The sequence below is a fragment of the Scophthalmus maximus genome, chromosome 6 (assembly GCF_022379125.1).
Source record: "Scophthalmus maximus strain ysfricsl-2021 chromosome 6, ASM2237912v1, whole genome shotgun sequence".
Classification (NCBI taxonomy): domain Eukaryota; kingdom Metazoa; phylum Chordata; class Actinopteri; order Pleuronectiformes; family Scophthalmidae; genus Scophthalmus; species Scophthalmus maximus.
Genome location: NC_061520.1, coordinates 11,995,570 through 12,240,000, shown reverse-complemented (window position 1 = coordinate 12,240,000; position 244,431 = coordinate 11,995,570). Strand labels below are relative to the sequence as shown.

General features: G+C 41.0%; 7 protein-coding genes and 2 long non-coding RNA genes across 30 annotated transcripts; 5 read left to right on the top strand and 4 right to left on the bottom strand.

Annotated features, from left to right (window-relative positions):
- The first annotated feature begins 5,869 nt into the window (after positions 1-5,869).
- Positions 5,870-10,353, top strand: LOC118309873 (green-sensitive opsin). The gene is made up of 5 exons (XM_035632463.1): positions 5,870-6,315; positions 6,449-6,617; positions 8,205-8,370; positions 8,548-8,787; positions 9,728-10,353. The coding sequence occupies exons 1-5, from the start codon at positions 5,952-5,954 to the stop codon at positions 9,824-9,826; spliced, it is 1,038 nt and encodes a 345-aa protein (XP_035488356.1). The 5' UTR covers positions 5,870-5,951; the 3' UTR covers positions 9,827-10,353.
- A 1,372-nt stretch (positions 10,354-11,725) lies between these two features.
- On the top strand, positions 11,726-16,480 carry LOC118309874 (green-sensitive opsin). The gene is made up of 5 exons (XM_035632464.1): positions 11,726-12,130; positions 12,240-12,408; positions 13,816-13,981; positions 14,522-14,761; positions 15,966-16,480. Exons 1-5 carry the CDS (start codon positions 11,767-11,769, stop codon positions 16,062-16,064), a joined length of 1,038 nt encoding a protein of 345 aa, XP_035488357.1. The 5' UTR covers positions 11,726-11,766; the 3' UTR covers positions 16,065-16,480.
- Positions 16,481-20,056: 3,576 nt separating this feature from the next.
- LOC118309870 (green-sensitive opsin) lies at positions 20,057-22,171 on the bottom strand. The gene is made up of 5 exons (XM_035632461.2): positions 21,716-22,171; positions 21,457-21,625; positions 21,135-21,300; positions 20,779-21,018; positions 20,057-20,669 (listed from the first exon to the last, which is right to left on the bottom strand). The coding sequence occupies exons 1-5, from the start codon at positions 22,098-22,100 to the stop codon at positions 20,571-20,573; spliced, it is 1,059 nt and encodes a 352-aa protein (XP_035488354.1). The 5' UTR covers positions 22,101-22,171; the 3' UTR covers positions 20,057-20,570.
- Positions 22,172-29,490: 7,319 nt separating this feature from the next.
- Positions 29,491-31,672, top strand: LOC118309871 (green-sensitive opsin). The gene is made up of 5 exons (XM_035632462.2): positions 29,491-29,986; positions 30,103-30,271; positions 30,445-30,610; positions 30,736-30,975; positions 31,069-31,672. Exons 1-5 carry the CDS (start codon positions 29,602-29,604, stop codon positions 31,165-31,167), a joined length of 1,059 nt encoding a protein of 352 aa, XP_035488355.1. The 5' UTR covers positions 29,491-29,601; the 3' UTR covers positions 31,168-31,672.
- A 4,140-nt stretch (positions 31,673-35,812) lies between these two features.
- Positions 35,813-41,112, bottom strand: synprb (synaptoporin b). Its single transcript, XM_035632465.2, has 5 exons — positions 41,001-41,112; positions 40,243-40,367; positions 38,718-38,916; positions 38,350-38,541; positions 35,813-38,263 (listed from the first exon to the last, which is right to left on the bottom strand). The coding sequence occupies exons 1-5, from the start codon at positions 41,022-41,024 to the stop codon at positions 37,886-37,888; spliced, it is 918 nt and encodes a 305-aa protein (XP_035488358.1). The 5' UTR covers positions 41,025-41,112; the 3' UTR covers positions 35,813-37,885.
- Positions 41,113-49,581: 8,469 nt separating this feature from the next.
- On the top strand, positions 49,582-109,494 carry cadpsb (Ca2+-dependent activator protein for secretion b). 22 transcript variants are annotated; one of them, XM_035632440.2, is made up of 33 exons: positions 49,583-50,208; positions 63,633-63,746; positions 65,619-65,951; positions 75,244-75,324; positions 75,618-75,851; positions 76,974-77,095; positions 80,100-80,211; positions 81,219-81,358; positions 81,740-81,806; positions 82,550-82,658; positions 82,753-82,965; positions 86,053-86,064; positions 88,970-89,106; positions 89,198-89,385; positions 89,872-90,030; positions 90,244-90,345; positions 90,447-90,510; positions 90,607-90,730; positions 92,076-92,144; positions 95,789-95,895; positions 97,124-97,153; positions 97,693-97,701; positions 99,407-99,563; positions 99,670-99,811; positions 100,571-100,732; positions 102,030-102,185; positions 102,342-102,489; positions 102,609-102,683; positions 102,824-102,907; positions 103,211-103,243; positions 103,404-103,511; positions 107,952-108,056; positions 108,170-109,494. In XM_035632440.2, exons 1-33 carry the CDS (start codon positions 49,873-49,875, stop codon positions 108,344-108,346), a joined length of 4,209 nt encoding a protein of 1,402 aa, XP_035488333.1. In that variant the 5' UTR covers positions 49,583-49,872; the 3' UTR covers positions 108,347-109,494. The 22 variants fall into 22 exon arrangements, with proteins under 22 accessions (XP_035488343.1, XP_035488346.1, XP_035488333.1 ...); XM_035632439.2 differs by having other exon boundaries at positions 97,690-97,701; XM_047332774.1 differs by lacking the exon at positions 92,076-92,144 and adding an exon at positions 93,016-93,048 and having other exon boundaries at positions 49,584-50,208.
- On the bottom strand, positions 57,550-69,154 carry LOC124850067. The gene is made up of 2 exons (XR_007030865.1): positions 69,001-69,154; positions 57,550-63,081 (listed from the first exon to the last, which is right to left on the bottom strand). It is a non-coding gene; the product is annotated as an uncharacterized LOC124850067 (long non-coding RNA).
- Positions 109,495-110,162: 668 nt separating the features above from the next.
- On the bottom strand, positions 110,163-204,785 carry ca16b (carbonic anhydrase XVI b). Its single transcript, XM_035631555.2, has 29 exons — positions 204,578-204,785; positions 184,601-184,705; positions 155,359-155,538; positions 148,135-148,283; positions 142,192-142,287; positions 140,018-140,084; positions 137,294-137,451; positions 135,890-136,082; positions 131,816-132,000; positions 128,990-129,098; positions 128,844-128,893; positions 127,999-128,743; positions 126,559-126,697; positions 123,724-123,815; positions 121,501-121,592; positions 120,161-120,257; positions 119,956-120,038; positions 119,391-119,525; positions 119,148-119,282; positions 118,276-118,448; positions 117,984-118,119; positions 116,918-117,064; positions 116,382-116,475; positions 115,824-115,900; positions 115,356-115,484; positions 115,022-115,168; positions 114,758-114,900; positions 113,667-113,802; positions 110,163-113,034 (listed from the first exon to the last, which is right to left on the bottom strand). The coding sequence occupies exons 1-29, from the start codon at positions 204,660-204,662 to the stop codon at positions 112,888-112,890; spliced, it is 4,224 nt and encodes a 1,407-aa protein (XP_035487448.1). The 5' UTR covers positions 204,663-204,785; the 3' UTR covers positions 110,163-112,887.
- A 28,929-nt stretch (positions 204,786-233,714) lies between these two features.
- Positions 233,715-236,859, top strand: LOC118309836. The gene is made up of 3 exons (XR_004793627.2): positions 233,715-233,773; positions 234,356-234,443; positions 236,659-236,859. It is a non-coding gene; the product is annotated as an uncharacterized LOC118309836 (long non-coding RNA).
- Positions 236,860-244,431: the final 7,572 nt, after the last annotated feature.

The following is a 244,431-nucleotide window of genomic DNA, read 5'->3' as shown; positions in this document are numbered from 1 at the left end:
ACACAATTTGAATTACAAAGATTAATCAGCTAAAGCTGAACTCCCTAACATTGTGCTTCATTAGGAGATGGTAACTCTGCAGTGTCCTGAAACAAACAAAATCATAAATAAATAAAATGCAAAATATATTGTGTTATTCCAGAGAGAGTCGGAGGTCTTTGACCTCTTGAGTCGGAGCGTGCTCTAATCACTTTTGAAGACTACGTGAATTGAAGGAGACAGGTGTCACCTCCTCTTACATGCAGCCTGACTTCCAGACAACCTACTCAACACCTCTGAAGTGCGTACAAGGTGTGAATCCAATTTGCGAGGATTGAAGATCAGAAAGGGCCAAACCCCTCCAGTTTAACAGCTTGCTAGTGACAATTTTTGGATGCTAAGCCGATAAACACAAGCTCCTTGGTCTGGAAATCCCACTTGTAGGAATTGGCATACTTATGAAAGCTGTGTGACAGATGGTTTCCTGTATTTACATCCAGGACATTGCCATGTAAGGGTATTATCATTAGAATTTATACAGATCACTTTCTCATCTCGAGTCAACAGTTTGAATGTTGTATTGAAGAAACACAATTTGTTTGCTCCACTTCTGGCAAAGTGGATTTTCTTTATTCACAAGTAATATGTTGATTATTACTGTAATGGTTGTTAAAAAAACGTAAAATTGCTTCTCTAAAATGGCCAGTTTATACCACAGAGCCAGAAAAACTGCAGAAAACAGTAACTTGGAGGATTTATGACTGCAAACTCGTTATTCTCATTTTTAATATAATTCAACTTTTATGACATCATAGTTACACTTTCCAACAATAATTGTAATTATATTTTGTCTTTTTTTCCAATAATGAAAATTTTTGTCATAACAATATACTTTCACAATATTCATATTTTTCGTTATTATACATTTCTATCTTCATAGTTCGACTTGTTGGAAAACAAAGCCCTATTGTCAAACTTTTTTTAATAAAAGTTTGATAATAGGGCTTTTTATAATTTCAGTTCGTGTGACTGATGTAATACACATTGACATTATTAAAAGCAACCAGAGCAAACAATCTGCACTTCACCTGTTAGGCCAAGCAGTTCTGTTTCTCCAGCACTTTTTAGAACTATAAACATAGACCTCTACTGAATCACCTTCATATATTTAAACACCATTCACTCATACAACCTAAAAATGGCTTGTTCAATTTAGAACAAGTTAGCACTCGGGATTGTATCTCCAGATGATTATCTTTTGGAAGCTGATCAGTCAAGGGTCAAGGTCAAGGTCATCTCGGCAAATAACAGGGCTAGAGAGACAATCAAAAGCTCATATTGATCTGTAAAAGATTGGTTTGACATCTTGTGATGAGTGACATCACAAAGAGGTGAGTTTGAGGTATTTCTGCATGATATTGGAATAGACACAAACTAAAGCTTATGTAGTTACACAATTGTTCCTAGTCTCTTTTCTCTTCTGATCTCCCCCTCTCTATCATCTAGTAAATGGTAAACGGTCTGCATTTATTTAGCGCCTTTCTAATTTTATTAACCACTCAAATCGCTTTTACAGTACAATGAGATAAGAGACATGATATAAGTCTTATTTAGATTAACCAATCATTCATCATCATATGGTTTAAATGACATCATGATGTTGTCATTATCAAATGGCATTTCTACAATATAAACTTGTTAGAAATGCCTGATTGGGGTATATAAAAAGCTTGCTCAGGGCAGGCATCATATTTTTCATTCGATCATATAATTATAAAATAGGTGTATATTAATTTAAAACAAAAAGAAACAAAGAAAAAAAAGCTCCTCAAATTTAACTTATTAATATGTCAAAATTGAAGCTCCATTTGTACCCCGAAAACACAACTGTTCTTTAAAAATCTGTCAACGCAAATATAAACTTAGAGGTGGTGTGAATATTTCAAGTGGAACGGCAGTTTTAAGTTCAACAGGAAACTTTGATAAATCAAAAATGTTTAAATTAGCCTGTTGCTGACAGCATCAGAAGGTAAATTAAGAGCTAAACTATTTGATTCAATTATCTAAAGTGTTTTATCTTTCTGTCGATAAAATGTCTGTATGTAAATATCTGATTTTGCTTTTCATTCACAAACAAGCCACTAGTTGGTAGGCTAGTTGTCATCGTATGCCAAGGGCCCAAACTAAGGTAATAGATTTAAGGGAAGCAGAGTGGTTCAATCAACATTAGCTTAACAGAGTAATTTATTTTTGAATCTCCAATGGCATAAGCTCACTTTCCTCATCAAAGACTGAACCTTACTGTAATGTGATAAGCTCCTTACCACAAATTGTGGGATTGGGGACAAATTTACACTCCAGCCAGTAATCTAGTTATTTAAATTGGTGTTAGGACAGCCATAATTTTTTTTTTGCAGCTAAACACATATCTTTAGTTTCAGTAAGTCAAAGACAAGAGTGTTAACGTCCATTTAACTCAGAGTCAGAGTTTGAAATTGCTTGAATCTAAAATTACTTGGCAGGTGTTTAAACACTCACATGCTTGATATATGCTTTCATCTCATAAGGCTTAGATTATTGTATTTCACAGGTATATCACAGGTCTTCAGCTAAAACAGAGCACAACTGCTCAGCTTTTGGGAAATCATCAAACACTCATGTTTTCACCTCCCTTTACTGGTTACTTGCCAGTATGAGAATTACTGTCATTTTAAGATTTTCCTGAGATTTAGCAGAATCATTGGCATCTTTTTTAATCACTTCTCAAAATGTATCTTCTAAGAAAGACTTTTTAAAATGGAAGAACACTGTAATATTAATGATTTCCCCTGCCGGGACATTGGTCATTTATCTAAAACATATCCTTTTTTTTGAGATTTGCCATATATATTAAGTATAATATAATTATCATTATTATTGTCATTATAATTATTTTTGTTGTTATTGTTATTGACATTATTATGTCCAGCCCCATTTTCTGTTTGAAAACTATAGGAGAAAAGATCATTGTGATTGATGCATTCATCCAATGGCTGTTGACTCTCAGAGGGGCAGGCATGATTAAGGATAATATGACAGTTGCAGGTGGAGAGGAGGGTTGTGCACTTTCACACTCTAAAGTGCCTTTCTTGTTGAGCATGGGATGTCTTTTGAGTGAATAAAATATATTGAGGTGTTCTGTTAAATTACATTTACAGTATAATCTAATTCAATTAATGGTACACTTAAGTATTGTTTCTCTCACCTTGATAAAGGCCACAAGCAGAAATTGTATCTTTATATCTCCAGTAGTTTTTTCTTTTTCTTTATAGTCAATTCATGTTATGGTATGGTATGGTCATGTCATGAATCGGTGACTCTTGTAAAGGGCTGTCAATTAAAGAGCTGAGTCTGTTTAACTGCAGCAATTGGTTTACCATCAGTTGATGTCATTTGCAAGCCAATAATAATGAGGTAACATTAGTGTTGGCCTGTCTAATTAAATTATAACACAATCCCATTATCTGCTTGAGAAGACAAAACATCTCACCTGCCACTAAATGGATTAACCAAGTCCCAATTAAACGATATACCACCGTGAATACATGGCAGCAAAAAGGCCTATATTAACAATGTCTGTTACAAGTGCAAAATAACATAGATAGATGGAAGGATAGATAGATAGATAGATAGATAGATAGATAGATAGATATAACAAAATTTAAAGAATTAAATTCAAATGTGAAAATATGAGAACTGCAAAACTATACAAGTATAATTTTAATGCAAGTTTGCAATCAGTTACCAGTAATGTACATAAGAAGGTAACAGGAAGGTGCCTTGTGAGAGTGAACCTGCACTAGCCTGTTGGAGAAGGTGTTCCACTGTCTGTCCAGTGTGTGAAGGAGAGGATGGTCAGGGTTATCCATGAAAGATAATAGTTTGTTGACCTCCTCTCCACCACAGTTTTCAAATTTCTCCAGCTTGCAGCCTATTACAGAGACAGCTTTCTTAATCAGTTTGTTAAGTCTGTTAGTGTCATTGGTTCTGATGCTTCTCCCCCAGCAGACCACAGTGAAGAAAAGTGCCTGTGCACTCCTTCTCCCGTCCATCCCTTATACACACAACCACTGCAGTCGTCAGAAGACTTCTACAAGTGGCACAACCCAGAGTTGTACTGAAAGTCTGTGAAGGTGAACAGGAAAGGTCCCCTGTGGAGCTCCGGTACCTCCAGCACCATGTAAGACACCCATCACCTGCGGCTTGTCACCCTGTAGCAGTGGCTGGATGGTGTTGAGGGCACAGGAGAAATCAAAAATCAAAGCCCTGCCAACCTCATCCAGATGCAAATGTGTTCACTGCACCAGGCAGATGACAGCTTCAGAATACATTATTGATCCACTGCTACGTTGTGAACCATCGAGACCCCTCAGGTCATCTGGGACAGGTCTGCTTTCTGTCTGTAGAGTCACAACTAAACATATGAGAGGAGGTGTTCAGTTTTTATGATCCACATTTATGGGTCATACTCTCGGAGAACTACAGGTCAAAATAAGAAAGACGAAGAAAAATCTTAAAGTAAAAAGAAAGATGGAAAGAGATCGTGCATCTTAATAATTGGACATTAAACAAATTTTTGAATTGAAATATATGACAGGAATTATTGCACCATAAGGATGATTGAAAATTGTATTACATAGCTGAGAAAACCCCAAAAAATATCTTATTTTTTTTAGATTCAAGCCAACATGAGAGAGACTCAAGGCATTGCCCAAGCAGCAATCTTTGAGGGGCTGTATGTTTACCTTGGCCAAACAGTAATCTCCTTAAAAGATTAAGTCTAAAGTCTTCTGAGTTTACCTTTTTAGCCTGTTACTACTCAAACAACTTACATACAGCCACAAATATGCATGTGAAACTAGTATACTGCAATACACTTTATTATTTGCATGTACACTATTTATTTTGTCTCACCAGGGTTACAAAATAAACACTAAGAGTTGGCAGTGTAAGTCAATCGTGGATTATTTATTTTTCATGGTGAATCACAGACAGCAGTCTTACTCCTATACTTTTTGAAATTATTATTCATGAAAACACCAGTAACCTGCGGCTGATCATTTGATTGTTACTTCATGAGCAGTATGTCAGGCTTCCTCCTTGTAGCAGACTTGCACTGGAGTTTATTTTGATCAAGAGTAGGTAACAAAGTCAATAAAAAAACAGCTGTGGTTGTTCCATGTTAAACACTCAATAAACAAGCCAGAATCATACCTTTTGCCTACTTATGATTGCCAGAGCTTGTAATCTATCTTTCTATCTTCTGCTACAGTAATGTTGCGGCAGCATATCTACACTTACCTGCACAAATCCTATTACGTGATTGTTAGCTGCACCCAAACTAAATGGATAGTCACCTAATCAAATTACAGGGAACAACCAGAGTCTTCATTTAATGGTGTTTAGGAAATAAGTACATTTTGTCGAATTAAAAGTGCCTTTTGGGTTAGAAATGCATTTCACTCAGCTCCTTCAAAGGAAAGTCATTCCAGAGCAGAAACAGAGATGGATAGATTGACTGGACCTTATGTCGGAGTTTTTCATAACAAGAACATATCTGCTCTCATGGCAACATGGATAAATATGTGTGCCGAAAATGTACCTTACAGGTACCTTATGAAAGACAAGAATCTCTCTCTCGAATGTAAAGTGACCTTCCTGACTCTGTGACATTCACTGTTTGAATGATGAAACATATCCTTTGAAAAAAAAAGGTTCAACTCTGTTCTGTTGAGCAAGTGTTTATACTCTGACAGATTATGGGCTGAAATCTCATGCAGATCCTCTTTGCTTATCTTCTCCATCCACTGTGAATCTGCCCCTGGGGCTATATAACCATAGCTGTAGTATCAAGTTAGACAGCAGTTGCTTGGCTGCATTGACAGTGCTCCAAGGTTACCCTACTCTGCCCATCCAAATCCCAATTTGCAGAGATGGAGAACGGCACTCAGGGCAACAACTTCTACATCCCCATGAACAACAGGACGGGGCTTGTGAGGAATCCTTACCATTATACACAGTATTATTTGGCGGATCCATGGTTTTTCAAACTACTTGCTGTCTACATGTTCTTCCTGATCTGCACTGGCTTCCCCATCAATGCTCTCACTCTGATGGTCACAGCTCAGAACAAGAAGCTGCGGCAACCACTCAACTTCATCCTGGTCAACCTGTCTGTGGCTGGACTGATCATGGTCTGCTTTGGATTCACAGTCGCCTTTTATTCTTCTCTAATGGGCTATTTCTCCTTGGGACCAACGGGTTGTGCAATTGAAGGATTCATGGCTACTCTGGGAGGTAAACGATAGGAAAGTGGTAATTTGCCTTGCAGATTGTCTAGATTGTCCAGGTCTAAGTTGTAAGATAGTGTAACAGATGGCAGGATTTGGAGATTCTCATAACAATCTCTGTTCTCTTTTTTTTTTCACAGGCCAAGTGTCCCTGTGGTCTCTTGTGGTTCTAGCTATTGAGAGATACATTGTGGTCTGTAAACCCATGGGTAGCTTCAAATTTACAGCCACCCACGCTGCAACAGGTTGCGCCTTCACATGGATCATGGCTGCCTCCTGTGCTGTTCCTCCTCTTGTTGGCTGGTCAAGGTAATTAACTAATTCCCCAAAATGGATCACATGACCACCCCACATCAGGGATGGCAGAGTGGAGAGTGGAGATCTTTAATGAAACTCCTACCATGTCAGAATTATCACTATTGTCTAATTTTATGTATTCATCTATGGAACATGGCTCTTATTTTTGTAGTCTTGTCCTTTCTTCTTGATTCAACTGCAGATGCTTTACACACCAACTTAATTACTTTTTTGTTGTGGTGCGGTGTTGTTACTGGAATCCAGTGGGGACTTAATCTTTAACTACCTAATGTGGGTTTGTTTACCTTTAAATGTTCTTCAAAAAAGTGCCAGAGAGAATTGTCAACAGCCTCAGCCTTACCCTTACCCTGATGGCTTCGCTTTTAATGATGCAGTTGCTTCTTCAGAATTGAGCAATCAAGTTGATAAACTAAAATAACAGTTAAAAAAAAACAGAAATTTTAGAAATAAGAGCCAATGTGTAAAAAAGAAAAAAAGAAAACTAAACTGAAATCTTACATCCAGCTTTACTTTTTTGCATCTGTCCCCTGGAAGTGCTTCTTTGAACTTTGCATAATATGAAAAATCAGGCTTTACTCGACTCTGTTTGCCACCCAGCTCTTGGTGCAGGCTGTGGTTATCTCCTGCCTCCACTATTTGAATGCTCCTCTGGCACGCTTCCCTTCATGCACATTGAAACCCTTACAGATGGTCCAGAATGCAGCAGAACATCCGGTCTTCAACCAACCTAAAATAACACATGTCACTTCACTGTTCATTGACCTCCACTGGCTACCCATGGCCGCCGGAATCCAAGTCAAGTCATTAATATCAGCCTAAAGTCTGGAGCATCAACAGCCACTGCCCACACTCCACAGAGTTCAATTTAAGAAGTCTCTTGGATGAGAGATGAAACATCTTCAAGAAACTACAACCAAGTCCAGTTGTTCCTGTCTCAATACAGATAATTTGAAAAAAAACAAACAAGTGTAAACAAATCGACAAAGCATGACTTATGATGTATAAACTTAATGATCCCAAATTTTGGAGCCGTTTTGGAGCTTTCCAGCAGTAATATGGTGGCAGTCATGTTAAAAGCTTGAATTGTATAGATTTGGACTCCCTGTTAAAGAATGAATCTAAAAAGCCACATTGATCCAATGATGGGCTGCACGGTGGTTTAGTGATTAGTGCTATCACCTCACAGCAAGAAGGTTCCCGGTGCGAACCAACCAAGGCCTTAGTGCGTGGAGTTTGCATGTTCTCCCTGTGTATGTGTTGGTTCGAACCGGGTACTCCAGCTTCCTCCCACAGTCAAAAGATTAGGGTTAGTTGAAATAAGGACTCTAAATTGACCATAGTTGTGAATGTGACAGTGTGAATGGATAAAGCGTTATTAATAATGGATGGATATCATATCACGCATGTTTTTGTTTCATATTTACCAAAATAAATCACATGTTTTTTTACTGCCTTTTCCAGAATCCATCTGTTGACAAATGTATACATTGGACCACCAAAGTACAGATTGTGCCAAGCCATATGATATTGGCTAATTTGTTTATTTAGTTTCTAATGTTATATGTCTTGCATTCACAGGTACATTCCTGAGGGTGTCCAGGTCTCCTGTGGACCTGACTACTACACTCTGGCTCCAGGCTACAATAATGAATCATTCGTCTTGTACCTGTTCACCTGCCACTTCTGTGTTCCTGTCTTCATCATCTTCTTCACTTACGGAAACTTAGTGTGCACAGTGAAGGCGGTAAGAGACATACATTTTAATATAGTGTGATATTTATAAATGCAATTTTGAAATTCTTGCATATGTAGAACACTTGTTTAAAAGGAAAACCTAGTCATTATGCAAGGTTTTTCTGACTTAACTAAAAATCAACAAGACGTGCAAAATCCATACAACTGTTGATGTCAAAATTTTCAGGCTGCAGCTCAGCAGCAGGACTCAGCATCCACCCAGAAAGCTGAGAAGGAAGTGACGCGTATGTGCGTGCTGATGGTGCTGGGCTTCCTCGTGGCCTGGACACCATATGCCAGCTCTGCTGCATGGATCTTCTTCAACAGGGGAGCTGCGTTCTCAGGCACAGCCATGGCCATCCCTGCCTTTTTCTCAAAGAGCTCGGCGTTGTTCAATCCTATTATCTACGTGCTGATGAACAAACAGGTATGGTGCTTCCTAAGAAGAGTCAATACAATTTATAAACTGTTCATAACACCCCATAATAGAGAGGTGAGCAGACAAAAGGACAGGATTAAGTGTTGATTACTGTATTTGCCCCCCCCCCCCCCCCCCCCCCCCCAAAAAAAAAAAAAACAACTTTTAATGATATGACTGAACACATGAACATGTCCTTATAGGGCTTTCAAAATATCATAAAGTCTCAGTGTAAATGTCAAACTGTTTTACAGACAGGTTTAAAAGTGTTTATAAATGTGTTCAAAACTCATGAGGACATGGCTGAAGGTCAACGTACTGGATTTCATCCAGGGCTTTTTAGTTTTATTATGGAACCAACTTAACAGTTTTCTCAGTTGACATGAAGACTGAAGATGTATTTATAAATATATAAATGTCATTCAAAATCCAACCATAATAATAACTAATACATTTTATATTCATACATAATATACAGACATACAGGATTTTAGATTATAACAGTTGTGTTATGTTGTCAATAAATTAATATCTGTTTATTCTATTTGTTGACAAATATGTTAGTAAACACTGTATGCTGCACATGCTAACACCACATTATAGTGCACTTTAAACATGGATTAATAGATGGATTATTAAAATCTTCACAGTCCAGTTGAATGTATTTTCACTTTATTTACCTTTCTTACACAAAATGCAGCTTTTAAAAAGCAAACATTGTAATTAAGTAAAACGGTCGTTTTTTTTTTACAGCTGTTAAGACAACCAGTTTAAAATGATATTATTTTATAAATATCTAAAACAGCAAAAAGACCAGCACCATCCACTGTAATGTTGTTTTGTTTTTACTTGCTAAACTTGCTAAACCAGTCTTTCCATTATGAATTTTGTTTTGTTCCATGTTTATTGATTCTTAATTTTGTCATCATACAATATACCCTACTTTCAGTTCCGTAACTGCATGCTGACTTCTGTTGGACTGGGCGGTATGGTGGAAGATGAGAGCGCATTATCAACCAGCAAGACAGAAGTGTCCTCGGTTTCCTGAACACAGACGAAGCTCAACAACTCTAACAAATATTTCACATGGACTGAAAACATTGCACTTTGGACAGTTATATCACTTGGTTACATTTTCCAAGAAATACTGCATGTAACGAGAAGTCATCTAAAAGCCCTCACACATCGTAGAGTAAGTTCTGATGTCTGGTACAATGTGTGAAGTTTGCAGTTTTCTCTTATAAGGTGGAACCTTTAGTCAAAGTATAGTTCTGCTGTTAACCCAAAGGAAAAATCAATATAACTTCTCACAACAGTGACGCAAAATGTGCTGTTATCTGGCAGTCAAACGATTCCCATGAGTGTCAGGAGTGTTTTTTATTCTTATTGTTATTATTTCAGCCATCATCATCTTCATAAAAATGTTCCAGCACTTATCTTGTTCAGCTCTATATAAATTTTTGGTGGTTGTTAGAGGAACAGAATTGATTTTCTTGGGCAATTGTATATATTTTATAAATACTATAAATACTAATATTTTAAATGTAGGTAAATAAATGCATGCATCCAAACCTGTCTGTTGCTTTTGTGTTATGAATAATTTCTAATTTCACTCAGAAGTTAAAAGTTTAAGTCTTCTGTTATATTCTATTGGTGAAACAACTGTTAAACAGAGACTCCCTCATGTTCTCCACTTTTTGTCTCACGGACATGTAAGTCAGAGGAATTAGTTGAACTAGATTGTCCATAGCGTGTGTGTGTGACTATGAGTGTGTGTTGGCTGTGTAATGGATTGACACACTGTCCAGGTTCTATCCAACCTCTCGCCCAGTGTGATCCTGGATAGGTTCCAAAATCATATTCAAGGTCGTGGATGAACAGATGGAATATTACATACAACACTGTCCAGTTAAATGGTTCAAACATCATGGCAAACATCATAGGAAAGAAAAACTACAAACAGTCAACTATTTCAAGGCCAAGTAAGAAAAAAAGATTAAAACTAAGAAGAAGATAACTGTTAAAAGCTAGAACTGTTAAAAAGACGAAAGACAAACGTTATTCCCTGTAATTTAGTTTTGTTCAACTTTGGTATTCATGGATTGTGTGATCTTGCCACAGTTATGTCAGTTAACAAAGTTGGTTGTTTCATTAAAATAAAAAAAACATCAGATTTCTCGGTTAAAATTAAGTAAAGACTGTGGTCATGGAAAAAGGTTTCCTCTTACAGACAAACCAAACACTCCACTGAAAAACTATTCAGGTGGGTTGGAGAGTTTAAACTAAAATCAAATTTGAACGTACGCCTGTCTGCATAATAGTCTGAATCAGAATAATCAGTTTGACTATTTATGATATATAAATGGCACAATAACAGTGGACAAAAAATGTATGAAGCATCATGGTATTATACATATGACATTGCTGAATACATGTAAAGGACATATTTTACTCTAACCGTTATCACGCAGTGTTTTAAAATACTAACTGTATAATACTGTAACTGTCGTTTGCAGACTTTAGCTCTGGTGGTGATTAACTTGGGTATGGGGCTCAGGGTGGATGAAGGAAGTGTGAGGTGTTTGCAGACCTCTTACCAAGTATTATCTAAACTTATTAAACTTCAGTTGGTTAGAAATTGCAAAAGATATTTATTTATTCTATGAGTCCCAGATTTTCAACCTCAAGCCAAACAGCAGTGATGAACATTATAGAAGAAGAAAAGGAAAGAAAACAACAAAGGGAAATAAATAAGGGGGGTGGAGGGCTGTTTGTTTAGTTAAAATGTTCGAATAGTCTGGTGTCAATAAGCTGATGATTATCTGGTGTTAAGATAAATCACAGAGGCTTACAGGAAAGACTTTTTCTCAATCCCCCTGTAATCCACTTTTTGACGTGTATAAAGGTAACAGAGATCTGTTGCATGCAGAGGTGTTCAACACTGCATTTTGCAAACTCCACACTGTCGGTCCTTTGACTAAGAGAAAGATGGAGAACGGCACGGAGGGCAAGAACTTCTACATCCCCATGAACAACAAGACGGGGCTTGTGAGGAGTCCCTACTTTTATCCACAGTACTACCTGGGGGATCCCATGCTATTCAAACTTCTTGCTGTCTACATGTTCTTCCTGATCTGCACTGGCTTCCCCATCAACGCTCTCACTCTGATGGTCACAGCTCAGAACAAGAAGCTGCGGCAACCACTCAACTTCATCCTGGTCAACCTGTCTGTGGCTGGACTGATCATGGTCTGCTTTGGGTTCACCATCACTTTCATAACTGCTATTAATGGCTATTTTATTTTTGGACCTATGGGATGTGCCATTGAAGGATTCATGGCTACTGTGGGAGGTATGATACACAGTAGGAACTTTTGCACACTTTTCTGCATATCTTCTGAAAGTGTCCCATGCAGCTACAATCATTAACAGATGTTTTCTATTCTTTCCTTGTTTCACAGGTCAAGTTGCTCTCTGGTCTCTGGTCGTCCTGGCTGTTGAGAGATACATTGTGGTCTGCAAACCCATGGGAAGCTTCAAGTTCACTGGAACTCACGCAGGAGTTGGAGTTTTTTTCACCTGGATCATGGCTCTATCTTGTGCCGCCCCACCACTGGCTGGCTGGTCCAGGTAATTAAAATATTGAACATCAGTGCCTAGACACTAAAACTGAAGAGAGTAAATGTAAGTCTCTTTTAAAACCACTGTATCAGGCACTGAAATGGCAAAACTGTGTCCAAAATCTGCTGCGATGTATGAAAAGGTATCTAAGTGCTGTTTAAAGCATCACTATGTAACTTTTGCCAATGCCAATACAAACTGGCATTCACTCTGTCCACCAAACTGATCGACCAGAAACATCAGTACCCACAGCAGTTGAATGAACTGTAGATGCGATAGGAGCAGGTCACTTGGCCTTTGTCATTATGTCCGACCTGAGAATACCGAGCTAGCTTCTTCTTATACTTAGATGAAGACCCAAAGATGGCGATGTGTGATGTAGTGCCTTGCACGCTTTTTGTGGAAAATAATGAAGCTTTGAACAAAGACTTGAACTGATCTGAACCATATGTAGACCCCTTTCAATCCAGAGATTTTGAATTTCAAAGCAGGAGAAGTACAGATGGAAATTGTTTAACATTAACCAATGCACACGTAAAGCACAGACGTCCGCCAAGGCTCCGCAATCCCTCCACCTACATGCTGTTTCACCTTCAAAAAAATTCCTGGATCCAGATTTGGGCCTGGATCCCTGCCAGCATTGAATCGACCACAAATCCGTTCATAACCTTCTGAGTAATCCTGCTAACAAACAAATAGACAAACAAACAAGGAAACTGACCTGAATAGACTTAGACTTAGATATCAGACAATATCATGTATGAAATCAGCCCTGGAAGCAGGAGCCAAGACTCAAATCAGTTCTGTCACTAATTATGGGAAATAGGACTTATGCACCTTAGAGCAAAACTGCACTTTGATCTTTTTAAATACTGTATACTTGAGATAATTTATAATACATTAAATTATCAAAAGTTAAATGGTTGGGGTTATACCGTAATATATCATAATTAAATTACTGATATATATATATATCAGTAATGGTGTACTTATATATATATATATATTATTACACCATTTTTTATGAATGTATAAAGTAGCATTAAATTGAACTATTCAAGTAAAAAAACAAACAAGCACCTCTAAATCAGACTGTGTACAGTACTTGTAGAGTAAATGTACCTGTGAAAGTATCACTTGGATATATGCACTGTAAGTGAGAAAGAAGCCGTTGTGAAACACTTGATGCACAAGACGATAATGAAGTGGCTAGCAATGCATAGGTCAGAATGAAGCATTCAGAATTTGTAACAAATAGAAATAATAACATAATAGTGAGAAAAGTATAAGCTGAGGAAGTTTTTTTTGTTTCAAGAATGTACTTGAGTAACAGTGAAAAGTGTGTTTATTAGCTTCACTTGTGTGTGTTTCAGTATTGGATGGTTTTCTCTGATGTGCCTCTCTGTTCTCACACAGGTACATTCCTGAGGGTCTGCAGTGCTCGTGTGGACCTGACTACTACACTATGGCCCCAGGCTTCAACAATGAATCATACGTCATGTACATGTTCATCTGCCACTTCTGTTTCCCAGTTGGCACCATCTTTTTCACCTATGGAAGCCTTGTGCTGACAGTCAAAGCTGTAAGTCTTATACTTTATCTATACTATTAACAGTTACTACACTGTAACAGTCTGTGTGGGGTGACAACTGCAATCACACAAAGAACCTTAGTTGTACCTTGACTTTAATGCATGTACCCACTATTATTATCATCACATTTATTATATTCGCTGCCTTCTTCTCCTCTGCGGTAATGTGACTTTGAGTACACAGAAAAGTTATAAATCAGACTAATTAATTTAATTGATTCATAATATCATTTCCATATGTGTTAATGGTACACCAGTTAAACAGCATATTTTGGGGGGTTTCGTGGTTTGGTTTATTTTTTCTTTTACTCTCGGCCCTGCATGATATAAAGAAAGAAATACCTAACAATTTTAAGCCTACAAATTACATTTCTGTCCATTCAAGAGTCCCAAACCCTACAATATTAAATTTGATATTATAGAGAACCAGTAAATCCTGACATGAGAGGAACTGGAAATAATAAAAAATGTTATGCTCCATATTGTCAAGAGCTAACCTCCTTCCTGCTCCTCTGTTGGACACATTTTCAGGCTGCAGCTCAGCAGCAGGACTCAGCATCCACCCAGCAAGCTGAGAAGGAAGTGACGCGCATGTGCGTGCTGATGGTGCTGGGCTTCCTCGTGGCCTGGACCCCGTACGCCAGCTTTGCTGCATGGATCTTCTTCAACAAGGGAGCTGCCTTCTCAGCCACAGCCATGGCCATTCCTGCCTTCTTCTCAAAGAGCTCGGCGTTGTTCAATCCTATTATCTACGTGCTGATGAACAAACAGGTCAGTTTATCGCTGCACTGTAGCTACTGTTCCTGCAGAACCCAGTTCTCCTTTGGGATCATGGACCACTTGTATCACTTTATGATAAGTCACCCATTATAGAGAGTATAAATGGTAGATAAGTTGTTTGCTATTTCTATGTACAGCTTTAGCCATTAATGAGAACCACTGTTGTTGTTGTAAGTTGTATTTTTTTGATAATATTGCAGAAGTGGCATGTCCAGAACTTTAAGTGCTATTTTACCAGATTACGAAGTGGTGGCATTATTGTTGTACAGGCCGTTGAGCAGTAGGTGGCTGAATATTTCAGATCTGACAATGTGCATGCACATTATAGTTGCTTCTGTGTTTAGGTAATTGAGACTGTGAAAAGTCCTTGTGATTTTGATCCATTTAAAATTTAGTCATTCATAGTCATTAGTAAAGGGCAGTAAACCCCAAGGCCCGCAGTTATGTATGGATAACGAATGTCTGATAAAAGAAAATCATCAATCAAGCCTGCAGTTATTATAGGGTCTTGCGTTTATCGCTTTCTAATAATAAACCAATAATCATCAGTAATTATGAATATTGATAGTAATGAACTAAGTGTTTCCCGTCTGCTGGTATAAATGATAAGGTCCACGTAGAACCTTCGTTCCTGGTGCACTAAAGAACTAAATAGAAGAGAGTAAGAGAAGCATAAACAAAGCCACAAACTGAATAATAAAACGTGGTTGTTTTTTAATAGTTCATTACTGTGTCTTATGAGGATGTGGTACAAAACAGGGCAACACTTTATTTGAAGCCCCTCATTTGCTATTTATGAACATTATATAAGCTAATAAATGATTTAGAATGGATTATAATGATTATAACTCCCCCTGTAGGCAACAAGTGGAGGTTGTTGTATAAACAGATAACCTTAACTCAAATAACAAATATCCATATAGCTTCTAATAATTACCCTACTATATCATGTTGATGTTTTGTACACAGTCTAAAACAACCTGTAGAAGCAAACTTTTTGGATTAATGCTCATATATTTATCAGTGGATTTGGAAGCAACTTCAAAAATTCCAAAGTTCCCCTTAATTTGTCAGTCCTACAGTGATACTTGGTTAGTTGATTTTATCACAGTGGGTTCTCCAAATGAGGGTTTCTTCTAGTGTTGATGTATAAAATTGTTTGGTATCTTACTTTCATGTGTTTTCTCCCTTCCAGTTCCGTAACTGCATGCTGAGCACTATTGGAATGGGTGGTATGGTTGAAGATGAGACCTCACTATCCACCAGCAAGACAGAAGTGTCCTCTGTGTCATAAGAATTATTACTTCACTCCTCCGAACATCCACCTTCTTGATGTCTTCCTGATTCTGAATGGCTAACTTGAAATGGAATTAAGCAACTGGATACAAACATGATCTTTTCTGCAACAAATGGACATTGACCTCCATGGCAGGGTTTCAACCGTGGATATTCTTTTTTTGGGGCGGGGTCTGTGTTTGTGGGATTCAAACAGGACTCCAACATCATCTGAACAACACCTGAGAAAGGATCAAGCATAAAAAACAAATGTATATGTGACAGATGCGCGTGACATGTCTGGATGGGTGAGTGGTACAAATCACCTTTGTATATTTATGACCTGTAGGGGTGAGCATATTTGTTGGCCCCTGTCATAAAATCATGTATATATTTTGTAAACAAAAAAGTTTAGAAAATTTATTAAATGCATGCATGAAAATACCTTGTTGCCATTGTTGTAGTTTTTGATACTTCAAGCTTTGCATTGACCACTGCTTTTTTTTGTAGGTGATAAGGGAATAAGTAACATGTCTTTTTGTCTGTCTTTAGCTGTAAGAATTTGTCGGAACATCACTCTGAAGGGGCACACGCACGATTGCATGAGATTTTCTAATAATTCGAAAACCTAACATTACATAAAAACAATAGGTAGTGGTTCAATGACCAGACTTGACAGTTCAGCAAAAACATAATTAGCTATACAGACAAGTTGCAGTAGTAGATGGTAGATTTTCTTGAAAATAAATGTACTTAATGCAAGTGTAAGTGGAATGTAGAGGACTCACTGACCTACTTCACACTCACTCATCTTATCTTTGGATCCTCCTTAATACAGCAGCTATGTAGTTAATTCCCTGACACACTGCCCTGTAGATGCCTTGTCGGAACTTCAGGGCAGTTGTATTTTTGTTCTGACTTAAGCCTGGCTGATATTTTACTGCAAGCTGCGGTAAATAGGATGATGTTTTATTCTGCCAACCCAACTGAAGGATGGGGAGTGACTTATAGGTTTCATAAACTGATTTATTATCTGGGGTCTTATTGTAGCCCAGGTCACATACTGATGTTAGCCTTTTAGTGATTTGTCCATGGAGCAGTGATGTCCCTAGTATGAATTTGGGGCCATCTGGTCAGATAGTATCATAGACTGTATATAAAAATGGACGTAGACACCGAGTCTGGAAAATGAGGCCAATGTGGTAGAGCCTGAAGCCTGTATTCTCTGGAATCAACAGGACGGGGCGACTCCCTGGTTGCAAAAAAGAAGTCAATTTCTATAGAAGTCAATGAGACAATGGCTGTACTTCTCACTTGATTTATAACGTCATTAAACAATGGCTAGTTTCAAGTCTTCGTCATTACCAATCGGTGGATGATTACAGGTGTAAATGGGCAAGCTCTCAGTTAGACCCCCCCCCTGCTCCTATGTCTAGTCGCACAAACATGGTGCTGGTCAAAATGCTAACCTCGAGGCTTCAAAACGGCAGTTCACAAACCAACGGATTGTCACAGTGGGGTACCACTTGGATAGTATCCAGCTTGTACAGTGTGTTTCAGAGGCAGGGGTGTTTTAAGGGAGTTCGAGGGACAAAAGGGACCAGGTGCCTCGTAAGTGGGTTCCGACCTTAGTGTCCTGTACATATCCTTATACAATTTAAGGGGGTTCTCACAAAAATTGTCGTTGCAGTGGACAGACGTGATCAGCTGATCTTGGGGGCAATTGCCCGCTTTGACAAACCCTATTGGCAGTGGGCCCAACAATTTTTTATATATTATAGCATACGTCTCAGTCCGTCTTGTTGCTATCCGTATATGTGCTTTTTTTCTCTTATATCACTGCTTCAACAACATGTCAATAGCACCCACTGAGGGATGCAGAGCACGGAATTATACCAAGGAGGTTGATCAACTGATCAGATCCCATTCCATCACCTGTGTCAGTTCGCACGGCTGGGAGGAACAGCAGGAGCATGGCAAAACTTCAATTGAGCTACTGGATGGTTCTAGTCCAACGAGGTCAGAGTATTCAGTTGCATGGAAAACATAAAAACATACAAACATGAACAAAGGCCGCCTGTATCTGCAAAGATAAATACATGTAGTCTTGATTAGCTCTTCTTTAAGAATAAAGTATAAGAAAGTAGAGTATTATTGTGAATTAAACTTTCAGGACCCCAATAACAGCCTACAATATAGAAAAGGTAAATGAAATAGCAGAAGAAGCAAATATAATTTTAGTCTTTTTCAGGGTTTGAAAAGCCCGACCTGCAGGTGCGTCACAAAATACAACATGAAAAGGTCAACTCAGCCAAACCTTTAGTCTACTTTCTTACAATTTATCGAATGACTTTGGAAAATAAACAGCCTACAGTTACATACAGTGACTGCAGGTTACATACATAAAAAAGATGGAGCAGAAGATGCACTTTCTATGTCAGCGGAGGAATGTGCCACTTAGAGCCATTGACCCAGTTCTACACAGCAGTCACGGAGTCCACTTGGAGTGCTAACCCGCCACTCCCCCGGAGGCAGAAAAGACAAATGAAGGGACATTTCAACTTTTCCCCTCTGGTGGGTGCTGGTGTTTACTGCTTCCTCCACACAACACTAAGCTCACTGAATGAACAGTCATATCAGCCATGTGACTTTACTATGTCGTAACACACTTATACTCTGCAATAGATTATTCATGTATCTGTATGTACATACTCAGACAACTATCTCCATAGAAGATGCTATTATAAGTAAATTAGTAAGCACCTTTCACAGACACCACAGTCACAGAGTGCTTCACAACATGATTCAATTCAATTCAATTTTATAGCGCCAGAACTTTACCTTGTAAGGTCGCGACCTCACAATATTACAGAGAAACCCAACAGTTCCAACAACGAGCAAGCACTTGGTGACTGTGGAGAGAAAAAAAAATCCCTTTTAACAGGAAGAAATCTCTAGCAGAACCGAACTCAGTTGCCATCTGTCTACTGGTTGGGGTGAGTGGAGAGAAATGGGGGAGAGGTGGGAGGTGGGAAAGAAGAGAGAGTGGGATGCAAACCCTGGTTCGGGTAGGGGTTAGGGGAAGGTTCACCCTGGTTAGGATGGGGTGAGTGGGCATGGTGGGGTTAGGGGGAAATTATTATATACAATATTAATTGCACCCTGCTACATTTGTTCTGCTTTTGTGTATTGTTTTCTTTATTATTTTTCTGTGATGGAACCAATTTTTTTTGTGGTTTGTTGAGTGTGTGTAGAACAGAGGCAAGTGTTCGCCTCTGTTCTAGAATGCAGGATTAGATAGTTGCATATATCAGCAAAGCTCAAATCACTCCACCTGTCGGTGTGTTTTCTTTCTAACTGTCAAGACCACAGAAAAAGTCTGTGCATATTGGTGGAAACAAGTTGTTTTTAAATTTTGGAGGTTTATCACAATGTGTAAATTGAGTTCCTATTAGTTCGATTAATTTATTTGTAGTCACACCGCGACAGATGTATGATATATAAAAGGCCTACATAATGATTGGTTATGGATTGAGTTTAGCAGTCAGTTGAATAAATAAAAACCTAAACTCTAACAAACTTATAGCTAACATGTCAATGTAGGCCTTTCATATAATGATTAAAATAGGATATGTATAATAACCATCTGAAGGAGGTTACTTCGCCACCATGTAATATCTTCCATCTGTTTTAGAATAACCACATTTCTACCTCAGTTCTTTTCTCTGTTAATCAGATTAACCTAATCTGGCTTTATCACACGGTCTCAGCACCGTCATGATCAGTTTACCCTGATGACATGATCATCAGGGTGCCTCCTGTGGCCGCTGATGCCCCCTACTGACCAAGACAAAGATGGGGGAACAATTAGTCAACCAATTAGTGTAAAACTCCTCATAAATAGAAAGGTTAAATCTATGTAAAGCTGCTATTTCACATTAATGTAAACCTTTTGGCGTCAGACAGGTTTTTATGGCCTAATGTTTGAAAAAAAATCAATAGATCAACACATTTTCATGCATGCATTTATTTATCTATACTATTTTTATATATACAATGTTTACAATTCATGATGACCAACTCAGCGACAAAAATAGAATTTTACATGGTATATAGTTGCTTGTTTTGAAAATACAGTACAAAATGTGTTCCCACTGATGTATGAAAACAAGAAATATAATGAAACATGATGTTGGGTGTTTTATGTAAATTCAAATGTGCCAAATAGATCAACAGCTGAGAGATTCCTGTTCCCCGGACGGAAGGGAGGGTCAAAATGAGCATCCATATACGCGTGTTCACAGATGTTACCATTATTTGCATTGATTTTGAATTCACATTGATTTCCAACATCCTTCAAATAAAAGGTGAAAATTGCAGTTCATGAGTTTGTTCCTGGAGCCATTCGTCACTGGTCAAGTAGTTCCGACGTCCCTGAATCTCACTCAGTCCACAATTAGTATTATTCCATTTTGAAGAGACATTAGAAAGGAAAATGTCCATGTTACTGAAAATGTCTCTGTGTTTAAGAGACAGAGGACACTTCTGTTTTGCTGGCAGAAACTGAGCTCTCATCCTCCACCATGCCGCCCATTCCAATAGCGCTCAGCATGCAGTTACGGAACTGAAAATAAAAAACAGAAAAAAACATTAACATAACAAGCATTTAATGTTTTCCGTGTTGGGTTTTAACACTGAAAAATAAAGGTAAATGCATTTTCATGTCAACCAACCTGTTTGTTAAACAGCACGTAGATAACAGGATTATAGAGAGCTGAGCTCTTTGCAAAGAAGGCAGGGATGGATGCAGTCAGGGCGGTGAAGGCAGCTCCCTTGTTCAAGAAGATCCATCCAGCGAAAGTGGCATATGGTGTCCAAGCTACCAGGAAGCCAAAGACCATCAGGACGCACATGCGTGTCACTTCCCTCTCGGCCTTCTGGGTTGACTCGGACTCCTGCTGCTGGGCTGCAGCCTGAAGTGTTTGAGACCACAAAGACATCGTCAGGATTCACAGAACAAACAGTTTCCCTTTAAAGCTTCAGATGCAGAGCACCTGTAACTGAATGAATGAATTTGAAATTAACTTACAGCTTTGACTGTCAGCACGAGGCTTCCATAAGTGAAGAAAATGACAAAGACAGGAATGAAGAAGTGGACAACAAACATGTAGATGACATAGGATTCGTTGTTGAAGCCTGGGGCCAGGGTGTAGTAGTCCGGTCCGCAGGAGCACTGAATGCCTTCAGGAAGGTACCTGAGCAAAACACAAGAAAAGAAAATCATGTAGACATTCAGTTAGAATTGCCCCATACAATTTAAACATATATAAACCTTGACTAAGAGGCTTTAAAAAGTACAAAGTCCAATTGGGATAGAATGAAAAGGATAAAATTAAAAATGTGAGTATCACCTGGACCAGCCAAAGAGTGGGGGACCAGCACATGCAAAAGCCATGACCCAGGTGAAAGCGACTCCAACTGCTGCGTGAGTTCCAGAGAACTTGAAGCTGCCCATGGGTTTGCAGACGACAATGTATCTCTCAACAGCCAGGACGACCAGGGACCAGAGAGCAACTTCGCCTGCAGAGGGACAAAAGGGTTTAATTCAGGTTAACTTGCAATATTTTCAATCGACCATGGTATCGGAGACACATAGAGTACAATTTTTACCTCCAAGTGTGGCCATGAATCCTTCAATAGCGCAGAAAGTGGCTCCGAGGACGAAGTAGCCATTGAAAGCAGAAGTGATGGTGATGGTGAATCCGAAGGCGCACATGATGAGTCCGGCCACGGCCAGGTTGACCAGGATGTAGTTGAGAGGTTGCCGGAGTTTCTTGTTCTGAGCCGTGACGAACAACGTCAGGCCGTTGATGGGAGTTCCGGTGCAGATCAGGAAAAACATGTAGAAAGCTAGAAGCTTGTACATCATCGGGTCCACCATGTAATACTGGGGATATTCAAAAGGACTTCTGACAATCCCAGTCCTGTTGGACATGGGGATGTAGAAGTTCTTGCCCTCTGTGCCATTGGGCTCGAATCCTCCGTCCCACGCCATGTTCAGTTGTCTGTTGTTCTATTGAGCTTCTTCTCCTGAACAACCCAGTAGTGTTGGATGACACGAGAGTCTGAGTGGAAGGGTGTGATTTTTATACCTGACCACTAAACCTGTCTTCAAATTGTCAAAGTGGGATTACAGGATTGTGAGCTAGTACGGGAGGATTGTGTGGAAGTGCGGGAGGTAAAAGAGTCCAGTAATTAATCTTAACATCCCGGATAGAAAGGCCAGGGCCCAAAGTAATTTGCTCCACTTTCCAGGTTCAGAGGAGTTATCTTAATCCTGATTAAAGAATGGGAAATCATTTCAGTCAATAGCTTTTTTGCACGTTATTCACTGTTAACATATTCTAAACAACTAAACCTGGAATTGTGAGGAAAATTGTGTATCTATATTCATTTATTTTCAGTAAATGAATTGAATGTGCTGTTCTGTTTGTTTTGAGTATACAAACGTAATAGATGCAGTAGATAAAGCTTTTCAGAGTGCTCTACTTCAAATAGAGGCAAGGACGCATGCTCATGTGTGTTACTCTCGTGTGACCTATTCATGCGAAGAGACAAGGAGAACATCCTCTCACAATGTTTTAGTAAACCAGTAAAGTTTTCCTTCCACCCTTATTTCAATAATACAGGCAGTGAGTGTTGAATGCTCTTAGTTTTCATACTTTAAGGTCAGAGCAATAGTCTAACATTTGAACTGTGAGCTTCCAACTCCGTATGAAGCATTTGTTGGTGTGCTTATCCTGATGGGATTAACCCCGGTGTCTCACCTGCAGTGGCCTGGCTGTGATGTAGCAAATGCTTACTGTCGCAGGCGAGAAAGACAACGTCTGTGAGACACTTATCTAATTTGTTATCCTACCCTAAGCCATAGCACACCATCAGTAGCCACGAACATCCAGTGTCAAATATTGCCCTGAGTTTATCCGAAGAGGGAAAATTATTAAAAATCAATGGAAGTCAATGGAAGGGGATGAAGACAGACTGAACCAACTGGCAGATACAGTAAAGCCACAGTGGTGGTAGAGGACAGTAGATGCAATAAAATTCTCAATCCACTCTGAACTTTCTAACAGACACTGTTCAATGTCACTGTTGTTTCTGTTAACACATACATCGATATGTGTACCATAAAGAGTGCCAGGGTTGTGGATGATGAACAATTTTTAATTCGCTGCACATAAAAGCCACCTGTTATACCCTGTTTATTTCCAGTAAATTTAAGTAGGCTTTGCTTTTTCAATAAAGATTGTAACTTGTTTTATTGTGTTTGATTGATAAATCTAGTCTTTGACTGTTAAATGTAATGGTCTGCTATTGGTTTTCACTTGTTAGATGTAGGTTCTTGCTTGTAAAATGCAGTTTGTCGCGTGCCAAATGTGGCCTTTTATTTGTTCAATAAATATGTTTGCTTGTTTTATCTAGTTTATTGGTAATTAATGTTAGTTGGTTGTTAAATTTTGGATTTGCTTGATGATGCAGTATTTTGTTAAATGTAAGGGTCTACGTGTTTAGTGTAGGTTTTGTACTTGTTTAATGTAGGTTCTTGATGTTCATTGTGTTTTGTGTGTTTTTTGCTTTTAAGTGTTGCGTTTTGCTTGGTTTCTGTATTTTAAGTATCTATAAATTACACACAGTCTGTGTCATCATCTATCCACTTGTTTTGTTGTTGTTGTTTTTTTTCCAAATTTCCATCTATATTTCTTTGATTGTATCTGGACATTATGATGCATGAATGTGTGATTCAAATGTAGTTACACTGGATTGCTAAATGAGTAAACCAGTGGCTTTGATGATCTGACCTTAGTGGAAGGCAGATTAAATAAATGAACTTCAAACTTATCACACTGAAGGTGCCTAAAGAGGGAACCTTATCACCTTAGCATCTTATCAGAGTTAACACCTAACTAATTAGGCAGAGGACTTTGGGACCATCTGGTGTTAATGTCATTAACAAATTATTTTCATTTACCTCATGCAACCTGAAACCTAATTTTGCTAATTTGGTGCTGTCACGAAACAAACGCAGTAGTTCCAGGAATCCACACAAAAGCTGATAGTGTCTATCCACTTACTCAAGATGTTAACAGTGTCGAGTAACATTCTGGTGTCCCACAGGACAGGGAGAGCGTCTTTCTTAATTGCTACAGTTTTATTTCATAGATCTTTTTTCAGATCTGACCCGTAACTCCATCAGGGACCTGCTATTGGTCCTGGAAGAAGAAGCACTTTCAACCTCTCGCCTGTGTCCTGGTGAAGTCAGCTGGGGCTGGACTGATGAGGTGCGCCTTTGGATTCACTGTTACCATCATCTGAACTGTCTGTGTTGTAAGGGGGATTCATGGCCTTACTTGGAGGTAAAGTGCAAATGAAGATATCAGAAATGTATACTGATAGTTTCTCATTACGTTGAAAAAAAAGGTTCCAAATAATGAATACGTTTGATAACATGTGAGAGATGTTGCTTACCTCTGATCATGGCATTTTGGCCATTGTATTTGCAGTGCAGAGACTGAGCAGATGATTTTAGCTTAAAAAAGTAAAAAGAGAATTAGAATATGGGCACATACTGTAAATATTTTAGGAGATGATGGATTTGGCACATTAGTTACTTCATTTTGACATTAAATGTCATTATATGAACAAATCAAAAAGGTAAAGCTAATGCTATGCAAATATGCATTAATCAATCAGTTAAAAATACTGATTGATTAATGCTGAAAATGAATGAAATATATATGAACTACTTCTACTACACCTGCTATCACTAATAGTTGTAAAACTTGTAATATTACACTTCATTTGTGCTTAATCTTTCAAAACACTGCAACAAAGTGTTTCATCAAACTATTGACCCAAATTTCATGAAATACTCAATCAGATAAAACCAAGTTAGAAATGAATTAAGTTGTTTATCAAAAGTGGAAAAAAAGGCTAAGGGTTCTAACAGCAAAGATGCTTATCACCTTTGTGTCTAGATTTGGAAACAATTTAAAACACCCAATGATCTTAGGGAGAAATCTGTTTTTAAGCACATTTTAAATATGTGTTGATATCTCCCTCTATCCAAGATCAACATCATTGTTAGTGCTGGCTGTTGAGAGATACAGTCCAATGTTGTCTGCAAAAACAAGTCACTGCGGTTCACTGCGGTTTCATGCAAGAACTGACATTGTCTTCACCTGGATCAGGACTTATACACTTATGTGGATTCACCACTTCTTTCATATATATATATATATATACATATTTTAATTTCATATGTATACATAATATAGTGTGCTGCACGATGGTGTAGTGGTTAGCGCTGTCACCTCACAGCAAGAACGTTCTGGGTTCCAGACCCGGTTCAAACCATCCAAGCCTTTCTGTGTGGAGTTTGCATGTTCTCTCCGTGTATGCGTGGGTTCTCTCTAGGTTCTCCGGCTTCCTCCCACAGTCCAAAGACATGCAGAATGGGGTTAGGTAAATTGAAGACTCTAAATTGACCGTAGATGTGAATGTGAGAGTGAATGGTCTCTGTATGTGGCCCTGCGATAGGCTGGCAACCTGTCCAGGGTGAACCCCGCCTCTTGCCCAATGTCAGCTGGGATTGGCTCCAGCCCCCTGCGACCTTAAGTGGATTAAGCGGTAGATGATGGATGGATGGATGGACATAATAAAGTACAAATTGCCAGGTAAAAGTCAATGTGAAGGATCATTTATTTATTTGTGTGTGGATATGCAGGACGCCCGTTTCAAATGTCCTTAAAAAAGATACCTCCATAGGTCAGCTTCAGTAATCATGTCATACACCTTTGTATCTGCGGAACATCACACCGTTGTGAGCATGCAGTGAGGATCAAAGTGCCTTTAGGGGCAGGAGACTGAAGACATCTTGAAGGACTGTCTTGTTAAATAGTTAAAATGTATGACTAAAAAAAGGCTGCGAACGACTCTAAGAGAACATTTGTCAATGAAAATAGCTATTTTATGATACATGCAGTCAAGAAATGTCAAATCAACACCACTTGCAGACGGTATGCTGCAGTATCTGTTAGGCACCAAGTGAAGTGAGTGAGTGCATATATGGTAAGTTATTGGTTGCAGCGAGGACAGAGAGAGAGAGAGAGAGAGAGAGAGAGAGAGAGAGAGAGAGAGAGCTCCGTGTCCATAGGAATTTGTTCTTTCATATTGTCACATCGGTTGGTTCAGGGCTACCATCATCTTCATTCTCTCCAGTTATGGGGATATTGTGCTGCAGCGAATTGTATATTCTCTACAACTAGATTGGTTAGAATTTTTTTTTTTTTAAAATCTCAGTTTGAGCCACTTATCAATGGATCAAGTGCGTAGAGATATTTCTCTACGGTAGTCAGCTCGCCACCCAAGTGCCCTGAACATCGTCAACGTGTTATGTTTTCTAAATCAGTCCTCAGCAATGCAGCAGGAGCGACGGTACTCAGAGGACTCGGAGTGCACTGACACACACTGTACCTGTGTTGTGACGGCCATGTTCATGCTGGTTGGCTGGACTCCACATAGTCCACTTTTACAGATTGGATTGTTCGTTGTCTTGATTCAAGGCTTCTATGCAAAGAGCTTAGCACAGTATGATCCTGTTATCCATGTGCTGGTGAACAAACAAGTCACCTCTTTGACACAATTCAGTCCTGGAACCTGCCGATATACTGTTCAACTGCCTGAAAGATCTTTAAAGACAAAAAAAAAATTAATCCATCAACATACTTACTGGCAATCAACATTTGATAATGCTGTCAATGTTTGTAACCATTGGGGGGAAAAATATCCTCATTTTTTTTGATGACGAATAAATAAAATGCTAATGTTACATTACAAGCGATAATTTTATGTGAATATTCATACATTCATTTTTTCATTCATCGTCTACCGCTTTATCCATTTAAGGGTCGCGGGGGGGGGGGCGCTGGAGCCAATCCCAGCTAACATTGGGCGAGAGGCGGGGTACACCCTGGACAGGTCGCCAGCCTATCATTATGTGAATATGTAACATGTAATTTATTTTTATGAAAAATCACTTTTTGTTCACATGTACAGCAATATAATGCTTTACATTTCATTTCCGTATGTATGTTCAGTAGCACTGGGATGTGTGAATTGAAACCTCAGTGTTTGTTGTCTGTAAGACAGAAAAATCTACCATGTCCTATATCAATAAAGGCATTTAACCATATCTGGACATTCTTCTTTCTATTTGATCCGCTATTATTGTGCGTGTACTGTACATTTACCACAATACGTTTTGACCAGCCAGTTTATCAACATGGAAATTTGGAATGTAAATACTGAATGTCTTTGTGCATTTCCCTTTTTCAAAAGTTTGTACTAGAATAACTATAACTCATTTATTTTTCCTAAGTTTTTAATTTCAAACCAAATACATGAGTGTGGGTTTTCAATAAGCTGCTCTCACTTTTGGCCCTGAGTGCGGTCTTCGTGTCAGAACTAAGCTGCAGACTTAACCCTCGCATTAACCGACACAGGATAAGCCCAGAGTCTGTAACTCAACAGGAATTTATATTATTATTATATTAGTATTATTTAATGTAGAATGTTTTAAAATCAATTTTAAATCAATGTAATGGCATAATTACTTCACTGTTTAGCCTTGAAAACATGAACAGGCAGCAGATTGAACAGACAAAATCCTCAACAACCAGAGGAAGAATGTAACTCTCTACATTTTCAAGTATAAATTACAAACATCTGTCCTTTACTACAGTTTTTCTGTTTTCAGTTACTTTCACTCCTTCACTTTGTACGTTAAATTACATTCAGGCCTACAAGAAATGGTCAAATTATCAAATATAATGCACTATTGAATCCAACAAAAGATATAACATGAGTGATGCAATAATACCACACATTTAATCTGCGGTGAAAGAAGTAAATAGTTTTTTTTATTACTAAGTGAAAGTAGTAAAACCTCAGTGAAGAAATACTCAGTTACAAGTGAAAGTAAATTTTAAATATTGTATTATTGTTCTCTTTTACCCATTCAAAATGTTCCTCTTGGTACAAGGCAAGCCCTAATGGGTGACATCAATATGACTTCACAGCAACTTCCTCGGGTCCCCAGCAACACACCAGATTTGAAATGTTGAACAGACAAATATACATTTCTGGGTACGGTCTAACTAATCTGAATAATTTTATAACATGGTTTTCTTTTTTTGTGACCTATTATCATAAATCATAATTTATGAAGTTATGATTCTGTGTCTGCGAGAAACTAGTTTAAAACGTTATTAAATAACTGTAGTGGAGTAATAATAATAATAATAATAATAATAATAATAATATATCGAGACCTAAAAACTGCACAACAATTGACTTCAGAATTCCACAAGTACATTGTTCCACCAATGTATCAAACATTGTGTTTGCCTTAGTTTGATATTTTGTCAGGCTGCTCAGAGGAGACTGTTGAGGCGAGCATCGTCGACTTTAACCACCGTCTATAAAGCTGCTTTAACATGTCGGGTACGTACCAGCAGAAAACGGTAGTGTTGATCAATCACCAAGTGCAGTCGCCCTCGATTTAACCCATCTTGAGTAACTATGATGTGCATGACTGGGAATCTTCACAAACACAGTGCTTGCATTTCAAAATCCTGTGCTGGAAATCCCTTGCCTGCAAGTCTCTCCAATATCCAAGATTTGATGCTCAGATGTCTGAGAAGCGATTCCTAAGTCTCTGTCAAGGCATCACAGCAGATTGTCCTGTTCTCCGGTGTTAGTCTTGACATGCATTATTGCATTGTCGGGGAATAAAGAGATCACTGTCAAAACAAGTTTGTCGCCAGACAGAAGGCAGCGTGTGGTCGGTGTCAGGATGCAGTGGGAGACTTCTCAGCAGGGTGGGAGTACAGTATGTAGCACCTGAGCAAAGCCTCTACAGAACCCACTGGAAGTTAATCAACACATTTTAGATGATTCAATTCAGACAATACATTACTTTACAAAAATTGAAATGTTTCTCCATCCACTCCCTGGAATACTGTAAATACTTATTGATATAATAATTTTTTCATTTTAAAGTTTAAAATCTTTAAAAAAAAAAACTGAATTAACTTTGATAATCTAATCATAGGCTATAAACAGAGTGAAATATAAATCATCCTTACATTAGAATTTGGTATACAATGTAATGCGGCATTTTCTGCCTGACATACATAGCATAAAGATTAAGAAATACGTCAGATGATCTTGTGTGAAATGTAGGTTTAAAACTGACCTGTCCCTCAGCGCTTTCTTAAAGTCAATTATAAATCAGCCTTGAGCTGCCCACTTCCTCACAATCCCCCTGTAATCTAATTTTACCAATTTGAGGATAACCGGGAAGGTATAAAATAACCCCCGGGAATGCATAAGCTGTCTGTGTTGGGTTGTCTTACACCACTAGTGACTACTGGGTGATCTCACACACTGTTGGCCCTCTCCGTCGACTGAAACTCCAACAGACGCAGCAACTGAAGATGACTTGGGACGGAGGATTCGAGCCCAATGGCACAGAGGGCAAGAACTTCTACATCCCCATGTCCAACAGGACTGGGATTGTCAGAAGTCCTTTTGAATATCAACAGTATTATTTGGCAGATCCCATCATGTTCAAGCTTCTAGCTTTCTACATGTTTTTCCTGATCTGCACCGGAACTCCCATCAACGGCCTGACGCTGCTGGTAACAGCCCAGAACAAGAAACTCCGGCAACCTCTCAACTACATCCTGGTCAACCTGGCCGTGGCCGGACTCATCATGTGCGCCTTCGGATTCACCATCACCATCACCTCAGCTCTTAACGGCTACTTCATCCTCGGAGCCACTTTCTGCGCTATTGAAGGATTCATGGCCACACTTGGAGGTAAGAAAGAAGAAGCACAACGCTTTTTTGCAGGGATTACAGAAATCATGTTGCTGTATTTCAATGCCAAGGGTACAAAACAAATGATTCACTTCTCTTACCCTTTCTTTCAACAGGCGAAGTTGCTCTCTGGTCCCTGGTCGTCCTGGCTGTTGAGAGATACATTGTCGTCTGCAAACCCATGGGCAGCTTCAAGTTCTCTGGAACTCACGCAGCAGTTGGAGTCGCTTTCACCTGGATCATGGCTTTTGCATGTGCTGGTCCCCCACTCTTTGGCTGGTCCAGGTGACTCACTTTTTAGAGAATTTTTATTCCTCCAAAATGTTTCTATTTTATTGCAATATATACCTTTTAAAGCCAGCTAGATACTTAGATAGCTTAGATACTGTAGACACAGAGAGCAACTGGCTGTTTTAACTGAATGTCTACATGATTTTCTTTTCTTGTGTTTTGCTCAGGTACCTTCCCGAAGGCATGCAGTGCTCCTGCGGACCGGACTACTACACCCTGGCCCCAGGCTTCAACAACGAATCATACGTCATCTACATGTTTGTTGTCCACTTCTTCCTTCCCGTCTTCATCATCTTCTTCACTTATGGAAGCCTCGTGCTGACAGTCAAGGCCGTAAGTAAAGTTTAAATTCTTCTGACATTATTTAGATACATTTTGCACCTTGTGAATTAGCGTAAGATGTAGGAGTAGAATTTTTTTCTAATGACCTTACCACTTTGTTTGACCCAACTGTTTAGGCTGCAGCCCAGCAGCAGGAGTCCGAGTCAACCCAGAAGGCTGAAAGGGAAGTGACGCGCATGTGCGTCCTGATGGTCTTTGGCTTCCTGGTAGCTTGGACACCATATGCCACTTTCGCTGGCTGGATCTTCTTGAACAAGGGAGCTGCCTTCACCGCCCTGACTGCAGCCATACCTGCCTTCTTTGCAAAGAGCTCCGCCTTGTACAACCCCGTGATCTACGTGCTGCTGAACAAACAGGTTGGTTCAGTATACCTCCATTTTTGTCTTTATTCGATCCTAAATTATGCATATGCCCGGTTTCTGAATTTTCCCTCTAACTCTCCCTTCCAGTTCCGTAACTGCATGCTGACCACTATTGGAATGGGCGGCATGGTGGAGGATGAGACCTCAGTTTCCGCCAGCAAGACAGAGGTGTCCTCTGTGTCTTAATCATGATGACATCCTCACGCCTGTGGACATTTTCCTTACCGATTGCTTCCAGATTTCAAAAGATCACATTAAGGAAAAAATGTCTTGAACATTTGCCAAACGGATTTATGGATTTGGTGAACGGACTCTGGGCAAAACACACAAAGGAATGCCGCCTCATCTGTTCATATGTATAAAAAAAAGAAGTGTAAAGAAACTCATTTTCTGTGAAGGGTTATCTTGTGCAGAATCTGTGTGAGTGTGTGTGTGTGTGTGTGTGTGTGTGTGACTGAGTGTGAATGAACTGTGTTTCACTTAAAAGCAAGTGATGACACCTCAACTCGCAAGTGGAACTGTAAACCTTCTGAAGTGTGACAGCACTTTCTGCTGTGATGAAAGTGTAATCACACATTCTGCGGGGAGCATATGTTTTACTGGTCTACCAGAAACTCTATTTTTATGTATTTTATGAAATAGGAAAATAATATAGGATCGGGTAGATAATAAATGCATACATAAAAAGAAATGCAGTGCTGTGTTCATTTGTCTGAACGATATATGTCTTTTTGCAATCACATGTGTAAAGAAATTCATATATTTGAGAAAGAGAAGCTTTTTTTAAAGCCTTCATCAATTTTGACAGTATTCTTACTTGATTCCAAAATATTGATGTTCACTTTAGTTTATCCTGTAGGTTAGGTAAATTAAAGTCATTAATGCATTCAAGATTTGCCTCAAAGGTTTTCATAATCTGCAAAACATACGACTGCCTCTTCCCTCACCAGCTGCAGTTTAGATTAAGGAAAACACCCAAAAAATAGACTTTAACAGGGACAAAAATGGCAATGACATTTTACTACCACCTAAAAACTATCGCTTACTACAGTCTAAAAACATGAAACCTTAACAGTCACCTTCAGTATTCATGACAATCTCATCATGTTCCTCTTAAGCGGCCGAGAACGGCCCTTGATCAAAATACTCAAAGCTGTCAAGTAACAGCAAGTCTGTCAATGATCCACTACTGAGTGGATATGTCATCACGTATTTAATCCCTCATTTTAAGCCTGTGTGAATCCTCTTGGAGCAGAAGGCATTCCAGGAACTGCTGCTCAACAAATTAGTCCTGTTAAATTTAAAGCAATAGTGTTGAACGGATTTTTAGTAAAATGAACACAAGTTTAAAACGACAGACAATATCTAAGATATGAAAATAGGCCATAGGGTTTAATTGTATAAATGTTGTGTATCTGAACATTTTATTGGATACAGATTTTGACACATTGAATAAATAAAAAAATAAAGTCACATGGGCAACACAACAACAGGACTATACCTGGAACCAATTCATCAGGTAAGATCTTAAATTTCTGCCTCAACATCTTTTGACTAAGGACCTATATTGAAAATGTGTGCATGGAAATTTTTTCAAATCCTGTATTGTGGATGAATGACAATCTTCACAGTCGGTATAATATACAGGATGGTTTTAAAATAGCAGTCTTAATGCAATTCTAGTCAAATTTAACAACAACCGTTTACCCGCAGATGAAAATAAAAGCCTATTTTTAATTCACAAAAATATAAATATTAACTTGACACAACAGTCTCCAGATTAACTGAGTATTTAAATCGTTAGCTTTTAAATTTTTCATAGATGTGTGCATTACTTAAGTGTGAAATTTAAAAAAATACACATTGGCAGGTGAAATTTTAGTTCTAAAAAAGATTTTGTGGTTTTCAGTTGATGTGTTCTTTCTCATCTCACAATTAAAGAGAACAAGTGAAGAACTGAGGCTCTTAATTTAATGGAAGACTTCCTGTGTAGCCTGTATGGAAAGACACTATTACCACAGTGAAGTATGTCACACTTACACTGCATTTTATTTGTTATTGTACATTTCTATTTTATCTTATTTACCTTAGATTCTGTTTTCCATTCTATTTTGTTCCTTATTTCTTATTCCCCTTGTGTTGCCACTTTTTTGTGCTGCTGTATCAAATCAACAGGGGATCAATAAAGGTACATCTCCTCTCATCTCATCTTATCTGCTGTGAGAATCCTGAAGCGCATAGACAACTACTGTATGCCATGTTTGCTGTGGTGCTCTCCCTCCCCCTTGAGGCCAAAATCCATATCGATAAGCCTTTCATTTTCTTGTCTGGGGTGCAGCATGGTTTCAGATAATTTAATGTACGCAAAAAACATTGAAAATGGAAAGTGACACCTAATTCCTGCCCAAGTGGTATAAGATGTTGCATATTATGTGAAAAGTAAAAACCCTAAAAAACAAATGGAATTTAAAAGAATGCAAAGCAGCCAGATCCTCTGTTGGAGAGCTTTCAGTTAATAAGACATGGACGATGCCCCCTGCAGTTGTTAACAGAGAAGTGAAAAATGTGCGCAGTGAGTTTCACATTGTGATTCCTTTTCATAAGTAGAGTTCACAGCATTTTCATGTTGTCATGCAGAGAATCCAGACAAAACCAACGATAGATGTTACACGCCAGTCTGTAACGTGTTGCAGCTCAGAGGGGATTAATTACACATAAATACACCCGTCTTCCTTACCCAACAGGCTGTCGATCTCATGATGTAACCCTTTATTTCCTGCTGATAACCTGACCCTAATTGTCATGCTCTGGGCTCACACACTGTAATTTCCCTCGAAGGGCCTGCTCTGACACCTGCGTGTGCTTAGTGTCTCTGTCAGGGGGCCGGCAGAGGCGAGAGCCGCCTTTTTATTCCCCCTCTAATTGCTCGGCTCAGATTGGAGGAGCTGCATTCGGAGCTCTGAATAACAAACTCGGTGTGCACTGAATATATTTACAGTTCACTGTGAGGAAGCAATCTGCTGTGAATAAGCTTCCATGATGAGCTTTACAAGTGAGAAACTGTATTGATATTTTTAGTATATTTGTCAATATTGTTGTTGTTGTTTTGGGTTGTTTTTTGTAAAGGAGGTCAAATTACGACGATTATGTCAGTAGGTGTCATACTATGTAGTAATTTGTTGCCATATTGCTTTTGCTACACGGTTACAAGAGTAAATAGTTAAGTTTGCCATTCACAGAATGAAAACTATGTGGCCGCAACTGTGTTGAAAACAAATGAATCTAAACAAACTAATCATGACAAGTAAACTAAATATTACGTGTGATGTGGAGTATCCTTTTAAATGAATGAAAGGCCATTACCACTATGAACACAGTTCCTATGAGGCGACAGCCAACTTTTTGTGCCCCTAGTGGTTCCAAGTGATATTATTGTTTTGTCACTGTCGTAATGATGCAGCAGTAGCAAGACGCTTGATAAGGACGCAGGTACAGAGCTCTGAGCTCATGAGGAAGTTGTCATCCACCACTTTGGAGATAACGGTGAGGAGAAAGGAGTATGTACATGGGAGCTCCTACCTCTTTTTCTGACTTCCGCGTTAACTAGTGGCAGCGTTGGCATCACGGCTGACTCAATGCCAACTACTATCCAAAACAGAAAATAACTGCAAAAATTTGAACCAATAACCTTGAGTCAAACATCTGGTAGCATTAATAAGTAGGCTGGTGGTGTTATTTACTCATCTAGTAGAAAAAAAGACCATCTGCAAGTTGTTTTTGAAGGAATGGATGCCGTCCGAGGTTCACTCTTGTTTTATCTCTTTTTCTATCACCTTCTTCACCTGCTTTTGTTCCTCTGACATCATTGCAAGGTTGTTTTTGTCAATTCAGCTGTCGCACTGTCTGCCATTTCCATCACTGGGGATGGAAACCGAGAAAAACACCACAAAATGGGTGAAGTAGTTCCTTTGCGCCATACATCTAGCACGTTTCGGTGGCCAAGAGAATAACATACTGAAAGCAAGGGGACCAGTATAGGCCATTGCACCACCATTAAACTGTGCAGTTTTAACATCATAATGACAAGTTTAGGCCAAAAAGTTGTCTTTTTCTACTTTAAATGAAATGTTTACCCGTGGACTTTGGAACTGGCTAGCTTTATTTAAAAATAAGATGTTACCTGAATTAAGATATATTTTGTTTAAGCGCGCTACTGTTCATTCAACCTCTAAATCATCAGCGCCTCTAATCGATCTTTTACAAATTAATGAATTTGATGCAAATACTTCAGACCTTTATGTGTTAGATCACACAACTTGCAGCTTGATTAATGTTGTCATGAGCAGATCTCAAACTCTTTAGGTTGATGAGAGCACTAAGAGGTTTTAGGTATTAGTGTTATGTTAACTGTGTTAGACAGGATGAAACACACCCCGAGGGATTATCCCTTTGGCCTTTGCAGTTGAGCTAATGACACACAGTGTGAGACATGCTTTAATGTCTATACTGGTATTTGCATATCAGTCAATATTCATTAGTGATTCCCTGTAATGATTTCCCCTGTACTCTCTCACTTTTAGACTCCACTGTTCCTTTTCTTTTGCCATGTGTGATGAGACTCTCACAGCTCTCACCATAGTGACAACAGCTCCACAGTGGATATGCTCACTTTGATATACTGAAAAAAAAAAAACTAAACTAAGCTAGCAGCTTAAATTAATTTACAGTCAGTATCCACATCAGCCAGTGACACACATCCTCAAGTTACTGCGCTCATTTTCAACAGCATTTCATGAATTATGTAGAAACTACGTAGTCCTTACAGGTATTATAGCTTTAATGATCAATATATTGCAGAGGACTGTGCTAGTGAGGGTATAAGAATGAGATGGATTATATGCAACAAGAGCGCTACAACATTTTCCACATCCAAACTATGCATCTTACAGTAGTTTGATTACTATAGAATATGTGCTTTCAGGAGACAATTTTTTTTAGCTTTAACACAAGTATGATAAAGTGTACACATGTATTCACATGCAAAATAACAAAAAGTCAACATGAACTGCATCTATTATCATTTTAAAAAGAAAGGACATACAAAGCTACCGTAGTTCCACATTGGTTATTATCAAAGTAAATCCATCAATAATGAAAAAATGAATATACTGTAAGATACAATCAACAGTTAAATATGAATAGAGAGAGCACCAGCACATTTGTTAGATTTAGTCCTGTACTTTTACCACACACATTTTCCCATCAAACATATAGTATAGATCAAAATATGTTAAACTTATTCATAAAACTATTTTGACAAGAGAAAATACAAGGAAAAGGAAAAAATATTACCATTATATATTTTATATCTAATTTAATTTAATTGAATGTTATTTTATTTTATCACATTTAAAGCTAAAATAAATTAAAACATAAATTATAAAATTAAAAAACATCCCTCATATTTGCAGAATACAACACTTACACTGTGTGTTCTTTCATCATATTCCAGTATCATGTTCAGTTATAGTTATTTTTTCACAGTGTATTATTGTTAATTACATTCGGCATTTTGGCGGTGTAACTATTAAATCTGTTGTATACAGTAAATGCTACTTCATACTGGTAAATATTGATCTATAATGATTTTTATCCTGTGAATTCATGTACTTAATGGTTGTAGCCATGGTGGACTTGCACCTAGGACTAACTAACAACAATGGATCATTAGAAAGAAAAATTGAATGTATGTACCCATCAGTAATTGCATTCATCTTAATTTATATGTAAGCTGCAATCTTTACTTTTAATCTGTTTTAAAACTTTGAGCTGCAAATACATTTTTACATCAATCTATGAGTAAATCGAACAAACCATGTATCACAACAGAGAATGTTGGTCTGTGGAAGCAACTGTTTGTTCCTTCACAGATATTAGCTGTATAATTTGAAATCATATGATTGCATTTAAAGGTTACAGCATTTCTTAACCCCCAAAGGTAACTTGCTTTCACTTTGCTTATTTTTTTCTTACAATTGAGCATGTAACAACTGATCCATTCATCAGACCTAACTTTTCTTCTCTTTCTTTCTACTCTTTTTTATATTGGTTTCACTGCAGTGACCACACACACAGCATTGTCTGCAAAGATCAATTTGCAAATTTAAAAAATGGAAATCAAATAGTCTCAGACCCTCAAGTAATGATTTGTATGACTTTAAATTTCTTCATTAAAGAAGCAGGGTATCGTTTTCGCATGCACACATAATCGTGTGTGCTTGTGTGTGCGTGTTTGTGTGTGAGACGGCGCAGACTTACAGAGCAGGGCCGATGTTAATATGACGTCTTTCTGCCTGCTGAGAAATGTATGCAAGTCACGTGAACGCGCACCCTGAAAGCGGTGTCAACCGAGTTTATGCTGACTCCTGCCTGCACGCTGAGAATTGTAAAATTTTTATCGATTTATTTAACGGGACACCAATGCGAGCGGGATTTCTCCTAGCGCTGCTGATGATCGAGAGAGCGAGAGAGAGAACGATAGAGACCGAGCGCGAGGCAAGAGCACTGCACACAGCTCTACAATGAAGCAACAGTGCAAAACACTACTTCAGATATCTTATATGGTATGTATAAAAGATGTTTGTATCATTATGAAACTGTGGCTGGACAAACATACTATATCGTATATATACAGTTTAAAGAACACGCATATATACGTGTTCTTTAAACATCTGCATCTCCCCTGCAGTGCTTTCAATTTCATACTGTAGCACAACTTGCATCATCATCAATTTATCCAGAGGGAGTAGACAAAAATCAAAAGAAAAAAATATATTACATAGTAAATGCTATGTATGTCAACATTCTGTTAATTGTAGATAGTACTGTCAAACACCAGGTAAAATCACATCTCATTGACAATTATCATCGGCCCTTGAGAGGCCACTTTATTCTCCCTGTCATAAGTTACCGGTTTACCAAGATACGTCTGTGGTAAACTGAAGCTTACATGAGACTGGTTGAGGCTAGCTTGCCTGTGGATCTGCGGACCAAACTCCCCCTTTGACCGATTCACACTGTCTTGTCTGGAGAACTGTGGACCTAAACTCTCCTGTGGCCGGTCGAAGCTGCTCTCGCTGTAGAGCCGCTGTCGCATTTCACCAGAACGTTTCCCGGAGGCACTCCTGGTCGGGTATCTCTGACCTGTTTTGTACCAGCCTGTCTCTTTGAAGACAAACCAAATATCTCCAACCCAGAGGACTACGTTAATAAATCCAAAAACCTGGACACAGAGGAAAGGACAGGGGTAAATGATTTGTTTAATCCAGTTTTGTGTTTCAGTGATTTGTGTGTTGACTGAATACCAACCGCAGAGGCATTGAGTCGTGACCAGGGAGGCTCTTGGGTAGCTGAACATGTGTTTTCCTGAGCTCTGCAGGCGGAGATGAGCAGAAGCACCTGCGTTGGGTCTGTGGCCGTCTTGAGATCAGCAAGAGATTTGGCCCAACAACAGCTGCTGACCAGCCACATGATGGAGAAGATGACAGTAACAACAAAATCCTGCTCAGGACAAGACAATAAAAAAGACACATGACGGGAGAAGGTCACACTCAGGAAAGTTAAAGTTAAAAACATTCAATATCATTTGTTTAATGTCGTACAAACACGAAATGATTACCACTTATTGTGTCTAATTAAAAGTAGAATATCAAAGGAGGAGTTACAAACTCACTGACCACAAACGGGCCTCTGTTGTTCTGTAGGTACTTGTTCTGGTAGAATACATAGACGACGGTTGCCAGCAGAGAGTACAGGAAAGCAAAGACGCCCACAGTGACGAAAAACTGAGCAGCTGAGGAGAAGTCGCCGTCCAGGAACAGAACCTCGTCTCTTTTCGCCTCGCACAGGGTCGCTTTGAAATGCATTTGTTGTAGCCTGCAAGACAGAAGGAGGAGATTTACAGTTAAAAAAAAAAACAGGCTGGTGCACTTTGGCCATCCAGTCACTTCAGAATTAATTTTCATGTCTATTTATATCATTGTCTACAGTAATTAGCTTTTTTTTTTATCAGACATTTGGTCACTTTTTATCTCTGGACCTACAGGCCGATACATTCTTCACTACTTCAAGAGGAACTCTGAATTGTGCGGAAAACTATTTTGGACTATATCTGTCTCCACTAAACTAACAAACACACACAAGTGTCAGCTGAAGGGTGAATTAGACACTTGGCCATCCCTCTGAGGGCTGGAGCATGATGTTGGTCGATCACACCGCTGCACCACAGTGCCAGCGAGGTCACAACCATCTGTCACAATCCAGTCATCACACCACAGAGGTGGTATCAAATGTGAGGTATTTAAAGAGTTTGGAACAATAAGAGTAAAATAACTCTAAAGTAAGTATATTTTACTGTTGAGGAACTCACCTCCTCCGTCAACGTCTTTCTTTTTTCTCAAGCTTTCTTTGTGTATTTGAACCGTGCATTCTGGAAATAAATGTTCTATTATTGTTCCCCATGAAGAAGCACAAGCTCCACTCAAAATAGCAACGTATCTGACGAATAGAGTCACCGATGTTTTATCATCCTCCCAAAATACAGTGTTCGTCAATCTCAGATGGTCGTGAGTACGTGCACGTCTTCAGGGGTAAAAATGGAACAAGATACAATTTTATGTTGCTCATTAGCTCATGAATGGATCACCACCAGTTACATGTTGTAGATACAAGCAGCAAATAAAAGATGTAGTGGTCAAATGCTGTAATATTACAAGAGTCTGCCTGGAGGGACTCCAGATACAGTTCAGTCTAATGATGTAGTGAAAGGTTTTAAACTGAAATTGGCCTGGTTTCCTACCCAGCTGTCCAGATTCCAGATCTTAAACTGGACGACTGTCAAGTGAGAACAGATCCTCTACGCTGAGCCTGACAACATGATGAACAGTTTTAACGTCTTCTTTTTCTGCCTGATAACTTTCCTGAGATCTGCACAATTAACGGGGACATCAAAACATGTATAGAGGTAATTTGCCAAAGACAAAATAACTATGCAAAAATAAATGATTGTTAATATTTGTTCTTTGTTTATTCAAGCCATGTTAATTATCTAACGAAATCAAAGGTCGGAAGAAAATGAACACAAAAGGACAAATTAACTAAACAGTATCACTGTGCTTTTACTGAATCTGATGTTTCGCATGTTGGCCCTTTCAAGCGAGAGGTGAACATAATGTAAAAGAAAGAAAGTAACGACTACTTTACCGGAAAGGATAACCAAAGTCAATGTTGATGCTGTGGTTACTCTGCCTCCTGTCTGCACAGTCCACTTTGACCTGGAGACGACCATGGTATCCTCCACATGTTGCAAAAGCACAGATGGCAAAAATCTAGGGAGGGGTGGGGGGGAATCACCATCAACTCATAATTTGTTCATTTGCGTAATCAAATACCATCTCTGTGAGTGGCCTCCTGCATAATTTATCCGCATGCGGGCAAATTACTGGATATATTATTAAGATTTATAATTGGTGTGCAAACAAAACCTGAATAATTTAAAGGCCGGAAGACAACTAACAGAGCTGCTTACTGTGCGTTGGTGGGAGATCACAGCAGTGCAGTGAGATTCAATACACAGCTCTGAATTCACATAATCTTTTTGTCTTTGTAGTTCTTACTATAAGGTTTGAGGATTTCAGGATATTGCTCACTTGCAGAATATTAATTCAAAGAATGATGGATTTATTCTACGTCAACAACTGTTGGTCTTTACTTTGGTGCCACCTGTTGCATGGACAAACTACGACGGAGGGTAAACCAGACATTTCATGGTGTCATTTAAAAATAAAATAAAATCAAACAATCATAAAATGATCAAATACATTTTACACACAATCAAGATCACCCTTGGTATTGTTGTCCATACAAGGGAATATGCATTACAAGGGAAAACAAGCAAGCATTAACGTCAAAACAATAATATTAATGAAAAAAGAAGGAAAAAGTAGAGGCATAAGACTTACCGGAGCAAATATAACCATACACATTTATAAAGCACAGAGCTCAAGTCCAACTCCACAGTGTCGACAGCTTCTGTCACCAGCCTGAGATGCCACTGATGAAAACAGAAAAAAGAAGAAAGAGGCTCTTTCGGCAGAGGGCAGGGCCGACAGGAGATGTCCTCCCCCAGGAGGAGTTTGAGATCTTCTCTCGAGCTCTACATCCATTTGTTCTAACCACAATAAATATTTTAATACTTGAATCAAGTAAAATGTCCTCCATTACATAGTTTAGATTTGTATTAAACCAAATAGAAGATTCCTTCTCTCTGTGTCCAAACAGTTGTTATCATGAGTATGACATCATTGCTCAAATGTTGAGGAATAATCTAAATATTTGGGACTGAATTTTCAAGACGGTGATTATTTCCCGAAGATCAAACAGCGTTGACCTTAATACCACAAACAATTGAACTTGAGTTGCATGTGTCATACTTAGAGACTTACTTGTCATCATCATAATCACTGAAGAACAGGGAACTAATGATGGTTGTTTTTGACATTGCCTTTGATTTGGTTTGCTGAAAATAAATGATTCAAATGATCACGTCTCTCTCTCTCTCTCTTTCTTGGACAGTAACATTGATTGATACTTTCTAGTTAATATCTTTCTAAAAACATTGGTTTGAATAACATAATGATGAATTCCTATCTCATGATAATGATCAATTAGCTGTGTGTTTCATTAATCACTGGTTGCTGAAAGACCTGCTGTAATTTGACTGTGGCTCATCATACTGCTGCTTCATCAAGATAAACAGACAAACGTACAACAGAAATGTATTGTAATATCACACTGGGGTCTGATGAATGGATCAGGTGTTACATGCTCATTTGTAAGAAAAAAATAAGCAAAGTGAAAGCAAGTTACCTTTGGGGGTTAAGAAAAGCTGTAACCTGTAAATGCAATCATATGATTTCAAATTATACAGCTTATATCTGTGAAGGAACAAACAGTTGCTTCCACAGACCAACATTCTCTGTTGTGATACATGGTTTGATCGATTTACTCATAGATTGATGTAAAAATGTATTTGCAGCTCAAAGTTTTAAAACAGATTAAAAGTAAAGATTGCAGGTTACATATAAATTATGATGAATGCAATTACTGATGGGTACATACATTCAATTTTTCTTTCTAATGAGCCATTGTTGATTAGGCCATTTATGTAAAAGGAGTCTGCTGACCTCTTTTGGTAACAAATCTGTATTACAGACTGATTCTTAAATGGATGGATTTATAGTTGTACACATTACTGGGTGATAATGTAGTGCACTGGAACTTAAGCTACATGTATGAGATAGAGCCAGCAACATTGAAGACTGATCTGTGCAAACAGATAACTTTTTTTTTTATATATATTCACAGTGTTCAGAGAGGGAGATTGGCCTTTTTTAGATTAATGGGCTCTTAAATCAAATCGCCATGTAGACAATTATCTCAGGAACATCTATTTTTTCCTAACATTTTTTACTTGACGGGTGAATTGATTTCCTCTTTACAAACCAGCAGCATTACCACATTTATCACTGACAAGACTACAAGTAAAAAATATCTTAATATAACTTGAATCAATTGAATTACTGGAATATACTGTTGACTGAATGGGCCACCATAAAAGTAACAGAAGGTGACGGCCAATTTAGGATTAAAAACATGAAAAATTATTATTCAAAAAAAGAAGTCTATCATGAAACGTTTTTTTTTTTTTTTTTAAAAGGTGACTTGCCCCAGGCATGTTCTTGATGCTTAAGCCAAAATGAATGATCACATTTTGTTTACCAGTCGGCACTGAGACATCTGCGCCAAAGGATTAATGACTGCTTTCTGGTTCATGTGAGGTGAACATTTTGGAAAGGTATCAAAAATAACAAAGCATTTGGCCATCTTTTGAATTACTGTAAGTTCTCAAAGTGATAACGCAGGAAAGGGAAAAAGAATTATGAAAATGATGAGGTTTAATACAACAAAGGCTGACAGGAACATTAGACAGATGTAAAGAGGTCGATGCAGCTGCAGGTCTAGATAAGAAGAGATGAAGATGTAACAATCCCTCTCCCGTTTGGTCAAAGACGAGAGGATTGCAATTCTCAATGGAATGAAACGTACAAATAATAAAATCCAAAGTCATTTTTGAAATGAGGCTGATAGATGAAATGTAACTGATCCAACTCTATGTTTCTGCAAGTCTCCCTGGTGTGTGTCAGAAATGTTTGATATGCTGTTTACTGCAGTATTGAGGAGCAGGTATAACTGGATAGCAACAGTGAACTCAGGTGTTATATTAATATTGAGAAAGTCAGACTAGAGTAATTAAGGTTTTACGCCACAGGTAAAATAGGGAAGGTTGTTGGGGAATCATCTGAGCAAACAGAGGATATTCTGTTGATTTACATCAGTGTTGCATAGAACTAGTCAAAATTTGTGTTCCCATATGAAAAAATGACTCCTCATCAAAGATGTAAGAAATAATATCAAGATTTCACGTACAAATGTTTTGCATGTAAAGAAATTACGAACTATAGTTGTAGAGCAATATTTCCCTCTGTAACTTAGTGGAGTGGATGTATGAAATTGCTATCAGCCAATACTCAAACACAATACAATTAGCACACCTCAAAACTAAAATACAATACTTGAGTGAATGTACTTAATTACCAGTGGTCCAATACTGCTCCTCAAACACACTCATATAAAGTGGCAGGAAGTAAATATTGTGCAATACATAATAAACCGGAAACTGATTTGCCAACAATCACACAATACAACGCTGCATAGGTGAGCGACCTTGCCATGCAGTTTTTCTCCTCTGCCTCCAGTTGATGAAACTTAATCTTGTTAAGAGTGAATCCAAACATTCACTTTGTTGGAACCCTTGGTTGTTTAAACACAACAGAAGAATTAACCTACTTTAAAATGCATTTTAAGATTTCCAGCCAACAGAGGGCAGTCCTTGGCCACGCTGATTGAGACGAAAATCTGTGACGCTGCAGTGATGAACTCTTCTCACTGTCTCGCTGCTTTTGATCGCTCATCCCTTTTGCAAAATCCCGTTGATGATTATGTCGGCTGGCTGCGCGTACAATGAGCTGAACACACAGCAACTTATGGACTGTGCCCACTGCCCATGAATTGATACGCAGTGTGCTCCAGCTGAAGAAAGGACTGCGCTGGTCTAACAGCTGTAGGGTTTTTCATCATGTTAAAGTGGTGAGGCTCCAGCCTCTCGCTGCATTATTAATGAATCTTTTTCTGGCATCATCTCCCCTCTTCCATGAAAACTGTGGGAGGAAGAGACAAGCATAAATCTGGCAGGTTTTCATGAGGCTCCCACCTGTCAATAAGAAAAACCCCCACATACAGTACAGAAGAAACTCACTGTCCAGTGATAAGAACCTTAATTTGTGTAAATAATCTATAAAGGTGGACAGGTATTATGATGTGTGTATAGAAAATAATGCACAAGAATACTGTAAAGGGATGTCAAGAGAAAATCTCAAATGGATGAACCAAAAGACTGAATGTGTTTGTGGACCTGCCGGGATGTCACCTCAAATTTACTGCTAGATTATTGTCAAAGATGGAGCATGGAAATAATATAATAATATTTTCTATTAATTTTTTTATGTTGGTTATTTCTTGAAACAAGATTTTTCCTTACAGCTAGTTTACTAAAAGACTATCCATCTTAATTTGTTCATATTCAGTCAATTTAATAATATATATATATATATATATATATATATAATTGTTACAACACGTGACTTAAAATGTCAGTCACCCAGGATGTAAACACAATCCTGGTGAAAGTGTCGAGCGTCGTCATACAGTATTTACCAGCTGCAAAGCCCTCCCTGAAAGGACTATGGTAGCGGCAACGCCGACACTGACCCTATTCCATCAATCCCACACTAAAAACGCTCCAAGCATTTAAATATTTCAAAGAGCTCCTCAGTTAACTCCAGAGAAGCTCTGAGACTCTCTGTGTGTGTGTGTGTGTGTGTGTGTGTGTGTGTGTGTGTGTGTGTGTGTATGTGTGTGTGTGTGTGTGTGTGTGTGTGTGTTCGTGTGTGTGTGTGTCTTTCCATCTGACAAACACTTTTTTTTCCAAATGTGTTTGAATTCAGAGCTTATGGCTGGTGACTAAACACCAATCTAATGTTTAAAATGAGGAATCAAGATCTGAAGGAACTGAAGTGCATAAGTTGAATTTGTCTCCTTCATCTTAATTACACTCTGTCACTCTAGTCTATGAGAACATATAGTGAATGAAATAAACATGCTCTGTATATACATAGAGAGGCAGAGAGGATTTATAAGATGAAGAAAAGTGAGGGAGGGTATCATCATGAATATATTATCGTGCAGTTTTTCTGTGATGTTTCACTGTGTCACCGTGGGCTTTACATATGCTATTTGTGTCGACTCTCCAAAGGCACCTGCATGACCGTTAGTTTTGAAATTGCTCTGTGATGGGTTTGCTTTAAAAATTTCAATCTAAAGACCATTTGGACTGAATGAATGAAAAAAGAGATGGAGAAGAAGAAGAAGATGGAGAAGAAGAAGAAGAAGAAGAAGAAGAAGAAGAAGAAGAAGAGGGCCATAAGGTGTGATGATGAAGTCGGCCTGGTCCCCATAGAGTATGACTGCTATTAATAATAAATACAGGGTATGGGTCGAGGGAAGTTCAAATGATTCATCTCGTCTCTGATGATGGTATTCGAATATGAAAAACCACCACCGGTCCCTTTATTTTCTCTAAGCTGAACTTTCCTTGGCATTTTTTTTCCCACATTTATTTCACAGATATGTTGAGGTTGCTTCCAATGCTGCTTAATTGATCATGTGACCAAAAATCACGTGGCCTTATAATAAAGCGACATCACCTTAAAACACACGAGGGAGGAGGCTCAGTTTCATGCTTGATTTGCAAACAGCAATTGATGATATAATTTCACCACGAAGCACTGCCGCTCTGACGATTTCAATTATATCTCATGATCGTCATCAGAAGATGTAGTATGTTCAGATGTCATGAAACTGTAAATGTTGCACTGTATCTAATCAGTGTTTTTATGTTAACAATATTCGTTCATAGTGATGAACCTGATCATTCAACCCTTCCGTTCCTCCAAACTCCACAAAGCTTCATAGTTTCTTTCAGCTTATTGTTCTGGTTTCCCACACTCGTGGGATTTGGGTGAAACAGCATGTAGGAGCGCTCTAAAAATTATTTTAATTCAAACCACAATTTTCCTTCACCCAAATATGATGCTTATGCCAACCCCAGACAAGATATTTTCCATGAATAGACGATGCATTTTGTTGTTTAATTAAGAGGAAGTAAAATTAGTGAGGAGCCGGTGAACATGGTCGAGCATTCAGTGGTCAAAGAGCCAGATATTTCCCTCAGGAGTTGGTGGAAAGCAGAACAGAAGCAAACTGTGGGTATCTGACTTATATTTGTCTAGGGAGCACAAACAAGTCTCAAAATTGAAGCTAATGCTGCTCTATATTTATATGTCTATATGTACAAATTGCACATTGTTAGCCTACAAGTTTGCCATATCAAATTTAAAGGTGATAACATGTCGGTGCTTTGTTTACAGCTCGTTTCCGCTGCACCGCTGAGTGACCAAACCTCTGTTAATTAAAATATTCTTGACCTTGAAAACACACCCTAATGTCCATTTAACGTTCAGCAGTTCTGGACCTTTTAACATGTCGCATGGTCCTCATCTTCGTAAGCAGGGAGTTTTTTTCCTGTGTCAAAGTTCAAGAATGGAACGGACGGGGGAACTCTTACCGTCTGTTGAAGAATGAAGATTAGAAAGACCACAAAATTAAGGAATACGTGCTCTACTTGAACCACAAGCAAAACAAAATTCCAGTATGACGCTGGCCTTTGTGTTGTAGTACCCTGACGAACATCAACATTTTATGTGTGCACACTCTAGCTGAAGTAGAGGAGCGCTGCAGAGAACATCAGTCAATTATTAATGTTCAAAAGGTTCTGTTGCTGAGGTTAGTGCGAGACTTTTCCAAGGGATCTCAGGAGTGTGCAGTCACAGAGGATCGAGGGGTGTCAGTCGAGTGCTATAGACTATATGGACTGTAACCAGCTGAGGACACAGGGAAAACCTCACGCTGAGAATCCACAAGGACTCGTCTAAAACGGAAGGACTATCAGACACCAAGTCGGCAACAGGAGAGCCTCCAGAGCAAAACTGCAGCTGAGAAATCCTCGAAAGCATTGGCAACCTGCAGGAAATGTACTGGTCAGACACATAAGCAACATCTGGAGTAGCAGCCAGTCTGTCCAGCTGTCGGATTCAATTTGATCTCAGAGGTGAACTATGCAGGCACTGAGCTCACAGTAAAAGACCGTCATGGGTATGTTGGTGCTGTACGGAAGACTGAGGGTGGGGGAGGTGAGCACCGTGCAGGACCAGTCAGAATGAGTGTCGAGAAAAAGGACTTAGTTCAAGTGTTGACATGGTGTCCTTCACACATTTTAACCATTTTCGCTATAGGCCTCCTGAGATGTCTTAAACAATTAGAGTCACTGTATTATTTTATCCTTTGATATATCAAAATGTCCTCCCGGAAAAAGGTCTATATTGCAGAGCAAACATAGGGTGTGGATTATGTAAAAATTGAGATTCGAGATGGACCATTGATTAATTGATCTCCCCCCACATCCACGATTACAGACAGGTCAGTAGGTTAAGTGGCTTCAGAGGAAAAGTTCCAAATGTGGGCACGCACGCACACGCACACGCACACGTACACACACACACACACACACACACACACACACACACACACACACACAGGAGTTGCAAGATACACATGAAGGATTGGGGAGTATATACATATACATATATACATACATACATATACATATATATATATATATATATATATATATATACATACACACATATATATATATTTATATAAAGAGATAGATAGATAGATAGATCGAGAGAGAGATTGATTGATTGCAGATGTGTGGCCTGTTTGATAGTGTTTTGAGAGAGATGTAAGTAAAAATACTTATTTTTTAGTTTAATAATGTCCCATGGCTTCATGGTTTTCCTGAGTCTGCTGATGTCGCTGATTGGGTTACACCGCTGACTTTGGTACAGAAGGGTGGGGGTCGATTCCAGGTCAGCAAAATGAACGTAATGTAATGAGTCAAAAATAACACTGATCCACCGTGATATTAAAAACCAGTTACCTTGTTTAAATGTGGCTGATCAGTGTACATGTGTCCTCACAGTAAGAGATTAGTGTATGTGTCTGAATCAGTGAAAGTCTGTGGTATAATGTATCTCTGTCTCTCTAATTCATCCAGGTCAATAGTGATTTGCCTGTCAGTTAAATTAAGTCAATAGAGGTAAACCATTCAGGTCACCCTGGAAAGGGGTCAGAGGGTGAGATACAGTAGCTGTGACAGGTCTACGACACTACTCTTATTTCCAAGCTGCAGTATCTACACATCAAAACCAAAATAGTCTTTTTTTATTTCCTCTCTGCCACGCTGGCTCGTGTGATCTTTATCTGCCTTCGGATTAGCAAAGTCATGAAGAACACATTTGTTGCACATATCATCAAGGACTCAGCTTTATTTTGGATCATGTTAAAGCTAAAGAAAACTATACATGTTTAGGGATTGTATTGTGTGGCAGAATAAAAAGTCCTGCCCACTGATGTTCTCACAAACTGATACACCAAAAGACTAAATGAGATATATAAAAAAAATGTTTCATTAAAGCAACCCATGAGTAAACACTGGTCTGTTTGTACGTGTTGCACTGATGTGTTAGATTATGATGAACCCATGCAAATCATAGCATGCTCTCATACAAACACACATTTACACTGTGTGTTGGATGTTTTGCACTTGGTACACGGACTGCGATTTATAGCTGAACTCCTTCAGGATGTCTATGTCAATCTTAAATAATAATTCTCCGTTTAGTTTGTGTGACTGCTGCGTGATTCAATATCCTGCAAAGAGAGACACAACAGTGTTCAGTGTGTGAGCAAGCAGCTGAGTGTTGACTGTCATGACTGTACCCCACCCACCAACGCTCAGCATGGGGCGGCTCACATCACCATTATTTGATTTATGCGCCTATGTGCATCCCCCGTGCACTGCCCATGAACTGAGGAACGCTTCCCCATTTCGGTGACAAATATCAGAGGAGTCCTGTGGCAGCCATCTTAGGTGTACCACGGCGGCGGGACGGTGTAGAGAAGCTGTAGTGTGAAGGGGACGCGCATCCCCCCGTCCCTCTCTGCGCCGACTGTGTTCAGGACCACGGACAGCTCCGCGCGCCTGCGTCCCGGCCAGGCGGGCGGGCAGACGGGCAGGGAGGGAGGCAGAGGCCATCGGCCGCTTTAACCAAGGAAATACATGAAAAAAACAAAAAAACAAACCCCCCCAAACCTGCTCTCCTTCTTCTCATCTGTTCACCACTCTAACCCCGCCCCCTCCGCTCCCCGCTCACCTCCCCCTCTCGCATCCGCGGCGGTGACTGGCCAATAAGGCGCAGAGGACGCGCAAGCATCGACGAGGGCTCGGCGCAGGCGGAGGGAGCGCGGTGTGGAGCAGAGTGAACCTCCTCCAGCGCCACTCGTACTGCTGACATCCCCCCGGCGAGCGAGCACGACCAGGGCCCGTCCCCCGTCTTGACTTCGGGCACATTCCACACGAGTCCTGGCCAAGACAGCGGCACACGCGACCAGCAGGGCACGCGACAAAGAGACCGGCTTCGGTAGGTTAGAGTTGTACCCCGTGCAGGGACGCGCCACCCCTAGAGCGAGATGTTAGACCCGTCTTCCAGCGAGGAGGAATCCGATGGGATAGTGGAGGAGGAAAGCAAGGAGGCGATGGCCCCCCAGGCCGGAACCCGCATCTCCCCGAGCCGGACCAGCGAGAGCTCGGGGGGACTGGCGCCCAGCAGCAGCAGCCGCAGCGGCGCGCGTCCGACCAGCCCGAGCCCGTCGGCCGCCAGCGAGGAGAAGGAGGACCTGGAGAAGATGCAGCGGGAGGAGGACGATCGTAAAAAGAAGCTGCAGCTGTACGTCTTCGTGATGCGCTGCGTTGCCTACCCGTTCAACGCGAAGCAGCCCACGGACATGGCACGGCGACAGCAGAAGGTAAGGGCCCCTTGGTGCAGAGGCGTAATTAACGACCACATGCTGACGAAATGCCTCCTTTCATATCTCAGATGCTGTCACTGATGACCTACATAAGCTCGAGCACAGTAGGGGCTTTTTTTTTTTTTTTTTTGTGCCACTAGGCCTGTAAAAAGAGCGCATGGACTCGGCACCGACCCAGTCGAACCTCCGTCTGTTTTCGCTTTTTGATGCGAAATGTTTGAAATCCTCGGCGCGTGACAGGCGCCCCGAGCCCCGGGGGCAGTGCTACTGACACATGGTCGCCTGCGGCAGAGCTGCAGACTTGCGTGCAGTCCACGTCCCTCCACTACGCGAGCTCACGACTGAGATCCATCCCGGAGCCCAGCGAGCGCATGAACTGAGAGGGCGTTCAGGAGATGGTGGATGGCGATTTGGAAACGGGATGGTGTCATTGTCCTTCGTTGGCCCACATCTCACCAAGACCTGCCTCTCATTTGTTATGCAGCCGTATGTGGCTCCGTGTCCTGCCTCCCTGGCGGATGCCCAATTTCCGAGCCGTTTGCGCCAACACTTATCTCGTCAGTTTGGCCTCCCAAGGTGACTCCTGGGTACAGAGCTCTTGCTTAATAGCCCCTCTTCTCTGCAGATGGGCCAGGCTCCTCTCAGTGGGTTACAGTTAATTGATTAGGTTAACGCCTTTGGACATTAACAATTCTTATCGGAAGAATTTACAGAAGCGTCCGGCGCTCGACACAAATACAAGTTACTATAAGAGACAAGGCCCGCATCTCGGTTTCACGTTGCGGCTGCGTTGCTCCATTGATGTTGGAGCCAGTTCTGGGTCATGCTGTCCTTACTGTCAGAGTCCCAACGGCCCTACTGTACTAAAGGAACCTTGAATTGACCTATAATCGGGTCAAGGGCCCAGGTTTATTGTCTTCGGTTCGGGCGTTTGATAGAACATCTAGCGTTTATACTCCCAGACTGCCACAGCAGTTCATTTATAAAGGAATTCAATTATGCAATTAGTATGTTTTTGTGAAGGGCTACGTTCGTGTTGTGAAAACACTGATCGTCACATGTCTCAGTGAGACAGCAGTAGAGGTTTCTTGTAGCTCTCCTCACAGCGTACGAGTTGGGGTCAGTGTGGACCTGCAGAAGATTCATTCAACTCTGTTAATCTGAGGCTGATCATGACACTCACTGCGAGGATACACTGTTGAAAATATGGAAATTGCTATTGTGGCTGTATGGTTTTTGTTTAACCTGCAGACAGTTTGTCTTCCTCTGGACACAGTTTTAGCCATATGGTCGGAATTTTTCTGCTGACTCATGTATGAGCGCATGTGGGAGGCATAGGTAATGTTTCCATCTATTGTTTTTTTTTTGTTTTTGTTTTTGTTTTTGTTTGTAGTCCCGCTCAGCGTAGGTTACCGATAAGTCTAATGCATGCTCAGTAACGCACTTTCATATCTGGTTGTGCAGACAGCCTTTGCTGTGGGTGAGTGAATATCTGGATAAACAATTCAACGCTTGATGTCAGACCACACAATCAAAGTGCGTATGTCTTCCTAAGTCTGACTTTGATCTGGTCTCTTATCTTTTCTGGAAAAAAGATACTCATGCACAGCATTAAGCAACAACAATGAATTTTTTTTTCAACATTGGTTTGATTTTAACATTTGATTTGACACTGAAACTGGATGATTAATCACACAGAAACAGAGCAGAGAGCTTAAATGTAAGTGTATTACTTTCTGGTTATTAGTCTTTCAACTAAATTCCAGCCCTGTGTGGTCATGAAGAAATAATTTATCACATTATTCACTTGATAAATGAATGAATGAAATAAATAAACAATATTTACAATCATTTCTCTGTAGATTCCTCCCAGCTATGAACCTCCTGTGAATGTGGGCTCCTGAGATGTCCATAAATAATAATGTAATAAGGAAATTCGTCATAACGTTTGACTACACAATCTAATATTTAGCCCATTACATTTTTTGCTATTATAGATTAGTCACAGAAATATGATGAAGCAATTTCTGTGATTAAAAGACTTAAAGTCTTCAGAAAAAGAAAAAAACACCACGTGGAGCAGCTCCATGATAATCCGTTATTAGAAGCCCCTGGCTCACAAACAGCAGTGATGGACTATCACGGAGAAACAGACCAGGCTGCAGAGTAGGCGAGCTCCACTGATGCTTCTTGAAATGTATTGCTATAACCTTGTGAGAGGGTAATGCAATAGGACAGCAGCACCCCTCGTTTTGAGGGGTAGAGGGAAACATTTTCACATTCAGTCTGAAAGATGCGTCTTCACTTGCAGCAATATGAAGGCCACTGCCGTTCAAAATGTTGGTTGAGTGTATGTGCATTAATAACTGGTGACACGTGTTTGCATGCAAGGCTAATTGTCCTGGGACACATTTACACTTACCCCCCTCCATTCCCTAAGAATATGTTAATAGTAAATTATTGACATTATTGACAGATACAGTTCTGGTGGTGAAAAAAAATCTTCATTTAATGGCAGTGAGCTAGTGTGTACAGAGTTATTAAACAACCAAACGGACGGGCATGATGGAAATAAACTTCTGTCCTTCTGATTTCTGTCCAAACTGATCTCAACAACTACAATATGAAATTTTGCGCAGACAACCATGATCCCAGTTTTTAGATCCCCTGATTTTTCCTCTAGCGTCACGTTCAGCCTTAAATTTTTGGTTTTGTGTGAAATATCTCAGCACCCACTGCATTGATTGATGGTCTACACATTCATGTTCCTGCACCATCAATTGTTGTAAATCTAGTGATATCTAGCCCCATCATCGTGTCCAAATTTCACCTTGTCAAACGCTCTGGGTTAAGTTTGTGTGTTGTACCTGCTGAACATTAGTATGTTAATACTATCACTGAACCACCACTGAGCCTATAGCCTTGTGAGGTAATTAGCATAACATCGCAAAAAATAAAAAAGAGATTGGTATGAATCATCAAAGTGAAGCCCTAATGAAGTCAAATATAATAAAATATCAGCAATCAAACAGCAAAAAACAACATCTGATGAACCAAATTTCATATGCCTCATTATAGATCAGTGTTTGTATTTTTCAGAAGTGATCAATCTCTCAGTTTGAGGATTTTCTTCAATTAGGAAGTGTGATGATGCCCCAAAGATAATCGGCCCAAATCGACTCATCTGCAAGCAGGTTTGTTTAATAGAGAGCTTATTGGCTCAGCATTTTAACACCATATATTATGCCACTGACACTCTGAGGGAGAGATCCTGTGAATTGTGTGGCAGGATATGAATAGGAAGTGACTGGAATTCGGATCAGTGATACTTGGATGACGTTTACCTCTTTGGAGTGCAGTGCTGAGTCTGGGTTTACATGGATTGATTTAATTTTCTTTTGTTGTAAAACAGAATAACAGCCTTGTAATGAATGCAAAAAACGGCTGGCGACACAATTCCAAACAAGGATAGATTTCTCTATTTTCTTTTTACATGGCTGTTGGCAAAAGAGAGAAAATGTTGGATTGACAATTTAAAATAAAATGCGGATATAAGTCAATGGTTAAGTGATTATTTGATTGTGGAGGCTTATTGTGTTACACACCAGAAAAAACAGACAAGAAACGTTAACGCTCTTAGGAGGCCGGGCAAGCTGCCATACGTGCAAGGTCATACATAGACATAATAATCTAATCTCTGCTGATGAGTGTAGATGCATTTGTTCAGTGGAGGAATATGATAATATGATGGGTGACAGTTATTCAGGTAACTGTGGCATTTGAGCTGATGGATATTGGACAGATGATGATGAGATGTGAGGAGGGAATCTAGATGATGGAACAGAAGGGAGATGAAGCTGACATCATTGCAAGAGGCATGAATAGAATTAGCAACATTCACTTCAACCGTTGAATGTGCTGTTAGGATTTTCAGAAACATGTTTGTGGACTGCATGGTTTGAAAAAATCTTGTGTCACTGGAGGGTGTACGGTCTCCTCTTTCCCTTCTATTTCCTGTATGAAATCAGAAGCCATGTTACAAAACTGCCGAAAATCTGAGTGATGAACATGTAGATACAGATAACTGAGACTGAACTGCCCAGGCTCATTATGTTTTCATGAAACAGGCGTCATGTAGAGAGCGGCAGCAAATGGAGGGCTCAAGTATGACACTGAAATCATTTGCATTATTATGTAAAACCTTTAAATGGCGTTCTGCCTCAAAATAAAAGGCATCGTTGAACAATGAAAGATACATCTCCATTTGTGTCAAAGTCAAGCTTTGTGTTGGCAATAAAACGTCAATCAGCACGTGAAAGTTTCTTGTCTCTCATTAATTTGCAGACATGTAAGCATGTTTAAGCAACACTTTGCATTGAAGAGGTGTTCGTCAACGGTGTGCATATGAATGGTGATTCAGAAAGGGATGACAGCTGAGAAGCAGCAGGCGAAATACCCCCCCTCACCCACAGTCTGTGCAGCGGGGTGTAACATATCACACACTCACAAATTAAACATCTCCTCTGTCTGCATATAGCCTAGAGGGAGAGCTAAGATCTTATTTGTCAGAATATTAACATCTTTTCCCAAAGGTTTGACTATACTCTGAAAGCAGCACTCAAAGTCATGATAGAATTGACTAATATTAATAAATAATTCAGTAGTGTGGCCTGATATTTGGTATGTCGGGCAGTTGTGGTTTGCAAAAATGGCAACAGAAAAATGCAAATCTCACAGCGCACAGGGTTTCAGTGGGTTAATGTACACGATTTTATGTGTGCAAGCATAATGTAACAGATTATTTCTCAAAAGAGGCAAAGTTGTATTTTGCAATCTGTCTTGAAAGAAACATCCCACAAAGGGCTGTTGTTCTCCAGCACAGTATGTACTTGTTAATTATAGTAGAACCTACATAGTCTATGTAATCTTGTCTGTCGTGCAAAGCACCATCTTGATTTTGGTCGACAAATGCAAAATCATCTGCAGTTAACATCAACTGAACCTTAATCCTGGTGGCACAACATTGAACAATCCCTGTTTTCAGAGCGACACAGTCCTTGGACATGAAACAGAATTGTCCTGTTGGGGACAGTAAATGTGTCATTGTATGCATGGATTGAGTCTTAATCTGTGCTCCTGTCATTTTTTTTTATTGCTTACAAAATATAATCCCTGCTCTCAATGCTGCAATCTAGCCAAACTTAAAAAGAAAGGGGAAAAGAAAGAGTGTTGGTTTGCTAAAAATGGACATAAAACGCCGGTTGGCGAAGCAAGTGGAAAATGCCAATACATTGGCTCTAAGGCTGCAACTAAGGATCATTTTTTCACAATCAATTGAGTAATTAAGATCCAAATCTTGTGAAAAAATCTTCTTGTTTTGACTGACAAATGCAAAAAAAATAAAATATGTAAAATAAAATTTACCTTCATATAAGGTTAAGACAATGAGAAACATTAATGATGTAGCAGTCAGAAATTGTGATATTTTTTTTGCAGGGAATTTTTGCTTGAATAAAAGCCAACTTTCTAAATTGATTGAGACTGGATTACTACTAGAAAGGCATTAAATTGATTTTCCATGAAGAAAACAGCTGGAGTTACTTCCAGCCTGATGCAGACATTAATCCTGTGATTATGAAAATATCTTTTTTGTTTTGTGAAACTCTGGAATATTCCAGTATTACTGGTCAAACTGATCAGATTGTGCTGTGTGTGTTAGTGCTTGAACAATACCAGTGACTAGTCACGCTGGTGTTGTGCTGACAGAAGAATCTAAGTACCAGAAAACTTCCGCAAGTTTCTTTTAATGGGTACAATCTGTGACTGCATCAACTATTTTGAGTCTTGCAAGTGCAGGCAGGCAGTTGTTGGTGGGAGTTAAGGACACCTGCATGTGTTTGTGCCGTTATGTTGAGCCGTATGAAAGATTGCGTCAAAGGGAAAATTACTCAGGTTTGAATGGGAAAAGAGATTAGCAGTGCTGACTTTCCATATTACAGACTGAGACAGAGGTAAGAGCGATAGCCGGATCAGTACTGCCCGCCTCTGTTGAATCTACTCTGTCCATCTTTGTCTGATGATTCCCTCCGAGTCATAAAAAAACACAAACAGCTGCCATGTGGAGGTACTGTACACATCGTACAGTAGACACCCTGTGCCACTCCCTTTAAACAAGGTCACGGCACCACTCAGCTCCTGTCAAACACAGAATCTAAATCTGTTTCCGAGGCCCCTCTGTCTTTTGCTCAATCGTTGCCTCAATCAAGAATATGGAGCATTATCATCCATCTGCCAGTGGAGTATAAGGCAGCATGAATAATTATAGATCCACATGAATAGCAAGACATGCAAATTATGTAATATAATAAAGAAATAAGTAAATTAACTTTTATTCATATATTTCACTATTTATCTTTCAGATGGGGAGCTTACATCTCTCCTATTATTAATTACACTAAAATTTGTTTTTTAAAACCCAAATACATATTCCAGTCTACTTTTGTTACCCACAACACCCCATTTCCTCTCACTGAACACTCAAGCAAAGAGCAAGTCTGATTGATGTGATCCACGTGATCTACGTAGTTCACTATATCTTTAACCAAGATACAATCCTTAGTGGACATACACCAAGACAAACAGACTGGCACAAAGAAATAAATATTTGAGAAGAGATTCTTTAAAAGCACAGAGACTGAGTGAGGGAGAAATATCGACCGGACAGAGAAAGAAGCAATTTGTGATGGAAGGTTAGCAGGAAGGGATTTATGTCCTAGAGTCTGGATGAGAGTAATGCACCCGCAACGGACAGAGATACCAACCCTCCGTCAGTTTCATACCCTGAAGTAACATTGTAGCACTGCAGTGGTTTTTAACTAACACTGAGTAACACACCACCGCAGTCGCACGACACAGACGATGAATGCAAAATAATAATAATAGGGAATAGATAAATTAAATCAAGAGAAAGAAGCTAATAATGGAGATACTTTGAGGAAAGGAACCTTCATACAGTACAATTTCACCAAGAACATTCAGTGATGAGTTGGGCTTTCATATCAATTACCTGTGCAATAATGATTCTGCCACACCCAGCTCCGAGGAAATACCGGCCATATTTTTTCTCCTTTTAAATTCAAGAGAAATGTTAGGCCACAGAATTTCGTGCGTAAGTCCTCTACCTAACAATTTTTTTAATGTTCAAACAGTATGTGGATCTTTTTGATAAAAAAGATATTCAAATGAAGACTGTATAAAATGCAGAAAAGAATAAAAATCTCACATTTAAGGAGCTGAAACCAGATCGTTAAGTTTGGTAAAGAAGAAAAGAAAAAATGATTGAATCCTCAATTATTGATTTAATCTTCTATACAGTATTTTTCTTTTATACGGACAAGTATTCAGCACGAACCTCAGCTACAGTTTTAAATGCTTGTCTCTGGACAGGACGAAGACAAATATACAATGGTCAACAAACAATCAACACAAACAATGAAACAATAAAATGACCATAAAACTCCCAGAAAAGCACCAGATCATTCATGACTGCAAACAAGTCTGAATGTCCATTAAATTTTTTTGAAAATCAATCAAAAATAGACAAAAGACAGACACACTTAAGGAATCTTAATTTGTTAGTGTGAATTGTGCAATGGAATGGAATTGACAGGATTGATTTTATTATTTTTGGACCAAATTAATGCAAATTGTCTCATTGATTTTATTGTTCCAGTGTCCAAACCTTTTACCGTACAAAGGCTTAGGGCTTGTTTTCTCCCCAGTAACTGAATGAGCTTAACGAGGAACCAGTTGAGCTGTGTAGCAGCTGCCAGTGAGTTGGTGGTGTGATAATGGATGACTGTAACAAGAAGGGGCTTAGCTGGTTGTGAACACAGCGTTCTCCAGTATATATCAAAAGCGCCACAGCTCCTGAATATGACAACAGTGTGGAGACTGGTCATAGAGTGAGAGTTCCTGGTTTTAGCCTTGTTTGCCGAGTGAAAGGCTCTGTCTGCCGTGTATACGCCTGGCTGTTTAGGAACCCGGTCGAGTGGTATTTACAGACACAGCTCTGTGTGGCTGCATCTTCAGGACGTGTGAGCATGTCTGGTATAGGGATCATGCTGGTGCACCTGTCTTTGTATAATTGTACTTTTATGACCACAGTCACTGAATGATGCTGGCGTTGTGTTTGATTACGCCTGTTGCTGGTAGATTTTGTGCAGCTGTCACGCAGCGCTCGCTCCCGTACTCGTTGTTTGTTCAGATGTGGGCCGGCGGTGTCATCTGCAGCATGAGTAAAGTGTGCTTTGTCCAGAGTGGGGATTCAAACCACACCATGTTTGCCGAAAAACAACATCAGCATTGGAAACAGCTCTTTCCTGAGCAAACAGATTTAAACACAATAAGAGCATTAAGTTTGCACGCTCTCTTTGTCACTCTACACGTCATACATTCATAAGGTAAACTCACAGTGCATTAAACAAGTTCCATATGTTGTCTCTATTTGGAAGCATTTTTAGATTTAGACGTTGCCTCGGCCCCTTCGACTATTTTTTTATGAAGCGCATTTACTGCCCACCACTGAAAACTTGCAGCCATTTAATTTCGGAAAACACCTTAATTTAGCTTGCCTTTTAACATTATGTAACTTCTAGAGGAAGCTCAAATACTGAGTCAGCACAGCAGAGGTTTTGCTGCGCTGAACTGTACAGTCGCCCCAGTATATACTGCATTCAATTAACTAATTACTGCACTCATCATAGCCCTGCAAGGACAGCTTATACAGTTATGCTGATTAAAAATTTCCAAAAGATAAGAATGAGTTTAATATGAATAGAATCATCTGTGTATTTTATGTAACCTGCTGTTTTTTAAAATCTGGACTTGCTTTAGTCCCTAATGTCACCATTCCCCATCACATTGTAAGCAGTGATTGACAACTGTGAACATTTCAACAACCAGTTTTGACATGATTTCCCCATATTTTATAGGATTTTTTCTTCTTTTATTTTTCAATTAAAAAGCTATCAAGTATGTGACAGACAGTTGGATATGACAGAAGTTATTACCAAAATATCTTTTACTATCGGAATTATTTCGTACCAAATACAAAGACTTCTTTCTGCATTCCAAAATGGACAAAACACGCACTGACATGGCAATATGTAGAAATCTTTTCCGGTTCACCGAAGAATCACTGAAGGCAGCTTACTTTTTTACAAGATATGTGCCCGAGGGAGGCTCAATGCAATGAACCTGGGTTAGAGGCTCAATGGGCTTTAACACACAGGACAGATAGTTTAAAATGATGTGCAGTTGAAGCTGACAGAATTATACTGCATGCCATGAAGTCCATTTATGCACTGTTTTTAAACGTTTATTACATTATATATTATTATATTTAAAATAAGGGACCTATACTACAATAATGGATATAATTTATTGCCAGTTTTTAGCTTAAAAATTCCTCATCATAAAATATTTCTCAGTGACTCTGATTTTGAATCAGCCACATGGTCGAACTATAAACTCTAATCTATAGTCATTTTGAACTATAATGAAGTTACTGTACATCAAGCCAATGCAGTGAGCACATCTCTTCTATTGATATGTGAAGGGTGATTAATGTCACTGCCTACTCCATTGCGAGCCAATGAATCACCGTGTAACACTGCAATCTTGATAAGAGCCACAGAGAGATAATCAATACCAGCAAAGCAGGAAAGTACGTCCAGGGAGTCTGGCAATACTGATGAAAATGGAGGCATTTCCTGTCATCCATCAAATGGGTTACTAATCAGCACAGTTCTCTAATCAGCAATGAAATTAAATTAATGCAGTGCTGAAGGTCATTAATACTTTATGTGGTTGAACTGTGATTTTGTTAAGATGTGGACACGTTATACTGCTTTTTGCTTCAGTGTCAGCTCACACACTAAAAAATGTAATCAATGTTGTCAGTGTCAGACAGAAATAGAGTAAAATTTCTATCACTTCCCAGATCACACGTTGTGTTCAACAAAACCTGAAACTACAGTTTATAGGTTAACATCATAAATGCTACTGTTTGAAAGTTTATTTATGATAATAAAACCAAACTGTCACAAAGGTTTCATTTAAGTTGGTACAGCCTGCGATGGCTAAGTGAAGCTTTTCGTACCAAGGTTCAGTCCTCCAGGCTTTCAAAATCAGAGCTTGATAGGGACCTCTGCTGGTCAGAATAAGGGGAAGTGCTGTGTTCCTACATTTTTGACAACCAACCAACATGTGAATCTCCTTGAAGCAAAAATGAATACAAACATTACAAACAATACAAAATATTTTTTTAGATATTTTTTTTTACACATCTCAGCTTAGCTGTATATGGTTGTATTCAGGAAACTCACGTATTTTCTGATGGCACGTCGTCATTTTGTCGTAAAACTTTGTTCAACTTGTTTTGAAGTCTGTTTTCTAAAGCCTAGTAGTCTTTCAACAGGCTTTATACATTCACATGAGTTTCTGATGGTGGGTTTTTCATTCTCTCTTTTTGAATCGATTGTTGTTCATCATATCTATGCAAACTATCTCTATTTCAATGTTTTCTCTGCATAAGACTGTGACCTAGGTATTTAGCTTTTTCAGAATTTAAAAATCTGTATTCTCCTTTTGAATCATTGCATCAAGTACATAAAGACAAAAAAACAATCCTAGGCAAGTTTTTTAGGTACACCTAGCTACAATTAATGCAGTCTAATACATCAGTCGTGAAGGTTGTAATGTTAAAACATTTTAGGAAGATGATTCAACTGTATTGTCATTTTAAAAACTGCAGTTTACGGTGCTGTTGAATTATCTTCCATTGCATGGATAGCCGTTTTCCATTATTTTGTCTACCCTATTTATATCAATGTACATATATAGGCTAAATAACACACCTCTCTGGAATAAGCCTACACAATTATCATACATTTGAATAACCACCTCTCTGATAGTTTCAATAAAAATGGAACATTATAACCTTCATGACTTATTGGAGATGTAGCATTAGTTTTTGCTAAACTAAAAATCTGCCAGTTAAAAGTATTTACTACATTAATCCTATCACTTTCAGAGATGGACGAGCAAATGCGCAGGTTAAGTATGTTGACTTCAGCCTCCGAGGTGTCCCCTTGGACCAGACAGATTTGCCTGGTGTTGCTAAATTTAACATTTCTTGCCTCAGGATGTTCCTTGAACACCACGGTCAATTAAAACAGAGCAGGAACGTTTCACACTGTGTATTTAATCTTACATGTTGCTATTGCCAAGGTTAATGAATTCAAAACCTTGAACGAGAACCACGAGTATTGATTTTTGATGTTGATGTGCAGTTGTGTTGTATTCAGATCTTTTATGCTTTGGCAGTAAGTTGTATATCATGTGGTTTTTCACTGTGCAACAAGAATAATAATTGTGTGAAAAGCCAGTAAAGGTTTGGTGAAATGATTTGTGATACTTTGAGTTTGGTCTTCTCATTGTCAACTTAATGTCAGTCTATACTTAATGTGTGTATTTATGTCCACCTTTATAAAGCTTTCATGTCAGACCAAACCTGAGCACTTTTGCATTGGCCCTGACAGAGACATTTTTGATTACATGACCATCATTTTCTGAACACTACTGGGACAGGGTTGGGGTAATATGATGGACACGCAGATGGTGTTGAGATTGCCTCACAGGCACATGATATGTGGTACTTTTCCATCTCACTCCTACACTAAAGTCTGTCACTTGCAAACCAAGGCTGAATGCTTGCATGTTACCAGCAGGTCCTTGTGCTTGTTTGGTATATACAACAGCCTGAACTGCAAGATTGAAGGCAGTTGTCAAAGGGAGATTGTCAGTCTATTAAGTGTTGGGTCACTGACACAATAACCATGAATCCAAGGACTTCTAGACCCGAGTGAGGATCGAACCAAAGGGAGAGAAAAGACAAGACAACATATATCATGCTGACATGCACACCGTGACCGTTCTAGCATGACTAGCTGGTGACACTAGAGGAAAAGTCTGGGGATGAACAGTCATTAGTTCTTCTTCTGCACATTAGGCCATTTCCATCTATTCTACAGTTGTTGAGATACTCGGTGGAATGTAATGATTAAATTATGGCTGCAACTGCATTACCAAAGCATTATGTTTGGGAAGTTGATTTGCAGCACTCTGGGGAAAAAAAATTGTGCTCTTTCACCTCTCCTTTCATATTCGTGAACAGGATATCAAAGCACAGCTGAGGCCTGGAAAGTGTCCAGTTGGATGCTATTAGGGTGGCATTGCTTCTGTTTGTGGATGATGTTGTCCTTTTGGCTCCATTGGATCATGACCAGCAAAGTCTACTGGAGCGGTTTGCAGTTGAGTGTGATGTGGTCGGGTTGGTGGATTGCTGAGTTGAGGTTAGGGAGGGGTAGCATCCAAGTGGAAGAATTCAGGTACCTTTACTCATGAGTGATGGTAAAAAGGATTGTAAGATTGACCTGCGTTTAGGGGGCAGTGGTTGCTGCAATGCAGGCTTTATATCAGACTGGAAATAATAAAGACAGAGCTAAGCTACAAAGAAAAACTCTGTTTGACAGTCAATCTGAGTACCTGCTCTCACCTGCAGTCAGAATCTCTTGGTATTGACTCAGAGGTACTGTCAGCTGAGATGATGCACCTGTTATTACTCCACGTGACAGCATGGGGAGGTGAGAGATTTTGGAGGACCTTGTTATTGAGATGCTTCTCCTTTACTCTGAGAACAGTCAGCTGATGTGATTTGGGCTCTTGGTAAGAATTCCTCTGGGGAGCTGTGGCACCACCAAACTGAACAAGCTGGTGAGGAAGGCCAGCTCTGTGGTGGGGATGGACCTGGAGAGTGTAGAGACAGTGACAGAGAAAAAGATGAGAGGAAAGCTGAGGACGATCATGGACAACCCCTCTCATCCCATCTGTGCTGAACTGAGGCAGCTCAGGAGCACATTCAGCCACAGAATCATCCAGCCACTAGCCTCAAAGCGTTTGGGAGGCTCCTCTTTGCCACGAGCCATCAGACTGCACAGCGCCACAGCATCAACAGTCTAAGACTCAAACCACTCCAAATCCTAACTGCACAGTTATCTAACTTTTATTTAATTTCTTTTTTATATATTGCACATTATTGTATAAAGTATTCTTATTGTAAATAGTGTGTTATTGTTATGGCATAGTATTTCTATTTTATGTTACTTACCTCAGATTCTGTTTCTATTCTACTTTATTTTATTATCACACTTTCCCCTGTCCTGCTGTGTTGATTCCGAATTTCCCCTGCAGGGGATCAATAAAGGTTCATCTTATCATAAGAGCTGGAGGAAGTATCTGGGGGAAAAGAGTGTTTGGGCTTTAATTCTGAGGTGTCCTATTTGCCCTTGCTTCCACAGATAACCAAGCAGCAGCTTCAGCAGACCAAGGACCGTTTCCAGGCCTTCCTCAATGGAGACACACAAATTGTGGCTGATGAGGCATTCATTAATGCTGTGCAGAGCTACTATGAGGTACCAACTCACCTGCTAACAATAGCAGCACAATCACAGTCAACCATTCTGTTATCCAGGGGACTTGAATGCGTTCAGATTAGTCACTGAAAGCGCTGTGAATGAACGTCATTCATACGTGTGCATTCCTGTCTTATCCGCTATAATAATGCAGCAGGACGATCATCAACAATTAACATCTAAAGCATTTTTTGAAATATGTTATACACAGGAGTCATTGTTGTATATGCATCATGTCCTCTGGATTTGAACCTTTTTTTAGCAGATTTAAAACAGGAAATGGCCAGCTTTCATTCTAAAAAGCACTGGAGTCCTCTTGCTATTCCAATGTAAAAAATGCTTGTAGTCAGACAGCTTAGTGGAAAAATGGTGGCTGAAGCTTTTCGCTGCACAAATTATGAGTCAGACCTTGTGGCTGACACAGCCTCACTATTCAATCTGTAGGTGAAAAAGTAATTATTATAAAGTCACATTACAATGCATACAGTACCAAAAGGCAGATAGTGGGGTAAGTTAAAGGCCAAATCCATGATGGGAAAACAAGTATACCCATTACTAGAAACTGAAGTATGAGATTGGAACCATCATGAAACACACAGACTACAGTGGAAGTTAATTACAGAATGACCTCTGTGTAGTTTATAATATTTAATGTTAATTTGAAATATTCAAGAATATAAAGTTGGAAGGGTAATAAAAGGGTTTTCAAAATTAAAAGGTAAAATTTTTAGCATACTATATTTATCCAAATTCAATCTTGTATGATGCTCACTCAAATACTGCAAAATGTGTCATGTCAGTTTTTAGAGGAATGCAGGATAAAATATTGGCTTTAATAGCACGCCATCTATGTGAAATCAACGCAATTCTTATGCCTGACAATAAAACAATGGTTCTGTTTAACAAGACCTGTGATTGTGGCTATTGAAACAATTATATTTTGAAGTACGTTCATATTAGATGCAGTTATGATAATATTTATAATTGTTGCACTTGTACATAATTGTAAATGCTAAAAATCAATATGGCTCACTTATTGTTTTAAGAAGTGTGTAGAGACTTTAGAAAGACGCATATTATTTTCGATGACAAAAATGACCCCTTCCGGCAGTATTTTAAAGTTGATTTTAATTATTCTCTTGGATTAATTAGCATCTTGTCCAGAGTGTAGATCTTTAACACTTTATTTCAAAATATATTGAATAAATTCAATCAAGAAATGTTATGGAATTAAAAAAAAATTCCGACAGTCACGGTCATTATTAGTGAAAATATGTATGAACAAAAATGTTTCTAAATGCTGTAGTCTGAAGGAAACTAAACTCTGACTTAAGATCATAATAATTTCATCTGCATGCTTTTGTTATCGACTGAAACTTACACCGAATGACAAGGATAATGTACCATTGTACAGTAAAGTTTCAGTACAGTAGCTGTTGCTTTTTTAGCCATAATGGATGCTGAGAACAAAATGTGACTGTCAGAGTGACAAAACCGTCAGCTCTGATGGTTACTTCACTTGATGCTGTGACAATATGGCCTTGTCTGTCTCGGTCCCTGTCAGTCTTTCTTTAGTAGGGGACAGAAGCAGCCTCAAATACATATCTCTGATTTCTTTTATTATTATTTATAATAAACTTTAACAAAAATAGTTTAATGGTTTCCCTTTGCTGATGAAGACAGAGATTTTTGGGGAAAAAATAGTGCAGAAAAGCTTTTCATGACACCCATGCATGGCAATGAACTGCAAATATGAGTCTATTCATAAGTCTAGAGCTCATCATTACTCATCATTTAAATTGAGTGATTCTTTTCCATTCGCTTAGCTCTTACACAATTGCAATTTAGTGACATTGGTCTCTCACAATGTAGGTGTTCCTGAAGAGTGACCGTGTGGCTAAAATGGTCCAGAGTGGCGGCTTCTCTGCCAATGATATCAGGGAAGTGTTCAAGAGGCACATTGAGAAGCGTGTGCGCAGCCTTCCGGAGATCGATGGTCTGAGCAAGGAGACGGTGCTCAGCTCCTGGATGGCCAAGTTTGACACCATCTACCGTGGGGACGAGGATCCACGCAAGGCTCAGCAACGCATGACTGCAAGCGCGGCCTCTGAGCTGATCCTCAGCAAAGACCAGCTGTACGAGATGTTCCAAAATATCCTCGGCATCAAAAAGTTTGAGCACCAGCTGCTTTACCAAGCCTGTCAGGTGAGTTGTGTTCCACAAATACTTCATCTTACTAATCCTACTGATAATTCGAGAAGTCTCAGCTCATCTTCAAGAGCATGGTCAACTGTGAAGTTTTTTGGATGAGCAGTTGTTGAGACAAATCAACACAGATTCCTACATTCATTTTACACTGTGCTTACTGTTTTCCCGATTCAAGACAGAACCCTGTGTTTGGTGTTGGGTGAGGTTACATTTTCTCACATATGATACTTTAGAAGCAGGTTTTGGTTGACCAAAAGTATACACAATGAATGACATTTCTGTTATGAATGCCATTTCTTATATTCTAAATACATTAAATATATACACCACAACTTCCCATTCCCAACCTCAACTGTTTTGCTGCTGGTCATAACCAGTAGATCCTGTGGTTTCCTTGTTGACTTCAGACTAGCTTTTTAGGTCGACGTTTCAGTAGATGCGCCGATCTACAGTAATGTTTTGGATCACTATCAGCAGGCAGACTGGCCTTATCGAGTGGATGAGGCGTCGCCTCGACATAATCAATTGAACAGTCTTTGACAATGTCATTAGAAAAAAATCACTGTGTATGCTGGTTACAATTACAATTAGTTCCATGCAGTAACATATGCAAGGGATATAATGAAGAAAAAAGGAGCATCATATATCTACAGATGAGGTATTAGAATCAGTATCATTTGGGTCAGAGCATATCCCTACCTTTTTTTCTGACCACTTCCTTTTAACAGCAAAGTGTGCAGTTGACCAAAACTAACAAACTCTTGGGGTAAAACTCTCTAGTTGAGTCAAATGCAAAAACCTACTTTAATATGTGAAAATAATCTTTTGAATGTGCATTTATAATTTCATTTTACTGTATACATTTGATTTATTAGTGTCAAGCAGGCACTTGTCATCCATGGCATCCATCTATGTTTAAAGATATATCTCCTGATATCAAGCCAGCAATACTTCATTGTGTACATAATAGTGGACACTGGGGTGCTCCTGTCTAACATAACTCTCCTTCCCTTTCTTTTATCACTGCCTTACTGCTCTCTACGGGAATGCTGAAAGCAGCACTAATATATTCTTCCTTCACTGGGTTGATTAAAAGTCTTATCATGGCAGGATTTGGAGGAAGCCTTCACATGTACATTTGATAATCATTTAATGCATAAAAAACCCAGTACCTTGTCATTTAATTTAAATCTAGTTGACACACCTCTTAGAAATCAATGACTTTAAAACGTTAAGTTTCTTTGGAACCGATGTGATTCCTCTTTCAACATTTGCTCATTTGTAAATCTCACATTAAATTGTTCAGAATTGTTCAAATGTCTCAGTTGGCAAAGATCAATAAAGGCTCTGTTCTTTGCAGTGTTCATTTTTCCAGATGTTTCTAATGCTGAGGTGCAATACATTGCCATAGCCTCCAAATCCAGTGTTATTCTTTGGAGATGCTTAACCTAGATTTTTTGTGTGCAGGCAGCAGAGCTGTTAGTATAGGGTCAGGAATCTGCATGCAGAACATAATACCATGTCCCTGAACAGAACTCGCTCTGTGCAAAACAGAACTACTGAAGAACGTTGAACAATATACCCTCACAAAGGCATATGCTGCAGAGATGTGTGTGTATACAGCTAAATACTCTGATTTAATATTAATTTTTGACAAATGCAGGTAGGCACATGGCACATGGATCCGAGTCACAGATGTTAAAGGGAAAGGGGTTTAAAATTTCAAATTTTCTCCCAGCTGCTATTTCAGCTGTTCTTGGAGTCATCTCTCTTCTCAGCTGCTGTTGCTAAAAGAGTATACTAATGATGAATTTGAGTATTTCTCTAGTAAGCATCAAACCACAATATATTGCCCTTTACTAAATAATAAAATCCTCACTAAGAGGAGAGACTCGGTTTTCACTGACTTTTATTCAGAGGCCACAAGTTTTTCCCTTAACTCTATTGCGATTTACATTTTTTGCAGTTACATCCAAAGAGTAGAAAGACAGTGCTGGTCTATTTCTGTCTCATGCTGAAGTAAGAGCAGCCTCTGGAAATGACTAAGACTGATTAAGACTGGTAGGGCCAGCAGCTGTGCCAGGCAGACTCTGAACACACCCCGCTCCCTTATGGCGGCACCTAGCTTTTTTGGCTGTGGAGACTCCAAGCATGACCAAACAACTGTAAGAAAATGGTTGGTGTCCACACTGCGAAACCATGAGCGTTTGAGAATCTGGCTGAGGTATGGGTCTCAGTTTGTTTGTTGCGTTTATGTAAAACAGCTGTAGCATAATTCATACAAGTCATAACTGCAGAGTGTCAAGAGGAAAAGTAGATGAGCGGCTCTCCCAAATCCTTTTACCAAAATGTCATAAACATGCACACCTTTCTTTTGAAGTACAGCACATTCTGCACAGCAGACACAGGATGATATTTACCAGGTTCTCATCAAATTTTGTAAAGGCATTAAGTCAATTATGATTGCAGTTTCTAAACTGATGCCTTTTTTCAAATTCCAAACAGGAACTCTAAATATTTCAGTTTTCCCAAATTTATCTTGTTGATGCTTTGTAGGGGAATTTGTATTAGCGTGTTTCATACTGTTTGTTTGTAAGTTGTTTTTTTTGCATGTGGGTAAGGAGACATAGGCATTCGTACCCCTCACAATTATTTTTCCAAAAACTTTAGCTTTAACAGACCAGTTTACAGACATACTTTTTTTGTATGGATTTGTTTTAGATAGAATTGTTTTTAAAGTTTCCTGTTTGGCCACCAGGGGGCATATGAAGTCAAAATCAAGCTAACAGATTAACAGGCACCACCGCAGCTTGTTGGGTCTGTGATTAGCAAACAGTTAGCTACTCTCACATCATGCCGACAACAAGGAACATCGTTAGCGGGAAGTTACAGTCGTGAGGGCAACAGGACGAATGTAAGTAACACTTACACTTGTTTTGGCTCTGACGAGGCCTCTAGCTCTTGGTACGTCACTACGCGACTCAGCCAGACAGCGTTAGTCTACAGGATCGCGACGGGAATGCGAATGGTGTTTATGTGTTTGTACCTGTCATCCGTCTGGGGGCAAAGCCACGTTCAAAACCCGACACCTCCATAGACCGCGCCACTCTTTTGCTCGCCGTGGTTGTCGGACTCGCTCAAACATTTGCGGGGTTTCCAAAGCTTTGCGTGTGCGTAAACGTTCACGTGACGTCATCAGAATCGGACGCTTTATCTTCGCAGGAAACCGCACATACGGGTATCGAGGGAGGGGCGGTGACCAAGTTCGCCCATTGTGTCGAAAGTGCAATATCTTCTTAGCACACTCAATATTGGTGACATTTTACAGCAAGATTCACAGAATGTATGTTATAGTCGTTTAATACAGTACCTCAGGAAATAAAGGTGTTAGGGAGAATATAATAATAACGTACGGTTTTGTTTTGTTTTCATTTATTTGTTTTGTTTTGGTTTTGTTTTTTGGTGATTCTGATCCACACTCCATACCAGTTGGTGGCGGTAATGAACCATATCGTTGTTTGCCAACCGCCATAAAACAATATAAGAAGAAGAAGGGACTATCACAACTATCTCACTCTATCCGTTTGTTTGCTCCTCATAGCATTACAATTTCCCTCTGCGTAAGAATATGTTTGTATATATTTAAAATTTTAAAATTTTAAATTTATTGCAGTCAAAAATTTTATTATTTTCCATTCATTATCAGACATGTAGAGACATTTAATCAATTATCCAAAAAATCAAAATGATACTTTTTCTGGCTATCAACGGATCAGTTAATTGACAAATCTCCAGTGATGTTACCATTGCTCACAGTTTCTCATGCTGAGGTTTTAAATCCCCGATGTTTATAGTTTTATTTAAATTATTCCCTAATCTCAGTTGGTTACATTACCTGAATCATCACAGTTTTCACCCACAGACCTGAAATTGGGCCTGTGGGCCTCCCAGACTGACAGACCATACTCAAATCAAGCTTTCCCTCTCTCAGGCTTTGAAGGAGGTTTTTCTTTTTCCTCTTAAATGGGTCTTGTCAGCCACTGTTGGTTTGGAAATGTTGCCTGAGCTCTTCCTGGTTTAGCCTGTATCTGATATAATTTAGTAATGGAGTCTCGTCATTGCACAAATGATTGAGAGAGGATGAAAGCTTTTGTTATTCCCAGCGTCCTCTAAGCTGAAAAAGCTGTGGTACTGGAATGCAGCTTGATGATAACTGCGTGTTTATTTTTATAAATCTAGACAATGTTTATTATAAGGAAATCACACTTCAAGTGCCCACGATTCACCACGACTTAGTTAGAACTGAAGAAGCCTCTTGGCTGAGAGGTGAAACGTCTTCAAGAAACTATAACCGAGTCCAGATGCTCCTGATTCAAGCAACTGGACTCATGGATTCAAGTGAAAAATCACCAATGCCCGGAGATTTGAATATATCTCTGAAAGTGTGCAAAATTTAAAATTCCATGTAGTCTCCTCTCAAGTGCATTGTGATCATTAGGCTGTTTTAGTAACCCTCCAGGACAGGCACTACATTAGCCATTGCGGTTCTTCACCGGCCCAATTGGTCTCTCCCCATACTTGCACTCTCCCTGCTGAACAAATCCATTCAGCTGTTACTGTGTTCCAAAGTTGAAGGGATCTATAGCTTCTAATTTTAAAAGTCAAGATGGGGAAAGACCGGAGGAGGCTGGTGAAATGGGAGAACAATGAGAGGTCCAAACCCACACACAACTGATGATGAGTGTGCAAGTAAAGGCAGGTAGAGACCAACTGAGCCAGTGAAGAAGAAAAAGTACTACATTCAACCATAGTGGCTTACCCTGCCCTCCATTATACTTCGGAACTCAGAACTCAGAACTCGGAGGTCGGAAAAAAATCACCACCCCGACTGGTAAAATGGAAAGCAGCATAATGCGGTACTCGTGGTTGTGGTACGAGAGGGATTCTATGGTGTCATTGTGTGTGTGTGTGTATCTTTGTGTATTGTAGGCAACTCTAAACTCAGAACTGGGTCAGAACAGTTAAAACAAGTTGCATAATGACAGTAGAAACACAAAACATGAAGAGATTTAGAATAATTGGTCAGTTGGGGAGAATTAAATGGTCATTAATTTCAACACTGTGAACTCCTGTCCACTGAAAAAGGTGGAGATTTCTCTAGTGTACAATACACTCATGCACACATTTTGTAATTGGCCTTGCATGTCACTACGGTCAAATAAGGAAGCTTTTTCTCATATTATGCACGCACACACTCACACACACACACACACACACACACACAGAGTCACAAATAGCAAGTCTAAATATAGACCAGCTGCTTTGACTCCTCCAGGTCCCATCCAGCTCCAATCCAGTCCTGCCCGGCCAGTCTTTGTTCTTTACAAGAATCTGCCCCTGGCCATGCGTGCTCTCCTTTGCTAATGTCCCAGCATCCACCTGGGAATCTGTCATCAGCTGGGCCGTTAACTACCCGCCTGCTTGTCCTCTGTCACCTTTAACCTGCTGTCAGGTTGGCTATCACTGAGGCAGTGTCACCTTTATTTAGCTGCAGTTCTGCTGTCTGCTTTAGTAACGTAGAAAGAAACACATTTTTTTAGCCCGTCTTGTTTTATATGAGATTGCCTGTCCACCTATATCGGCCTGTGGGCCCCTGACAACAGTGACCTTTCACTAGTGGTGGGCCTGTTAAGATTGGGGTGCTGTGGGGCTCAATAGGGCTGGCTATTAGTTCACACGTACACTGACCTCCAGCTCGACTTCCTTTTCCTTTCTCTCCTGTCAAGGCAGAGTCGGGAGTCATAACAGATACAAGCCCCATCCCCCCTTCAGATCACATGCACCAGAGTCACTCCTCTCATGTTAGCCATTTTGTAGATGAGGTGCTTAGTATTAAATTGGAGTTCTGAGGTATCGCAGCCAATTTTGCAGTCTTGACAATTTACCTGGACATATGGATTTAGGTCTGTTGTGTTTGGTGAGACGGGGGAGGCACATAGATGAGACAGTAAAAGTGCAGCGTCAGACACCGACAGCAAAGCTGCTGGATTTCCAGGCATGCCACTGACAGTTCTTTGGGGATTGCTGGCACTGCAGTCCAATAGTGCCCACAGAGCTCAGAGTGTTTTGACAGGCAGCACAGATCGCCAGCAGCAGGGGGAAAGGAGCTGTTCACGCACTGCTCAGTCAGGAACGCAATCAGGATCTGTCACAGTTATGGTTGTGGTTAAATCTTTTTTTCCGCTACTGGAAAAGACAATGAAAAAAAAGAAGAAAAAAAAAAGCTCCGCTTTTGAGACTTTCCTACCACAGGACACTCGGCACTGTTTAAGTGTCACTGCAAGGCAGCACAGTACTGAGTACTACTGTGCTGCAATTCTGCTGCAGCTGGTGGCAAAGTCTGATTATGTGCTCTACTAAACAGGAACTCTGGGTTATGTGGCAGGGTGGCTGGACTAGTGGCCAGCACCAGTAACACACGAGACTTGAATGCTCACCCCAACAGTTTTTTATTTAAGAGGCTATCTGTTTGACGTAATGATGAATCATTGACAAAAATTGGTAATGCAGTAAGAATTAATCCCAGAAAAATATCTGGATCTAGTACAACAATGATATCCACTAATGCTTGTATGACTTAGATGCTCATCATTCCTATAAGACTACTGTTTCTAAGTCAATCAATACATGGATCACCCTACATATGTAGTTGTTTCTCCTCCTCCACGTCCTGTATGGTACTTGATCTCCGTCTGAGCTGTGCACCGCCTCTTACTTGTGCTCTTAGCGGCCGCACCGTGACTTCAGCTCATTCTCTCTCAGTAAAAGGGTTGTTGGAGGGGCAGAGAATCAATGTGGCAGAACCTGAAAGACAAGGCCTGTTAATGTCACAGGATAGTGGAATACCATCAGGCTCAGAGAGGTCAGCCCTGGCACGCGTCCCAACAACAGGAGACCAGAAGAGTTTAAAGCAATGTAACATAAATTGAGTCAGGTGCTCCAGGAAAAGTTGGAGGGTGCCACTCGCACAAAAGCCATCCTGGAACAGCTGCAGAAGGAGATGGCTACGGCGGGCTACAAATTTCATGCGAGCAGTTGTGTTTGGCTGTCTACATAGGCTTTCAAAGTGAGGACCAACACTTGGAGAACGGCGACATAGTTCGCAATTGCTGTTGTTATGATTGAAGCTGCCGCGAGGTTGCTCGCAAGGCGGAGACGTTTGCAGACGCTTGACGTGACATTGACATCATGACGTGGCTCTCTTGCCAGTGGAAACACAAACCGGTTTGCAACTGGTTCCAGGGTGGAACCAGCTGCGAACCGGCCCCGGCCCCAGCCCCCGCCCGGAACTGGAACTTGGTTCCCGTTGGTGGAAAAGGGGTAACAGTCAACCACTTCACTGCTGCTTGTTATTGAAAAATGTATTCAGTATTTTTTTTTACCCACTAATGGGAAAGAATGAAAGACTTAATTTGCTTGCATTGAACCATTCACTGTTTGCTGTGTGCACTCTCAAAGTTGGAAGGTAAAAAAAGTTTAGAGAGAAGAACATCACAACTTGAAAACTGGATGGGTTTTGCTGCTGATATATTACTATTTTCTGTTCAAATTTGCTGACATATTTTCAGTAACATAAAGGAAAAAACATGCATTCTTATATCCACCCTGGTATCGCTACGATATGCATCGTAGCGATACCAGGGTGAGATGAGGTTGATAATATTTGCCACTTAAATCTCATACAACACTGTTTTGTGTAAAAAGGTCTCCGACTCCCCAGGAACAACTATGCTGCGGATATGTCTCAATTAGTCTGTCGACGTCACAGAGGATGTGGTGTTGACTAGTGAGTCACAGCGTCAAATCTGACAAGAACTGGGCATTTCAGCTGAGCGAATAACTGAAAGAGTGAAGCAAGCAGACACAGAGAGCCAGAAAGAGACATCAGCCCTCTCTTCTATTTCCTTGTGTCAGCTAATATAAAACTCACATTCATTATTGATGTGAGAGAACCCAGAATTTCTCTGACTTTCATTACTCCAGGGCAAAAAACTTGGCTAACAGATGTACGGCATCTTTGCCCGGAGCTGATAGTGTCGACTGCAGGCAGTTTTAAAACATTTAAAGACATTGCATTATCACCCTTTTTTTTCTCAATTCTGCTAAAACTTTGAATGCACTCCACTGTCTTAATTTACAGATACAATCGTTATTTGTTTTAATTGTTTTTTACCATGCCCCTCTTTGCTCGACCATTTCAGAAAGCCACGCTTTCATTCTGCTGATTGAAATCTACCAGAAAACGGGAAAAATTGCCAACACTCAACACTCCACTCCACAAACAGTAGACCATTCATGGTCTCTATGGTGATGGCAGCATGGTTCCTGTGAGTGAGGCATGAAGTTCCCTTTGATTTAGATCTTTAATGTGCCACACCATGCTGCTATGATTGCAGCCCGTTAGAACAAACTGGAGCTCTAATTGGCCTTTTGATGCCCCCCTGTACCAGTTGCATACCATCACTACCAGTCTGCACAAGAAACTTTTGGAATTACATGGTCACGTTTGCTTCTACCTGCAGCCGTTTTTTTTTCCTATTTTGGTTTAATTTGGTTTCATTTAGGTATCTGTCATTTATTTTGTCATCAGTGAGAACATTACAAAGCTTTTTTGCATGTTACAACAAAAAGTTGAATAGTGCGAAACCTTTGTCAGAGTGTATATGACTTCACTTATATTTGTCATGTTTGTTGTTGTTCAAAAGACAAAAAACAGGGACCCAATCATAAAAACATTGCTCCATAGTAGCCACTAAGTTCACTGGATGCCTATAAATAATTTTTCAACAATGTATGAAATGGTTGACCATCCATTACTCCAACACTGCTTGAACGTTTTGCCTTTGTAGCAGAGATCTGGGATTCTCTGCTGTCCCATCAATGCAACTTCGTAATACAACAGTGACTACAATAATTTAAGAGTAATTAAAGAGGTAAAGATCTAACTGCCACCCATCCTTTATATGAGGTTGTTTCTGTGCTGGTCACAAGAGACTGGACTCTATATTAGCATGCACATGTATCAAACTAATATATAAATATATATTGTAACAAAACCTCAAAATGTGTCATTATCAACAGTAAATTCATGCTGATTAACATTTACGTATTGTAAGGATGAAATGGTGAGATAAATGAAGCTGGAGATGAAGGTGACCTTTGACACTGGCCTCTGGCTGTATTCAAGCATTGCGACCTCTTTGACCTCCTCCTCTCTGTATATCAATAGCTGGACAACCTGGATGAGCAGGCTGCACAGATCCGAAGAGAGCTGGATGGTCGTCTTCAGATGGCGGACCAGATTGCCAGGGTGAGTCAGAGTCTGCGGGGGACTCGGATTGTTTTTAATATGCTTTGTTATATACTTAATATGTCACTGATATGGTGTAACATCGTAGTGTGAGCTGACACCCAAAAATAACATACTGTTTTTCATAGAATGCATATACTTGCCAATATTTATTGTAATTCTTTCACAATAAATTAGGCATCAATACCCTGATAATAGTTTGAGATTTAGAAGTCGTAACATTTACATTTAAATTGTTCCTTGTCGTCAAGGCTTTGGTCCTTTTGTTGAATATTTTCTGGTTTCATCAACAGGGCGGCAAGTTCCCCAAATTTGTGTCTAAAGAGATGGAGGCCATGTATATCGAGGAGCTCAAGTCCTCAGTGAATCAGCTAATGGCAAATCTGGAGAGCATGCCTGTGTCCAAGGGGGGAGAGTTCAAACTGCAGAAGCTGAAGCGGGGACACAACACCTCCATCATCGACATGGGCCAGGAGGACGAGAACACACTGTCCAAGTCTGATGTGGTTCTGTCCTTCACTTTGGAGGTACCCTGCATTAGGAACGAGTTTATACAGTAATCATGTGTATGTGAAAGCCACATTGCATCACAAAGTTGTGAACGGTCTCACAAATTCCTCATGATCCTGTTAGAACATCTGAACTTGGTGCAGAACAACATTTACCTTAAGAAGAAATCAAATCCGAGCTTTCGTCAACTACTCGTCTGCTCCAGAGTAAGTATAGAAACAGATTGCATACCTGTTCAGGGGCTTGAACAGATGTTGTGTGAAGAAAAGACTGACAGACTCTCACACAATGCAGACACACAAAAACCCGTTCACCTGCTCTTTAACGAGGAATGTGAGTCATCTTGTTATCAGCGCGTCTGAGATGTGCTATCACCACAGAACATGGAGCCATTGCACCTCATTTTTTATGATGCAGTGCTATTTCAGAATCAGGAAATACGTAGAGTGCAAGTAATGTGACATTTTTTTCCTGTTTCCACGGACGTGGGCACACATCTATGCATTTTGATTGCTGAAATTATTTGCACAATAGTGGCAATTCGTTGTTTGTGTGAGGTGGCAATTCCATAGTGTGAAGTGTAATTTTCAAGTCTGTTTATTTTCCAAATGATTGGCTGCAGCAGGTGCCAGAAGTCCCTCAGCGACTGCAGGGGAACCTTCAGAGAATCTAGTTGGAATCAGCTGCAAGTTAGAGCAGAAGTCCTTAGGCATTTTGGATCCCAGTAGAACACAGTCTTAATGTTTTTGTTTTTTTTACAGGTGCTAATCTTCATCTGTAGGATTGACTGGTAAATGGTACGCAAACAGAGACAGTCGAACAAAATCTATTGGCACCATGGAGACATCAGTGGATCTAGTGGATGTTTACATTCCAAGTAGATTCATTGTCCTGACACCACATATTTCTGTATTTGATAGTTCTACCAGGAATTAACATTTGCAGCATCAACAACCCCTGGCAGTGTTAGTACTGAGTTCACTGAGCGGTTGAAGACTATGTAAGGATTTGATGTGGTAGATTAAACCCTCCAAGCAGCTTCGATAGAAAGGGTGGCTGTATTTCTCTTTCCCTCTATGAGCTCTTGTTTTCAAGAGATGAATCACTCTCATCTCCAACCATCACTCTGTGCTTCCCAGGTGGTGATCATGGAAGTGGTGGGGCTGAAGTCTCTGGCTCCGAACAGGATCGTCTACTGCACCATGGAGGTGGAGGGAGGCGAGAAACTCCAAACTGACCAAGCAGAGGCATCTAAGCCAACGTAAGGCCCTAAGCCTTTATTTTTTATGAGCTATTTACCACACTGCACACCTTGTTAGTAGAATTGACAATCTACTCTGCTGTAAAGTTAACCTATATCTTTCAAAACAGACTGAAAGAAAAAGAAAATCTCCTAAACGCATAATGATAATGTTTTTTCGTATAATTTGTTTAGCAGCAATATCGAAACACATTAGCTCGTTATGAATCAAATAAAAAATTTAAGAATGAATGAAATTTTGACTTAATGTAACTGATCAGACTTTTAACACATGCAGAGGACATTATTGTTTTACCCATTTTCAGCTCATTATCAAATGTAAGGTATGAAGTATTCAGAGTCAGCCAAAGTGTGAAAAGATTCACTGTGTAATTCACTGTAAATCAGCTATGACATGATGACAGGTCTCAGCAGTTTGCACGTATCCAAAAATACCTCACCTCTTATTATCCCAGAATGATGAAGTCCCAGTGAAGGACAATACATCTCCCACTGAATACGTCTCGCTTTTTGTCAGTATTGGACGGAACAAGATACAAGAGAAAATGTCCATGAAACATTCATGCAAATACGAGCTATTTTAAGGTCCAGATGCCTTCCTCTGATCTCCCTAATTCGAGAGCCATTTTATGAAGAGAGTATGAGAGCGATGGAGGAACATGAATGAGGGAAGGGATTAGAGGAGAACAAGGCGAGGGTTGTGCATGTGTGTGTGTGTGTGTGTACACACACAGGAAAAACACAAACACATATAAGATAAATTCATTCATGTACATACCACTGCAGGTTATTTGCATATAGTAATTGCTTGTATTTGGTAGATGTGCTCAGTCTGACTTTCAACTTGCTATTATAAATCCAAGCTCTCCTCAGATGAACTATTGATTAATGGGTTGATATAGTCAATGTTTTTTTTTTGCTGTTGTCTCCTGACTTTTTTTGTTTGAGCCTCACAGCCTTTTACATATTTTGGAGAGAGCTGTCGGAGCCCAGTACCGTCACATCCATTAATAGACCTTAGATTGATCCACAAGGTCACCTTCATGCTTGCACAATGCTTCCATCTGAAATCAACACAGCTCACCACTACAGTAGCTCCTCACCATCAGTCAGCAGGTCATCTGCTCTCCACATGTTCTCTATGTACATTATATTTACAATTAGTTATAAATGTCAGGAGTGCTTACAAGAAAAAAACAGCTTTCCATGGTTTGAAATTGATACCATGGTGCAGAGAGAGAGAGAGAGAGAGAGAGAGAGAAGGAGAGAGAGAGAGAGGATTCAGTCTTTTATATTATATCTAAGGCTACACATGGCAGCATGACATGTTGGCAGCTGCAGATAGCAGCAAGAGGTAACAAAAGCCCATAGTGAAATACATTCTCCCTGTTTTTGTTTTTTTTGTAGTTTCTTTTCATCCTTTGGGCTTGTGAAGGTGTAGCTGGTTTATGAGGTTCAGTCATTAATAGTGATTGACTCACAGGTTTTCCAAGTCTATATCAAAAAACAATATTCACATGCCCACATGTACATTGAAAACACTGTTTATCATTCCTCCTGTCCATACTGTCCACAACAAGATCCCTTTTGTAAAGGATTCATTTGACATTTTGTGAAATACGCCCATTTGCTCTCTTGCCAGGAGTTTGATGATAGATGGTATCGCTCTCAGCTCTTTGCTTAGCACAAGAGTAAACTCAGTCCAAAGGTTAAAAAAAATATCTACCTACGAGGATGTTTACGGCTCTCTTGTTTATCTCACGGTTTCTAATTTGTTTACTACAAAAACTGAAGTTCGCAAGTGACAATATGTAGTTTTTTCTAGGAAATTACCATTTAGTTAAAGCTAATATAAGGTTTTAGTACTCTTGTGTCAAAAACATTAAGTGTTTTTTTTTTCCTTGTTGCATTCTTTTTAATACCAAGCAAGGAAACACAGTGTTAACACGAAGAGGGACTTTAGTTCTAAATTCAGCCGACTCAGACTGGTGAAGACTCTTTAGTTTCTGCTGTACTCTTGAAATCATTTGTACATTGATTGTGGATTGTGGACTGTGGATTTTGTCCATATTGCCTAGATTGAAGTCATTTTATTTGCAGGACGGACAATTCCAGTGACCAAGAACCCTTAAAATTGACATATGCGCATGTTTGTTGTGTTTGATGTATAAAAGATATCCATCAAGTTTGGATTTATAGTTATTGTCTCAGGGTGAAATATTCAAATTCAGGTGAGCTCTCATTTGTATTTATTTGTCTTTTATTTTTTCCATTTTTGTATGCTAGTACTTTAAGTTATAAATAAGTAGATCCCCCCTTTCCTTCTTATTATTCTTTTTAATGCAGTTTTAATATATTTTTATCATTAGGCTATTTGCATTTGCGAAAGCTTCGATGAAATTAATTGTCTTTCTTTTGCAGCATGCCTTAGATAAGGGTTGAATTAATACAATGCTCTTCACAGCAGAAGTTAATTTTAGCCAGTTTGTGGCATTGCTCTGCCACTCTCTCTCTGACCCACAAAATAATTTTCGCTGATTAGACGGGTGTTTTTGTTAAATAAAAAAATAGCCATGTTCAGGCTTAAAGGTGTTGAGTGTATACATAACAGGAATGCATTTAGAACAAGTGACAGTGAGGCAGAGGAATAAAGTGTCTGTGGTTTTGTCCTACTTCGACATACTTTAGATCTGTGACTCTGAAGTATTTCCTATTTTTTAAAAGACAGTCAGTCCTCCATCATCTTTCTTCCGTGATTCAACAATCCCTGTTGCCCAAAAAGCTGTCAGTTGCCATCAAGGCTATGTGAAAGTGAAATATCTCAAAACAGAGATTTTATCTCTTGAATTGCTCCCTTTTTTTTCAATCTTAAGCTTTTACTGACAAGTGTAAATGTATAATAACCATTGCAGTGATTGCTGGAGATGAGGTCATCGTTCGGGAACACTGTGTCATTGTGCTGTCATGGAAGCTAACCTCTGGAGGGTTGTGTTGTGTCTTTCAGCTGGGGGACCCAGGGGGACTTCACCACCACACACCCTCTGCCTGCTGTCAAGGTGAAGCTGTTTACAGAGAGCACAGGGGTGCTGGCACTGGAGGACAAAGAGCTGGGCAGGGTAACACCTCTTGTCCTAATATTTACTACTATTGCCAAACCAAAATACTCTGATCTGAGCACGCGTCTATGAAAACCAGGATTCTCATTGCACATACTGACAAATCAAACATGTATTTAAATTCAGCTTCTTTGGATGATAAGTAAACGCATACATACATACATGGTGATTCCGCTGATTCATAAGCACTGTGTTGTGGGTCTGTATCTAACACATTCAGTTTAGGTTCAGTTGAATATGTTGTGTAAGTCAAGTGTGTTGTTACTGGAATGTGATGCAGAAATAACCTTGTTTGGCAAGATAAAGGTCGAGGTTGTCAAAATGAGAAAATGAGAAAAACTGCTCTAGTGCCACTGAATTAAGACTTCCGTCACCTCTGACTCACACGACCACAGATCAGTAATGCTGTACCTTTCTAATAAGATAGACGTAGAAATTATTTTCCTAATTCCGACAACAAATTTCCACTTTTTTAAAGGTTATTTAAATCTCGAGTGTCACTGCCTCAAATGCAGAGAGCAGAAACTTCTCTCGCTTCTCGAACTCCCACTGTCCTGAGGTGTAAAATGTGTGAGGTTGCTGTGATAGATGGTGAAGGAAGGTGGTGCTGCTGGTTTGCGCTCGGGCGCGGCACCTCAGACGTCCCTGTAGTGGCAGTGACCTTGGCTGTGACAAGGCTCTTTGATCTCCCACTGCAGCAGCGTTGGCATGAAGGCAGGCTTCCGTAAAGCTCTTTAACTCCGCAAAGAGAGATTAGGCCTCCTCTTCGGGGAGGCAGAGCAAAGCGCTGTTCTGTTTCTCGACACTGACTCACGTTGCTCTTTCACTTTCCAAAAAAAGAGAAGAGAAATGGGAAACACAAACACGCATAATCACTGTTACTGGCAAACACACTGATTGGTGCTGCTGAATGTTGCACAGGAAGAGATTAAAGATCTACCTCCTGTTCATCAGCACTAATAATTATGGATTCTGACTTTTTGAGGTCTTCTTTCATTTGAGTGCAGGTTGTCCTCCACCCGACTCCTAACAGCCCCAAGCAGTCAGAGCTTCACAAGATGACTGTGACTAAGGCCTGCCCCGACCAAGATCTCAAGATCAAACTGGCCATACGTATGGACAAACCACAGAACATGAAGCACTGCGGGTAAGAGAGAGGCTGCCATGTAAACTGCGTAATGACGTTCCCATGTGCCTTTCATTTTCCATGTCTTTCTTATAGAACTCCAGCCCTCTCGGCTCCATGGCCTCATTTCTAGTCACGTATCGTGGAAAAATACTGTCAAGTGCACTACTCCCCCTGGTGGACTCTTGGATGTAGTTTAGATTTGTTTGTAATTAGAAAAATACTGAAGGCAACATTAATCAAATTGCATTCACCTAACCCTTATGCTGTTTTGTCTACAAATGTAAATCAACTTTTTCTAATTTCTGCAGACATGCTTTATATCAAATTTAATTAACTGTGAGCCCAAATACACTTACTGATTTGTGTTTGATGTGCCCTCTGTGAACACTGATTTGACAGGTACCTGTGGGCTTTTGGGAAGAATGTGTGGAAGCGCTGGAAGAAACGTTTCTTTGTTCTAGTGCAGGTGGGTTATCTTTAAAATAAAACGGTGTTTAACCAAACTGAAGAAGCAGTGACCATCAAGGTGGAGATCATTGCTGTTTTTAGCCCATTTGACAGCATCGAAGATGCAACTCAACCACAGTATTGTGTGCTGCTTTAGGGTAAAAAAAAAATATATTTGCCTATATTGCATGCATAAGTATTGTTAGTCTGGAATTTTGATACTGTAAATCATATTGTTGGTTTGTATTTCACTGATATTTAGGGAGACATGTTTTCTGCCCCTTTTGTGTTTAAAAATGGTTGACTGTTACTTTAAATTACATTTCTCAAAAACAACTCAGTAGAGCGCATACGTCCGCCAAGTCCCAGCAGTTTCTTTAAATACAATCAAGCCACACCAAATTGCTCACACACATAGATACCAGTCCCCTAAATATGCTCGATCCGTGCATTGTTCGCTTGGAAATATCTTGCAGAAAGTGAAATGTTACAGAAAGTGAAAAATAAATTAAAATCCTGGATCCACCCCTTTGTCCAGTTCCAAAATTGAATAGGTTCTTTCTTGGCCCGCGTCCCATCTTTCCCCGTAGGTTCATGGAAATTCATGTTATGGTTTTTTGCGTAATCCTGTTGACAAACTGACAAACCAGCTGACAACAAACAAACAAATAAACAGACAGGGGCAAAAAAATTAACCTCCTTGGCGGATGTAATAACTTAAGTGGCTGGTTGAGGAGTGATGGTTAATATTTTGTTTTGTAGGTGAGTCAGTATACCTTCGCCATGTGCAGCTACAGAGAGAAAAAGTCAGAACCTCAGGAGCTTCTCCAGCTGGACGGGTATACCGTGGACTACAGTGACCCCCAGCCAGGTGGGACATCACACATACACATCGTACAACTACAGGTGCACGTACATTGTACACAAAAATAAACTACTTGTACTTGATCATCCCTCTGTCTCAGGCTTGGATGGTGGCCGGACTTTCTTCAATGCAGTAAAGGAGGGTGACACTGTTATCTTTGCCAGTGATGATGAGCAGGACCGTATCCTGTGGGTCCAGGCCATGTATCGCGCCACTGGCCAGTCCCACAAGCCCGTCCCACCCACTCAGGTCCAGAAACTTAACTCCAAAGGGGGTGCCTCAGCCCAAATGGATGCTCCCATTTCTCAGTTCTGTAAGTAGCCCAAAACACAACGTGGTCACTTAAGCAGAAAAAGCAGTTTCCATCCACTAAGCTGTGAAAGCTCTAACCCATAAATGTCTCACGCCATGCGCTCCACACTGCAGTCACAGAATGTGCTGGTAGAACTAACACACAAGCACGCAGACACATGCCTTGATCTCTCACAGATCCCTCCAGCATCTGATGGACTTCCACTCATTGTCACCACTCCCACAGTGTTTTTAAGGTGCAAATCCATGCTCTTCCATCAGTGTGATCACAAGGAGCAACCAACCCGAAAAATACATTATCCTACAACAGCAGGATACGGCGTGCAAGCTTTGTCTAATAACTAGATGGCTCACTAAACATTCAAGCCTGCTGGGGTTGAATTCGGACCGACAGGGTGTGCGGCTCTTGTCCTAACCATAGGCATGTTTTAATTAAGTTGTGGCGGTAGAGGGCACCTGTGAAGGCAGCCGTGGTTCTGGAGCAGTTTTCTCAGATTGTTCCGTGTTAACAGCGAAGCCAGACATGTCTAAAGTTTTAACAATGTCACTGTACTTCTAAGCAGCCCACAGGTCAGTTAGCAAAGTGAAGGTAAGACTGTCTACAGTAGTGTGGCATCTGTACCAACTTCTCTTGTAACTGTCTCCCGTGTCCCCCCCTCATTAATGAAGGGAATACAGTTTTTTGTAAGTATCACCACAAATGCAGGCAGAAAGGCTTTTCTTTACATAATCTTTATGTATCCTAGTTGTTTTTGACCTAGTCTGTCAGTCGTTTCCTTCTTATTCTAGCGCGGAAGTTCAAGACTAGTGTATTTTTGTTCATAACAACACTAACATAGACATTTCTGACCCACTGAAGTAAATGTCACATAAACAGTCCACAAAAATAGATCCTGCTATTCAGAACAAAACATATTTTTTTGTGTGCATTTTTTGACTCTTTTTTTAAAAAAAATCTTAGGATGGTAGAAAAAAATATTTGGCATTCAGTACAAGTACTAAAAAAAAACAACATCCTAGGGTTACAATAACAATAATAGTATTCATGATAATAATGATAATTGTTAAAAGCCCCAAGTTTATGTCACTCTTTGTTAATCATGTCATTGAACTAAATGAACTACATGAATTGGACCAGTTATTCAGAATCCTACTACATAAATTCTATGTTGTTTCTCCATCGGTTTCTTTGTCCAGTATGTGATCGTTCTTGTGGTTAGTTGACGCCTCTGATGCCAGCTGTTGCCATTCAAAGCCTCCTCACAGTGGCACAGACCTCCTACCCCCTCCCTGAAACATTGTGGCACACAACGCGTACATGTTTCACCCCCTGGTGGTCTTGAATGGCACTGGGACCATAACATACACAGCCCTCCTGACTCTGCTGCAGTGGACTGAATGGAAACAAGAGTTCTATGAAGGTTCTGAGTGATCTGAACACATTTGCGATTGTTTTACCAACCAATCCACCAGTTTCATACTAGAAAGTAGTTTTAGGGTTAGGGTCAGAAGATACATTTTCAGACAAGCCTATTGTGTTGGACTTTCTGTATAAGAGATTTATACAGGAAATACAACAAATTGATATGATGTAAGAGACAATCTCATAGATGACTTTAAGGGGTACTCCAGTCATTAGGGGGACGTCGGGGGACTGATGAAAGACAAATAAAGAGGGGTCATTGTTATAGAGACTGAGGTTTCCTACTTTGGGGCAAATACAAACATCCAACACCTTTAAAATACCAGACATCTAGTAAATTATGCAAACTCTGTCATGAGTGTGTGGTTTTCTTAATTCTAACCTTAGTAAGCTGTGATGATATCACTCTGACATCACAGGCGTTATTTTTAAAAGGCTCGACAAAGCTCCTGCAGAGCCACAGAAGACATTATTCAAGAGCTCTCACAAGGTGCGTGTCATGCAAATTTTCAATTTCAAAAACCCTGTAAAAAACATACATGCCTTCACTTGCTAATGCCTGCCTGAAGTGGAAAACAGACTTAGCTAATAAATATTAATGTACTTCAAGAATGACACATCCGCTGAAGCTCCCGCTCCATTGGAGAAACAAAAAATTGTGTTTGACGAAAAAAAATAGAGCTTTGTGGAGTGAAGAGGAGACTTCCCTCAAGTCGAGACATGGAACAAACTTAACGACCATATTCATGTTACGTTGTTTTCCACTGTTTGAAATTTGACTGCCACTTATTTCATTCCATCGTTTTGTTACGCCCTCTTGCAATCCTTCAATAGTTTAAGGAGCAGTAACTAAACAGTCAACTTCAAATAAGAGTAGTGGATTAAAATGCACAATAATTCACATTTTCTTTTGTATTTTTTTCTAGAAATGGGTTGAATGTTGTGCTCCATTTGGATGGAAACCACACTCTAGCATTATTAACAATGACAAATGTTATGATCTTTGTATAAAATCAGTGGAGTGCTCCTTTAAAGCATGGTAAGATGTATTGCTAAAAAAGCAATCAATGTCACAACTTGATTTAGTTCAACCCTATACCAGGACCTTCATATTCTCTTTCCTTTTAAAAAAGACAGGCATCTTCTGCACATAATAGTGACTGTTGGGGTTTACTTCATCATGTAGTTGTATGTGTTTGCCAATGTCCCTTTTAAAAGTAAGACTTGTGTTTGATCTGCCGTCAGACAGAGGGACAGTACTTAACGTGTAGCTCTCGACTCCTTAAGTACTTGTCCAGAATCCAGAATGATTACAAACTGCAGTGGAGTGATGAGGATCGCAAAATTTTCTATTCCTCCCTCTGTCTCTCTCTCTCTCTCTCTTTCTCTTTCTCTGTCTCCCTCTCTCTCTCTAGATCTAATATGCCTCAACATTTGTTGTCAAGTTCACATATCCTCACATGTGCTCACACACCACCGCCCACAAACTCTCATGTTGGTATAGGTTGTTGTCTTTGAGTTGTGTTTTCTTCTTCATGCTTTGCCTGTACCCTTCTTGAGTAATGCAGCTGCTAGGTCAGGGTCTTTCGTGATTGCTCTCCTCCAGCCTTGTTGCTAGTCTTTATGTTATTCTGGTTTGTCCCTTCTTACCCTGCTGTCTTCTAGCTGGACTTAAGGGTAAGTGCTTCCCTGTAGCCGGCACTGCTCAGATAATCCCCGCTGATTATCTGACAAATGCAACGTTCTTTCTCTCTTCTCTCCCTCTTATCCTTTTTCACGTCTCGCTTCATGTCTTAGATATTAGTTGATAACTTTTTTTGTTTTTGACGACCTCTACTTGATGATCAGAGTATAAGCATCCATTCGTGCCAGTATAGGATGCATGTATTTTATTCTAAGAACTTATTATTTGACTCAATAGTGGTTAAAGTAAAAACTTTATAGTGTTACTGCATAATTGCCTTCTCTCTTTATTCATATTGGTGATGGGACCCCTCAGAGTAAAGCAAGGTGATGATAAAATGTGACAAATCAGGTTAACATCTCTTTATTAATTTATTAATAATGTAAATTTCACTACCTGAAAACAAACTCTTTTGTGACTCTTTTGTAGCAGTTAGATGAGATCTAGAAAAAAAATTAGATGTTTGTATTCATTAGATCATAGAAAAGAGGATAAAGTGGGAATGATGATGGCAGCCTGTGATGTTATGTTTCAGAATATATACATATACATATATTCGACACATGAGTGAGATTAAGTGTTGATAAAGCTTTACTTCAGAGGGCTCAATTGCTTTTAGTTATTTTTCTTTGAACTTTTTCGATGAGAGTTGGCAAATATGTATGCGGAGTATTCTGAATGCCAAAGACAAGGAGTAGCTAATGCCGCCCCTTCTTACAATAAAATACTCCGGACCCCCTCCCCCTCCCCTCCCTCTTACAGTAGATGGGCTTGTAGGTAGAGGCTAGACCGGTGGTACACCTCCAGAAAGGAGAGATCTCATTTTGATTTCTTTTGATTGCCTTTTGTTTGCTTGAATAGGAGAACACCTGTGTCATGTGTCCATTACTTTTGTACAAATACAGGAGTTTTCATTCATTTCCCCCCCATCTCCCAGAGAATGATACAGTTTTGCCTCTGTCAGCTTCATGCTATTTACCCATGTACTTGCACCAAATTGTATTGCTACCCTATTAGAGTTCTCCAGTAGTGGTATGCCTGTTAGTGTGCTCTGTAGAGATCATGAATACACTGCAACATATTCAAGTATTGTCAACTTGCAAATGCGTAGAGAAAAAAAAAGGAATGCCAAAAAAAGAAAAAAGAAAATGCAAATTTGAAAATGGGTCTGCAGATGTGCATGACATTTAAAAGCTCAATGAAAAGTCACGATGTTCTCCAGCATGTGATAATTTCTAAATGTATGCAAAAGTACTTGCCTATTCACTTTGGTGATTTGGTTATTTTATACATGGCTGAAGTAATTATCAAGTGATTGTAAGTTATGATAATGTTACTGTAGCTCTGAGTGTATTCTGGACTTGAACTCCATTTCCTCATTTATTCCAACCAAAGGAGATAAAGCCCACTCACTGTGTGTCATAGCCCAAACACCAGGCACCTTCTGTTCACTCTTTGGATGTTTTCTCGCCATCTTCACAACATCACGTCCTTTGTCTCTTGTCACAGAGTGTGTCCTCTTGTGTTCACTCTCCACCACTTGGTGGACCACTGTCTTTGTCCCATGAAAATATTGTCTTTATCCACCAAATCCTCTTCCATCCTTTCACTGTCTCACATCTGACACTGGCCTCACTTGTACTGCCATTGACTATCTGTGCTCAGTGTTTCAAGACAAACATTTTGTGTTAACAGTCCTAGTCTTTTACATTATGACTTTTAATGTACCTGTCTTGTCCTTCCCCTTTGAACATCTCCACCTCCATCGTCCACATTTGACTTGTTGTCGCACAGGTTTTCCTTCTCAGATTGGAGCAAAAAATACGCTAATTTCCTCAAGTGTAACCCTCTATAGGTTCCCTTTAAAAAAAAGAACTAACCAGGAGGTTGACAGATGTCAGTTGTGCTCTACTTAGTACTCCGATCCTGCCCAGCCAAGATCAGGCCTCTCATCCCCAAATCATCATCACTCATGTCAGTTTCTCATGGACATGACACCTGTCACTCACACAGAGGACATGCATCTCTTATCTATTTTGAGTCATCCTTGTCGCCATCATTTTGTCTCTATGACAGCTTTACCATTAAGGTCAGTTTAGTTTCAATAGTATTTTTGTTTAGAGGAATAAAAAAAGAAATAAAGAATATTCTGCCAATGTTTTCATCAGCTATGTTTACCATTTATTTATAGTTCCATTTCAATTCATACACAATTTGATGCTACTTATGCTGTTTCTTTATCAAATTTTACAGAGCAGGTTGAGTGTTTAAGTATTTGAACATCCTCATGATAGAGAAAACAGACAAAGCCTTGATTCCCAGCATCTATAACTGGAGAGGAGTCTGCAAGTCTCCAGTCGACAATAACTTTTTGAGCATTTTTTATACTGTAGCTGGACTGTGTTCAAATGAATTAGTCTTTTGTCATGTTTGTGTCTTTTTTATTAGCACACGTCTCAAAATTCGCCAGGACCTGAGTGACATTCAATAATAGCGAATGGCAGAATCTATTGAATACATTAAGAAGATTGCATTTAACTACATCCAGCAGCACTTCTTCAGACGCGTTTCGGACATGGACAAATTTATTTGCCCCGCAAAACATCAGTGAATGGGACATACCAAGATTTATTGCATGAACACACAGTGGAAGCATCCGTCTCGTTGAACTTAGCTTCAGACCGATAGAACCTCATCCAGCGATACGCCAAATCCCTTTAAGGCTGTCTGACACAATGCAAGTTGACAATGTAAGCTGTAAGTGTTTATAATTTGCCCTTAGAAGTAGCCGAAAACAACCCTGGTGTTTTCTGTGTTGTGATAAAAAATGTTGCCCGTTCCTCACTGATGTCTTCTCCTCTGAATCATGTGCTTTTCCCTGTGCTGTTGGCTGGATAGACGCTGACAGAGCTCAGAAACATGGCATGGATGAGTTTATCTCCGCTAACCCCTGTAGCTTTGACCACGCCTCGCTTTTTGAGATGGTGCAGCGACTCACGTTGGACCACAGGCTCAATGACACCTTCTGCTGCTTGGTGAGTGTCTCTCAGAACATTTATGGCAGTGGACTGCTTGTGCTTGGTGATGTCCAATAATGAAATCCTTGCCTGTGTTCGCGTGGTGCAGGGATGGTTCAGTCCGGGCCAGGTGTTTGTCTTGGATGAGTACTGTGCCAGGAACGGAGTTCGAGGTTGTCACAGACATCTGTGTTACCTGCGTGATCTGCTGGAAAGAGCAGAAAGTGGGGCCATCATCGACCCCACTCTTCTTCACTACAGCTTCGCTTTTTGTGCCTCCCATGTCCATGGGAACAGGTGTGCCCCTAATCCCTTCTTTTAAAATGTTTGTGTTTTGTAAGTGATGTTTCTTAATGGAAACGGAGAGCACATAAAGATCAGATGACATTACAAAAGACTTACTTGGAAACCAATACACGTTTTATTCTATCCAACAAACTGATACCTCCTAATACTGTAGTATGCACATTAAATCTCCTTAAACAATAAGCAAGAACAGAATCGAGTCAGCCTCATCAGAAGCATCTTTTTTGTCTTTCATCTTTGTAATTTTGCCATATTTATGTTCTTATTTATGTTCTGATTTATGTTCTGCTTTTATCTTATTGTTTCTGTTTTTTGCAGCATTTTGTGTTATATGTTATGTTGTTAATCAATTGTATATGTCTACATATTTCCTTGTTTTCTACCATTTTTCTTTTTTTTTTCTTTATCTCTGTCTCTTGTTGCCATAGTCTCTCACTGTCCATATTATTCATCCTCCCATGCGTCCGTTAAAGTCAGAGAGGGCAGCAATTACTGGGGGCCGCTGGGCTATGAGGCCCTCATATCCCCAAAGAGCTACCAAAGCCCAGATCCTCGCTCTGCCTCTAAACGAGTTCGCATATTCAAGTTTAGAAAGACAAAGGATGCCAAAATACCACTCTTTCAAGGGCAAAAGAGGTGAGACATTGTCATTTATTTGTACATGTAACACAAATGGAACACAAGAGACAAATCTCATACAATTTGCAGGTAGATCCTTGGGAGCTGATGGCAGTCAGCTAGTGCGCTTTCTTTTTTCTTGCTGTGTTGCTCCTGTTGTACTCCGATGAGAGATTGAACCTCTGCAGGGTTTCAGCTGGGTAAAAAAGTATGTGGTTGTGATTCTCTTAGGCCGGACGGGCTGAGCACAGTGAAGGTGGATGAGAAGGAGCGCTTCGAGGACATCAAGGAGCGGTTGCGTGTGATATTGGAAAACCAGATTGTAAATTTCAGGTGACTGCCAACTCACAAACTGAACATTAAGTCACAAAACTATATGCCCCTTGTTGTTTTCCCACTGTTATTACATTTTGTCTCTACATCTTCTCTTGCAGATATTTTTTCCCCTTCGGTCGTCCAGAGGGTGCACTGAAGGCCACGTTATCTTTGCTGGAGAGGGTTTGTAAAACAAAAAAATGTCATTTTACATCTTGTAAGAACGACTGTGATGTAATAAACACAGCTTACATAGTTCCTCTTTGATTTGGCCTGCAGGTCCTGATGAAGGACATCGTGACCCCAGTTCCTCCAGAAGAAGTTAAAGGAGTTATCCGCAAATGTTTGGAGCAGGCCGCCCAGCTCAACTACCAGCGGATCAAAGAATATGCTAAAATTGAAGGTAACCAAAAACACACAACCCAGCATCACATCACATGATGGCTGCTGGTGGGGATGTCTCACATGATGATAAAATAATAGTGTATGGTATTCATTCATTTTGGTTGGTTTCAGATTGAAATGCCAGTGTCAGTGGACGAAAAGACGCTTTCTACTTTCTCGTTTTTTTTTAAACAAAGGACTACAAATGTCCTTTTCCTAACTCAAGTACTTTCTTGAGATTGTTCTTGATATTTATTTATGTACAGTATTTGTTTACACGTGGTGAATTCACTTGGTTTATGGTGTATTTGTGTCCATATCCCGGATGATATGTGGAATCCCAAATTATTTGTGACAGTTTGTCGGACACTTTTTGTCTCAGTCCAATAACTCTCTCCTTTGTTTCAGGCCTGCTTTAGCTCTGTGCTGTTCTGTAGGTCAAGTTGGCTTTTGTGTAGAGGTGTGTGAGTAAAAATGCATTCAAATCCAAAGCCCTGAAGTCTGTTGATGTGCTGATCTCTCATTGTGCATTGACTATCCAAACTGTGTGGTATCCTGGCCTCTGATATTCAACGGTTTCGACTGTGAGTTCAGCTTAACTGAATGTCCTGTCTCCCAGATCCCAGTTGATGCACTCTGCAATTATCTTACTTACGTAGCTTTTAATTGTCCGACTCCTCCAGCTGACGTTGCCCGCGCCGCCTTAACACCCCCCCACCGTGAAAATTCCAGCAGCTCTCCTGTCCCCTCTGTCTTATGTTCTTGGTGAAGACCACTATCTTCCCCTCCCTGTCTGCTCTGCTTTTTCTCCTCACTCACAGTGGTTGGCTTCACCACAGTTTATCACTGTATTTGATTGTTTGACTACGTGATTAGTGGCTTCTAACCAAAGGTATGCTGGGATTGAACGCCTACAAACCGGCATCAGATACCTGCATGTGCTTTGAGACATAACAACATGGCCTTTCTTTATTGGCATGGATTACATTCTAAAAAATTACGTCAGTGACAAGACATTTTAATAATGTCTTGTTCTCCCTTGCTGTGTCCTTTCTTCCAGGATATTCATTAAATGCATTGCCATGCACTACATAGAAAACTCTGATGTTGTTTATGCCTTGAAAGTAATCCCCCAGGGTGCTAAAGATACTAAGGATTGAAACCTTACTATCTTGCAAATGCCATGCGAATTTACTTCCCGCTGTCCTTGTGAGGTACCTGGTTGTAAACAAACCAAACGTGTGACTTTACTACCGGGCCCCCTGTCCAGCTTGCCCTGGACAGCCCTATTCCCACCAACCTCTGACCTCTATCCTTCCCACCTCTGACCCCTGCCTCTTGCATGCCACAATCCTTTTTTATAGGGAAAAAGAGGGAAATGTATGAGCACCCTGTCTTCTGCTTGGCGTCTCAAGTGATGGATTTAACCATCCGTGAGTACCTTCATCATCCTCTCCCCGGACCCCCTTCTCCTCTTTCTTTTAAGTGCTCTTTCACCCCCCCCCCCTGCCTATCCTCTTTCTTCAGCGATGTTGCTCCTGCCATGCTTGTTTTTATCTGTGCCTTTTGTCTGTGAGAGTGAGTGGCGAGAGCACCAGTTGAGAGATCTGAGCAGTACCACACTGAATCAATCGGGGTCCTTTTTTTTTGGTACCATCTGTTAGTGATGGACATGAATGAGCAGTCTGGTCTGTAAGCTTCTTTCTTTTGGTTGGATGCCCATTCCTTTGACTTGAATGCATTTTTACATTGCTTACATTGTTATCTCCTCCAGTCATTTGGTCTGATCATGTCTCAGTGGTGTGCTGTACCCAACAGGTAGGCTTTTTTTTTCACTGTGACAGCAGAGATAGTGTCAGCAGATACTGTATGGGGAGGATGGGGTAGCGCATCTGAATTTAACACCTCTTGTTTCTGTTTTTTCCTTGATTCAATTCAACTCAAGTCACTCAGTGTGTCCTGTCTCTGATCCTGGCAGCTGTTTGTGCGTCCTACCTGTTTACAACAGTCTAAGCTTCTGTCTGTTTGTTAACAAACATCTTATCACAATTTTGATTTCCAGTTTTCCACAGGGTAATGTTTCAGTGTATCAGTTTTTTTATTGTATGTCTGTGACGTGTGTCTGTTGCTGAGAAAACCTCACACCCTGGAGCTGAAAACGAACCCGCAGATTCTTTGAAAAGGGTCACTTGGTGATGAATAACAACTCTGAGCTTTCCCCCTGTAACATGAAAAAAATCCTAGAACCGTGCTAATTCTGAAACTCTCCTCTTTATCTCTTCTCTCCTCTCGTTCTCGCTGAAGTTGAGAAAGGTCAAAAGGATCAAAAGGATCCAGGTGAACTCATGTTTAGCTCGTGGTTTAGCCACAGTGCACACCTGTACATACACACACAGGCCTTAACCCCTCACCCCCTCACACACTCACACACACACACACACACACACACACACACACACACACACACACACACACAATATATATATATATATATATATATATATATATATATATATATATATATATATATTCAGAACATATGCATGTATGCACAGACTTTACTTTTAGCACATTCTTCCATACAGTATATTACTACACACTGGTTATATACACACTCAATCAAGTTCTCAAATGTCTTGCTCTGTTTTAGCTATCTCCTTTTTATATAGTTAATACAGTGGAGATTGTATTACTTTAGACCATTACAGATCTGTTTGAAGACTGTTGAGTTTAATCTCCATCTGCAGTTGTTTAGATTTAATCCAATATTCAGTTCACAGAATAATTATGTACTTAGTTTTTGTTGAGAAATATATTAAATAGCATTTTTGCATGGACAAATTATGGAGTGATTCAATCGCTTGCCTAAATGTTAAAGGAAATATGAAAAAAGACATAAGCAACATTTTAATGAAAACCTCTTCATCAAAAGCAACATCAATGAGCAAACATTTTAATGTACGTGCATTTACTAAAGCTAAGTAATTTTAGACACTTTAAGGGTCTGTTCCACCATGTTCAAAAACAAACAAATAAACAAACCAAAAAAATGATGCTTTTGTGGTAAACAGTCATGTGGCTAGTTATAGTTGTACTGCAACTTTCACTACATCTACAATAAATTAACTTAATTCTTCCTGAGGCGCAATTTGTCCAACAGTCGGGTCAAACAACACACTCACAGACATAAACTTAAAATAAATGAAACATAATGAAATGCAAAAAACAATACATACAAATATAAGCTAAAAGCCTTCACATAAGCTTGAATGAAATAGTTTAGATTAGGGGGAAGCAAAACGAAACCTCAAGAACATCAAGATCAATGCAGGTAAACTGAAACTATTCACATGGCTCACTTTTCCACCAGGGAAAAGTGAGAAAAGTTTGTTTAGCTTGTTTGTTCTGTGTTTCTTTATTTTGGTGAACTGGCCCTTAAACGTTTCCCAGTAGTCAGACACATTGGATATTGATGTTTTATGTTTGAACCACAGTCTTTATCGTTTTAAATGCCAAAATGGATATATTACATACAGTTTCTGACTGTAATGCCATAACGGCGCTCCTGACGCCGCGCTGCCTCTTCGAGACCGAACCCTGATACTTGTTTTTTCAGATCTGCTCACAGAGCTGTCCCTTGCAGGACGTCATGACCACAGGATATATAGTTACCGTAATACAAATCCATGTGATCCATCCATTAGTGTTGATTTAATGTCCCTGAAGACACTGGCTTACCCCGGATATATCTCTGATTTTAAACCCCTGATGATAGACCATACATGCGAACTGAAGGCGTAACCTAAAGTGGCAGAGTAGAGTTTGTTTGTTTTTCAAATCTGTAACACAGCCAAGATCCAAAAATAGATATATGAGTTGTATTGGCCTGAATATAAACTTTGAGAAAATGCTACTACTTAGTAAAAATAATAGTGAGAATAATAAAAGATCCCCAGTCAGAGCTGCAGTCTAAAGTAAGACCACTAATGTTTTATGTAAAGTTATGTATTTATGTGCTTTTAATTTCAGATTTGTGTAGCCATTCAGTTCCATGTTCAGATTATATACGTATCATTTCACATAATCGTGCAAATATTCTCATTTCATGACATGTAACTGTCTTATCAGATCATTCTGTCAGCAAGGATACAACAGCTAATGATAAGTGAAGGAAACCGAACAAAACAGCTATTTCTGCACAATACTTTAGCCAATGGCAGATACAACACCATCCTACTGTAAAAATATACTGCCTGCTAACTATTTTATAAATATAAGATGGGAATAACATTTTAAAGCATCTTGTGAACCAAACACCTGAAGCATTTTGCTAGAATGAGTCATCTTGTTTTGGTGACTCAAGAAAGTAAAAAAATGTTGTCGCTTTTGCTAGAGGTTCCATAACAAGCTGAACTTCATCATGATTTGGGGAAGGAAGTACCTACAAAAGACCTTATAAAGTATTTTAACATACAAAAAAATGGCTACAAATATAATTTTAGTAGATTTGTACAAATGTGTTTACCATAAGAAAAATTTGGAAAATAATTTTATACATTTTTGTATTTATTTTAACCGTGTCACTCCGTATCAGTTTGATTATAGTCAGTAATACAGTACGTGATGTATTATAATATAATTAATTATTTTTTTAGTATGTGTTCAGTGTTTGTTTTTTTTTTACCATGGCATGCGACAGCTCCTCATACAGAAGGCTTATTCAGTACTGCTTCACTATATGCATGTTTTTGATGCCACATTGCCCTTCCATCTCAACGTCACTATTCTTGTGCCTGATTGTCCTCCAACATGAATCAGATCATTCTACAAACACATTAGTTCTGTTGCTTTATGTCATGCAGCCTAAACTGCATGTAAATGACAACACGCTCGACCTATTTAGGGGGTTTGGTGTCCGTGAGCATCACAGTGTAAGTGCTGTGTTTGTACTTCTATTAAACAGCCAGATATATAGACAGGAAAGATTCTTCTGAATAGTGATAAAAAAAAATCCCCCTGGAATCCTTCTCTGTGCTTGACTAACCACTCATCCCTCACCCTCATCCTTTTGTCTCAGAGAACGTAGGCGGCTTAGTCACGCCTGCCAAAAAGCTGGAGGAAACAATTCGCCTGGCGGAGTTAGTCATAGAGGTCCTCCAGCAGAACCAGGAACACCATGCGGAGGTGAGTGAGAATCCTCTCCTCCTCTCCTCCTCAAAACACCTTCCCCTCTATACTCTCACTCTTATCTCACTCCGCCCCACAGCAGGGAGTTAGTCTTATCATCAGTCGTCTATAAATAAAGCTGCTTTCATCTATGGGTAACGAAAAGAAGAAAATAAACCCTTTCAAAGATTAATTTAATTTAGTAAAGCTCTAATTGGTGTTCGACAGACCATGGCTACATGGAATCAGAGCACTATGTTTGAGCAGAGGTTTTAAATTAGACAGAAAATAATATAATGTGTGCAGTAATTTCCTTTGATCACAGTTCATAGTTCAGTGTTGCAATGTGCAACAAGGCGCTGACAGTGGTAATATTATATTTAAGGTAGTCCAGTACAAACAGAAGGCATGAAGGTAAACAGAATTCAAAACAGAAGAACAGGCCAGTACGTGTTAGCTTGTGTTTGCATATAATGTTATATTTAGTTTTGCCACAATTTGAAGACCACATATAAAGATGGCGGAGAGCTTCTCGGACCCTTTACTTATGTCAAATTACCCTGACAATAATGATAAAATAAACAACTGTGTTGCATGTATAATGCATTCACAATCCCACTTAAGTAGAAGTACTGAACTATTATCAGCAAATTAATTTATAAATATAAAAAATAAACTTCATCCTCCTTCCACAGAAAATTAATTACTCTTTAATTAATTAGTGTTAATTACTCTGCCTCGGTGCTAAAGTTGTTATTATTTATTTAAATTAAACCACCAGAGGAGTCTCGATTTGAAATAAAACATGCTTTTCTGTAAGATGAGAAAACATTTGTTTAATCTGTAATAACCCATTGTGCATTAAAAATCTTATCATACGTCCATTTGTAAATCTTTAATCTGAAACGAAACTAGTAACTAAATAAATAATATACAATAAAATATTCCCCTTTGGAATGTAGTCGAGTAGCAGCATAAAGAAGCATTAAATGTAAATACCAAGAAAAAAGTATGGATACCTCAAAACTCCAAAAATTAAGTACTGTACTTAAGTAAGAAAATGTAGTTAGTTACTTTCCACCACTGAAAACAGCTTCCCTTTTTGCATCCTATGTGCTGCTACAGACATTGAGCTGATGGACAGCATGATGAACATGTAGTTGTGTAGATCTGAAGGTGATCCAGTGTGATCGTAGAATATGCAGATAAAGCAGATTTATTGTATCTCTCTGAATATGCTTGACAGGCGGCAGTCACAAGTTCTGGAGATCAATCGGTACAGTATTTTTATTTCTTTTCCCTCTTCAGTCCCCATCACGACCCCCCTGTTTGGCATGTGCGCCACTATGGCAAGAGGCACCTTTCTAGGCAGAGAATGAATACATGGATAGTGTTGCAGTGGGTGGGCTTTTTAGGCATAGAGGTGAGACAAATTTAAAAAGGAAAAAAAAAGGATAAGGCACTATAGCTTGCACAACATAATTGTGATCATAAAGCATGTTCATCGGGCCATAAAGAGGTTTCCTTTCTCTCCAAGCATGCTGAACCAGTAAATATCCCAAAGTATGCTCCATGTGAACCTTTGAAGTTTGATCCACCATAAACATTTGTCTCCCCCCCCTCCTCCATCCAACAGTTAATTTCACAGTCCGCACTTGTTCAAGCATTACTCCCCTGGCTTCTCCTCTTCCATCTCTCTCTGCTGTCTATTGTTAGTTTACAAACCCAATGAAGAAATGCTTCAAAAATTACATTATTTGTTCTGTACATCTTCCTGTGTTCTCACTGTCATATGATTGGTGACTGTCCAAGCAGGGAAAAGAGGTATGTAGTCAAGTTGAATGAGGAACTTCCCACAAAGCTCTGTGCATGTCCAGTAGATAATTCCACGTCTACCCCCCCCCCTTCAGCATCAGTACACTCCCTCAGGACTGGTCCCTTGACACAGTTGCCTTGTTACTGCATTATAGTCTGTGTGGCTGAATAGTGGGTCTGCCGTAGAGCTCTCACGGTCCTGTATGTCTCCCCTAACCCCTATCAAAGGTTGGAGGCCACTCCGCCTAGCGACCTTTGAGCGTCCCCCCCCCCCCCCCCCCCCCCCCCCCCCCACCTGTCAGAAATGTTTACGATCCTCCTCTTTAATCACCCCCTGTCCGTAATAAGAGTGCCTCTCCTCTCCTTGAATGTGATGGAGAAGATCTTTGTTTGCTGCCCGTTTGTCTAAAACTAAAACTATCAAGCTTTTTAAAATGTTGGGAGTGGGCAGGTAAGTAGACAGGTAAGTACGGCTTTGACTGCCATTGTCCTGGTTAAGTCAGATGGGAAAAATAACTGAAACAAATCTGTAAAAGAAAGCATGCAGCATAATTTGGAAGGATCAGGCTTCATTTATTGAGCTTGGCAACCTGTTAATCTGAATGATAAGCAAACAAGCCAAGCCAAGACTGCCAGCGAAGCAACTACTGTACTTCTGCTGTCAAAAGGGCGAGGAAGTCCTGACGGTGCTGGAAAACGGCCCGCCAAACCTCAGAGACTCACTTAACTAATTGGAACAGACGCACTCCCACAAAAGAGATGCTGCGTGCTGCAGTCTTGCGTAGTCGAAGACGTGCATGAGTCACATTCACATCTAGTGGGCTACCAGTTCGTCAGCGATGTGAATGGTGGACGCCCTCATCTCTTACCTTGAGACGCAGGCATGCTGGGAGCTCCACATGTGCATGAGAAAAGCAGCTTTCCCCTTAAACTGATTGACACTGTCATGAATATAACAAGGCACGAACATGCAACCCGACTGTGTGATTCGTTTTCTTATTATAGTTGGATTTATGATTAACACCGACTTTAAGTTCCTATAATCAATAAAGGCTGGGAATTCCATGTCAGAGTATGTGATGGGAAACACACAAACGCGCACACACACACACACACACACACACACACACACACGATGTGATGCACACAGCTGTGATGGTTTGTCCTTTTTCTTCCTGTGAAACTATGTTTGAAAGGAAATACCGCACAAACGAGTCCACAGCCAGCATAAAACAATTGCTCATTATTTATTGAAACAAATTATTATTTCCTAAAACAGATCATCTAACGCATATTGAAAGGAATAGTTTGACATTTGGGAAAATATAAATGATATTTATATAACATAACGTATCAGTCAGTGAGCTTTAGAGGTGCAGGCCTTCGTTTTACCGTTGAACAGAGCCACCTAACTGCTTTTATACTAAGCTAAACTGTTTAACTAGTTTTATATTCAACAGACTGAATGGAATCAATCCTCCAATCTAACTTGAGTCTAATTTGATTGGAGCTCTAACTGTTGGTGAGGAAGCGAATAAGAAGCCCCTATCCCAATATATTGTACTATTCCTCAAACATTCACAAAGCATTCACAAATCCAATGGTATTTCCTTTTAAGACCAATAAGCTCCTGTTGTGTGTGTCCTCCCTTCCTCCTTGTGTCTCCTTGGAGACCCTGTTCAACCGCCTCCTTTCCCTCCCGCTGTGTCTCTAGGCGTTTGCTTGGTGGACAGACCTCATGGTGGAGCATGCAGAAACCTTCCTGGCCCTCTACGCCATCGACATGGACGCCGCGCTGGAGATCCAATCACCCGAGAGCTGGGACAGCTTCCCTCTCTTCCAGCTGCTCAACGACTTCCTCCGGACAGACTGTAAGCCTCTGCACTCGCCCCCGCGTTTATTTTATAGCCATTTCTCAAACCATAGGCACTAATATCTTTCTTTTTTTTTCATCCCTTCTTCTTTTTTTTTGCACAGATCATCTGTGCAATGGAAAGTTCCACAAACACCTTCAGGATCTGTATGCTCCTCTGGTGGTTAGATATGTGGATCTGATGGAGTCCTCCATTGCACAGTCAATTCACAAGGGCTTTGAGCGAGAGTCCTGGGAGCCTGTAAAGTAAGGAGCCTCCGCCTTCATAGCTGGGCTGTAGAATGGTTGGAGAAGCAAGTCTTTTATATTTAGACTGACAACATGGAGGCTGGGAAATCTGTGAGAGCAGCTGTAATGTTCACCCAGGCTTCCTGTGGGTTCACTCTTAAAGAATGAGCCAAGAGTGGGCTGCATAACCTATTTGTTTCTGTGGAGGAAATAGGTTATTTATTCTCTAAATAGTCTTTGACTAATGTACGTGTCTTCCCAATCTCTCTTCGGCACATTGGGGTCAGGGCAACTTCCAATATTTCTGTTGATTTGTTTCGTGAACTAACATTCATAATGTGTGCTTTGACATGTTGCCAGAAACAAAAGGCCTCCAGTCTGTTTTGTTGCTCATATGTTATTTATTTGTTTTGGCTTTCACCCATTTGCGTTTGCATTTTTTAATGCAAAGATTCAATATAAAATGTGTGAATGTAAAATATGAGAAGATTAGTCTTTACTTGTGTTTATTGTTTTCTGTATTACATTGCTTCTCCCTTTCACTGCATTTGATTTAATGTGTACGTCCTGAGTCCAGCCCTCTTTACTCTGCAGGTCTTTTCTTATGATGTGTGTCTTTGATAAGTACTGTTAGTCTCGTTTCATGTGCACTATTTACTGTCGTCGCCTAATTTAAGATTTTACGTTACTTTTATTGATGAGTGTTACATGGCTTTCTGCAGCTCCCACTCCACTGTTATGGATACTTTTTTTCTTTTTGTCTGTCTTTTTCTGCAGGAGTTTAACAAGTAATCTGCCCAATGTGAATCTACCAAATGTCAACCTCCAAATTCCCAAAGTACCAAATCTGCCAGTGCCAGTAGCAGGACTATCAGTTAACCTTCCACAAATGCCTAGCTTTTCAACCCCGTCATGGATGGCTGCTATATATGACTCTGAGTGTGTATTCAACTAGTTCACTCTAGAAATGATTAAGCAAGCAGAGACTGCCTTGGTATGAAGATGCCCCTAAATAAAAGATCCTGAAGAATAAAACAATGTTTGACAGATAAAAAAAAAATACTGCACATTTGTCCCATGTGGCTCTATCTAAAAAATGCAAAATGTTATAAATAAATAACAAAGTAACATGACAAAGCATATTCAGCATATTCTGTCTCACCAGTGAATATACTGTTCATGTTCATGCCAAGGGCACTCTGGTGTTAGAGTAGGTGGGGTTCTACTTTCATAAATGAGAGGCTGAAACACTCTCATTTGTCTTAGCTTGCATGCAGTTAAGCTGAGGTACGGAGATACAGGGCAAAAACTGAATATATTAATCCAAAGCTATTTGAGGATTTACTGTTGAGAAAAATACGAACAGTATGTCCCCACATTCCAAAACGTTTGCTAGTCAAGATCTCTGTTCTTTAAAAAATATGTATCTCCTTTGAGTGGTTGTCCACAAACATTTGCTTTAGTGATTCGACTGTAGATCGTACATGGCTGTACAGTAGGTTCATTTCTGACCTTGACCACCTGCTAGTAGCCTGATTGGGAGAGAAGCGGGTGAGCCGAGTTGAAGATGATGATACGGAGAGGCTTGGCCATGAGCACTCAGACCCGTGCCTCTCCGTTTTATCACCTTCCCTCCCAGTTCCACGTTTGTCCTGCAACACTTTTCCAATCACATCTGCTCAGGATGCCCATAGAGGTCTGCATGGTTTGTTTGGTAATTTCTTCCAGGGGCCCCACCAGCCTGGGAGACATGGATGTTGAGAGAGGGCCTGTGATAAATGAAACTAATTTGGAGATCGTTATTTTTGTGGAAAGATGATAAATGCATTTTTTCCTTTTTTTTTACACGCCCTCTCTCACGTGCCATTCCCTCCTCCTTTGTCTTGACACAGTGTGACTTAGCTGCTGGATCTGCAGTGACTTTACCTGCATGTGGCCACTTCACATCCCAGTCAATAATCATACAACGCAGCATGGTTATTGATTTGTGACAGTAAACCCTGTCTGCTCCTTTTCAACCATACACTGACTGTCCAACATTCGAACGGACCGGTCAGTTTATGGTCGGAGTAAAACCGAGCTGTGTTTAGGTGAAGAGGAGTAACAGCACCCTCCTTTGCACCTGCCACAATAGTACCCCACCTCCGCCCTCCTTCCCACCTTTTGACTCTCTATCCAGCAGTGTGACCTTTGACCCCTGACCCGTACGTGTCTGTGTGTTTGGTGTCGATGGCAGTAACGGCTCCGGGACGTCGGAGGATCTCTTCTGGAAGCTGGACGCCCTCCAGACCTTCATCAGGGACCTGCACTGGCCCGAGGAGGAGTTTGCCAAACACCTCGAGAGTCGCATCCAGCTCATGTCAAGCAACATGATCGAGAACTGCGTCAAGCGGTGTGTGTGTGTGTGTGTTTGTGTGTGTGTATTTGTGTGTGGCCGTGCGTCCGTCTTGTTTCTGTGCGTGAGTGGAAGAATGACTGACAGAAGCAGAAACACTTTGAGGCACCAAATGTTGAGATTGGACACTTAACTGCATTTTTTACATTGCAGCACCAGGATGGCATTTGAGTCCAAGCTGACAAAGAGCAGCAAGTCCACCGACTTCCGCATTTCTCCGACATTATGCACCATGTTCAATGTGATGGTGGATGCCAAGGACCAATCAGCTAAATTGTGCGCTATGGAGATGGGCCAAGAGGTAAAACCTTCACCTGGGACAGTGGATGCATATTAGAAACGACAATGTGCTAGGGTTCTGTTATCCACTAACATGAAGGCTTTTGTTGAAGGGCTGCCTTTTTTGTTTCCTTTTTGCAGAAACAGTTCCACTCCCAAATAGATGAGCTCATTGAGGAGAGTGTGAAGGACATGATCCAGCTCCTGGTTGCAAAGGTACATTAGCTGTGGAGGCACTTTATTATGTAGGCAATGTAGGCGATCAGAAGGAAAGGGAGAAAAAAACTGAATTGTAACTTATTAAAGTTAAGATTTCATAACTGTGGATGACGCCTGTTCTTTCCTTTGTTTCTCAGTTTGTCGCCATTCTGGAGAGTGTGTTGGCCAAGATTTCCAGATATGACGAAGGCACTCTCTTCTCCTCATTCCTCTCTTTCACGGTGAGATGACGCTTTTTTTTTGTTTTACTTTTTGGATAGTGACTAAATTGTGTCAGTAGATGACTGATAATATTGGTAATGTTTAAGAAGTTTGTCTTAATTGAATGGAAAAAAAAAACATTTTATAAGAAAAACATGTTCATATCCTTCATAGTAACCTTTTGATATGGACATAGTACTTTGGCATCAAACCTCACATATCATATCAGCACTCGTACCAAAAGCTTTTAAAAGACAATCAACCCTATCGTTTGACTAATAATAACTCTCTGCTTTTGTTTGACAATTTTCTTGTGATTTCAGGTGAAAGCTGCCTCAAAATATGTGGATGTACCTGTAAGTCTCTTAACATCCTACTCCTCCGTTTGCTTGTGAGCATGTGTGTGTGTGTGTGTGTGTGTGTGTTTGTTTGTTTGTATACTAGTTAGTTTTATAGTTGAACAAATTACTATGAAGTTGAATCAACCTTTCTGCGTGTCTTCTCTTTGTTGTACAGAAACCAGGCATGGACGTGGCTGATGGCTACGTGACCTTTGTGCGCCACTCTCAGGATATTCTCCGTGATAAGGTCAATGAGGAGGTGTATATAGAAAGGTTATTTGATGTAAGTAAGATGCCGTCTCCTCCACACAAGAAGGGAGGGGCCTTACAAAATGTGGCAAAACAACCTGGGCAGGGAGGGATAAGTTCCATTTTGAGACCAGGAAATGTGTTTCAGCCCGACAGAAGAGGCTTTTCTGATCCTCTATCCCTCTTCACTCTCCTCTCTCCTCCTGTCTCTCTTCTCTCTGAACCTTAGCTGCTGCCCTCTGCATTCTGGTGTGCATTGCCACAGTGCTTTTGGGCCTTTGTGTATTAAAAAAAAGGAAACTTTTCTTTCCAAAGAGTCCATAAAAGCATCCTCAAAAAAATGAATAAGAGGATTATCTGAAGCAGTGCTCTCTGGAAGTAACAGCAAACAGACTTATATTTGTAGCCAACCACTGTGCTGTGTGATGTCCGATACGTTCCACATGAAGCATGTCAGCCGCCTGAAGAATTGGCACTCAGCCCTCTTGGTCCAGTCCACGGGGGAGGCACCCACGCAGTTTTTCTACGTGAAGTGAAAATGCTGGTTGAGAGATGCACCGCTGGATGGTCTCGAGGGTCATACTGATGTCAAACTCAGGGGCTGACATGGAACATACCCTTGTTCTGTTAGAGCGGTGGTTCCCAACCTGGAGGTCTAGATCCCCACTCAGGGGTCACACGATCAATCAGAGAGGTTGTGAGATGACTTGCGTATTAGCGAAAGAACATTTCTGCAACATGAATCATTGTAAATTTCATCTGACATTACTTACTGTAGGTTTGCGGTTTGTCGTCCGCCTGTTGCACCCGTTTGAGGATGAGCTTGGCACAAATCCTATACATAACTTTGTGTAGCTGCACCTCGAAACTTACTCCACAACTTGACCAAGTAGTGAACAGAGTTGGACGTTACTCCCTGCGCATCGTTCAGGATTCAGGAACAGACTGTGAAGAGAGGCGAGTCGTGTAGGTGATTTGTAAACAGGCTCACGTACACTGCATCACTTTTTGTCTGCACGTCATTAATCGATTAGGCATGCAACCAACAAATAGTTTCAGTTTTGATTCACAAGGCAGGTACATTCTTCAATCATCAATCATTCGGTCTTTAAAAAAAAAAAAAAGTCATTACAACATTTACTTTAGTCCAAAACCCAAACATATGTAATTTACTCCAATGTAAGACAATGAAAAGCATCTGAAAAACTGCAACGATCAAATCTTTAGCATTTTCTTTCCCTCTAAAATCACTGTCACTTGTTACTAAGGATTTTTTTTGGTAAAAGTCAATATTTCTGTACACATGAATATGGCCACGAATAAAACTACCTCAACAAAAGTCTCTTCCGTCTTCAACGTCAGCACCAAAACGTTTGCAGCTTTGTCTGACAAAAAAAACCCCCAAAACTTAACCAAGCAGCGTTTAAACCTTAATACAACTGCGACAGTGAAGCCGCTTGAGTCGTTTACGGTTCACGGACGATCATGAGCAGGACGACTCATGACTGAGAAGGTCACGAGCCGGAAAGGTTGGGAACCAGCGTGATCGAGGGTGAAGAGAGCACTGACTTACGGAAACATAATCCTCACGGGATACATTGACAGCGATGTGTCCTCCATGTGTGATTTGAACGACACATAATTGCCGTGATGTGTGTGTGCTCCATGTCATTCAGAAACTGTTTGTGCAGACCTGTGCCTCGACGGGCGTGTGACGGCTTTGTGTGTTTGACCGACTCTCAGTTCTGTGAGGCAGTGACGTCCAGGAGACTCACGAGTCTCCCTTTGGTTTACTATGTACGTGTTGCCGCAGAAGCCGGAGTCTTCTGCCAGATCCATTTCTGTTGTTGTTGTTGTTGTTGTTGTTGTCTGGGAGCGAGGAGTGATGCTGTTGTGAAGTGGGTCTGCTTTCGTCTTTGAGATCCACGCTGTGTCGTCAGTCCCCCCCCCCCCCTCGTGTCCTCTGTGTGGCCCCGGACTGCACCGAAATCCTACTCAGCACTGTCACGTTAGATTAATAAATGTCCCTCCAGCTGTGAATGTTTGAGTTTTAGCATTTTAACTTACTCTTCAGTTCAAGGATATCAATGTTTTTTCTCTTTTCCTTTGCATGCACTTCCATCCATTCAGCCATTTGCACGCATGCGCAACAAAAAACAAGCCGTTCCTCGATGTTGCACAGGGTCTACTTTATCTCTCTTTCTTTCCCTAATTTATTTCAATCCTTTTTAATCTCCCCTCTTTTTCTGATTAACACCATTCCTGCTGCCTCCTCTCTTCAAACAAAAAAAAAGAAGGAAAAAAAAAAAGTGGCACTTATCTCTAGTGTTGCGTTGCGTTGTTTTATCACATTATGTTGGTTGGCATGATTTTGAGAGTCAAATAATCTTCCTGTGTACATCTTCTAGCATGACCCTCCTCCTCAGAGTTCTGCCTCATTTGCACATAGAGCAGTCTTCCGTAGCACGTACTGTACTCTGCCACCCAGCCACCCGCGAGGTCTGCATGCACTGCACGCTCAACTCGACTGTGAAGTGGACAGGCATCTGCATATCCAGGCCTCAAACCTTTTAACCATCCACCTGATAAAGCAAAAAGCTGAACCACGACAACCAAACAAACAAATTCCTCACACTCCCGATCTGGGGCCCACTAACCTTCTTGCATTCCTGCCTACTCACATGTTTAAAGTTGAATTAGTTTCTTGGTACTGGACGTATGGCGACTGATTCTATTAGACTGTGGGTGCTCTTCTCTTGTGACTTCGATAAATCGCATAGTTCTGGGAAAACCGCCAAAAGCAAAGGAGAGGAGAGGTACAAGAAAATAGCACCGCTGCTCCCCGCCTGCTAACCATCGACTCACTTTCATTCTATTTTTCTTTTTCTACTGAATTTGTGTCAGAGCTATGATTTCAATTCCCATAATAGTTTATTTTGTTATTTTTTATCTCTAGTGCAGGGAATTTTAAATGCAAACCGGAATGTGTTTAAAAATGATAAATAAAACCTAATTGCCTTCAGTAACCGATGGGCCCTGCAGCTTTTACAAAATATTGAAAACATTTTATAGTCTTTCAACGGGAAATTACAGTTCAACACAGATCTATACTTTGTGGATTTTTTTCTCTTTCAATAATGTTTCTCTAAAGATAATTTTTTTTATCTCTTAGAGTAAGTTTCTCTAAAATGCCCATTTTCCACTCTTCAGAGCCCTGTTTGCGGATGCAGGCGTGGGTGCGCGCGTGTGTGTGTTTGCTGGGAACATTCATTGACACAAACCACAAGGTCCATATTGAACAGTTGACGTGACTTAGTTTTTATATGTATTAATTGAATCTGATTAAATCTCGCCAGTCCTAAGTAAAGTTCAATAATGAATTCAGAAATATCTCAGAGTAGTTTATTCAATCTCATTGGTAGATGTTTGATAAATTCAAGTATCAGCAGCACGATGGACGTAAAGTATCAAAAGTAAGAGTATTTATTGAGTTGTTTTTTTTTTTTAAATAACTGGATGGTTATGATTAATGTGCAAACATGCAATGACCGTGTCAAACTGTTGGATTGTTCAATCAAGGCATCACATAATCATATAATCATATATTCATATGTGTTGTTTGTGAAAAGGTGGTAAAGTGTGAGTGGAGCAACATGTCCAGCAATTCTGTCCAAAAGCAAAAAGTAACAGTAGTAAATTAAAATACTAGCAAGGTACAAGTACCTGAAAATTCTTCTCGCTCAAGTACTTTACTTGAGTAGATGTGCATATACTTTCCACCACAACTTGTTCGTTTCATTTGTGGAAGAAAAAAAGTGTAAAAACAACAATTTGATGTGGTAGATTGTGTTTCCTGTGGACAGTGTCAGACTAACCAGGCTCAGCTCAGCAGCTGTTTACCACAGATACATATTTACAGTGAAGATGTGTTTCCCAAAAGATACATTACCTCATATGTTATTTTTAAACTCTTAATAATTAAATAGATAATAACTCAGGAAAGCTTTTCTAAACGTTAGCTTTGATCGTGACTCGATGCACTTGATGCAAGTTTAAATCGGTGTTTAAGATTTGAAACCAAGGATTCAGGGACGTCATTGTTTCATTGATCCATGATAAAATAACGAGTTATTTTGAACATGGCTCCATTCTCACATTACCACAGGCGGTAAAGTTGCACTGAAGGCGATTCTGACCGATGAAATGCACGAACGAGCGTCTCGTGAAGTGGGTCCGAGACTCGACATTAATCCTCATGAATTGTGCTCATGGGTGAGATGAAATGTAAAAACCCATCACAGAGGTTTTTAATCGAAGTGATGCCGGAAAGCACACGCGGCGGTGCTCGACTGTTAATGTCAATTCCATGCGGCTGCACGTGTTTAGTCTCGGGGCGTCAGTTTGACGTGATGAGGTCTTGAGTATGTGTGCGAGTGTGTGTTTTGCTGGAGAGCGTTGTGTTTATGTGTTTCAGCAATGGTACACTGCCACCATGAACCTGCTGGGGACCTGGCTCACTGAACGGATGGATCAGCAGCTCCACGTCTACCAGCTCAAGATCCTCATCAGGATCACGAAGGTCAATAAAAATGAGCAAATCTGGCAGGTTGATAGGAAACACCCACAAGTCATTGCGTCCACGCTCACCCGACGTCTCTCTCTCTCTCTCCCTCTCTCTGTCCCGGCTTGTAGAAGAAGTACAGGGACTTCCGCCTGCAGGGCGTCCTCGACTCCACGCTGAACAGCAAGATGTACGACACGGTGCGCAACAGGCTGACGCTGGAGGAGGCCACCGCCTCCGTGAGGGAAGGAGGCATGCAGGGCATCTCCATGAAGGACAGCGACGAGGAGGACGAGGAGGACGACTAGAGCCTGGGCATTGACACCGCAGCCCCCGAGCCTCCTCACCCCCGACCCCATCCCCCTTTAACACTTTTGACTTTAGCCTGGTTACCGATGCATGTACCAACTCAGATAGCCACCCTAGGACCTCTTTGTCAGCTCGAAATGCCTATGAAGGAACTATTAACTATTAAAAAAAAAAAAAAAATAGTACTTATACTGAGGAAAATCGAAAATAAAAAATGTTTAAAAAATAACCATGATTGACAGTTTAGCTGTGCCCTGATAAAGATAGCACCTATCTTTGTTTCATTCATTTCTAAATTCATTTCTATGTGTTACTAAGCAATATGGAGAACCATTTGTTTGAAACTGTTGAGTGAGATTAATAGGTGTGTCCCCGTCCAATGCAAAAACTATATGGCGCTTCTTTGTCGTATTCTACATTCATTAATGGTACATTGTCGTGATGATGAGTGTGTGGACCCTTTTCTTTGTCTTGTCCGTTTTTAAGTGAATGCCAACTGCTTCAAACTGCAAAATAAACCTCTGTATTTGTTTGCGGCTGCTACAGATGAACTGTCGTCTACTCACTGTTCCCAACATCGACAGTTAGTCCAGACCTGCGTTTTTAACCATGTGTCGACGCTACAGTGTGATCTCATCTCAGTAACTAGACACGGTTCAACGGGCATCTTGGACTCCAACGCGTGGGTACTCTGGAGATGCAATATTCTCATAGCTCCATTTTGATAACTTGGGAGATTCTATTTTTATTTCAACATTAAAAAAGGCCTTGGAACAGGTTCTATTTTAATTGAGTTGCACTTTTACAGAGAAAAGAGCAAAAATATTTTTTTTTATTGAGAAAAAAGAAAAAAAAAAGGTTGGTCCGTCTTTGTTCTGTAACTGTGTAGAATGAGATGTCTGGCATTTGTTTGGGTCTCAATGTTGTTTTGTATATATTATATAAATATATATATAAATATAAAAAATGCTGTACATTGCATTCTGAGCCATCGCTGCATGCCTGTGGGTTCCCACCCTCCCCAAACGCTTTCTGTTTTCTGTGTGAATTAGCTGGTGGATTCATTCTTGCTTTTGCCTTATGAAAAGCCAACAGTTGTAATATGCAAGAGCTGTTGCCTCTAAATAAAAATTATTGTACATGTGCATCATCTTGTCATGTTAATACGGAAATGTGCATTTTGTAGGAATATATGAAATGTACTTCAGCTACTTCCTCGCTGTTGAAGTTGAACACACAGGTATGACACACTTTTAGGCTCAGTGTCATCTGAAGATGTTCCACATAAACATCCAAATATCCGCAAAATCATAGAAAAGGCTGCCCCCATATCTAAAGTTTTCATATTAAAATGATCCAGTGACATTCGTCGCTACATCTATGGACGAGGTGCAAACAGGAATGGATAAGCGATAAATCTGCATCCGTTTTAATGGAGTAAAGTATCCAAACTTTTAAAGAAACAGAGGCTCAAGTCGCAGCCAGACGGTTACACAGACGTCTGGATTTGCAAGAGTTCAAATGAAACCTTGAAAAAGCAACAACATTAACACTCCCATGTTAATGCAATGGTAGTAATAATCCAATATGAGCTATTCTGCATTAAAAAGTACTTATACACTGGTACTTCCAGTACATTGTGTTGCTGATACTTCTATGCAGGACTTTTAGTTGAGTATTTTCAGATGTGGTGTTGTTGCCACTTTGACTTACTTATGGATCTGAACCGCTGTGAAGTGACAGACCGACACCAGGGGGCCACGAGGATGAAAAACCACCCATCAGTGGTTGGATGTGACATGATGATGCTGTGCATCCGAAAAAAACCCAGACTTTATTTTAATTGTAGAGCAATACAGTTTACCTATTCAATAACAATATGACACTATAATATGATATATAACAGAATCATAGGGATATATGGCTATGATACCATTATATAAACATGAGCAGTTTATCATTTATTAAGTTACAAGTCAGACGCACCCTGACTGGATCCACTGAGGGTGACATCCTGCACTTTCCGTCACAACATTGTGGTCCGGACACCGGCAAGGGGCAGGTGTGATTGTGGACGTTGGCGAATTTTGCAGTGGAGATTTTGAGTGAAGTACAATCTGTCACAGGGGCCACTGCTCAAACCAAATCTTTGTAGGAAAATACATAAGTCTGTCTATAATCACAAAAGTGAGATTGAAGTCAGTCGTTTGTTCTCGAAGCAAACCAAGCACTCACGTTTTAAACGCGTGGAAATATCAAACCCAGACGACGCTGGCGTTCATACAAAAGAAAGAAAGAAAGGAAAAATAGTTGCAGCAAAGAAAAGCTTGTGTTGCTGAACTTAGTGATCGGTAATCTGGACTTTCCTCCAAATGTTGGAGAATCTTCACTGGACTTAGTAAACTCCCCTTTAATAGAGAAGCAGATGTTATCAGCAGAAAGAAAAAATGAAAAAAAAAAAAAGTAAATCAGGGTTAAAAAGGGGAATTATTAGCCACAAAATAGTGCGGAGACAGAATATCAGCCCAAATAAAAAATACAAATTCTTGTATCTTCTAGTCTAATGTGCGGAGTGAGGAAAGCATCGTGTCCTCTGGTTATCTACTGTGAGGCGGGAACAGAAACATGTTTGACTCTGGTTACATTCTCACCTTGGACACTGGAAATCTGCACTGCACCATTTAGATTTTATATTCTAGTTATTAAATAGATTTCAGGACAAAACCAACTTGCATGTTACAAACTGGAACCACATCTTTGGTTACAAATAAAGCATCAAGCCACCATATTAAAAAAAAATAAAATAAAAAACATCTACACTACCAGTAAAAAGTAGTCCCAACCATTTGGACTTTTTCATGTTTTATTCATTTGCAATTTTGAGTCGCAGTGGATGTAATTAGGATTTTTTTTGGGGCACTGATCAAAAGAAAAAAGCTGCTGTCAAAGTGAAATTTGTACAGCAGGAAACTAAGTGGGGAAAAAAAATGTTAGAAGTCCAAACGCTATTTAGTCAAGTCTCCTGGCAAAAACCGTCAACATGAAAACTGATCAAATATTCCAACGCATCAGGGACAAGTTTCTAATCAGTACAAATTGAGAGAGGAAATTATTTCCGAATCGCATCAACAAAAAAAATAGAGTAAGGCACAGCTGCAAATGTTCCAAGGGAGGACATCCTCACAAATCTGATGTGAAAAGTAACACAGCGCCACGACCGTGCAGCCTGGTGAGGATGTCGCTCTGCAGCAGCCTCTGCAAGTCTTACTTTCCTTCAAGATTGATGTGAACCCAAATACAAAGTCAAAACTATGTGGGAGTGTTTTTAAAACATTGATTTTAATGTCCTGAAGGGGAAAATAATCAAGTCCAGACCTCAATCCGGTCCAGAGTTAGTGGCAGGACACAGCCGCTCACTCACAGTTCGACAGGACAGTCAGAAAGAGAAGCAGTCAATCTTTGATCTACAAAGATTCGAGAGTGAATTAAAGTGAAAACTTCCTGTATCAATTGATGTCACTCCATAATCCATTTTAAACTAGTAGTTCATTTTGACCAATTTGCGGACATTTGTTTTCACGTTGATAGATTTGCCAAAAGCCCTCATCACATCCTCTGTGACTCAACGTTGCAAAACAAAAGCATGAAGATTTTTTTTAAGTGTGGGGGCAAATGCTTTTTTGCAGGCGTTGCATTGTGTCAACACAAACCCATCGCATGTCGTAACCGTTGAGCTTGTGACAGTTGAGGGTGCAAAAGCGTGAAAATGCTGATAAATAAAACCCGTGGAGTCGTGTAGGCCGTTGATGAAAAGCTACAGCATCTCCAAAAAATATGAATCTACACAAAAAAACAGTGGACGAAAGTACTAAAAGAAAAAAACATAAACATTGGCTGGCTATTAAGGATATATTCCAAAACAATATAACAATATAAATCCCTCTAAAAAAGCAATAAATGTTCACATTACATGTTGTAACACACTTAAACAAAATAAGCCATAGGTACATTACACACGACAGCAGTGAGATATTTGGACAGTATGTGAATATTAGGCAGGTCAGAGTCTCTTCACGCGTGTGGGAGCGGAGCCTCAGAACAGTTTTGTTTCGTCGAGGTGACAAAGTGACAATGCATGCTGGGCTCCGTTGTGGTGCCGCGTTTCGTCTTGAACGCCTCCCGGTTCGTCTCACTGCGGCTCCAGACATCCCAGTCTTGTCGTCGTGTAGCCAGAATTGAACTCTTGCTGGATGTAGGCAGTAACACTGATAGTTTAGTGCAAACCGGACAGAGCTGCTTTTTTCTTTTCTTCTTTCTTCCTCACGTCAACTTAAAACAGGTGCAAACGCTCAGCAGGATAACATTTAAGACAAGAAATAAAGGACAACCGCCCCCCCCCCCCCCCCCAAAACATAAATATCAAAAAACCTTTATCAGTATAAAAAAGTAATAAGGTTATTCATTTAATCAATAGTCTGGCAAAAAAAGGCCTCAGAAAAGTTCTCAGGTTTTTACAAAGTAAGTGCCCGTCAGAATGTCCTCAGACGAGCGACTCCATGCTCTCCGCGGGGTCCGACTCGTCTGCGATCACCGCCACGCCGTTAGTGTCCATGTGCATGGGGCTCAGGCCGCACTCCCTGGTACCGACCAGGCTGAGCATGGCTTTGTAAAGGTACTGGTACTGCTCCTGGACACACACACACACACACACACACACACACACACACACACACACACACACACACACACACACACACACACACACACACACACACACACACACACACACACACACACACACACACACACACACACACACACACACACACACACACACACACACAGAGGTTAACACCACGGGTCACCTCCTCCACAGTGGCCATAGAGCTATTTTAAGGCAAGTGTTTGATATGTTCAGCAGTATTAATTGATTTTTACATATTCTCTGGCCACATGGGGGCAGCAGAACAAGCTGCAAACACGGTATTGACATATCACTTTATAAACTTGATCTTTTCTGGTTGAAAGCAGCTGCCCACTGTGGCCATCAACACTCAGTTTGGTCCGTGCTCTCTCAGTGCTCTTATTACATTACATTCATTTAGTGATTCAACCAGGAAGCTATTACCCAACAAGTGCAAGAATCATTAGAAAACATAAACCATTTTCCAACTGGCAAAAACCGTTTCAAGTGCTCCCTTTTAGATTTTTTAAATTTTCTAATCAAGGACGTGGTGCAGTCTGAACACGAACAGGTGGGTTTTCAGCCTGGGACAGAAACATGGAGGGGGTTTTCTGTTTTTTTTGCCTTTTACTCACTATATCAGTGAAGACTCCCGGCCTCATGAGATTGATCATCTTCGCCACCTGATAGATGTCGACGACGCCCTCGTTCTCCAGCTGCTGGGAGAGAGTGGTGAGGGCGCAGAGCATCCCCGCCGACACTGCTCCACACCTGAGGGGAAGAATCGAAAAAAGCTCAGTAGGACACGCGTCTGTCTCATACCACATCTACTACGATGTGTCATCAAACATCGCATCAAATGACAACTTGCGTCGTTTAACTTGTAAATTAAACTATAAAAAGTGTGATTTCCATACAGAAAGTTGACGTTAGCAACTGTGACAGCTTGAGTAAGACGATTGACTGTGAGGACCTTCAGTGAAGACGCTCTCACTGCTGTTTTCACTAACAGAAGCTGAGCTCACTGAAGTCGGTGGAAGTTGTTATGGGACTATATGTTGTTTTTGTTCATCTCTGCCGCTGTCGGCTGATTCTCAGAGCTGGTAAATGTGCCAGGAGTCAAAACTCTTCATGGAACACTCAGCGTTTAGTTCCTTATTCATCATCCTACTACTTCAAATAATACAGTGGAGCTGCAACAATAAATTGATTCATAGTCAACTACTAAATCAATCGCCAACTATTTTGATAATCAATTAATTACTTTAAGTCTTTTTTTATTTAAAGTCTTAATGATCTGATTTCAGCTTCTTAAATGGGACAATTTCCTGGTTTCTTTGCTCCTTTATGACAGCAAACTGAATATCTTTGGTTTGTGGACAAAACCATACATCATGTCGGGGTTTGGGAAACACCCTCAACGTTGTTTTTGTTTTCCTTTTACCATTTCATGACATTTCATGGAACAAACAACAAATCGATGAATGAAGAAAATAATCGAAAGTTAGTCGCAGCCCAATATTAGCGTTTAGCAAATAAAAAGCAAAAATGTAATTTTTTTTACCACTTTTGAACCCTCGAAATTTAGATCAGGATGGAGCCTTAGTACAGCACCTCACACAACACGCAACAGAGTGTGAACCTGGACTCATTATGAAACACTGTTCTTGCATTGGGCCTTACAAACAGACTTTTCCTGTGTTGACAGAGGTAAACACAGACATACTCATCGTGGACGATGGTGGGGCCGTCCCGAGTCATCGCCTCCTCCTTGAGGACACCGATGAGCTCGAAGGTGCTGCTGAGGGGAGCGTCAGGGTTCGGCCACTTAGGGCACTGGAAATGTCTCACCTCCAAGACGTAGTCGTCCTGTCACACAAACGGGAGAAGTGTCAACAACACACCTGCCACAGTATGACATTATCATCACATTTCGAGGTTGAAACACTGTGTGGGGAACATGTGAGGAGGCGGAGGAGGAGGCGGGTACCTGCGTGGCCTCTAAGATGAAGTCGTGAATGATGATCTGCTCCTCGTTGGAGAGGCACAGTCTGTCCTTACTGATGAGCGTGACGGTGAAGGCGATGCAGTTCATGGCCTCTTCCCGACTCGGCCAGTAAACAAATTCATCCTCAGCCTGCGGAGGAAGAGCAACACGAGCACTATATTCATTAGAATTTTTCACTAATGTTTATTTTTCACTGTATAATAATATACTTTTTTTTTTTCCCTGAATCTGAATTAACCAGGAGACTAATTAAACAAAGACACTTTGATTCAAGAAAAAGAAGAAGACCATCTTATTATATTTCATCGTTTCATACCAGGCCTTGGTTGTCAGGCAACATGACGATAATTTGAGCGTTATGGTCCCAAATCATCCTCCAGAAGTCGGTGGTGGTGTGGGGCAAAGGATGCTGGGTCACGATGAACTCATTACTCCTGTAGTAACCCTGAGGTGACAGAGGCGAGCGGTTAGTCTTTCTGAAGCTCACACGTTTTTTCCACACACTGATGATGGATGGTTGTGAAAGAAATTTTGGGCAGAAATTTTATGATTTGCCTCTGGCGGCTCTTCTGGTAGTGTATGAATGTGACTTGTGCTGTAGAGTGCTTTGAGAAGTCTTTAAGACTAGAAAAGCTAAGGACTAAATACAATCCATGTACCATCAATTTGAAAGCCGACCGACAAAAGACTACTTTTCATTTTTCCAGAAATGATCATAAAGAACTGTCGACCTGTCAATTAGAATCTATAAAAAAAAAAGGAAGGATAAAGAGGCCGACTGTACCATTATGTAAGACGCATTAATGTAATCTGTTCCTTTCATCCCGGGCAGAGTGGTGAGTCCGACCCTCGCTCGCTCCGCTGTGAAGAGGCAGAGAGATGGGAAGAAAAAAACAAACACACGCCTTAAATCACAAAGCCGGGCTCGACAATATTGCACTGCCTGATAATGCACACATTCATTACCAGTCCTCTACTGTTGCTATAGCAACAAGCACCCCTGTTTCCTGTCAGGGAGCCAAGAAGGCGTAGAAAGATTAACTTATAGGATTATGGAAATAGATTCTAATTTTAGAATATGAACTGTCTTTAATAATTTACTGACTGAAAAATAGGAAAAACCACATTTGAAGATGTCCCCGACTCTGATTCTGATTGTTTTTCAGGGAAAGATTATCAGCAGAGGACAGATGGAATTGGTCAGAAATGCTTTTGATAAAAACTTCATCCTCTCTTGTTTTGCGAACCGACTTCGGCAGGATCACATGTTCGACCTTGACCTTCTCTGAAACCGCAGCTCGGTCGTGAGCATCGCTGTGGTTAGAACAGATAAGATACTCACAGGGAACCACCGAGGAATTGCGGTTCTTCTCCTTGTTGCAGTCTTTGTGGGCACTGAAGCACTCCACGAAGCGCGTGTTGCACTGAGTTAGCAGCTGGTGAGAGAGAAAGCAGAGACCGGCAGATCAGAAAATCGTCGACTGGAAATTAAAAGCAGACACGAGAAAAAAAAGATATATAATATTGTGTAACGGCCGAGAACAATAGCTCAGTCTCTTACGTAAATAAAGAGCATGTGACACTCAGGAGGAAATGACATTTAGCGGGAAATAAAATGAGTTTGTCTCTCCTGGTGCTGAAAGAGCAGGAGCTTGATGAGACATTCACCAGGCTTTGCGCGAGGCGGCAGGGTTGACAGACATGACTTTAATACAGCCGTCATCAGAGTCGCCCTCAGTCTATTCCCGTCTGGAAACGGGGGAAGCCACAGCGAAAAAAGCTGCTAACAAGCTTCTGATCCGAAGATCGCCTGAATTTCACCCGGCGCTGTCAGCGCGGACGGTGACAGCTCGTCTAACGGGGGCGAGTCAGCCTCACCCTGAACTGCTTCTCCAGCCGCGTGTGGCCTGTTGAGTTGGGCGTCAGGATGCTGTTGACATAACCGTGGATCTGCCAGGCGGGCACCTCCGTCTCTTTGCTCAGGATGGCCTCCATCAGAGCGTCGTGGATGAAAACATACTGCTCCTGTGGGGACACGGTATCGGTGTTCAAAACTATATGTGACAACAGGGATTGATTCAAATAAAAAATAAAAAATAAAAATCGGATAAATTACATGATTTGCGATACATCCATCTAAATTAATCACATATGTGAATATTTGCTGTGTGGATGTATGTAAACATAGCACTGCACTTAAATCAGTAGATCTGTCCTGCTGCATCGCTTCATGCTGTTGTTGTGTTGAGTTACTTCATCTATAATCGCACATCATAACTTATTATTGATCATAGTTTGCATGGCTAATTTGAATCTGCAATGTAACAAGTAACTAAATGTTTAAAATAAACGTAGTGGAGTAAAATGTACGATATTTGCATCAAAAATAAAATGAAGTTGAAGTTTTAAGAAGCGTGAAAACGCAGAAGTATGAACACAAACAGTCTCTGTTAGGGACACAGAAAAGAAAAAAAAATATGGTTTAAAGTAAGGAAGTGAAAAAAGAAAAAGTAGATACTTATAGAAAATCCAGAGCATCGTCATCTAAATTTTATCAGATATACAAACACAGTTAAAATATTGCACATTACGTGTACATGGTTTATAATCTTTAAATTAAACAATTGTGAATTTAAACTGGACTATTTGACATTTAATAAACATGATTTCACACTTACAAAACTGATATTGGGAGAAGGGGGCATCTATATATACACACACCACTATTGTGGTGTTTGTGCATTAATCTGTATTGTGGTGAGTACGTTACAGTTTGTACTGTGCCGCAGTAAATTTGTATAAGTGTGACCTTTACTCGAGCCAAGAGTATCGAACTGAACCGAGCTTCCATAACTGCCTATTAATCTTTAATCCTGACCTTTCCTAATGTGGGGGAAACAATGCCAGTTTTGCAGCGCGAGCTGATGATTCAGGGTTTTCTCACCTCAGTCTGCACCAGGTAGTTCCGTTGTGTGCGGATGTGTTTGAGGAAATCCAGGACACTGACCGAGCTCTTGTCCTTGATCTGTTGAAGCATGCTGTCGATGACAATGTAGGTTCCCGTGCGCCCAACCCCTGCACTGAAAGAGCAGAGGGCAACAACAAAAAAAGAAGCAATATGAGCGTAACGGCCGGACCATAGAGGGAGCCGTCGACCAGGTCAGCAAATGTGAGCGTGTGACAGTCATAAGTGTAACACTTATTAAGCCCAGGAGCTCAGTAATAACGCTGTGTACCTGCAGTGCACCAGCACGGGGCCCATGTCGGCAGCGTGAGCCGCGGACGAGCGGTTGATGAAAGTGAGCACGGGGAGCGTGTACTCTGGTACTCCCATGTCAGGCCACTGAGTGTAGTGATACTGGACCACGGTGCGTTCGTTCAGCTTCCCTTTAGGATTCCCCTTCTGACTCTGAAACGCAAGAGCAGACGAGGCCCTGGTGAGAACACAACGCAGACCCGTCGTTTATTGTACACAGAGCCCAAAATCATCAGCACGGTCATAACTATCGTGTAGTAGAACTGTAGTGTTCACTAAGTGAAGATTTACACATCACACACACCCGAGTGGCAACCGTGGACTGTGTATACAAATGGACGTAGTCACCGGGTCCGGAAAAGTGAAGCCAATATGCAAGTACCTGAATTACTTTGAAGTACATTCCTTAAAGGAGTATTCCGCCGATTTAGCGAAGCACCATGACATCGGGAGTAATCACCTTTTTCATCCCACACAATCTTGTTCCTTGCCAAAACCTGACACCAACATTACCCACAATGCAACGTATCTAACAGATCAGTTGGAGACTCGCCTGTACTGTGCTTTAAGCAGCTGATGTAGCCTTGAGTCTCGAGCCTCAAGCGGAGATGAAGAGTGGGCTACAGAGGTCTGGTGAGATCTCGGTTCTAACTGCACAACCAAAGTTTTTTTTTCATGTTCAAACTTGTTGTAGTATTCAGACCCAGCTGACACGGACTTAAGTCAATTTGTCAGACTTCAAACAGATTCTTCTGGAGTCACAAAAGTCCCAATACAACTTTTCATCCCCAAATATGCAGCTTCGAAGAAGATTCGCCGGATAAAAGTAAAGTTTTCTGGAGCTTCAGTTACCTTTTTAACTTTCGTGTTCCTTATCAGGAAACGCCGCAGTGTGTAGCAGGCGTGCACTTTGGTGCTTTTCAGCGTCACCACAATGTTTCCGTACTGCTCGCTGTTCTCCGTCGGCCAGTACTGGTCACATTTTCTCTGGAGGGACACAACACACTGGATTAATGACATTCTGACACATTTAAGTACAGTGATGAAGTCACCCATCTTCTGTGTTCAGTCAGTGAGTGATAAAAGTGAACGTACTCTGCCTTTCTCCACCAGGTTTGTGATCATGACGATGATTCCAGTGTTCTGCTCCCACACCATCCTCCAGAAATCCTCGAACGTGGACTTGAGCGGACCCTGGGCAGCGATGTAAGCTCTGGGGCGGTTGTAGCCCTGCAGCGGGACAGTCGTGGAGTACAGTTACCAGCAATATGTGATCAATATCGCATCAATCACCCGCAACCCCTGATCAAGCTCGTATGACTGGTTCACTGACACAAGACATCCATTCCTTTCTCTCACAGATATTGTAAATATTTATATATTAATCAAATTTTTTTTTTTTAAATAGATATCCCATTTTTATTGGTTCTGTTGTTTTTATGATTCTGATACCTCAAAATGAAACAGTCAGCGTGGCATTCAGCACCGTGAATTGTTTCTTAACACAACCCACTCTTGGTTTCATTCGGGAAAGTTCAGCAAGTAAATTAGACAAACTTGCAAACACAAAAAATAAAACGAAATATAGAGATATTAAAGCAAATAAAGAAAACAAAAACCTTAAATGATTCTGATATGTCAAGTGGTCGTTAAAACTCACATCCACATAGTTGGCGTTCATATAATCTGAATGTTTGGCATCTTTCCCCGCCAGAGCTCGTAATTTCACCCTGCTGTGGTCATCTGGGGAAAAGCATCGACATATTTGTGTGAATTATTAAAAAGGATGAAAACATGTTTTTTTTTTTAATAGTATTGGATTCTGCAGCAGCACACATCATAATCAGATTTCACAGCTCACTCACAGGCCACGATGTTGATGTATCTGTTCTTGTGCTTGTTGTCGGGGTGATTGGAATGTTCTGCTGTGATTTTCAGGTCGGCCGTACAGCGTTGAACCTCCTGGAGAAAGAAACGGAAAGATTACATTTTTTTTACAGGAGATTTAGTTGAATTATTATCTTTAAAGAAGTTGATATTATTATTGGCCTTTTTTACTGAACTCGCCTCCTGCATGAGGACCTCAGAGCTCAGGATGAACTGCGGAGCAGAACTTTTTGGCAGGAGTTCAGTGCCTTGGTCAAGGGCACTTCAGCAGAGCAGATGCTTACTGCCACCGGGGTTTGAGCTCAAGTCTCCGGGAGGATCACCTTCTCCTCTTGTCATTCACAACACCACGGTGCACCCACCCACCCCTAATAGACAACAATGCTTTCCGACACATTTTCACTGTAGTGCTTTTTTTCTCTCTCTAAATGATACACACACAAGCTTCACATCAGATGACCCCAATTAAAAGGGAACCTCTCAGGGGCGAAGCTCTCGCCTCATTCTCTAACCTGGCTACACAGAGAGTGTGTTCCCAGCCAGTCAACCAGCAGACAGACCATCTCTAATTACCCCCGTCTCTCTAGATTCCTCTCTCTCCGTCTCTCCGTCAACCATCTGTTCAAAATCAGTAACCCTGCACACGAACGGGGGTAGAAAATAGTCTCTCTCCGGTGTTCAGACGTGGGCCTATTTGCAGACAGCGTTTGCACAAAAGACGGGGACATGAACTGTGCTGAGCTGTGCCGCGCGGTGTATCACAACTTACTTAAATGAGGAAAAGGAAACTCTGTGGCGACGCTCGCGGCTCTGTGAGGCTGAATTTAGTCAGAGCTTTTGCTTTGAGCCAAATACAAATGTCAGCACACTGACACGCTCACATCGTCAATGCTAACGCGCTGATGACACGCAGATATAAATAATCTTTGTCATGTAAACCATCCCCATGTACCATGTTAGAATACTGAGTGCTAATTAGAATCAAACCTAAAGTAGAGCTGAGGCTGATGGTAATGTCAGCAGTCAACGGGTATTTGGAGATAAACTGAAGCACTCGAAAGAATTTAATTTTGTTTCGAAAAGTCAGAGGATCACCAGAGTTATTACAATTTATCCTGAGGCATTTAAGTGTGTATCACATTTTATGGCTGTCACTTTAATAGTTGCTGAGAATTTTTTACTAAAATCCACACATGTCGGCACGACTGAAGACGACGAACGTGCTTTGATTTGTTTTGGAGTCACAATTAAAACATTGTGGCAAATGTAGACGATGAAAACTGATCATCATTGATATCAAGTGGTGTTTGCAGCATACCTCAAACTCCTCAGCGAATCCCTGTAGGTTGTTCTTATAGAGCGCCATGATGTGTTTGACAAAATGCTTCACGGGAATGGCCTCCATGTCATCTGAAGAAAACATTAAGAAAAGTCCCAATTACTGTACATGTAGAATATACACTGAGTGTGTGTGTGTGTGTGTATGAGCTAGTAGTTTGCTTGTATGTTGGCAATACACACAAGGAAACTAATGACATATGTAACTATTATACATTTCAATATCACAGGCAATAAATGTAACATAGGGCTTATTGTCACTGAATCAGTTACCTAGAGTTTTTTTCATAAGCTGCTTTCAGACATGTCCTGAAGTCTGGACATTTTCCTCAAATTTTCCGGAGGAGCTGTTTGTGAGAACGCAAATGTGCGCTGGATATTTTCTGAACTGGTCATGCCAGCCCCCTTGTAAAAGTTCCAGAAAAAGTCAGAGTAGGAAATCTCTCTTCCTGTTGGCGGGAACGTGTCTGACTCTGACCATCTCCCGCTGACTTCATCCCAACCTCCAGAAAATGTCCACACGAACTTTTGCACAACATTTTCCACAGCTTGTGTCTAAAAACAGCTGGATTATTTTTCTTAGTGACAATAAAGAAAAACAATGTGTGATATCTCTATTACCATATACATTATATGTTTTATATGGCACACCATCAAAAAGACATAACATCAGTAATTTGAGCATTTACAGAGGGGAGCATCTGTCTCATCTGAGCCAAATCAGCCCCAAATCACACACGGGGGGCTCTCTGACGAGGCTGGTCTCCATCGCACCGGGACAATAGAGCAGGGGACCCAGCTGCCATCACTGATGACGGCGGCCAATGCCTTAACCAACACACGGCTGCAGCTGGGGCCCTTCAGGTCTCTTACTCGCCTCAGTGGTTTGCAGCACAAAGGTGAATTCTGGGTTTCTAATCAATTCATTTATCAAAACGTCTTCCCCTCCCCCGTGTTTGAGTCGAGAGACTAATCAGCCTCATCACTTTGGGTGCTCAAAAGATAAAAGGGAGTAAGCCTGATTAGGCACAATTTTTTTTTCTAGTCAGAAAATACTCCTGCACGGATATATGTTCACACGTGCGCTCGCATGTCCCACATCGCTACTCACAATACTTTTAACAGTGGTCTAATTTTCTCTATTTACATTCAAATTATGTCAATTTGGCCAAAAAATGTATATAACTATCTTTTATTAGTTATTAGTTATTAGTTATTAAGAGAGAAGAAAAAGGAATAATAAACCCAAGCAATAAGACCTGAATAAATGCTGAGTAAATACTCGCGTCGGCTGTGCATCACCTGTGATATCACAGCACTGAAATGTCCCTGAGCTTTAAGCGACTGTGAAAGGAAAGTCTGCTATCAACAAGCTGCCACTTGCAACAGCCCGGGACATTAAAGACTGAGAAAAGCCAGTCTCACAGAGCTGCTCCGTCCCCGAGTCGCAGCATATGTAAATGAACAGAAACTGGGCAAATGTAGACATCAGGCTAAAAGAGTAAAACCGTTTGAAGATGGTTAATGCTGACTCATGGATGTGGGCTGTATCAGTCGACATTAATCACTCAGCGAGTCGAGATTCATTTGTCGTTCTGGTGATTTTTCAGTTTCGGCCTCATAGACACACGTTATTAGGATAAATGAATTTGAAGAACAGATTCAATTATATGTACAGTGGTTCTTTTACTTTTCTTTGTCAGACGTAACCCCACAGCACTTTCAAATGAACTCAAGTACTTTCAGATATTTGACCATTGATCCATAATTTCCTGCTGATTGTTTTAACTGGCTTTCAACTTCTTCTGTCCGCTTGCTAAATAGTGAAATGCTGTATTTACTGCGTACACACACACACACACACACACACACACACACACACACACACACACACACACACACACACACACACACACACACACACACACACACACACACACACACACACACACACACACACACACACACACACACACACACACACACACACGGGTGACGGGTGACGGGTGACAGGTAACTGCAGACGTGCACCCTGGGGTACAAACACACAAGTACCGCAATATATTATCATACATCCCCTGGTTGGGAATCACTGATCTGAGAGCAAACTGTGAACAGTGTGAATTCCCCTGGACATAACATGATGGATGTTGAAGACTCCATGTGTGAATCTTTTAAAAATAATAATTAAAGTGTGGCTCACCTGGTATAGGGATGACTGGAATACTTTCATTGGCCACCACCCGTGGCGAGCTGCTCTCCTCCACATAGAAGTGAGCTGTCTGGAAAAATCTCCTACAGGGACACAGCGAGAGAGCAGCACAGTGAAACAACACAGGTAATGCCACAGTGGAGTGCATTAGGGAGTCGTTATCCCATTGTTCTCTGATCCGGTCTGTCAACATCGGCATCTGAATGTTGAGGAGAATGACACAAGAGCGGCAGAGAAACCGCTAATGAAAACCCCAGAGTAGCTGGGACACAGCTGATCGCACACAGGTAGAGCGAGCGGCTACAGGGAACAGGTAAACAACTTTCAGCGACGCAAAGCGCAGCGCCAAATAGACAACTAATCCAAACCCATTTCCACACCGCCTTCCTGAAACCCTGCCAACTTTACGAGGAGAACAAAATCAACTTAGAGGAGCTTTTTTTATTTCAAGAGAAAGTGGTGATGATTGTGTCCCAGTAGCTGCTGCTGTAGTTGATCTTTGTTTTCGATAAGACGGACACTTGGAAATTCAACATTTATCCACAAGTCATGATGTTTCAAGAAGCCGATGCACACCCTGTAGGGGATTCACCCCCAAATGTTGCAAGGTTCCAGGTCCAAAGCCAACAGAGCGATAATCTGGTCAAATCACTGCTGAGTCGAGGCCTGAAGGCAGCCGCGGTTTATGAGTTATCTATCTATATAATATAGATGTGCAAATAAAACTTTGGATAGTTGGATGAAGAATTTTAAGACTAGGGCTACATTAGAGGTTAAAGACATGACTTTCTGCATTTAAAAAAATAAAATGAATAAAAAGAATAATTATCTGAGTAAGAAAAAAGCCTCAGGTTCCATAATTTTAGCATGTCCATGAAAAACAGAGGTGGTCTCTGAGTGAGACATCTTCAAGGTCCTCTGGACATCCTGCACATCCACCGCTTCCACCACCTCCACACACACACACACACACACACACACACACACACCCACACACACACACACACACACACACACACACACACACACACACACACACACACACACACACACACACACACACACACACACACACACACACACACACACACACACACACACACACACACACACACACACAATACAATGTAAACTAATGGATGCAAATAAAAAAGACCCATATTTAATTCCACAACCAGCATTTCCCAGGTTAAATCCTACCTGTACTTGATGCAGAGGAGGGAGCAGGTGCTAGTCATTCTTTAAGACAGATGGAACAAAAATAAAAAGGCTGCACTGGATTTAAAAAAGATAGAGAAAGACAGAGAGATGGGGAGGGAGAGAGAAAGTGAAAATGGGGTAGGATGAAGAAAAAAAAAACAATGGGGGAGGAGATCTCCCTCTGGCTTGCATCACAGACTCCCAATCTAATGGCTCCCTGTGGGTGTGGGTGTGGAGTAGGTAACAACCCCCCCCCCCCTCCTGACTCTGTCCCAGGCACACAGAGGAATAGTTTGCGTTGGGGGAACGGAAACTGGGATGAAATGAGTTTCCACGAATGAATCTCAAGTGTAAAGGAACCGGAGTGAAGCATCCCATTTAACACCGACATCACCAAGTCACTTAACACACAGGATGGGATTTGTTCTCGGTAGAACATCTGCGAGTTTCCAGCAAACACCCCGAGCCTCGGAGGCTTCCAGATGTGCTCTGTAACCACAGCAAATTAATTCCACCGTAGATGGACTCTAAGATCCAATCCAAGATTATCAAGACAAGCAAAAGATAAGACAACCATATTAAACTTCAGCATAGATGGTCCATTGATTACATATTTTTTCAATTAACACTTAGAAAATCAAATGGATTATAATATTAAACTGTTAATGAAGAAAACATCTGCCAGCAAAGATATTCACTTGGTTTAATAGCGGCACTGTCAGAGAGCGAGCCTACGCAGTGCACGAGGAGTAAAGACAGTGTGAGCGGGTTGATTTCATCTTTTATCGTAGTCTTTCCCCGCGGCGAGCAGACGTTGTGTGTGAACCGTCTGCGTTGTCACAACAGCAGCTGTGATCGCCATTTCTAATCTCAGAGCGGCCCCTGCTCTGCTTCTCAAATGCCACAACTCTGTCGCGGCATTTGAGCAGTGGACCGACTGAATCCACTACAGTCATCTGTCTGTGTTTTTAACACCTATATAGAGCTGATAACCAGGCTTCAATATTTATATCACGGCACACACTATATACACCGCAGTGTTATTGGGCCATAAAGGTGTGCATTTAGAAGAATTTATAACATTCAAACACATTGCAGGTACCGACTTATGTCTGCAGCGAGCTTGGGAAATGGTCCTCGGTGCTATTTCGGACTCATTAGCCGTCCCACATGTGCCAGTGGCTCTGGCTCGTGTAATTACTGGGGCTCTAATAGCGTGGCTGGAAATCAGCCCGGCAGATAATGGCCCAGCTGGGACCCCTGCTGGCACCGCACGGCCTTCAGGTCACCAGCCCCCGACTCGGCAGGGTGATGGGTCTGATGTCGACGTGCCGGCAGAAAAGAAGTCTTACTGCCAAACGTGTTCCAAGGAAGGCGCGCGAATGTTAACACGGACACATCAAGCTAGACAGTGGGGCAGACGGACTGGGATATCCAGACACGCAAACAGAGTGTGTTGAGGTCAGTGTGGGTGAGGGGCGCCTTGCTTATATATCCTCAGTAATACCCTTATCAAGATGAACCACCTCTATATGTAATACCACTTGATTACTCTCTTACTGTATATAAATATTATATATAATATAATAGATATAATATATATTTATTATTGAACCTTTTCCTCACCTCCAATAGACCATCACAATCAGCAGCATTATGAGGCAGAGCAGAGTGAGAGCAGACACCACCACTAGGGGGACAATCCACACCATCCTGCCCATCCCCGGAGATGGGCTTCGTGTAACGTTGGACAAAGTGGTCCTGTCTGGAACATAATGCATGCACAAATTACACGGGTAAATATTCGGCAGAGTTAACACCAACTCATTTGCCAAAGCTCAAAGTGCACTGGTGTGGGATGTTGATGAAAACGTATTCTGACAGCATAAGTTTTTATTTGCAAATAAAATTGGAGAATCTCACAGTGACGGGGGCCGTGTTTTTGGCTCATCATTCTAAGAGTCTCTGGGTCAGATCCATGGAGGGAAGGGACGAGTTCAGTTAAGAATGAAGACGTAGAGAATGATAAACTGGCCTGTTATGGTAAAATGTACGTTTCTGCTCCCACCAAAGGGCCGACGCTCATTAACAGCTGTTTACTCAGCAGTCCAGGAGAAACTTTGCAAGTTCATCATATGGTTTCGAGCTGGGAGCGGGTGGTGGTGGTGGTGGTGATTGATGCTCGCCAAGAGCATGGAAGCTGAACTTGTGATTTTTATTGAAGACTAACGTCTAAATAGCTGTTAATGCTAACATTGGGTCTGTTGTGATAGCATGAACTTACATATAGCACCGTTAATGTGTGATTTACCATTATAGGCCTACATGTTTATTATTTTCTTTAGCCTTATTCTAACCTAAACTCTTCCCATCCTTCCATGCGTCATCATGACCCACGGACATCGCCAACTCTCCCATGAATACACCGCTGGAGTCTGATAATGATGAAATCCAATTGCAAAGAAAGAATCTCAAACCAAACCAGCTTTGGTTTTGGCCCCGACAGATTCAGATGAGGCTCATTCAAAAACATAATTCCTCTGCTTGTGCAGATCAAAACGATATTTTTCAAAACCCTAAGCAAAGCAGGAGCACTTGGTTACAGCTTTCTATCAATGATCATGATAGTTGTTCTATTTCTAACATTATGTCGATAAGGATGGTAAAAAAAAAAAAGAATTGGGCAAAAATATTATTCATACACTCTCCCTTGAAGCAGTTTTTTTCTTAAATATGCTAAAGGGATTTCCTCGGGGCAGATCCCTTGCGGCGGCCTCACTTCTCACTTCTGCCTTCAGGGCTCCGTGTTGTACTGACACAAAAGCCTGGAGCTTTGTCTTTGACTGAGATGATAACCACTGTGAAATACAGTCTTAAATCAAGTTATTTGTTATGTTAAATTCCTGCCCCATATCTGGGGGTACTGTTGACAGAATCCTGCTTTGCAGAGACGTTTAGCCCATGTGTGATAGCCGACAACAAGGCAGCGTGGCTTATGAAGAGTGAAGGGAATACAAACTGAAAGAAAGTGTGTCCTGTCTGTGTGAAAGAAAGACGCCTGCTCACCAGTGTGGACAGTGAAAGGCCAGAGATTCTTCCCATCACTGCTGATCTTCGGAGACAGCGTGGAGCTCTGGGGAATCTGCATCTCAGCACTGTCATTGCGGGGCTCCTGAGTGGAGACCACATTCACATCTGTGGGATTCCTCTCCACGTTAACTAACTGCTCGTCATCAGTACTCGCAGCTATCGCAGTGCCATTGCCTGCAGGCCTCCCTTCTCCTTTCTCTTTGGCTGTGGATGCAGGGGTGGGGATGAAAGGATCTATGGCCACAGTGCTGTTCCCTTGCTTCTCCTCATTATCGGGTGCAATCTTGTTCTTTTTCTTCTTCACATCCTCTCCCTCCTCCTGCTCCCCTTCTCTCTCCCCCTCGCCCTCCTCCTCCTCCTCGCCCTCCCGTGCAGCCTGGTTGTCCTCAGACGGGTTATCTTCAGAGCCCTGGGGAGCCGCCTGCTCAGTGCTGGACTTTGCAGGCGGGGCGGAGGGACGGTTGGTGTTGTGAGTGGCCTGTGGCGCATGTGTGGGCCAGACAGAACTGGGCAAAGAAGAGATGACCCCTCCACCAACGCCCAAGCCTGCCAGCAACGAGCTTGTCACTACCGATGCCACCGTGGCCTGGCTGCCACTAGAGGAGGGGCCCATCCCCGTTGCCATGGAGACTATGGAGAAGTGGATGCCAGACGACGTCCACGTGGATGAACCAGAACTTATCGGAGCCATGTCTGCCGAGGATGCTGGCGAAATCGTGGGCTGAGGGAGACGGGCAGAGGGTAAGTAATTGTCCAACAGTATCACGTGAATGTCACCAACATGAAAAAAAAATTGCACTGCCATCTTCTGGTCAACTCACCATCCCCGTCTTCACAATGCGAGACCCTTCGAATATTCGTGTTGTGTTGGCTGTAAAACAAAAGCGGGAGCAAGCATTTCAAAAATCTGCTTCCTGTGTTTGATTTTTGGAAATATTTTCAAAAGTACATAATGACAACCAGCTACCTCTGAACAGCAGTGTTTGGCTGAAATCACTGCGCAGGTCGTGCTGACACACTGCCTGCACTCTGAACAGGTACAGGACGTCAGGGGACACATTAGTGATGACTGCTTTCTGTAAGAGAAAAGAGCCACAGAACATTTGCAAAGAAACATTGTGAGTAATGTTTGAATTTGCAGTGAACACACATTTTAAAGTGGGGATGCTGTTGATTCATATTGACTAAAATGAAAATACACCACCCTGCTAGTCGTCTGTTTACAGACAAGTTCAATGCCATTTAGAAAACCTAATTTCCTGCCTAATTTAATTGTGTTGTGCAGTTCGCAGATGGTTTTACTTCTGTTAAAATGATCCTCAGAATGGATGGGTGATTGCTTCTGTGGTTGCAAAGCTAGCATTTCTCTGAAATAATTCAGATAAAGATGTCCAGAGATACAAACTGAAAATTGAAGTGGAAATGAAGTGGCCGCAAATAGAAAGACTGACAGCAGAGAGACGAGCAGAGAGAATTCTGTCAGCAAACAGACTGATCGACTGGATGGATGGAGGGAAATTGTGGGTATCTCATCGACGCATTAATCATTCTTTCAATCAGCCAGGTAATAAACGTATGGAAACCATATGAATGTAGAATGCTTTTCAATGACACAAAGATATAAGCTGAAACCCATAATTTACATAAATCCATTTTACAATCAACACCCAATCTAAAAAAATGACAGACAGCAAGAAGTCAAACAAGCCTCAGCAGACATTCATCATTCAAAGTTAAAATATAGAAATGATGCCGCTTTATATTTGGCACCTACGCTTCGGACGCAAGTCAGTCCCAGTATCTAATAGAAAATACTCTGCTCTCTTCTGTCTCCCACCGACGAATAAATAAAATGAAGACAAGGCAGTAGATCTACAGCGGCTGTGTCAGAGGGCCTCAGGGTGCAGTATGGCCAACGGGCAGTAAAAATCTTCAGTAAATGTAATGGAAGGATGTTTAAAAACAGAAAGGAGCTGGCACACGAGGCCTGAAATGGTCTCTTTGTTTAACATCAGACATAACTTTTGTGGCAGATTTCTGAACAAGCAACAGGGGAAGAAGCACTGACTTCTTATGGCTAGAGGAGTTAAACGAACTGCAATAATCCAAGAAATACATGTTATTGAGGTCAGCAGCAGTTTCATTAATGAGGCACTTCCTTTAAGTGTGAAGGAAATCCTGCGACGGCCTTCAGGTAACATGGCAGAACACGTTGAAGACGACCCACTCCCACTACATTTACTATGTAAATATCCAGGCCTCGTTCTAAGCTAAACAAAAACAATGTTTTTTTTTCAGTTTCAGGTGATTGTACACTAATAAAAACATAACATTCAATTTCTGCCAATAGAGTGCTAAACACTGGTCCTTTAACTGTAGGAAGTCTGATCGCATAGAAATTCCACATATAAACCGCAATCATGGAACATATGGAGTCTTGAAGCGTCTTTCTTTTTAAAGGTAATGCTCAGTAAGTGTTGATTAGCTAATGCATTAGCTGGTTTCTGACTATTGGAAGGAAGGGAGCATGTGGGGAAGGAAGGAGGGATCCCATCTGGATGCTGTTACATTATTTTACAATAAAAGCTCTGTCAAGAAATGAAGGATTCATGTCCACCGAAATGCTACAAGTGTTTAAGACATTTGAAATAGTTGCAGAAGTGTTGAGTTTGTATTTACAGTGTAATGGAGTAAAACTTTAATTGGACAAACAGCTGCAGATCAAAACAAGGCTTTGCACTATAATATGACCAATTGTAGTTATCAAAAGAGGGGATTAGAAATAAAGGTGTGAGACATCTGCATTCTCCAACTATCCCCCACAATAAATACTGAATTTAGTTTGGGTTCGGGGTGAAGTGTGAGTGTGCAGGAGACCAGAGTCGTTCAATAGCGCTGCAGGAGAGAGGATAGAAATGTCACACAGACTTTGTACCAGGGACTTGACTCCTCCAGCTAATGTCTAGAAAAAATTCCAGGTTTTCAGTGCTTGTGTGAAAGCAGCTGCAGACTGTCATGCCAGTGGGGGGACGGAGGGGTTTAAAAGAGGTGCACAGCTGGGTGTCGCATTCCCACAAACGGAAAGATGTATGACCAGGAAGAAGATTATGTGGTGTGAAAAAAGAACAGCCTTGTAAGTCTACACTCCTGCTGCGGAATGAGGTATTTTTGCAGAGACAATAACTTCAGCGATAACTTGATGTTTAAGACAGACGAGCGGAATAATATGATCGCTGGTGTCAACATTTACCCAGAGATCTGAGGAGCAACACTTATACATATTTCCTGCATTCTTCTCTAAAATAAGACAAGTTTGTGTTCAAAGAGCTGCCTCCACTGTCTGAAACCAGACTCGAATTTATCAAATCATTATTGGTTTTCATACTGCGAAAAAAAGAGCATATATCATTATATATTTTACATATATACAGACTTACTTTTATACACAGACTTACAGATGGCCGAAAATGTTACAACTGACAAAAAGCCACAGGTGTATTTGTATCACATTGCACATACATCAGTTAAAGTCGTGTGTGTGTGTGTGTGTGTGTGTGTGTGTGTGTGTGTGTGTGTGTGAAAGGGCTGTGTTTATTCTTAGACAGGTGAGTGACAGGAGAGTCACCGGTCCTCATATCAACCAGCAGACACACACACAAGACCATCACAACGTGTCACCTCTAATATGCACCGTCCGTCACAGATCCGGCCGCCCTCTGATCCTGCCAGATACATCTGTGGCTCTGCAAAACCAATTCAGAGCCCGGTGCGAGCGGCAGACGATGACACTCACCATGCTCTGGTCCCCAGTTTTGGTGAATGTGTTTTCATCCGCGATGTCACGTTTCACCCAGCTGTAGGAGACCGTGTAGCTGGTGATCGGCGGGTGGTAGACAGTCAGAGGGCGTTCCCAGCTCACCATCAACGCGGTCTGGTTCAGCGGCTGGATCTTCATGCTCACCGGGGCACTGCTGCAGGCTGCAAGACCGGAACAAAGATAATAATATGATGAGGATGTCTCATTCCCCCCCCAAAAAAGAAGAAAAAATGTCCTTTTTACCGTCTGAATGCGGCTGGGTCAAGCTGTGGTTGGGAGGACAGTGGTTCATGTGTGCGGCCTGAATGCGGGTTGACTTTTAACAAGCCAATTATTACCGTCTGCTGCTGGCGCGACTCAGAGTCGTTTCCACATGCAAAACCACTAAAAGGTTAAGATAACACGGTATCTCACAACACTGCAAGAGATCCCAGGCAGAATAGCAAATAGCCAAGCATAGTGATAAACACGTGAAGTGTAGTGATCGACGTGGTGATGCTGCAACTTGCTCTCTCCCCCGTAACTTGTTGGATCCTGTCTGTGCAGCATTAAACAGGACGCAGGAGGAGAATGAGAGAAAACGTGCACGTCGACCTCAAGGTGGCAGTGTAGGCTGCTGCATGGATGTTTACAGAGGGATATGTCAGTATGACTGAGGGACAATCTGGACATGCTTCTTAGCACATTGGGGCGAGAGCAATCGGGATCCGGTGTCAACTGACTATGTGCTCACAGGGTCTCTGCCAAATTGAAATTGTCACCACGCTTTTCTCCATTTGCACAGTGAAGCTGTGGTGCAAATTATGGACCATGATATGTGAAAAGGAGACGGGGTGGAAGGAAATCAGTCAGAGGGAGGGGGGGGAAATACATTGACAAGAAAATCTGGGGTTGTTGATGAAGTGTGACAGGTGTGAAACGCATTATAACCCATCGGATGTTTGTTGTCAAATTCAGTGACTCAACTGCTGTCATTTAATAACAGCTGAAGACACCGAGGTGGATCCACTGCCTGCACCGTTACAGGAATCAGTCTTTTCACCGTTGACAATGGTGCACTGGAAACACTTAAATCCACAGCTGGTGAAGACCCCTTATTCTCTTTTTGCATTTCTGCTAAAAAAAATGAAAAAAAAATAGTTCACAATAACTGGAGCAACTTTTGTCACGTGTGGACACGATGACTCTGTGTTAATTGGAAACTTCAGCGATCTTTCACCGTTTTTCGTTTCATGAAAACCTTTAGACAAAATGGCAGATTGGCAGCAAAATTAATTATCTCTCATCTCAAACTGTTCAAAATGTGAACGCAAAAATGGGATTTTATCATTCACACCATCTCAGGTTCAACTGAAAACATGGACTCCAGCACGAATCAAAAAGTGAATAGCCGATGATATTTCATCAGAAGCAAAATTCCACACGTTAGTGGCGTTTTAGAAAAGAATCCTATTATTTTTTTCTATGAATACAGAGACTGTAACCACCTTAAATGAGCCTAATAGTGGTTTCACCTCAACCTGCCACACTACTCAGAGCGGAGCGTGAATGTCTCTCCTGGCAGCTTCTACCATGAAGGGGAGGAATCTCACCCCTCAAGGAGATATCATTTGGTTTAAAGAAGCTGTGTGCAGATATTCTAATAAGGGTGGGAAAACAAGAATTTCACTGACAACGCAACAAAAAGAAACACAGGCGATTTTAATGTAAATAATTGAATTTTCTGAGCTACGCAGGGAAGCCAAGCGAAGCAGGTGAGGGCTAAATACCAACAAAGCAACACAGACTAACAAAATTATGTTGGACTATGTTAATATTGTTGCTTTAATTACTGTACATTCAATTTATTTTGAGAACAATAAATCGGCTAAAGCAATGAATTAAGAAACTAACACAGGGCTGACAAAAGTAAAAGTAACACCACCCTAAATCGATCTCTAACCAGAGGTATGTCAATGGACTAATGGACTGTATTTATATAGAGCTTTTCTAGTCATATAGACCATCAAAGCGCTTCACAGGAAAGTCACATTCACACACATTCATACAGCGCTGCAATTCACCACGGAAGAGCTGCGGGAGGCGATTAAGGGTTAAGTGCTTTGCCCAAGGACATTCGGACTGGCAGGAGCTGGGATCAAATGAGCGGCTCTACATCCTGAGCCACAGCCGCCCAAGATAAACCTGTCTCATTTCATGTGAAATGACAGGCATGCACAGGATGGCAGAGCTGATTGATTCCACACATGCAGTGCAGATGTACAGTAATAGAGCAAACACATATTGAAGTAAGTATTGACCGATGCATCTTGGCATTATCACCAAACCAAAAAGTATGCACCGTGCAAACAAAAACTGCAACCTGTACTCTGCATCAGAAAGGTTAGCTATGCATCTCTAATGGCCAAACAACCCCCATGGCTATAAAAGCCACAGTGATGGAACATTCAGTCAAGGTGTGGCTGTGGCTCTCACAACATTTACAACCACACACACGCACACGCACACACACACGCACACACACACACACACACACACACACACACACACACACACACACACACGACAGGTGCCACCCCTGAAGACGAAACTGACACCGTTTATTCCCAGCGTCTCCCCACAAACTATGAATCCTTACATTTTAACAGAGAGAAATAAAAATGTGTGAGACACAAAGAGAAAATGAGCACGAGGGAGGGCACGCGGAAAAAAAAAAAAGGAGAGATACTGGTCCACATTCATTCTGCCCACTGACATAATGCCACAGAAGCAATTTCACAACTTAATTTGCATGGGTCTATTTTAGCTGTGCCAAATATTAATGATGATTGCTGATCGGCCCCGTTAGAGTGCTCCAACTTCATCACAGGCATTACCAATCAATTCTCCACACTAGACACCAACAACACCACTTTAAGGAGCAGCAGCCTTCCTCATTAGTCTCCATAGTTCCTGCACTGTTCTGCTGAAGCGAGTGCTGCAAGATGTACGCATAAAGGAGAAAGACAAACCAAAATGTTCTAATAAAGCCTGGCGTGATATCTGGGCTCTGCATTACATGTGATATAGGAATGGAAGAGTGATGTGCACTCTTCTAACTGCGTGGACAAGCTGCACCCAGAAATATCATAATAATTATTACCTATTAGTCTAATGGTTTTAATCACATCATAATGTGCAGATGGTATTTTTAACCAACCACAAGGAATTACGTCTTATAGGCCTATTATTCCTTGCAACCCACTGATTTGAGCCTGAATGGGTCTCCACGTTGAGCAGCAAGATGGATTTCCTTTTTTTTTTTTTTGGGGGGGGGGGGGGTCTAAAAATAATATCAGAAAGAAAATACCGCTAAAACACAAAAAGTAGGCTTTCAGAGAAATTAAATGGTGGGAAATATAATACATGGTCAAATCTTATCTCGTGAATCTTACGATAAATAAAACCAATTAGAGAATGGCTGCAGATAGTATTGGTCCTATGCAATTATGACTCTAGACCCTCAAGAGTTCCTGTGATAATACTACTCCAATTTACACAGAAATACACATCATTAATGAACGTCTTATTTTCGCCACAGGCATTCTACATCAGTGTGGATTGCGCACCATTTCCAACAGTTCGGCCACCTTAGCAGGAGGGAAATGTGGAACCCAAATTTGCTTAACCTCTTTCCCTTTACTGGCTTCTGTTGAGGGAAGAACTGAGCTGTTTTCTTAATTCATGCTCCATTTGTTTGCGAATGGAAAACTTGACAGGCATGGCAACGGTAGCAAAGGCCCATTGGCAACTGCAAAAAAAGGAAGACGGCGTGGGAATGTTTGGGGGGTACCTTTTGGATAGGATGAGATGTTTGCTGATCTCTGATGTAACCGTGGCCTACTGGCAAGTGTTCATTGCATAATACTAATCATAACTTAACTGTAATACTCGGCAGAATTTGAATTGTTGTAACAGGAGCTCCTTGGTTTAAAACACCCAATACCCCCTGTGCTGTAGTGCAAACCGCAGGGAGAATCTCAGATGACGCATGTTTAAAATGTTACTCACCTCTTGAGGCCTCCGTGCTTGGAGGGCTTCTTAGGACCTCAGTCAAATCTCTCTGCCATGCATCTTTCACAGCTGACTTGAAGACCTTCCTGTTGTCCAGGTCCCGCAGGGGCCGGAAGTTGTTTCTCAACTTTTCTACAAACTTGACGTGGTCCTGTTGCTCTGTTGTGAAGATGGAGTAAAAGGCCTCCAGCTAGATGACAGAAGAAACAGAGAATAGCTATTTGAAGCAAATTTGTCTCTATGTGTGTCTGAGTGAGTACATGTGTGCTGGCTGTAATATATCATCCCGGACTGCATTTGTAACCACTTCCCAGTAGCTGACTGTTCACAACCACAGTATTTGCAAGAGACATTCTCACCACAGGCAGCAGGCACAGACCTCAATCATCATCCTGGCTCCCTACCGACCTGTAACTTCTCAATGGGGCAAAATTTGTGGTCATTGATTGCCATGAATGATCTCCTGCCGCGTGCTGTAATGACTACACATTACAGACACTGCGGAATCAATGTGTCCTACGCGTGCTTGGAGAAATGAATTACAGGTTCATAAAGACTATCTGTGAGCGTCACAAACATTGTGGCGCCGGTCAATATACTTGCAGCACAAGTCATTTCGGAACAAAAGATTTGTCCTCCTGCAGCTGATAGAAATTCCACTGAGCCCTGCAAATTTCTACAGCGCGCAGAGTGCTCCCGAGGATATGCAGCTGGGTATCCCGAGAATTGTATGTATAAAAGATGCAGCAAAGGAATGTATATGGGATCAGCAAAAAGCGTGGGGCATGATATGGCATACATTATCTCTCAAAATCACAATGGCTGAACCAGTCGGGTGGAAGCTGTTGTACAGTACATAGGTGACTGCGGTAAAATGCTGCATTTTCATTTAGCATATGTTAAACTGTTACTCCAATAACTCAGATTAATGAACATTTACAGTAAATCCACATGCAGCAGTATTCCATTGAAGAGCGGACAGTCACGGTCTCAGACCCACAGCATGATGAATGTATAAGAGCTATCTCATACGTACTCTCATTCAAATAACACTAATTGGCTCCCCCTTCTCGCTTAATCATCCTCTATATTGGCAGTTATGGTTTCATATGCAGAGTGGTCGGGGAGGAAAGAGGATAATGGGAAGGAAGAGGGGAGGTAGATGAGGGGAAAAATTACTTGTGCAACGCGAGTGATCCACTGACGATGTGCAAATGGGATCCGGCTGTGTGTGGATAATGTAGCTGCCTGGGCGTGTGTGTGTGTGTGTGTGTGTGTGTGTGTGTGTGTGTGTGTGTGTGTGTGTGTGTGTGTGTGTGTGTGTGTGTGTGTGTGTGTGTGCATGTATGTGTGTCTGTGTGTGTGTGTGTGTGTGTGTGCGCGTGTGTGGACTGAACGCACCTGTGTGTGGGACAGATACACGGGCCTGGAGAAGATAATCCACTCCACCACCTTGCTGCAGGGAGGCGTGGTCAGAGAGCCTGTGTATCGGTAATAGCTGTCCACTGATGACGGCAGCAGATCCCTCAGGATGAAAGATCTGAGGTTGGTCTCCTTTTCTGGGTAGAGCACGGGATCAAAACTTGTCAATACACAAAGGGATGAAAATCACAGTCTCCCGCACAGCCACAAAAATACCACATCTTTCACTCGTTAATGCTCTGCTAAAAACCCTGCATATCTTGAGTTACATTTACAAGGTCGTTCCATTTCACTCTCCCCGTGGCGTTTTTACTGCTTTCCTGAAGCCTCCACTAGTGGAATGACGGTGGAGGCACTTAAAAGCCTCACCACTTGTTATCACCCTGGCCAGATCTCTGCACTCAGATGGGCTGAGCGAGGAGCAAACGGAGGGTAGTCTGATAAAATGACCTGCCCTGACAGCTGATCTGTGGCCTGGTGGTAGCGTGCGCTCCTCTGTGTTAACAACTATAGCATGGACGGCGGGGATTAAGGCAGATCAAAATGATTACCGGATCTGTTCTATCCTCTCTGATCAGAACCAGGCAACGCCATGTAAGACAAAATAACAACAAGCGGCAGTTTGTGATGCAGAGGAATATCCTGTTATCTCCTGCAAACAAGCCATGTGGGTTATGCAAGTGGGTTTGTTTTTTTACTGGAAATATAATGTGGAAAAACTCAGATAAAGCGGAATTCACGTCAAGTCCAATCTCTCACAGCTCATGACCTTATCTGAAAAGGAGGGCTCGCCCCTGTGCCTCGTCTGTACGCAGAGTCCAATTCAGTATTCACAGCCTTTCTTCTCGCCGTCTTCAGGCGGCGTACGTGCCCTATCGCTCATGGGCCGCCGAGATGCTGATGGATGGATGACTGTGGGATAACGAGCTAGTGGAAAACCAACCACCCAAACCGGGGAGGAGGCGAGGAGCATTTAGCAGCCAGCAGGAAGAGAGTTCAAAAACCACCACCACACCCACACTGAGCTCGCTCTCGGCTGGAAGATGAGAGATACTGTGGTGTGTGTGTGCACAAACAACTGTGCATCTGCACAGCACAGCGATGAGCCACTCTCGGAGTCTGACGGGGGGGGGGGGGGGGGGGGGGTAATTTTTCGTGAAATTAACTAGCATAACCCACGCTCTGGCAACCGTCAGGGTTATATAACAAAAAAGAAAAGTGGAGCTTCAATACCACTGTGATGTGTGTGTGTGTGTGTTTGTGTGTGTGTGTGTGTGTGGTAAAACCGCAGGTGCAATATCCCTCCAGCTGATAGCAGGCCAATCAGAGAATATGCTTTTTTTCCTTTACTGCACTTACTCCTTCAAGTCTGGAATTTCACTGACTGTCACCAATTTTTAGATTCAGGTGCCAGACCACTCTTGAAATCTAAGAAATGTTCTACTTCTGATGTCATTTCAGATCCTGCCTGCCTTTCCCACCAGGAGAACCATCTCACCTGCTGCCCCTCCCCACTCACCTGCCCCCCACACGTTTCCCCGTTCCCTTATTAGTTCCCAATTATATGTACTGGTGCGTTTCCACTCGCTCTCTGCCAGATTGCCTTTGTGCCATGCGACTTATCTTTCCACCGATCTTTTCTTTGCCTGTCTGTTTTGATCCTGATCTTGTTTTTGGATTTTGGCTCAGCTGAACCCTTTGACCTGTTTGCCTATTAGAATTGTAAAAAAAAAAAAAAAAATCTCTTTTTACTTTTACATTTGCCTCCTGAATCGTGCTCTCGGCTCCAATTTCCGAGATCTGTGCTTCTATGTGTCCTCATCCACTCACATGTCCTTGCCAGTGTCTTATTATGCTCTCATAAAGACCATCAGCGGCCAGTTGGAAACAAGCCATATGTGTCCGTGTAAACAGAGCTGCTCTGTCCCAAGCTGCAGTAAAGGATTACACAGTCATGTTAAAACATCTGCTTATCTTCTGCATAAGTCATGCATGCGGTGAAGCCAGCAAAGCAGCAGTAATTTAAGACGATATGCGGCAAAGAACAGTGCCATGACATGTTCATGTAGCACTGGACATTAATAGTTTAAAGGTGAATATGAGCCTCTGCAGGAGCTACAGTCCACCAGAGTGCACATGCGCATCTGAACGTTGTCTAATTGAGGCTCAGATGTAATTAATAGTTCTGCCTCGGTGAGTGAAGCTCCTCGGAGGTCTCCTACTGTGGAGCCTCACCAGCCAGCGAGAGGCCGTATCTTGCAAATGCTACCTCATTTTTTTTGTTAAACTTCGCTCATATCTTGTGTTCAAACCAATTTCGGGTTTAAAAAAACAACAGCAGTGAAGTGGAATTAAGAGAGCATCAGTCTTTGTATCACGGAGGCAGGGAGGACTGTCATGAGGAATTTATCTCTTGGATCAACCCAAACATCAAAAACGGCGATGTCTAAGAGATTTTGTACGGGATTATTTCTTTTTTTCCCGTATTTCCACATGAATTTAATCCCCACAGCAATGTTTCATGCGGAGGGGAGATTTTGATATGATCAAAAAAATTCATCTGTGGAAAATAAATAAAGAAATGCAAAAACTTCAGGTGAACAAAGCACAACAAAAATGTATACATTTATGGAGATTACATGTAAATGCACTGACCACATAAATACATGGAATTCGTAACGGTCTTACTTTCCCTTTACTCACCATGATGCACGACTCCTTTCAGTCCCAGGATGATGGGGTCCAAAGCTGGATTGTCTTTTTGCCCCAGCTGCAGCAAATATCCAGAGACAACAGATTACAAAAGGGATTACAAGACTAGAATAATAAAGACGTAATAACTTAAGACAATCAATATGAACAAAATCCAGGGGGGCGGACACAGTAAGTACAAAATCTCTACACTACAAAATAATCGAGCAACGATACCATCTGTGATATTAAATGTTTTATTAAGACTGTGTCGGTAGGTCGACTATACAGAAGAGTTGATGCGGTCTGAAAAATGTTCAAGGCTGCTGTCTGTGTTGTAGTATTAGTATTTGATGACTAGATTGTCCATGACATTTGCCCGACCAAATAAACAGCAGTATTCAAAAGAATCTGTAAATAATTCGGTACGATGACACTTTGGTTAACATCCATTTATGAATATAAATAAAACCACTTATATGACCATTGCTCTGCTTTCAATCTGTTCACCTTAATTTTGCTTTTAATGATTCAATTTTTTTTACGAGACATTGGATCTGATGACTTCAAAGGCTTTGTGCCCTGTAGCTCTCGCTGAGCAGCGCGACCTCCACAACTCTACACGGCCGTCTGGCTACCAGCTACACCGCCTGCAGGCGCCTAACAGTGCTGATTCCCTCCTTATTGGCTAGGTCTACGCTTAATTATTCGCAATGACTGACGACTGGCAAATATTGCCCAGACCAACACTTCGCAGTATTCCCAATGTCCTACTTAAGAGACAGGACTGGACAAAACAGTGGTGGGACGCGGGGACCAATCTTCCCCTTGCTCAAGATTAATTCAGGTCGGTCAGAGGAGAATAATTGTGTGGAACTGAATGCTGAATGTGGATAACATGCGCACCTTAGAGGCCATTAATAGGCCTTTGGGGAGCATGGGAGGAACTCTCGTCATTGATTAGAAATGGTAAATCTGAGCCAACGTGTGTGTGTGTGTGTGTGTCCGCTTAAAAAACCTCGCACAGTAAACTGCTGTTCAGCGGATTGTGTATGGTGGTACTAATTGCAGTAAGCAATACGGTTGTCAGACCCAGCGGAGGCATTTAGGTCCTCGCGCGCACGCGGTTCATCACTGTCTGAGTCGAAGGCCTACATCGCAAACACCTGTGTCCCCGTTCCAGCCTGCCTTTGCCGAGAGCCGACCCTTGTCCACATACTATTAAGCTGAATGTTAGCGCGCATTGATCACCTGTCATCAGTCGCGAAGATAGTGCTCACAGAAATAAAGAGAGTAACACGGAGAAAGGGGGGGCCTGAGAGTGTCGTTGCTGCTGGTGCATGCTTTTTCGCGCTTCATAAATCTCCGAGGTGTTTTTACCGTTAACAGAAATTAGGACCATTCGTGTCCATTAGGTGCCCGCGTGCACAGACCTCCAGGGGGCAGTTTGTAGTATCTCAGAGCAATCTGCAACGTGCCAGTGAACTGAATAAAATAATCAGCAACCAGTTGAAAAGGAAATCTCCTTTCACAACACAGGTGCCTAAAGATCCTTTCTTATGAATATTTCTCATCTGCTGACCTAAATATGTCATTAATATTTCAGCTCATTCATAATTGGACAAATACAATTCCAACTCCTCGCTTTTTACATCGTCCTTTTTCTGCCCAGTATGATTCCCAAAGTAATTTCCTCAGTGTCCTTAACTTATTCCTCAGTTTCTTTACTCATTCCCCCCTTTTTATAATCCAATTCTAACATTTGGCAGTGTTAATGTTTATAAAATGATTTTATAAGCTTATGAAAAAAGATATTTTCCATTTACTAAATGACTAGCCATTACAAAGAGGTTTTCCTCCAGAGCAGTGCCACGCCTCTGAGAAAACTAATCAAGTGAGGCTGATTGGAGTGTCAAAAAAGTACTAGAGAAACAAATGTTAAACCAGATGATGTTGGCGCACGAAAAGAGATTCGGCTTAATTTGAGGTATAAACACCAAATTGAACGGCAATCCACGTGATAGTTGGTGATATATTTCAGTCTGGACCACATTGGAGAACTGACCAACACACAGACGTGTCAATCTCTAGAGCCGTGCTGCTCGTCTACTCTCTATAGGTGTTCTCTTGTAATCATGGTGTTCTTTTTATACTTGTCTTGACCTCCATCCTTGATGACGCTTTACCTCAAAGAAAACGGCCATGGCAGCAATGATGCGTCTTTCCTTGATGGCAGCGGCGAGGCTGTCAAAGTCATCTGAATTGTAAAGGTAGATCTGCATCTGTGATGGGAAACAGAGCATAAACAGCTTGAGGAGCGGACAAGGAGAACGAACAGTCCTGCCATCAATCACTCGGACACAGGAGCTGATGAAAAGCAGTTTTGAGGGGCATAAAAGAGGGAGTATTTATCACACTCATCAATCTGCCATAATCGGTGTCATTCCTTTTTGTGCGCTGCCACTCCTGGAGGATGCTTAAGAAATACAGCGGCCCATTCCTCAGGGCCACTGTCCTCACAGAGGCGGTCGCGAGCAGAGTCGAAGGACTGCAGGAGTGGGCTCTTTTCCTGTGCTGAGATCTAAGAGAATAGTGTCCTTTTAATCATTGCACCCAATTACCTAAAATCACCCACAACATTGATTCTGATTTGGTTGTGTGGGTAAAATCCACAGACCAACATCCACAGAATACACCACTTACCTGCTATGGCTCTGGTTTTCCTTTTCAAAAAAACAGAAAACATTTCCATTCCTTTCATTTCAAAGCAGACTCACAGGGTGGATCAAAATCAGTAAGTGATTCTAAAAGTAGCAATTGGAGCCGTCCATCATCTCGCTGTATCCGGCCTCTTGAAATTGAAAAAACCCTTTCATGTCACTGAACCAAGTTAACTGGCAATAAGAAAGAGGTCCTAGATGTTGATTTAATTAAAGGCTGCACTTGCCTTTTTTTTCCCCCCACTCTCTTTTCCAAAGGAAAATTACGACAAACCCCAAACTACAATTACAGGTGCTGACAACAGACGCACAAAGTCAATGTAAAGAAGTGTGTAAATAAGGACAAATCCATTAATGTGCACCGCGGGCCTCAACCAGGTACAAAGTGACTCAATCCAGATCATTTAAGTAAATCAGTTTCCTTCAGAGTTCCTTTAACGCCAGACTTTAATGAAGCTAATTTGTTGTCTGAGAACTCAGCAAGAAGGAGCAGTGGCCATTTGTCACCCTTCAGATGTTATTAACTACATTACCCAATTACGTCGCCCCCCTTAGGCTTCATTTACTCGCCGAGATTGGCTCGTGTGACCCGCTCTTGTTAACACCGCACTTTGTAAAACGTGATTATCAAACAAATTATCAATGATCACTTAGCATGTTCTAAGCAGCCAATACAGGAATAAATGTTGCCAAAGGGGATTTGAATCACTTGATCATTTCACGGAATGTTTTTGAGGTCTGACGTCAAACTCCTCGTCGGAGTAAACTTTCAGACACATTCATACATGTTAGTCTTTAATCAGTACAAAATTAACAATACTTTTGGACAGCAAAATATGGAAAGACCACGGCCAATCTGAAAATGTTGAGTGCCAGTAATCAATGGCAGCTTTCAAGAGACCAGACGGAAAAGGTGGAAACTAAAAGAAAACACAACTTTATTTGAGCTTTATAATTTGCCGCCTGTTTTCTCTTTAGAGCGTAAAGCCCATGAAACCATCTTCTGAGACATTCTCTTGTCTAGATTCAGTTCATAACTCTCATTTTTATTTTATTCTTTGTCAAGTTTTCAGGCCCAAAGTGAGTCTGCATTCCTGAGTTCCATTTAAGCACAAACAGGTGAAAAAACAAAGTCATGTTTGGCATGATTTCCCGAGACGATATCGAGGGGAAGGACACGAGAACTACAAGTTCAGCTCATTTCAATTCCCATTTTCTTTCTTTATTCTTTACTCGACGGTGCTAACCACAGCACTTTGTTGTGAACAGGTAAACCTGTTCTTTGACACAATTATCTCACTCCAATCACACATAACCATCCACCTCATTCTTCCACTTGGGCACCCAGCAGAGTGCTAAAGCAGTCAGTTTCAAGAAGAATTGAGTGTCAATACAGTGGGGGGGGGGAAATATTACAGATAACTAACAGGCAATATAAAAGACAAGACCGTAGAAAAGAGAGGATAATGGGTCAGTAAATAAAGGTATACTGCATTTATTACTACATTTTTCTAATGTTTATGATTGGTCATGTTTATATTTCTGCCATGTTCAGTGTTTTTATTCGTGCATGACTCTGTTTTTACCTATGTGTTTTTTACAAGTGAAGCACAAAGCAATTTTGTTTTTGACAAGTGGCTCAAAAGCCAAACCCTAACCCTGACTTGCCTATTTTCATACTGACCCAATTTTTTGGGGACTGTACAAAATACAGTGGTGAATATGAATACTTTGACACTGGTCAAGTTCATGTGCTGCTGCTGTGAGTGACACATGATAAACACACATCATTCTTCAGGTATTATTGCAGATGGCCCTTGCAGCCGTCCCGTTCCCTGCCACGGACCTCAGTAATGCCATGCTCCGCCAACCGTGGCAGCAACTCGCTCGTTCTGGGGTGCTCATTAGTTTTCATGTTTTCACAATCTTGTTTTGTTTTCTCTATTTCAGTTGTGTTGTCTATACTCTGTGAACTTGGTTTGTATTTTCCATATATGTGTGTGGCTGTATTTTTTTTGTGTATTCACAACACATTTTGTTATGTTTCATAAGCTTGGCAAAATTGATGATTGTGTTTTCCGATGTCCAGTGTATTTTACATCTATACAGTTTTTTTTGTGAGTGCTGTCAAACTGGCAAATATGTTTTCTTCACTTGCTTGTGGTTTTTGTATCTTCAGGGCTTTTTGTTGAGGTTTGGTGTAATGGCCTCTCAGAGGCCCCGTACCCCTCCCCTCCCCATGTCTTGACCCTCCAATGTATACTTAACTTTCTGATGCAAATATACTTCCAGTGCTACTGGAGCTGTACTTCAATATAATGCACTCCACACTCAGTCCGACACTTCACATTCGTAGCACTGTGTGCAAACGCTGTACCCTTCCAAGGTATGATTTGTAAGTCATGTATAATTAATCTAACCTTGGTGACACCCTAATATATTATTAGAAAGATCTCCCTATGGTGCCCTGAGGCAGGAAAAAAATCCACAGTTTCATTTTTCATCGTGCTGTTTGAGCGAACAGGTGGTCCATCTATCGATTCCCCCTCTTTACTCCCATGAAAAAGACTGTTGTTAGATTAATTTCGCGAGCTACAGGCCCGGGCACGCTTTTCTTATTTTGTATGTTACAGATGCAGAGCAGTTCCATAATACAGAAAACTGAATTTGTCTTTCTACCACCTGCACCCATGTGTGAACTACAGTATACATGTGCAGGTGAACTGTGCAGGTGAGATCGGCTCTTTGAAGTCAAACGCTTTACGCAGTGTGGTTTATGCAGCTCGGCGGCCGACTGTGACTCATTTGGTGCGGAGAGCATTAGACAACAGATTTGAAAAACAGTGCGTTTAAAAGAGACAAATAGGCCCTGCAGCTCACCCTCAAGGTCACGCTGGTTCAGCTCTTGAAGAACAAAACATGGGCGCACCAAGAAACAAAAGCTAGAAAAGATCACTGGATGCATGAAGCACAAACATTTGGAGACGTAGGGAGTTCTGCAGCACACGAGGTGTCAGATGTGATATAATCTCAAATACATCAAACCCTGTCAAGGCATAAATATGACAAATTAAAATGCCACATCTTACAGGATGGAACAGTTAAATGGCCAAAAGCTAGACCCAACATAACCATGTTCCTCTTCGACCATTCATCATTTGATTTCACTCTTTCAGATTCTGGACTACAGTGTGGAATATGGCACCATGTTTGATATATGAAGGCTGATTTATCGACAGGGGAGAATTCTTAAAAAAAGAATAAGAAAAAAGGCAGACCTCCCACACTGAGCCGTTGGTTCTTTACAATATGTGGTGCACTATGCACATATACAGTACATATGTAGTTCACAGTAAATATACAGTATATGCTGAATTGTGAATATCAGTTTTTTGTGCATCCTGCAGGAGAGGTCAACTCAAGACTGATTAATTTACCAAGAAAAAAACATGAAGTTCCCTATGAGGGGCTGTCTTCTGTTTGCCCTGTTTGTTCTTAAGCGGTAATTTCTCTATGGTGTCACTTATAAAACCCTCAATGCCCATCATACCGTACAGTACCGTATGTCCCGTCAGTCCTTTCTGGGCTGCATGTTTTTTGGCATGTTAGCAGAATAAAAGGTACAAGTTATCAGACGTCTTCTGCATCCAAACTACAGCTACTGTTCATTCATGATTTCTGTTGTGCATTCAGCATTCCATTCATTGATTTCTTACATAAGCACAAATACTCTACTTGATGATTGGTGAATGATTGTTATTAAGCCCTATTTTTTCATGAACATGGATAGGGTTAGGTTATCTTTGGATACTATACACAACAGTTATCCTGTAATTTAATAAATTAAGGCTTTGTCCCCCCCCCCTCACAGATAAAAAACAGTATCATCCTTTTTAAATTTCAAGTGCATTAGCATTGGAATCTGTGCCGTGTGAGAAATCAATGCAAAAACCTCTGGTTTGTACACAAAGTCGTGCTAAGCTACAAATCTACATTATATATCACATCTATAAATGGTGCATCTGGAGGGCATGCTTTTCTTGTTCATGCTCAGCTTTTCTCTAACAACTGCCCAAATTGGCCATTAAAGTGAATTCCACCGTCTCATTCAGAAGCACACCATCAAAGGAAGCCATATGCTCAACAGCTTTATAATGGCTGTATATAATCCGGTGCCCTTTAACACTACGCTGAACACAAAATGATGTGGCAAAAAATAAATCTAATTACTCAGCCATTCAGCATCAAAAGCGGTGCCTGCAGAGAGGGCTCCAAAGAACAGGGCCAAGAAAACAAACGAGGAGGACTCTAGCTGTGCGTTTGGAGATAGGACGCGGAGACACGTTGACAGGGAGCCATTTCCTGGTTTCACACACTGTTGTGTTTACACTAATTATTTGACAATACAGAGGGTAAAAACCTTTTATACAAAACCTCAAAACTATGTAATAGCATGACACGTTCACATATTAACTGTAGATAATGAATGGGAAAAATTAAATAATTGAGAGGCACCACATACAAAGAGCGGGATTTCTGCTCTAATCCATGAGACAGAATACATTTCAGACTCAATACCCTTTATATCTGTGCTACAAGAGTTGGTGATGACTGTTCTTGTTCTTTACTTTTCTTGTATTGTTTTCTCTGCCTGTTCTTTGTCTTTGGACAATAATGGCATCGGATAAATCAGTTGTGATCTTATGTAAAAAAAACAACTAAAAAAAACATGTCAAGGGCAAGAAAAGTACCAACTTCCGCTTTACTGTTCATTTCATTAAATCTCTATTACAAAATGTCCACTGGTATATCCTTGCTACTGAATCAAAGAATATCAATTATGTATGTTTATTTGTCATAACGGAACTCGAAAGATTGTATTAAAAACACTTCCTGTTCTGTACATTTGTCGCCTCTAAGCATTCAGCACCCTTTTTGAGGACGGAGTTCAACTTAAAATAGCTAACGATCAAAGTGAATTTTGTTTTCTTTGACAATCTTTGACCCTCAGCTGCCTGGAGAGGAGCCAAAGCTAGATTTCTAAAAGCATGAATGGGCTGCCTCCATTCTACATCAACTCTCTGACACCACCGAACTTGTGAAGACTAAAATGCCCGCAGGATATTTTCAAGCAGTATAGAGTGTGTGCCACAAAGAATTCAGTCAATTCTACAAGGAACAGTGTCTTAATTTTCATGTTGGTGTTAGAGCGGTTAAAAAGGCCTTAAATAAATCATACACTATGTCCAATTAAATATCTACTTACTTAAAAAAAAAGAAGATATCTATTGGTTGTTCTCTCTAAAAACTCAGCCATCTAAACTCGACGTTGTGCCGACATCTGCGCTGACCCTCAAGATCCCACATCGCACATTTGTCAAGATGTACTGTAGCAACAGGATGTTTTACCTCTACAGGGAATCTTCTGCCACTTAGGCTGTGTTCCGAGCCTGCTGATCCATTACTCTGGCCCCAGTGAAACTCCATCTTTTCAGCCTTAAAGCGGCCTGGCAGTCCGGCACCTCTGACAAAGTAGTCATCCTTCAGGAGAACAGCAACTGGAGCCAAAGAGGAATAAAAAATAAAAAAAAGATGGGAAATTAAGTATATCCATGCAACTGCAGCAAAATGGAGATTAGTTGTCACAGAACTGATTGTAGAGGAGCTCATAGCAGTGGTGGCTCATACATTTTTTTTAACGCCTATTATCTCAAAATCAAAACTTAATTTCTCATCATCTAAATTCTCATCTTCGTATTTTCGTAATGGCAGCTCAATTACCCCCCCCCCCAAAAAATAACACATTTATTTTTTTGTGGCGTTCCTATTTATTCTGATCCTGAGATTAGTTTGTTATCTCTCAAGATGTCAAACATAATCTGAATATCGTCCACAACAAAAAGTCAATACCATTTCCACCGGCTTCATACATGGATTTATTTATTTATTATTTATTATTTATTGTCTCCCCTGTGGTATTTGTCAGTCTGAGCTCTTACGGAACATCAATAAAGCAATCCAAACTCGGCAAAGATGACGACGTAGTTCTGACCTTTTTTAATATATTTTAGGTATGTGTGAATTGTGTAAACTCCACATTTCCTTTTCTTTTGTTGATATAATCAACTTTAAAAAAAGCTGCCTTTAACACAGACTCTGGGAGGAAGCTAATATTGCTGAAGGGTTGTTTTTTTCCGGGGGGAGGGGGGGAGGGGGGGGGGGGGGCTGGCGGGCCACAGCCTGACACGATTTGCTTCTTTAAGATCCACTATGCGGGGAATCATTTCATCGCTGGATACAAAGTCAGTGGTGGGCACATTCACAATGATGCCACTGATGTCCCCTTCAGAGAGCGCACCTGCCAGCCCCCTCCTGTGGCCTTCACGTTCCATCAGTTGACTGTGGGAAGCTGTGGTGAACAGCTTCAGAAAAAAGCCATTCTCTCTTTAACTTGTTGCACGGTTCACTAGGAAGATATAATGGCAAGCAGCCGCTTTGTCATTTTCTTCCACCTGCTAGCTTTTCGCAGGGCTGTAATGACATTGCTCCTGCCTGCATAATAGCAGGCATTTTTACATTTTCTCTACATTTTCTCATTTTTACATTTTCTCAGGATTGTAACCAGTTTTCGGCATTGCTGAAAATTCATTAGTAACATTTTTGTGCAGAAAAAATATGAAATTTACGGACATTTTTATGTGTTGTTACTAACATATATAGTGATATTAACAGTAACTTGAGTAACAGTGACATAAACACAAGAACATACATTTAAAAATAGTGGGTCAAAAATGTTAATGTGCATAAACACTTTTGACATTTGTGTAAATATCAATGACAGAAAGGTTTGTATCTCATTTCCAGGCCCGACATTGGCTGTGATTTAAACCTAAACTGTGCAATTTCAGTTAAATTATATGTCTCCAAATTTTTTTTAAAAAAGCACTACGTTATTTAGCCTCGGGTCTCTGTCATTATAAATTTGCAGTGGAAATATTTTATTTTTGGCGAGAACCTCCTTTGAATACTGATGTCACACTTTGGTCTCAAAACGAAAACTAAATATTAAGAATTACTAAATGATTTTTTCCCAAAGTCTGTTTCCTTGTAAGTTTGACATTTCTATCAGGTTATTCACGTAATGACAAGTTAGTAATCAATACACGCATATCAGGGTTTAGTATTTGCAAAAACTAAACTCTTTAAGCATAAACCAACAATCAACCATGATAACCTCAAAAATGTCTTCTCTTGCAATATATGCGCGCTTAAAGAGATCCAAGTTTCAAAAAGAGTACAGTCTCTCCAACATATCTAACTTCTGCAGCCCGCTGCTCAATTAGTCTTTTGATATGCTCTCTTCCAATGAAATTCTCATTATCTCAATTGCCGATGTTTCATTACTGAGGTGCTACATCTACAGCCACCCAGGATGAATCCATTATTTTTTGTCAGGGACAGACGACCCTTGAAGCTTGCCCAACCGAATGGAGACTTCTGGGTCCAACTTATTTCCCATTTAATGACATTCTATTCCTCAGTGGCTCCAAACCCGTTTCCATGTCAAAGGAGTCATTGGTGTGGCTGCATAACCGAAAGTCGAGTGTTAACAGCTCATGGATTAATATGGCGTGGTGAGACGGCATCTGTCTGCATTAGGATAGGTCGACTTTGTGTTCAACGCTTGGGAGTTTTGGTGCGAAGATAACAGAATCTGCATTTTTCAACATGTCTATTCAAAGATGTTAGGTCAAGTTAATGTAGGGATAATGGTCAGATATATACTTCTTTTTTTCCTGTATGATTTCAGTCAAACCTGACTTTCCCTGACTTCATCCCAATTGTTTCTCACAGTGCACTCATGAAACTCTGCAGTGCTCCGAGATAGTTTCAAACAGTCGTCGTAGACTTTTAAAAAGTCAGGGCAGATCGTGTAATTCTCCTTCTGATTCACCTTAAAAGTTCAGACTGTCTGTTGCTGTGGAAGCAAACATTCATGAATGTACTCATGCTCTCACAGTGTCATGGGTTTGAGTTTAAGACGTGTTAGCTTCCCATGGCATCTTAAAACACCACCAGGACGAGGCAGATTACCATCCTTCTGATGTCCTGGCCGAGGTTACATGTTAATGTATCTGTAGCCCTCCAACGTGTCTACATTTGACATCATTAGCCAGATTAGACCCGGTGCGCTGTCGGCTGATCCCCCCTGTTACGGAGAGATTTAGTCGGCGTCTCTGGAGAAGGACAGCCCACTTTTAATCACATCACAAAGCAAAACCAAGAGGATGAGCACGAACAAGCTGTACAGAGAGAATGGATGAAATCACGGCAACAGACGCCAGATCACCATTGCCGAGGATAGCTGGAAGAACAGTTGCAGAAAACGAGTGTGCGATCCGGGGGAAAATGAGCGAAGAGACAGGGAGATCTGAGGAGAGGAGAACCTCGTGTGATGAGGGATGAGCTGAGCCCCTGTCGTGAGGCAAGAAAGAATCTGCCAGCAGCGTTAGCGTGCCAGTGCCGCTTAAGCTGATGGCCTACAGCATGAAGGAAGAGGTCTTGGATGAAGGAGATTTCCAAGACTGAGAGCATCAGGTCAAAGCGAAAAGAAGTGGAAAAAATACCTATGGCATGATGATAATTGTGCAACTCATTTGCAAACATGCATAACATTTACAGAGACGGTAATAAGTCCCCGCTATTGCTGTTATTGATGTGGTGTAATCCTGTGTTAAGCACAAGGAAAGTCAAGGATAGAGGATGCTGGCTGGCCCTGGGAGTCTCATTAGAAATGCAGCCCTGGGTGTGTTTGAACCCTGCAACAGCAGAGCAGGAATTAGAAGCTTAGCCAAAAAGACCTTGAATCACAGCCTGTGAAAGAAGGGGAGTATGTGTGAAAGTAAATCCTTGATCAATGCAAATGTCCCTGGGGTCCTCAGATTCCTCATGAATTCGGTCGAGAGTTGTTTGAATTTTCACTGAGAAATGTTTTGTTGAGGAATGCGGCTCGAATGGCGGCCGATCTGAGAGCGGGTCGAGTCGCCAGGGAGCATTGTGAAATCAATCACAATGAACTTTGTATTAGATCCACTCACTCAGTTCTTCATCACAACACAGACTTTTAAATAGTGTGAAGTTGAAGACCCATCCATGCAGGATTTCAGCATTTGGATTCAGCGTCCCCTAGTGGCAGCTTCAATGAAGACAATGTGGGTCAAAGTCAGTCTTTCGTTTTCTTGTTTTCTTGTGTGTTCCGTGTTCTCTCTGATCTATAGACAGTTTTTAATTTTTTCCTTCAATACAACTAACCCACAATTTTGAGAAGCAATAGCAATCAGTCCTCCACATTGTTAGCCTAATGGCCGAGATCACCTACGGAGCTCATGGCCCACACTGCACTCCTATAACAGCTTGCATGAGTGAAGTTTTATCTTATAATCCCTTTATTTTCCCATTTGCGATCTTAAAATAAAGAACCACTTTCACACACAGTCGGAGAAATAAAACGTGTTTCCTGTTCACAGTTAAGTAATAAAATCATAGCGCACCGCGGGGCGTCTCTCCTGCGTGGCCACTGCTGTCAGACATAATAGAGCAGGATGCGACAGTGTCTGGCTGAAATGTTGCTTAGACCACTTTGCTTACAGTCGGCACCAGAGCCGAGAGCATCGGAGCAGTAAACTGAAGAGAGTTGCACCGCTCTTCCCTCAGCTGATCTCGTAGCTCAGTAATTTTAAAGAGTAGGTGTGCAAACGTTAACAGCAGTCCAGGCTGCATCGCTCCTGCACAATGATGATGTTTAAAAAGTGCAATGATTCAACTGACAAAATGTGAGTCATCCGGACAGACGATCAGGCATCGGGTATCATAGGCTGCAACCTTCCTCAAAAGAACGCCCATAAAATCCTGGAGACGAGCAAAGAAGGATATGATGTGTGAAACATCTCAGCCTGAATGCGAGGAGACATTGCATGGTTGAATTTCATCATGCAAAATATAAAAAAGGTTATGACATAGTCAGGTGTTATATGACTCAAGTGTCACTAACAGACTTCTTCTCAGCTCCTAAGGCCCACAGTGCACTGACAACCACACAATGGCTACAAGAGGCTTGCATAAAATTAGGCGTCATCTTCAGCGACTTAGCTAGAATTCAACAACAAAAGACTGCCGAGGAGGGAGCATGAAACAGGAGTGTGACCTTGCAAAAACACAAAATATCAAGGATGAGAAACAAGTCTTGATGTGGGAAAACAGAAGAGGATTTCAAAAGGCCAATGAGTCATTTGAAGACAGTTTGCACATTCGAAACTCTGAAAGATCTTCCCAAGAACATGAAGGACGAATTTCCTTCTTAGAATCAATAACTAACAATGTCTCAAAGAAAAAGCAGTCCTCAAACAGGTTCAGTCACATTTAAAGTGTAAAGTGAATCAAATGCAACATTGGAAATAAAGACAGAGTAAGGTTTGTGCACTGCTTTTGACCTTGTTCTCATCGAACATCAGCAAACCAATCCATCCATCCATCCACCATCTTTAAAAGTTGTTAGATATTTAAGAACGCACATTATACCCAAAAGTACATTTTATCTCAGCAATGTAGTATAGTTACTTTACTCCTCAATTAAGATTATATGTTTCAATAAGCAAAAGTCTACCTGTCATAGAATATTTACCATAAAATGAAATGATGAACATTCCGAACATAGCCGATTGCAAATTAAGATGAAAGCTTAGGGGATGGTTCAGAACCATGGATCATATGGAAGAGAAGGTTGGTGGGAAAAAGAAGAGAGCGAGAGGGAAGATGCGTGGAGGAGAAAGGAGAGGGAGACTAAAACTGGTGGTGGGAGAGGGACTAGAACCTTCACACTACTGTACAGTACCAGTGATTATACATGTTGTTGTTGGGGTTTTTCATTTCATTATTGCAGCTAAGGAATTTGAAGTTTCAAACTTTCATTTTGCAGAATTACGATATGCAAGTATATAGAAAAAATAAAGTATTGATTCATTCTTCTTACATATACTTAAGAACAGTCAATAGAGTAAAATATTTGTTTTTCTTATTCTATAATGTAATGCTGATTTATGTGAAAAAATCTTTCTGAGTGAGAATTGTCGCCAGTGTTCCGGACGAATGAGCTTTTTTTTGTGACAGTAGAAAGTTTTTTTGTTGATATGAGTTAGTTTGGGAGATGAGATTAATTGATGCAGACTGTGTGAAGAGTTTTGAAAAAGGGGCTTCAGTGTTGGCCGACGCTCGCTAGCAATTGAAAAAACTACAATAAACAAAAATAAAAAAGGTTCCTTGTTTGGCAAACTGATAGTGAGTTAATGTCCGAAAACAGTGGAATTGTGAATTTGCCAAATATTAAGTTTGCCTTTGCATGATAATATGTTGTGCTACTGTGGCTCCCTTTTTTCCCCAGATTTTCACTGTGCTTAGAAATAGAAAATTCCCTCTATACTGCATGAGCCCAAAATTACAGCCGGCCATGTTATTTCCATCTTTGTAAATAAAAGCCAGCCCGGAGCGTTGCTCGGTTGTCCCGGTGGCCTTGGTTGTCATGGGGGCTAACAACTCTCATTATGATCATATGCAAAAGATGACACTACTCTCTGAGAGAAACGGCACCAAACAGCAGAGGAGATCAATTAAGGTCAGGGTTTTCGCACCAATGGTCCATGGATTTTGGCAATAGTTTGAAGTAGCAGTTAATCAAGTGAGCTTCATGACGTTTCCGTAAACAACGCACGCAGGCTGTGTGCAAAGAAGAGGGTGAGAGATAGTGGGAGCAGGGCACGCTACAATGAAGGCAAGTAATGGGGCGATTGCTAATAACCACTAGTTTGATTTAAACTAGTGGATAAAACATAAATCACTATACGTATTTTATTACATTGTCCATGTATATTGTGAAATTATTTAACTTCCTGGATATTAAATATGCAATCCGTTCAAAAGATAAAATGAACACATGCTTTTAACTTAAATCAAGGTAATTCAACACAGTGATGGAAAGATCCAATCCTGCTGTAAAATGACGTAAAATGTAATGAAAGCATCTATCGGAAGATGAGCTGTCATGTTGCAACCTACACGTCGCGGAATAATTTGAATGCAAATCTTTATTGTACAGTTTGTCTACCAACTCAACATCTTTGTTCCGTTTTATTGTATTATGAGCTTTTTTGTAAAACATTTTGAACTGCAACTGCATGGTGGTGTGGTGGTTAACGAGTCACAGTTCCAACCAACCATCAGGGCCTTTCTGTGTGGAGTGTGCATGTTCTCCCTGTATATTCGTGGGTTGTCTGGCTTCCTGCCGCAGTCCAAAAACATGCAGGATGGGTGTAGGTGGATTGGAGACTCTTAATTGACCGTAGGTGTGAATGTGAGAGTGAATGGTTGTGTGTCTCTGTATGTGGCCCTGCAATAGGCTTGCGACCTGTCCAGGGTGTACCCCACCTGTTGCCCAATGTCAGCTGGGCCTGGCTCCCACGAACCCTTAAATGGTAAAGCGGTAGATGATGAATGGATGGATTTTGAAGCATGAAAGCTGTTGCATAAATTAAGTTGGACTGACTAAACAAACACAAAAAACTAAAAAGCTGTTGTGCAGACCTGTCTTCCCAGTGTTTTTCATGGTGGTCTGGTTGGAGGACTCAGTGTTGAATTTTTCCAGCACCAGCTCCTGGTACTCCTCTGAAACCAGAGCTCGTTCGTCTGCTATGTCCACAGGTGATTGGTTGTTCGCGGCACATTCTGGATATGAGGCTGCCCAGCCTCGAGGTCCATGGCTTCCTGCAGAAACAGAAGACACAAGAGCCTATAAGAATGTAAGCTAGGCCCCAGACATCTCCTTTGTCTGAGCAGACTGGTTTTAACACATTAAACTAAAAAACACGGACAATATAACAGCTTCAGCAGCAGGAAGGTTTCTATATGCCTTTAATGGATACTGAGGAAAAAAGAGGACATTAATTCAGCTGCAGTGCCCTCTACGCCCCTCAGCACCTGGACAACATGTAAACACAATGAAAATTCATCATCTGTATACAGGCAATTCCAGCGTTAATTGTCCATTTATGATTTGAATATCTGAATGAGGTACAGTATTTCCATACAATGCTACACCTACTGAAACTGTGCTGAGAATGGGTACAGAAAGAACATTATACCAAATGCACAATTCAATAGAAAATACTCCACTTTAAACAATTCATGTGCAGTGTGTGCTGCAAACCGACTTCCTGTTGAATCCATATCCCCTGTCTGCTCTTTTAATCCTCCATCCCCTACAGTAGCGCTTCTACAAAGGAATAATTCACAACCGACAGGGGTCCCCTTGATCTCTTCTCGGGTACAATGGGCCAATGCAACAACAAAAGCTGAGGGATCAGGGGAACAAGGGAGCATGCATGGATTTTAACTTTTCTGGGTTAACACAATATTTATGATCCAATTCCCTGCAGATGTAGGGCAACTTTGCTACCAGCTCATGAAAAAGATATGTGAACTCCTCGTCACTAAAACACCCTGGGATCAAGGGTGGCTTTATGTCTTTGCTATGTATAAACACCTTGCACCAAAAGACGCGCGAGAGCGCGGGTCCCTCGGAAAAAAGATTCAGGATTATTTTTGAAATGTTTAACCCCGTCAACCGGAGCACAATCATAAAAAAGACTGCAGGGTGTGCAGACACATAAAGAGGAGTCATTCCATCCATGCTTCCACTGAATCAGCCTCTGTTTTGGGAGAGGAGTACAATAAGAAATGTCTCAGATCTGTCTAGTGATTTAAATTAACAGCAGTTGTTTTTCTAAACACCACCTGCAAGATTATGGATTTATAAAGTCTGGATGGCAGGCAAATATTGGAATAGATATGAGCGGCATTTCTGACTAATGACTGCATTAGCAGGCAGGATTAAATTTGTCAGTCATGGCTTTAGACTTACCAATATGTCTGCACCAGAACAACTCCAATATTTCATAGCCTGGAACAGAGGCCATAATGAATGCAATACTAATACTATCAGGCAGAGAGGCGCTTGCACGTGAGGGATTTCTATAAAGTGGAGCGAGTGTTTATCATATTCAAGTAAAAAGCACTTTGTGTACAAAAATATCTGGTAAGCCTTTATGTAAAAAAATAAAAAAAATAAACATTTGATTCTCTTCTATTCCATTCGTTTTGTGTTGCTGATAACCAGCCATAACCTCATCAGCCACACAGTCTGTAGCTTGATTATTAAACAATACTTTGATTGAAGGTGAAAGCAATATTTTGGAGACCAAAATCACTCCCCGTCATATAACAACCCAGCTACCAAGGTTAGTTTTCAGTGTGTGTGTGTGTGTGTGTGTGTGTGTGTGTGTGCGTGTTTTATTGTTGGTAGCCTACATAGCACACACAGCGCTACCAAGGTTAACGTCACAGAGTTAACACCCCGATCAATATGGGGAAAACCAATGACTAAAGTTGAAGATCTAGCAAACTCAAGAGAGGAGGTGGCCGTGGGAGTCGATAGACCGAACAAGGGGGTCAGAGAGAGGAAAGCAGTGTGATCAACATGATGCTTAGTTCTGCTGAATGTGGAACCTACTCACAATTCTTTGCCATTTAGTTTAAAGTCAAACCAAAATGTACCCGTTTTGATTTTGTTGCTCATTTTCAATGCACTTTGCATTTCTACGATAACTCACCTGCATGATATATATGCATTATTTAGTATTGACTTCAGTTAAAAATGCAAAATTCGGAAGGAAGATTTTTTTTTTTTTCAAATTGACTTTGTTTAAAAAAATAAACATAACTACTGGTCTATTTATCATTATAACATTTTATGAATTCCCAAATAGCAATATCATTATGTGCCCCATAAAATCAAGTAGCTTGTTCCACAAGCTCACATTAGTTCACAAGTTACACCCACACAGTCGTGAGCTCAGACACAGACTGAGAGTGAAACTAGGGTTAACTGTACATTTATATAAGTTCTTGGGAAATATAGTTTGGTAAAGTATTGCACACTTGAGGCAGCCGCACAATTGGTTGTGCCTTACTTCCATCCCATTTGGGTTGGCAGAAGATATATATATTCTTAGGCAGAGCTGTATGAAGAACAATGCCTGCAGTTGCTTCAAACATTTGCTATTTCCCTAACCAATAATGTGTGCTATGTAGGCTACCAACAATAAAACACGCACACACACACACACACACACACACACACACACACACACACACACACACACACACACACACACACACACACACACACACACACACACACACACACACACACACACACACACACACACACACACACACACACACAGAGAGAAAACTATCTCAGCTCTCTAGTGGGCAATTTCAATCTCTATTTTCTTGCTTTACTTCTTTCTCCTCTTGAGTGAATTGTGGCAAACTACAAAAACCTTCTCAGATTTGACTGAGATACAGATGGAGTGTTTCTCCGACTTTAACCCTGGTGTGGTGGGTCGCCACCTGAGAAAAAATAATAAAAATAAATAAATTTTAAAAAAGAGTTTAAAAATGTAAATAACATACAAATATTGCATTGTACCCATTCAATTTTTTTTGTGTATTTTATTCATACTATGCACCTAATTTCAAAAAAGAAAAGTAAAAAATATATAAAATATATTTATATAATTCACCTTATTTGAAATGAGAACATGTATATACATGAACTCATTTCTAAACAAGACAAGAGAAAAACTAAATATTTCATTGATATTATTGACCTCATTTGAAATTAGTGCATGCGCAAAATATATATTCTACTTAAACACTTACTTTCCTAATATAAATGTACAAATTTCAGAAAAAAATAAACCAAAAATATTTTATTCATATAATTCACCCCAGTTCATTTCCGCTCAGTACGAGAATCTCTACTGCGTCTTTCAAAGTCATGATGCTTTCTTTACTCGTCTTTTTCACCGTGTGTGTGTGTCTTTTCCCCACAAACACTGAGCAGAGCAGGGGTCAGACAAATCCCCCTAAAACCAAAGATGGACAGACGTCGACCCTGAACATCTGAAAATCAGGCCAAAATATCAGCGGCTCTTTCAAATGCATGTAATCTGGGGACAGCGGCTTTGATCACAGGCTCTGTCGCTGACAGCAGGGAGGCTAGACTCTGCCAGAGACACGAGCAGCTCTCCTGCAGTTACAGCTGCGCCCCCGCCGACAAGCATGGGAGGACAGGCTTTGACCCGTCCTGGTTGTCAGAGAAGAAATACCGATTTTGGTAAAGGTTGGGTACGAGAGAAAATAAAAATGTACACGCTTAATTCCACTTTACACCGCATTGTAGCGCACGGGCCAATTTCCATCCTTGCACAACAGCAACACGACAACAAAAGACAGAGAAGCCTGTAACACCTGACAGACAGTGGACTCAGTATTTCAGCCGCGTGGAGAAACGATTAGATGTTTGCTCGGAACATGAAAGATATAAAAACAAAAGAGATAACTTTGTGGCCTATTCAAACAGAAAGCTGGTGAATAGCATCAGTTCATCACACCAGACAAAAAAGTGACAGAACGAGTTGAAGCCACTCAAGTGTTCCACAGGTCACTTTTATTCAGTGAAATTATAAATAAAAAAAAGGGGGGGGGGGTAATCTTTTGCTAATTTTCCAATCAAACACACATTACATCTCATTTACTGCAAGGGATAATTCTGCATTTTTAAGAACAGAAAGGGAGGAGCAGCACTAAAATCAGATAAGTGAGGGGTTGCCCAGCAGTCGGTTAATCTGTCTCATTGCCATCCATCAGAATGACTATAATCCCGGCGGTTAAGCCGTTCCCACCGCAGCCCCGCTGCTCTGTAGGGATGAGGTGAACAATTTCACCGTTAGTTTGGGATTTTTCTAATACGTTAAATGCCACACTTTCGCAGCTACGTTCTGCATATGGCTCTGAGAGAGCTGCTCCCACGCTGGGCTGCAAGACACACTTCTTCTACTGAAACTCTTCGTAGGAGCGATCAGCTCGCGCCTGCAGGACACTGAATGTTTTATACATTTATGATGGACAAAGACGAACGAGGTACACCGATGATACAGCTCGCCTTGCAGCGGGGGAGGCCGCTGTTTGGGAAGGTTCCCTACCGGGTAATAAATTTGTGATAACACCGGCGTTACCGATCGCACTGGATATTTCGCAGGAAAAGTCGCGTGTGTCGGCTCAATATCTGCAGAGTGCTGACTTTGATCTTTAATGTTACACTATGCTGCAGGCGGCTTCACTCTCGAAAGTGTGTGTGTGTGTGTGTGGATTAGTAGTGTTACTTCCAGAGCAGGAGAAAGCTTACGTAGTTAGAAGCTTCCTGTAGTTGTGATCACAAAATATGTTTGTTTCAAAATTTTGGATCAATTGTAAGTTTGAAAAATAAAATAAATATAGCTATAACCAAGGCACTTGATGCCCAGTCGCTCCACAGTAGTCGCCCAGCGGTAGGGAACTGTAACGATACACAGCAAAAATCAGATGTGATTGTTTGGCGTAGTATGATATATAGAAAAACAAATTCTCAATAATAAATAACCAAGCAGAATCATGGTCGTAATGCTGGGGGGGGGGGGGATATGGGGAGATTTTCTTTTGTTTCAAATGTATTTTTTTCCCTAAAGATAAGAAGATGAGCCTTTTATCTTCCTTCGCATTATCTTTTCTTTCAACAAAGACGCACTCAGCGGTTACACAACATCGTGAACAACTGAAAGGTGTAAGACAACACAATGGAACAGCGTTGGAACAAATCCTGTCGCGTCCAAATCCTCGCAGAGCTTTGATGTTCTCCATTTGTTGCGACTGTGAAAGAAGGATGTGATTATTTTGTTTTAGAGGTGTTAACTGATCACGTTTGTTTTGGTGGGCTGCATTATACACTTCAGCAGTCCATGTTTTGAAACCTTTTCGGATACAGTTATTTTGGAATCAATTTAACTTCCTTTATGATTGGAGTCGGTTGGGGAAATTATGGGATTTTGATTGGGCAAAAAGTTGAACAAATTCAACTGGTCAACGGTTTACAGTCTGAAGCGACGACTTCAAATAGAACGAGATGAGTGAAAAGTGGCCCGTTTGAGCAGTGCGGTGTCCTTGAAAGATTCACACAATGTCACATTTCCATGTGCATATGCAATGTGTTTACACATTAATATTAATATTGTAGGTGTCAGGTCAACTTAGAGCAATTCAGAACATGTGGCAGCAGCAAAAACAAGCACACAGCCACATAAACATCAGTACAGAACATACAAACCTAGATGGTTTCAAGCAGGTTTGATGATCTCAAACTCTTCAACATGTTTTCACTGTCACAAGACGTCACATCCACATTTTGAAAAAACTCGCTCATTCCTTCGGCCACTGATTCACCACCTGTGCAAGAAGTAGAACGACTAATGTCTGCGACATCCATTAGGTCTGTTAATCCGACCGGCTCTGGGCGCAGAGGCTCTGCGATGGGACACCGCTCGCTTTTATCTACTTGTTTTAAGTAAAACAGGCACATGTTTCTCTCAGTATGGTACTTTGTGTTCCAGGTGTCATCCCATTAACCTTGGGATGAACAGTTGGGCCTGCGCTACCATGGCAACACCGACAGAACGGCGATTGCCTTGTCATTTCCGTTTTGTCCCACTGAGAGAAAGCGCCACTGCTGTATGACTGGCAGACCTCCAACAGTTGGCACTGGCAAAAATCTGCGCTGATCTGACCATATGTATTAGCACTGACAAAAAAAATTAAATGGCTGTGCTGATTTTTTTTCAATTATTTGATAGTACAATGTTATCACTTTTGTGAAGATAAGAACTCACTTTATCAGCGGAGTTTGTTAAAGGCTTGGTGCTGCAGAATGTTTCTTAATACATAATCTCTTTATATAATTTCAGTTTTGACAAATTGACAGTGACAAACCCCCCGTTAAGAAACTTCAGTTGCAATGAGCAGACAGTAACTCAACAGGCTAAGAGAGGAAGTAGCTCAGTGAAAAGCCAAACAAAAGTCAAAAGTCAACAATCCCAAAAAAGTGGAGTGTTCATGTATGCAAGCAGTCGTACTTGGGCACATTGGTTCTTGGCGTTAAATGTTACGTGAATCAGGGATTCAGCTTGCTCACATGATCACAGTGAGAAAAAGCTTACATGCTGACGTTGAGCAGGTAAAACAGTGTTTCAACTATGTTTGTTCTGCAGCCACGAAATGAAGTCAAGATTACTAAACTCTACAGAGCACTTCTGAAACGACAGACGCGGGGGGTGGAGTCGCCTGACGGCATCCCACCAAGGTGAGATGGAGAAAGAGAAGAAACAGTGAAAAAGAAAGAAGACGGGAAAGAAAACCGGAGACAACTGAAATTGCTTCTACTCTTCAACCTGCATGTTTCTCTAGATTAACGATTAACAATGAATGTAAAAGGTTAGTATCTGTAGCATTCAGCTAATTTTAACCTAATCATTAGATCAAACTTGTGCCAATTCTGGTATGGTAACACTCAAAGCCACAAACAAATAATGGATTAATCCTGGAAGGATGGTAGTGTAGCACCTTTCTCCTTGTGAATGTAACACTAACAACCAATGAGATCTCTTTGCTGCCACTGCAGTTCAAAAAGTCAAATATTGTTAACAAAACTTCCAACACGCTCAGAAGGTCTTACCGAAACCACCTAACTGAGAAATGTTCAGGTGTGTGTGTGTGTGTGTGTGTGTGTGATTTTTTTTTACAGTGAACTTCCAAAAGAGTTTTTTTTTCAGATTCCTTCACTGACCCATCTGCATAAGACGACTTAATTATCAGTGAACCATAAAGGTAAAAACCAGTTCTGCCCTCAGTGGCCGTCAGACGCTTCAAAGCAAAGTGAGGAATTATGCAGGGATGATCAGTGAGTACTTTTAAAACTAGGAAACAACTGATGTAATGCTTTGGGCCTCAAGCAAGAATATTTTTCTCATCATTATCTTCAGTGTTTTCTGTCGGATCAGGCAGTGGAACGCCTTCGCTCAATCGCAATATTACACAATAAGCAGCATGCTAAAATAATTTGACATGCCTCTGGCGTGTAGAGCAGCTTGCTACCAGCTGTGTCACGGCACATCCACCTGGCCTTCACAACACATCAGTGAGCGCATGACGCCCGTTGTGTGAACACTCCTGTCTCGTCTGCGAGGCGTCATGAGCCGGGGGAATTTAAGCCTTACCTTGAGTCCACTGAAGAAAAAAGTACATTTTCAGGTAAATCATATAATAACAGCTTGCATGGCGACAATTGTCAGGTGACTTATCAATAAGCCAGCCATCTCCGTGCACGTCTATGTACAAAATGCATGCAAACTGCACTATTTGGCAGCACAGCGCTGCTCTGGCCATCGCGCAACAACATCTAGAAGGTACAAGGGATGTCCCGATCCGATATTCCATATCGGTATGAAGCAATATTGGCCAAAATTAATGAATCGGATATCGGAATACATAAGAACTACTACTAAGCCTTGAACGACATTCGGGCATCACATTTTATGTTTATTTATTATTATTTAATTAACAGTTTGCAGTTCAATTCGTTTTTTGCTTGTTTGAATGATGCGGACCATAAAACATTCTGCACAAACTTCTGTGAGAAATAAAACAGCAGTATTCCATAACTCTGTCATGTTGCTGACTTGGTATGTCTTCCTTTTTGAGTATGAGATTTTAGATGGCTAGGTTAAGCAAAGCGTATCCTGAGCATTATTTGTATTTTCATCAGATTGTATCAGATTAGTATCGGCAGATACTCAAGGTTGCAGGGTCGGTATCGGATCGGACAAGAAAAAGTGATATTGTCCCATCCCTAGAATGTAAAATAAATACATTTCCAAATCATGTTATAATTTAAATTGCAGCATTTTACAGCCTAATGACATTAGTATGAGGTGCAAAGATGGAAAAAGATTAAAAACAGCAGACTAATTTGACATGATTCCTAGGACAAGTCTGGGCTAAATTGATTAAATGCTTTTGGCAAGTTCTCCTTAACCACATGTATGTAGAGGCCCATTGTCTTACATCCACTTCTCAGCAGATATCTAAAGGAACAGGTACTCGATACATACTAAAGATGTTTGCATGAAAGAAAAGAGGCACCCAAGGTCACAGAGAAGGTGATGCATGAGTGAGCCTTCGGTTACACTTCACTAAATTAAAGGTACATCTATTTGACCTTGTCACTTTTATTCGGTGACAAAGAGGCAGGCAAGCAAGCCCAGCAAAAAGTGGTCTGTTTGTTTTCCTTCACTTGCATTATAGAGACAGTGGCACAACAAGTAGAATCAAGTCGGAGAAGGTTGATCAAAATAACAGAATTTGCTCGGATAAGAACATGGGTAGAATATTCAGCCCCACAGAGAAGAACAGCCATCTCTCTTGAAAGTAACTTGAAAGTAAATGTCATCAAAGATTCTTTTAACTTTCATCAAAAGGATAATCAGCAACAACAACGTATCATTTCCATTATTTTAATTTATAGCTTATTAATCACAGTGTTGCATTTGCATGACAGTTCGATTAAATCATGAACTGATGATTTATTAATTGACTTATTTACAAATTTTATCAATACTTATGACATACAATATATCATATAACAATGAGAGGCAGAACATTACAGTGACCACTGTTAAAGTATGAAGGTAAGGAAGGAAAGTTTTATGGCAAATTAAAAAAGCAAAAAAAAAATTCTAGATCAAATTTTAGTTCAGCTCTTTTTTCCCAAGGTACATTTACAATCGTATATATTTTTGGAATGTTCAATGTGGAAAATGTTATTTTTAATTATGTACTGTAGGTCCTACTGAAAACAGTATTACTTGTGGGAAATTGAAGTGTAAATGCTACATGCTGACTAGACATCAGATTCAGCAAACAAGAATACTGCAAAATAAGTAAAAACCAAAGCAAAATGTGTTGCTATATGCCAAAGGAATGATTTTCTTCCTATTACCCATGAATCCTTGAAGCTGCTCAAACATTTCGGGGGCTCATACATCTGCCTTGCAACATTATTGATCAAGGAGCAGAATTTAAATGAATGTTGGTTAATTATTAAAATGCTGCCCGATATGAGTATAAGTATAAGTGAGTCAACTTGTTCTTATGCACAAAAATGTTTTCTCTTGTTTTACCCTTTTATCTGTCATACAATACCTCCTTTGTTTGTAGGCCTATGGCAAGGCTATGACATTTGATTAATATTTGACAAATACAACCCTATTGTTGTGACTTGTTATCATTCTTTCAAATCCAAAACTACAGTATCAGCTTCTTTGGAGTTACTGCAGACATCAGCTGTGTCCGGTGTTGAAAGGTTCCTGCCGTTCAGGGAGATAGCTGACGGGGGACTCAGATAAGATAATAACTACTTATTTCCAAAGCCCAGATGACATTAAAAGCACACAAGTTCCAATGAATCATCAGAGCCAATGGATCATAAATAATCCTCTCCTGTCTCAACCCTCAAAATCAAACTCCAAGAGAGTCCGTCTGAAGTCCACTCCCTTTTCGCCGTACCGAGGGGTCACCAACTGCCCCTTGTTACGCAACTTCAAATAGGTTTTTATATAACACAGAGCCAGTTATTTTAGTTTTCTGGTGATGGCTGATATGAGAAGACGCAAGTTTGTTAACTTATTCTGCCCTTTCACTTTAAATCATGAGCCAGATTTCCAGGCCTCGGCTGCTTATTGAGGTGGTCAGAAGCGGTACTTCACTTCAGATATTAAACTTTTTCAGAATCTTCAAAACTGTCTGCTTTTCAGAAATTGGTACAAGCTCCGGTGACTTAACCAAAATGAGTCAGGAAAAATCTTTACCTCTTCCGGCACTTTCTCTCAAGCATTTCATGACAATCTAATGACCAATTAGCAGACTGGGACCAAGTGTCCTAAAGAGAGTGGATGTTAAATGTCTTATTTCCAGAGGAGCTAATAATCACAACCTAGAACGCGATGAGGCCATAAGGCTGAGTTACGGTGGGATGAGGTTTGGTGAAAACACATTCACAAGTCCCACCAGTCTGTTCAAGGAGATGGAGTGAAGATGACTGAAGCGTGAGAGTACACCTTGTGCTGATTTTCATATCTGTGATGTCGTCGCATCACGATTTACGTATGAAATTATTTCTGTTATCGAGTTAGAAAAATAAAGAATCCACCAATACTTCACTGACTCTTCCTTGCTGCCAATAAGGTTTTTTGAAGAAAGATGATCCAGAAACTGGAATTCACTCACTCTTGTAAACCTGTGTATTTGGAGGAAAAAGTCAAACTTCAAAGTCAAATCATTCAAGCACATTTCTCAGGTAATTTACATTTGCTGCAAATTGGTCAAATGAATGCGGTGCTGCTCTCCTGAACATGGTTGATTGAGTCTTTTTGAAGTCACTACGTGATGTTTTAAAAGTAAGCAATGTTCAACAATGTTGAATCCTTTTAAGGCCAATTTCTGCTTCTGCGCTGAAAGTACACCAAGGCTGCACAACCTACACCTTAGCCCTGAGGCGCTCATCACAACCACAGGCTGTGCGTATATTCAAATTGCAAAAATTGTAATTGGTCAACTTGGTGTCTCCATGTATCCAAGTGGCTATACGGGCACTCAAAACTCCTCCTCCTTTCGATCAGTTCAATGGTCGTGCACATATCCCCCGCTGACGTCTTCGCTCTTTTCTGCATTGCAGTCATTTCTGCAAAAGAGTCTCTGTTCTTCAACATTCATCAGCTTCAACATGAGGCACTCAGTTTCTGTCCCTATTATTAGAAGTACACACACTGTCATAGAAAATGGCAGATTAACACAGACACACCAGCGCACGTGTTACAATGCACACAATATCATAGGCCTCTTGCAAAAAGGCTACAGTGTCCTGCAAAGAAGTATGAACCTGGCTTCACCCTGAAATACTGTACATTGTGTTTACTACGGCACATTACTTGAAAAGCTGTACGTGTCTTCATGACTACGAGAGGGAAAACTGATGCCAGGAGTAAGGCCTGGATACAACCCAGCAGGGTGAGTAGTTCGTATTCTGCCCTCTTTTTTTCTTCCCTTGGAGCGAGCAGCTTTTAGTTTGCCAGTCTGCAGTGAGCATCCAGTGTTGTGTGTGTGACTCAAGTTAAACAACCTAATCTGGGGACTCTGTCAAGCAAACGGAGACATTAATGTTGATTTTATATGATTCCTTTATGGGTTGGGGAAATTACAGTGGTTTCCCTGAGAAAACAACAAAATTGGAGCACGTCTGTAAATGAGAGAACCTGCTGGTATGGAAGATAATAGTCACTACTTGAATAATTCAACCTTACTGCATACTTTTGTGGCACCAGTGCAGATACAGTAACTACAAGAAAAGGGGAGATTTTCATCCAAAGAGGGAACAGGTGGAATTTAACACAACTCTCGGAATTTAAAGTGACAGAAACTAAATATATATTATATAATACACATATATACACAAACACATTCTCACGTGATTTTTATGTTCCTAAAAATAATGAAATTAAGGACCTATTATTCATATTTGCTCACAAATCCTTCTGCAATTGATGGCTGCCTGAAATCAGTATTATCACTTGGTATCCTCCGTGGTGAAGCTTTGCCATATTTCTTCTTCGTCGTCTACCAAGTGGTTTCAGTGGCTTCCTGCCGTCAGTCTGGTAATCAAGCAAGTGACCTGCATGCCAATTTGACCGGTCAAGGGCACTCATACCTTTCCCCCGTCGTCCTCAATTTGATGGATTATTCACACCAGGTTCTACCAAGTCCTCAACCAAACAAATCCCCAAACATCCTTAAAGCAGAAAAGTCAGCACTTAAAATCTGATAGTAATCGTTCAAGATCAACCCAGTGGTGCTTGAACGTGACATGAAGCCAAAAACAAATGACAACTTATCACGACTGTCTGCACTACAAAGTGTGTCTTAATCAAATTTAAGTAAGCTCTGATTTCTAGCTTACATAACGGTTAATTTGAGACGTTATCTTAACATTATGCAATTAACAGTGTGACCTCATCGCTCTCGTTCCACCCGGCCATTCAAGATCTGGGCTCCACTTCCAGTCTATGTCTGCAGGAGAGGGTGGAGGGAAAGACAAACAATCCATCCGTCTCCCTGCGTACACAGCACAATGCGTCTCAATGAGGAAAGGAAAAAGACCCTTGCTATTTGGGTAGAGGCTTAAAATGCTTCCGAACACTGTACATGTTACATGTTGGTCATAGGTACAGTGTATGAAACAACTCATAATTTAATGTGTTGCCTGCTTTTAACAAATCAATAACAGCAACTGAAAAAAACTCTTTGCTGCACTTGATTCATAAATGGGTTTAAAATATCAAAGAGATCATATGAGACCTTTGGGAAAACTGTAGTGCTGTAGTCAACAAAAGAAAATCGTAGAAAGACAAAAAGATCTGCAATATAACTCTACATTGACAAAATTGGCCACATTTAACTACCTGGGAGTTTTTTTTTAGAATGAATGAATTATTAATAAACACAAACAGTCATCCGTTTTAACAAAATGCAGTCACATCCACACCTTCTTTGACAGGGAGTCTATTAGTCCGGAGCCAAATACGAGTGACGTTTTAGTAAACATTATATAAGTTAGACTTTCCTTTTCGCGGCTAATCTGTCCCTGATGTTGCCAAAAATAATAATTACAAAAATGTAATTGTAAAAAAGATAAAAATGCTATTGATGTAGCACTTTAATCTTTAAATGTAAAACCAGCCATTGTGCAATAGGTGAACATTTAGTCAGACAAGACCACATCTACCAACCTTGACCTGCTGAATGACCAGAGTCATTGGTCACACAGTGCATTACATTTTCCAAATGTAATGCATTTTAGAATATTCAAAATCAAGTCTGTCTCTGATTTTGGCAGTGTTTCAGACTATACAACCATTGATTCCAGGTGGTGTTGCTGAGTTCTGAGGAGTATGGCATCTGATAAGAATGGCGCCATGGCCGTCTCAGAGCCTTAGCTCAATCTTTAATCAGGGGTCATTGTGTTCCACACAGCGGTCCCAAACACATAAAGGCAGGTAGAGGAAGTGGTAAATCATACAGGCATCGGGGTCTAATTGGCCACCAGAATGAGCTCCAGCCAAAATATTGTTTTCCCATGGCGCTATCTGCTTCCATCTCGTGGACTTTCATAGAAACTGTGGCTTCCTGTTCTTGGGTGTTGGCCGCTGCATAAGTACAACATCCCCTAGTCTGTAAAAATAATCTGCAGGACCTTGTGCGAAGAAAAAAAGAGGGACAGAAATACACTCTGTTCCATGAGGAAGAGCTTCCTCTACAATTCAAAAACGTTAACTGCTTCCCCTTCAACATGGCAGGAGGCCAAACATGCCAACAAATGCTCCAGAACCGTCACTTCTCTAAATCTGAAACCGTCGCATGTGTTCTCATTATCTTGCACGACCCAGAGAGTTTGACTCTTAACTTAATTTAATCATTGCAAATTCATATTTAATGCCGAAAACCTGACCCTGCAATATTTATATGAAGGAGAAGAAAGCCAGAATAAGTCAATACCCAACCCTCAGGCCCCTTTAGACTCATTCTGAGTTGCACATCTCTATTCTTAAATACAATGGGTGTTACACAACCAACGTATGCAGCCGGCTGAGAGAAAGAAGAGACGGGTGCAGTTTGTGCGCCATCACTCTCTACGCGTCCACTTCCATCTGATCTGCCTCACAGCACAGCTGTTGTTCCGCGACGGGCGATGCAGGTGACTGGAGACGCAGCAGCAGGTGGACGGCTCTCTGTCAGATCAAACAGCTTTGGACTGGTGTGTGTGTGTCTCTACTTTATGTCCACGAAATAATTAGCTTAACTCTGATATGAACTTTTCGAAAGCAGAGAAAAAAACAGGTCCACTGCACAAGTCTCAATGCGTGACAGCTCCTGCGTAAACATGTTTATTTTATTAACTTCACGTCACGTGATTTGTGAAGATAAAACGACTTCGGAGAGGCATATCTGCTGAACAGTATATACCTCTCTAATTCAATGCCAGATGAGAGCTGCGGAAGCAAAAGGCATATATTCCAAAAATACATGACACTGAGGAGAACAAAAACTATAGGAATAGTTTCTGACTAGGCAATTCAGCTCTAATAACCTTTATTTCAACGGACAAAACCAATTCTTGGAAACAACGACAGAACTGGTAAATTCGAATGACTGATTTACTAATTTTGCTAAAAAATGAATAAAAAAAAGACATTTTTAAGCTACAGCCCTTTTTGTTTGACACAGGAATGGGTTCGGCTTTAAAGGAGGCTTTGCCGTGAACTTTGGGAATTTTAACTGTTATGAATTTGACCTTTTGTATATTGTGTGGCCATTTGTTGAGTGACAGGATAACAAGATACAATTTTGATGAGTCAAATTCTTAAATTGTGTATATGTAATTTGTGATTTTAATTCAGTTTCATTTGATGTAAATGCAAACCATGTAACTTAAAAATATATAAATATATTGCATATTTCTTTTACCTCAACTCAAACTGATCAGTCAAACTTTGCTGGCACTAATTCTTTGAGCCCAGCTTGGTGTGTCAGGAGCCTCAGCTGTGGATTAAATCAGATTTAACCCGAGAACAGTCCCCATTTTGAGTGATTGTTATATTAAAAAAAAAAAAAATTGTGGTGTTCTAAGTAGACAAATTTGTTCATTATTTTTGTGCATTCACCATGTCAAGAGATAAGCTCCACACACAAACAAGCTCAACATCTCTGACAGCATTCGAAGCGCAGAGCAAATATTCAGTTATGTAATCAAATTATCAAACTGTATTAGTAAATAGCTGACCAGTAATTGCATTTTTGGACAAAATTAAACTGCCTAAATGTTGCATGCCCTGTGGAGAGGATGGATATATTCAAACAATCTAAGCGTGCATCATGGCATCGTTACCATTGTGTAATAGGATGAAGTCGAACACTGAGTTTGCGACGGACGTGTGCAACGAAAAAAGAGTCATCGCATTATCTGCTCATTTAAATTAAATCAAATCTTATAGGATGTCAAGATCGGTATGAATCTTATATTCATTGTTAAATTAACATAAGGTTAAAGCTATACCTTACTGTATCAACAGTTGTTTTAATACATATATTTACTTCTCTTTACTCCCAATATTATTGGAATAACTGCTTCATTCCTTTGGATATTTAAATCAGTTGTAAAAGGACAGAATGAATGACACCCTACTGTTTCAAATACAGTGCTGCTGTGTCCTGTATCCATGGTCTTTGTTCAGGGTTTGTTCTCAGTGACAGTCTTATCAGTGACTCTGAGGCAAAGTATAGTTTGTCTAACAAATTGTCTCCTCCACAGAGATATAATTTAATTAGGTCCAGCTCGAACAAGTTTGGTCCCTGAAACTTTAAAAGGCGTATACAGTATTTGATGTATAAGACGTCTTATAAGCCTATGATCCCTATCTTTGACTGACTAATGACTAAGTTTGAGGAGAGACAGGGCACAGCAAGTAAATAAAAGTCCTATCCTCAAAAGTAGCAAAGGCAGCAAAGGCTGATTTCTCTGCGGGTTTTGCCCACCGTGTATCAGCGCACACTGACAGCAATCCAACGCCGCATCAGTGAGGGCAAACCTCTTGCTAATTGAAACAGGAGATAGAGGTGAGCGCTCGGCCATCTCCTCTGTGGAGCTGCGGTGAAGCACTGATTAGTGACGCTACATTACTCCGCTTTGACCAAGGGCGACTGTTTCATATCAGCCAACTGTCGGAAACACAGACGCTAAAAACCCGAGCACTCATAGATGTCCTGCGGCTGCGTGACGGACGCTTTAATATCGGAACATGGCAATTGTACACAAGTCACAGTCAAACCTGTATCATGTGATAATTAGTCAATCTGTCAGTAGATATTTAAGTCAGGGGACCTTTAAAATAAGTAAAGTAACTAAGTACATAAGTGTCGGAGGACTTCCTCACAACATGTCTGATTGCTGCAGGTCTTCATCACACGCACTGCAAAAATATAAAAGAATCTCCATCTATTCCCATCGTTATGCTTCTTTTTCACTATCTCACGCTAAGACTTCACCTCTTTATGAACTGCCATTCCCTCGTATCACATTGACGCAGCTTCTTCCATTAGTTTAATTGTCTCTCCTTTTGGTTCCGGGAACTTCCACCATAAGCTACATGAACTTCAGCCTGTCGGAGAACCCGACTATACCTGTGACCACATTCGGGACTCACGAGTGACAATGCAGAACTGGAATGACTTAAACAACTCGTGTACATTTTAAGTACATATTTGATTATGGGTGATTGAATAGCAATATATAATACAGGTCATATATATTAAAAATGTAATCTATATAAATTCCCAGTGACATTGTATGTGAGACTAACCTCATTTTCTTCAGAGGAGTATCATTGGTAGCACCCACCTTCGTCAAATACAAAACTCCACTTTGTAAAATACTAGTCATCAATATTTACTACAATTATGAACTGAAAGTCCCCGTGTCATCGCAGCAGCAGAGCAGAGTCACATCGCACAGTGGCAGAGTCTTGTCACACGAGTTGACCAACAAGATTGAAGATTGATAGCGCAGCTACGGCACATATATCGGATTTGAACCGAATGCCAAAAAGGGGAACCTGATAATACTGATGAGGCGACCTGCAAACTTTGTGTGGTGAAGGTGGCCGCATTCTTGACGCACCCAAACGACATGGTTGACAACAGAGAGGGCATCTGTTGGGCCAAGTTGTGTCTGCCTGCCGAGGACGGTAAACACTCAATAGATGTTTTGACCGCCAACCGGGACACCAACAAGGCGGGAATTCTCTTGGTGCTGCCAATGGCCAGTCCAACTATGACTGATGGGTGAAATTGTTTGAGTGTATTAGAGAGAGAGAGAGAGAGAGAGAGAGAGAGAGAGAGACAGTGCATGAGAGGCAAATGTTAGAGATCTGTTATGTTAATAATGCGTGTAAAAAAACATTTGGATCACTATGAAACTGACACAGGACGAAATAGACAATGTCAGGCAGCCGCAGTCTAAGTAGGGGATGAGAAACTCTCTCTGTGTCCGCTGCTATTGGTAACACAAGTATTATTATGCGGTGGGAAAATGTCCACATGGGGCAGCCCTGCGACCAAAGTAAAATGGCCTAATGATGGCACTAGATGAAACATTATAAGATCACCGATTTTTTCACATCCTGGGGGAACTTGAGTGTATTATCATTTATAAATACCGACTGTGAATCTCATGGTGGTCCCCAAAGTCATTAGGACACTTCCTCTGGAAAACATGCGCATCTGCACATCATTTGACGGCAATCCATCCCAAGGACCTTGAGATACGTCAGACTGCGCCAGAGTGGTGGAACGAGAGTCAGCCTGACAATGCCATCCCTGGAGCAATGCAGCTAGCATGGCTAAAAATGCCAAACACATTGCGCAGATTACTGAGCCAATTGTGTCATCATTCTCGCATTAAGCAGCTGGCCATCAGAGATGGGAGGGCAGGGGGAGCAGAGGTAGTCGCCTGCCAGAGGGGCCCTCGTCACGGGGAAGGAGGGGCACAGCAGCAGGGGGGGCGATTTGTCTGTGGGTCACTGCAGAACGAAGGATCTGGGCAGGGATGAGGCGACAGGCAGGCTGCGGTCTCCTGGGGGACAGAGTTTGTAAGACACATAGAAGCCTCTCACTTACCCGCCTGTCATGGCGGCAGGGTAACCCCGCAGCACGAGGTCTCCGCTAAGCAGGCCATTAGCCACAGTCAGCAGGTGGAGGTGAAAGATCTCCACCCACACAGTGAACCCTCAGACAGGTTATCTTGAATTTTATTTTGCCAGCTTGTACAGGGTTTTTTTTTTTTTTTTAACAAGAGCTGTGAAGTGTTTGGTCCTACAGTGCCAATTTTACACTGGAAAAAAACATCTCAGTACTTCTTCCTAAAAATGCCCAAAATAAAGAAGAAGTTAATCTCCATTTACAAATGTACTGTACGGTGGAGAACGTCTTACTTTCAATGCGTGTGGAGGGCACAGCTTGTTTTTAATGATGGTCCGTTTTCAATATCAGATACAGGCTGTGAATGAAATTATGGGCATTGTCCACAACCTGATTTCCATCTTCCCTCACAAAGCGGAGATTAGCTCTGCAAGTATGATGTACACAAGCTGTCTGGGACTGATAAAGAGATGTGGGCACTGTTCTGACCTTGTCACAATCTCCCACAGGCTTATGACAGATATACACAAATGTGCACATAAACACAGATGCAAAGAAAGATAAAATAACAATTAAAGGACAATGAGGCTACGCTGACACGTTACTATGACTTTTCCTGGAGGTACAACAACACTAGAAGTAGTTCCACTAGTAGTAGTAGTAGTAGTCGTAGTAGTAGTAGAAGAACAAAAAAATAAATCCATTTAAAAGTTTAAAAACTGAATTACCTGGTCCTACTCTTATACCTGCTTATATACCTCCTATTAGATGGACTTAATAACAGAATTCTTTTTTAAAAACTAAATAATCCGGGCACTAAATAGCGTCCTCTTCGGTAGATGTAACAGCTTTCAGACGGTTTTGGTATCAGCTAAGAATGTTCCTAGTCTTGATTTTTTATCATTTTTTCCCCACTCATCCTGCAGATCACTTCAGATTTTGAGATATATATTTAGGATGTCTTGCACACAAACATTTTGTAAATGATTTTTGAGTCATGGGACTGTGAGAGTCAGTTCCCAGCATCACCTTGTGTTTCTTGAAGTACTTCATGGTCGCAGTTCACACCCTCAGATGTGCCCAAATGTTAGCAACATGCCTTTTAGTAATTTTTCTATTTTCAAGGAGGGGGAAAGCAATGGCGTTATTGTGTGAAGAAATTGTTCTGATTCCAATGACCTTTACTGCAGGGGTTGTATTTACCTATTTTCAATTCCCCAAATTGAATAAGTCCCATCCTCTTTGCTGGGTGAACTTGGAAGAGATCCCAGCTGAACACAACAAATCCCAAGCCAATCGAGCCGTTAGTGTGAGATGTGTTGGTAACAGACTGAAACAGACAGCCAGAGGTCTTCTTAAATGTAACCTTCTCGACGAAAGTCACCATCAGCTTCTGCCAAATTATCTTCCCCATTTGCCCCCTTGCGCACTTTGACCCTAACTACCAGACATGTACGGTATTTATGTATTCCAGCAGATGACGACACGGAGGCTGTGCAGAGAAGCCTCTTTAAACTTAACCGGTATGTGTGCAGTCATCCTTTGCTTGGTGGTATTTTCACATCTTAAGAGTGGGAGAGTGTGTGTGTGTGTGTGTGTGTGTGTGTGTGTGTGTGTGTGTGTGTGTGCTTAAAGTGAGCATGTGTCAGTCAGTAGACCCAGAGAGGGGCAAGAGCAGAGAAAGTAAAAACTGAAGGCAGCCGAGAGAGAAACGGCTGTTTGACGCAGGTTGTTTAGCTTTGTGTCGCCCAAAACCGCTCGTCAGGCCACAAATCACACACGGTATCGCATGGCCACATCTGAGCACGGCGAGCAGTCATTTTAAATCCAGCCTTAATCCAGAGTGCGTCTCACCCTCGTCACTACCCGCATGGCATCCACATGCAAAAAACCCTACTCTGACTTGACTACTTCCTCGTCTGAGGAAAGACAGGCGAGGAAGGAAATGAAAGAATAGAGGCGAAGAGGGAGCTCACAGAGGAAACGAAAATATATTTCAGAGGAGAGGTGAATGTGGGTGAAGTAGGGGTGGGCGATCTGACAATCTTATACCGTGGAAGATTGGCTTTTCAGAGGAATCGTACAGATCGCGGGGAAGTTTCTGGATCGCTCAAGGGCTCGTGGATAATGTCATTACTCCAATGCAAGACAGTCTTGTTACAGTAAACTGTGTGTTTATTCACCAACAGATATTTTGATATTATGATATTATTTATATATTACCCCCTGGCCCCAAGGTTTTCCTCAGCTGCTTAAGGTACAAAAAAAAGTATATTTAATATATAGGAGACAGAAAAATCGCTCTTTTTGCTTAACAAAGTCAAAGGTTCATTCATAAATCCTGCCAACACTTGTTAAATGAAAAGTATAATTTTTCAGGCTTTATCAAAAAAAAAAGAAGAAAATAATGACCAGAAATCTGTGAGGATATTTGCATGCAACACAGGAGGTTTCCGACTATCACACATTTTAAAATGCAAGGGACAGCTTCTAGCCCAATAATTTCCCTTAAATTATGTATCACCTCTTGGTGGTTTGAGTTCAAACTTAAATGAGTCATGAGATGCTACGAGACACAGGACGACAGACCTGAGTGATCCTCCCTCCACCTGCTGCAGTATGAAAATGGAGCTGAATCGCCTTGAATCAACCTAAATGCCTTTGAGTTAGCAGAAAGATAATGTTGTTGTTTTGACTTGTTAAGAGGTTTTTATCCTGCAACAATATAAAAGTAAATGTGCCTTTTATAAACCAAATTATCAACCGTATACCAATATATATATAGTTTTTCGTTCGAAAACAGATCACATTATTCACTCCCCCGACACCATTAGCCCATAAAGTAAGGCTGCATAAAAAAGAAGGGCCTGAACCGCTTTGAGCTATCGCCCTCGCCGAGCTCGGCTCTCTCCCCCCCAGCAGCCATTATTCTTCTATGCTGCAGTTGTTCTGCGAGCGGAGCTGGGACAATAGCCTCATGTTTACACAGCAAGTGTCCTTATAATTTGGAAACCAGACAGGAATCAATACTTAGCGGTGCAATTCGGTAAACTACAAATGGGAGCACAGGATAAACGACCTAACAATCCTGGGAATGGCAGAGATTTAGAAGTGATGCAGTACTAAATACTATCAATTGTTTCTAAGCTCTAAGTTCCTACTCAGTGGCTTAAAGAGCCATTCTATGCTAACACGCAGTGGGGTGCATTAACTTGGGACCTTGCATCATTTGAACATATGATCATCAATCAAACGCCGATTTATAATCAAAGCAAAGCATTACAAATCTCCCCGCATTCCGCCATTATGCCGCCGTTACGGTGCTGCCCCCTGCAGTTACCTCCTCACCTCTAGGGGGGTACGCGCTCATTACAAAGTAAGTCATCATGATTATGAGTTTAAAAATTTGCTGAGCTGCTAGCCAGCTCATTGCAGCTCATCAGCATAACCGCATCAGGGAGGAAACCTGTGGGCTGGCAATCTCACACTTCCTCAATATAGCAGTCCCAGCAGGCCGAGCATGACCACATCCATTACGTTGGACGAGAGCCACAGACTGGGCCTAATGTGCTGCCACAAGGCACACCAACGCCATGTGACACCTGGAATTTAATTAATTATGTTTACACAGCAAAACCTGTCGCTGCAGCACATCAATCTGCCCTAAACGGGGAAACCTGAAAATGTGCACCGGGGCCAGGCTTGATGTAACCTGGTGGCATAGGCCGAGGACGCTGGGCAACCAACACATTACCAATCAACTCCTACAATAAAAAAACAACTCACTGATACAGTATAAGCTCGGGGTGCGGGAATCCCTAATTTATTTCCCGTCTTTAACACATTTACCTCATCTGGAGAAAGGAAACAGATTGTGGGAGGCAGTGGGAAGTAAGATGATTTGGAGCTCAATTCTGCTAAATTGGTTGCTGCCAGCGTGATGCATCATGGAGAATTAAGATGCCTCTCCCCCAGCACAGAACTTCGGCAGCCATATTGGCACATCTGTCATGGGCCCACCCCTGACAGAGACAAATGGACCAATTCTGGCACACGAAGGCTGATCCAAACTGTTAGCAATAACCAAGATGAGTAATGAGTCGTCTCGGGCCCCCAGGAAAATTCATTTTTAATAATTAGTGCTCCTGCACCTCTCATTTTCTCAGGGAATGAGTCCAGGTACAACTGTAGGTTGATACAACACATCAGCAAGACCGGAGGAATATAGATGATGTTGTGTTAAACTTCCATCATCGCAGAGGATGGCTGGGCCTCTAAATGGAGGGTGCAAGACAGATGGAGCTCCTCTCTGTTCTGCCAGGAACAGGAAATTAATCAAGTCCAGAGAGCACCCTGGCTACGGGAGGCGGTAGAGGAATGTTACATGATGAGCATAGGTTCAAGGGTCTTCAACACTAGTCACATGACTGTGGTCGAACACGGTTTATAGAGTCAAAATAAAGAAAGGGGGGGGGGGGGGGGGGATAACCAACACGTTAATAAAACACACACTGGTGGTGTCATGTAACACTGTGTCAACAGGCGCCCCGTGTGTCAATTTGTGGACAGAAAGTGATAAAACGGCAGCTTTTCAGAACAGCTGACACACGTCAGCTGCCAATGACATTTGTCAGGATGCCGCCCGTTGTGCTGGCGTACGTGGAAATCAATGGATGCAGGTGTTTGGATTCGTGTCATACCCCCGTAAGTGGGTGTTGCCCTCGAGCCCTGAGACGACTGGTCAATAGAGTCAATGACATGTGGTAGAATAGTGATTCACAATGTCACTGTTTTTGTTGTGTATTGTGTTTTGGAGTAAATCCTAAAGGAAAATACTTCCAAACGCCTATTTGGCAACACTCAACACAGCAGAACAGGAACATTATACTGTAAAAAGCTTAACTTGTTAGTTTCCAGTTAGAAGTACAGCTTTACCAAGCAGGAAATGGGGCACAGCAGTCAGTGAAGCGAGAATCACTGGAAGGTTTTTGTCATTTGAATAGACTCGTGGTTGGTGTGCACAGTGATCAGCTGACAGATATTGGAAGCTACGGCCGCGTCCTCCCTGAACTAAAGTGAAGAATCCTGTTTAAAGGACTGACAGTTCGAGGAGGGAAATTATAGATCTTTGAGTTTTTGAAATAAACCTTTGTCATGGACAGAATTCTTTTAGTTTTGGGGTTTTTTTGGAGCTCTGTCCAACACTCAAGTACGGTGGTTGTTGGTAATGCACCTTGCCATTAAACTGAAAAAAGAAGACAAAGGAGAAGAAGAAGCCTTCTGAGTTTGATTTTAGATATTACTTATAGTGTCACTTCGTTTGAAAATTTCACAAAACATATTGCCTAATAATCTGATTGCGTGATAATTGGAAATAAAATTTGAACTGCGCCATTCGAAGTATGTCAACGTTAATCTGATTCGACAGTATGCCATGATAATTGTGAAAAAAACAAACATGTATAATGATTCTTGATACAAAACGAATCCCACAATAGCTATAATATTCATTTTTATTACTGATTCTCAGCACAATCAGGAGCAACACACTAATATTTACAATAAATCATTCCAGGAATGGCAGCATTGTGAGATCTCTGGAGCGCTTGTAAAAAAGTACCTCCATCCTTTTACATAAATTATTTTTTTGTTTTCTTTTTACTCAACCCTGAGCACTATGTCCCTGAATTCCAGTGTGTAATCGCCTAGAGTCAAAGAGCTTTGCTTTAAAGTCAAGAGCGTCATACGTGGAGGCCTACTGGGAGAAATCTTCCTCTCGATTCATTACCTCCAGGAGACGCCGCTCCTTCCATCGGGCACCATGACAACTTGGCTTTGCTCTTTTCCCAGTAGCCTTTGTGAGGGTGTGTCAGGCCACAAGAAAGCAAAGCACACCGCCTTCACAGGCACCCAGCTAATTCAAGGTTATACGAAAGACGGGGTTTAACATGACTTACCCAACTCACCTATCTGAGAAGCATTTCCAAATCAACATCAAAACTCGGAAAAGTTTCTGTGTATTATCTTATTGGAATGCCCTTTAAACGATTAATGACATCATTAGCAGTCTTGCAGAAAAATTAATGATTGACATGTTATCTTGAAAGTTGGAAATCCCTTATCAGTGTCTTTTTTAGCTACACACTTTTTTATACCAAGAAATAGGAGAAAAATGTGACAGAACACATTCAAAAGCTAAAAATAACAAAGTGGCATGTGGCAGGACTGCAGGTTAATTCAAAGCCAAAACAAACAGCCCTGACATTCAAGAGCAGCGAGTTACCTAATCTTGTTTTGTATTCTCTGAAGTACCAATTAAGTTGGCTCAACACAGCAATTGATTGAAAATGTCTTCATCCGCTTTCATTACGTGAGACATGACGGTACAGATTGATAATGATCTCGGACAACCAGTGGCGTAGGTATCGACGGTTCAACCGGGGCCCAGAGGTTTGCAGGGGCCCGTGACAGGAGGATTTTTAGAATACTGTAACGTGTGTCGTTACATCTGTGAGTTCCCCCACAAAGCACGCGCACAGTCTGTTCTGAATGGAGGAAGGGCCATGAGCCAACTGGACATGGACTACAGTAGCATTTGCTCCTCAATGCATTTTTTGATTTTCTTTTATGCGCACATATTTCTTCTTTTTAAATCCAAAGTCATGAGTTCTTAGAGTGAGCACAGCAACAACATGCATCTTTTCATTAAGCAGCTGCGAACCCGTCTGGATGACATGTGAGGTAATTTAGAGTCTTTCAAAACACCATAATGCAGAGAAAAGGAAAATTGACAATAACCTTTGGGACATGAATCCATTTTTTTTTCTAAATCCAATGCCAACAGTTCTTTTCTTTTTTCTGTTTTTACACACTAACAAAGGATCAAGCATAATGCTTTTGGAGCTGCACATTAAGGTACTCCAACTGTTGTGCTGTAATTAAACCAGACCAATGAATCGAGTGCAATCAAACGCAAACTATTGCATATATTGGCCCAAACATAAAACTAGAGATAAAGGAAGCCAGAGAAAGTAACAGACAGTGTGAAAAACCTGCAGAGATATAAAGAGGAGAAAATTGATGCATAGCCCTGCTCCTGTGGGAGTCTTATGGTGAGTATGATATCATCCCTCTTATGAAATATGCCTCCATGTGTAGAGCACACACACACACACGTTCACAAAGAGAAGCACGCCTTGAATATCTTTTAATCAAATTTCTGGGCGTGAATTTCGGGGGCTACTTACATCATGGTTTATAACCGACGCACACAGGAAGGTGACGTGTCATGGAATGATAAGAGCTCTCATCGCATCGTGTGCGTCAAACCATTATGTCATATATTACCAAACGGCTACAGCATAGTACAGACTCAATAATTGCGTGTAAAAAAAAAAAAAAAAAAAAAAAGCTTATTTTTGCCACCATTATTGCACCGCATACTCTGCGTCTGACATTTAAAACAAGAAATCAAGGAGTGTTGCCCAGCTCGCTCCAGTTCCTGCAGCTCTCTCCCGGAGACATCTTGCAGACTGATGCACAGTGAAAGGTGTGGAAAGCCTGTGTGAAACAATGGGTGATAAGCTCCTCTGTACAGTATGCCATGCACTTTATGAGTGTGAAGCACACAGGGCTGGCTAACCCTACTGTGTGCATTTCTTTTGCACGCACTTGCACAGAGCAAATGCCCTTAATAACCATTTAGCTGCTAAGGCACGCTTGTCAGTCCCCCATTCACAGCCTCAGCCTCTAATTACCTTTCCAAAGCAATGGACATTTATGTGTTCCCTCAATGCTTCCCTTTTTCTCAGTACAATCACCCAGCTGCCTTCGCTGGTAGGAATTAGTGCTCTGCACGGGCCTGAAATGAACGTCCAGAATCAACCCATGTGAGCCAGCTCCCTGACTGAATGGCTCATGTTTTTTCGTTTACCCTGCCTCTATAAAAAATGTTGGGGGGGGGGGGGGGGGGGAGACAATTACCAGCCCATCTTTTTCTAAGCATGCATGCAACAAACACATAACATCCTACGAAAAACAATCCGGCAATCTCTGGAAATCTCTTTCATTCAGTCTTTTTTGGTTTTTCTGTCTTTTTTCTTGACGACCACTCGTCAGGTCAACTTCAAACTCGGCCAGTGTGTTTTTCTGAGGTGCCCGGAAAGAGCTGTGTTGACTGTAAAATGTTCACGATGAGCAGTTGCTGAGACTGCCATTTATTTTTGAATTGCATTTTCTGCACCATGTCACTGATGTAACAACTGTGACATACCGTTGCTTATGGGGGTTTGTAAATCGAACCCAAGCATTAACATTTTAACAGACACAAGCTAGATAATTTCCCAGGACAGTTACACAATAAAAGTATTAAAAGCATGCAGCTCGGGCTGCAAAAGACACGTGTAGAAGTCTGTCCAGAGAAAAACATGCAGCCCTAAAATTTTATTGACCAAAGAAAAGTGCCAAGTCAGACTCGAGCCTGATGTCTTAATTAGAAAGTGAGGCAAAACATGACCTGGATACTCAGACGTGGTTGGGTCTCGAGTGGAGGTTTGGTCCGTCTGCTAAGAATGCATTAGATATGGATGTGACGTAGCAAACATGGACTAAACTTAAAGTGTGGAGGTTTGCCACCTTAACTGCATTTAAGACCACTCCCACTATCATCAGCCGCAAATGCCACATATTAAAGTGTGACCACCACTGACGCCGTCAGCTACGACCTAAATTGAGAGAAGAATGAGAGAAGGTGCATCAATTTCTAGTGGTTTACGACCTTGACAGATCCCAAATCAAAAATAGAATTTCATATTTTCTTCTCAGGCTCACTTGGTTGACTGATATTTTACCCTAATCAACTCTTTAAAGCTAAGAGTTGTAAAAGTTTTGGGTTTTTTTAAGTTCCAAAAATGTGCATTGTAGGAATATCAAATGAGCAAAAAAGGTGATTGGCTGAAGGTATTTGTTCTTTGGGGGTTTCCAGACAGCAGGACCATGTTGGACGTGATTCGGATTCCCATAATGGGCTCCACACCCCTTGAAGATAGTGGAAAAGCAATCACGCTTGGCTAGTCCAAGCAACCACTCTTTCACTGCCTCTGCTTGACAACGAAAGGGAGAGGGAGACGAAAACCACTATGCGGAGTGACATGAATACCAAACAAACCGGGGTCCAAAGTAAGCACTGTTCTTCGCCGTTATTTGCACCATCTTCTTGCATAAAACCACAGGACGCTGAGCTAACAACAAGCAGTGAGGAGGACAAAATATTCCATCGGTGAAATGAGCTGTGGTGCACTCCGGCAGCAGGGGGATCAAGTTAGTTATTTGCTGGGTGGTGTTTTTGGACCTTGGAACCTGTAAATATAATTTTACTTCTGCTCCTCCCTTCCTGAGCTCTTTCAGTGAGGCGCCCTCGATCAAAGCACACGACCCCCATTTCCCACCGGTGCTGCTCAATGGCCAGCGGAGGGGCTGTGTTTGCACTAGGGTGTATAGCTGAATGTGGAACTGCGCTCCGTAAGGACAAATGTGCTTATCAGAGCTGTTCCCCACTGGAAAAAAAAAAAACTCATCTCCTGGTCTGAACACACCTGTCCAACCACATAAAGAAATAAAAAACTCATTACTGTATAGACTTGAATGTATTACTTGGGAAAAAGCATTTACCCATTGATTTTTATTTTTATTAGCAGCCTTTCAGCTATTGGATGCCGAACTAGTTAACTGTTATTTATGGCTCTAAAAAGGTGAATATAGATGATATATACAATCTCAGCATGCACCAATACACACACTGTGCAGCAGACAGGTCCACCTCCAAGCTCTGTGCGTTTGTGTCTTAATGACCAAAAAAGGGGGGTGGGGAGTGGGCAACTTGGAGGCGGGCAGTGGGCTGCCCACTCAATCAGAAATTAGAAACGGTATCAGCATTTTCTGCAGTTTTTTTGTTTGTTTTTTGTTTGTTTTTTTCATTGGCAGAACAGAAAAAATAGAAATGGATAGCTTTGATTGGGTGGGCAAGACCCCCCCCCCGCCCCCAGCCACCGCCAGTCTGGATGTGCATCGATTATTTGGCAGCAAGAAAAAGTTACATGATGGTAGCTTCTGATGGAGGGTAGTGGCGAGATAGATATAAAGAAAATATTTATAGATCTACGTTTTGCGAAATGTGTTTTTTGAAGACATTGAAAAACAGCCTTCTAACGCTTATAACTCAGCTGCCGCCGAGTTCCACACATCAATTGCCACTTTCACTTGAGGAACACGCCCAGACTTTGCCACTGATTCACAAACACACAGTGCTCTGAGAATCCTCACAAGCCATAAAAGCACATTATTAATCAGCCATTAGAGCATTCATCTGACTATGGACGGCCATATCAGCCATTTCGTTGAGGTGAATGGTAAAACAGAGGAGGAGGCAAGATTACATTTCAGAGGCTCTTACATTGGGCAGTAAGAGCAGGCTTATTATTTCAATAAAGGAGGTAAGAATGAAAACAAACTGCTGGAGACACCTGCCTACTGCAATACAACTGCACAACCGAATACTTACTCGTCATAATCTTATTTCATGATGTCACGTTTTAAACAAGTAGGGTTTCATTAAGTTACATACACACACGGTGATCTTTAGGCACTGGACAATTTACGTCACTCTATCCAGACCTGACGACGAATAAGTATATTTTATATAACAGTGACGCATCATTTGTGGTTAACCACAGTAGGTTACAGCATAATCTGAACATTAGCTCACTCTGTTGTTCCTCAATGTTTACTCTCCCCGGTGCATTAGCATAATTACAGTCATTAGGAGCAATGGAAAACTATTGTATACTATTATGTGAATACTAAATGCTTGATTCAACATTTCAGGCTACAGCGATGAGGGAGGAGGGAATAGAGGTACTACTGGTAAAACGGTAAACAAAATTAAGGAGAATTATCGGCAAGGTAGAGCAGGTGACCCGAGTCGAAGAAATTCATTAGCCCCCCCACTGAGGGCAGCGCACAAATGAGAGCTCACCTGAATAGGACCAGTAGGGGTCACCAGCTGCCCTCCTCTCCCTCATTACGCCTCCGCTCCCATGATGCCCGTCTTCCGCGTAGTTAGGATGGCCATCCGATGCAACTGTTGGAGGCAGGAAAAGAGAGCGGGGTCAGAAAATCCACAGGGGATAGAAAAGTTATATATTGATATAACATATACTATCGCCACTTATTCTACGGTCTATTAAAAATGTATGAAAAGATGTATGAGGATGATGTCAAAGGTAAGAGGGGGGGAAAAGGAAAATCCCCAATTATCAAATTGTATCTAATGAATACAAAGTCTAGTCTCCCACAGATTTCAGTGCATTTTCACAGGACACGATTAGATTTACGGCTAACGACAGTTTTTAGTGTCAGTGCAGAAAGACGTGTGCCCTCAATGCAGCTTAGCCAAATGTGATGGTATCGATGCCGGAGGTGATGGATGGGTGACTAATGTCTTCAACTTTGACATTGCAGTGCTTGGATTCGTGCCCTTTCGCCGGAGGCTGGGCGCATAAATATATATCAAATGACAAAATCAATGACCGTGAGAATTTTTTTGCCATAAATTACCAAAATGAGTTTTGTTTGATGTAATGCGTAACAGTGAAGCAGATATCACTGCATGAAACATCAATTTTCCTGTTTTGCATCATACATTTTTTTGAATTAATATTGTATACTGCCTTGTGATGATGACAATTTTGGAAAAGTACTCCAACATTGTCACTTAGTGCCATCGTCTTTGACCTTCGGTGGGAGAGGTCTCGGCTAAGCTCTTAGCCTTGCTGTAGTCGAAGGGTCAGCGTAGGGTAACGTTTTCGAAAAAATGGCACTCAGGTAACCAGTTCCTGTTTGATTTTTTTCATTGTCTGAGATCAGCGCTTACGGGTTACTGCTGAAGCACCTCTAACAGTTCACTTACGTTTCATAGTTACAAAGTGCCTCAAAACTTCTGCCAAATTGCGCTGTTGCAGCTACTCAACCAGGAGGACTACGAGCCCCAGAGGTGACGGAGACTGAAACATACTTTAACAAGGAACAACTTTTACCCAGGATCTTCGTGTGCCTCTACCTGCCTGGCTACTCTGACAAATGATGGTTTTCTTATAGTCTCACAATCTGAACCAGTGGAAACAAGAGGCAGCAGCAGCTGCAATGGTGACCATGTACCCCCAAAAAAAGTCCAGTCACCATCATTTGGCATGAAGCCTTAATGGAAATTAATAATGGGATCTGCGAAAGACCAAAAAAAAAAAAAAAAGGAGCTTCTACTCCAGCCACAATGATGCTTCCTGTTCTCTTCCAGCTCAAACCAATCAAATCGTTTTGCAGTAGCAGCCTTTCTGGGAAAGAAACTGTAAATGGACTGGATGATCAATATGTGTGTAATATATGTGTGGCCGAAATAATACCACAAAGGCTTCCCTGCAAAAGCTCCCATGTGAAAAGTCGATTTAGTCAAATGCAGGCCGCCTACGTTACCAGGGAAGTAGCTCCCCTGTCCTCTGGGCACAAATGTCTCTTTACCTTCTGAGAGCAATTTGCCCTGAAGGAAATCAAACACTGTCAACAGAATTACAGAGAATACTGGGGGGGCACAAATTGTCCAAAGCGCACACAACTTCAGAGCGCATGCATGAGGGAACAGACTTACGACAGACAAAGTCATTACAGAGAATATGTTGCACAATGGATGCGCCCCGTGCCAGTGGAGAAGAGTGTAACTGAAGCCATTGTCAACCAGGTGAACAAGGGAGACAAGAGTGTTTTGTGTCACTCTAAGCAGTCGAAACCCACGGCGGCATTCACAACCTGGAGATGCACCGGCTAATATTGGTTCCCTGTTGTTAGAGGGATGCAAACAATCGGGCAGGCAGATTGGAAAAACTAAAACAAACCCAGCCGTGACAATCTGCCAGAGCCAAAATTGGAAGCTGCTACTTGCTGTGAAACTTGTTTTTTTTAATCCATTTAGAAAATCCATGTCGTATCACAGGTTTCTTTGTAACACATGGCACTCAGTCGGTACGGTGTCCACCAATGTTCAACTCGTCAAACTGTTTCCCTTAATAGCTTGGCACAATCATTGACCTTAACATCCAACATGCACAAAAACTACCTGAGCAAATGTTTCACAGTGAACCTAAACAACCTCTAATCAGAACTAGAGATATTCCAAGCAACGCCTCTGAAACTGCCAAACTTGCTGTCGCACTGTTTTATACTGATACTGTTGTGTTTTTAAAACATTAAAGGTTTTTTTTATAAGCCTAGGCTGCATTTTAACAGCTATTTAAAGAAAGTGATTGTCGTTTATTCCTAGACTTATTTATTTGTCATCTTTCTCAGTAATGCTTTCAAACTAGATAATAAAATAAGTTCTATGGCTTCATCTCTGTATGACTGTTCTTCAAAGGCTTTAACCTGAGTCAGGCCAAACAACAACAATAGCAATCATCACTTTCATACAGGGTTAGTAAAATACAGCTGTTAAAATATGTTATAGAAGTATTAATAAATACACTGGTATTGGATCGGTACAGTATCTGTATCAGCCGGTACGCAAAGTCCACATATCGGAATTGGTACAGGGAAGGGAAAAATGGTATTGGAACCTCTCTAATCAGAGAACACAATAAAACAACAAAAGCTTGCAATACATTCAACAGTATGTATTGTACATACAAATTCACATCATGTTTTTTAATGGATTATTCTGCGAGAACGACGGTTTTAAAATCTTTCATGTGATAGGATTTCTAGTTTTCTACTGTATAAAAACACGCGGCATGATAACTGTCTGTAACCATGACTACCACACTTGTTATTTGCCTCATCAACCACCATCTCACACTAGTGCGTTGAAGTTGGCTTGATTGGCGCGCGAGCACACACACACACACACACACACACACACACACACACACACACACACACACACACACACACACACACACACACACACACACACACACACACACACACACACACACACACACACACACACACACACACACACACACACACACACACACACACACACACCTTAAGACAAGCTCTGCTCTTACTAATAGTTGCATCATTACAGGGATTAATTAAAAACTAAGCACTGCATCAAGCCAACTTGCACTCCAAATTATTTAAAATGGTCTCCAACATGGTATGAGTGACTTTCACATTTAAAAAAAGAAAAAAGAAAAGAAAAAAACATAGCTTTGAGGGAGGTCACAGAGGGGCTGCATGGGTAGAGAGGCATATATGTCTATACGGCGTTATCGTCGGACGAATCAATCCAGCGGCAGGAAACACGGGTTAACACAAAGTGTGAAACACAGAGGGAGGACAGTCTCCGTGGCAGCGACTCGGAGCATATTTGAAGGGCAGGTTGTGAAACAGGAGGGCCGCATCGTCTTTGATCAGAGAGCACAGGAGACAGCACCATGTCAACAGTTTACTCTCATCCATGTCAGCCGTCCCCTGTGGGCGAGAGGATTAAAGCCCCAGCATCTCCGATAGAGCAGAGCAGACAACACAGTCGGTGCTGGGCCAGGAGGAGACAGTGTACAGCCAAGCTACACACAAACAACATATACTGCACACGTGTTATCTTGTTAGACAAATAGCATTCGTGTAGGTTAACTAGCAGTTTAAATTAAATGCTGTACACAAAGAGTGTGACCTAAAAAGGTATTTTTACATTGAGGCATTGGGAGACTTTACATCCGAGTATTTTTAGGATCTCTGGGAAACAAAGCGCTTCAAAACACCTACAGAACAACACCTCGTACAAAATCGTTTTCCTTTTTCATTGCCCCGAGGGCAGGTAAATCATCTGAACCGCCATTAAGCCCTGCTATTTGTTTCATAATATCACGGCAACAAGCACAGAACCCCTGAGAGCCCTTGAAAAAATAAAAAGCAACCTAACAACAACCACAGGGGCGTTTAAGTTGCATTAACCGTTGGAGGACGTAGTTAAAATATCAATCTCGTCTCCGGTGTGAGCATCAGGTACGTGAAGGACAGCCGGGGGTGGCACTTCAATTTCAGCGAGGGGGGATTATTATGGGGTGGATTAATGTATCAAAATCGTCCTGAGCTACAATATCCGTGCAATTTGTTCAAACAAAGAGCGGTGGTGTTTTCGAAGAGGTGAACTCTAATGTCTACACGTAGGATCAACACATTGAATATCGTACAAAAATGCGCTGTCGTTGAATCAATTTTAAGAAATAAACCCTCTCACGCCTCGTGCAGCTCAAGGCTCACACTCGCTCGGGATGTTGGAACAAATCCTTGTGAAAAGAACCAAAGCCAGTTCGTCTCTCAATATTGAGACTTTCCCCCGAAGACAGAAATGATTAAAACAAAAAGCTAATGTAACGGTACATATTTATTTTAAAAAAGGGGCAGGATGGCGCATCTGCTAGTTGCCCTAAATAAACCAAAGTGCCTGTGTTCGTGGGATTAAAGGAAGGTGTCACAAAGGAACGACGACAGTGTGGCTTATTGAAGCATTTTTAGTTTTTGGACAAACACTAGGCTCTGTGGCGTCGAGGACTACAAGTCAAGACGATACATTTTTTTTACCAAAAGAAAAATATGAAATGTCAACAGACATATCTTAGAGAGTGCAGTAGGACAATCATAATAATTCTGCTGCGTTTCACAGACACAACCTGTATAACCTTTCCCAGCTGAACTCATCAGCCACACAGAGCTGGTGTCACTTTGTGTTGCCATTGCGTCTGAGAGAAGTTCACTTTAAAGTCAACTCAACTCAGATAACTTTTCTTTATCACTTAGGTGATCAAAAAACACTGAATGTGACAAATCACTGTCTTCCCAGAGGAAAGGTCAAATGTTTTATTTTGTTTTTATTTTACTTTGACGGTGGATGCTGAGGGAGCACAGCCCATCATCTCAGGCAGTTCTTAAATTAGACGTGGGATGAACGCGCATCATTGAATTCACCAATTAGACAAACTATAGTCTAAACAACTTTTACATTATCCCGTGTGAATCCGCGCGAAAAACGGAGGTGAGCTGCGATTTCACAGGCACCACGAGTGAATAGGAGGGCAGGCGCTTGATGCAAAAAATTGCTATGTATATGACGAAAAACAAATGTGCACACTGAGGGAGACAGCTGCTGTCTGTGCAATCTCATCTGCAATGCACAGACAAACTGTCAAACGCGGAGGACATCTGCTTAGCTTTCTGTTTTGAGGAATCACAAACAGAAATGTTTACGACAAACACGTGTTCAAATATGCTCATTTTATTCTAAAGGCCAAACAGCTCCGTCTCACCGCAGTCTGTCAAGCGCCTCATGGTTACCAGTACCAGTCAGAGCGGTAAAACAAGGTTGGGGGGGGGGGGTCTCTCTGTGGAACAGAGGAGCATAAAAAAAGGAGTATGCCGAGCTTGATTCTTGAGAGCGCATGTGTTTCTCATTTCTCAGAAAGTGGGCGATGCGGCCAGATTTCCCCGGAAGTGTTCCGAGTCACACCAAGGACCTCGGGAAACGCGAGAACTGCCGAGATCAGCCAGAGATACGTCTCGGAGGGAGCCAAGCCTTGGGGCTACACCATCCAGCTCAGAAATAAAAAAATACAAAACAATAATTCTAACTCCCAATGCAGATATTTAGACCGACACAGCTAAAAGCAAACAAGCAGTTTCAGCAAAGAGGACGTCAGCGCCCCTGGGCCTACAGAAATGTAGCCACCTTACAGTTAAATTAAGCCCATTAGGCTGGGGTTGAATCTGTTCATTCACTGAGAATAAAAAAAATTCCAGGAAATAATTTTAAATGTTCCCTTGACATTGGTCTTCATATTTGTATTTTATTTATTTATGTGGGGGGGGGGGGGGGGGGGTCTGTGTGCATGTCGAGACCTGCCTGGCTTTTTTTTTCATCCTGTTGATTGACAGGAAGTGCTACTGCACATTCAGACTATACAGTAGACAAGATGTTTTCATGTCAATGCCGCGCAGCAGGCTAAAAAGGCTGACATACATCTTCACATGAGATATAGAGACAAAAAGAAATGGTGAAAGAAACTCAAGACCCACTTTTAAACTCTCTCTCTCTCTCTCTCTCTCACATTGTGTGCATTATAGCCTTGGACCTCCTCCCAAAACAGAAAAACATTTTTGTTTGCGTTTCATTAGGGAACTTGATACAACAAACACGCAGAATAGGAGGAAGTGCAAAGAGGGCAGGCTCCACTTTCTTATTATGCCGCACTTTCTCGCTCTGCAGTCTACTCTCCACACTTATCTGGTGAAAAGTGGAGAAGACCACCGCATTTTAATCAAATTCAAATGTGCCTCTGACTCCCGACGCCGTCGGAGTTCCGACGCCTACATCCCCTGCAGGTTTCGCTCCTCTGTCAAAAGGTATACGAAGAAAGATGTACATCATCTGTACTGTGATATCACTGGAGGCAGAGGTTTGGAGGCCTGAGCAGCTGAACAGGCCAAGTTCTCTTCAGCCTTTTACTGCAAGGAATATGTGAGAAACACAGCACATCACACGTCGGGGGGGGGAGACGACAACACATACATCCTGATATTCATTCTCTATTCTTAAAATGGCCGGTAAAGAACTATGAACTATTGTTCTATTGTCAGAGCAAAACCCTTTTATGAATTAGAGCTGCAAGGCTTCCTGTGGAGAAGTCAATCTCCACTGGGGGGCTACTGGTCAAAAATGATGAATTCATACAGTAAATCTGAATTGTGCTGTTGAATGTGCTACTATAGGGTGATGCTGGTACAGCGAAGTGAGTGCATTAAATAGCCGGGGAGAACACTGACTGAGTGCATCAGGGGCTCTGCTGAAAACCATTTACAAGATTAAACAAATTCCGGGCCGGTGACCTCTTCACTAGACCAGCTAGAGCTCGTTCCCTCCACCGGCCGCAATAAACAATCCTATACCATCAAACACGTCCCCACACACGGCGGCATGGCTGTACATAACGGCTCTGACTGACGGCGTCAGGAAAATTTACCATGAGAAAGTGAGGATTTCAATTTTTCAATGTAGCAACTGGATCGCGTAAGTGCCAAGAACTTATGAGGTCATACCTCCGGATACGGTTGTGCGGCCCGGCATGAATTGTCTGGTTATTGATTCAGAAATAAATTCAGCTGCCTCTGGCAGAAACGTTGCACGCACGCACGCACGCACGCACGCGCGCGCACACACACACACACACACACACACACACACACACACACACACACACACACACACACACACACACACACACACACACACACACACACACACACACACACACACACACACACACACACACACACACACACACACACACACACACACACACACACACACACACACACACACATTACTGGTGTTCATGAATGGTGATGATGGCTGATTACTGGCAATGTGAATGGGCCCTTCAAAATCAACGGGCAGAGCGAGACACTGTTCCCACCCGGCTAATAATCGGATTAGAGCTGCAACAGTTAATCGATTAATCGATTCGCCAACTATTTTGATAATCGCTAGGTCAGTTTAAGTAGTTTTTATGGAAAGAATTTCAAAATTCTCTGATTTCAGCTTCTTAAATGTGAATATTTTCTGGTGTCTTTGCTCCTCTATGACAGTGAACTGAATAACTTTGGTGTGTGGACAAAACAAAACATCATCTTGGGGTTTTTGGGAAACACGATCGACCGTTTTCACCATTTTATGACACTTTATGAACCAAACAACTAATCTGTTAATCAAGAAAATAATCAACAGATTAATCAATTATGAAAATAATAACCAGCCCTAAATCTGATCACATCTTGGGACTACCGGGGTGAAAGTGTACGCTGTTGTTGCTACAGCAACGTGATTCAGAGGAAACGGTGTGAAGCTGTAAAATACGACTTTAATACAGCTGAAAACTCAAACAGGAAATATGCGGAATCAAATGTACTCTAGCAGAAAATGTTTGCCTGGTGCTTGTGAAAAATAACTGTCATGCAGCTCGCTAGCCAAAAGACCTAATGTTGGCCATAAATAATACCACTGCACCAGGACTTTGCATGAATCACCACCAAACGGGCTCCACTCGCCCGCCCGCCCGCGGCCATACAAGCGATGAGACGTCCCTTCCCTTCCTCTTTAACTGCACTTTAATGTTGGAATCTAATCAATACCTAAAGGCCGAATTTAGAAAGGATAAATAAAACCATGAACAGCAACGCACTCAATATCTCTGCAGCCTCTTTAGCGGTGTGATAGTACGCGATGTTCGCTGTGTGCATTTCTATGCCAGGATCTTTTACGAGCACCACGATGTAAATATACATTATCTCAAGTAGTGTCAGGTGTAAACATCGTACAAATCCACCACACGGGGTTGTTAGACCAGAGTGGTCCAATGTACATTTTACTCTGAATGACTGGTGGAAAAAATTCATCATATTCAGAGCCTTAAATGGTGGGACGAACACAGTGACTGAAAAACTGACACAATATGAAGTGGATCATTGCAATGTATTCACCGTCTCCAATGACAGATTTCCTTCTTTTTTTTTTACCTTGTGAGGATTTAATTTTTTTTTTGTATTATTACTTTGATATTTTTCCTGGAGAAGTCAGGCAGTCACGCTGCATGTATTCCCAGTATTCATTTCCTTCTATCTGGTTCTTGGAATCAATACACTGGAAAAAAATAACAGAATTAACTGTGTTCTGAGGGTCAAGCGGTTACCTCACCACCGCTGTTACTTTTTGTGCAGCTAAAATGAAAATGGTTGTTTCCAACTCTTCAAACTGAATAATTTTTCTATCACATAATCATTTCAATCATGGCAATTTCTAAGAAAAGAAAACGTTCTTAGAATTTAGGCTAGCAACAGCAGAACATTTTGTCAAGTTTAAGTGTGTTCAGATTCAGTGATTTTTTTTAAATTAATAAAATCCAACTTGTGCACTCTTAACTATTAAAAGTTACTGAGACGGGAAATATAAAGTTCCATAGCTGCAGAGCAAACAACAGATATAATGCTGGTTAAATTTAGAGGTAGTGTGATGGAAGCAATTGAGTGGCATGTCATGAAAAGATGGCCGCTAATTAGCCAAATGGGATTACAAGACTATTTCAGGACACATCATCAATGCCAACGTATAACTCATGACAAATGAGGACATCTGCTCGGATGATGGCTCCCCCACTTTAACACGCTTGTTTGGCCTTGCTTTAATACGAGGCAGCCTGGTGGTTGTCTGTTTAGATTTTAAAGTATTTCCCATTGTTGTCAACGCTACCATATCATTTTGCATCAAACTTGGTGAGGACACCTTGGCACCGATTTCATCATCGTCAAAACTTACAACAAAACGTATCCAAGGCTAATAAACACGAGTTGTAATTTACACTCGAGCATGAGCGAACAAAGGCTGGAAGAAAAGAGCTCGACTGAGCAGTACTTGGCTGTGATTCAGCATCACGTGCAAATGCATTTAACTGCAGTTCCTACAACCTGATGGTCCAAAAAATACAAAACTGGATTTGTTACCAATTAAAATATAACTCAGTTTACACACTGACAAAGACGGGGACCAAATCCTCACCTTTAAAAAATGTTTTACTTCATAAGAATCAAAAATTATCAACGGGACGTGAACAAATAAAAGTTTAGACACTGTGTCAGAGATTTAGAAGAACTATGTTGCAAAGATTTCTGCCGCACTAACCAGCCATGGCCTGTCCTGTCTCGTCATACCAGTTTGTAACTCAAGAGGCGATTGCGAATCACTGTAGCGTCCACTCTGCCCTCAGGCCAACAGGAGAGGATGAAGAATTAGTGGTGCCCAGAGGGACAGGAACTATGTCCGGTGGCAAAGGAAAGCAGCGATAGAAAAATGAAAGCAACCAAGAATTGAAATTGGTGTTTCTTTCCACTGCCGGAGAAAGCTGCTGGCGAGTGAAGGAATGAATGAATCCAATTTGTTGTGTGTCAGTGCAGAGTTTCCCGTGCCAGGATTGTGTGGCCACTACGGTTTAAGGACCACAACTGCACTCGTGCCCACCGAGCAGACTAGAAAGAAGGGAAAGAAAAGCTACAATTCCAGGGTGTCCACAGTTGTCTGTGTGCATCCACAAAGTTGAGTTTTACTGAGGCCTGAGACCATCGACTCCTTGTTCCCAACCCCTGCTCCATCATGCTCCAGCCAGGACCACACCTACAGACTCATCTCACTGCTCACTGTCTTACTGTAGCCAATGTAGGGATCAGGAGCTGGCTAGACCGCATCAGCCAGAAGCTATTATCCGACATAAACTCAAAAAAATTGGGTCCGGACATTTTTCGGAGTTTGACAATCACATACGAAGAACGTGAAATGGAATAATTTAGAGTCCTGTTCGCCAGACTCAGCTAAACTGGAATAAAAGCAGAGGTATTTATTATGAGAGCTCAATATTGGGGAGACTTCCGGTTCGCTACACAGATCAACAGGTCCCATGGCGGTCTGCCTATCCCCGGTCTCTGTAGTGTATTTAGTTGAGAGGAATGTCGTCATGTCCCCGCGACTATGACGCCTCGAGTGAGACATCAGCTGCTCAATGATTGTTTCGGCTTGCCACAGACGAGATGACCTCGCTTGGTGCCTGAGAAGACTAGTCTTAACCGTTTCTCAGGGGAGGCTAGATCCAAAATCCCTCAACACAACGCAGCGAGAGATTGTCCGAGTCAGACGCACTCACACCAACAGTACAATTCACGGAACATTCAGACATCTTTCAGACGCCGGTAGGAAAAGTTCCAGAAAAACGTTTGCAGACATTTGCCCCTTCACATGCAGCCCCTGCAGAAGAGCTCTGTGCACGTCTGAAAGCAGCTAGAGAGATTCTTTTGTTCTTTCTTTCCAGCACCTGACGCTAGCTTGAAGCCTCGGTGCAAAAGGGGAAGTAGATCAGAAGTGCACTGGTGTGATTGAATAAGCTCCCACCCCGGACTCTGGCCTCCTCCAATTCAATAGAAGGGTGATGCTCGCTGAGAAGAGGAGGAATTTCTCTGCACCGCTGCTGTTCAATGAGTCTGGGTCACAGGAGCCTTTGACAGCACCTCTGCACATTAAGGAACTTGTTTTGGATCATTGTCCAGCTACAAATCTTTTCCTTAAAGCACTTTGTGGATTAAAGAAAAAAAGCCAGATAAGTTCAGGCATTATCAGAGGGACAGTTACACGGCTGTCGGCGCAAATATCAAATGTTGTAATCAGTCATTATGTTTCTTATTTTTCTAAAGAAAGCCTATACGTTTGCTTTATCATTAGAAGCGACAGTAAGAGATTTCCCATTATTGTCCATCAGCATTCGTGTTAATCAAATCACTTCTTCTTTGGTCCCAAAAAACATGAAATGCTGCTATTTACTGTATCTTCTCATCCTACTTCACAGACATTTCTGTCCAAATGACCGAAAATATTGCCGTGAAGAGTGATTTGTGGCACAATGAAGAGCATTACAGACATTTTTACTAGTGTAGTTGAAATTTTGTTTCAGTGTTAGTTTGTGACCGCCTGACCTTAGATTCAGAGCCTACGTATAAAGGGCAGGCATAATAGGCTGTTGCGTCAGCCGACACCTTTTTGGTCTACATATTTGTTTTTCCTTTATTTATTCTATGTTACCTTTATGATTTATTGTTTGTTTTTTTTATCATGTGGACTGAGATAAATAGAACAGAGGAGAAAGAAGAACCGTTACTCAATATATATTTTAATGTCTCGCAGCTTGACTTTCATCCATCCACTGAAAAGATGATTGGTGTATAATATCCAAAGGCTTGAACACAAGCTCGAGATTATTATAGACTAGAAAAGCAAAATCAACCGCCCTTTATCTCAAAGCAACAACTATCGCTTCAACGGTAACGTCTCTGATGCCACAAAGCCAATTCACAGAATTAACATTACCGCGACACAAAGCCGAACAAATGCGGGGCGGTGGCGAGCTCCCACCTGCCTGGCGATGGCTGTTAAGTGTGGGCACAGATGATCTCTGGAATCCCTCAGTGATTAGTGATTACCTGGGGATAGGTCTCCTCTCGGGCGGCAGTAAACACTTGTGTTGTGAGCTTTAGATTTGCTGTGACAATAGCAGCTGTCACGCCTTCAGCTCACGCCACAGTTTGACAGATCGGCAAGACGCGCAGGAAATATGCACAGTGGCGCATCTAAAGTCACTCAGGCACCAACTGGAAGGTGTTGGCGGAGGGTTGAAACATTGAACCGTGTTGTCGTATAAATTCCTTTCACCACCTAATAAAAAAACTTGCGTTGTCTTTGTTGAGGAAGTGTGAAATTATCTCTTTCTGAAATATGAAAATGTCACGGAAAAGGCCACGGTATTCAAATCCCTAGTTAATTAGGGGTTCCACTACCAGGAGGGTTTGAATGTTTGTGTTGAAGAACAGAAACATTTGCATTCCCCAAAGGGGAGCATGTCAACAGGATCGATAGGGCAGTCTGTAAAACTCCTGTTCCGCCTCCGATAACTATCCAACTCAGCACATCTTCCCCCTTGGAAATCTCTAAAATTAACTCACACCGAAGTTTCACACTAGCTGCATTTGTCATTCTTACACATATTACACATTTAAATTCACTTGGCCGAAGAGTAAAGCATGCAAAAGAGATCCAAATGAATCAGCACCTGGAAAAGATCCATTCGCTCCTGGAAAAGGTCCACCACTACCTGAAATGCTTAGCTCTCTTTTTTTTTTTTTTTGTTAAGGTTTGATACCAATGACTCCCATTCCATTGTTGTTCTCGAGCTTTCTGTGGAAGTAAAGAAAGCTCAGAGAGACAGTCTGGAGCGTGTGGGAGAGACAAACAGAACATCAATCTCATTCTAAACCCAAAGGAAAGAGCCTGGGGACCGATCTCTCGACGTGTTAACTTAGGGAGAGGGGGGGGGGACGCATTCAACAAGGAATTAATGAAATGGGTTTAGCACTGGAGTGGAAAAGTGGGTATCGACTCAGTGCTAAACTCAGCCTGCCAAACTGCATCTGATTACAACTATTCTCGTGTATTTACTACCCATGTCATATACGCTAGCTCATAATGGCCCCTTTAATTGTGATTATTTCAATTTCAAGTCTGATACGTGGTGAGCTATTGTGTGTTGGTCACTTATACAATTCCCCAAATCAACAATATGTCATCAATCTGTATGATAATGCAAGTTGAAGCCATACTGCTTACCATACCTCCTTGATGAAGAACACATTTATATTCCAGGTGCCCAAATTTTTCTCAAGTCGTATTGATTTTTTTTTTTTAATTTTGCCTTAAACTTACTTATTTACTATTTTGTGATTTGAAGCTTCTTAGCCGTCCCCAAGTCTAATTCTAAGAACATTTTTCGGCAAAGGACCTGTTCAGACTTCCTACAGTCAATCTTTTCAAAAGGTTGAAGTGTGTTATAATATATGGCAATGAGGTGCAATAATTTGTCCGCTGCCTCAACAGTCCTAATCGTCTTTGCAAACACTTTATATGTAAGTTGATGAATAACCCAGCCAACACAGCTTACCAGAGATATTCCGTATCATGCGTTGTATATGTCGGCCAATATGAAACAAGACAGAGTCGGTGTACTGTTGTTACTTTGTGAGCACTTAAAATTCATTATTTTGTTGTGTCCCACTAGGGCTGGGCGATAAAACGATAAAGATAATTAATCGCGAAATAACTTTTCCTTGATAGATATATAAGATACGGTCGATATAACTCCGATAGAACACGTTCCATCCATGTTTTGACGGACAACAAAAACAGCCAAGATGATGAGAATAGCGCCGTGCCGAACGTCAAGTTAGGTTGACGCACCCAGCAGAGTGATTTGATTTAAATCGTGATATATATACACATTGATCAATATGAAACAAATTATCGTGATGTGATTTTTTCCATATCGTCCAGGCCTATGTTCCACTAACTAAATATCTCAATCAAAATCCTTAAACCAAATTCAAGGCACCATAATTAAAAATGTCTGTCTGTCTACACTACAACTATCGGCCAATATATTCTTATATCAGATTTTCTTTTATCTCTCGAATGCTGACATCGACCTCAATAATCCAATAACCGAGATAGTGATGCTAAACAATAAAAGGGATATTGGAGGAAATATCAGCATGGTTAAAAGCAGCCCACTGAAAACACACAGCTGAGCATCCAGTTGAATGAAACCAATACCCTCCGGTGTTCTTCAGCAAAATGTGCTGAACAACAGCCAGTGCCAAGGATCTAAGGCGCTGTCAGGTTTACTTGGCATCGATTCAAGTTTTATTTAATCATTGTGTTACTGTTCCATTTGAACAAAACACGTGTCGCTCCTGACAGGGACAACAACTCTACACAGCTGCTACCACTGTAGAGTTTAATATACAGTGCAGTGGCTGCAATTTGAAGTAAAAGTGACCTATATTCATGGTTGTTTGCTCCCACATACTGGGACACACGGGTACACTCCCCACTTTCTACAGCTGCTCAAGACAACAGGATTATAATGTATGCAAAGGTTAAAAATCAATTCATCAAACACTACTTGACTCATGCAGCAAGCTTATTTGGCATTCTGCAGAGCACCTTGAGCTTGATAAAACACGCACAGGCTAATCCTATATCTTCGGTGATTGTCGCCATAATTCACGACAGGGTAAATGAGCTTCGCGGACAGGGTAGCCTACTTTTTGAAGTTGTCGGGGCTTTTTTTTTCCCCCTAAGAAAAAAGACAATCTTGAATGTAGCCCACAGAAGAAGAAAAAAGAAAAAGAAAAGAAAAAACAATGAGCACAAAGCAAACGCATGCTCTGTTGACCCACAATAACACAATGCAGGAAAAGGGAGCCTGAAGGTTCCATTGTCTCGGCTCTCCACAGGGCAGCGTTGACTGACAGTTCAGCTGTAAGTAAAGCTGACACAGTATCACATCGCGGCGCCGCTGTTTGAGGGCAAAGAGGACGAGGCGACTGAAGGACACAGGACATTTATTGATATGGCCAAGTCCTTGAGCGCAGCAGTGTATGTCCTTCAGTGACAGTGCCTTATTGCCTGGACATTAATCACCATTGTCATGAAGTACAGGAAATAAGTACACTGGTTTCCCCAACAGCATGTTTCCCCAACTGCATGTTTCAAATCAGCCTGGTCAAATCCAGTTTGCGTGCGTGCGTGCGTGCGTGCGTGTTTTGAGTTGTATGTTGCTCAGACAAATGAACTGATTTCGATTGAAGTGGCTGGGAGTAATTCGAAATGATTAAAATGCTACTGTGACCAGCTTGGAGTATCTCCGCTGAAAAGACCGAATGAGCTCAACCATACACGCCAAGTAAGGAAGTGATGAACAATTGCCTTGATTAGCATAAGCTAAACAAATAAACACTTTAATCACAATTAACGTCAAATTACTGCAATTATCATATAAAATAAAGCATTGTTCGCATAATGCTGAGCACCTATGTAGCTCCTGAAATATTACACTTCAAAATATATATTTTGCCAGAGCGGTTCACATCTCTGAGGCGTGAAATTTACTTGTGAATCTGCTTAAAAAAATTATATTTGAAATTAATGTGATTTATAATGGTTATTCTTCAATAACTAAAGCCGGACAAGGGCCACTTTGGTTTACCTTCTGCAAATATGAACTATTCAGGATATACAGACAAAATAAATAAATAAAGAAAGATAAGAGGACACGCTGTAGCACAGGAGAACGAGTAGAGAACAGACAGCGTCTGTTATCCACACTGGTCATAAATGAGCTGCCAAATCTGCCTTCAGTAAACTTGTAAAGCAAATACGTCTGCAGAGCCACTCCAAACAAAACCGGAAGTTTGGTGACTGAAGAAGAGACGGCTTCTGAAATGATATTCAAAAACGTGACAGAGCTGTGGTGCAAAAAAAAATTTAATTGAGGCAGCCGTGTCCAGCGGGCACGAGGGCAGCTTTAGCCCACAATGTTTAACTAATGGTTACAGATGTAACATGATGCAAATACATTATAATTTTGACGTTTTATTAGCGGGGTATAGGTGGTAGAAAACACACACACATATATATATATATACTTCTTCTCTTTATGCGTTTGTTGCTCTGCTGAAGATTGTGCTTCGTCTATCCCTAACTCCTAGCAGCCGTTACAGGTACCCTGTGGTCGTAGTGTGATCCTCTACTGTGCACATTACCCATGGACGCACGTGTGAGCATGTGGGCGACACAATACGCATCCCACCTCTGGTTTTAGTGCAATTCACAAAAGGGCCAACAATAGCAGAATGTGGTGCTAGTGAATGAGTTCCAGGACAAGGACGTGTTAACGCAGCTCAACAAATTATATAACATGGGTCTAAATGTTTTGAGACATTGATATCTGGAAAAGCAACATATTTAATTATTCTTCAAGTGTAATTTTCCTTAAACTTTGAAAAAATAGGACAAAACTAATTTCACAAGCCACTTTCCATCAAATCAAGCTCTCTTTCCACAGCAGATGAGTTTAAAATGTTGCTTTCCCAAACCACAACAGTGTTCCACTACTTAATCACCGTAACAGAAGATGCACAACACACAACCGTTCTCCAAAGCCCAACTACCGTATGTGTCAAAACTGGCATCATCCAAACAAAGTTAACAATTTAAAAAAATCCAATCTAGCTTTTTAAAGTTTATCCATTCGCATTAGACGGATAGATAAGATGGTCATTTAATTTGACAACATTAAGCAAAGGATGAGTAGCACGAGCAAAAGGATCTACTGAATTATCTGCACATGACTGAAAAGTGATTACAGTTGCAGCGCCGTTTCCCCATCGGACCGTTTAGTGGGTGGCACAGGCAGCTGGTGGAGAGACAACAGATAACAGTGTGACGAGCCCATCCATGATCCGCGACTGAGCATATGTTACCGATGCTATTTTATAACCAGGCTAAAGTTCATTTTTACACGGTGTGTCAGTACTGTACATCCTGAGCCAATTATCCGGGGAGGACGGAGAGGACCTTGATGATAATGAGGCAGTTGCCAACATCAGTGATGTCCAGACAGCTGGCATCCTGCTGGCACAGGAGTAGATCAGGACCTCATTAATAGTATTAAGGACACTTTTGAGGGTAAAATATATATATATGGATGATGGTGATGATGGTGTCATTTAAAAATGGACATTGCTACAATATATTCCATACAAGCAACAAATGTCCTTTGCATTTGTCAAAAAGTTTAATATTCAAATTGCAAAAATTGTGTTCACTTTCCTATTTTCTATGCTGACAATTATTCCCCAGCTCTGTATCATGAGACATCAGGCCTTTTGCCTTTTTGTCAAGTGCCAAATTTATATAAATTTATATAATTTCCATATTTTCCTAAATGCTTATGTGATAAAATGAGGAGGATTTTTTATCTTAGTGCCAAGCTATGTTCCCGATGATGACTGCACAGTTGCAAAAAAGACTGCATACATACGTCTGGGCTACGATTTCAGGAATAACACAACTCCAGATGAACGGCCTATAGATTTTTTTAAAGCCACCCTAATAATAGTGAATATAGGGGCAACAAACCTTGAATGTGTGTGAAAGAAAACATGCAGGAGTGTTTTTCTACATACAGCAGATCATTTACAATTGCCTTTAAACATTACGTTCTGTTTGATATCATGAAATTAGGACATTTTCATGAACAGCTGCACCTTTAAATTCTTTATGCGTTTATCTAAAAAAGAAAAATAACCCCCTGCCTTCTTTTTAATCAACTTATTACCATATAAATGGCAATCAATTGATACTGTCCACTATGCAAACTCCAAATTCATATCATGAAGATTTAGGTCATCCAGTCGAAAGCGGTAGACGAACACAGTTAAGTGAGCCGTGTAGAAGTAGTTAAATTGGACTTGTCTTCCACCACCTACTCGCTGGTCTGCCAGTCTGTCTGCATCGCCTCTCCGCCATGTGTCAGTGGTCTGGTGTGACAAACCATACGAGAAAACTCAGCTGTGTCAGTGGCGTGTAAGACTACAAGTCAAAAACCTGCAAACTGAGGACGTGGAAGCATGGAACTGGGGGATTTGGGGGCAGAGGGGGGTGACTCAGAGGAACCATTCTCCTGTTACATCACTGCTACTTCAGTATGGGGGGCGACTGGTGCCACAGAGGAGCGAAGACCTCAAGCACATATGAGACGCACACTTACTACAATACAGACTCTCCAGTTGGCACAACATTGGCAAGTTAACAACATTGGATACTAGTAATATCTCAATAAAGATAAAATAGTAGGAAGCTATTTAGCCCCTTATTCAAATTCTTCGAACTGCACCATAACAGTGCCTGACTAATAATCAGTGAGCTAAAGACTGGTATTAGTTAATCTCCATTAGTATATTGGTCAGAGTTAATGCTCAATAATACATAAAGAGAAATGCTAAATACTTTTATAGTAATTCAGCAAAATGTGCCACAATTATATTGAACTGGTTAACTGGTCAATTGAAAACTTGGTGTCCAATAGCAGAACTGCAACAACTAGCCAATTAGTAAATGAGTCGTCATCAGAAACATTATTTGGCAGCAGTGTTGATGTCTAGTCTAATTTTAAGCACAAATGACAAAAATTCTCTGGCATTATGTTCTCACCTATAGGATGATTTGGTGTGGGGGGTTTTAAGCGTTAGATAATACACTGACTTTAATCTTTGCGTTTTTGACTGTTGGTCAGACGCGATAACACAAAGCCATCTGAAGAGGTCACTTTGGGCTCTAGGTGAATATTTTCACAATTTTTGGCATTGTCAATGGAAAAAAAAAACTATTTATTAATTGAGAAAATACTCAGTAGATTAACCAATAATTAAAAAGGATGCAGCCTTTCTTCGGTTTGAGGGTCCCTGGCTTTTCGATTTAATCATTACAATTTTCAACTTTTTGGGGGCACTTTATGGATTTTATAGACACAAAGATTTCGACAACGTAATGATGAAAAATGACAGCTGCGGCCATATAAACTACAATAATAAGATACAATTGATCTTCTTTCCTCACAATTTCAACTCCATTGGTGCGGGATGTTCCAGGACTACAGAGTTTGTGCTCGAGTGGCATTAATCGCCCCTCATACCGGCACGTCCATCTGAGAGCCAGCAGCGCCGACTGTCGCCTTCATCATCATCATCATCATCGTCATCATCCCTCCTTCCTACCCTCCTACCTAAGCATACGACAGCGAGCAGACACAGATTACACCTCCACACACCAGATCGAGACCACAGCCACGGGAGGAGAACTCGGGACACCACCGGACACAAACACCAGGAACACAACAGCAGGCAGAACGGAACTGATGAGAGGGGGGGGGGGGGGGCGAACAAATCAACCCACAGGAGACTATGAGTGAAACATTACAGAGGATCATTCTTAACCACACACCCTGTGTGTGTGTGTGTGTGTGTGTGTGTGTGTGTGTGTGTGTGTGCGCTCCGTGTTGAACGAGTGAGGAGGTGGCCAGCGTGTGAAAAGCACCGGGGTCAAACCGGGAGTCGTCGGACCTTAAAAAGGGGGGCACTAAATGTTTGTCCTGACGTCGCCGATCGATAACGTGCACATTAAATCACGGAGGCTCGGCTCGACTCGGCCCTGTGAACCGTTACTACAGGAACTCAGGCTGTAAACGTCGCCCTCTGAAAAATAAAAGATACATATCTCCCCCCCAACATCCGCAAACAAACAAAAAGTGGAAGCGTCCCCCTTTCTTGGTTACGCACGAGCGACACGACGCAGCGGCCGCGGCTCGGCGGAGCTCGGTGGAGCTCGGCGGAGCTCGGGGCCGAGCGGACGACGGAGCTCGGCGGAGCTCGGGGCCGAGCGGACGACGGAGCTGCTCCCGTGTGTTGGTGCGACGACACTCACCGGGATGACAGTCGTCGTGCTCGGGCAGGGTCAGAACCATCAGGGGTAAAATCCACCAGTAACTCGGTTCCCGTGTCCTCCGCATGTTGTAGACCGCTCATCGAGAGCAACAAGGAGGCGGCGGGCCACAAAGTTGGTTTTTTTAGGTTCTTTTTGTTTTTTTGTTGTTGTTTTTTTACAGTCCTGTCTCTTCTTCTACAGAAAACCGAAAAACAAGACGAGTGAAACAGAAATCACAACCGGAGAAGCGCGGCGGGGCGAAGTTGGCAACAAGCAGCCACGAAGGCAGAGCATCGAAGTGTCGGTCAGACGAGTCACAGCTTCACTTTGTGGAGAGAGGGGGGAAAAGAAAAGAAGAAAAAGAGAGAGAGAGAGAGAGAGAGATTAATGAATTCGCCTCCAGTCCGAGACGAGGCGGTTCTTCTCTCCGGCCGCGAGGAACAGGACGTCGCGCACAGCGCGGCCGCGCGGGAACACTTCGCCGTCTGCGGTCGGACTCCACCGAGCCTGGAGCGGGCTTCCAGAGGGCGACATTCCCCAAGTGTGGCGGCGCTGGACGAGGAGGAGGAGGAGGGGGGAGGAGGAAGAGGAAGAGGAGGGGGGAGGGAGGAGGAGGGGGGGGGGGGGGTGCGGTGGGGGTCAATCGGCGATCAATCGCTGCCGGTAACTACACAGCGCGGGAGAAAGTGGTCGCGTCTCATCGATTAAAACGTGATCGTTATTAAGTGAGTGTCCGCGGCGTCAGCGTGGCCCCGGGGGCCGATGCGCGGTGCGTCGGGGAGGCGAGAGAAGCAAAGAAAGGAAGAAAGAAAGAAAAAAAAGCTGGGGAAACGTCCCACTCTTCCATCCAGGAAGTAGACTAGCGGTCATGCATGCGCGGATATCAGGCTGCTGCTGCTGCTGGTGGTCCCATCCGACCGGACGGGCTGCGCGCGAGGGGGCGGGGGGGGGGGGGGGGGGGGGGGGGGCGCGGAGGGGAAGGGGAGGCGGGTCCTAGATTTATTTATTTATTTGATTTCTTTGCTGAATGCAACATGACTGGGGACGCACACCCGCAGGCTGGTGCCTGTAGTTTGTCTCTGATTACAATGGACTCGCGTCAGACTGCCGGGGTCCGGACTGGATGCCGCTGCGCCTCTTCTGAATGTTGCGTCAAACATGTTGCACCAGACATGATGAAACACTGCCGGACCGGAATGGAATGTTCTCCAGCAAAGGAGCAGGATATCTACAAGCCTTGTAACAAAAAAATGTAAAAAAATGAATGTCCCTGTTCAATCCACAGATTCCACTCCCAGTGCTGTTCTGCTGCTTCCTCCCCAGGCCCCATTATTAAAATGACCCTCCTGTGGCCACACGCTGATGTCCCTTTGCCTCCTGCTGGCAGAACTGTGAATGGAATACTTCAGCAGTAATCATCACCTGGAATAGCGTCCTGTGAGAGTGGGTGCTGATTGGAGAACCGTGCATCCACTGGTGACACTCCCCCAGGTGAATGTGTAGTCAGTGGTGTCTCCCGCAGAACCATCCAGCTGGACATTTAATTTGAGGAATCTGATTAAATTTCTCATTTAATTACGCCATTCTCTGCAGGGCCATTGAGGACAGTCACGAGGGCCCTTTGCTTTTAATGTGAGCCATCTGCTTCCTCTCCAAAATGCCTACCTTTTCACAGCCCCCACAGCCCCGTGAGCATCCTCGCACGAACCTCCAGGCTGCACTACCTCCGTTCACTCTGCACAACACCGTCGTCGTCGCACTCGACTGTAGTCTTACTGCGTGTAACCAGAACAAAAGTACTTTTCACTTTAACCTGTGTGACCCTAATTGTGGGTGGCTGTGGCTCAGAGGTCGTCCACAAACCAGAAGGTTGGTGGTTCGATCCCTGATTCCCCCATGGTCACTGTAATATCACTTTGAGTGGTCAATAAGACTGGACGAGCGCCACACAAGTACAGTCCATTTACCATCTAATCAATCATGCAGACTGCAAAAAAATCAGCTCTTACATGTAGAGACAAATTTCCCACAGACCAATGAGACATCACCAAGAATGTAAATGAGCAAATAAAGTTTGCAGTAACTAATAACGATTCCAATCCACATCGATATGTGCAACAGTAATGTGCACATGTTCAGTATCATACAATATAAGATTTTTTTATAATATAAAAATCCTAATTCAAGCCCCACTTACTCGGGGGAATTTATTTTTAATTTTTTATACAATTGATCAAGTTGTAATAAACTCAATCTGCATTAATTCAGACTATTCTGAGAATAATTGTTAAAGTCAGTCGTGGGGAACGTCCAGCCCCCGGGCCGTATACCGTATACAGCCCACGAGGCAATTCTCAAATACCAAAAAAAAGTTAAAACATCTCATGACAGCAATTCATTTTTTTTTCTGTTATAAAAGAAAATAACATAAAGACTGGACTAGCATGTCTTTCAGCGTGATCCCTCCTGGCTCAATGCCTGTCAGGTGACGATCAGGAGGACAAACCACAAGTCACCCTGGCTGACGAGCGATATGGCGACTGTGAAGAAAAGAAAAGCAGGTGCTGAATGTTGAGCTTTTTCAATAAAACAAACGTGCAATTATGTTGTGTTGACGTGAACAGAGAGCCTGTGAAGGAAAAAGGTAAATTTCAAGAGTCATTACCGCTGGAAACATACAGCTAAATCAGATAGTCTGCGAGGGCAAACACTCTTGGATAAAGTTGATGCTCTTTGGTGGAGTTTGTTTGGCCTCCAAGCAGCTTTCGCAAGACACATTCTGACACAAGCAATGTTAATGTGGGCAAGTATTGCTGAAAGCGTGCCAGGAGCTAAGACGCTGAAACCTTTTTCAGAAGGAGAATTCCAGAGGAGCTTTGTTGCTGAAGAGCTGTTGCACCAGACAAAGTGAAACAAAGCCAAAGTGTCGGTTTGTCTCAAAGAACTGTTGATGACTGATATGGCACGACAAGATACTGAAAAAAAATCAGCACTGAAGGACATTACAAGAAATGCCTCAAATGCCACATAAATATGTGGGATTACTGTAGCTTGGCTGTCACTGTAAGCCATGGCACCTGCACCAAATGTGAGGATTTGTTTCAACAAGTTGTTTTGGTTTTAACCGATTCTGAATAGCATCGTCTTCACTACCATCTGACATCAGATGCCTCGCCACAGAAAAAGAGTTCAAGCCACCACATTTTGAGGTTGGTGTGATATTTGTATGACCCATGAAGGATGTTATAAAAACTTTTAATGGCCCTTAAGTGGAAAATTAGAGCCATGCTCCAAGTAAGAATGTCAAAAATTTACTGGTGCAGCTTCTGAGGATTTGTTCCTGCAAACTATAATAGTTGTATTAAGTATGTAAAAAGTTTTCTGCCAGTAAAAGTACAAATTGAAAAAAAAGGAATATGAAAATGTTAATTTAATGGCATCACAAAGGTATCTGGTCCGGACCTTTTGATTACTTTCTGGCTTTTTAAAGAGATTGGTAAATAATGAAAATAATCATAAGATGCAGTCATAATGTAATCTAAAAGATTAAAAAGCAGCAGTGTCCCTTCTCACTACTGTTTCAGAAAATCACTTTTCATCTAGAAGAATGTGCGACCTCTTAGTCGGGAAAAACAATACCTCACGAACAGCAATCAGTGTAGACTTAATTAACAGTCTAAAATTAAAAAGCCAAGGGAAAATTTGTGGTCATAATTTAAGCAATAAGCCACAAGGCTCCGAGAAGCCAAAGCTGTGATCTATTTGTTTTCTTTTGCGAAACATTGCCTTGAAGCTGTTTTGAAATCAACCGTGACATGATCCAGGCTTATAGCTTTAATAAAAAGGCTGAGTTCCACTGTGGTTTTTATTTTTTTTAAATGTACGTTCAATAAATAGCATGCAAATAACAATAAAACTAAAACAGATGGGTGATATGTTCCTCGTGATAAATTTTGACCTGAGAATATTATAAAACAAGATGCAGCCAGGGAGTTTTTCATCAGATGTTGGGGACTAATTTTTGCGCTTTCATCTCAGCTGCTGTTAAGAAATTCAATTTTCTCCAGAGGCAGTATATCCTCCCTGCTTGCACTGCGGTGTGGTGTTCAGAAACATGTGGAAAAAGGGAACAGATCATGTGTTATAATTAATAATACAGCAAAAAGTTGCATCTATAGCATGCAACCTGGATGCCTGACAGAGTGCCACTGCAATAATTTGGTGCAGAGCCACTTGCTTTTGTTTCACTATGAAAGCACAAGTCATAGCCGTGATGACCTTACCGCCACTATCCAGAGTCCTTCTATGCGGTTTCTGGTAGTTTCATGAGGCATTTGTAATGTGTGCTTTGACATTCTAATCTCTTTCGCTCTTTGGGAGCTGGGATCCTAAAGGCGTCCTAACACTTTCTCTGACAGTTAAATTGTGTTTCGGATTAAAAAAAAGAAAAGGTGAGAAATATATGTTTCATGCGAGTCCAGCCACGACACCGACATCGTCCCTCGGGCATCTCCTTCCTCTTTGCCCTTAAGTGGTTTGCGAGTCACACTTGTATTCTTTTTTCAAACACATTTCACATGTTGACAGTCGGTGCATAATGTACGACCTCGTGCATCAATTATGTACTGCAATTCAGGCTATGACCATATATAATTTATTTGATTTCTCAATGTCCTCCATTATTTAATCAGATGCTATTTTTACCATTATTACTCTCCCCGAATAGTTTGATCTTTTGTGGGTCTCTCGTCTAGTTCTTCAGATCATTGTGTCATGTTTCTGCACTGAATCTACTCTGCATTAAAGCTTCAGGAGGGTGTTGCCAGCATGTGTCTGCCTCAGCAGGACAACCTTAAGAGGGGTAGCATGATAAAACTGCAAAGAGGGGTTCAGAAGTAAGTCTTTAGCAAGCCAGTAGCAGTGTTTTGGTTTCCGTTAAAAGCTAAGAAAAAGCTCTGTGTCTCGGAAATGTCAAAGAAGTGGAATGTACTCCAGGACAGCAACATACAGGAATATTCCTGGCCTGCGTCTTTCCATCTGGATTAATGTGTAACAGTTTAAAACTTGTCATATAGGAAAAAAATATTGCATTAGAGCTATATTTGAAAAAAGAAGGCCCTCCTTTTGAGGCTGACTTGTTTTTAATGCCAATTTTTTTGAGATAATAATTGGTTGAGATTTAAAAAAATAAAAGCAGCGTGACTTTGAAAAACTCAAAATTAGGGCATGTACTGACATTTCATTCAAAGATTAAAGTACCATAACTTGTCCGACCAAACCTTGTCCTTCCCATTTAATGGAATCACAATCGGTTGACATCAAAGCCAACCATTTTTAGATCTGTTTTCGCTGCTTTCTTGGCAGCGCCTGGTTACATTTCATTTCTGTCGGGCACGAGAGGCAACTTAATCCACTGCAAAGAACATTGGTCTCATTTTATGTTTGTTAAAGTGACATTATGCTCTGTTGAAATGCATTCATAGATTTGAAAACGTCTAGGTTTCCAGTGAGTCCTTCTGGTGGAAATAGCAAGATACAGCTCCTGATATGCGACCACTATCCCCTTGTATTGATTATGGATAATATTCTATTCATCATCTGTCCGCGCTGGGCCACTCAGTTTCACATTTATGCGATAGTTTTAAGTCATTGTAAGATCATACAGTTGCTCTATATGGTCAAATTATTTCTTTGATCACAGTAATACACAGCTCTGTCTAAATGCAGAGAGGCTTGGCTGTGATGTAATGTGTTGGTGCAGCTGACCTAACATTTCCTGCACCGCAGACATAATGACAGACACATGGAAAGTGTTAGATCTGGGTGGTCAGTGTTAGATAGAGGAAATGTGAGGAAAAAAGGAAAAGACAAAATTGACACTGGGGGCAGAAAAGAAAGAAAGAGTTGTGACTTGAATAATTCCAGGCAGTAGCAGTTGCTATTTGAAGCCAGTAGAGGGTGTCTGCAAAATTCATGTTGCCATTAATCACCGCAGTTGTTCAAACCACCTAGGACCATCGGCGAAGCTCTCGAAGAACATAATAGATTCATTTGTCACCAAAGGGCAATGAATCCCTGCGAAGAAGTCCAGTGGATGCTTTAAAAGCCAAGAAATCTAGTTTTACCGTCAGCGTGTCAATGTGTTGAATACAGTAGAGTGACGCCACAATCATTGACTTGAGGTCTGTCTATTAGGGCCCTGCAACACAATGTGAGTGTTGCTTTCCAAAGAACTCCCACGATGTTCCCATGATAATAAAGAAAAAAAGAGATTATTTTTCTTTCGTAGCTAATTTATGATATCGGGCTGTGAGACACCAATTTAGACCCTTTCTTTGTGGGTGTTCTCAACACGGAGCGAACACTTCTCTGCACTTGGCAACCGCTCTGGCTTCTTTCAAAATGGAAGAAGAAAGTGGAATATTCAGTGACAAGTCTCCGTTTGCGAAGTAAACATCGATGTTTTTCTTTTTACTTATAATTTCTACCGGGATTGGCAAAGCTCTGGGATCAATTTTCATTTCACTTCCAACAACTTGTGCTGATTTGCAAGTCACAGAGGACTGTTGAAAGTTATCACCATCCATCAGATGAGTCACACTGCTGGAGAAAAACAGAGAGCGGGAGAAACAGAATCCGTCTCGAATTGGTCAAGTATACAAACATGTTTACATGGATGGTGTTCAGTGTAAAGCGACGATGGATAGAAAATGGTTATATCCTGTAGGATGAACGAGATGCTGACGAAAATAATACCTCGATGGTTTCAAACTACAAAGATTTTTTTGGTCACTGTACACGTGATGATTATCACCTTAGACCTTTTCTGAATATTAATATCTTCTGGATTCCACATCTTGGTTAGTGCAGGTTTGTGTTTCATCATCCAGTCTGGTTTTATTAGATGTGGGTTCTCCCGGAAGTCGATCCACTGTTAAATTAGAGGATGCTCTTCATGTCCCTGCTCTGATTCAAAAGAGCCCCTCAAATTCCCCCCCCGCATGTCTCAAGTCATTAAAATTAAGATCCCTCTGACTTTTGTGAATAATTTAGAAGTCGCTGCATTCACCTTCTTCCCTGGCAGGAGCTGTAGCGTCTTTTTAGGCACAGAGCGACTGCTGGAGCTGGCAGATGTGTGGACGCAGGGCCACACGACGCTGAACAAAATAAGTCGTCAGAGTAATGCATCCTGATAAAGGAAGCCAGCTTGTCAGCACGGCAGCAGAGCGATGCATCCTCTGCATTGTACACCTCATCCATAGTGTGATTTGAGCACGATATACCACCAAACGCACGGGTTTGGTTTTATCATAGGAACGATAAATATTAAAACATTTTCATTCTCATGCTTAAATGAAAGGAACAAGTTTTTCTGATATTTGATTTGAATCAGATTTTTTCCTCTGAAATTTGCATAGATCACACACACACACACACACACACACACACACACACACACACACACACACACACACACACACACACACACACACACACACACACACACACACACACACACACACACACACACACACACACACACACACACACACACACACACACACACACACACACACACACACACACACACACACAGCTAAAGGGTTTCCCAATGATCAAAGTGATCTTTAAATTATGTCAAACAACTTGTTCTTTTATCATTTTTGATTCCACCACACAACAATGGATTAGCCGCCTTCTTTTTTTTTTTTTACATCTTCAGCTGGTTTTACCCACTCAACATTTCTAAACAATGACCTCTTAGTGTCCATCTACCGAAATCCAGATATAACAGTTGATATATATAACAGCTCCGAGTTGATTAAAAAATGCTGATGCGCTCATCTAGGTCGTTTTCATTGAAGTACTGATCGCCGTGTTCTGCCTTTGAGCAATAATCCATACATTTGATGAAAAACAACCAAATTATACTCTGATATTAGCACTTTCAAACCAAATTAGCAGTAAGATTAGAGCACACGTTGCTAATAAAAAGGTACTTACAATTCCACAAAGGTGCCAACAACAGTGCAGACAACAGTCGGTGAAGGCAAGTAGTTTAGACAACTGTTAACATAGTAAACACTGAAATGATTAATGCCTTTTGGTTTGCCTTTTGGTTTGCCATTTCATGTGGATTTCTCTTGATTGGACTGGAGACAAAAGGCTGCATAGTCTTGTTTGCACAGAGATGCTCCTCTCAAATTTAGGCTTGCATCTCCGATTACACTTTTGAATAATACCAACACCGCAGTTGGCCTTTCCTGGGATACATCTAGGGGTTGGAGAAGGATGCCTGGGTCTTGGACACATTAATTCCCCAAAGTTACCCAGCTCCACAATAGTCTAGTTGCTCAGTGACCTCTGAGATTGAGAAACAAGGACAACAACAACAACAACAGCAACAACAACAACAACAACAAGCTATAGGCACCATCCACTCATGGAAAGGAGAAGGCACTACGTGGAAGAGGAGGATACATGTTTGGATACATTAGAGAATATTCATATTAGCTGAGCTCAGCCAATACTGACACTTCTTCAAAAAGGACGTGATGTTGTGATTCACCATTTTGGCCTCACAAATTAGCCAAAACTGAACTGCTGAAATTCAAATATACCATCAACTGATGTTAATGACATTTGAAACCTGTGAACCACACTGTTTCATCATCAAATTCACTTTATTCTTTTTGCCAGAATGCAGCTGGTCAATGATTGGGTGTTCCACTAGCTGCCACTACAATCGAAGGGATGGATATAGATGTAATGATGCTCGCATGAAATTAAACGTTGATACTTTGGCCAAATCAAAACTCTGTAAGATGTTAGTTTTTGGGAAGAAGTTTGCTACTACAAGCCCAACAACCTGTCACATTCCATTCTAGTGGGGGTGGCACTTGGGGATGGCAACTTAAATTCTAAGGGTTGCCCTCCCGTTGGCCCCACCCATGACCGGCACAGACCGCCATGTATCAGGGTTTGGGCTCCTACATGTGCTTATGTCTTTTGTGTTAGTTAACAACTGTGCACATTGATGGTCCTTTGAGCTTGTCCTGTTTAACTTAACATAGTGCACATTAACTCATCCACAGCCTCCTATGACCATCAGGTATCCCAGGGGACTTCTTTTTTTTCTTTTTTTTTAAACTTCTCATTTAAATTAGTCTCACTGGTGCCTGCATAATTGCCAAACACTAAATTCAAACATGACGTTGGATCCCATCAGTGAATTTACAGACAAATTATTCCAAGGCTAATTAAACAATAAGCACAACACAACCAGAAACACGAACCCACTCACAAAAAAAAGGCATGAACCCGTCTGTAATTTGTTAACACGGTGTCGCCGTCATAAACTCAGGACTTTGGCAGTGCGAGCCGTGGTTTGGAAATGGCTTGAAAGTGACTGTTGGTCAACATGTTGTCTTTACGGGCCTCGTGTCAGTCACAATTTCATACTTTCATCTTTCAAAATCCGAAGAATTTGAAAAAGCTTTATTGGGAATTGCAGTTTTAAGATATTGCATATCCTCCTCATCTCTGTGAGCACAGAGATGAGGAGAGAAGCAAACAGGTAATGGACTGGAACCATACAAGTAATCTGGAGTTTTTTATCAAAAGTATTCAAGGTCAGCTTTTTCTGATCTCTGTAGTCCTCTGGAGTAAATAGAAATCCGATTGAAATAGAAATTAGGTTAATTATTGTTTTTACACAAAGACACACCAACCAAACTAGAGCCAACTCAACCAACAGACACTACTGTGCAGTTAACTGCATAGTCGGGGATGCACGTTGGATACCATTAATATCTGTAAACGTATTCAATTGTATGCTCAAACGATAATGCAATGAAATAAACGTTGAGGGAAAGTCTTGTTTTTCTCAAAGATTCACTAGCAGAATCTGAATGCAGCGTGGGGGAGAGCAGGGAAGCGACAGCAGCCGAACAGCGCTGCTGGTCAGGTGCCTGGAGTTCCATTTGAGCAAAGCAATTATGAAAATTGTGCAGACGAACAAAAGGATCGCAACTGGGAAATGTGTCTTTGTCGTCTCTTCTTGTCATGCACAAGTACAACTATGTACTTGTGTCGAAAATGTATAAATTCAGAGTGTCTTATGACCCAATCAGGTTAAAAGAAAAGAAAAATTAATTTCTGGGCATTAGCCATGCTTGGCGCTACCTGAATAGACTATCCAGAAGCAAGGTCAAACTGCTTACAGCCCTATATTAGTATGAATTAGGTTCTTTACTCTCATAATGGAACCATCTATCTTTTTTTCTCCCTGTAGTTTTTAATTAAAGTGAACTGTTAAATGTCTGAACCCTAGAATGCCTTTATAACGTCTAACTCTTCTCATCCCAACACTCCATCTGCAGGTAGTACACACACTGTATATATAATGCTTTATGTAAACAGATACACTAGCTACATAAAATGGTATACATGCATATGAATTGTTTGTAATTCATAGTTTTTTCTAATGTCTACTTTGACTGCATTCTATGTTTGATTTGAGCCCTACTTTATCTGTCAATCATATAAATCATGCTGACATTAGAGATCTCTTTTGTGATGGAAACCTGGTCAAGACAGCATTCGCACATCCATTGCTGTTGCTGTTGTTGTTGTTGTTGTTGTCATGTGTTCACTATATTTGCCCTGTTTCAGTGTCATATTTCCGTACATATCATGGCATTCGCACTGATGGGTAAATAATTGGATTGATACAAAATGAAAGAAAAGAAAGAAATCGAAGTTGAATCCCATTGAGACTTTTTAAGGTCATTTTGGCCACTGAACTGAGAATTGTGTCTGGACTGGGGTTAATATATTTTCTGGAAACGGGAGGCGTCTTTTCAGTGTTTTATTTCTATTATCTAATTCTCTGTTACACGTGATCTCCTGTGAAGCCATCTGTACCGTATCTTCTCTCAATACAATATGTGACCTGGATTCAAGACATCCTGCTGGCATTTTACTGTACATAGGCGAAGGATAACATAATATAATCATGCAGTCAAGTGTGAGATTACTAGTTTTCTGTATATAGGAGTTGTTATATCACTTGGATGAACAGAATTCCATCTTAGCATCAGTGCAGCCTCGCATGTTTTACATTATGCCATAAACTGCTCTGTTTCTTCACTGGTCTGGCTGTAATTATGAAAACGAATTAAAATCTATATGTGCAACGGTTATGGAAAACTTTTTTTTAAGCAATGCTTGCTGAACTTCATGCAATAATGTTATCCTGCTATTTATGATATTTAAAATGTGTATTTAAAGACAGCGTGCGTGTAATAAGAAATATATTTTTCAACCATGACCTGCTTTTCCTCCCATGCTACGCCTACACTGTGTATCCAGACGCCTTAATTTGTTAGTTTTGCAATGAGAGCTTTGCAGACGAGCGCCATTCAGTCATCCCACCTGAATCATTGCTGGATTGATCCAAGCTGAAGATCATTTTCTAAGCGACTCTTCTGTGCAGTGGCTCTCATCCAGCACATGCTTTGTTTTGGGTCCCAGAGAAAAAAGATGGATCCAAATCCAAAAGGAGACAAATGGAAGCTTTCTCGAGCTGGATGCCAGGATTCCACCGTGAATCAGGTTAAACTACATTATTGAATGCACAGGGTAGACTGAAACTAAATCAAGCTTTATTGTGTGGAGGAGACGGATACATGTCCTGTGGGAGAACAGCCATCTCAAAACATGCACAAGAATTTTAAATCAAAAGAAGCACGCTTAGGTGCTGCAGTTTTCATAAGGAAAAAAAAAACCTGGCAGCACTTTTCTCTAAATAATGTTGTCAAGATATGTTGGACTCCGGTAGAATATATAGCAGAAATATATAGAAATGTGATAAGGAAGACAGACAAATGCATTTCATCTTGTTTTACAGCTCATTTCATGTCAAAAACCATGCACACGCTGCTGCAACAATAACATGGCCTTATTCTGCAGGCCTGCATACAGAGCATGGATTCACTCTAAATGTGTGATGGCAGACCTGACAGCCGAAAGGAACAATACACTCCCGATGCTCCCAGGCTTTGTTTTATCGACCGGCCTCCCTCCGCAGTCACTGCGGAGTCAATAATAAAAATGCATCAGATGCGTCCCCCCCCTGTCCTCAGCAGAACGTTACTCAGGGGACGGCATGTAGACCTTTATGAGGGCTAATGACCCCCGACTTTTAGAGTTCCACAACCATCAGCATAATTAGGTTCAATATCTGTGCTCAACTTTTGGGGTTGTGTTTTTTTTCCCTTTGAAAGCAAGGACGGCAAGTGATATTGACAAATGAACAAAGGGAGCGTGACGCAGGTGGCAGGGGTCGTGTATTTCAGGTGAGGCTGCCATCAGCAGTCCGTTCACCATGGAGAAAGTGAATTTGGCAACACTATACTTTGCCCCCGCCTTAGTGTTGAAAAGAACATACCAAAATGTAAGAGCAGCTTGCATTACAGAGTGTTACCGAACAAAAAAATTGCTGTTTTTATATTAAATACAAATTAACAGTAATAACTACATTATTAAATGAGATTAAACGGAACATATTGAATCATTTTTTTGGAAATATCTGAAATAGTAGACATAAATAAACTGTGTTGTAATACATTATAAATCAACTTTTGCTACGTGGTGAGGAGATACAGCGGAATTTGGATGAGATGAAAATCAAGAATTTGTTTCCCTTCATGTGAAGACAGAATTGAATTTTGATTGTACGTCATTTCCAAAAGTAATTGACATTTACGAACTACAATTTGACTGAATTTCTCCAGAAATCTCGGTTTGCACGGCATCCTGTAGGAAAAATTAGAATAACTCTCCTAACCCTCTTTTCATTAGATTTGAATTGTGACAGTTGATGTTTTCAGCACAGTTCCCCTCGTGTTCTGTCCTTTTACCACTGGAACTGTGGGCGGTGACAGTGGTGACCAACAGAGTTTAAAGCCGGACACACACACCGACAGAAAGTCACAGCAAAGGAGCCCGAACTGAAAGGAACTCATTGCACCAACAGTAATGAGAATACCATTTGAATGGGGTTTGTTAATAAGGAAAAAAGGAACAATTTATACCTCAAACAAGTTTTTGGGCCAGGATTGAAAATATAATTTTCCAGTGCACACGATTTAGTAACCTCACACTTCACTTTTCATTGCACATGTCAGATCAGTATTCGACTGAGAATCATCATGGCAATGACACTTACATTCAGCCATTATGATATGCATTGTGAAGTAACACTGACACGGCTCTTAGTGATTATTTCTGTCATGAGTGTTGACGTGAACAGAGCTTTTAACAGTCCCAGAGTTTGCCAGAAGCCGGGGCGCAAAATCAACGCGGCTCTGGTTTTCTTGCTATGAGAACAAAGTCATTCTTTTAATACCAGCAGGTTGATCGATGCATAAATGGCGACACCCAAAATCAGTTTGAAGTTGGACAGAACTCTCACAGTAGCAATTGTTAACGAATCAAAGCTAGAGCTGTCAACCAAAATCGGCCCAGCGGGTAAATAGATCCTAGAAGATGCCCGACTTAGGTTTTGAAAATTATTATAATTTGTGTCTAGGTTATGGTCTGGCTTGATTATATAAAATATTCTGTGTGCAGTTTGCATGTTCTCCCCCGTATCTGCACGGGTTTTTCTCGAAGTACGCCACAGTCCAAAGACATGTACTTTAATTCAATTTGGGGCTCTAAAAAACTGGCCTCAAGTGAGAATGGTTATGGTTGTTTGTTTTATGTCAGCCCTGTGATGGACTGGCCTGATTCCAGCCCCCCATTAAAGGAAAAGTGTTATAGATTATGGATACGAATGTGCAAGAAAGTAGAAATTACTAAAGAAAAGAAAGAGAAGGCTGGTTGTTTGGTGCATACTGCGGCACTCACGTCTAACAGAGGCTCAACCACGTTGGCCGATCAATATTGCTCCTTGCGAGGACTTCGAGTCATACATCTGCGTCTGTGAGTTAATTGTTAATTCACCACCAGCAAGACACGAAGACAGAAAGAAAGAAAGTGAAAGAAAGGGAAAGAAAAATCAAAGATTGTGACAATTAACAGAAGAAATGACCAGTAGGTAGAAGTACGTGTCCAGATCCAGCCTGTGCAGCCTGCCGATATTTTCCACTCTATCTAACTAAGATCACTTACTGTACGAGATACTTGTGTACAAGTACTGGCGGAATTTATCCCCCCCCGATCATCAGCCCACACTTTCCCCCAGATATCTCATTGTCCCTCCGCGGCTGTATGCAAGAATGATGCAAAGTTTATTGGACTTTCATCTTTCGTGACGTGACGTGACTGCGCCGAGGACGGAGGACGGCGGAGTGGCGTCTTCACGTATTACAATTCGTCATAATGTGTTAGCAGCTCTAACTCGTTCACTAGTCGTATGACGGCGGGAGTATGGAAAAAGGATGGCGGCATTGCGGATGTGACAACCGATGATGCTGCCGGTGTCTCAGTAATCACGTCCCCTCCTCCAACTTTGTCATCCGATGCTTGACTTCCTTCCTCTCGTTCTTTTCCAGCACAAACGGAAAGCGGTGCAATCTGCTCTCGCGTCGCACGCGCGTCAACTTTGCTGCTCCACACCGTGATGCGTGATGCGCCTTTCACCTCGTGCTGGCATGTGTTGATGGCGGTGAGGCTCGGATCTCCTCAGTGAGCAGTGAGTTGTTGCTTGTCATTGTGTCTGTGATCACTGAGTAAGGCTGTTACCATATCTGATGAAGCCAGGTATAGGTTGTTGCTGGATTCCACCACTCTACTCTTTTTTTCCGTCAAAAAACAAACTGTACAGTGGGGACCTGTAGAGCTGCGGTCCTCCTCTTTTCTGTGCATGTTTTATTTCCCCGTTGTTCGCCACTAAAAAGCAGGGCTGCATCTCGATGCAATTTCCCCGTGTATGGGGGGAGTTTTACAAGTCTAATTTCTGCCCTTGAATTGCATTAGAAGAACAGCAGCCGCGGCCATACGCGGCGTATTTATGTCTGGATTCCTGTTTTACTGTCAAAGGTCGTTAATCTTGTTTCTGTGTCGCGCACAAATTGTGCATCGATAATGTGGCGGGACACGAGCGAGGAGACATAACTCACGAGGGGTAATATTTTCGATTAATCACGCGTCCATTTTTTTTTTTTTTTTTTTAATCAACAGATGAAGTATAAAAATGAACAAAGCATCCAAACGTGCGTCTGCTCATGCTCCCGTTTTAAGATGAATTATGCTGTGAAATTCGATGGCACATTGGTCAAACCGCAGACACAGACACGTTGAGTTGATGTTCTCTACGTACATGATCGCGCACTTCGCAAGGATGACAGTAACATGGCAGGACACTTACATCGAGACCCTTCAGACAGATCATGAAGCGCAGCACACAACACCCCAAAGCTTCATTAGCTCGGTCAGTATCATCCGCAATTCGAAATGTTTTCACTGCATCATTTTGATGCTTGGCTGAAAGACACATTTTTCTCTGTAATTTAGTTGGCCACTAATCTCATCATTACTACATCTTGGGAGTGTTTTTCTCACTTTATCGGCCAGTTAGCGGAGATCTGACAGCCTACATTAAAGCCTGTGCTGTGACAGCAGCGTGTGACGCACTAATTGCGGCGGTGATTAATGAGCGGCGGCTCTTTCATTCGCCGTGATCCCTTGGAATTAATTTCTTAGGAACCAAAGTGTTTCAAGCATTTCCTTGTTATGATAATCAACTTATTGATCCCTTTGTATCGCAAAGGCTCCAATCGAGACTCACCAGTGACGGCAGAATGATATGAGTGATTCCTGTTCAGCTGTTCTTAACTTTTCTTTTTGAAGTTTAAGTCCTGAATTCAATAATAATATTGAACTTCTCATGTTAGTATGATAAGTGTGGTGTAATAATAAAAAAAAAAAACAGTACAAGGAACACACCTGGTCAGATGATCAAAGAGGCTTTAAACAAAACACCAGTTAAACCAAATGACGTGGAAAAGAAAATGAAAACCAATGGTAATAAATAAATATTAGACTATAGCCTACATCTATTATAATACTTTCCATATTACTCTTTAAGACACCACTTGTAACAAACAGAACATTTTTGAGGTATAAGTGAAGAAAAGTTTAATGCACCCATCATTCCAACATGCTCCCCAATCCTCCCTTCCCGGTGGCCAGTTAAATTTAGGATTGATTTTAGGATTCTTTTAATAACTTTTGAAGCTCAGCGTGGTCGGGCCCCCAGTTATCTTACAGAGCCACTAACTCCCTACATGCTCCAACACCGTAACCTAAAATAATTAAATCTAATCTTTTGACTGCCTCTGGCCCGTGGTTTGCCCTGGGTTCACACTCCATGTCGACTGATAGTATAACATCTTTCATTGTCCCGCCACTTTACCTGTACAATCCAGCTATCGAAAAGGAAAAAAAGAAAAAAAAACCTGAAAACAAAAAAAGGAAGCAATCACTTTTTTTTGGCCGCCTCTCTTCTCTCCGCTCTCTGCGTGTAACTAACCGCGTGAGATTGTAAAAAGGCGACGCCTTCAAAATGATGTTGTCCAGATGTGTTCACTGTCGGCCACACAACCAATGATATGGCAAAGGCAACAGAAGGACTTCTGGTAACCTGACCAACTCTTGCTAGAAGCTCCTAAGTCAAGGCTGGTAAAGAAGGGTGACCGTGCTTTTGCAATCAGGGCCCGAGGCTCTGGAAGATCTTGCCTGAGGGCGGATCAGAATTAACCTTTTTATTTATAAAATCATTACTTAACATACCTTTTTCTTTGGAATAGGAAAACCTTTCAATGCCTGATTTTTAGTCGGTTAGTGTGATGGTTATTACATTCACCTCTCAGCAAGGAGGCCTTATTCGACCCTTGATGGATAATGGATAGATGATGTTGTTTATTTTGTAATATTTTTCTTCTTTGTTATCTTCCTTATTTTAGTTTTGTCTTGTTCCGTGCTGTTTCATTCTTATGTCGCGAAGCACTTTCCAGTCTTGTTTACATAAGTGGTGAAGAACAAAACAGTGGAGCCCTGTTAATCTGTTTGGGTTAGAAAATACAAGACCTCGACGTTGTGTTTTTTTGCCCTGGGCAAGGATGTTCTCTTCCCAGCCACATAGCTAGTAAACACCACATGTGATCAGAAACTGCTTCCAGACAACAGGTAAAAGAATAAGTGTCGTATTTTTTTCCCACCGTAGTTTTGAGTGTTTGAGGAGCCAAAGGTCACATTGGGCGGGAACGCATTCCCAGTTTGCAATTAACTTGTGAGTGAGTACAGTGCCATTTTAGCCAATGTAAATAAAGTATGAAGATAAGTCCAAAGTTGTTATAAACTGAATATGTATAGTATATTAATGCAAACCAGGCTGTGTGAAAAACAAACTGCTGTAAGACAAATGTATATACAAAACCCCCCTGAATGCCAAGCTATTCTTCCTGTATGAGTTGTTTTCTTCAGCTCTCTTCTCTTGAAGAAGATGATGATAAATATTGATGAGAAACGTGCGTTTATCTTTAGTGCATAGGTGCCCAGGTAAATCCTCTGTAATCTCTCCAGCTCGGTCACACTCTGCCCGCTCCTTTGTGCTCGCGGCAGAGGATTTGTTTTAGCGTTTATTTGTTATATGCAAATACTGCATTGTATTTTCCTCTGCATTTGATTATGCACACTGGAAACATTCCCAGGCTCATTAGCTGGTTGAGATAAATCTTCCCGGCCATGTTTTGGTATTAATGTGATTCTGAATTGCTTTATCTCACATCAAAGCCGAGGAATTGGCCTGATGATAAAAGGTTTCTCCGAAGAAACGTATACTATTGACTTTTAAAAAGATAAGTGTCTCTCTGGAAAATTAAACATGATTATTAAAAATTAATGAGTCTATTGTTCAAGGAAACAACGGAGAGGAAGTTCAGGCTTGGTGGTTTTGTGTCCATGGCATAAATATAGCAGATTATCTGAATCTGCACAAAAGAGGTTTAAGAGTAAGGACATGAGCTCATTATCAAACTTCTGCATTATGTTGTGTCAAATAAAAATGAAAGTCGAACCATTTCACGAAACAAACATTTTTTGAAAAGTTGTTTGTGACACACAAGATCTTATTTCAGCGAAACTCACGCTCAGACCTCAACATTAAAACAGTTATTGTCAAACACCAACACCAGGATTCAACTAAAAATATACTTTTCTGAAACAAGGTGACCTGAGTTTATACTGTTTTGTAATCATGTCGATCACAGAGGACAACAGCTAGAAAAGCCTAATCAGTTTACTTTTTGACTTATGACAGAGAATCTGGAGCTCACAGAAAGTTTTAACAGAATTATGTAATTCCTGCATATCGTTGATATAATGGCTGCATGGGATGTATCATGATTTGTCCAGTCATTTATTAAGGAATAGTTTGAGATACGCTTATTCATCATATTTTCATTATCTTTGAACAGTTTAAGATACTAATCAGCCCCAGTAGCAATGTTTCAGTCCCCCTCCACATGGTGAAAAAAAATGTTGAAGGTTGGAGGGGAAATATTATGTTATAGTGAAACACAACGCAGAACCTGTCTTTCTCATTTCTACCCTCGGTCTGGAACAAATCCACTGAACGACAGTCGTGAGATCGCCATTGGTGAGATTTGTTGAGACTTTATCCGGTTTATTTGAAACAACAATGATGTGATGCAGTGGGAAAAGAAACACGGTTGAAGCGCTAAGGCTGACCGACGTTAAGATAACATTTTTTTGATGAGATAATGTGTCATATGAGGTAAAAGGCCATACGTTTTCTTCACACGTGGTGATAATGTCAAAGTATCCTCGCATGGTTCCATACGTTCTCCCTGACTTGCTCACTGGGCTAATAGTTCAACACAACACGTCCTTTTGTGTCTATGGGAACACGACATCAGAGAAAGTTTGCTGCTGAGAAAACCTAAAAGTTTTCCTCCGCAAAGGTCACAATTACTCAGAATCACAGTAGCATGAAGAAGTGTAAAACAGATTTCCACTGTAAAGTAGATGTAGCCCATTCTATTTAGTGGAGGATGCAGGAAGCTAATCGGTATCATTGTGAAAACTGCCAAGAGGAGCCTAACTCTGTCTGCCAGTAACAGGTGTTGAGCTAGATGTGTGGAGCTGAAAACAGCTTGTATTCCTTTGCTGCCGTACCAGATGGAGATTGTTTTTCTCCGAGTGTGCTGTATCATATGCAAGCATGATTATACCGGGTGGGGGGAGAGAAGAATTCGAGGAACCTGTTTTAAGCCCATTTCACATAAACCTGTCGTTATTTATCAGCTGTTTTGAACATTCAAATCTGGTCGCGACTGCAATGAGTCACAGAAGAGAAGCAGTAAATGCAGCTGGCCAGATTTAAATCCTCACTTTAAGTTATGGCGGGATGCTGGAGGTGGTAATTGCACAATAATGGGCCGGCAGCGTCAAATGTGCATGCTGATAATTGTCGCTGTCTGGCAGAAAATACACAACAAAGATAGTTTTGTTTACTTCGAGTGGTAATAAACACGTTTTTTCAGTGACTGACTTTACAATCAATTATTCTTTCTAACCGTCTGATTGTGGCAACGAGGTGAGGCGTTGAGGTAAGAGGAATCTAATGAGCTAAGAGACTGCTGGCGACGGCTGCGTAGACAAATCAAGGTGTGCTGCATTTGATCGTGTGTGTATTTGGGGTCATTGTTGTTTTTAGCTCAGTCTAAACAGGACAATAAATGGCAGGCAAAGCACGTCTCAATAAAAGAGACACTAACACACACACTCTGTTCGTGTGAACATCGTCAGTACGAGAAATGATTTACCACGGCAAGCAATGTTCTGCTTGAGTGGAAGGGCACCAGAGGCCTCCCATCACTGCCTGATTGATATGCACAAAATAAGGGCCTGCCAGTATCCTCTTCTTCACCTTAGCATTAATTGTTGGCTGCAGTAATGACTTTGACCTTCGCCGGTGAGTCGAGTGTATTTTCTGCTCTGCCCCCTACACCTGCACTGCAGCAGGTACCACTTGTCTGGGGCACAATGAATAATTTAAACACATTTCCTGCACTAAGTGTCCTAATTGTTTACTTTAAAGGCCATTTTTAAAGTTGCATTCAGACGGGCGCAGCGAACGCTGTCACCAGTACAGAATTTAGTGACATTTTTATTTATTTTTTGCATCCAATGTCAATGTTTTTTTAAATTCTCACTTTGTACGGATTCAGACAACTTTCTCAACCCCAGGAGGGCCATTTATTTCCACGACCTAAATGAAAGTCATAAAGAATTTTTTGACAAACTAGAAAACCAGCAGCAGCAGCATTCACACATCAACGTGCCAGCGGCGAGGGCGACAGATTGATTGACAGATGGGTTACGAGAACAGAAGCAGCGAACACACTCGGGCTCTCTCAGGACGTCCCGTGAACGCACGCTTACTTGAGGAGCCACATGAACAACAACACGTACGAAACCACAGTCCACATGATTATCTATTTGTTTTCTGTGGTGGTGTATAATTGCATTCGGCATCAAATGGCATCCCGCGGTGACATCCCCCATTGGTTTGTGAACTGCCGTTTTGAGGCCTGGAGTTTAGCTTTTAGCAGCACCAGCTGTCAATCACGCCGTATCCACGCCCGAATGCATCACGTGCTTTATCGTCTATTTTACTGTAAATAGAACTATAATTTACAAAGGAACATCACGCTGTTTTGGAGAAGACTTGAACCTAGAGATTAAACTGCTCAGGAAAATTAGAAACATTTTCTAATAGACTTCTATAGAAACTGCCTTCTTTTTGCAACCAGTGGAGTCGCCCTCTGCTGGTCATTCCTGAGGGTACAGGCTTCAGGCTTTTGGTGCGTGGTTGAGCCTATAAGGCAGATCTCACACAGACAAAGTTAGAGAAAGATTCCGGTTGCGATTAATGAAACGTACGCAGGTTTCCTGCATACAAAACCAGCCAAGCTTCATGCTCATCCACTGTATGCGAATGTGTTGTGAAGAGCTATATAAAAGGTACGACATTTACCCTTGAGCAAGGACACAAACACGTCACAGTGTGCAGCTCCACAGCAGCGCTTGTTTGTTGGATTAGCTATGAACCAAATGACAAGCCAATATGAAACACTCCCGATAAGCATCTAGTATATTCTCCTCTCTATGAAATGCTAATTAGTAAACATTTACTCAATATGCATGTCCTTACGTCTGTATGAGAGGGAAGCGGGAGGCCATGCATAACATCAGGAATTTATTTAGATTGTTGCATAGGTGTTTGGTTTCGAATAAAAATGAAACACTCATTTGCAAACATAATTCGGCGCGAGATGCAGCGAGGGTTTATCTAAGTTATATAACTCTTTAGTGAATAAGCCAGCCTGGATCAGCAGGATTTTCTATGACAAATCGCCTATTCACCAAATCATCATATAAACAGCTTCGCCTGATACGCCGTATGACCATTCACTGAGAAAAGGCCAACTTTCACCAATGTTTTGGGTTGTTTTTTCTAAAATAATTTTCAACCTTGGCTGCATTATCAAACCTCTTTACAGGATGTGAGACCGGGCTTTCTGTCAGCGTGCATTTACAGGTGCAGCAGCACAGTGGCGGGGGTGGAGCCCCGGGGCTGCGAGCAGATAACAATCATGATCGTGCCGCAGCTCATTCAGGCCCTGCACCAATGTCAGAATCAGCTTCTTTTCTTTATTTTTTCAAGATGTTAGCGATTAGCATAGGTCGCCCCCCCCCCCCCCCCCCCCCCCCCCTTCACTAATGACATTTCAGAGCGTACGCCAATGACAATGCCGTTACGCTGCTCTCATTAGCATTCCGGCCACGCCGGGCCAGGTCAGAGGTGGCAGGCAGGCAGGACGTCAGTCATCCTCAGAGTCCTGCCACAGTGGAACACTCTGGTACACAGGTTGCTGCTGACTCACCCGCTGCGTACAGTGGCCACAAACAGACTGTGATGAATGACGAGCGTGTCAGCCGACCCGGTCCCTTTTTCCATCTGAGTTATTTCCTCTGCAGATACAGAAACATAATATCTGAGGGAAGGACGGACGAGACATAAGTGGAAGGCACGACGGAGAGAAAGGTGGGCGGCGGGAGAAAAGAACACTGCAGCTTTCTCTCCTTTTACTTTTTTAAGCTGCAGCGGAGAAGACACGATGGCAAAAAACAAACAAATGAGCATTTCCTTTTATGTGGAGACAGTCTGACTAATGACAGAAATATAGTCCGGCAACGACACATTCGCTAGATCTCTCTGTCATATCATGTCATGAAATGTGTCTTTTAAAATTAAATTTTCTCTTTATTGTGATGGAAATAAAACCATACTAATAATAATTGCTGAACAGACACAGTAACAGATGCTGACAGGTAAGTTGACAGATGGCTCAGTCCACTGAGCTCAGTGAACAGAAAAAGTAAAAAGGCTTAATGTCAGATATGAGATGTTTTCAGACTGTTTTCAACACCGTCACAGTAAGCAGAAAACTCTGAGCAATAATTTTCAGCAACGCTGCGATGGAAATCCGCGCTGGCGACGTACCCATTACCATGGTTTTTAACCCCAAACAGGTGCCAGCGATGCTGCCATTTGATGTCTGGCACCGAGTCAGAAAGATGATCTTCATAGCAAAACCCAGATTCCGTGAGGCTCTATACTCTCCTCTGTTTTAAAAATTAAAACTGCAAACCTGTCATTTAAATCTGACCTTCAATTTGCATCTCTCTCTCTTTCTGTGTGTGTGTGTGTGTGTGTGTGTGTGTGTGTGTGTGTGTGTGTGTGTGTGTGTGTGTGTGTGTGTGTGTGTGTGTGTGTGTGTGTGTGTGTGTGTGTGTGTGTGTGTGTGTGTGTGTGTGTGTGTGTGTGCGTGAGTGTGTGTGTGTGCGTGAGTGCGGGTGTGTGGGTTGGGATGTGGGTGGATAGTTAAGGGAGGGCTGATACTCAAAATGGTAATCACATATCTCATTGCATGTATAATGAATCACCAACAGTGAAATTGGCAAATCTAAAACAGCAGTCACATTTTGATTTTAACTGCTTAGGTGAAAAAAGAAACCCCATGAAGGACATGGAGGATATGCAATTTACCATCATACATGACAAAGAAAAGCATCAAATCTTCACATTTGCATGTTTGGCTTAAAAACAAAAAAGATGAATTCATTATCAAAACAGTTACTGATTCATTTGCTGTCAATTGATGAATCATTTCAGCTTAATCGGAAACTTCTCATGCCAGAGTGGTTCTTCTGAGGCCAAGCCATCGCAGACAATTAACACGCTCCACATACAACCTTAGTGTTGCACATAAGCATCTTAGAAGGAAAAACAAATATAGGCAAAGTTCAGATGCAGTCTGATAGAAATACCATTTGTTAGTATTGTAAGTTTGCCGTTGGAAAACATGACTTTTTGAAAATATTATTTTTTGCCAAAGGCATCCCCGAAGGCAGGAAACAAATGAGACATATGGGGGGGGGGGGTCCTTTCAAATAGTCTGAGCTCTGTTTTCAGTTCTGATAGCGCACAAATCCCCAACAGATTCTGTGGCTCTGCAGAGATTTTACTGACTCTAGTTAAAGGGGCTCTGTGCTTTAACAGGATAGCGGGATGATACATTTGTGGTACATCATCCTATATTTGTTGTTTCTTTTGTTCACAAAGCTTGCAGAGTTTGACGGTGTTTTAATGAGATGACAGGTGTTCCTCTCATCCAGTGAACATGGATGATATCATCAGTTATAGTCAGGTATTGTAATTGTTGTCTGTGTTGCTGCGGCCTGCTCACCAACAAACTGTTAACAGTGTTGAGACGCCTTCTTTGGCTTACAAGAGGGAACTCTATTTACAGTTCTGTCCCTGCATTCCGTCCTGGCATTGCAAATGGATAATGTTTCCAAGGGTGCGTTCACACCGCCCATGTTTGGTGCGGACCTTCTTACTTATCAGTTTAGTCCAAACCAAAATAACAGGTGGGAAAGGGAAATGTGTGAATGTGAGTGTGGCTGGTTGTTTGTCTCTACATGTCGGCCCTGCGATATGACATGTCCAGGGTTTACTCTGCTTCCCGCCCCCAAACATAAACTGAGATTGGCTCAAACCCACCGCCATGACCCTCAAAGGATAAGTGGTATAGATAATGGATGGATGGATGGAAGAAGAGGATGAACAACACTCACAGAACAAATAATGAATCTGTACTTTTTAAAATTAAATTATGGATTTTATGAATTTTAGCCACGTAACAGAAACACAATTTTAAGCAGTAAAGAACTTTTTTTTCTCCATGTGGAAATTATGGCATTACATCAGTTTTTAATTGGATGAGACTTTTTCCACTCAAATTGATTTTATTAAAATTAGTGCTGGACATTGCCATCCTGGTCAGGAATGGGTCACTAGCAAGATAATCCAATTATGATTGATTATGTTTTCCCATTGTTCCTCTACGTGCCTCATTGTTTTCTCTTTCTTTCTTTCTTTTAATGTTTTTTTCATATTTTTCATAGTGTCTATGTGTATTGTTTACACGCATTCGACATGTTTGAACATTTCCTTGCTACTCGAAGCCTACAATATCAAACTATTGAATGGAGAAAGACGTATTTGATATTTGTCTCAGCTTGTGTAGAAAGGTCTAAAGTCTCATTTGGAAAGTTCCTACGGCCATGAGATTGCTACATGCAGTAAAATGCAGATGATTAACTTTTATCTTAAACTGATTAGCAGTGAATACCCTATTAATTTGAGGGTGTAACAGTCTTTAAAAAGAAGTTCTGTATGTTTTTCCATACTGCTGATTTTGATCTTTAACCCTCAAATGCTTTTAAACAATTAATTCATTCCTTTAGGGGCATTAACTATCCATTTGATATGCAATGGTTTCTTTTTTTTCTAAATGCTCATTAAAACCTCGCCTCAGGTTATATACACAGGTACTGTACATGGTTTACAGATGTGGCTCATCGCATGCTGTGCGCACTGAGATACTTTGCACCTCTGAACAGAGACTGTCAAAATGTATAAAAAAAATTCACTCAACACCAAGCAGGGTCTTTGCTGTAAGAAACTACAACTATTTATTTATCTATTTAAAAAATTCATCTGAAAAACAGCAAAAAATAATGAGCAGGCAATGCAAATGTTTTTAACACGAGCCTTTGATAAAGTCATCTGTGCTCCAGATTGCAGTAGTTAATAAAATAAGAGGAAAATGATATACATTACTTGTAGATATATATGATTATAGTATATGATTATGCAGCAATGTGATTCATATGATTATGAACAGCAATATGATTCAAATAGAAAGTGCTTCAGTTTATCTTATCTCTTATGCATTTGTACAGCTCCTTTCAAACTCTACTTTGACTTTAAAAACAGTCGCACTATGATTTTAACCTTGTTTTTGACATTTAAAAGAGGAAGTTTTGTACAAACTTGCATATAGTTAAAATAGTGCTTAAAAAGTTATTATTAAGGTGGTTAATGAAAATATCTAAATGACCATATGGCCGCACCGTTAACATATTTATCTGTCTGTTAATGCCGTAGCAGTTTATATTACCTTGAAAAATAAATTCAAGAATCTTTTGACACAAACAGTTCAGTTTGTTACAGGTCAGCTCTTTAGATGTCAGCCTCAATTTATGAAAGTAAGAAGCCGCGAAAATACTTAGACAAGTTTAGTCTACTAAAACCGATATGTGGCATTGTGGTAACACAACACAATCACACAAAAACATTTACTAACATCTTTCAGGCGAATAATACTGTTTTGAGTCAGAGAAAAATTTTACTGGAAACCTTGCAAACTAAACTATAAACGAAGCCACGAAGCTAACAAATTATAATTGGTGTGAAAGACAACAATTAGCTAACGGCACAATCACTAGCTTGGTGGGTTATGCCGCCAACTTTGGTACGGAAGGTTGAGGTTCGATTCCAGATCATCCCAAGTTGCTTGGACAAAATTGTAAGCGTAATGAATGTAACATTAAATTTAACATTCTTTTCAACTAGATAGTTATATGCTTGCAGCTTCTTCTGTACGGCAGATGACAAGCTGACGTTTAGCAGGCACACGTATCCTTTTGTCCACCATCTTTGCTTAGCATGTTAGCATGCTTAGATTTGCTAATTGACACTAAACACAAACTTTAGCTGAAGCTAATGTGAAGCGTTGCACCGATGTCGGTATTAATAGACATCTAAGGGATCAGTGATAAATTGTGTAGGAATAGTTAATGTCTGTTAATAAAAATTTCATCCACAACAACATCAGCAGCCTCATACAGTCGAGCAAACAAACACAAAGATAATAGTTAGCTTGGTGTCATTTTTTTTCTTTCTTTACTGCAGTCAGAATCAATGACTTTCACTTCACAGTGGTTAATAAAAAATAATCATTTGCCAGTTTATTAGATAGGCTACTCTGAGCTAAAATAAGTTCTTCTCGTACGGCAGCCCTAAAATAAATGCAGTTTCAGAGAAGTATCGACTTTCTGACATTTTAGAGGCTGTCTTGTGGTGCTTTTGAAGTGCATTGCACTACACTGAGTGGTGTTTCTAATTTTGAATGTGTCATCATTAATAATCTATCATAAACTATACAGCTTTGTGTCAATATACATCTACAATCCTTTAATCTTTGTGTATCTTTCAAAGTTGCGGTTTATCGTTCCTACAGAAAAAAAGGGTTGTGATTGATTTTCAGTCAAACTTAATTCTTAAAAATAAATGGTTTCATCTTTATTACTCAGTGTATTTTTTGCTGTTGCAGAAACTCATTTTTCTCAAACTCAACAGATGTATTAGTTCAGTGAACTCAACACAGTAGTTAAATAGAGAAAAAAAACATGTCCGGCGCAATTTTATCCCCCTTTTCTTTGCAGATTGATTTCTGAGATGTCTGCGGGACTGACTGAGACGGCTCATTTGCTCAATGCTAATGTGATGGAAAAAATATGAGGTCAGCAAGGCATCGGAGTCACCAAAGTAGAATTGATTCCAGATCAGATCTCCCTTTCATGAAAAACATGGCTGTACATGTGTTGATTATGAGTGTACAGAAATCCTTAATGCCTCTGGCAAGATTACAGCTGCTGCAGTGTCCTTGTCCTCGGGCCTCATTTCTATCTGACAAAATAGTGATTATCAGGGATCTGACTCTGTCAAGTCTTCCCACTATTGGCTTCTTGGCATTAACAACTGGTAAACATGACTTAACTGGAAATCACACTTGCTGAAGGTGTTTAATTAATAGCTACAGCTTCCATTTGCAAGAGCATTCCCTCGCTATTAAATTCACAAAGCAGTTAGCCTATAATCACAAATGTAGCCTCATTTTTTGGGTTATTTACATGACAACACTGAAATAAGTCCTTCTTGTCACACAGCCCACGATGCGGATTTATCTTTGCGTATCACTCTTTTTCTAATCCTTGCTCTGGTACTTTTTTCATTTAATTTTGCAGAAATTTAAAGCTACACGAGTCAAACAGCTTCTGTACACATATGTTATCATTCACAAGGTGACACTTGTAGACCCTGAGAGGCTGCCCTCCTTCAAAAGTCTCAATGATAATCTGCACTTACTTACATCATTGATTATGTCTATGGAAGAGAAAGTCCACCGGGCATTAAATCCTGCTATTGCACAGAGACAGAGCAACACGAAGCAAACACGATTAATAATAGCCTGCAGTTCTCATCCCTGGGGCCAAGCAGCTAACAACTCTTGACAAAACAGGGTTTGGAACCGCAGATGGATTGTCTGTAGAAATGAAGGGAATGTGCACTGGGAGTTTAATGAAGAGAGGGAGAGGTGGGCGCAGGCTTCTCCCAGAGTCCCTTTTGAACAAGCCTATGGAAATTAAATCAGCCTGTGAGAGTTACAATCGACAGATTGTACCTAGGGACAGTGACCACATATGAATATACACTAATCAGCCTTTGTTACAGCAGAATAAACAAATGCACTTAATAATCACAAACAGTACTCCCGTGGTCCAATAAAAAGACAGCAATCCTTGGGAGAGTTACTACTGGGCCAACTGAGAAAACCAACACAGGCATCAACATCTTGGCTGTGATGACAAACGTGAGATGCATCTATTTATGGGCAGGGTAAAGCCAGTGGAGCATGTTTAGTTGCAGGAATTGCAATTTTCTAATCATCCTCAACATCAAAGTTCTCAAACACCTTCATGTTAATTAAAACTTTTCGGTGCTGCTGACTGTGGGCTACATGACTTTGGATAGAACTAGATGCTGTGTGAGGACAGCTACTCCCCTCTTTATACCTGGCATTAATATGTGGTTAAGTAAGTAAAGTCTATTTAATATAACACCTTTCACCAAGCAAGTGCTTCACAAAAGTACAGTTGTTCAAATCAAACAATAGAAGAAGCAGACAAAATGCACTTGCACTCATATGGAGAATAACAAAACTAGACAAAGGCCAGTTAGAAGATTGAGTTTTCAGCTTCTTTTTGAAATCGTCTTGATTCAACAGCAATTCAGGTGTGAGTGCATGTAAGATGGTTCGGCTCAAATGTCAAAGGAAGGTGGTAGGTAGACAGACTCACCCGACATGTTGACTCTTCAGGGTGAATGTTTATTTACAGTGCTCTCCATTACACGTGTAACTTAGTCAAAATCAAAGAAAAGAAAATGAACTCATGAAAACTCAAACAAGAGGCACATGTTCACTGCAGCATGGCCTCACCTGTTTTGTTTTTTTTGTTGTTTTTTTCTCCTTGAGAAGAAAGCATGCAACTGAATATATAGGGTGTTCAATTAACACCTACACTCCTTCAGCCCATACCAGTATTTACTGAGGGATGAAACATTCAGTGACCGTAACACCAGGAAATATAAATTAGCATTTTGCTCCTTTCCCAAGCTCATTACATTTCTAAATCACCATCTGGGAGGTACACATCTCAACAAATTTTACTGACAAACAATAAACTATCAAACTAAGCATTTTGACTTAAGATAAACCCCCACCAGTTGGTTTAACCCATGATGTCAGCGATGACATCACCAACACCATACAAACCAGGAACTTCTGGGCGGGGCCTCTCTCAAACAACGGACCTGCATGGTGGCCCCGAACAAAGGAACAAACAATTGTAAGTATGGACAGAGAAACAAACCATTAAACAAGTTCCAAACCTGCAACTTAATAAAGATAACTGAAAGTTACTTCTGACTGTGTGTTTGCTTTAACTCACACATGCTTTGATGTGAACTGTGACATAATGCTCACACAAACAAACCCGGGGTAGTGAGTGAAGCAATGTGACCTGAGTAATGCTAAATTATAGCAAAATAAACACGTGCAGAAAATAATATGATGTGTAAGATGACGAGTGGTGAGTACAGAGATCTCAACTACTTTCATCACAGTGCACACAAGACGCATTGAGGATGCACTGAGTCCCCATCACTCAGACCACATTTGGAGGTGGTCAAGGCTGCATGTGGCAACATTCTTTTAGAAGTGAGAACTCTAATGCGTGGGCCACACTGTAAAAAAGTGCACACTCGTTGACGTATAAGATGTCTATGGCATCTGAAATTTTTAGAAAAGCCCATAGAGATATATCACAGGTGTGTCAAACATCTTCTGCATTTTGGTTTGTCAGGTACATACTAGGGAATGGACCCCAGTCAGTACTGTTTTGATTCAGTTCACATCTTTTTATTTCCAGCAGACTGGCAGGTGGCAGCATTGTCGCTTCAAAGCAATAAGGTTCTTCGTTGGAATCCAAGTTTGGACCAACCAACCAACCAACCAAGGTCTGTCAGTGTGGAGTTTGCCTGTTATCCTTGTGTCTGAGTGGGTTTTCTCCAGCTTTCTCCTACTGTTGATGGTTGAAGAAATGCTGGTTAGGTTGATTGGAACTCTGATTTGACCATAGGTGTGAGTGTGAGTGTTGATGGTTGTTTGTCTCTGTATGTTGGCCCTGTAATGGGCTGGAGAACTGTCACGCCAAATGTCAGCTGGGATTTGCGACGCAACCCTGGATGGATGGATGAATGGATGGATGGATGGATTGTTACTGGCAAGTGGTTTCTGCAAGTTTAAATCAACAACGCGTTTGGTCTTTGCAAACGGAAAATAGAAAACCCCACTCTGAATCTTTGGCTGGGTTACCCAATCTTCACACGTGAACCTGTTGATAAAGTACTGTCTTGAATCATAAGGTGCATCTCCTAATGTTGTGATAATGTCTGTAAAATAAAAATAGTTATTACAGTCCAAGGCAGGAAAATAAAGCTGTCGGAGGTGCCCAGGCCGCCGGCATCAATGCAGTGATGCAGTGAAGGCCACTTTTAATCAAGTGCGAGGGTCTACATTTAGACAGGCAGGGTCAACAGGGACGCGGCACAGGATCCTTAGAGCAAAAAGAAGAGAAAGGGTGGAAAAGACCATCTAGTCTGATTGATTCTTTTAATCTTTGATTTATCCAATGCCTTTTAAAGATGTGAGAAGGATGAGAGATATACAGTAGTTAAAGCACTTTCAATGAAACAGTGCCAACATTAATTTAAAAGAGTATATATTTTTTCAATTTGAAGATGAGAAAAAATGATTTGTTTAAAAAAAAAGATTTTCTTTTCTATGGACAACCAGGAGGTTAGGCCATCAACATCATTTAGTTTCATCTCTGAATATATGTGAACTTTATTCAAATATTATTCTGTTAATTCTGATTTGGTACAGATAAATACATTTTTTGTAAATGCTCTTCTCTTTTCAGTTGCAAGTTGGCTTTAAGGAATTAGCAGAAGCATATTTCAAGGACTTGCATCACTGCAGACCTAAAATATGATATTCTGTTTTGATTTAATTTGGTTCGACCCTCAAGGACTCTGATTTGGAAATTATTTTAGACCTAAGAAGTTGCAGTGCTGTTAAGATTTTCAAGGATCTTGCAGCTTTGGCAGTTCCTCACAAAAGCCAATTCTAAATCAGTCAAAAGAATGTAATCAGTCAAAATGTACTGGCCACTGTCAAAAGTGCCATTGTGTCCTCCGCCGCTGATATTCAACACATCCTGGACCTGAAAAGCAGATGAACACACTTAAGGAGAAATATCAATTTACTCTGACATGTACACATCAGGACAACCAACAATATTGAAAGAGGAGTCACCAAGGCTCTGTACAAGCTGAATAAAGAAATAGATAGATGGATGGAGAGACAGATTCCATTTTCTGTTCTTCCCTGCAAGGTGATGGGGAAGTTGGTCCCTGCCTTCATGACACCCCTGAATGTCTGGGTTTTGCTGTGCTTATTTTTCAGCAGGGTGTTGTTTAAGGCGTCGCCTGTGACTGGAGAGTAAGTAGTGACTCAAAATGTTGGACGTTAAGCTCCTGGTATTATTTTTAGTTGTTTCATTCCAGAGCTGTGTAAGATTGCGAGCTGGTTTCCATTCTTCTCACCCCAACCTCAGTAAACACAGACTCATCAATACATTTCATTTGAATGGCTTTCAAGCAGCATACATGTAAAAATAAGAAAGAGCAAAAAAAAAGCAGGTTTTAAGCAAATAAATATATTGTATTACACAACGGCTGTGCAAGTACAGTATATAGAATTATATTGTTTTAGTTAACAAACATATATGTCACATTTATTGCCCTGTTATTAATAATAACACAAGTGTTTTCTCAGTAAATCATGCAAGAAATGTGTTGTCCCTAACCTCAAGGGGGAAGCTTCATAAATTAAAGATAACATAGCCTATCGTCTTTTCACCCTTATCGGGTCATGTTCATTATTCAAACAAACAGATGTTGGCACAGTTTTCTTACAAGTTGTAAATCAGTCATAAAAGTTGCATCAAAAAAAAAGAAAGAAGAAAAGAACAGACTGTGTTGTATCCGTGACGTACACAAAGCATGTGTGGAATACATAAGTTGAATTGAAAGTTATTTCTGGACTTTAAATGCAGACACAGAGAAAGTGTTTATTGTAAAGACTTGCAAAATGTTTTTTTTTGCTCAGGAGGCTGACGGACGGAGGTCTGTGGTAACTGAACTGAACAGGACGGGCGGAGATTCCAGGTTGGACTGATCTCCAGGCACTGAGCAGGGCAGGCAGGTGAGGTCAAGGGGAGACTGGTTCAAACTGCTTTAACATGACAAGTGAGGTCGAGCCGCATTGGACCTATCAAGTCAGTATTAAGATTCAAGGGATTCATTTGTCTCTTTGTTTCTCATCTATTAACTTCAGTCAGTTGACAACATGGAATTGGAGTAGCCATATAAAGTAATCTGTAAACGTATGTATTTTTCCTGTTACAGTTTTACCTCTATTACACATTATCTCTAGGGAAAGATAATCCATTGAAAACACCGCATCAGTTTTTGTTGTAATGAGGTATTGAGAACATTCATCGGGTCTCTCGTAACTCAGGTGACTGCATGACGCTCCAGCGCATCTAGCTGAACATCTGAATATGACTATCAAGGTCTCTTCTGTGGTTTTCAGCAGAAAAACATGTATCTCATCCAGCAATCCGGCCATAGTACCGTAGCCATTTGAATAGCATCAAACCAAGAGAGTTTGTATTCAAATGTTCTTTCACAGATAGATCACTGACAACAGTGGCATAAAATTGCTCTTTGAATTCATACCTTTAAAGTTGGAGAGAATAGTCTCTGGTGTGCAGTGAGAGATGGTTCAATAAATTAAAGAAATGGGGCATTTTCAAAACCTATCAACTCCATTGCAATATCTTGTTAAAATTGACTGTTGTCTTTTTCCAAAAAGAAAAAAGAAAAAGCAGTCATCATACAGGATGCTGTATTCACTCCACATCACTGGTTTTCTTTATTTATTTGAATTCTTTTGTTCCTTGCTTGTCTGTCTGCGGCGTCATAATGACAACAAATTAGAAGCATCAATAATTATTGCAGCCTTTATTCTGACCTCAGTCGAGGAGGTGATTTGTTGGTTGATTGGTTTGTTTGTTGATTTTGCAATAAATGTAGAGACAGGCGTAGGTACAATTTCAAATGTTTTTGCTATTTCAAATAAACTAAGCTACAGCCACTTAAAAAGAAGACATATACATACACTGTCTGTCTTCTTTTCTTTTTTTTTGCATATCTGATAGATACAGATTAGAACAACTCATTATCGCCATCTCCACTGACACGAGAGCATCAGATATTTTCGAAAACACCCCAAAACACTGATTTATATTCAAGTCATGACAAGGGCTTTGTTAATTATTATCTGTAGAATTATGACTCTTGTCTGTCGGTGCAAAGGCAGAAATAGTTCAAATTCCTTGTAGATCCACACAGACTACAGACGGAGGTGGTGGCGGCGGATGGATGGGTCAACAAAACATCTGACCTCAGCATGGGAAAGTGGTGCTGTCTGTTGCCCCACACTGTTTTCTATAAACATGCGTGTTAGTATTGATATGCCATAAGCCTTAGGAAGCGCAACTGGGGTTCATCACGACTGTATTCATTAGTTCACTGATAATAAAGTTAAAGTTAAAATTGACGTGTTTACAATTCATTCAATTGATAAAATTGTTGTTACCATATGCTGGTATTTTGCTGTAACCAGAGACAGAGCACTTACAGTTGTTTTTACTAGTAGCCTATTGTTATGCAGGATTTTTCTAATTTCCAGAGAGACATTATATTCGGTCCTGGGAAAAGTAGATGATGAGCCAACCATTAAACTCCACTGCCCCGATTACACGAAGAGGGAATCGCCCGGTAAAACACCACATCTTTTTTTATTATGAATTTATTATTATAATGAATAGACGTCAACTAAAAACACTAAACAGAATTTTATCAAAAGAAATAGTGGATGTGATAAAACATTCAATGAAGAGATATTCAAAAGAATTGAAAACACTGGAAAGGTGTTTTTCTCCCCCCCAAATAACCACAACGATGGCATGAAGATAAGAATAAAATGATCCCATGAACAAGTCCCCACCCCTAACTCCCACTACTTGGTAATGTCCACAGGTTATTCACAGACAATCATATATTCAAGTTCTGTTTCAGATTTTTAAGTGTTGTGTTTTCCAGCACTTACAACACCTGAGTGCACTGTGTATGGGGTAAACTACACGGTGGCCCATGGGATCACTTAAAACGGTGTACGAGCACAAGGTGTGACTGTGCACGTACAGCAGACAAAGCAATGACCTTACCTCCCTTTAAAGAAAACATCCGAGGTGTAAAAGAACTGCGATGCTCTGGGGCCTCAGGAGAAATCTTCATCCTCAGAAGAGACTTTGGCACAGGCAGACCTGCTCAGGGCCGAGCAGCGTTGAAGGGCCCGCGGGCTGATGAGTCACTTTGAGGCAGATCGGAGAATAAGGTTATGGCTGCAGGGGCGGGAGAATTGTCAACCGCGTGGTCTTAAACCTGGAGAGCCGCAGGAGGGAGTCTCCCCCTCACGTCCTCGCTAATATGGCATGACAGAGAATTAATCATTTTTATTATAGTTCACATTTATTCAGGACACAAGCTGTTGAATCATTGTGGTCATGCTTCAACAGTGTGATGCGGTGTTTGAAATGAACACAAGAAAAACAAAGGCGTATGTTTCTTCTCGCCTGCCTGGGAATAACAGTCCACCCTCACAGATAGTGAAGCAAAGATTGTGTCTGGGGTTCAAAATGGTACACAGCAGAAAATGAGCGAGCTTCCGTGGGGTCTTATCTAACTGTGTATTAGAAATTACTTTCTTTTTCTATCTTAAGGAGACTGCAGAAACCGATGAACTAAATGCGGTTCGTGAGGTCTCCTTTAAGCAGAGCCAAAGATTACCTGACTCCATAATACAGTAATTTGAAAGTGGGGTAAAGGTTAATGATGAAAGGAGGGTTTGCCGTCTGTGGTCAAAGGTGCTACATAGGCAGACAGTGGATTACTCCTGAATGTTTTGCAGAAATGACTCGACATTTAGGAAGCTGTTCCATTGATGAGCGAATTAATTTCCACATTGCTTTTCACTGAATTTCATCAAGGTGAAATCTTTGCTGTCAATTCCTGATGTTTATCTTACTAGGTTAATATTTGCATTATTAACGCGTCTTATTTCTTACTTGACCCCTGTGAATATTCGGCTACGATGAAAATAGAGTGGTATGTATTTTGTTTATTGAGAATTTCAACAGATGGTACAGTAGCAATTGCTCTATATTGCTCTATATCTTCGATAAAGGCAGTGGAATTACAGTCAAAAGGTGCCTGGTTGTTCAAAACAGACACAGTTTGATGTCAGCTCTTCTGAGATGCTGCAGAAACTTGGTCCGAAAACAACGATCTCTGCTTTACTGTTTGTTTTCATGTGTATCAGGAATATTTTCCAAAATCTATAGGTATTCATATTCATATTTTGTATGTGTAAATATAAAAGTTAAGTGAGATACAAACCAAACTGAAAGAACTGCAAGGAACTACAAAGCACCCCTCCCCAACATTCAACCGATGATGCATAATACACAATGCGATTCTTTGTGCTGAACAGGTGCAAGGGAAAAGACTTTCACTGACAAAGACCTCAACATGTGGATGAAAGTGCACATTGAAAAAAATTCTATTGCAAAGTCCTATTTCCAAGGTCAGGTTTCAAACTATTGCAAAGAAAACACTGATTTAGTATCCAAGTCTCATGCAGCTAATCTTTCGATCCCTTGGTTGTGAAAAATGTAATTACTGTCACGTACCAACCTATAGCTATGTATAACTTTTGCTTCATAACTCTCAGGTCAAATTTTTCAACACTGAGATGGTCATTTTAAATTCTTGGTAAGTCATGTTTAATGTTAGTTTTTTTTTTTCACGTCTTGTGTTAAACACACCTAACTGTGTTGTGCGTCATGGATTATTCCTTACTTACACAACTTTATACCACATAGGAATAACGATATTGCATTAGACAATCTTAGCTTGTGGCAATGCAAGCATATTAGGAGAATAAATTTCCCCAGTGGACTGGACATTATTATGTGTAGGCATGTGCAAGATATAGCTTGCTTCAGCAAATACCTTCTGCTCAGGAGCAAATTAAATTAAAATGACCAATGGGGGATTACGGGATGGCATGAGCCAAGTTAAACAAATATTGTTTCTGTCAGTAATGAGAACAAGGCATGTGTCAGGTTTTTATTAACATGCTATTTGTATTCAGTGATACAGATCATGCAAACATATTTCCAGTGATGTTTTAATGAAGAGGTTAAAGAAACGATGTGTGGGGCGTTTTGGCAATTCTTCATTAAGAATCAGCAAGGTAAAAAAATAAAAAAGTTACAAGTTAAAATAGACAAAGCAAGATAAAAGTTTAGCTAAAAAGTATGTTATTTTTTAAAAGATATACACAATTTCTGCTCCGCTCAGTGGCCAATAGTGACTAAAAGTGGCCTTGTCGTGGCCTGAGGGATCTAGTGGTCTGATCTTTGTAAGAATACAAGCAGCTGAATCTCGTGTAAGCTGAAATTGATCAATGTTTTTTATTGGCAGTGTTAAAGACACAGTCCAGATGTGGGGACTTCGATGTAGAGGTCAGTTTATCATGTTTGAGCTCAAGGAAGTTCTAAGCAAGTCAAGCATGAATGTTTAAAATGCAGTCGTGGAGGTCATCAATGGGGCTGAGACATAGCCGTATACAGTTGAACATCATCGGTGTAATTGTGAGTGTGATGTTTCCTGTTGACACTGCCAAGGTACAGCAAATAAAAACTGAAAAGAACTGGACCTATGACCGAGCCTTGTGGTACGCCAAACTTGATTTAATACTTCTTTCAAGAGTTCATCAAAGGAATCAAAAAGAGATCCTGTACCTGTGAGTTAAGACAGAAACAGCACATACTGTTATGTAGTCTGTCTGTGAGTCCAAGTTGATTCTAAGGTTGTTCACAAACTCTTCCAAGGTTGTTTCTTATCACTCATATCGCAGGCAAAAGACTTCTGGTTTCCTTCTTAGTGAACACCTTTTTGTTGGCCTGTTGTATTTTTTTTCAGTGATTGTATTTGCATATACAGATATAGTGTGATAAAATGTTGACAATGCTGACCATTTCTCAGTCGATCTCTACTCTGGTTTTGAAATAAATATCTTATCTTGTAAGTAGATTGCAGCTGAGCTGAGCTGAGTGCCATTGTCTTGTTTAAACGCTTGAAATAAAAGTACTAGGTTTGCAACATAGACAGCACATCAGTGAACACAGAGAAGTGGAAAATACTGCACAAATGGTTTGAGACTCTATGGTTGTTTAGATTGGTTTTTTCCAATATGAAACCTGATACAATTGGAAAAAAAAACAGGATGACTTTACTCTATATACACGTCATTATGTGTAACTATAAAGTTTGACTTTAAACAGGCTTTTCCCCTGACAAGGGCTCTTTTGCCTCACATCCAAAGGGTCATTCACATCCAATGGGTCATTTACACAACTCGTCAGACCACTGAGCACAGAAAAGACTCAACTTTAATGCCTCCCTTGTGTTAAATATTAAATAATAACATATTTCTGTGGTGATTATATATAATTGTTCCCCAAAATCATTTGGCACCATTCTATTGGTGGTAATCAAGAACGACAAAAGCAAACAAATGAACACATGAAGCAAATTGCTATCTCCACCTGCGAGACGAGCTCTACCTCTACAGAATCACAGTGCCAAGCCCACCTCCACAGCTATAAACTCAAACACACACACACACATACAAAAAAAAAACTGGCATCTGCAGCGAGGGATCAAGTCTGTGAGATCAGCTCCACTGGGAAACGTGTCCAAATAAAAAAGAGAACATTCACAGATGAAACCCAAAACTATATATAGACCTAATACACACACACACATACAAAAAACAAAATTACAGTGCAAAGGTAAAACTGTGATCAGATGAAAATTACAAAATGACAGTGCAGTCTTTACTGGCAGGTTGTGTACCTGGTAGCCAGTAATGTGCAGCTGTTAGCAGCGCTGAGCCGAATCGGGGTTTAATACAACCACCACAGAGCTCTCAATGACGCTACGCCAACTAGCTCAGAAAATAGCCAATTCTGTCTGTCTTTTTCCCTTTCCAACACACACACACGCACTAAGACACACAGACACACACGCACACAGACACACACGCACACAGGCACACAGGCACACACACTCAGCTACAACTGTAATTTTTGAAAAAGGAGGGTCATATGAACCAATCTATTCCCAGCTTTGCAACACCGTGAAAAGATCTGAGCTGTTTAATGTTTGAGATGCACTGTTTGTTTGACTTATACAATTAATAGAATATCAGTAACATCAAAACAGCTTTTTCAAAGCATTGTATGTGCCCATAGACTACAGAGCTATTCAGGAGATGATTTTGATTTCTGTTTGTCACCCTTGAGTCACAAGCACATTTTTTTTTCCCCCCACACCTAGGGCATAAAATGCGTTTTGTAAATCGTTTCACAAGCTCAAAATATTAATGACCCCTTATTTGACTCAATAGGGGAAAAAAAGACTGTTTATCTGTCGTGCTATTTGTCTGCCTTGCCAAAACATGGTGAGGACGAGGGATCGGTGCCGGTTTTGGTGTTGCCAGCTCTTGTCATGTGGCGTGAGTCGCAAAAATGATCCAGAAAAAAAACACATTACGTGTCATTTTCAGTCCAGCGTAGCAGACTGTGCATGTACCCCCTCTGTGAAGCAGTGTTTGTTCAGTCACCACTGATTTTTGTTACATTACCTTTACATGTTGTCTTATTTCTAAACAGACGTCAATGATTATATGATTTGAGAAATGTTTCAACTCTTCTTTTTCGCTTGCCGATGTGTGTTCTGGGAGCAGAGGGAGAGGGCAAGAGTAAACCTTCCTCCGGTTCCGTCAGCTGCCCTTGAGAAACGTCCAGCTTTGCGATGTCAGATTGGTTAACTTCAACAGAAATAGAGAAGTGAATCAAGTCCTAATCAGAAGTGTTCACGTAACAGCTCTGCTCATGAGGAGTTTTGCCTGGTGAAAGTTTCATTTGTGGGTTCAATGAAAGATTTGAGAACTGCAGAGTAATATCACATTGCAACAGCCAGTAGACTTGGCCCCTCGTGGGAGGTGGGGGTGTTGTGCTTGCATGGTAACTGTGTGAGTTATTCTGTATGTTTTCATCTTCCTGGGCAGAAACTAATATTAGAAAAGGGGGTTGCGTGGTTGAACATTGATCCATAGGCCATTTTTCATCATTTCCTTTTAGTAGCTAAGCTACTGCAACCTGCCGCAGAGCGATCCAGTTATCCTCACAAAGACCAGGAAGGCGATGCATTTTCATCATGTGTCTCTTGCGGTCCCAGTCAATTCAAAGATCACCGGCTTAGTGTCTGCGTTTTCTCAGACACACTCATCAATCTCTGATACTCGAAGGCCTCGTCTCGGGACACCGTTGTGTATGAAACACACGGAACAACAGTTTTTTTTTTAGAGGCACTCCTGCGTGTTTTCTGTCTATTTACCTGCTTCCGAGCAGCCCCGAGAAACAAACCCCTTACACGACTGAATCATTCAAACTCAGAACCTTAGGTTCCTAAATGCTGAAGGCAGCCTGTCTGCCTACATGCACGCATGTGAATTATCACCTGTCATAGAAGTGACCCACACTTCCACAGAAGCAATGAAAAGTAATTTGGAAACAGCACACTTTGACAAATTAATCAACACTCTCCCTCATGACAGAGACTTTGCCGACTTTGGTTTGTGTGCCTCGGGCTAATACTAAATGACAGTCCTTGCTCATTATCT

Excerpts from the sequence above, each read along its gene's own strand:
- LOC118309873 (XM_035632463.1), top strand. The coding sequence starts at position 5,952 with ATGGAGAACGGCACTCAGGGCAACAACTTCTACATCCCCATGAACAAC. Across the intron at positions 6,316-6,448 it reads ATTCATGGCTACTCTGGGAG|GCCAAGTGTCCCTGTGGTCT; the intron begins GTAAACGATAGG and ends TTTTTTTCACAG. Across the intron at positions 6,618-8,204 it reads CCTCTTGTTGGCTGGTCAAG|GTACATTCCTGAGGGTGTCC; the intron begins GTAATTAACTAA and ends TTGCATTCACAG.
- LOC118309874 (XM_035632464.1), top strand. The coding sequence starts at position 11,767 with ATGGAGAACGGCACGGAGGGCAAGAACTTCTACATCCCCATGAACAAC. Across the intron at positions 13,982-14,521 it reads TTGTGCTGACAGTCAAAGCT|GCTGCAGCTCAGCAGCAGGA; the intron begins GTAAGTCTTATA and ends ACACATTTTCAG. Across the intron at positions 14,762-15,965 it reads ACGTGCTGATGAACAAACAG|TTCCGTAACTGCATGCTGAG; the intron begins GTCAGTTTATCG and ends TCTCCCTTCCAG.
- LOC118309870 (XM_035632461.2), bottom strand. The coding sequence starts at position 22,100 with ATGGCGTGGGACGGAGGATTCGAGCCCAATGGCACAGAGGGCAAGAAC. Across the intron at positions 21,301-21,456 it reads CCACTCTTTGGCTGGTCCAG|GTACCTTCCTGAAGGCATTC; the intron begins GTGATACTCACA and ends TGTTTTGCTCAG. Across the intron at positions 20,670-20,778 it reads ACGTGCTGTTTAACAAACAG|TTCCGTAACTGCATGCTGAG; the intron begins GTTGGTTGACAT and ends TTTTATTTTCAG.
- LOC118309871 (XM_035632462.2), top strand. The coding sequence starts at position 29,602 with ATGACTTGGGACGGAGGATTCGAGCCCAATGGCACAGAGGGCAAGAAC. Across the intron at positions 30,272-30,444 it reads CCACTCTTTGGCTGGTCCAG|GTACCTTCCCGAAGGCATGC; the intron begins GTGACTCACTTT and ends TGTTTTGCTCAG. Across the intron at positions 30,976-31,068 it reads ACGTGCTGCTGAACAAACAG|TTCCGTAACTGCATGCTGAC; the intron begins GTTGGTTCAGTA and ends TCTCCCTTCCAG.
- synprb (XM_035632465.2), bottom strand. The coding sequence starts at position 41,024 with ATGTGTATGGTTATATTTGCTCCG. Across the intron at positions 38,917-40,242 it reads GACTTTGGTTATCCTTTCCG|GCTACAACAAATGCATTTCA; the intron begins GTAAAGTAGTCG and ends TCTGTCTTGCAG. Across the intron at positions 38,264-38,349 it reads CACGACTCAATGCCTCTGCG|GTTTTTGGATTTATTAACGT; the intron begins GTTGGTATTCAG and ends CTCTGTGTCCAG.
- cadpsb (XM_035632439.2), top strand. The coding sequence starts at position 49,873 with ATGTTAGACCCGTCTTCCAGCGAGGAGGAATCCGATGGGATAGTGGAG. Across the intron at positions 80,212-81,218 it reads AGGACAAAGAGCTGGGCAGG|GTTGTCCTCCACCCGACTCC; the intron begins GTAACACCTCTT and ends ATTTGAGTGCAG. Across the intron at positions 99,812-100,570 it reads GAGTCCTGGGAGCCTGTAAA|GAGTTTAACAAGTAATCTGC; the intron begins GTAAGGAGCCTC and ends CTTTTTCTGCAG.
- ca16b (XM_035631555.2), bottom strand. The coding sequence starts at position 204,662 with ATGCGGAGGACACGGGAACCGAGTTACTGGTGGATTTTACCCCTGATG. Across the intron at positions 118,449-119,147 it reads GGAACACGAAAGTTAAAAAG|AGTCAGAAGGGGAATCCTAA; the intron begins GTAACTGAAGCT and ends CTTGCGTTTCAG. Across the intron at positions 113,035-113,666 it reads CGGGAGTCTTCACTGATATA|GAGCAGTACCAGTACCTTTA; the intron begins GTGAGTAAAAGG and ends GTGTGTGTCCAG.